The sequence below is a fragment of the Pelophylax lessonae genome (genome assembly GCF_965119305.1).
Source record: "Pelophylax lessonae genome assembly, chromosome: 3".
Taxonomy (NCBI): Eukaryota; Metazoa; Chordata; class Amphibia; order Anura; family Ranidae; genus Pelophylax; species Pelophylax lessonae.
In genome coordinates, this window is record NC_138770.1 from 308,167,203 (window position 1) to 308,430,281 (window position 263,079).

The 263,079-nt window shown below is 42.7% G+C and overlaps 3 protein-coding genes across 4 annotated transcripts; 1 reads left to right on the forward strand and 2 right to left on the reverse strand.

Annotated features, from left to right (window-relative positions):
• The first annotated feature begins 5,948 nt into the window (after positions 1-5,948).
• Positions 5,949-61,158, forward strand: EIF4E2 (eukaryotic translation initiation factor 4E family member 2). 2 transcript variants are annotated; one of them, XM_082248897.1, is made up of 8 exons: positions 5,949-6,081; positions 22,026-22,140; positions 27,667-27,801; positions 33,819-33,923; positions 35,592-35,744; positions 39,642-39,778; positions 60,575-60,648; positions 60,933-61,158. In XM_082248897.1, the coding sequence occupies exons 1-7, from the start codon at positions 6,062-6,064 to the stop codon at positions 60,615-60,617; spliced, it is 708 nt and encodes a 235-aa protein (XP_082105023.1). In that variant the 5' UTR covers positions 5,949-6,061; the 3' UTR covers positions 60,618-60,648; positions 60,933-61,158. The 2 variants fall into 2 exon arrangements, with proteins under 2 accessions (XP_082105023.1, XP_082105024.1); XM_082248898.1 differs by lacking the exon at positions 60,575-60,648.
• Positions 61,159-77,089: 15,931 nt separating this feature from the next.
• Positions 77,090-103,479, reverse strand: LOC309548996 (phospholipid scramblase family member 5-like; the record flags this gene model as incomplete). Its single annotated transcript, XM_082248932.1, has 7 exons — positions 77,090-77,152; positions 77,284-77,342; positions 83,622-83,721; positions 93,439-93,550; positions 97,136-97,328; positions 101,189-101,263; positions 103,047-103,479. 7 exons carry the CDS (start codon positions 103,477-103,479, stop codon positions 77,126-77,128), a joined length of 999 nt encoding a protein of 332 aa, XP_082105058.1. The 3' UTR covers positions 77,090-77,125.
• A 4,254-nt stretch (positions 103,480-107,733) lies between these two features.
• Positions 107,734-236,397, reverse strand: CHRND (cholinergic receptor nicotinic delta subunit; the record flags this gene model as incomplete). The annotated part of the gene is made up of 25 exons (XM_082250878.1): positions 236,209-236,397; positions 218,019-218,164; positions 212,091-212,135; positions 211,518-211,627; positions 207,890-208,045; positions 206,372-206,487; positions 195,833-196,033; positions 183,695-183,806; positions 181,288-181,402; positions 176,624-176,834; positions 175,753-175,871; positions 174,905-175,086; positions 174,756-174,761; positions 133,336-133,379; positions 130,149-130,288; positions 123,246-123,290; positions 121,341-121,450; positions 120,519-120,674; positions 117,904-118,001; positions 117,514-117,714; positions 116,422-116,536; positions 115,864-115,978; positions 113,614-113,824; positions 109,776-109,909; positions 107,734-107,916 (listed from the first exon to the last, which is right to left on the reverse strand). Exons 1-25 carry the CDS (start codon positions 236,258-236,260, stop codon positions 107,734-107,736), a joined length of 3,123 nt encoding a protein of 1,040 aa, XP_082107004.1. The 5' UTR covers positions 236,261-236,397.
• Between the last annotated feature and the right edge of the window lie 26,682 nt (positions 236,398-263,079).

Genomic DNA, 263,079 nt, shown 5'->3' on the forward strand with positions numbered 1-263,079 from the left:
ATCAGAAAAAAAATTGTTGCTAGGCTATAAGAAGAATGCCAAGACCCTGAAACTGAGCTGCAGCACGGTGGCCAAGACCATACAGTGGTTTAACAGGACAGGTTCCACTCAGAATAGGCCTCGCTATGGTCGACCAAAAAATTGGGTGCATGTGCTCAGCGTCATGTCCAAACACACCTCCAACACGACCACTGCCTTGCTAAAGAAGTTGAGGGTAAAGGTGATGGACTGGTCAAGCATGTCTCCTGACCTAAACCCTATTGAGCAGATTTACACTGTTATACAAGCTGTACACTCACAACTTTACATTGTAGCAAAGTGTCATTTCTTCAGTGTTGTCACATGAAAAGATATAATAAAGTATTTACAAAAATGTGAGGGGGTACTAACTATTGTTAGATACTGTATATCTCTTATCTATTAACATGCTATTAAGACTAATGAACCATAAGTTGTAAATAAATTATTTTAAAGCAAGGGTTCCCTGAAACCAGAAAATGATTCCTCTATCATAAAAAAGTTGAAAAAGACTACATTAGATTACACTGATAAGTGTAATCCTAAAGTAAGGTGACATGCACTTAGAAAATTGTGATAAATATTGTCCATCATTAGAAATGACTGTACAGCTATATTAAAATTGAGAAACAATGATTTATACAGGTACAGAGAATGTTTAAATGAGTGCGGTGACAGTGCCACCACATGGCTATACTTGTGAACAGCAGTAGAATGTATTTTCTTTCGTAACCCCGCACCAATCAAGGTGATAAACCAAGCACGACATAAAAATGCAGCTATACAGGTTTCTCTAAAATAAAATATAATACAAAACCATTGGTGAAACAATTTCCATTGCCCATGCAGCATGATATTCTTTAAAGCACACCTGTTTTATGATTTGCTGCTAAAATGCAAAGTACAGTAAGTCTATAGGGGTATAGGGTAAGATGACCAGATTTTCAAAATTGAATCCTAGGAAACCCTACTGACCAAGTCAACTTTTATTGGGGGGTGAGGCAGGGGCTGAGCAGTGGTGGGGATAATAGCGTCACGCAGAGCATGTTAAAATGTTGGTTTTGGTCAAATTGTGCTAACAGTGGGAGTGGCTTAAAGGAGGAAGGTTTATTACCTTATAGATGGTTCGAATCTTGCCTGCTTCAGCAGGGACCTGCTGAGATTCAAACTATGTATGGGCATGCTGATCAACTTGGCAGGCTGATCAATATGGGTACAACCAGCCTGTCGGACTTTATTTGCGATTATTGCTAGCGGCTATTATAGCCGCTAGCAGTAATCACTATGTTCTTCAAGCAGGGATGGGTCTCCCCGCTGGGAGAACACAATGGCTCTGTGGGAGGGATTCCTTTTTCAAGGGTGTATAACATGTAGAGTGTAGAAGCCAAAGGAAAGTAAAACCCAGAGTGACCTCAAACAAAAATGTCTCCCTTTTTCCAAAACAATCCCCCAATGATAAACCATCTTCAGCATAAATTCCCGGCTCCCTGAATTGTACTCACTGGACCTAGGCATGGCATTGCTGGTAAGTCGCTAGAGTCCATCATCTGCCAGTAAGTTCCCTCTCCTCATCTCCAGTGGTAGCCCCTGTACAGCTGCAGAAGATACCTTATACTTGTGGAACAGAAAGCAATCTGTGCAGCATTACAGGCCTTCTCAGACCACTGTCCAGAGCACTGTGCAGCATTACAGGCCTTCTCAGACCACTGTCCAGAGCACTGTGCAGCATTACAGACCTCAGACCATCGTCCAGAGCACTGTGCAGCATTACAGGCCTCCTCAGACCACCGTCTAGAGCACTGTGCAGCATTACAGGCCTCCTCAGACCACCGTCTAGAGCACTGTGCAGCTTTACAGGCCTCCTCAGACCACCGTCCAGAGCACTGTGCAGCATTACAGGCCTCCTCAGCCCACCGTCCAGAGCACTGTGCAGCATTACAGGCCTCCTCAGACCATCGTCCAGAGCACTGTGCAGCTTTACAGGCCTCCTCAGACCATCGTCCAGAGCACTGTGCAGCTTTACAGGCCTCCTCAGACCACCGTCCAGAGCGCTGTGCAGCTTTACAGGCCTCCTCAGACCACCGTCCAGAGCACTGTGCACCTTTACAGGCCTCCTCAGACCACCGTCCAGAGCACTGTGCACCTTTACAGGCCTCCTCAGACCACCGTCCAGAGCACTGTGCAGCTTTACAGGCCTCCTCAGACCACCGTCCAGAGCACTGTGCAGCATTACAGGCCTCCTCAGACCATTGTCCAGAGCACTGTGCAGCTTTACAGGCCTCCTCAGACCACCGTCCAGAGCACTGTGCAGGCCTCCTTAGACTATCCAGAGTGGATAAATCTGTGTCTGTGAATTTGTTCAAGCCTTAATAACATAAATAATAACATAGTGTATAAAAATAACCGTGCTAAGCACAAAAAATAAATAAAGCAATAAAATGAGAAATGTGAAATAAAGCTGCAGCTGTAGTGGGAAACACCAAAAAGTAAATGTAAAGGGAGAGCCGCGCTAAATTGATGTGTTGATAATAAATCAAACTAATAAAAAGTGATAACAGTGAACTGTGCTAAAAATAGTATTAACCAATTCTGTGTAAAACATTAAACAATCAGTGATGAATATTCCATAAAGAGTAAGAAATAATCTATTGATAAATCTGTAAATAAATAATGTCCAAAAAGAACAGCAAAGTCCAATGTAGGGTGCCAAGTGCAGGAAAGGAATCCACCACCAATTTCTGTGACTTCATCCACAGTTAGTGCTGCATGCTAAGAGCACACTAAACGCTTACCAGAACCAGGGTAAATATAGGCATCCAACATATGATGGGAACACCAATGGAATCCTGCAGGTGGCGTGGTACCTCTCTCTGGGTGGTCTATGCAATCCAGCAAGGAGCCGCAATATACACCAGTCACCACACTAAATGGTCCAAAACCCAGCACTCTTGAAGGGATATGAAAGAAAGGGGCCACAATAGTGTAGTAAACAATTTCTTGTAAACAAGGTAAACAACTCACGTTTAGGTAAAAAATCAATATTCTCGGCTCATTCAGCAGAACGCCGCCGTCCGTCTTCGGGGTATCACGTGGTGACGTCAGCACGCCTTCCTTGACGCGTTTCGTCATAGATGACGTCTTCCTGGGGAATGGTATCAAAACTCACAGGCAGCAGGCTGTAAGGTTCTGGCACTCTCAGTGCCTCCTATCACATCATTTCCGGGTGCTTTCCATCTACCTAGATAGATGAAGCACATTTAGGTGTGTTTACCTTTAAGACTGATGCTGTCATCACTGAGCGCCGGACTGAACAGCTATTTAAATCACCAGCTCTCACTCACATGTGTTCGTTCAACCGTCATGGTTGGAGCGTCCTGATCTCTGAGTTCAGCATGTCAAATCTACACGTTCCTGTATCTCCCTACCTGAACCTCTGTTTTCGGATCCTGTGTCTCGCCACCCGATCAACCCTGGCATGCTGTTTTCACCTTCACCCTTCTCACGACTACCCTGCTTTGTGCCTTGATGCTAACCTGTCTTGAAGCTCTCATGCTTGCAAGCATACCTCGCTGTCGGAACCACGCTGCGCTGATCCCTGTATCCCGCTACCGGATCATCCGCTCTTGACGAACCTCTCCTCTGCTACATTGCTACTAGTGATAAGTACCCCACAGGGAAAACCTCTATAAACCTTCATACTAAAGCTTACACTATCTAGCTCTGCATACTAAGGACTATTATTACATCTGCATTATCTAAGATTGCTAGCTCTTGAGCCTACTACCATTTGCTCTTGCACTGGGTTGGTCTCTCCTGTATGTTCACCTGCTACTCTATCATCTGCTACCATACATGATTGCTAACCTATCTGCATCCCATCTGCTACCATCTTACTTTCAAGAACATTTCCTTTCAAGTGTCTGTCATCTACCATCTCTACCCAACCTCTCTCTTCAGCCTATCATCACTGTGTTACTATATACATAAGTCACTCTAGGAGCATCTTATTGAGTGTGTGTATTTGCTTGCTGAATTGAGATCATCCACACATGATGAGTCTTTGGGAGTTGGGATATGTGTCTCAGCGTTTCTCTACATGACTACTGAAGTGGAATATTTCTGCAGCTGTAAATCCACATCATACATAAAACGCAGGAGCGTTACACAGGCACTCTATCATAGCACAGTGTGTCACATAACTTATTGGTCATAAGTTAACAAAATCAGCACCCAGCAGCCATGTTATGAGAGACACTGTGACAGAGCCAGCTAGAGCCATGATAGAGCGCCCCCTGCCTGTGTGTTATCATAATTGCTGATGATCCTAACCAGTTGCTTACCATCCCATAGCAGATTTACTGCTACAGGGCGGTCGTGCTGCACAGGATCGTGTATATAATACACGTGATCCTGCATTTCTGGGTATCGGAGACGATTAGTGGGTCCGAAGGACTCGATGTCCGTTGGTACCCGCTGATCGTTCTGTACACAGGCATCCACCCCATTAGATTGTAAGCTCTTCAGAGTAGGGCCCTCTAAATCCTCTTGTATTTTATTGTATTGTATATGTACTGTCTCACTCTAATATTGTAAAGCGCTGCGTAAATTGCTGGTGCTATAGAAACCCTTATTAATAATAATAATAATGTGTACAGAATGGAAGACATTGATCTTATGTTCCTGCAAAGCAGAGACAAGGATCTATGCCATCTCTTCGTAAAAACACCTCCTCCACAGTGAGAAAACACTTGTTAGGCCCACAATTAACCCTTTGATCGCCGCTGATATTAACCCCTTCCCAGACAGTGTCATTAGTACATTGAGTATCCGGCGCAAGAACTCCATTGGATTACCTTGGCATGTGAACTTACCTCATCATATGAATCTTGCAATTTAAAATTGCCGTTCCGGTAAGCACAATTCCTATGGGATCTTTGGAGGCTGTTCAAGATTCTCAAACACTATTAGTCACAATCTACGTTCAATTTGGGACATTTAATAGTTGGACATTTATTTGTTTTTCTTCACTTAGCGCGACTTATTATATTGCATTTCATTAGTACAGTGACAGTGCATATTTTAGCACTGATCACCGTATTAGTGTCACTGGTTCCCACAAAGTGTCAAAAGTGTTAAGCCCCGTACACACGTAGCGATCGTGGGCAGAACAATCGGCAGTCTTTTGTCCAGGGCTGTCCTGTCGGTTGAAAACTGCAAAAGACTGCACACAAATTTTGTTGGCCAATAACAGCTGACTGCAGAAGTGATGTAATGTGATGGTTAACTTTCCGTGTGTTTTTTCTTTTCTGAGCATGCCCAGTCTTGCAAATCTGCTGATTGTCGGCCGAATTCTGTACTGACTGGCGAACAATCGGCCGTTCTGGTGACAGCCAACAAAAATTTTAAAGTCTGCACGACAGATTCTGTTCGGCCGAAAATGCGCTGTCGGTTGTCGGAAGCATCATACTAACAAGCCTACAATCGGCCGATTGGTCAGCGGCCGAATATTTGCGGCCGACAATCGGTACGTGTGTACGGGGCTTTACTTAGTGTCCGATTTGTCTACCGCAATATCAAACGCAATATCGAACTCCCGCTATAAGATACTGATTGCCGCCATTACTAGTAAAAAAAAATATGTTCCCAGATCTCATTTTAAAAATCTGGTCACCTTATGTTAACTTGTGTGTGAATGAGCTCTAATAAGGGCTTTGGAATGAGATGTGGACTAGATGTAAACTGTTGCTCAAACAAACCGACCCGAAGCCCTTAATTTTCAATATTGCACTGGAGAAATAACAATTGTTTTCTAGGGGCACCAATCCGCTCTTTTCCGCCACATTTTTCACGCATAGTCTGCTGTGTGACTTTTGCCCACAGTCAATATGGATGGCACGTTTCAATGACGTGCATCGCTTTTATGTGTCCGGGTAGAAACAACTGAAAAGTAGCAAAGTTCTGGAGCGCTCCAGGAAGCGAGAGTAGGGGTGCAGAGGAATGTTGTGCTGGAAGCGGAAGAGGCCAGAAGAAGAGTAGAGAGACGATGAACAACAAATTTGATGCGTGAGTTCGTGAGCCCATGGTTGTCTGCATACATTTCTTTCTATTAGGAGGTGCACGGTGTGAGCGGAACCATTAGATTGCGCTGTGGGGAGCTGTGTAGGCCGCAGCACTGTACACTGAGAGGAAAGCGATCGATGTTGTTAGATTGTAGTGAGGAAGTGAGTGACAACATGTAACATTACCATGGAGCTGCCACGATTGCTAATGTTAGACAGTGGTGAGGTGGCAGGGCTCATTACAGTGTATAGGAGGTTGGGCACTACCTGCACTGCACCCACCAAGCACACAGCTCTATGTGAGAGGTATACATGCAACTTGTCAGGGGGTATGGCATAGGACTGGTAGTCATCATCTCCTATCTAGTCCTTTACAGTTTCCACTCCTCTCTTTTATGTTTGTGACCAGGAGAGGAACACTAGGGTTTATTTACTAAAGTGGGATAGTGCAAAATCAGGCTTCCAGCTTTTATTGCCAAAGCTTAAAGCGGAGCCACCCTTCCAAAAATATAAGTCAGCAGCTACACATACTGTAGCTGCTGATTTTTAATATTTGGACACTTACCTGTTATGGAGTCCAGCGATGTTGGCACCGCAGTCCATGTTTCCATCGGGTGCTGCCGCCGCCATTGCCGATGAGGGAATCTGGCAGTGAAGCCTTGCAGGTCCCTACTGCGCGTTCACGATTGATGCAGCGGAGGGTAGGAGGAGGGGGCCAAGCGTCGCTGTGGCGCCGTTTCCAGGAAGTGGGGAAGGGTACCTGTTCCCCCCTGAAAGGTGCCAAATGTGGCACCGGAGGGGGGTAGGAAGCAAATGAGGGGAAGTTCCACATTTGGGTGGAACTCCACTTTAAAGTAGGAGTAAACTTCCATCTCTAAAATGTACCTATAGCTAAGCTGATAATAAGGCTCACCTACGGGTACTGTAAACATCTAAACGTGTACCATGTAGGAGATATTTACTGTACATGCAGCTGATGACATCACCAGCACATGCGCTCTGAAGGAACAGCCATCTGGGCCGCTCCTTCATTGTCCTTTGCTGTAAACGGCGGCTCCCACGCGCATGTGCGGGAATGACATTATTGCACCCCTGGGCTCTCGCACTGCCGGAGTCAGCAAACCCCGGAAGGAAGACCGGGTGAAGATGGAAGTGGCCTCCAGTAGGGCTGCACAATTAATTGTCTAAAACAATTGCGATCTCGATTTTACCCCCCCCCTCAATGATTTTATTCTGGCACTTCCATGATTCATGTAACAGTGCAGAGCCATACTCTGCATAGAGCTGTCAAAGAAAAAAAAAAAAATAGCCTGCAAATTGCTGAACGCTGAGAGATAAAGAGAAACATTGTATCATCTCATTCTTTTAGATCAAAGGGAAAATCTTGGGTCTGTAAATGAGGTCAGTTTAACCACTAAGTCCCAGTTCACATTTGTGCGATGCGGGAACGCTGCGAATATACAGCGTGTTCCTGCATCGCATCCGCACCCCTGGCAGTTCACACTGCCATATGCGATATGCTGGGGGTGTCAATTGAAGGTTGACGACACCCCCAGATCAGATTGCATATCACAGTGCGATCTGAAAGTTCGCACAGAATCGGATCGCACTAGTGTGAACCACCATACAATTCAATTCTGCTGCGGACCAAAACAAAAAAAAAGGTCCTGTGTGAGTTTTAGTGCGATTGTGGTGCGAATTCAGCCATACAAACTGTATGGCTGAATTTGCACCTCACAGAGATCGCATGTAATTTTAGAAGCAGTGCGCTCCGAATTACATGCGATCTCTGTGATCGCACTACTGTGAACCGGCACTTAAAGTGGTTGTAAACCTCTACATTTTTTTTTTTTCTTACCTGCAAGGCAAAGGCATAATGTGCTAGTATTCAATGCATACTAGCACAATATGGTAAACTTACATGAAAGCCAAGCTTTTCAGCGATGCAATGCCATCGCTGGAGGCAGTGTCCATCTCTACCTGGTCTTCCTTCCATATTCGCGGCTCTTGCTCTTTGACTGGTCGGAGCCGCAATGACGTCACTCCCACGCATGCTCGCGGGAGCCGCCAGTGACACACTGCTCTGAAGAAATGGCACGGGTGGCCGTTTCTTCAGAGCGCATGTGCCAGTGACATAACTGGCTACTAGCTCAGTAAATATCTCCTAAACGGTGCATGTGTAGGAGATATTTACACTACCTATAGGTAAAACTTAATATAGGCATACCTATAGGTAAAACTTAAAGATGGTAGTTCACTTCCTCTTTAAGGCCTCATGCACACTGGACGTTTTTGGAGCTGCTGTTAGCAGCTGCAGAACGCCCATCCATGTTATTCTATGGCCTCATGCACACATAGAGCTTTTAGGAGCTCCAAGTGGCATAGGCGTTTTACAGCTCCAAAAAAAACCCAGGAACTGTGCGTTCTGGAGCTGCAGCGTCAAGCTGTAAAAACGTCTGACGCTGCTAAAGGCTGAATAACGTTGCTTAACGTGCGTTAAGCCACGTTGTACGTTTTTTTTTTTTTTTTTTTCTTCCATTCAAAATCAATGGTTCCCTATGGGAGCCTATTGATTTAAATGGAAGTCGCACCGCAGGTCGGATCAAGGTGATCCGACTTGCGGCGCGACTTGCGCTGTGAGAATCTTGAGGGGGAACTCCACGCCAAAATGGGGAAAAAAACGGCGTGGGGTTCCCCCCCCAGGTTCCAAACCAGGCCCTTCGGGTCTGGTATGGAATTTGAGGGTAGCTCCACGCCAAACAAACGGCGTGGGGTCCCCACCAAAATCCATACCAGACCCTTATCCAAGCATGCAGCCCGGCATACCAGGAAAGGGGAGGGGACGAGCGAGCGGCCCCACCCCCCCTGGATCGAACCAGGCCACACGCCCTCAACATGGGGGTGTGTGGGTGCTTTGGGGCAGGGGGTGCTCTGCACCCCCCACCTCAAAGCACCTTGCCCCCATGTTGATGAGGACAAGGGCCACAACCCTGGCCGGTGGTTGTGGGGGTCTGCGGGCAGGGGGCTCATCGGAATCTGGAAGCCCCCTTTAACAAGGGGGCCCCCCAGATCCCGGACCCCCTCCCTATGTAAATGGGTATGGGGTACACTGTACCCCTACTCATTCACCACATAAAAGGCAGTGTATGGAAATAACGACAGGAGACGTTTTGGAAAGTTTATTAAAAATCTTCATCCGGCTCTTCTTGTCTTCTCCTCTCCGGGGGTCTTCTGCTCTTTTGCTGTCCGCTCCTCTCCGGGGTCTTCTGCTCTTTTGCTGTCCTCTCTTCTTGTCTTCTCCTCTCTGGTCTTCTGCTCTTTTGCTGTCGGCTCTTCTTCTTCCTCCAGTCCTCCTCCTCTGATGTCTCCGGCGATTATGCCGGTCTCTGGTCTCTGCAGCTTATTATATAGCCATTAGGGGCGTGGCCACCAGATGACGTCATCGGGAGACCCCGCCCCATTGTGTCACATGTGACGTGCGACTTCCATTCAAATCAATAGGCTCACATAGGGAACCATTGATTTTGAATGGAGGCAGAAAAAACGCTGCTAACAGCTACTGTGGCCAAACGTGCAATAACGCTAATTGAAAAAGCTACTGAAAGCAAGTTTTTACAGCTGCTGTTTCCCGGCGTCAAGTAAACAGCTTTGGAGCACGTTTTTATGACGCCCTGTGTGCATGGAGCCTAAAGACCAGGCCTTTTTCTGACATTTGTTGCTTTCAAATTAAAATCAGTATTTTGTGCTAGAAAATTACTTAGAACCCCCAAATATTATATGTATTTTTTTAGCAGAGACCCTAGAGAATAAAATGGCAGTTGTTGCAGTATTTTATTGTCACAAGGTATTTGTGCAGCGGTCTTGCAAACACAATTTTTTGGGAACAAATACACTTCAATGAATAAAAAAAAAAAAAAAAAAAAAACTAAATAGTAAAGTTAGTCCAATTTGCTTGTATAATGTGAAAGATTTTATTACGGTGAGAATCATGATCTTTATTTTAGGCAAGAACAATTGATTCTTATTTTATCCAGAATCGTGCAACTCTAGCCTCCAGCAGTGACAACACATCTCTGGAATGTGTTGCGGCCATGCAACGCTGTACCCAAATAAAAAAAAATAAATAAATAATATAAAAAAAAATGTCCTTTTCCCACAAATCGAGCTTTCTTTTGGTGGTATTTGATCACCTCTGTAAACATTTATTGTAAACAAAAAACCTAACACTTTTGAAAATAAGCTATTTTTCACTTTCTGCTAAAAAAAACATGGCCATAAAAATAATGGGAAAATTTAAATTCTTCCTCAATTTAATTCAATATGTTATCTGCTATATATTTTTTGTAAAAAAGGACTGATGCTTTTTTTTTTTTTTCGACGATACCTTCCGCAACTGTTTTGTTTACACTTCAGCTGTCAGCAATGGTACAAAGCATTGAAAAAGTTATTTACCAATAAATATATACACACAGCATATGTATGTATGTTAAAGGTGTAAAAATATTGACAAAGCAGAAAAAAAAAAGCTTTTAATTATTAATAGTTTATAAAATCGAAGTAAACAAAAAAAAAATAAAAATCCACATGAAAATAATTAAATGGAGGATAATAAGGGCTGATTATAGTAAACTAAGGGTTAATAAATGGTTCAACAGAGAACCTTTAATAAAAAATGCAACTTTTTTTTTTTTGGTCTTTTACTTGACAGGTTGGTTTAAACTGACTTCACCTGCAGATGAAGGTCACCCCTTTTGATTTGTAAATGACAATACAGATGCAAAAATTGTTTCTTTTTATCTTGGTGTTTCGCAGCTGAGCAATGTTGATAAACATTGGGGCTGCTTTTTTTTTTTTTTCTTTTTTTTTTACAGCTCCAATTGCTAGACTTCTTTAACACTTAACTGTTAACAGGGGAACCCCCCGTGACAGCTGTCTGAGTCATTGGTTAAGGACACGGCAGCCCCGCTCCTTAAGAACCGATAATTGGCGGCTTTTTTTTTTTTTACATTCCTTTTGACAGCATTTAAGTGATTAAATATTTAACTAAAAAAAAAATGAAATGATAAAAATGTTTTTTTTTTTTTTTTAATAAAGCACCCCCTGTCATTCTGTGCTCACACGCAGTGGCGAATGCACACATTGGTCCCGCACCCTTATGTAAACAGTGATCGCACGTCATGTGAGTTATCACTGTGAACGTCCGAGTGAGAGAAATAATTCTAGCACCAAACCTCCTGTGTAAGGCCCCTTTCACACTATCCGTCCGTTGGACGGATTCCATTTTTCTCAGCGGGGGATCGAGCCGCCGATTTCCCCCCCCCCCCAACTGAGCAGAAGGATGACAGCTGTGTGTCCGCGCTGTGTGCGGAGACACAGCTGTCAGTTCCCCATGCATCTCTATGGGGGGAATTGGATAGGAACGGACCGTCGGTCCGTTCTCATCCAATCTGCTGGACGGATGGAAAATAGGGTTTCCATCCGTCCAGATTTGATGGATCGGGTGTCAGCGGACATGTCTCCGCTGACATCCGATCCCCCATAGAGATGCATGGGGGGGACCGTTCAGATCTGCCAAAAAAATGGACAGGCGGATCTGAACCGTCCGCCTGTGTGAAAGGGGCCTAAATCTAAACTGGTAACCTGGAAAGGCTTTTAAAGCATCACCTATGGATAATTTAAAATACTTTAGTTTATCGCCATTCCATGAGCATGTGCAATTTTAAAGCATGACATGTTTGGTATCTATTCACTCGGTGTAACATCATTGCTTAAATTTTACCAAAAAAGAGGTGTTATATTGTGTTTGTGTTCACTAAAATGTATTCATTTCATTTAAAAAAAAAAAATAGCATTTGAAAAACCGCTGCGCAAATACCGCGTGAAATAAAAAATTGCAACACCCACCATTATACTCTCTAGGGCCTTTGCTTAAAATATATATATATTTGGGGGTTCTAAGTAATTTTTTAGAAAAAAAAAAAAGTAAATTAAATATGTATGTGAGAAGTGTCAGAATTGGCCCAGTATTTATGTGGTTAAAAAAGACATATGGCCAAAGTAATAATTTCTTTTTTTGTTTTTTTTTTGGCCATACTTCTCTTGAGGGTCCCAGGAGTAAACTTACTTTTGCTTTTCTGTGACCAAGAGTAAGTTTATAACGGGCTATTGCCTATTATCAGCTAACAGGGCAGAGCCGCACTAGGCTTGGGAAGGTTTCCCAACAACATTGTCAGGATCCACCCAGCTGCCTGACTGACAGCTGGCTTTGCCTTTCAGTGCATAGCTGAGAGCCAGAGCCAGCCGCTCCCACACCAGACTGCCGCTCAAGTGCGCTCTGCAGGAGCAGACTGAGAACTGAGCAATCAGCAGTCATGTGATCTCTCACTTGTTGGTCTAAGACTTGGCATGGGACAAATGCTGCAGCATGGAGGTGAGTATGGATGTTTGTTTTTTACATTCCATAATTCTCCTTTAACCACTTGCTGCCAAATCGCGTACCTGTACGTCATTTGGTTTCTAGTGGTTTTAGCGGAGTGTTGCCTGCAGCTACAAGCATCACCCCGGTACCTTTCTTAGAGCTGACGGACGGCTCTCTTGTAATACCAACTGATGCGGCTAAGCAGTCGCGTGGCTGTTATTACAAGCAGCGGGAGGGGATGCCCCCCCCCCTGCCGCCTTCCGATGATTGCCTAGGCTCTCCCGTCCCATCAGAAGATTTGAGCGACCAGCCAGCATGTCCGCCAGCTGGCCGGAGACCCAAAAAAAGCTGGAATCGGCTTTGATAGGCTCTCGGAAGCTACGTCATTACCTAGTTTATGGTTTTCTTGGGAGCCGACGGTGCCAGTTTTCAAAAGTATTCAAAAAAGACTATTTTTTTTTTCTTCTTTTTATTAAAATAACAAACATGTTATACTTGCTCTGTGCAGTGGTATTGCACAGAGCAGCCCCGAACCTTCTCTTCTCGGGTCCCCCTGGGGTGATTCTGGCTCCTCCCCTTCTTCGTGTGTTCCCATAGCAAGCCATTTATTATGGAGGCATACAGTGTCTGCGCACTCCCAAGCTGTGTGTCTATGGAGCCACGCTCCATTAACTTGTACAGCGGCACTTAGCCCTGCCCCCCACTTCCTCTTCACTGCATTTGATTGACAGCATCAAGAGCCAATGGTTCCTGCTGCTGCTCTAGTGCTGTTTTAAGAGGAAGAGATGGGAGAAAAGATGTAGCCATGCACAGCACTGGATCTATTCTCCCCTCTACTCCCTTCACACGGGGGGGGGGCAGAGATATAGAAAACGTTTTTTCTCTAGCGCTCATTGACAGACGTAGTCCTCGGTGATACACCACCTTCGGGTTATGTTGCCTCCACAGGAGCAGGACTAGACAGGAAATTAAAAAGCTCTGGCCACACCCTAGGGGCAGTCCCAGAGGGCATATCCTCTCTCTCTCTGCCTCAGCAAATCAGTTATTTTCTGTCTAGTTAGGAGTAAGGACCTAGATACCTTGCTGGGATCTTAGGTCCTGGCAAGATTTTTTTCTTAAAGGATTTTTTAGACAGCTTTTTTTCTCCAGTGTTCCTGTGAGATCTTCAAGCAAGAAAGCTGAACTGGGCGACGGGCTGGATGTTGAGATCCGGTGGTCACCCCAGTTCAGCCTACGAGCGCGTGCAGGCCATAGCTCCGCGCTGGGTCGGCCGCGACAAAGTCCCATTAAAGGACTGACCCCGCGAGTTAAACGTCTCGCTGAAACGCCAAAGACCATGAGTCACGGCGTCCATATCGGTCGACAGCCCTCCCGCCCCGGTGGAGAGGGGTACTGTCAGGAGTTGGTGCCCGCCTGGTTCCGGTATGGTGAGTAGTATGTTCCCCCTTTTCCCCTGACGGGTCTTGTGGTGAACGCGGCCCCTCTCTGTATGGTAAGATAGAGTCCCTCTCTATCCTATAAATGACACAGATCCTCCTACTTTGAGTGTGATTTTATGTGCAAAAAGCCAGGAGGCTTGGTTTGGGAGCTAACAATCTAATTGTATACATGTTAAAAAGATTATAATCTGTGGCATTCTGGGAATCTTACTGTGATAAGAATAAGCTACCTACCAGTCAGAAGCCACGGACATGTAGACTGCCTTCCTAATCAGATCTCCAGCTATTAGCAGGCCTCCCGAATAGCCATGCGGTCCGCCAGGGCCAGTACCGCCAACCACGCCAAATCCCCATGCAGAGAGAGTGTTGTGTGCCCTGCAGCACACCGCTATTCAGTACAGGCCGCCGCCATTTTTTTTGCTGGATCGCACGAGCCGCCATTTTGGCGTAGCCTCGTGTCTCCAGCATGGGGGCGGCCATGTTTGAGGTGATCCAAACACCTCGTGGAGCTAGGGGAGGCGCCGGAAGGCGTGCAGAGGGGCGGAGCCGCCTCCTTTCTTCCTGGGCAGCCAGCCAAAAGACTTCCTGTTTGTCAAGACAGCGCTGTAACCTGTTGCAGTTAAACTCTGAGCATCAAGTGGTGAGCCTGGGGGTCTATCTCTCTCTCTCTCTCTCTCTCTCTCTCGATCGATAGGGATCCCTAGCAGGTAACACTAAGGGGCTTTTTGTGGCGCTGGGGGTCTGAAAAAAAAAAAAAAAAAAAAAAGTTTTTTATTTTTGAATTATATTATCCAGGAAGTGACTGGAATTATCATGGACCCTGCCACACATATTCCTCCACCTGTTTCCCTCGAGGGGGCCACGGGACCCGCCAGTGCACAGAGTATAGAGTCATTTACAGCAATTTTGGAGTCTATGGTGGCTCGGGTGGAGGCGGCCTGTCAGGGACGGGGGTCAAGGAAGCGACCCCCGCCTACCCCTATACTATCTGACACCTCTGACTCAGATTCAGAGATGGTCACGGCAGTTGCAGGTTCCTCTGCAAAGGCTGTTATCCCAGGTAAAGCCCCCTCAGACAGTGAGGAGGACGCTTCTTCTCCTGCTATAATTCAGGAAGAAGCATTGGTGGACGCACTAGTTGTGGCAGTGCAGGAAACCTTAAAACTTGAGGCTTTACCGGCAGAGGCAACTGAAACAGAGATTCCTTTTGGTACTAATAAGCCCATCAAAACGGTGAAGGTTTTTCCTGTACCCAAATGTTTCGGTAATCAGATTAAAGGAGAATGGGAGCATTCTAAACGTACCTTTACTATTTCCAAGCGTATTGCTAGACGCTATCCGTTTGAGGAATCCATCATTAAGAAATGGACGGTACCACCAGTGGTGGATCCACCTATTTCCAGGCTGAATAAAGCCACGGTTATCCCAGTGGAGGACACTTTGTCCTTTAAGGATCCGGTGGATCGAAAGATGGAAGCAGAGTCCCGCGCCATCTTCTCTCTGATAGGGTCAGCATTTAGACCAGTAATTGTTATTGGTCTAGTTTCCCAGACACTTACGGAATGGGCGAAAATGGTACGCCAAGACCTTAGGGGAAAAGATATTCCCCAGGAGACATCTGATTTGATGGAACAGATTATACAAGGGCTACAGTTTATCTGTGACGCAGCCTTGGATACTACTCCCTTATTAGGGCATGCATCTATGTCAGCGGTGATCCTCAGATGTGTGCTGTGGTTAAAATGCTGGTCAGCTGACCTAGGTTCCAAAAAGACCTTGACAAATCTCCCTTTTCAGGGGAATCGTCTATTTGGGGCCAACCTAGATGAAATCATCAAGGATGCCACTGGGGGCAAGAGCACTTTTTTGCCACAGGCTGCTAAAGCTAAGGGACCTCGCAACAAGCGAGGACCTTTCTTTACCGCCCATAAAGGGCGCCCGGCTGGTACTAGCGGGAAAGGCAAGACTCCTCCAGGAGGGTTCAAGAAGGGCTGGTCGGACAAGCAGAGGACCAACCCAGCCAAACCCGAAGCAAAGGAGTACACAGCCTGAAGGTGCGCCCCCACCCGGTTTCAGGGTGGGGGGACGTTTTCACCGGTATTCAGGACATTAGATCGAGCTTCAACCACTACTACCGGTGCGATTCTTCCCTTCCAACATTTAAGTACTACAGGAAGCGGTAGTTACCGTTCCCTGAATAGATCTTTTCCTTTACCTTTTCCTAAGATTAGTCCCTATACCTCACAGGAATCGGATCTGGTTGACCAGATAGGCCAAGTAGCCTCTAGTCGGGTGACTTCGGTCCCTGAGGTTCAACCAGAAAAGATCACCCTTCCTGATAACAATCAGGTATCTGATAAATGTGTGGGAACAGAAAACGACCAGACTTTCTCGGATGGTCGGGGCCAGATACCTCTAGGGACGCCTGGTTCAGATTCTATCAGCGCCAGTGGTCCTAGAAATTCTAGGCTGGCCTCCTCAAGCCGGCCTGGCCGACTTGGACATGCTAGTCGCAGACGTTCCGTGGGAACTTCGTCTCAGGGAGTGTCTGTGGTCTCAAGGACCAATTTACCATCATGCTTTACAGTCGCTGGGTTTAATGGCCTGGCCATTGAGACCCAAGTACTGAAGGACAGAGGTTTGTCTACTTCAGTCATTCCTACCCTTATTAAAGCAAGGAAAGCGACTTCCAGCAAGGTCTATTATCACACATGGAAGACTTATATTGCGTGGTGCGAATCTTTAGGATTTCCTCCACGTACCTATTCGGTGACTCGCATATTGGCCTTTTTGCAACAAGGGGTTGAGCAGAAGCTAGCCTTGAGCACCATCAAGGGTCAAGTTTCAGCATTAGCAATCTTCTTTCAGAAACCTTTAGCTACCAAGTCCTTGGTGCGGAATTTCATCCAGGGGGTGCGGCACCTGGCTCCTCCAGTCCGCGCGCCCTTACCGCCCTGGGATCTTAATTTGGTTTTGTCGGTTCTACAGAAACCTCCCTTTGAAAACATCAGGGAGATTCCCTTCCTTACTTTATCCCAGAAGGTGGCCTTCTTGGTGGCTATTACTTCTGCTCGCAGGGTGTCAGAACTGGCTGCATTATCATGCCAGTCCCCATACCTAGTGATTCATAGGGATAAGGTAGTACTTCATCCTAAGCCATCTTTTCTTCCTAAGGTGGTTTCAGATTTTCATCTGAATGAAGATATTGTACTACCTTCCTTGTGTCCTCAGCCCAAGCATCATCGGGAACATGCGTTGCATTCCTTAGATGTGGTTCGGGCAATCAGGGTATACCTGAAAGCTACGGAATCATTCCGTAAGATGGATTCACTTTTTGTGATCACGGATGGCCCCAGAAAGGGTTTGCCTGCATCTGCCGCGACCATTGCCAAATGGATTAGACAAACGGTGGTACAGGCTTATTCTATTAAGGGTCAGAGTCCTCCGTTCCCTGTTAGGGCGCACTCCACTCGAGCGCTCAGTACTTCCTGGGCCTTTCGCCATCAGGCGTCAGTGGTCCAGGTATGTAAGGCGGCCACCTGGTCGTCGGTACATACCTTTACAAAATTCTATAAAATTGATGTGACGGCATCGGCGGATGCCTCATTTGGCCGCAAGGTTTTGCAGGCCGCAATTTGAGGAGACCGGTGGTCTACCTCGAGGGTTTTTTTCTGTTTGAAAAAAAAAAAAAAAAAAAAAAAAATTTTTCTCTTTTTTGTTGAGTCTCATCATTAAGGATGAGCATTGTAAACTTCTAGTTGGCACCGGTTGGGCCTTCTAGATTGGGATTTGATTTCCATTTTCCCACCCCTCATTTGTGATACTGCTCTGGGACGTCCCGAAGGTGGTGTATCACCGAGGACTACGTCTGTCAATGAGCGCTAGAGAAAAATGGATTTTTGTAAAATCTTACCGTAAAATCCTTTTCTCTTAGCTCATTGACAGACGTAGTCCCCGCCCCTCTGTTTTTGAGTTGGGTTGGGTTAAAATCTCTAAAGACTGCTTTTTCACATAACTGATTTGCTGAGGCAGAGAGAGAGAGGATATACCCTCTGGGACTGCCCCTAGGGTGTGGCCAGAGCTTTGTAATTTCCTGTCTAGTCCTGCTCCTGTGGAGGCAACATAACCCGAAGGTGGTGTATCACCGAGGACTACGTCTGTCAATGAGCTAAGAGAAAAGGATTTTACGGTAAGATTTTACAAAAATCCATTTTTACCCTAATGCAAGGAATGCATTAAGGTAAAAAAATGTTTTTAGCTTTAGTATCGCTTTAAGATGGGCATACATTATACAAGCTAATTGTACAATCTCCTTTTAGATTTAGCAAAACGACATATTATGAGGAAAAACCTAAACCATTCATTCATATGGTATGAAATCCGACCGGCCTCTGAACTACATAGTTGTTGGACGTTCTAAAGGAGTTTGTTCAATCTCGTTGTTTGGTGTATGGTCAGCATAACTGTGGCCATACATACTTTTTCTTTTATTCGATCGATGCGTGATTTCAACAAATCGGCAAAAAACTCCTAATAGCCTTGTTTTCTCTTCTGATCAATTTAGACTCTATTTATATCAGATTCCGTCAAACTCAGTCTGCCAAGCCAAGTAGATAGATTATTCCTATATGAGGAGCTTGATCAGAAAATGAAATAATCATTCTTTAGAGCGTGTAGTGCCACCATTAGGCTGACGTCTATTGGATCCAGAAGATGAAGATTAGGAGTGATGTACACCTATTGATGTGCAATCTCATTGTACATCCGAATACAACACTACTGACTATTTGGATTGTATCTTTTGCAAGAGAAGAATATTTTCAGTTATACTCCTTTTTATGGAAGAGATGTACAGTGCTGTGAAAAAGTATTTGCTTCCTTTATAATTTTTTTTTGCATATTTGTCACACTTGATTATGATTCAGATCATCAAACAAATTTTAATATTACACAAAGATAACCCGAGTAATTTCAATATGCAGTTTTTAAATAATTTTGTTTTTTTTTAAAGAAAAAAGTGTTACAAACCTGTCTGTCCCTATGTGAAAAAAAGTAATTTCCCCCTAAACCCCTTGCTACATAATCCAAGTGCCCCTGAGCTGCGGTCAGGAACTGATGGCTGGACATTCTCCTTCAGGATTTTCTGGTAGAGTGCAGAATTCATGGTTCCATCAATTATGGCAAGTCGTCCAGGTCCTGAAACTGCAAAGCAGCCCCAGATCATCACACTACCACCACCATGTTTGGCTGTTGGTATCATGTTCTTTTTATGAAATCTTATGCCATATGTAATGGGACGTACACCTTCCACAAAGTTCAACTTTTGTCTGATCAGTCCACAGAATATTTGCCCAAAAGTCTTTGGTAGACTTTTTCAAGAAGTTTGTTGGCAAATGTGAGATGGACCTTGTGTTCTTTTTGGTCAGCAGTGGTGTTTGCCTTGGAACTCTCCCATGGATGCCATTTTCGTCCAGTCTTTCTTATTGTTGAATCATGAACATTGACCTTAATTGAGGAAAGTGAGGCCAGCTGTTCTTTAAAGGTTGTTCTGGGTTTTTATGTCCTTCTGGTTTAGTCATCGTTTAGCTCTTGGTGCAATTTTGGTAGGCCGGTGATTCACTATCACCTATGGGTCTATAACCCATACACCAACAAATGTTCATTACCATTTTATGTTCTTATTATTTTTCTTCAATAAATTGTATATAATTACACAACCTTGTCGTACTAGCCCATAAAGTCCCAACCCTACTTGGCCTGAGGCACCAAAACTTTCTCCCAATATCTCTTTGGGATGTTGGCTAAACTTACTTAACCACTTTACCACTAGAGCATTTTGCTGTCTTATGTCTGGGCCACTTTTTGCGATTCGGCGCTGTGTGACTTTAACTGACAATTGCGCGGTCATGCACCCAAACTAAATTTACGTCCTTTTTTTTCCCCACAAACAGAGCTTTCTTTTGGTGGTATTTGATCACCTGTGCGATTTTTACTTTTTGCGCTATAAACAAAAAAAGAGCGTTTATTTTGAAAAAATAACAATATTTTTAACATTTTTTTTTTTATATGAAATTCCCCCCAAAAAAGATGTAAAAACCAATTTTTTTTTTTTTTTTTAATTTTTGGCCAATTTGTTTTCTGCTACCCATGTTTGGTAAAAAAAATCGCAATAAGCGTATTTTGATTGGTTTGCGCAAAAGTTATTGCGTTTACTAACAAAGGGAAAGATTTGTCATTTTTGGTGTTTTTTTTTTTTTTTTTAACGAGTAATGGCAGCGATCTGCGATTGTTTGCTGGACTGCGACATTGCGGCGGACAGATCGGACCCTTGACTGACATTTTTGACACTTTTGGGGGTACCAGTGACATTACTGCAGTAATCAGTGCTATATATGTGCACTGTTACTGTAAAAATGACACTGGCAGTGAAGGGGTTAATTTTATTGGAGAGGGAGGGGTTAATGTATGCCTGGTGCTTACTGACGTGTGGGGGGGGGGGAGGTTACTGTGTGAGACAGGGACAGATCGGATGTACAGCTATGCTGAACACTCCGATCTGTCACTGAGGAGATCCGCCCGCTCTGTTTACACAGGCGGGCGGATCTCCAAACTGGATTCCCCGACGATCGGGGCAGAGTAGCGGCGATCGCCGCTGCTCCTCCCCTGGCCCGACTCCCGCTGTGAATGAAAATAGCGGGAGCGCGCCTACAGGGGGAGGAGTCTGGCGACGTAGGTCTACGTCGTCAGACGGGATCGTGCCACTTTGCCGCAGTAGTACTCCAGTACATAGTGGTAAAGTGGTTAAAGGTTTTGGGAATCGTACCCTCGATACCAAAAATAGGTGGTTTAGCTTTGGTTTTATTGCCTAGCAAGCCTCAAGTTAATATGGCCAGTGGCCGTGTCAGTATACATGGCCACTGTGAAAACTATATAGCCTGTCTCTTTTTGCAGGCAATGGCTCTACCAAATGCAACTTATTCATGTGGATGGGGCTGTGCCAGATGCACGAGCCAAACGCTTGGCTTGTGTTTGTGGCATGGTATTCCCATTCAAAATCCCCCTTCAAATGGAAAAAAAGAAAAACAGGCATTCAGGAGGTCGCAGTTTTGTCTTCTGCATGCTTGGCAGCCACTACTCTTATCACTCTGTGAGCAACGATCCACTGCAGATCACTATTCAGGGGACAATAGAGACTGTTACTCTTCTAAATGACCCCTTAAAGTGGAAGTAGGGGATAAACCTATCTAATCTTAAACCTGCTTTCCTACCCGCATTCTATGTCCTATACAAACTACCCTGTAGAGAAAGATGTGTATACTTAACCTATTCTAATGGCGTTATGGGTCCGGTCACATGATTGGCTCCCATTGCCGGCTTTAGTGGAGAGGAGGGACAACCAACAGAAGCCCCATGGTAAGTCTATGGGTGATGTCACCAGTCAGGCATTGTAGCCATTGTTACTGCTCTCTCCTCTCCCCTGAAGCTGGCACTGGGAGCTGATCATGTGACTGGAGCGCCCTTAGAATAGGTACATTTACACATTTTGTTTTCTACAGAATAGTTAGTATAGGTCTTAGTGTAGGAGCAGGTTTATGGTTCGATCGGTTTAGCCAGGACTTCCATTGTAAGCAAGTACTACTTCCAGGTGCTAGGTTTTCACTTTTGATTGGCTGGCAGGGGAATGATGTCATTTCTGTGCGTGCTCAGAGGTGTTAATTCATCCTGGCAATGAAGTGTGCCAAGAATGTTTATTCTATACATTCTTAACACGACTGCAAATAGGCAGGTACATTTTTTATATTGCAGATAACAATAGACACGTAGCATGTCTATTCTGCAATAAGGGACACGCCCGCTTGTCGTTTATTTTGTTCAACAGTAGGCGTACTCTTGAGCCATGGTTTGTCTCTTCTCAGACAGAGAAGTGTATGAACTCTGATTCCTACTCCTACATAATAGAGGAACACATACAGCCAAATTATAGTTGTGTTACATTAGCTGGGTACATAAGCAGTGTTTACTAGAGTTCTCTTGTTATGTTATTGTATGTGGGTAGTACACCTGTGCTATAATTATGGTTTTGTGTTGCAGACTGAAAGATGATGACAGCGGGGATCATGATCAGAATGAGGAGAACAGCACACAGAAAGACAGTGAGAAGGAAAAGAATGACAAGGACAAGATTCAGAACTCCTCTAGGAAGAAGGTGGGGGAGCCAGATTTATTTATTTATTACTATGTAAGCAGCATCTCTGAGATTGCTTATGCAGGGTCTTAATAGTAAAGGTGGAGGTATTGGTAGTACCCAGCTGAACATCATCTTATGTAGATTTTGTAATCCTACAATGGAAACAACCTGTCAAAGATTTCTGGTTATCATATAGGCCAGTGTTTCTCAACTCCGGTCCTCAGGGCACACTAACAGGCCAGATTTTAAGTATTACCTTGGGGAGATGCAGACTAGAATACTGCAACCACTGAGCAGCAAATGCTATCACCTGTGATGTATTTCAGTTTTCTTGCAAACCTGGCCTGTGGTGTGCCCTGAGGACCTGAGTTGAGAAACACTGATATAGGCCAGTGGTTCTCAACTCCGGTCCTCGGGACCCACCAACAGGCCAGGTTTGCAAGATAACTAAATTACATCACAGGTGATCTCATTTGCTGCTCAGTGATTGCAGTATTCTAGTCTGCATCCCCCAAGGTAATACTTAAAATCTGGCCTGTTAGTGGGTCCCGAGGACCGGAATTGAGAACCACTGATATAGGCAACACCTTTTACTTTCCACTGGTTTTTCCACAGGAGGACCTTAGTGATATATTTTATAGAAATGCTAACGATTTAAACCTGCATTCTCAAAATTCCTTTTGTTTAATCTTTGCTGGAAGAGATCTGACCTTGCTACTTCATTCCAGTATCAGCCTGTAAAAATGGCAAAACACATGAACCCTATCACAGTCAGACCAGTTTTTTGCACACGTTTAAAAAATAATTTTAGGCCTGAAGATTACATAAAACTCCCAAACATTGTTTTCTGAAAGCAGACATCCTAGAGAATACACAAAATTACCGCAAAGGTAAATTTTTGGGTAAAACAGAAAAGACAATCTAAACATGGTACCCAACATGTCAAACCTTAAATTTGTGTGCGCCCGACAAACTTTAGTACTCTGGTTTCCATAGGTGATGCTTTAAAAGCCCCCTTATAGGTCATCAGTTTAGCGTTCCAAAGGAGGTCTGGTGCTAGAATTATTGCTCTCATTCCGTCGTGCAAAGCGATATGTGACGTGCATTGCAATCAATGTTTTTAGGTGTAGGTGCCCACATGCGTTTTATGTTTGTACGTGCATATTTTTGGGGGTGGAGATTTTATGTGCTTGGGTGTAATTTTTTTTTTTTTTTTTTTTTTTACAATTAAGAATACAGTAAATCCTTGGATTGCGAGCATAATTCGTTCCGGAGGCATGCTTATAATCCAAAGCACTCTTATATCAAAGCGAATTTCCCCATAAGAAATAATGGAAACTCAGATGATTCGTTCCACAACCATTTATTCATAAGTCCTTCAGTTTATAGTCCATATAAAAAGATTATAGCATTGCGATAGGTTATGTAACTATAAAATTTCCATCCACAAATGGCGCTTCCACAAGGGGATTAGAAGCAAAATCCAGCAGGAGCTACAGAGTATCAAAGAGAAGAGAGGCGCCTCTAAGTGTAGCAATATGGTTACATTTAATGAAGGTACAACATTTAGCAACTCACATGGTTGATAAATAAAACAGGCACATCTAAGTATGCAGGCATCCGGGGTAAAGCTGTCCACATAGACTATCTTCTGCACCACCGGGTGCCAGTCTGTAATCCTGACTGGGAAGACCACCCTGCAGTAAAGCGATCTGAAAGCGAGGGGCAGCATGGAAGGGATGACGTAGATGGCGGTGCGGAGAATGGTCTATGTGGACAGCTTTAGCCTGGATGCCTGCATCCTTAGATGTGCCTGTTCCAATCATAAACCATGTGAGTTGCTAAATGTTGTGCCTTCATTAAATTTAATCATATTGCTACACTTCGTAGCGCCTCTCTTCTCTTTTATACTCAGCTGTGACTTGAGGCTACTTGTATATCAAGACATCGCTTGTATATCAAGTCAAAATTTATTTGAAAATTTTGCTTGTCTTGCAAAGCGCTCTTAAACCAAGTTACTCTCAAACCAAGGTTTTACTGTGTATGTATGTATGTATGTATGTATGTATGTATGTATGTATGTATGTATGTATATATATATATATATATATATATATATATATATATATATATATATATATATATATATATATATATATATATATATATATATATATATATATATATATATATATATATATATATAATTTTTTTATAACATAGAGGACAAAGTCCCCTATGTGTTGATTTTTTTTTTTTTTTTTTTTTTTTTGGTGACTGGTTCTTTTTAAAGAGACATCCAGGGTCTAAAAGACCCTGCATGTCTCCTATGTGCTCCACTGAATATAATGCAATGCACATTACACTGCATTACATCCTTTCAGGGCCTTGATGGCAAGGGAAAACTGTCAACGTGGACCCAGAAGTGATGTCACACGTAACTTCCGGGTCAACAGGAAGAGCAGGTGTGTGTGTCCGCTCTCCTCCTTTTACCCATGCAGCGCCTGCTATGCCGGTCCTGGGTCTGCAGATGGGCAAATGGAGCCTGGGGTGTGTGCAACATTCCGGCAGCAGCCTAGGCGCCAGGATGAAATTTCTTGTTTCCATTGCAACCTGACGTCTGGGGTTTCTCGAGCCCTTTTCCAAACTATAATACACTTTCCACTCATGCTCACATTTGTTTATTACAGGTACTTGTATAGCGCCATCAATTTACGCAGCACTTGCACATACCTATTATACATTCACATCAGTCCCTGCCCTCAGGGAGCCTGCAGTCTAAGATCCCTAACTCACAATTATACACATACTAGGGCTAGTTTAGACCGGAGCCAATTAACCTACCAGCATGTCTTTGGAATGTGGAAGGAAACCGGGGTACCCGGAGGAAACCCAAGCAAGCACAGGGAGAACATCTGCCCCTCTCTCTCAAGGAGCTTTCAGTCTAAGGTCCCTAACTCTCATTCATACACATACTAGGTCCAGTTCCAAACATGTCACCCTCCATAGTGCTCAATCCCCCATGTGCCAAAGCCCCTATACCCCAGCAACCTATGACATGACATGTGATTTTTTTTTTTTTGTTTTTTGTTTCTGATCACTACTGCTTTTTTAATTTTTTGTACTATAAACGAAAAAAAGAGCATACATTTTGAAAACCAAAAAACATTTTCTACATTCTGTTATAAAACATATCCTATAAAAGAAATTGTAAAAATCTGATTTCTTTATACATTTAGGCCAAAATGTATTCTGCATGTCTTTGGTAAAAAAAAAAATATATCCCAATAGGTATAAATTGGTTTGCGTGAAAGATTATAGCATCTACAAACTGAGATATAGATTATATATATATATATATATATATATATATATATATATATATATATATATATATATATTGGAATTTTTTTATTTATTTTTTACAAGTAATGATCAGTGACTTGTATAGCAGGGTGGCAGGCAGTCTGACCACTGACACTTTGTGGAAATTGGCTATCTGCCACTGAATTCTCCTGTAACACTAATACAGTGAACAGTGCTAATAATATACATTGTCACTGTCCTAATGACACTGGCTGGGAAGGGGTTAACATCTGGGGTAATCAAATGGTAAATGTGTGGACCATGTGGTGCTTTTACTAAGGGATGTGCCGGTTTTTATTCCCTGTTTTGCAGGGAAACAAAACCGGCACATCGTCGCTGTCACTAGAGCTTTGTGGTGTTTTCAAATACAAAGCTCTCTCCTGTCACTAGCACCAACAATCGGCGGGTCTCGGCCATAAATCATTGGGGAGGTGGTTGGCATGTGCTGGAGCCAGTGACAGAGGCAATCGTTCTACTTGAATTATTTATGTATTTATTATACATATTTACAGTGGGTATAGAAAAGAATCACCCAGCTGTATTTACTCAGTGCAACTTATAACATCCAAGTGAAAGATAGAACTCCATGTCAGATAAAATAATAAAAAAACAAATTACTGAGTTGGAAACAAGATAACACCCTTGTTGAACCACCTTTTGCTTTGATTATAGCCTTTAGTCTGTTGGGATATGTCTCTACTAACTTTGCACATCTACACTTAGCAATATTTGTCCACTCTTCTTTTTTTTTTTTTTGCAGAAGTTCAGTTAAATTTGATGGTGACCTTTTGTGGACTGCAGTCCTCAAGTCATTCCACAGATTTTTGATGGGGGTTTAAGTCTGGGCTCTGACTAGGCCATGCAAGGACATTCACCTTTTCTTCTTCAACCATTGTGTGGTCATTTTTGCTGTGTACTTTGGGTCATTGTCATGTAGGAAAGTAAACTTTCTTCCCCTTGACAACTTTTTGGCAGAGGGCAGCCAATAAGAATTTGATGGTTATTTGCCCTATCACTTTTTTTTTCTACTGTCCTGACAAGTGCTCCAGTACCTGCTGCAGGGAAACACACCAATAACAGGATATTACCACCTCCATGCTCTACTGTAGGCATGGTGTTTATTGGATTTCCACCAGACATATTGTTTGGCATTGAGACCAAATCATTCACTTTTAGTCTCATCTGACCTTAACACGTTTTTACATGTGGCCTCAGAATCTTCAAGGTGTGTTTTGACAAAGCTCAGTCGTGACTGCATGGTGCCCTCTCCTGAGGAGTGTCTTTTCTTGCAACCCTTCCATACAAGCCACATTTGTGGAGAATTTGTGATAGTGTCACATGCACACAATGACCCAACTCTGTTATAAATTCCTGCAACTCCTTCAGAGTTGCTGTAGGCCTCTTGGTAGCTTCTCTGACCAGTTTCCCCCTGGCTCTTTTTCATCCAGTTTGGAGAAACGTCCTGATCCGCAGAGGTTTGGTGTTGTACCAAATATCTTCCAATTCTTAATAATAGACTTCACTGTGCTTCTAGGCATTGGTAAAGCCTTTAAAATTTTATGTATCAATCTCCTGACTTGTGCCTGTCCACAGCTTTATCCGGGGGTTCTTTTGACAGTGCCTTGTCACCCTTAGTTGTTTGCTACACCTATTTTGAGTTTACGTGTAGTTATTAGGAGAGGTTGATCCTTTTACCAACTCAGTGATTCGGTTTTTGCTTTTTCTGACATATCAGTGTTAAAACTTTCACTTGGATGTTATAAGTTGCGCAGCTGGATAAAACAAAAACTGTGTCCATCTTCATTTCAGGCTGCAAAGACACAAAATGTGATTATTTTAAAGGGCGGGGGTTAATTATTTTCTATACCCACTGTATATAGCAGAAACAATTCATGCAGTACTTTACATATTGTACATTCACATCAATCTCTGCCCTCGAGGAGCTTACACTTTATGGTCTCTACCTCGCATGCATGCATACACATACTAGGACCAACTTAGACAGACAGGACTTAACCTACCAGAATGCCTTTTGGAGTGTGGGAGGAATTCTGAGTAAACCCATTTAAGTACAGGGAGAACGTGCAAATGATAAAACTGTAGTCTGTGGTAGATGATGATGTACTATGTTTGAGAGAGGACTAACCTTTTAAATCGGTTTAATTCATTGTTTTGCAGACCGTAGTGCCAGGTCCAGCAGAGCACCCTTTACAATGCAATTACACATTCTGGTATTCTCGCAGGACACCAGGTAGACCAACCAGCTCTCAGAGCTATGAACAGAACATCAAGCAAATCGGTACCTTTGCCTCTGTGAGTTCATGCTGGACTTATTGATGATTACTTGCTGTATGATTGATCAGTTAGCTAGATCTAAAGTCCATTTTTGACCAAGTCATAGCCCGTCTTCTCACCAGAACACTTGTTAATTTGATCTGCATTGTGATGTCATCTTGTGAGTGGTGTGGTGGGGTTTTTTTTTTTTTTTTGGTTTTGTTCTTTTTATGACCGCTTCGTTTCAATTTAATTGACTGGAAAATTGCAGATTATCGCACCTGAAAATGCTTGACAAATCATCGGGTATAGACAGGTAGACAGGACTTTGTTGTTTTTTGTTTTGTTTGTTTTTTTTTTTTTTTTGTTTACAGCGGGCATGTTGCCATAAAACTTTAGAATTGTGTGGACAAGGCAAAAAATAGCTTCCTTTAGAATTTATTGATAACAATGTGCCATGATGCAGTGTGCTGTAAAAGTCATACATTTTGCATTTTAAATAAGTTGATTGCATCAAATATTAACGTATACAGTACTTCTTTTTTTTTTTTTTTTTTCTTGTGTGATCAGTTTAGGGGCCTATTTAGATATGCGGCCATGTAAAAGCAGCTAAACTGATCACACCAAAAAAGTATATGTACACATGCCCACGCAGGCCGTAGCAAAAAAATGTGATTCCCTTATCCCACTTGGCGGGCAGTACTGCTGCTGAATTCAACCTTATTGAATGAACAGGAACATGCTACAATTGTGTGCAATTCATGCAGTTGCAATGTAGGGCAGTGAGGGAGTGACATATCGCCTGTCAAAGGCCCTCTAAAAAATGGGATTCACCACAGATGGGGACTGCAAGGGCTGCTGCCCATCAGAACAAGCCCCTGGAAAAAAAAAGTCTCTTTCGTTTATTGATAGACACAGCTCCTGATACTTCTTAACCATTGGGTTATACTGCCCCCTACAGGAGTAGGACACTTATGGGCAGTCCCAGGGGGGTATACACCCTCACTCAGCTATAGGCACTCAGTTTTTTTTCTGCCTAGTCAGGTCCTGGAATTTTGTTTTCCTTTTTAAATAGATTTTTTCCTAGCTTTGTTATTTTGTTCTGTGAGAATTTACTATCAACTGTCGGACTGGGCGACGGACTGGATGATCTACATCCAGAGGGTCCCCCCCGTCTGGCAAGCGAGCGAGCGCAGGCCTCAGCTCCGCACTAGGTCAGCCGCAACATAGCCCCACTGGACAGGGGCTGGCCTGCGAGTTAAACGTCTTGCGTGGGCGCATACCACCTGGCCGCGGCCTAAGTCCCAGCGTTCTTCCTGGCTGACAGCCACCCACATCCCGATGGAGCGATGGTCTGTCAGCAGTGCCTACCCTGTTCCTTGTATGGTAAGTAGCTGTTCCCCCTTCTACTCCTGGAGGGTTTTGGGGATGGATGTGGAAATTTAGTAATCACTGTTGGTCCTCAGGCCCCCCCCCCCCTCCCTGGTAGGTGAGGTTGTGAACTGGCTTGTTTGGAGTTGCTGGTGCACAACGGGGGGGGGGGGGTTAAGCAGGGTTCCCCTGCTACCCTGGGGGTTGGTGACTAGGGCAGAGATGTCCTCAGGGCTCCCTGCTGCAGTTGTTGTGCTGGGGGAGCAGATGGTTTTACATTCCAGGGTCAGCACCTCACCTGGCCGGATCCGGGCCCAAATTGAGGCCGCGGCTTTGCAGCCTACTGGTCGGGAGCTATGTGGGGTGGGCCAAGTGAGGTGGTCCAGTAGGTGGTCTATTCGTGCACCCTGGGTCGGTGGCCTTCCCCGGATATGTTTTTCCGGGTGACCTTAGTAATATAGCATCCACCGACCTCCCCTGCCTCATCTGTCCATCAGATCCTGAATCTGTTTCGGCCGCCGCGGGCACGAGTCACCCAACCCCATAAGAGCAAAATGCACCCTAAGCGTTTTGCTATGCGATCTCCTTCTAAGGATTCCCTGCTTAAAAAGTTTACGGTCCCACCTGTAGTGGACTCGCCGGTTTCCAGGTTAAATAATGCTACCTTACTTCTGGTTGAGGAATCTTTTGGCCTGCCATCTGTACTATTGCCCTGGTGTTGCAAATTCTGAAGAGTGGGCTAAACTGTTACGCCGGGACCTGGAGGGGAAACTGCTTCCCCCTGCCTTTTCACAGCTGGCAGATCAGTTAAACTGTAGCACCTGGATCATCTCTGATGCCTCTTTGGATGCGGCTCCTTTGATTTTAGGCTGTCTGTATCAGCACTGGTCCTTTGGCGTCTTATCTGGCTGACAATGCTGGTCTGCAGACCTGACTTCTAACAAGGCCTTATGTGATCTCCCCTTTTGTGGGGGATCGCCGGTTTGGAGCTTCCTTGGATGACATCATTAGTAGACGTGGGCCATTCTTCTCGGCTCATAAGAGACCTTTTTTCGTCCCTCAAGGATCAAGGGATAAAAGTCCTTCAGGGCTTCCACCGGAGGTTCCAAGACTACCTGGTCTGGCAAGCCATGAGGGGCTCTTCCAGACATGCCGACATGGCTTCCTCTGCATTAAGGGGCGCCCTCACCCGTGTCTGGGGTGGGGGGATGTCTTTGCTGATTTCCGGATCCGTGGACCTCCCTGGTACAGGTCAAGTGGGTCCACGAAGTCTTTGGGTCCTGCTACAAAATCAAGTTTCGGTCTTTTCCTCCAGAAAGGTTCTTTCCTTCAAACCTGCACTGGTCCCCAGATCGTTTATGGTGTCACTTTGGGACAGTGCAAGACTTGTTACTTCATGGTGTAATTGTTCCAGCTTCATAATGTTTTCAGGGGTTTAACTCAAACCTGTTTACAGTTCCCTGGAAGGAAGGTAAGGTACATCGAATTCTGGACCTCAAGGCGCTAAACTGCCTTGTGCGGATACAGAAGTTCCCAATGAAGTCCATCCGTGCAGTAGTGGTGTCCCTTAATCTGGGTGATTTTCTCGCTTCTGTCAACATCAAGGATGCCTACCCTCACATTCCAATATGTGTCGGTCACGAGCGCTTCCTCCGCTTTGCTGTGGGCGAGGAGCATTATCCGTTTGCAACGTTTTTACCTTTTTGGTCTTCCCTCCGCTCCTCGGGTCTTCACAAAGGGTTGGCCCCCGGTGCTAGCATTGTTGCGTCAGCGGGGGATCACAGTACTGGGGTACCTGGACGTTCTTCTTTTTTGCCAGCAGAGTCTCCCAACGGCTCTGATGGGCGCCTTGGAGATTGTGCTGCAATCTCTGAGGGGATTGGATTACAAACCTTCAGAAGTCTGCTCTGGTTCCGTCCTTAAAACTGGACTATCTGGGTGGATTCAGCCTCAGCCAGAGTGTTGCTTCCTCCTATAAAAACTCCATAAATTGCAGGGGACAATTCAGCTTCTGTTGTCCAGCAGATGGTCATCCCTCCGGGCTTGCATGCGAGTGCTGGGTCTGATGGTGTCTACCTTCGAGTCGGTTATGTTTGCACAGTTCCACACGAGTTATCTGCAAAAAGATTCTGGTGAAATGGGACAAGAATCCAGTCTCAAGAGGTGGCTTTGTTCTCCAGCACTTTGACAGGAAAATCCTTCTCCCCCTGTACTGGGCAGTTGTCACCACGAATGGCAGCCTGTCTGGCTGGGGAGGTGTCCTTGGCATAGCTTGTGCTCAGGGAGTCTGGACTCGGGAAGTCCAGACTGCCGATCAATGTACTGGAGCTCCGAGTGATCAGTCTTTTTGTCTGGATCATTGGACAATTCGTCTTCAGGGGTGTCCGGTACGAATTCAATCTGACAATCTGTAAATCACCATGGGGGCACAAGAAGTGTCCTGGCAGATTTGGAAGTAGCCAGCATTCTAGGGTGGGCAGAACGATTGTTCCAGCCCTATCTGCTGTACACATTCCATGGAAGGTACAGAGATTTTCAGGCATGGTTTTGGGATACTCTAGCAGACGCATTAGTGGCTCCTTGGCGTCTGTATCGTCTGATTTTATGCCTTGCCCCCCCCCCCCCCCTCAAATTTCTGCAAAGACTCCTGTGCAGGATCAAGGCAGCAAGAGATTCCAGTTTTTTTTCTAGTGGCTCCAGACTGGCCTCGCCAGTCTTGGTACGCAGATCTGGTAAGGCTGGTCGCCAATGCTCCTTGGAGACTTCCTCTCAGGGAAGATCTGCTGTCCCAAGGGCCAGTCTTCCATCCTGCTTTACAGTCGCTGGTTTAATAGCTTGGCTGTTGAAAGCCGGGTGCTGAAGGGTAGAGGTTTGTCTGAATCAGTGATTCCTACGCTGTCAAAGGTTAGAAAATCTACCTCTAGGAAGATTTACCATCGTACTTGGAAGACGTACGTTGCGTGGTGTGCATCTTTTTGGCTTCTCCCTCGCTCCTTTTCGGTGGCTCAGATCTTGGCTTTCCTCCAACGGGGGTTGCGCAGCGCCTGGCCTTGGGTACCATCAAGGGCCAGCTTTCCTTGGGGCTTATTTTTTATCCAGGGAGCTCGACACTTGGTTCCTCTTGTGCAGGCTCCATTACCGCCGTGGGTCCTCAAATTAGTGTTGTCAGTTATCCAGAAATCTCCCTTTGAAAATATCGGGAGGTTCCGCTGCTTACGTTGTCCCAGAAGGTGGCCTTTTTGATGGCTATTACGTCTGCATGCAGGGTGTCTGAGCTGGCGGCGTTGTCTTGTCATTTACCTTACCTGTTTGTTTACAGAGCTAAGGTGGTTCTTCGTCCCTGTCCGTTGTTCCTTCCAAAGGTCGTCTCTGATTTCCATTTGAATCAAGACATTGTGTTGCTTTCCCAATGTCCCAGGCCTAAACATCCTAAGGAAATTGCTCTGCATTCCTTGGATGTGGTTCTGGCAACCTGGCAGCTACAGAGCCTTTAGGGAGTCAGACTCACTATTTGTACTCACGGTTGGACCTCAAAGGGTTGGCGGGTTCTGCTGCGACCATTTCCAGATGGATCAGACAGTGATTCAGGCCTAATCAATAAGGGGTGAGGTTCCTCCTTTCCCTGTTAAGGCACACTCTACTTGGGTGCTTAGTGCCTCCTGGGCCTTCCATCATCGGGCATCAGTGATGCAGGTTTGCAGGCGGCCATCTAGTCGTCTGTGCACAATTTTACAAAGTTTTGTAAAATGGATGTGTTGGCATTTGCAGGTGCTTCCTTTTGGCCTTAAGGTTTTTCAGGCTGCTGTTTTGAGGACCTGGTTCTCTTTTGAGGGTGTATTTTTTTTTTTTTTTTTTTTTTTCTTTCATTTGAGCTCCAGTTGTTATGGTTGATCTCCATGTTACCTGGTTGGCTATGGTTAGCCTTGGGATTTTTTTCCCTGCTGTTTTTTCCCACCCCTCATATTTAACACTGCTTTGGGACGCCCCAATGGTTACGAAGAATCAGGAGCCGTGTCAGTCAATGAACGAAGGAGAAAATGGGATTTTTGACTTGCCGTTAAATCTGTTTCTCTGATGTTCATTGACGGACATAGCACCCACCCCTCTGTGGAGTTGGCTTTCTTTTGCTTGTAACAAAACGGAGTGCCTAATAGCAGAGTGTGGGTGTATACCCCCTGGGACTGCCCATAGGCATAGTCAAGCTTTTTCCTGCCTAGTGTCCTACTCCTGTAGGGGGCAGTATAACCCAGTGGTTAGGAAGAATCAGGAGCTGTGTCCATCAATGAAAATCAGAGAAATGAATTTTATGGTAAGCCAAAAATCCAATTTTTTTTCAATCATTCATTGTGCAGGGACTTGCTGTAAGGCTTTCCTAGTTACATTTTACTAAACTGTGTATAATTAGTTTATATCACAAGCAGACATCAGTATGTCAGGATGTCCTTTCGTCTATAATTTAATCTATGTTCAGGAACAATAAATGTGTCCCCAGTAATAATTATGCAGAATTTGAGTTTATAGCAAGTAGTTAGTAGAGAAAAATAAACCATAATATTCATATTAATTGAAAAGGAGATCTTGAGAATATTTGATGTATGTCTTGTTTGCATTTGATTCTTGGATTATAACCTAAAATAATTTAGTAAAAGCAGGATTAGTTGACAGTGCTGCCTTTCCCATCATAGGTGGAGCAGTTCTGGAGGTTCTACAGTCATATGGTACGACCTGGGGAATTGACAGGGCACAGTGACTTTCACCTTTTTAAGGAAGGGATCAAGCCAATGTGGGAGGTAAGATATTTCATGATGATAATCAAGGGACTGTATTCTGCACTGAAACTCCAGCTAAAGCTAGTTTTTATTGCACATGGTGGGGAATGTTAGAACTTCTGTTTTTTTATTTATTTATTTTTTGTGTTCTTGTTTGAAAGATTTCCACTTTCTTGTTCTGTCAACAGTGATCCCGGGAGAGGAAGTTAGAGCAAATATCTCCAGTGAAAAAACAAAAAATATAAAAATAAATAGAGTGGGGAAAACTAGAACCTCTGTCATGTTTTTAATTACTGTCTTTATCCCTGCTGGCAAAATTTACTTCATTTTCTGGAACAGGAAGGGCCTGTGTGGATGGGCTTTTGTTGGGCTCAGAACTTCTTTTCCACATACAAGTGTGTGAGCATGCTGAAGCAGGTCAACTTCTCCTGTGACACATTCTGAATGATCAGTAGGGATGCAAACTGAGACCAAAGACATGCTGCATTTGTGCATTGAACCGGTTTACACAGACCTGAATTGAGTAAATCTTTGCAGTAAGCACACACAGTAATAAAAACTTGTAAGTGGTTCTGACACTTTCGCACTCCTATTGAAAAATCATAAAAGTTTTGGTGCGGTTCCACTTTTATTGATGGTTTCTTTATTATTATTACATCAATAGCATTGAAATGTGGATTGTAAGGCCACATGCACACTAGGTATCTAGCCACGAGTGTCCAATCCTGGCATTTGTGTGCCCAGGTAGCACAGGTGTCGCGTTCAGCCGTGCTATTAGCATCTTGTCAATGTCTGTGACGAGCTGAAATATGCTGTGGCTAAACTCTGTACCAATGGTACTCAGGGACATATATATCTCTCAATGGATAGGGCCCTAAACGCAAGTACCACTCCTCAGTGCTCTGTCCAGCCCAAATCAGCTTCACCTTGTTTGTCTGTCATGCACTTTGACAGGCTGCAGACAGCAGGGCTGGAGTCTCCACCTGTGCCTGCTAGGTGCACGAAAATACCTGTGATAGAAGAAACACAGGTTAGATTGTCTAAAAGTGCAAAATCCACAAAAACATCTTGGTGATCTATTATTATTACAACAAGAAACGCAATAGCACACATTTACCACCTCCAGCACAGACTTTACTTCACTTTTGAATTTCAATATCGTAATTTTCCTTTTTTTCCCCTTGCCCCGTTTTTGATTACAGAAACATTCATAACATTACTAATAACTGCATTTGTTTTACATAAAGTTTTTGGGAATAGTATTAGTGCCGGTTCACACTACTCCGACTTGTCAGGTGACTTGGTCGCCTGACAAGTAGCTCCCAATGCTGTGCAATGGAACCGTTCTAATCAGAGCGACTCAAGTCGCTCCGACTTAGAAAGGTTCCTGCACTATTTTTTGACGAAGTCGGAGCGACTTGCATTGACTTGTATTATGAGAAGTCGTTTGCAAGCCGCGATGAAGTCGCGCTGCACGAGGGAACTTCAAAGTTGCCCGAAGTCGGGGACAACTTTGAGTCGGATTAGTGTGAACCGGCTCTTACACCGTCTTCAGTGGTGCTGGACAAAAACATTGACAAGTGACAGTTGCTTCTCCATGTGTGTAAATGTTAGCAAGGTAAATGCATGAATTATATGTATTACAACAGTTGCCTGTCTCATTGGATATATTCTTTGCTTTCTGTGTAGGATGATGCAAACAAGAATGGTGGAAAGTGGATAATTCGCCTTCGTAAAGGTCTAGCATCTCGGTGCTGGGAGAATCTTATCTTAGCCATGCTAGGAGAACAGTTCATGGTTGGGGAGGAGATCTGTGGAGCTGTGGTCTCTGTTCGCTTTCAGGTGCGTCTACTGGAAGTATACACCAAATACCCAAATTTCTCGACATTTGTATTCTTCTTCTCATTAACCACTTAAGGTCTGCCCTATAGCAATTTTACTGCTATAGGGTGGCACCTGTGCGCCTGGATCACAGAGATATATGTATGTATGTATATATGTATGTATGTGATCCGACCCTTCTGGGTAGGGGGCAGATCACTTCCACTGTGATTACACACAGCTGAAGCGGGTGCATGTTACCCTATGTCCTCTGGCACCTGCTAAACATTGGGCAGAGAGACAGAACTGCAATATGCCTTTGTAAACAAGGCAAATAGTCGTTTTGACAGGAGGGAAGGGATGAAATTTGTGTCCCTGCAAAGAAGGGAATAAACTCCATCTTGTCCCCTAAGTAAAAGCACCTCCCACAGTATAGTAACACTGGCTAGACACAGTTAACCCTTTGATCGCCCCTGATGTGAACTCCTTTCCAGCCAGTGTCATTAGTATAGTGACAGTGCATATTTTTTAGCACTGATTAGTGTCAATGGTCCCCAAAAAGTGTCAGTGTCAGAATGTCTGCCACAAAATCGCAGTCCCGCTATAAGTCGCTGATTGCCGCCATTGCTAGTTTGAAAAAATTCCTATAGTTTGTAGACACTATAACTTGTGCAAACCAATCAATATATGCTTATTGGGATATTTTTATCAAAAATTTGTAGCAGAATACATATTGGCCTAAATTTATGAAGACATTTTTTGATTGATAATTTAAAAAAAAAAAAAAAATCTTTTTTTTCTTTTTTTCGTTTTTTATAGTGCAAAAAGTAAACACAGAAGTGATCAAATACCACCAAAATAAAGCTCTATTTGTGGGGAAAAAGGACATACATTTTATTTTGGGTACAGTGTTGCATGTCTGAGCAATTATCAGTTAACGTAATGCAGTGCCGTATTGTAAAAAAGAGCCTGGTCATGAAGGGGGGTAAATCTTCCTGAAGCCAAGTGGTTAACGCCACAAGATTTCAGAAAACTGAATTAATCAGGGATTTTTGGTTCATATATTGCAATACGTGTTCATGCTGGCCAGCTGCATGAAGTAATTCCTCTCTGGTAAGTCCCTACATTACTCTGTAAAATGCCATTTACTTGCTTGATTATAGCATAGAGTACTTTGGTGAACATATAGTACCATTAATGGGCAGGCGGACCGTTTGAGGAGAGTAACCGACCCAGGTCAGGATTTTATATCGTGCATTGTATTGTTATTATATGGGAAGTGAAAGTGAATCTGGGCCTATTCTGACCCCTGGTAGCATGATGGTGTAGGTTGCCTTTCTGTGTTTTGAACACCCATAGTTTTAAAGTGGTTGTAAACCCTTACATATACCCAGTAAAGGGACTATCACCCAGGTGATACACAGAGAAATAGATAGATGAACAAATATGTTGTATCTATCTGCTGTCTTCTCTTCTCTACATCTGTGCAAAGTCTGGAATTGATAAGCTTGTCTGAGCTGTCAGAAAAAAGGGGGTGGAAAGCTGAAGTTACACTTCGCAGAGCTCAGTGAGGAGAGCTTTGAGAGCTGATTGGAGAGAAGTCACACACCCGTTCACACTGTGCACAGGAACAATGCTGAGGCTGTCACTCTGTTGGAGATCCCTACCCTCTCACTTGTTTTCTCCTTGTGTCAGTAAAACTTGTCAGAAGTGATTCATGCAGCAGACCGAAATGGCACTTGGTGCCTTTTTGAAAATAACAAAAATAAATCTATTGACTGCCCTAACAACCAGGCCACACAAATCAAACAAGACATCAGAACTAGGCAACCAGGACAACTCCATGGCTAATATACAGAATTTCAGACCTAGAAATACCAACCATTAAATGTGTAGAAAAGGTCATAGTATTTCCTATTTGCCTGCTCCCATAACCTGGAAATTAGATACGGTATGAAATATCCACACCTCCACCAAAACATCCTAAGATCCCAATACAAAGTGTCTAAGTGAACTGTCCCAAATCACGTCAAGGAATTTCACTCTTAGAGCATCTGAACAGAATAATCTAATCTGACACTGTAGACCTATTATACACCCATCCACCCCACACCTTATCGAACTTGGTGGGCACTCCCTTGCTGGCATATGTGACCTTGTAAAACGGTATAGCTCTGGTAATTAGTGCTTCCCAGGCATGAACAGACGGGGCTGTGGATTTTTTTATGAAATGATAATAAGCTTCCTAGCATAATAGAGCAGCAGTGTGAGCAAAGTAGGAGTCCCTTTTTGGGAGCCAAGAAATCCACACTTAGTGCTTTAATTGAGACAAGTACACACTGTAGGGGAATATCCTTTGTTCATATTTTATGTCTGAGGTTTACAACCACTTTAGTTACTGGGATGTTTGCATTGGGATGCATAGAAGGCCTCGCCTGGGAGTGCCTTCTGGCAGTGGCTGTGTGTTGTCAGAGCAGCCACAGGTTTGCTTTTAGGCCCATTATGCAGTTCCTGGAAGGAAAACAAAGCACATGATGCTACAGATTACTCTTCACCTATATACGTTTGAATGTGCTGGTAGCCTTGTGCCTTAAAGAAACCTAAATATGAGAGCTGCCACTGTTGACCATCTGAAAATGCTATTTGCCTGGCTATCATGCAGATCCTGTGACTATAATTTCTTTGACCAAGTATGTAGGAATTCTAACTTCCATTAGCTGCATTCTTGTTTAGATCCAGTCACTCAGAAAACTTTAAAGTTAGGGGCACTTGGGCATGGTATATCTTCAGAAGTAGGTCAACTAATGGCAGCTTATGCTATTATCTCATAACGTGTTCTTTAAGTGTATGCCTGTTCATGTTATTTTGGAGAAAAAAAAAAAAAAGATTCTTAACCGGTTGCCGACCGCCGCACGACTATATACTGCGGCGGTCAGCCCCGGCCAGGCAGAGTGACGTATCGGTACGTCACTCGCCTGTCACTGACTTGCGAGCCTATGTGTAAACAAGCTGCCTGTCAGTTCTCCCTGTGTAAAAGTGAAGATCTGACCGTTCTACTATGTAGAACGGTTGATCTTTGCTTTTACACCAATAGCCATGTCCCTACACAGTAGAAAGCACGCCCCTAGGACACACTTAACCCCTCCCTGTCCAATAAAGTTAACCCCTTCCCTGCCAGTGTCATTTTTGCAGTAACAGTGCATATGTATAGCACTGATTACTGCAGTAATGTCACTGGTAACCCCAAAAGTGTCAAAAATGTCAGTCAAGGGTCCGATCTGTCCGCCGCAATGTCGCAGTACCGAAAAAAAAATCGCAGATCGCCGCCATTATGCGTTAAAAAAAAAAACACCAAAAATGACAAAAATCTTTCTCTTTGTTAGTAAACGCGATAACTTTTGCGCAAACCAATCAAAATACGCTTTTTGCGATTTTTTTTTACCAAACATAGGTAGCATAAAACAAATTGGCCGAAAAATGTTAAAAAATTTTGATTTTTACTTTTTTTTTTGGGGAATTTCATATAAAAAAATGTGAAAAATATTGTTATTTTTGCAAAATTTACGCTCTTTTTTTGTTTATAGCGCGTGATCAAAAAATCGCACAGGTGATCAAATACCACCAAAAGAAAGCTCTGTTTGTGGGAAAAAAAGGACGTCAAATTCGTTTAGGTACAGCGTCGCACGACCGCGCAATTGTCCGTTAAAGTCACGCAGTAAAAAATCGCAAAAAAACCCCTGGTCCTTTAGCAGCCAAATCCTCCGGGGCTTAAGTGGTTAATTTGCCTTCTTCATTAAATCTGTATAAGTTGTGCTATTAATTTGGATGTTTGAATAAAAAACATGGGCATTTTTTATAGTTTTGTTTTACTGTATTCTAAAACCTTTTACATACCTTTTAACTACATCTATGTTTTAGGAAGATATCATTTCTATCTGGAATAAAACAGCTAGTGACCAAGCAACGACCGCTCGGATCCGAGACACCTTAAGAAGAGTCCTGAATCTGCCTCCTAACACAGTCATGGAATATAAAACGCACACAGACAGTATCAAGTATGTGTTAACCACTTCCTTCCCAAGCCTATTCTGACACTTTGCTCCTACATGTAAAAATTTTACTTTTTTTTTTGTTTGCTAGAAAATTACTTAGAAACCCCAAATTTATTTATATATATATATATATATATATATATATATATATATATATATATATATATATATATAAAGATTAGCAGAGAATAAAATGGTGTGTTGCAATTTTTTATAATGTGCAGCGGTTTTTTAAACCCAATTTGTTGGTTAAAAAAGCAAAACGTAAAGTTCGCCCAATTTTTTTGTATAATGTGAGAGATGTTGCGTCGAGTAAATAGATACCTAACATGTCACGCTTTTAAAATTGTGTCTGCTTGTGGTATGGTGGCAAACTACGGTGCCTAAAATTCTCTATAGGCGACGCTTTACAGGTTACCAGTTTAGAGTGGCACAGGCGGTCTGGTGCTAGAATTATTGCTCTCAGGCTGACATTCGTGACAAAACCTCACGTGCCATGCGATCACCGTGTACATATGCGTGCGAGCGTAACGTATGCGTTCGCATCTGCGCATAAGCACAGTGAGACGTAGACATATGCCGGTTTTCGGTAATTCGATATATCGCGGTATTGCATAGCCACGGTATTGTTATTGTGGCATTTTTAAAATACCGAGTTTCTCTGTCAAGTCTGCCTGACTTGTGAATTGATACATTTCAGTGAGCTGGATGACTCATTCACTCACTCAGCTAACACCTTTCAGCATTAAGTCTCCTAACTATAAACAAAAATGATTACATTTGTATCTTTTCCTTCCCTCTGCCAGGGAGAAAGGAAGTTTAACCTCTTAAAGACTGGATCTTTTTCTGACACTTGCTGTTTGCAAGTTAAAATCAGTTTTTTTTTTGCTAGAAAAGTACTTAGAACCCCCAAACATTTTATATATTTTTTTAGCAGAGACCCTACAGAATAAAATGGCGATTGTTGTAATATTTTATGTCACACTGTATTTGCGCAGCAGTCTTTCAAACGCAATGATTAGACTTTAATGAATAAAAAAAAAAAAAAAAACGTAACAGTAAAGTTATCCCAATTTTTTTTTTTTTTGTTACACAGAGAATCGTGAGAGAATCGTGATCTTTATTCCAAGCTAAAAAATCGTGATTCTCATTTTGGCCAGAATCGTGCAGCTCTAATAAATATATATATACACACACACACGCCTAGCAGCCCACATTACATTATTATATAGCCATCAAGCAGTGTCTGGCCTACCTGGTGATGACTGGTCCTGGCGCTCTGATCCGATGGCCTGGTCTTTAAAGGGGCAAATCCTTGCGATCCAGAAGTGGTTAAACCTGCAGGAGGACCGGTGTTTTTATCTATTAATGACTTTACTATTGCTTTAGGCCTGGTTCACATGTATGCGGGTTGGTGGTTCACATGTATGCGGGTTGGCGGTTCACATGTATGCGGGTTGGCGGCCCACATTTGCACAGGCATAGCAGCCCATTGATTTGAACGGGCTGCTATGCCCTCATTTTCCGCAGAAAAAAGGTGCATGCAGCATTTTTTTTAAATTCAGTGGCCTTGAAATCCATCCTGCTTTTGCACCATGCGACTAACCTGCAGTTCCTGCTCTGGCAAGCTTTCTGCATTTTTTGTATACGTGGGCACGGCATTTAAAAATAGGGCCTAAAGCAATAGTAAAGTCATTAATAGATAAAAACACCGGTCCTCCTGCAGGTTTAACCAATTAATGACTTTACTATTGCTTTAGGCCTGGTTCACATGTATGCGGGTTGGGGGCCCACATTTGCACAGGCATAGCAGCCCATTGATGTGAATGGGCTTGAGCTGCTATGCCTGCGTTTTCAGCTGAAAAAAGGTGCATGCAGAATTTAAAAAAATGCAGTGGCCATGAAATCCATCCTTCTTTTGCACCATGCGACTTACCTGCCGTTGCTGCACACGCAAACTGTTTATTTTTAAATGCCGTGCCCACGTATACAAAAAATGCAGAAAGCTTGCCAGAGCAGGAACTGCAGGTTAGTCGCATGGTGCAAAAGCAGGATGGATTTCAAGGCCACTGAATTTTAAAAAAATGCTGCATGCACCTTTTTTCTGCGGAAAATGAGGGCATAGCAGCCCATTCAAATCAATGGGCTGCTATGCCTGTGCAAATGTGAACCACCAACCCGCATACATGTGAACCAGGCCTAAAGCAATAGTAAAGTAATTTATAAACAACACCTCCTTCAGGTTTAACCACTTCTTGACCACAAGGATTTGCCCTCTTAATGACCAGGCCATCGGATCGGAGCCGAGCGCCAGAACCAGTTATCACCAGTTAGGCCAGACACTGCTTGATGACCTATTTTAGGCCTGGTTCACAGAGTCTGTACTGACTGACTATATAATAATGTGCATAAGTGAACCAAAGCCCCTAAATTCAGCAATGAAATTGAAGTGAGGTGGAAATTTAATAATTTAAATTTAATAATAGAATACCGTGATAATACCGTATACCGTGGCAAAACCTTAATCAATTAATCGCAGCATGAAAATCTGATACCGTCACAAGCCTAGTGAGACGGTGGTGCTTTAAATTTTTTTTTTTTTTTTTTTTTAATACAAAATTTTTTCACTTTTTTTCTTTTTATACAAAAAAATGTAAAAACAAAACACTTTATTGCTATTAAAAGGGATGGAAATATCCCTTGTAATAGCATGGGCCATGACAGGTCCTCTTTATAGAGAGGTTTGGGGTCTATTAGACACCAGATCTCTCCTCTGGCCCTTCATGCCAGAGATCAGTCCGATCGGCTGCTTCTCTGGCCGTTGGTGGCCAAGTAAACAAAGGGGCGGACGTCAGTTCCTCTCTCTCTCTGTCCCAGGCAGCTATTGCTGCTGGCCGCATTGCTCCTGGCTTCTGCGATAGGAATGGAGAGGCGGCTAGAGGGGGGAGGGACCCCCTTTCGCCACCCACAGAAATGATTGAGTGGCTAATTAGCCATTCAGATCCCTTCTGCCTTCTACAGAATCACCAGACATCATCCCAGTATAACCACTGAAACCCAAGGACGTATGGGTACGTCCCTGGGTGGGAAGTGGTTAACCCCCCCCCCCCCCCCCCCTCACCGGTCTATCTGTTAATTTTTAAGTTGGATATTTAAAAGTGTAGAAATACATTGTCCAACTTGGGTAGTAATTTTTATTTAACAAACTGTCCTTTTTTCTACCCTTCATTTTTTCTAAATCTAAATCTGTTAATTTTTATTTGTGTATTGAAGAATATCCTTTTAAAAATTGGATCGCCAGTAAAATACACCATTAGATATGATTTTTTTGTAAGCCATGTCATACTTTCATTAAAAATTATTTGAATTAAAAAAAATAAATAAATAAAAGTAAGAATACATGATTTCCCATGTCTGTACGTGACTGGAATCCAAAGTCTGAAGAGTGTGGTTTGTGACATGGTAAACACCCCTGTAATTGCTAAACCGGGATCTTTTAGAGAATGATTACGGCACAAACAGCCATAGTCCTTCTGACTTGTTTGCTCTTTCATCACCTACCAGACGTCGTAACACTCAGTGGCTGTTCACACCAAAACACACTGCTTTGACTCTGCAGCGCATGTATTTTTATATTACAGTGCTTAGAATACCCACTACACATTTTTAAAAACTCATAGCGCCTTTTGCATGCAGCGCATAAAGCCATGATTAGCTTGTTAAGGATGCCTTTAGGGCAGGCTCCTTAACAACCAGCTATTCAATGATTGTAAAGGACTGACGGCGTTCTTAACAACTAGTGATAATGTCTCCCACACCCCCTTTTTCTGCTTGCTCCAGCTCAGGAGCGATGCTACCACCGGAGGGGGGGCGGGGAGGTGGAGAGATAGTGGGCGGTACAGCAAGGTGCAACGGCTTTAATAATTTGAGGGGTGGAGGCTGGGGAAAACCGGACCAAACTACTGGTGAACACCAAGGGGACAGGAGAATGGGGGGGGGGGGGGGGGAACGACACACGCACTGTTTACATCTCTGCTGATTGTTAAGGAAGCCAGCTTGTGCCGTCTCCTGAACAATCAGCTATTCTTTGGTGGTTAATGATGCCGCTCTTTAACGACCATGGAAATGCACCCTGCACATTTTTGTTGCTGTGAAAAGTGCATCTCTATTGCGCTTTTTAAAGCTTTTGAAAGATGCAGCATGCAGGACTTTTCAAATCATAGTGCAAATTTTTTTTCATAGGCTTTATAGGCAAATCATTTATTATTTGCTTTTGTCCCGCTCGAATGATGTTTTACAGCAGGGCAGAAGCGCCTCAGTGGAGAAGGGGTTCCAGACTTGTGTAGTATGTTGCATTCTTGTAGAGGTGTAGTATTGCATAATAATTTGGACTAGCAATACCATGCGTGCACTCCGCATTCTTCCCTAGTGGATAAATCAGTAGGCAACTATAGCAAATTAAATGCACTGGCCTGAGTAACAAGTAGAGGAATGTCTTGCCTTTTAATCTCCAGTTCGTTTCTCAAAGTCATCTCTACAGTACATTAAAAAAATAAATAAAGTAAGTAGTGATTAGAATAAACCTGTGCACTTTTACCTTCTTTCTTTATCGTACATCACGGGATGCAGATCAGGCTATAGTCATTATTATATGGGCTACACGGCACTTATAGGTGAATGGACACCTGCAGACCTGAAGTCCTCCCGTGTATAAACCAGCCCCCCTCACATACCGGAAGTCCCTCAGGTTTTTTCCGCCAGTGTCTTGAAGGTGATGGTCACTAAAGTTCAGCTCTCTGTAAGAATACTGTTGGTCTCAAAATGATTCTAATAGGAATCAAGGGACTGAAAAATCTGAAATGGATGGTACCCAAGCCCTGTAGCAGAAATGAAACACTGCCAGGGTTTGCCTGTAATGCTACCTTTTGGTGCTGGACCCTGCATTATGGAACCCTGGGCTGTCAGCACTGATCAAGGAAGCTTCCAGCAGGGTGCTATACAGGTCCAAGGCAGTGGACCCCGGAGCATAAAAAGGGGAACAGAGTCCTTTAAGTTCCTGAGTGACTAAGCCCACCGTGATGGGTAAAGATTGGATCTCTGGGGTTTTTTTTGTTTTGTTTTTTAAACCGGATCCTGCGGCAGGATTAGTAGGTTTTAGTGGCAAACTCGCTTTTAAAAAATTTGGAGCTGCTGGGGGTCTTCCTCCTTGTTAGTAATTAGGGGGGAGTAGGTGTGATCACATTATGGATTGTGCCCCATCAAACTCATTGCCCTTGTGTGTTCTGGTTTGGGAAGCTGTGTGTACCTGGTGCACATGGGCTGCTGGCCATTTTTTTTTGCCTTTGATTTCATGGCCATGCTTGATGCGGCCGGGAAGAACACGGGTCACAGACCCATGAATGCTATCAAGAGGGTTGGATGCTGGCAGCCACATTGGGGACTGCATTACTGCTTATTGTACTGCTTTTTTTACCGCATTGCCACTGGTTATTTGTGCATGATTGCTGCAAGAATTACTGCTTTGTGCTGCATTTACTTGTTTGTTGGCTGGTAGGTACTGCTAGTAACTGCATGACTGTGTGCATGCATACTTTCATAACTGCGTAGGTGCATAACTGCATACATGCTTTCTTGTATAACTGCGTACATGCTTACTTGCGTAGCTACATAACTGCATACCTGTTCTTGCATAACTGCATACTTGTGTAGCTGCATATCTGCAAAGCTGCATAATGGGGTATTGTCAGCAAAATTGCTACAATATTACCTGTAAAACATTTTAAAGTAAGGCCTTCCACGAGGAGGAGTGGGGAGAAGCACAGCCTAGAGGGGCACAAGTCAATGTCGTGAAGCCAAGAGGACTTTAGTCATAAACCGCTTTGTTCTCATCTCCTGATGCATCTGGTCTATCTGAAATGCTGCATTTCTCTGGCATTGTACCTACTCTTTGCACATCAGCATCTGTCAAAATCCTTAGGACAGATATTTTATGATGGAGACATTTTTAAAGGAGGTCAGTATGCCCACAGTGGAATGCACAAGAGGACACAGTTTTAAATTAGAGGGGCAAAGGTTTAAAAGTAATATGAGAAAGTATTACTTTACTGAGAGAGTAGTGGATGCATGGAATAACCTTCCTGCAGAAGTGGTAGCTGCAAATACAGTGAAGGAGTTTAAGCATGCATGGGATAGGCATAAGGCTATCCTTCATATAAGATAGGGCCAGGGACTATTCATAGGATTCAGATATATTGGGCAAACTAGATGGGCCAAATGGTTCTTATCTGCCGACACATTCTATGTTTCTATGCAGTGATCTCCTGTCTTGGTCATCATCTAACTTCTCTACATTTTTAGGACCCAGCCAACAGAAGGCTGGATTCCATTCTGAAAGCTTCTTTTTTTCTTTTGTTGGCTCTGCAATGCAACTCGCTGTGACAGCCATGGGTGTTTGTCAAAGCCTGAAATAAAAAAAAAAATGGAAGAAACTGGTGCATGTGGAGGAATTTACAGATTTACCTAAGGCTGTGTGGTTCACAGGTCTAGCCAGCATATTTTGCATTGAGCTCTGTGGTCCTATCACAGATGTAGGGTTTTTTGTTTAAAAAGCTAGTCTGCTGACTTGCCCTGTAAAAAGGGGTTGGCAGGCTTTCCTTTTCATGCTGCACACCTGGTAATGCAGGTTGGACAAAAACATCTAAGAGATCTCTGGAGAAAGAGTTCCCTTTTTGCCACTTAAAGGACAGGCATCCGGTTCACGGAGAAACGGTTGCTTCTCCATCTGTTACCTTGTCATCATCCAGGCAGTCTTTTCGGCACCAACAGGCATCTGGATCCAGAGGGATGGCCACAGCTCTAGAAAAAGGCCCGTCTCTGAGAAATCTGGTCCTGTAAGCTAAGATAGGCAAAGGTTCCCTTCAATATGTCTTTTCCATGAGCTTGCTGGGAATTATGATGTTCAAGACCATTACAATGGAATTTCCTGTCCGCATATTCAGGAAGGTTTAGTGTCTGAATTACCAAATGTCCCTAGCTCCCTGTGCGTTACGGTCATTAGACTGGCGGATGATTCCTCAGAGCCTGGAGAGATGGTAGTTCCTTCCAGTAGTCTGGTGGATAATGTCTATTAATGCAAGGCTGTCAAGTTGGAGAGCAATTTTGGGATCTGCCTCCGTACATGGATCTTGGTCTTCCCAGTAACCGCGTTTTGCCCACCACTATTCGGAGCTTCGGGCTGTTCGGTTTGCACTGGATCACTGGACGAACAAGGCAGACCGCCGTTGTCACAGATGAACACAGGGATCCTGTGTTCCTGCTATTCAGGAACACAGATCTCTGTTCATCTAGTGAGTCCACCCCCCACACCATTAGAAAGCATCCCCTAGGCGCACACTTAACCCTTTGATCGCCCCTGGTGTTAACCCCTTCCCCGCCAGTGTCAGTACAGTAACTGCATATTTTTAGCACTGATTACTGTACTAATCTCACTGGTCCCCCTCAAAAGTGTCACTTAGGTGTCCGATCTGCCACAATGTTGCAGTCCCGCTAATAATTGCTGATCACCGCTATTACTAGTCAAAAATAACAAAATATAAAATAAATCAATCCCCTAATTTGTAGATGTGATAGCTTTTGTGCAAACCAATCAATATACAATTTTGTTTTTTTGGATTTTTTTTTTTTACCAAAAATATGTGGCAGAATACATATTGGCCTAAAATGATGAAAAAAAAAATTTAGATTTCTCTTTCGTTCATTGACGGACACAGCTCCTGATATTCTTGACCATTGGCAGTATGCTCCCTACAGGAATAGGACACTGGGCAGAAAAAAAAGTCTGGCTACACCTATGGGCAGTCTCAGGGGGCATACTCTTTCTCCCTGCTATAGGTACTGTTCTTTTTTTTTTTTTTTTTCTGCCTAGTCAGTGGTAAGGACCTAGTTCCTTGCTGGGATCTTTGGTCCTGGCAATTTTTCTCTTCGCTTTCTTCTTCTTTTTTTTTTTTTTTCCTCTGTGAGATCTACAATCAACTGCTGGACTGGGCAATGGGCTGGATAATCTAGATCCAGTGGTCACCCCAGACTGTCCAGCGAGCGGGCAAGCCCTCAGCTCCATGCTATGTTGGCCATGACATAGAGGCTGGCCTGCAAGTTAAAACTCCTCGCGAGGGCGCATATGACCGGGTCTCGATGGAGAGGGGTTCTGTCTGGAGCAGTGCCCACCTGGTTCCTAGAATGGTGAGTAGCTGCCCCCCTGGAGGGTTTTGGGGTGGATGTGGGCCCCTCCTTGGAGTAGTTGGATCCCCTCCAGGCAACCCCCCCCCCCTCCCCGTCATCTGTCCCCCCCATATTCCTATACACCGCAGCCATGTTTGCGTAGTCCGGCGGCCATTTTATTGTGATTTGCCATTGCAAATGGCAGCGGCCATGACAGGGAAGCCCTGTCGGCGGCGATTTCGGTGGTGGGAGCCCCTCCTCATCCCCTGGTGCTGACTCCTGGATCCTTTCACTTCCTTATCGCTGCGCAGATTATCCTGGTGGCTGCAGGTGCCTGTTTCTGCTGGTTGGTGATTCTAGTATGGTTCTCTCCCTCTCTGCTGAGGATCGCTTGGTGCTTGTGACTGGCGACCGGGTGGTGCTGCCAGTGCGGTGGCGGTTGTTCTTGCAGTGTTTCACACTTCTTGTGTCACCCTTGGTGAGTCATGGAGTCTTTGGAGTACATCTCCCCACCTGATCCCCTCTCTGAGGCTGCGAGGCCCTCTGGTCCCAACCATCCATTGATGCACTGGTGGTGGTCCTGGAGTCCTTTGTGTCCCAGGTGGAGGTGGTCTTTGGGCAACGGGCTAGCAAAGAGGCCGCCCGCCTTCCCCTGCCTCATCTGTCTCATCAGATCCTGAATCTGAATTGGCCGCTGCGGACGTGGGTCATCTTGCTGACCTGAATCCTGATGGTGTGGATGATTCCTCCACGCCGGCAACTGTGCAGGAAAAGGCACTGGTGGAAGCACTGATTGTATCTGTGTGTGAGATCCTGAAGATGGAGGACACAGCTAAAGCTGCAACGGAGGAACAGGTACCCTTTGGCACTCACCAGCCATCCAGAGCGGCAAAGGTGTTTGGCCTCTTTGGATCCGGCTCCCCTAGTGGCTCGACTCTGTTTTGGGCAGTGGTCCTACAGGCTGTGTTTTGGCTCAAATGCTGGTCTGTGGACCAGACTTCTATAAAGGCCTTGAACGATCTTCCCTTTCAAGGAGATCGCCTGTTTGGAGCTACCCTGGATGACTTCATAAAAGGTCTCACAGGGGGGCAGAGTACCTTTCTTCCGCAGGCTACTTGGGGAAAGGACCCTCGTCGTAGACCTGGGGCCCTCCTTCTCGGCTTATAAGTTTTTCTTTTTTGTTCATTGACGGACACAGCTCCTTTCATTCTTGACCATTGGGTTATACTGCCCCCTACAGGAGTAAGACACTAGGCAGAAAAACTTTTGGCTACACCCATGGGCAGTCCCAGGGGGGTATACTCCCTTTCCCTGCTCTAGTCAGTCACTCTTTTTTTTTTTTTTTTTTTTTTTTTTTTTAATTCCTGCTGCTTAGTCAGGAGTAAGGACCTAGTTCCTTGCTAGGATCTTTGGTCCTGGCAAAATTTTTTAGATATAAATTTTTTCCCTCCTGGATTTTTCCGGAGACCTACTATCAATTGCCAGACTGGGCGATGGGCTGGATAATCTAGATCCAGTGGTTACCGCAGTCTGGCCAGCGAACGCGTGGCGCCTCAGCGCCGCGCTTGGTTGTCTGCGACATAGTCCCACTGGACGGGGGCTGGCCCTACGAGGTAAATGCTGTCCCCCCCTCTGCCCCTTGAGGGTTTTGGGGTGGACCTGGGCCCCTCCTTGGGACGGTTGGACCCCCGAGTTCCACTCCTTTCTGCAGGAATCCCCCCCCTCCCCCCATTTTTTGCCGAGTCCCTACCTGCCTCATCTATCTCATCAGATCCTTAATGTGATTCGGCTGCTGTGGACGTGGGTCACCTTTCTGGGTCTGCAACCACGCGCCCGGAATCCTCTGATGGTGAGGATGATTCCTCCACGTCTGCAACCACGCACGAAAAAGCGCTGGTGGATGCACTGATTGTATCTGTGCGTGAGACCCTGAAGATGGAGGACGCAGTTGAAGCTGTGACGGAGGCGCAGGTAACCTTTGGCACTCACAAACCATCCATAGCTACAAAGGCGTTTCCTTTCCCTGCATTTTTTTGACATTGTCGCTAAATAGTGGGAACGACCAAAGCGTACCTGTGGGTTTCCTAAGCGCTTTACTAGGCATTACACCTATGAGGGGGTCCCTTCTTAAGAAGTGGACTGTCCCATCGGTGGTGGACCCTCCTGTCTCCAGATTAAACAAGGCAACTATGATTCCGGTTGAGTTCCCGGCCTTTAACCTCCCTGGCGGTATGATTCTGTCAGGAATTACATACCAAAAGCGGTACAATTCTTTTCATGGAAATTTGGCGTTATGTATTATAGGCCTACAATTCTTAGTAATTACTGACTTAAACCTGTCCAAAGCAAGAGTCTAGTAGACATCCCAGATGTGATAAATTTGAAACACAAACGCGTGAATTATAATCAAATCAATAATATAATTTTATTATTTAATATATATAATAAAATTATATTATTGATTAGATTATAATTCATGCATTATATAATATATATATATATATATGTATGCACACACACACACACACACACACACACACATATATATATTATATAACTAGGGATGCACCGAAATGAAAATTTTGGACCGAAAATGCAGGATGCCCTTGGCCGGAAACCGAAACCGAAAATGACTTTTTCCCCCAAAATTTTTTTTAAAATGGATAGAACAGGGGCATACACCAAAAACAGGTAGTGACGTACACCTGTCGCTGCCACCCTGTCACAGTATATGTACTGTGATGGGTTGACAAGTGGTTAATTACCAATGGTATTAGTATTATGCAGCATGAGGGGGTTAATGTATTGTCACTGCTGGTCACTCATCTATTAGTGACCGACCAGTGGCAGGTAATTAACCCCTTTGTGCTGCATTAGTGCAACCAGTGTTTTTTTTTTTTTGAATTTCCCTCCCTAGTTCCGCTCCCATGCAGCATTGCTGCTGCAGGGAACGGAACTAGGAAGTCATCACGCTGACGGAGGACGGAGGAGCGGCGGGACTCTCGGCTGGCGGTCACAGCAATGAGAGATCATCGCTGGATCGCCAGGAGAAGGTAAGAGACACCGCTGCGCTCTCTGCACATCCACCCCGAGCGTGACTCGGGGTTACCGCTCCTGATAGAAAAAATCAACCCCGAGTCACGCTCGGGATCGACGCCAGGGAGGTTAAGGACCCAGCTGACCTTTCCCCAGACCTGTTACAGGGTCTGTTTGGGGCGGTACAAGACCTGTTTCTTCAAGGGGTGATTGTCCCGTTTCCGTTTTCAGGTTTTTACTCAAACCTGTTCACAGTCCCCAGGAAGGAAGGCAAAGCACGTCCAATCCTGGACTACAAGGCGCTAAACTGCTTTGTGCGTGTACAGAAGTTCAGAATGGAATCCATTCGAATGGTGGTGGCATTCCTGCGTCGGGGGTTTCCTTGCCTCTATTGAGCTCAAGGATGCCTATCTTCACATTCCAATATGTGCCAGTCACCAGCATTTTCTCTGCTTTGCTGTGGAAGAGGTGCATTATCTGTTTTTGGGGTTACCCTTTGGTCTCGCCTCCGCTTTTTGGGTCTTCACAAAAGTGTTGGCTCCGGTGCTAGCCTTGCTACGCCAAGAGGTTCAGAGGTTATTATGAGATGGCCTGTGTTCGTTGTCTATGGATACAGAATTCAATGCTGCACAATAATCTTATCAGTTTCAAGAAGGCAACTGGTAGATATTGGAAGATATGAATTATGTTAGAAGTCTGTCTGTACGGGAGGTTCCTTGGTATTGTTGTAAACCTTAGGGCCGCCTATGGCCAGTGTGTTTATTGGTCAGGGACCTCTGGTAACACCCCCTGCGGTCTCAGAGAAATGGAGAGAGGCAGATGGGGTTAGGGAGTTCTCATGGTAACATGAAAGGAAAATCTATCAAGTTTGAGAGCCGATCACACTGACTCAGCTTCTGAAACTCTGATAATACTCAGGACATTGAATGCAAGTATCCTTACTTCTCAATCCTATATCTTATTTCTCTAATTGCTGAATTATGTTGCTATTTCTTTGAAACACCTTTTTCTGTAAATATTTTATTTGCACCAATTTTAACCTTTTTATTATTAAACTTTATTTTGAAAAGTGTTATACTTGTCCCTAAGCTCTTAATGCAAACTAGCAACGAACCTGTCTCTTGAAGAGTGCTACTGTATAGAATAAATCCTCTGAACATTCCTGTCTGTGGTGACAGCGCGTGTTACAGATGATTATTCTAAAGTCATAATTGATATTTCTAAAATTACGAGCGTCCGCTGGGCTCATCATAACGTAGCGATGGTGGCAGTGAAAGGGTTAATTGCTTTAATTAGCCCGGTGACAATCGCTCTCAGCCTGCTGGCATCTAGATTGTGGTCCCGCAAGCTGGAAAATCTATGTGCCGGGTGCAGCTGAGAGTGGCATTGTTACGCGAGTGATGGCAGGGTGTGAGATTGGCTGGTCCTTGGTCACGAGTTAGTGAGAAGGGCAGGGATCTGATACCCGTCACAGTCACCACGGATGCCAGCCTGTCCGGTTGGTGAGGCGTCCTGCAAGCATTCTGCTCAGGGGATCTGGATGCTGGAAGAGAGTCCAGACTACCGATCCATGTTCTATAACTCCGAGCGATCAGACTGTGTCTGGACCATTGGACGGATCATCTTCAGGGATGCCCAGTGCGCATTCAATTGGATAATGCCACGGCCATGGCTTATGTCAATCACCAAGGGGGCACAAGAAGTGCCCTGGAAGTATTCGGCATTCTAAGGTGGGCAGAATGGACAGCCCTCTTCGCTGTACACATTCCCGGGGTGGAAAATTGGGAGGCGGACTACCTCAGTCGTCAGGAGTTGGACCAAGGGGAGTGGTGCCTTCATCCAGAGGTATTCTTCAGCTGTGTCCTCCGGTGGGGCACCCCTGAGGTGGATCTGTTGACGTCTCGGCTCAACAGGTGCACACCACAGACGCGATGGTTGTCCTGTGGGGTCAATATTCCCTCCTCTCAAGCTTCTGTCCAGACTCCTACGCAGGATCGAGGCAGAAGGGACTAGACTGGGCTTGGTACACCGATCTGGTGTGGCTGGTCGACGTTCCTTGGAAGCTTCCTCTCAGGGAGGAACTGCTGTCCTTCAATGGGGGGGTGCACTTGCTGCCACTTGGACCTTCTGTCATCAAGCGTCAGTGACGTCGGTTTCCAGGGCAGCCACCTGGTTGTCTGTGCACACTTTTACAAAGTTTTATAAAGTGAATGTGTTGGCATTTGCGGATGTCTCCTTTGGCCGCAAGGTTTTGCAGGCTGCTGTTAAGAGGACCTGATCCTCTTTGAGGGTGTATTGTTTTTTTTTCAGGTTGGCTCCAGTTGTTTTGGTTGAGCTCATGTTGCCTGGTTGGCTACTGTTTAGCCTTGGTAATTTTTTTGCTGTTCCCATTCCTCATGTTTAGAGAGAGTATACCCCCAGGGACTGCCCATAGGTGTAGCCATACTTTTTTTTTTCTGCATAGTGTCCTATGTAGGGGGCAAGATATAACCCAATGGTTAAGAATATCAGGAGCTGTGTGCGTCAAACATCAGAGAAATTGATTTTACGGCAAGCCAAAAATCCAATTTAAAAAAAAAAAAAAAAATTGGCTGTGTTTTAATAGCAGAAAGTAAACAAACAATTTTTTTTTTTTTTTTTTTAAGGCTCGGTTCACACTGATGCGATGCGGGAACAGGCTGCGAATTCGCAGCCCCCGGCAGTTCACACTGCCATATGCGATCCGCTGGGGGTGTCAATGTAATCTTAACGACACCCCCAGTTTGATCGCATATCGCAGTGCGATCGTGCAGTTCGCACAGGATCGGATCGCACAAGTGTGAACCGCTGTGCGATCCGATCCTGATGCGGCAGCAAAAATGCCTCCTGTGCGTGTTTGCTGCGGGTGCGATACGAATTTAGCCATACAAACTGTATGGCTAAACTTGCACCGCACAGCTGATCGCATGTCATGTCGGAGCAGTGCGCTCCGACATGACATGCGAACCCCGCACACGCAATAGTGTGAACCGGGGCTAAATGTCACTTTTTTTTTTTTTTTTGTTTTATAGCGCAAAAAATAAAAGCTTCAGAGGTGATCAGATGCCACCAAAGTAAGCTCTATTTGTAGGGGGGAAAAAAACTCAATGGTTGAATTAAAGAGCAGGCTGATGTTCTGGCAACTTTGTCCTTTCTGTGCAGTGGTAGATTATCCAGCTCGCATTCCAGAGTCTATCTCAGTTGTATGCCTATGTTCCTCCGCCATCTAAGTTTTTCTGTTTTGGCAGAACCGTTTCTATTACCATAAGAGTTTCTCTGTCGCTCATTGACAGACACAGTCCTCTTGATTAATATCAAATTGGGTTATACTGCCCTCTACAGGAGTAGGACTAGGCAGAAGGAAAAACGTTCCTGCCACACCTTAGGGGCAGTCCCAGAGGGTATATCCTCTCTCTGCTACAGGATGTTAGTTTTTTTCTGTCTAGTCAGGAGTAAGGACCCAAGTTCCTTGCTGGGATCTTTGTTCCTGGCAAGATTTTTTTAGAAAAATTTTTTTTTTAGGCAGCTTTTTTTCTCCAGTTGTTCCTGTGAGATCTTCAAGCAATTATGCTGGAGCTGGGCGACGGGCTGGATGTTGAGATCCAGTGGTCACCCCAGTCAGCCTACGAGCGCGTGCAGGCCCTAGCTCCGCGCTGGGTCGGCCGCGACATAGTCCCACTGGACGGGGACTGACCCTGCGAGTTAAACGTCTCACCGGGACGCCGACGACCAGTTGGAAACTGAGTCGCGGCGTCCGTATTGGTCGACAGCCCCCCCACCTCGGTGGAGAGGGGTTCTGTCAGGAGGGGGTGCCCGCCGGTTCCGGTATGGTAAGTAGTATGTTCCCCCTCTCCCCTGTCGGGTTTTGGGAATAGGCACGGGCTCCCCTATGGATGGTCGGACCCTTTTGATCCTGGGTCCCTCCTCTATCCTATAGCATGTGTCACAGATCTCCCTCTTGAGTGTGATTTGGTGAATAAGAACCAGGAGGCTTGGTTTGGGAGCTGACTATCGGAAGTCACTGTATAAGTGAGCACTGTAAAGATGACTGAAGTCAGTGGCGGGCATTACTGTTAGGATGGCCATGTAAGAGGGTGATATGATCCTACCTTATACATAAGGTTGCAGTTGCCTGGAATACCGCCATCCGCCGCCACCATCCTCCCGCAGGCCGCACACCTCCCGCAGGCCGCACAGGCCGATGCCTGCCTTCCGCAGGCCGCACGATGTAGCAGGCCGCTGCCATCTTTCCACAGGGGCCGCCGCCATCCTCCCGCAGGTCGCGCGGGGCCGCCATCTTGGTGTAGCCTCGTGTCTCCGGGATGGGGGCGGCCATTTTGGAGATGACCAGCTACCTCGAGGAGTAGCAGGGGAGGGGCCGCAAGGAGTGTAAAGGGGCGGAGCCGCCTCCTTTACCCGGGAAAACGATCCAAAAGACTTCCTGTCTGTAAGGGACAGCGCTGAGAGCAGTTTGGTAGAAGCTTCTGTGCATCAGGTGGTGAGCCCTTGGGGTCTCTCTCTCTCTCTCTCTCTCTCTCTCTCTCTCTCTCTCTCTCTCTCTCTCTCTCTGTGGGGTCTGAAGCAGGTAACACTGAGGGGCGCTGGGGGATTACAAAAAAAAAAAAAAAATTTTCTTTGCAATTTTTTTTTGTTTGCTAGCAAGTGTCTTGGATTAATCATGGACCCTGCCACACATGTATCCCCACCTGATCCCCTCGAGGTGGCCGCAGGACCCTCCAGTGCCCCACTTATGATTGATGCATTATCAGCAGTTTTGGAGTCTATGGTATCCCGGGTGGAGGTGGCCTGTCAGGGACGGGGGGCAAGAAAGCGACCCCCGCCTACCCCTATTTCATCTGACACTTCAGATACGGATTCTGAGCTTGTCACTGCAGCTGCAGGTCCCTCTTCTGGGGCTGCTGTTTCGGGTACGGTCTCCTCAGACAGTGAGGAGGACGTTTCTGCCTCCGCCATAGCGCAAGAAGAAGCGTTGGTGGACGCACTAGTTATGTCTGTCCGGGAAACCTTAAGTCTTGAGGTTACGCCGGCAGAGGTAGCGGACACTGAAATTCCTTTTGGTACTAGCAAGCCTACCAAAATGGCGAAGGTTTTTCCCTTGCCCAAATGTTTTGGTAATCTAATTAAAGAAGAATAGGGTCGTCCGAAATGAACCCCTGCTATTTCCAAACGCATTGCTAGGCGCTATCCGTTTGAGGAATCCCTCCTTAAAAAAATGGACGGTACCACCAGTGGTGGACTCACCGATTTCCAGACTAAATAAAGCCACTGTTATCCCGTTGGAGGACGCTCCGTCCTTTAGGGATCCGGTGGATCGAAAAGTGGAAGCGGAATCCCGCTTCATTTTTTCCCTGATAGGGTCAACCTTTAGGCCAGTGGTTGCCATTGGTTTAGTTTCACAAACATTGACAGAATGGACCAAATTGTTACGCCGTGACCTAAAGGGGAGAATTATCCCCCCGGCAGTATCAGATTTGCTGGAGCAGATTATACAAGGGCTACAGTTCATCTGTGACGCCGCCCTGGATGCCACTCCCTTGGTAGGGCGTGCATCGGTTTCAGCAGTGGTCCTCAGACGCGTGTTGTGGTTAAAGTGCTGGTCGGCGGATCAAGGTTCCAAAAAAGGTTTGGCTAATCTCCCTTTTCAAGGGGATCGCCTGTTTGGGGCCACCTTGGATGAGATTATAAAGGATCTCACTGGGGGCAAGAGCACTTTTTTGCCACAGACTGCTAAGGGTAAAGGACCTCGTAACAGGCGAGGACCTTCCTTTTCCGCTCATAAAAAGTTTGTTCGTTCCGCTGGGGCGGGCGATAAGGGGGAAGCCCTCCAAAGCCCCTTCAGGGGGTTTCAAAGGGCGCTGATCGGGTAAACAAAAGTCTGGCTCAGCCAAACCTGAAGATAAGACCAATACAGCCTGAAGGTGCGCCCCCACCCATCTCTGGGGTGGGGGGACATCTTCACCGGTTTCCGGATCCATGGCTTTCCAGAATCCCGGACAAAGGGGTTCGCAGGGTCATACGGTCGGGATACAAGATCGAGTTTCGATCACTTCTACCGGTGCGATTCTTCCCTTCCAACATTCGACTATCCCCGGATCGCTTAAAAGCTTTGCGGGGGGGCAGTAATGGACTTGATGCAACAAGGAGTGGTAGTTCCCGTTCCTTGAGCAGAACATTTTCAGGGGTTCTATTCGAACCTATTCACAATACCCAGAAAGGAGGGCAAGGTGCGTCCAATTCTGGACTTAAGAGCACTCAATCATTTTGTCCGGGTACAAGAATTCAAGATGGAGTCCATCTGAACAGGGGTGGCCTCCCTGCATCAGAGGGATTTCCTGGCGTCCAGAGACGGCTTCACAGGACATCAGCGTTTTCTTCACTTTTCCCAAAGATCATTCCTAGTTCCCACCAGGAGATTGAACTATCTGGGCCTAACTTTGGAGACATCCTTGGCAAGGGTGTGTCTCCTTACGGAGAAGCTCCGGAAGATTCAGTGAATGATTCGGATGTTGCTGTCGGTCAACTGGCCTTCCCTTCGGACTTGCATGAGGATCCTGGGACTGATGGTAGCCTTCTTAGAGGCAGTACCGTATGCCCAGTCTCATACCTGAATTCTCCAAAAGAAGATTCTTTTCTAATGGAATCGGAATCCCGATTCTCTGGACAATCGGATCCGGTTGAGCGAGCGGACCAGGGAGTCTCTGGTCTGGTGGCTTCGGTCTCCGATGCTCAGGCAGGGGAAGTCATTTCTTCCGATAGAATCCAGGTTACCGATAAATGTATTGGAACTGAGAGCGATCAGACTTTGTCTGATTTACTGGACCGAGCAGCTCCAGGGCAGCCCGGTTCGGATCCAGCCGGACAATGCCACGGCTGTGGCTTATGTCAATCACCAAGGGGGCACCTAGAGTGTCCTGGCAGCCATTTAAGTGGCCAGCATTCTTCGTTGGGCGGAACGGTTTGTTCCAGCTCTCTCCGCGGTATTCACTCCGGGGGTGGAAAATCGGCAGGCAGATTATCTCAGCCGTCAGATTCTGGATCAAGGGGTATGGCCTCTTCATCCAGAGGTATTTCACCAGCTGTGCCTTCATTGGGGCACCCCGGAGGTGGATCTGTTGGCAGCTCAGCTCAACAGGAAGGTGCGGAGGTTTGTAGCCCGCTCCCGAGATCCTCGAGTGGACGCAGCAGACGCGCTGGTCGCCCCGTGGGGACAGTATCAGCTACTGTATGCCTTCCCTCTTCTCAAGTTGCTGCCGAAACTTCTTCGCAGGATAGAGGTGGAGGGAATTCCAGTTATCCTGGTAGCTCCGGACTGGCCTCGTCGGGCCTGGTATGCCGACCTGGTCAGGCTGGTCGCGGACGCTCCTTGGCGACTTCCTCTCAGGGAGGATCTGCTGGCTCAGGGACCGATCTTCCATCCTGCTTTACGATCGCTGGTTTTAACGGCCTGGCTATTGAGACCCAGGTGCTGAAGGACAAGGGATTGTCAACTTCAGTTATTCCTACTCTAATTAAAGCAAGGAAAGCGACTTCCAGAAAAACCTATCATCGCACATGGAAGTCTTATATCGCGTGGTGTGAATCCCTTGGATTTCCTCCACGTGCCTATTCGGTGACCCGAATCTTGGCTTTTCTGCAACAGGGGGTTGAGCAGAAGCTGGCCTTGAGTACTATCAAGGGTCAGGTTTCAGCATTAGCAATCTTCTTTCAGAAGCCTTTGGCTACTCATTCCTTGGTGCGGAATTTCATCCAGGGGGTGCGGCACCTGGCTCCGCCAGTGCGCGCGCCTTTACCGCCCTGGGATCTTAATTTGGTGTTGTCTGTTCTTCAGAAACCTCCCTTTGAAAATATTAGGGAGATTCCCTTGCTTACGTTATCCCAGAAGGTGGCCTTCTTGGTGGCCATCACTTCTGCATGCAGGGTGTCAGCACTGGCCGCATTATCTTGTCGTTCCCCATATCTGGTGGTTCATAGGGATAAGGTGGTTCTTCGTCCGAATCCATCCTTCCTTGCTAAAGTGGTTTCACAGTTTCATCTGAATGAAGATATTGTGTTACCTTCCCTGTGTCCTAAGCCCAGTCATCCTCGGGAGTTTGCGTTACATTCCTTGGATGTGGTTCGGGCAATCAGGGTATACTTGAAAACTACAGACTCGTTTCGTAAGACGGATTCACTTTTTGTGATCACGGATGGCCCCAAAAAGGGGTTGCCTGCATCTGCCGCGACTATCTCCAAATGGATCAGACAGACGGTGGTACAGGCTTATTCTATTAAGGGTCGGAATCCTCCGTTCCCTGTTAAGGCGCACTCCTCGGGCGCTTAGTGCTTCCTGGGCCTTCCGCCATCAGACGTCAGTGGTCCAGGTTTGCAAGGCGGCTACCTGGTCGTCGGTTCATACCTTTACAAAATTTTATAAAGTTGATGTGTTGGCATCGGCGGATGCCTCTTTTGGCCGCAAGGTTTTGCAGGCCGCAATTTGAGGAGACCGTTGGTCTACCTCAAGGGTTTTTTTCTGTGGGGTTTTCAGTTGAGTCTCATCCTTTGGTTTGATGAGCCTTTAAGACTTCTAGTCGGCACCGGTTGGGCCTTCTGGATTTACATTTTGATTTCTGTTATCCCACCCCTCATTTGTGGCACTGCTTTGGGATTTCCCAATTTGATATTAATTAAGAGGACTGCGTCTGTCAATGAGCGACAGAGAAAAATGGATTTTTGTAAAATCTTACCGTAAAATCCTTTTCTCTTAAGCTCATTGACAGACGCAGTACCCACCCCTCTATTTTTGAGTTGGGTTAAATTCTCTGACACTGCTTTGTGACATAACTAACATCTTGTAGCAGAGAGAGAGAGAGAGAGGATATACCCTCTGGGACTGCCCCTAAGGTGTGGCCAGAACGTTTTTCCTTCTTCATAGTCCTACTCCTGTAGAGGGCAGTATAACCCAATTTGATATTAATCAAGAGGACTGCGTCTGTCAATGAGCTTAAGAGAAAAGGATTTTACGGTAAGATTTTACAAAAATCCATTTTTCTGTTGTATTATGGTAGCTAAGGTTTTTTTTTTTATTGTTCAGGTGTGACAGGGAGTGAAGAAGCCACACTGTTATTATTTTGGTTATTCCATATTTATCTCTGTTGGGGGCATATAAACACAATAAACAGGAAACGTTTTATCACAGATGGTGCTTTTATTTTCTTGTATGCTTTTCAAGTTATTTTATGTAGCCATTTTAAATGCACATATTGGTTTTCTGATGACTTGAAACCAGTTACCTTTTTTCTTTTTTCAATCGGTAGAAAACAATCTGGTGTTCAGTGAAAATAAAAACCTCTTCACAGTCTGAAAATGGATACCTTGTTGGAAAATTTGAGTGAAGCAATTGGGTCCAGCAAAAACGAACAGCTCAGTCCAGCCCCTACATTTACATGTATCCATGTATTGTATTTAAAGACAGCAGACTGTTATTCGAAAACAGATTTTTACTTTCTTTTTTTATCTTTGGTTGCTCAGGGCCTGGGAAGAATTTCACGGCCTGATGAACAGCGGCCGCTAAGTGTATTCTCCCACTCTCCTTGTACCCAGCGGTAGGGCCTTGTTTTAATATTTCCCAAAGTCACCTTTTTTTTTTTTTTTTTTTTGGATCATCTGTGGCAGGATGCCATTTTTGTGTGTCTGTGGCAATGCTTCTAACAAGAGTATAAGACTGTTGTGGCTGTGTTTGCTGTCCATGACAACTGATAATGAGAGAGTTTATTTTCTTAAGGTCCTGATATTTCCAGGATCAACTAGCTTTGCATTTCTCTTTTGTGAGTTGCTTACTCTACCTGGATGGCTTACCTTTATTTCATTGACTGTCTTCTCATTGCAGGGACAAAACAAGCTTCCGGAACACGAAAATTGCTTTGTGAGTCGTTCTGACCTTATCCTATGTTAAAATCCATCAGTCCCACCTATAGACAGTATTCTGTGTATGCTGTATTTACAACACTGACCCATTCACTGCTGGAACGACCAGCCATTCATGACAAAGGCAAAACATCGTTCGGTCTTCATCAGAGATGAAATCGCTGTGGACTCTTTTTGTCTTGTTTACATCCATTTTTTGCTTCATGAACTGTCCACTACAACTGCTTGCCAGCAAAAGAAGAAAAGCACCAAACTCGTTTCATTAATATTTTTTATTTGTGGTTTTATTTTTTTATTTTTATGGGGCAGCAGGTGATTGGCTTGATATTATTTTTTTCTTTTTATATGTTTAAAGACTCCTGTGTTGATGGAGTGAAATTTCTCAAAAAGCAGACGTCTGCTCCCACGATATGCCTTGTAATGTCTCTTCAGCACTTTGTTATTTTCCTTTCATGTTTTACGCAAAGGAGTTTGTGTATAATAGGCCTCATCACCTTAGTAGACCCATTACTGAGACATATCAGTATTACTGTAAATGTTGGAGTACATGAGGTTAATGTTCTTTCCAGATCTTTTGGAAGTGTCATCTGCTGTGCTTGCTACTCCATCATTAAACAACTGGGTCTCCTCTTTGCTTTTTGTTTTCTTATTGTGATTTGTTTTTATATATAATATATTAGATACTACTTTTAGGGCCCATTCACACTTGTGCGACTTGTCATGCGACGTTGGACATGACAAGTCTCACGCCATTGTTCAGATCAGTGCGACTTAAAGGTGCCTGCACTACTTTGATGCGACTTTAGTCTAGAGAGTGTAAAGTCGCACTGGAAATCGTGAATGAAGCCTTAAAGGAGTTTTCTCTACTTTTAAAAGTAGATACATGTTTTCATATACCAAATTGGATGCAATCATTTGTTTTCATTGGCCCATTAGACAAAGTAGGTCTGTTTGAATGTAATTGCACAGAGAGAACTTCTTTGCTTTTTGTGTAATAAGATGAGAACAGGCACCTCTAAGTGCATTAAGATTAATTTATTATTAAAAATATGGATAAAACACATATACAAATACATGTTTAATGTGGAAAGTAAGCTCATAATCCAACGTTGTGATGCTGGTACAGGGCTCTTTCCGCACAGGTCCCTTCCGATCCCTTTACATTATCCAGCAGTCAAAAAAGGGGAGCAGAAACCCAGGCAAGATGGCCACTGCTCTTCTCGGACCAGCATGGAACACACATCGGAAGTGACATCACGGGGGCAGTAATGCGTTTCAGGGCAGAGCTCCTTTGTCAAAACTTTGGTGAATTCTTTAACAGTGACTTTTTAAATGTAACACACTGCATTTTTGGTTTAATAGACTTCAATGGACATGGGACACGTTAGAAATGCACATAGTGCGATTTTGATTCATTTTTTTTTTTATTTATTTGCCCTACAACAAAAACCTCTCCCCTTTAACCACTTAAGCCCGGGAAGATTTGGCTGCTAAAAGACCAGGGGGTTTTTTGCGATTTCTTTTTTTTTTTACTGCGTGACTTTAACGGACAATTGCGCGGTTGTGCGACGTTGTACCTAAACGAATTTGACGTCCTTTCTTTCCCACAAACAGAGCTTTCTTTTGGTGGTATTTGATCACCTGTGTGATTTTTTTTTTTTTGATCATGCGCTATAAACAAAAAAAGAGCGTCAATTTTGCAAAAATAACAATATTTTTCACATTTTTTTTATATGAAATTCCCCCCCCCCAAAAAAATGTAAAAATCAAAATTTTTTAACATTTTCGGCCAATTTGTTTTATGCTACATATGTTTGGTAAAAAAAATTGCAAAAAGCGTATTTTGATTGGTTTGCGCAAAAGTTATCGCGTTTACTAACAAAGGGAAAGATTTTTGTCATTTTTGGTGTTTTTTTTTTTAACGCGTAATGACGGCGATCTGCGATTTTTTTTTTTTTTTTTTTTTTTTTTCTCGGTACTGCGACATTGCGGCGGACAGATCGGACCCTTGACTGACATTTTTGACACTTTTGGGGTTACCAGTGACATTACTGCAGTAACTTTATTGGAGAGGGAGGGGTTAAGTGTGTCCTAGGGGCGTGATTCTAACTGTATAGGGACATGGCTATTGGTGTAAAAACAAAGATCGACGGTCCTACATAGTAGAACTGTCTGATCTTCATTTTTACACCACGGAAAATGACGGGCAGCTTGTTTACATAAGCCGCTCTGCCTTTCTCCCTTCACCGGAGCGATCGTAGTGTGACCGGCGGACATCGAGTCCGCCGGTCACACGCACTGACTTGTCTGTGAACGAGCCGCGGCGGGCGCGCGCCCGCCCGCAATTGGCTCTCAAGTCAGTGACAGGCGAGTGACGTATCCATACGTCACTCTGCCTGGCCGGGGCTGACCGCCGCAGTATGTAGTCGTGCGGCGGTCGGCAACCGGTTAAAAAAAAAACAAAACATAAAAAATTCATTGAAAAACGCACCACAAAAAGCTCTGCAGAAACGGATCAAAAGCAAACTGCATAGGTGTGAACCAGGCCTTATATGCCAATTTACTAAATCACTGGATTCCTTCAGTAATGTTCAGGCTTTATCCATCAAACAGGATAAAAAAAAGTTGATGAAAAACAATACAATAAATATTGCAGCGCTAGAGGCTCAAAATTAAAATCTGGTCTTGAAAAACTTAATAAAAATGTAAACTTTAAAAATTGAAATCTGCAAGAAGCGCAGGGTGAGATCATTCAGATCCTGCTGTTATGCTGCAGAGATCACAGCAATAAGCTGTACTACTGAGGAAGCTTTCTGCATTGGGTTTGAACCCTTGCAATATGGGTGAGTTGGAATTATGGAAGTATTCACCCCTGCAGGTTTTTTCACATCTTGTAGCATTACCACTAGTGATTCAAATGCATTTATTGTCACTGATCCACACAAAAAAAAAAAAAAAAAGTCCAATGGAAAAGCCTACACATGCTTCTAAATTATCTTCTTAAAAAAAAAAAATAGGGAAAGAAAATTCTTGATTGTGTAACTATTCTTCTTTTTGGTAGAACCTCTAGAGTGGTGGTGCAATTGGCTATATAATTGGATGAATGGAGTCCACCTGTGTGCATATTACATGGTTCTTTGGGGTTGATTTACTAAAAGCAAATTTGCTCTTCAATTTGTGTGGGGAAAAATCCCAAGGGCTTAGTGAATGGGGTGAAACACTGCTGACTTATACCATTCAATCATGTGCAAGCAGGTATGCTTTGCCCCCCCCCCCCCCCCCCCCCCCGCACATGTTTAGTTTTTTCTTTGCAAAGTGAAACATCACCACATTCAATAAGATCTGGAGCAAACTCGACAAATTGAAGCGATTGTATAAGGAGCATTGCAGAGGTTTAGAGGGCATACAGGGGGAACCTACTAAACCTTGGGCACACAGAATATGGAGCAGTGTGCACAGTAGCCAATCCATTTATAACTTCAGTTTGTTCAGTTAAGCTTTAAAAAAAAAAAAAAAAAATGAAAGCTATAAACTGGCTGCCATGAAGACCTGCTCTGGTCTTAGTAAATTCTCAGTGCAGTGTTTGAACAAGCAGCATCACAAAGCCCAAGGGCTCCCTTTTAGATCTTGGCGTCCCAGATCGTAGGCAGAATCGTGGCAATTCTGATAATGGCTTTAATGGTACTTAAACCCAATCTGATTGATGCATTTTCAGGACTTTAATTGGTGTTGATGGCTATTTGCCTCCGTTCACATCTTGGTGTCCTGGATCGCGGGCAGAATCACCTGCGATCCCAAATCACAGCAAATCGCGGGATGCTGGGCGATCCCTGTCCCTTACAATGGCACCCTAAATGTTGAGCGATTTTGCCGCGATTGTCGCCCAACACATTGCAGTAAAATCACGCAAACTGAATTGCGGGATGCTTGTAGCCCAAAAGAAGTTCTTGCACTTTTGGGTGACAGGCATCCCGTGATTCTGTTTGCGTGAATATACTGCGATTTGTCGGGCGACAACCACAGCAAAATTGCGCCATGTTTATGAAGCAATTTAAAGTGACGGGGATCATATGGGTGCCCCACGATTTGCTGTAATTCGGGATCGCATGCAGAATTGGGGTGCCAAGATGTGAACGGAGCCAAATGGCTATCAACGCCGATTGGGTTTAAGCACCCTTAAAGCCATTATGAAAAAAGAGAGAATGTGGCCAACCTTAAGGCACCGTTCACATATGTTGCAGCTGCCATTCACAGCATGAGGTCCCTGTTCACCGGTTTTCAGGTCCAAATTCTTTACCTAATTTGCACCTGAATCGGACCAGAAGACGCGCAGGACTGTTTTTTTTTTAATGCAGAACTCGGCTGCCCTGGAGCTGTGTGAATCAGTGTTCTGTCAGATATCCCAACCACTGTCACTTCCGATGCAAGTATGTCATGCATCAGCTGTTGCGGTGTCCCAGTGTGCATGCCCAGTCAGAAAATCGGCTCGGCTGCAGGAAAATTGTAAAACTACCCGTCAAAATTCCCTACCCTCGTCACTTCCACAGTGTGTGCAATGCCTATACAACCCTATACATATATATACAGTCCTAACAATGGAGGACTGTTGTCCTGAATTTATATAAATATATATATTATTGAAAATGGAATGATATATAGAAAAAATATTAGTAATGTAATTGGAATCATTTTTTTAAAAAATTAGGGGCTGTTCTCCTGATTTATTTATATATATATATATAATCTAAATGAAAGGATTAAAAAAAAAAAATATATATATATATATATATATATTTATAATATGTTTGATCAAGAAAACACACATATATATATATATATATATATATATATATATATATATATATAAGTAATATGAATGGAATAATTAAAAAAATGGAGGGCTATATATATATATATATATATATATATATATATATATATATATATATATATATATATATATATATATATATATATAGTGTGTGTGTGTATATATATATATATATATATATATATATATATAAACACACATTAATCTAAATGAAAGGATTAAAAAAAATATATATATTTTGTGTGATCAGGACAAATTATATATATATATATATATATAATATGTGGTGTGATCAGGAGAACTATACATATATATTAGTAATATAAATGGAAAAATAAAATATATATATTTGATCAGGAGCACAGCCATCCATTGAGATAACGGACACAGGCTCCGTGATGAGGGGGGACACACCTCTTGCATGCCGAATGGTCAGTGCTTAACCCTGGGGATTTCACAGGCGCTGTAGCATGAAGATCGGGGATCTGTCAGTGGGGGGTAGAATGAGCAGTTACAGGAGTGGGGGGCCCGTCATGTTACTATACAGTATCTCACAAAAGTGAGTACACCTCTCACATTTTTGTAAATTATTTTATTATATCTTTTCATGTGACAATGCTGAAGAAATGACACTTTGCTACAATGTAAAGTAATGAGTATACAGCTGTGTCCACTGTACAGTGTAAATTTGCTGTCCCCTAAAAATAACAACACACAGCCATTATTGTCAAAACCGCTGGCAACAAAAGTGAGTACACCCCTAAAGGAAAATGTCTACATTGGACCCAAAGTGACAATATTTTGTATGGCCACCATTATTTTTCAGCACTGCCTTAACCCTTTTGGGCATGGAGTTCACCAGAGCATCACAGGTTGCCACTGGAGTCCACTTCCACTCCTCCATGACGACATCACGGAGCTGGTGGATGTTCAAGACCTTGTGCTCCTCCCCCTTCCATTTGAGGATACCCCACGGATGCTTGATAGGGTTTAGGTCTGGAGAAATGCTTGGCCAGTCCATCACCTTTACCCTCAGCTTCTTTAGCAAGGCAGTGGTCGTCTTGGAGGTGTATTTGGCGTCATTATCATGTTGGAATGCCTAGTCTGTGAAGGGAGGGGATCATGCTCTGCTTTAGTATGGCACAGTACATGATGGCATTCGTGGTTTCCTCAATTAACTGTAGCTCCCCAGTTCCGGCAGCAGTCATGCAGCCCCAGACCATGACACTCCCACCACCATGCTTGACTGTAGGCAAGACACACTTGTCTTTGTGCTCCTTACCTGGTTGCCACCACACACGCTTGACACCACCTGAACCAAATAAGTTTATCTTGGTCTCATCAGACCACAGGACATGGTTCCAGTAATCCATGTCCTTAGTCTGCTTGTCTTCAGCAAACTAGGCTTTTTTGTGCATCATCTTTAGAAGAGGCTTCCTTCTGGCATGACAGCCGTGCAGATCAATTTTGTTGCAGTGTCTGGCGTATGGTCTGAGCACTGGCAGGCTGACCCCCCCACCTCTTCAACCTCTCCAGCAATGCTGGCAGCACTCATACATCTATTACCTGAAAACAGCCTCTGGATATGACGCTGAGCACGTGCACTGAACTTCTTTGGATCGACCATGGCGGGGCCTGTTCTGAGTGAAACCTGTCCTGTTAACTCACTGTATGATCTTGAACACTGTGCTGCAGCTCAGTTTCAGGATCTTGGAAATCTTCTTATAGCGTAGGCCATCTTTATGTAGAGTAACAATTCTTTTTTTTTTTTTTTTTTTTTTCAGAGCCTCAAAGAGTTCTTTGCCATTAGGTTCCATGTTGAACTTCCAGTGACCACTATGAGAGAGTGGTCACTGGAACCACACCTGCGACCTTGTAACACGAATGAGTCACGAGTCACATGACACTGGGGAGGGAAAATGGTTAATTATGCTCAATATGGACATTTCCACTCAGGGGTATACTCACTTTTGTTGCCAGAGTTATTTTGATGGGACAGCAAATTTACACTGTTATACAAGCTGTACACTCACTACTTTACATTGTAGCAAAGTGTAATTTCTTCAGTGTTGTCACATGAAAAGATTTAATAAAATATTTACAAAAATGTGAGAGGTGTACTCAGTTTTGTGAGATACTGTAGGTGCAGTCACGGTACGGAACTTAGAAGGGCCACAGCTCGGGCCCTGAATGATTCCAGGGTCCAAAATTTGGCAGAGAGATAGGGAAGATCTACCTCTGGGGGCCTCTGGTATCCGTCTGCCAAATTTGGTGCCCCTAGCCCCCAAGGTTAGGTCAGCTTGGTGCAGTATGGCAAGATTGCAGTAGGCACAGTTGCAGGGCTACAGCTTGGGCTCCAAACATGTCCCGGGGGGTCCAAATTTGGCACGAAGGTAGGGGAGGTTTACCATTACTATCCCAAAAATGTTGGGGTACTTAGCCCAAAATTGTGTAAATGTATAGTTGCGCTAAGAACAATTGCAATATTATATAGATATGCAAAATATCTCAAATATATCTCATAAAGCGGCTACACTCATCATATACTGATAATATGTAATCGAGACAAAAGGATAAAAATATGTAGTGCTAAAATTTATAAAATCTGTAAAAAGTCCATGTATAGTCCATATCCAATTAGAAGATCCCAGTGAGAAATGCACAGCAACCAGTTATACAAAAGTGAATGGAGTCCACCACCAAGTAGAGTGCCCAAAACACGCTTACCAGACAGAATAGTAATATGGACCTTCAATTATCTCTCAAGCTGTAAACTGCTGGCACTGGATCATAATGAACCACTTCTCAAGAAAGGATCTCTATTGGTTATACTCCACAATACATCAGACCGGAGCCAATTTAAGCAGGGATTTGTTGGACAAACAAACGCAGACGTACTATACATGGACTTTTTACAGATTTCATATATTTTAGCGCTACATATTTTTATCCTTTTAGCCCAAAATGTCTTTGTCAAATTTTTATGGGGTCACTTAGGAGCATATGGCCGGCAGTCAATACCACAAAGCGGGGAGAGCTGGGTACCATATTAATCCCTATAGTCTTAACTATCCATGAAGCGGGGCTTTGCATTACCTATGTTCCCCAGGATTTGGCCAAAGTTGATCCCCATGCCAGACCCTGTATAAATTAAGCATTGGCCACAAAAAAATTATTTGTGTGGCTCCTAGAGGTCCTCTACAATTAGTTTGCCAAGTATGGTGCCCTTAATTCCTGTGGTTTGGGTACCACAGGGCACTAAATTTGTAGTAGCTTGACCTGCTAACTTTGGCACTGTCGTAGTCTAGACATTTGAGGGACCACAGATCGGGCCGCCAATGAGTCCGGGGGGCCATATTTGGCACAGAGGTTGAGGAAGTCTTACTTTACCAAACATGTTGGAGTCACTAGCCCAAAATTTCCTGGGCAACTATTTCCAGGGCCACTTGAGAGTGTGTGGCCCTCGGGCCTTACCTCGGAGTGGGGAGTGCTGAGTACTATTCAACAGTACCTGCAGAGCTGGGCTCTGCAGTTCCTGTTATGTCATAGTGGTTAGCCAAATCTACCCCTATGCAGGTCCCTGAAACAAGCATCGGCCCCGAAAAATGCATGTGCCCCCTGGGGATCCTATAATATCTCTGAACCAAGCTTGAGGCCCCTAGCCACCAGGGTTTAGGTACTACGCGGCCCTCAATTTTGGTCAGCTTTGTGCTGTATGGCAATCTTCGAGTGGGCACAGTTGCAGGGCCCCAGCTCGTGCATTGAACAAGTCCAGGGGCCCATATTAAGTACTGAGGTAGGGGAGAGCTTCCTTTACCACTCTTAAAATGTTGGAGTAGCTAGCCTGAAATTTTCTGGTCAACTTTTTTAGGGGCCTCTTGGGGAGTGTGTGGCCCTCGGGCAATACCGTGGAGCAGGGACTGCTGGGTACCAGATTATTCTCCATTATCTTAGCTATCCAATGGTACCAGCTATGGTACCCATGTTCCAAAGTATTTGGGAAAATTCGACTCTCATGCCAGTCCTCATGAAAATTAGGCATCAGCCCCAAAACAATGTGTGTGGCCCCTGGGGGCCATCTAGTATCCCTGTACCAAGTAATGTTCCCATAACCCCCGTGGTTCGGGTACCACAGGGTCCTCAATTTAAGGTAGATTGGCCCACTATGTTAATCTATGGCTCAGTTGCAGTTGGGAATTTGGTGGGCCACAGCTCCGGCACTGAAAGAGTCCAGACTCCCACAGCTTGAGCCCCTGGACATATTTGAGGCCCAAGCTGTGGCCCCTCAAAATTCCCTACTGCGCCATATATTAACATAGGCTAGGCCAAGCTAGCCTAAATGTAGGGCCCCACGGTAGCAGAACGATGTTGCCCAGGGGCACCAAACTTGGTACAGGGATACTATAGGACCCCAAGGGTTCATGAAAATTTTTTGGGGCCAATGCTTAATTTTTATGGGGACCTGCATGGGGGTGGAATTTGCCCGACCACTGCAGAACACAGGAAGTACGGAGCCCCACTCTGCAGGTATCGTTGAATAGCTCAAGTCAAGGGATTCCTGCGGTATCCAGCACTCCCTGCTGCGCCATAAGGCCCAGAGGCCACATACTCTCAAGGGGCCCTAGAAAAAGTTGACCAGAAAAACTTGGGCTACCAACCCCAAAATGTTTGGGGTGGTAAAGGAAGGCCTCCCCTACGTCTATGCCAAATATGGGCCCCCTGGACTCATTTGGTGTTCAAGCTGTAGCCCCTCAAATTTCCAGACTACGATCCTGCCATAGATTAACATAGCAGACCAAGCTTCTATAAATGTAGGGCCCAAACCACGGGGGTTCATGGCACCATACTTGGCAAACTTATACTAGAGGACCTCCAGTAGCTACACAATATTTTTGGTGGCAATGCATAATTTTCACGGGGACTGGCATGGTGATCGACTTTGGCCAAATACTGCAGATAATAGGTAATGCAAAGCCCCACTTCACGGGTACTTTCAGATAGCTTAGACTATAGGGATTAACTACTTGCCGACTGGGGCATAGCCCAATGTTGGCTACAGCGCGGTCGGCTTATTCTGGGAGGGCGTACAGTGATGTACTCCCAGAATCGCGCTTCCAGCAGATTGTGGTAAAGGGCCAATGACAGCATGAACAATATAGGCTATTTGAGACACTAAGTGAAACACCAGCAGGTAATGCCCAGCGTCTCCATCCCTGTATCAGAAAAACTGAAAATTTAAAGGATTAATAGAGGTGCATGGAAGCCAGCCAGCCCCCAGTCTGATGTACTCACCCTCTAGTCTGCCACCAACCAAGTAGACCTGTCTCACAATATAAATAAATTAAATAAAGAACAGGGGTTTAGTTGACACGCATTTGCAAACGCATGTGTAACCTGCAAGCCTCTACACGGCACCCTGTGTTACTTGCAGTCCTAACACTGACTATTTTGAGTGTCTCTACAATGGAAGCACATGGCTGGTAATGGATAGATGGGAGACAGCCCGAACCTCCCCCAACCCGCTCCCATCTATGACTGGTCTATTATATCATAGCTCTAATAGCTATGTTGTAGCGATGGTACAAAACTGAAAAGGACTAGCTGAGAAGCATACACCTCCATCCCCTTTGGATACAGTATAAAACACAGATTGGGACTTTGTATGAGGCATTGGCTTGTAGAGCACAGCTCCTCCATCCCTAATTTCATAAAAGATTTGGGACTTTGAATGAGACACAAGCAGGTCATGCTATTGGTCTCCATCCCTGTATATGAAAAAACTGAGGTCAAATCAGACTGCATCCACCAAAAACGCACGGAAATCGCACGGTGGGAACTTTAAATGAGGCATCAGCCTGTATGCACTGCGCTTCCATCCCTGATTACATGAACAATATAGGCTATGTGGGACTTTAAATGAGACACCAGCAGGTAATGCCCAGCGTCTCCATCCCTGCTTCAGAAAAACTGAAAATTGAAAGGATTAAAAGAGGTGCATGAAAGCCAGCCAGCCCCTAGTCTGATGTACTCACCCTCCAGTCTGCCACCAACCAAGTAGACCTGTCTCACAATATAAATAAAGAACAGGGGTTTAGTTAACACGCATTTGCAAACACATGTGTAAGCTGCAAGGCCTCTACACGGCACCCTGTGTTACTTGCAGTCCTAACACTGACTATTTTGAGTGTCTCCACAATGGAAGCACATGGCTGCTAATGGATAGATGAGGGACAGGTGGGAGGGAGACAGCCCAAACCTCCCCCAACCCCTCCCATCTATGACTGGTCTATTATATCATAGCTCTAATAGCTATGTTGTAGCGATGGTACAAAACTGAAAAGGACTAGCTGAGAAGCATACACCTCCATCCCCTTGGTGGATACAGTATAAAACACAGATTGAGACTTTGTATGAGGCATTGGCCTGTAAAGCACAGTGCCTCCATCCCTAATTTCATAAAATATTTGGGACTTTGAATGAGACACAAGCAGGTCATGCTATTGGTCTCCATCCCTGTATGTGAAAAAAACTGAGGTCAAATCAGACTGCATCCACCAAAAACGCACAAAACCCCTGTTCTTTATTTATATTGTGAGACAGGTCTACTTGGTTGGTGGCAGACTGGAGGGTGAGTACATCAGACTGGGGGCTGGCTGGCTTCCATGCACCTCTTTTAATCCTTTTAATTTTCAGTTTTTATGACAGTGGCCCTTTAGCACGTGATCGCTCCATCCAATGACGGAGCGATCGCTTGTCAACAAAATGCTGCATGTCCGGTTCAGCTCTCTCCTCGCACGCTGTACACACTGATTGGCACCACCCCTGCCTCATCTGTGCCACATCAGTGTGTCCCACATCATCCAGCCTGTGTCCCTCTGTCATGCAGCCTATGTCCCCTGTCTTCCAGCCTGTGTCCCCTGCCATCACGCAGCCTGTGTTCCCCTCCGTCATGCAGCCAGTGTCCCCACCGTAATGCAGGCACGTCACGAGAGAGCTGCCACTCCTCTCAGTCAGTTATATCAATGGAGGGCTGTTCTCCTGATCAAATATATATATATATATATATATTTTTTTTTTTTTTTATTATTCCATTTATATTACTAATATATGTATTTTTTTTCTCTCTCTATATATAGTTCTACTGATCATTTATATTTATTTATTTTTCATTTTTATTTATTCCTTCCATTTAGATTAATATTTATATATATATATATAATATTTATATATATCTATATATATATAGTTCTCCCGATCACACATATTATATATATATATATATATATATATATATATATATATATATATATATATTTAATCAGGAGAACAGCCCTTAATTTATTTTTAATTATTCCATATATATATATATATGTAATAGTTCTCCTGATCACAGAGATTATATATATATATATATTTTTAATCCTTTCATTTCTCTCTCTCCTAATATTTTTTCTATATATATTTATATTTTTTTATCGTTCCATTTAGAAATATATATATATATATATATATATAATTACATTACTAATATTTTTTCTATATATATATATTTACATTTTCTAAATCATTCCATTTAGAATAATATATCTGCAGAAGTGACGAGGGTAGGAAATTTTGATGAGTAGTTTTACAATTTTCCTGCAGCCAAGATGATTTTCTGACTGGGCATGGGCACTGGGACGGAGCATGCGCACCGGGATGTGGTGGGACGCGGCAACAGCTGATGCATGACGCACTTGCACCGGAAGTGGCGGGGGTAGGTATATCTGACGGGGTAGGGATATCTGATGGAACGTCTATTCATTTACAGTAGTATGGATGCAAATTATTGACCGCAAATTATTGGTATCGAGAGCATTTGGGCGAGTACAGATACACAAATGCCTGGTATTTGTGCATCCCTAGTTTACACTCCACAAAGCTAGCCTTAGGCCTCTTGCACACATGTGGACTGTTTGTTTCATCTGTTCAGTCATGTTCTATCAAAAAAAAAAAAACAGAACTTTACATCAGTTTTTCATCTGTTTTTTACATCCACTTGTCATGCGAAATTGGACCGTTTACAAGATTGACTACTTGAACAGCCAACAAACATGTCTTTTATGCCATGATTTCCTTTGTGACCAATAAAGAATATGTTGTACAAAAAATAAAGGAACAGAGCGCACACCGCCCTAGTGTAACACCATTTATTTGAAGTTAATAGAAGCCATAAAAACAGGTACTCACAAACAGATAGGAAGTCATGCATGGAAATAAATATCCCCCGATGATGTTTACAGGGCTCTCTCCTCCTAGCCTCGGCGGCTCAGCTGTTCGTCCTGCACTAGTCAGTGAGTATCATACGGCTAAGCCAACCGCCTCGGATTACTCAAGGAGACTCGATGTGGTGAGCCTGCGCACGGTCCAGCCGCAGCCGCACACCCTCCAAGAGCCGGATGCTATAGCCGCTCAGAGAAACTGACAATGCGGTTAAGCAGAGGGAGACTCCACGATCGGGACCCAGAGCATGACTTGCATGGGGTTGCTAAGGACAACGTTTCGGAGGCGTAGCCTCCTTCTTCAGATCTGGTTGAGATCTGTTATGTGTTATTAAACCCACAACCGTAAAATCAGTCTGTATATGCAGTAAAGTATGCTTGTTATACTAACTGTAAAACCTAAGGGGTTAATCCTCTGAATTGTGTAAAAAGGCTGTTTGATCCTGTACAGATCCTCCTCCTTCTTGCATTGTCTCCAAAACAGGTCCAGATAAGACACAGTTAGTGGAATCAAGCTGCACATGCTCAGTTTGATGTGTATTACTAGAGTGTTTTTTTTTTCTTTTTTTTTTTCTTGGGAGGGTGCATGTGATCAGCACAGGGCCAATCAGCACTGTCCAGACAGAGGGTCAGGGGTCCAGCTCAGTGAAATATAAAAAACTCCTCCTACAAACTTTACCAGGAACTGATAGAAGTCCAATTGTCGCCATTACTAAGAAAAAAATAAAAAAAAATATCCCATAGTTTGCAGACACTATAACTTTTACCAAAAATATGTATTGGCATAAACTGATGAAGAAATTAGATTTTTTTTACATTTTTTTATTGGATGTGTTTTATAGCAGAAAGTAAAAAATATTGGCTTTTTTTTTCAAAGTTGTTAATCTTTTTGTGCACAAAAAATAAAAAAGCAGATGTGATCAAATACCACAAAAAGAAAGCTCTATTTATTGGGGGGGGGGAACAAATTTTATTTGGGTACAACGTCCCAGGACCGAACCATTGTCTGTTAAATTACTGCAGTGCCATGTAGCAAAAAATGGTCTAGTCATGAAGGGGGGGGGGGATAAATCTTCCAGAGGTCAAGTGGTTAAAGTGTTACAAAACCCAGGACCCTGCATTTACTATATCTGGTCTATCACAGTCCACAGAACATAGAAATGCAATAGATTTAGTAAATATAAACTGCTAAATACCTTTTCCCATCAGCAGTATATAGCAGTCTTGTGACTTCTATAAGTGTCTGGTTAAAACTTGTAGGAGGAGTTTTCTTTCTCCTCTGACTGTCCTATGAGGCTTCTGGTCCCCTGGTCCCCTGTCTGGACAGTGCTGATTGGTCCTGTGCTGATCACATGCAACATCCCAAGGAAAAAAAGCCATACCCACCACACTGAGTAGGTGCAGCTTGTCCCCTAGCCTCTGTACTATCCAGAAATGGTTTGGGGACTCTGTAAGAAGGGGAGGAAACAGGATCAAACAGCCTTTTTACACAATGTGGAGGATTAACCCCTTAGGTTCCACAGTGAGTACAACATGCATGCTTTACTGTATATACACACTGATTTTACTGTTGTGGGTTTAGTAACACTTTAACAGTACTGCAAAGGAGCCCCAATGGCTAAATTGGACTGCATGTAGATAAGTAAATGGATCAATTAAGCACAATTTTAAGTCCCTTCACAACCTATCGGCTAAGATCCCAGTGTAGACAGGCAGAAAGCAGCACAGACCCCCCCCACACACAGTTAGTAAGCACCTAGGCATACATTAACCCCTTTGATCACCCACAGGGTTAACCCCTTCCCTGCCAATGGCATTATTACAGTAACAGTGTATATTTTTAGCACTGATTACTGTAGTAGTGTCACTGGTACCCCCAAAAGTGTCAAAAATGTCAGTTAGGGTTCCAATCTGTCCACCACAATGTCTCAGTCCCACTAAAAATCGCAGATCGCCGCTATTACTAGTATAAAAAAAAACAATAAAAATGACATAAATCTTTCCCGTAGTTAGTAGTCGTGATAACTTTTGCGCAAACCAATCAAAATAGGCTTATTGCGATTTTTTTTTTTTTTTACCAAAAATGTGTAGCAGAAAACAAATTGGCCTAAAATGTTAAAAAATTTTGATTATTAATTATTTTTTTTTTTTGGGACTGTCCTATAGCAGAATGTGAAAAATATAGTTTTTTTTTTCACAATTGTCGCTCTTTTTTTGTTTATAGCGCAAAAAAATAAAAAAGGCACAGGTGATCAAATATCACCAAAAGAAAGATCTATTTGTGGGAAAAAAAAGGACATAGATTTTGTTTGGGTACAGCATTGCACGACCGCGCATTTGTCCGTTAAAATAACGCAGTGTTGAATCGCAAATTAGGGCCTGGTCAGGTAGAGGGTAAAACCTTCCGGGGCTGAAGTGGTTAAATAAAGTTCCCACAACTATCATGAAAACGTTTTAAAAATTATACTTTACTGTAATTTGCATGGATATTGTTCTCACATCATAATCCAGCAGACAAGATCATAGAAATGTTTATTGATTAATTGAATTTTCAGGAAATAGAAACAATACCAGCTACAGCAACTGTCCACTGACCAGGGGCGGACTGACCATTCGGGAATTAGGGCACTGCCCGAGGGCCCAGGGTCAGTAGGGGGCCCCATGAGAGGCTACACACTACAGAAAGAAGCCAGAAACTTCCATGCAGGCTATGCTGTGGTAGATATTTAAATGCCCACTCTATGTGGCTGAGCTGCAATTTGTAGGTGGGGCTTTGTGTGGATACAGGGGGCCCCATGATTTCTGATTGCCCGGGGGCCCCATGAGTTGTCAGTCCACCCCTGCCACTGACTTGCTAGTTTTTATTTATTTTTTTTCCTTTTTTCTTTTGCTTTTATTGCTGAGACACATTTTTCCAATTTGTTGTGTATCGGTCATTTATGAGACAGCTTCCAGCTCCCACAATTATACAAACATGTTGCTGTCATGCAGACATATTAGAACAGCCATTGATGATGTTTCACCTTCTTGGTGAGTGTACCATGCTGATTTTCTGTGTTCTTTTTAGCTCATCTCAAAAAACATGTAGTTCTAAAATTCAAATGAGAAATATATGTGAATCTAGAGCATCCTAAAAGTGGTTTCTAATAATTAATAGTTTCTATTAATTAATAGAGATAACAATAAAAACCTTTTTCCACAGCTTTGGTGCTGCTTCTTACCAGTAAAAATGTTGCAGCTAAAAGAAGGGCCTTGTCAGTTGGACTGAGAGAAGCTGAAACTAAACAACACAACAAGAGATGTTTTGAGTCAAAATCAAAGACACATACCGGTATCATACATTTCTCATTTCAACTAATATTTTCTAACCCCTTATGAGTCCAAGGTGGCCACCCAAATCCCAATGAGACTCATGCCCCATACACACGTGCAGATTATCTGCAGACTTTTGTCTGCAGACTTACCTTTTCTATGTAGTGCAAGGGCCTGCCGGATTGCATACAAATTGAAAGTGTTTAGGTTTGACCTCATATTATATGGTTTTGGTAAGTCTGCAGACAAAAGTCTGCAGATAATCTGCACGTGTGTATGGGGCATCAGACTCTCCCATGATGGCACCCAGAGTCCATGACAGAGAACACACTGGTCCTAGCTCACAGCAGTGAACAATTACTTACAATCACATTACAATCATTTAGCAATCCTGCAATCGCTGCAATCACATGCAAGCCAAAGTCTTCATATGGAAAGCTGTTCCAAGGGCAAAGCCTTATGCAGGCCATACATAGGCCAAATTCCAAATTAATTTTCTTTAAAAAATCAGAATTTTTTTTTTTTTTGTGATCCGATGATGCCACCATTGATTCAGAAATTCAACCAACCAAACCTTCAATTTCACCTTATGTTGCTACAGAAAATAAATTTTGTGGCCAGTAATTTCCTTTTCCTTTCCGGGAATTTAATTTTCTTGAGCTAATGCGTATTTCTTTTTCGATTATGATCCTTACACGATTCTCCCAACACTGATTGAAAAATCGTTAGTTTTTCAAAAAATTTCCAACATGCCCGATCACTCAAATTCGATGGCTGCATGAAAATCGGCCACTAATGGTGTGAAATTTAAACAAAAATTATTCAAAATTCGACCCATGTATAAGGAAAGCCATACAATGAAAGGACTTTGCAGTGCCGGAAGGGCCACACATTGGAGTGGGGACAAGTAAGTGGTTGACTTGTGGACAGCCTCAGAGTCCATTAAGAAACAGCTTAGCTGGTGGACTCAGATATACTGTATGTACCTTTGTTCAATATCACATTAAGGATAATCCCACTGACTCAAAAATTTTTTATTTTGGATAGTTGAGAAGGATAAGAATTCTTGTTGAGTTTTTTCCTGCTATCCAGGGCTTCATTAGATATACTTACCCTCACCTCCTGTCCTGCTGACAATGGTTTGCGCAGTAGGAAACAGGCTGTGAAGCCGCAAGGCTTCAATTCCTGTTTCCCTTAGTGAAGATTCTGGCACCTGCACCCCTAGCCGATGGATGGATTGGCTTGGGGTGCTGACATTGCTTTAATTCCTAGTCAAGTAAGTGTCCTTATATTATGCCCCTTTCACACTTGTGCGACCTGTCCTGCGACTTGGGACTGCAAAGTCGCATGACAAGTCATACCCCATAATTTACAGTGATTACCGTTCATATCTGTGCAACTTCAAGTTGCAGCAACTTCAAAGTAGTCCCTGCACTACTTTGGTCCGATTTTGATGCGACTTGAGGTCCATAGACCTCAAGATTACACAGGCATTGCTTCAAGTCGCATTAATTTTGCGTCAAAGTTGTGCGTTAAAATTTTGTCTCAAAGTTGCGCAACTTTCAGGTCGCACAAGTGTGAAAGGGGCCTTAAAGTCAGCAGCTACAGTATTTATAGCTGCTGACTTTTCATTTTTCTTTTTACAGGCTAGAGTTCCTCCTAAAGTGGAGTTAAACCCTCCTATCCTTTACAGCCAGAGAAACTGCTTCTGTTTGATCTGCAACTGTCATGATGCTGCACATGTGACCAGCAATTTGATGGTTTGACAGTTTGGTTGAAGACACAAGCAAATGTGACAGTTAGCAATCCAGAATTAAAAGTTTTTTTGAAACCATTTAAATCAATAAGTTTAGTACCGCTTTATGATTTACTGCTGTTTGGGGGCTTTGGGCTTCAGAAAAATGGCAGCCTCCAGCAAGAAAAAATAGAAGTTATGCTGGAGGCAGTTTACAGCACACACTAATTTTGATAGCATACTTATTCATATGGAATGTATGTTTCTTGCTAAAGAACATTATTTTTTTTAATCAAGTTGTTATTGATAAAGTTCTGCTTTCTCTATGGGGCTTTATGACTTGACCCAGCTGGGTATTCCCAGAGAGGCTTCAAACCACCTTACACCTCTGAAGCTGAAGAGTCAGACTCAAACTGACATGACATTACCACTTCCCGCAAATTGACGTACCCATAAGTCGGCTCTGAGAAGTGGTTGTACTGGCAGGCATCAACCCAGTACCATTGTTTAGAGGCGATGGTCAGCTTTCAGAAGATAACAGCCGATGCAGCTCGTGAGCCGCTCGGCCATTACCCTACCGCTGTCCTTCCGTTTTCGGCTTTGATCGGGTCTCCGATGTATTAACCCAGAAGCGGCGTCATGACGCCACTTCCAGTTTACTCAGCGGCAAAGGGCGCAAATTTAAAAAAGTGTCAGTATCCAAAAATGCAGATTTCGGCGTTTTTAATACTTTGAAGTGAAGCGGAGGGGTCTGGGGTCTTTTAGACCCCCGAACCCTCCATATAGAGTACCTGTCACTGCCTATTACTGTCACAAGGGATGTTTACATTCTTTGTGACAGCAATTAAGGTGATCAGATTTTTTTTTTTTTTTTTTAAACAGTGCTAAAAATAAAAAATTAAATCAAATAAATAGGGGGAAAGACATTTTCTCCCCCGTCGCCGTGTGCTCGCGCACGAAAGAAAAATCATACGTAAGTCGTGCCCGCAAATGAAAACGGTGTTCAAACCACACATGTGAGGTATAGCTGCCATCGCCAGAGTGAGAGCAATAATTCTAGAAAAAGACCTTCTCTGTAACTCTAAATTGGTAACCGTTAAACAATTGTAAAGCGTCGCCTATGGAGATTTTTAAGTACTGTAGTTGCCATTCCACGAGTGTGCGGAATTTTAAACTGTAACATGTTAGGTATCTATTTACTCCAAGGCATATCCAAACTTGAAATGTCTTGGATTTATAAGGTCAAGACTTTTGTTCCTTTTGGTTTGAACGTCGATATAGACGTAAATGCCTTTATTAATAATTCCTAGGATATCTCTATGGGTAATTGGATATGTGAACTCAATCTGAACTGTGTGGTTCCATTTACTTCATTCTAATTTCAATATAATGGATTCATTTATTTAATCATTTTTGCTGTCCTGGGCAAATTTTGATACTAGCGATTACGGTTCCATACTAACTAATTGGTTTATTATTTTGACTCCAATAGCTGTTTTGGTGATATGTTGGCTATAACTATATGTATTAGCCCTTTTATAAACATTTTTTCCCATTTAAATGTTGGTTTGGAATATATCATTATACTCGTACTCCCTCTGCTGGCCAAGAATAATACGGATTCCTTTGTTGGCCAGATACTGTACCAATATTTGCCAATGACATTATTATTTTTTTTTATTGTCAAGCTTTTAAGACAAATTTGAACCAGCTATAATGACATTTCTATATTTTTAAATTAATAATCTGCTTTGGACTTATTTATGTGCTTGGTCCTGGTGACTTCCTGTTACCATGGACAATTCTGAGTCACATCTATATTTCTTTTAATTTGAGATTATTACAATTCATTGTGATTTATGAATTATAACTATTTATTTTTTGCTGTTTCGCTGTATTAAGCTGCCCCTTATATCGCGAAATTGCAGCTAATTACTCATTTTTAATCTGAGGCAGTCCATCCCATAACCCAATATGGCAGCCGCTATGTGTCCTGCACAGTTCAGACTGAGGCATGGTTTGAGTCGTCATTGTCTATTTAAGTGGTGAGGTCAGCAAGCCGCCCGCATCCCCATTAGAAGTCTTCTCAGACGAGCGCGTAGGGTACGACGTGCTGACGTCACTGCGCTGCCCAGAGGACGGGCTATACAAGAGCTGGCCGACTTCTTTTGAACTTTTAGTCTTTTTCATTCATCTACATGTGAGTGTAACCTTTTCTTTTGTCTAAAAAAATGGTTTTGGGTTATTATACTATCGTGCCCATTGTTTTCTTGTATGGTGTCACCGGAGACCTTATCTGGGATCAGTGTCGGGATCAGTTCTATCTCTCCCTTTTTGGCCATCTATGTTTGGGCTCACTGAAGCAAGGGATCTCCTATGAAAAGTGGTTACATAGTTACATAGTTAGTGAGGTTGAAAAAAGACATCAGTCCATCCAGTTCAACCTATGATGTGTGTGTGTTTGCTTTTAACCGTACATTGTGTACCCCTGTATGTTGTGGTCTCCAAGGTGCCCATCTAATAGTTTTTTGAAACTATCGATGCTCCCTGCTGATACGACTGCTTGTGGAAGAGAATTCCACATCCTTACCGCTCTTACAGTGAAGAACCCTTACGCATTTTAAGGTTAAACCGCCTTTCCTCTAGTTTTAGTGAGTGGCCACGTGTCTTATTGTATCTCCTCTCTCTGAATAGTTTGTTCCTTATGCTAGGGTCGCCAGTACAGTATTTGTACATTGATATCATATCCCCCCTCAATCGTCTCTTCTTCAGAGAGAATAAGTTCAGTGCTTGTAGTCTTTCCTCATAGCTGATGTCCTCCATTCCCCTAATTATTTTTATTACCCTTCTCTGGACTCTTTCCAATTCCAGCACATCCTTCCTGAGGACCGGTGCCCAGAACTGGACAGAATACTCCAGATGTGGCCGGACCAGAGTCTTGTAGAGTGGGAGAATAATCTCTTTATTTCTGGAGTGAATCCCCTTTTTTATACATCCCAGTATTCTGTTGGCTTTGCTTGCAGCGGCTTGGCATTGTGGTGTTGTGAGGAGACTGTCTTACAGGCTGTTTTTATACCTGAAAATAATAATATTGCTGCACCAAGTGAACAACAATTAATTGGAGATAAATTGGTGTTTAAATAACAAGTGATAAATAAATATCATGTGAAAAAATGAATACAGTGATATCAATCAATCAAATTGTCCCAATCAGGTGATATAAGAATCACTAAAAATAAATTGTCCCCAATCACACATAAAAAATCATGTCAGATATCGTGACTAAAAATCTTCATCCATAATGTGATTAAAGGTGCTGCATGCTCCACTCCAAGTGCTCCAAGTGACTGGTGACAAACTAGCAGCTCACCTCAAGGAGAGACTCCTAAGAGTCAAAGCACACTTTGGAATATTCCAATAGCCTGGTCTTCCAATCACCGCCTCCTACTCCTCTCTCCAAACATATGCAGCATCGGTGTGGAAATAAAAGACAGAATCTAGTGCTCTCTGCTAGGATGGGCTATTTATTCAGCATAAGCAATGGTATTACACTTACATTTCCATGCACTTAAAGCAGTGCGGGCTGTCAGCACATCAAACTCTGCCTGTATTCTTCCGGGAATCGTCAGGATGACGCACAGGCTCCTCCTCCTTACGCGTTACGTAATGAACTTCGTCAGCGGGGTGGAGCCAATCGTCTTCAGAGGATCTATATAGCGCCAATGCTGCCGTAATCCCCCCCACTCAGGGCGGAAGAGGACCGTATGTTTTTTTTGTGACTTATATTATCCCACTTGATATTGGTTTATTATTTATTTTATCAACAATTCAGATGTTGTTTACATTAGCGCAGCTTTCTTTCTTTACATTTCTGCTTGGTGTTATCTCACTATAAAGCTGCTGCTTTCTTTACAGTTATTAAGCGCGGTTACACTTTTACTTGATCTATTTACTCGGTGTGACATCATCTTTCACAATATACAGAAAATTGGGCTAAATTTACTGTTTCGTTTTTTAATGCAGCGAAATGTATTTTTTCCAAAAACAATTGCGTTTGAAAGACCGCTGCACAAATACAGCGTAACAAAAAATATTGCAACGACAGCCATTTTATTCTCCAGAGTCTTTTCTAAAAAAATATATACAATGTTTCATTAAAAGTTCTAAGTAATTTTCTAGCTAAAAATGCTGATTTTAACTTGTAAACAACATGTGTCAGAAATAGGCTTGGTCCTAAAGTGGGTAAAGTTAGAACTGTAAATAAGGGAGCTTATATAAATCTACAACACATAGGCATGAATAATTGCTATAATTTAACAGTGAATTTGGCGATTCTGGCTTTAACACAATCATAGGCGGCTCTCTATTTGTCCCCTACAGGACCCTCCTTTCTCTGCTTTATGTTCTACAGTAGGTTATTTTCACCACACCTTCTTTATATTGTTCAAACTCATAAATTGGCAGATCATTTGAGATTCTTTGGCAATATTACAGGGCAATTTTTTCACTTACTATCCAGACCAAAGAAATCATGATCCATGTTATAATCCTCATTAAATCCTGGCCACCTCTTCCAAATAATCGCCACAAGTTGTCCTTCCAGCGATGTGACCTGCACACAAATTGTGACATACATGCACTCCCATCAGAATTGTCACTGCAATAATGAAGACTAAATGTGCATCATTTATATTCTCTGCCATATTATGATATTAAAGCATATCATTAACATAATGATACCATCCACATATACTTTACTCTCTATTAATATGCAAATGATTGCCTTCAAATTTGTATCATTATGTAGAAAGAAAAACAAAATTAATACCCTATCAAGACTGATTTAAAACGTTTATCCCTGTAGGACTCTTCTGCGGCTGGACACAAGCAGAATGTAAATCTAAAAAAAAAAACTCTAGGAAAGGAAAATGTTAAATGTTACATTTCCATTACAATCCATTATCTTCTGTTACCATAAAAAAAAAAAAAAAATTAATTTTCAATGAAAAAATTTAAATTTCTCTTCATTGCTTCTCCTAAATGGAACAATAGTGAGGTCTAGTGCAGAGACAAGGTCCTTTACTCAAGACGAAAAGGCCAAAGCGTACCCCTCAACATGTGCTGTGAACTACTTCACTAGGATAGGTTGCAAATCCTGCCCCATATTGCACTACCTCTCCTGTTGATGTGCCAAAAATCTAGTATGCTCATGTTTCTAAATTCCTCTTTGACATGACAACACAGCTATGAATTCCAAACCATGTGGTACCAGTCTACTCCATTTCTGGTGGAATACAAGGAACACAGACCTCCCCTTCACTCTCCTCACCTTCATAACCTCTCCCTTTGCACAGGCAGAAAGCAAATACATTTTTCAGCTCACAAGATTTCTGGCAAAATCAATTAGGAGTTATCAAATAGATATAGCAAAAATACAAACTGTCAATGGTTTAGCGAACCAAAAGGGAGCAAATAGAAGTTTATTGATAGGGTTTACATCAGGGCAGTTTTTCTCAGTGAAAGGTGCAGGAACTCCCCTCCTTCCGAATCACCCCTTATCTCCTCCCCACTATCCACCTCTGAGAACCGTTCTTTGCTTCTACCCCCTACTCAACCCCCTTTCCCCCAGCTCCATCCCTTTTAGAGAATAAAGAACCAAGTATCATTTTGTGGTGCTAAGTAATTTGTATGGAATGTGGTAATGATAACAAGAAAAGCAGTAAAATAAATTCCCTGTAGCTAGCAACAATAGACCCCCGGCAACAATATATCCACTCCAGCAACAATAGACTCCAATCAGCCAGCAACAATAAACTCCATCCCTCAACAGTAGATCCCTCCCATAAACAATTGATCCCCACCAGCAACATAAGATCCACACCCAATCAAAAGTAGATCTTCAGCAACAATAGATCCACCTGCAAAATAGATCCCCTTCAGCAACAATGGTTCCCCCTAAAAGTAGATCCCCCAGCATCCACTATCAATAGACCCTCCAACAGAGGTCCTTAAACTGTGTTCCTACTTAAAAAAGCCCTGGTTTACATACACTTCAGTGCCGGTTCACACTAGTGCGGCTGCTGCGATCGCATTTAATGTCGGAGCGCACTGCTCCTTCATTACATGCGATCGGCTGTGCGGTGCGAGTTTAGCCATACACTTTGTATGGCTAAATTCGCACCGCACCCGCAGCAAAGACGCACAGGACCCTTTTTTGCAGCCGCATCAGGATCGGATCGCACAGTGGTTCACACTTGTGCGATCTGATCCTGTGTGAACTGTAAGATCGCACTGCGATATGCGATCAAACTGGGGGTGTCGTTAAGATTACATTGACACCCCCAGCATATCGCATATGGCAGTGTGAACTGCCAGGGGTGCGTTTGCGATGCGGGAACAGGCTGCGAATTCACAGCCTTCCCGCATCGCATAAGTGTGAACCGGGGCTCAAGGAGGAAAGGGCTGCTTCCGGGTAAGTCTGTTTTCTGCGCATTGCTACATATTACATCTGTATCTCCTATAGTTGGGAACTAACTTTAGAATTAGGGACTAGGGTTGAGCGAACACGGACTGTATTATTGGTGTTCGTACCGAATAATTGGATTTTTGTTACCCGAACACGGACCCGAAAACTTTACTGTATGTTCGGGTAAAAATCCGTGTTCGGTCATTTTATTTCCGGGTTTGTATGTATTGGCACGCTTTTCATGGCGGGCTTTCAACAGCCAATCAACAAGCGTTTAACTGGTGTGCCTTAAGCCATCCCAGCCATGCCTACAAATGTATTAGTAGCTGTGATTGGCCATCTGAAGCATGTGACCAAGTCTTTATAAGTTCGAGACCGAGCGCCGCTGCGTCATTATGCTGTAGTACAGGGACAGAGCACACATCATACGTGCTGGCTGCTGATTAGGGACAGACAGGCAAAAAAATCATATTGTGTCCGAAATAGAATTGAGGGACAGGTCGGAGTGCTGCAGGCAGGGCGAGATATAGGCATTTTAGGGAGAGGCTGGAGATATTTAGGGTCAGTGTTCTACAATCGATTTTGCTGTGAGGGGGGGGGGGGGTTTGCAGTGCCGGCAGTGACCGATCTTATCGATCCTTTTAGGGAGAGTCTGGAGATAGGCAGGTGTCAGTGGTCCACATCGATTTTGCTGTGTGTGGGGTGGTGTGAACACAATCTTTTTGCCCACTGAGGAGGAGGGAGAAAAAAGTATTTTTTATCAGTCAGTTGTGTGCAGCGTTTTTCCTTCAGTGCTGCTGTGCTGACTGTGATAATACACTGCTGTGTTCACACATGTGCTATTATTGAGTGATTTCAAAAGTTATACACTTTTTTCTATTCCACTATTCAATATACACCCTTGGGTTAAAAAAATTAAATTGTGGCATAGTCTGTACTAATCTATTTAAAAATTGCAAACTTAAAAGGGGAATTTTTTTTTCCCCTCCATAGCCTGCAGCAGAGCTGACTGATATAAGACACTGCTGTTCACATGTGCTATTGATAAATCACCAATTTTATATCATATTTTCTATTCCGCTATTCAATCTACACCTTTGGGTATAAACAATTAAATTGCGGGATAGTCTGTGTCGGTACGTGTGAGATACACCTTTCCAATTTTTGGGGCGCATCTCATACTGCCGAGGATTTGAGGATGCTGCCTGTTCCGAACTCCTCCTACTTCTCATCCTGCCTTTGGGGGTACAAAAAATAGTAATTTGGGCCTAGTCTGGGTCTCTACGTGTGAGATACATACACCTTTTGATATCATATTTTCTATTCCGCTATTCAATCTACACCTTTGGGTATAAACAATTAAATTGCGGGATAGTCTGTGTCGGTACGTGTGAGATACACCTTTCCAATTTTTGGGGCGCATCTCATACTGCCGAGGATTTAAGGGTGCTGCCTGTTCCGAACTCCTCCTACTCCTCATCCTGCCTTTGGGGGTGCAAAAAATAGTAATCGGGGCCTAGTCTGGTTCTGTATGTGTGAGATACATACACCTTTTTTTTGATAATATTTTCTATTCCGCTATTTAATCTACACCTTTGGGTAAAAACAATTAAATTGCGGGATAGTCAGTGTCGGTACGTGTGAGATACACCTTTCCAATTTTTGGGGCGCATCTCATACTGCCGAGGATTTGAGGGTGCTGCCTGTTCCAAACTCCTCCTACTCCTCATCCTGCCTTTGGGGGTACAAAAAATAGTAATTTGGGCCTAGTCTGGGTCTCTACGTGTGAGATACATACACCTTTTGATATCATATTTTCTATTACGCTATTCAATCTAAACCTTTGTGTATAAACAATTAAATTGCGGGATAGTCAGTGTCGGTACGTGTGAGATACACCTTTCCAATTTTTGGAGCGCATCTCATACTGCCGAGGATTTGAGGGTGCTGCCTGTTCCGAACTCCTCCTACTCCTCACCCTGCCTTTGGGGGTACAAAAAATAGTAATTTGGGCCTAGTCTGGGTCTCTATGTGTGAGATACATACACCTTTTGATATCATATTTTCTATTCCGCTATTCAATCTACACCTTTGGGTAAAAACAATTAAATTGCGAGATAGTCTGTGTCGGTACGTGTGAGATACACCTTTCCAATTTTTGGGGCGCATCTCATACTGCCGAGGATTTGAGGGTGCTTCAGTCTGCCTCCTGCCTGTTCTGAACTCCTCCTACTCCTCATCCTGCCTTTGGGGGTACAAAAAATAGTAATCGGGGCCTAGTCTGGTTCTGTACGTGTGAGATACATACAACTTTTTTTTGATAATATTTTCTATTCCGCTATTTAATCTACACCTTTGGGTAAAAACAATTAAATTGCGGGATAGTCTGTGTCGGTACGTGTGAGATACACCTTTCCAATTTTTGGGGCGCATCTCATACTGCCGAGGATTTGAGGGTGCTGCCTGTTCCGAACTCCTCCTACTCCTCATCCTGCCTTTGGAGGTACAAAAAATAGTAATTTGGGCCTAGTCTGGGTCTCTACGTGTGAGATACATACACCTTTTGACATCATATTTTCTATTCCGCTATTCAATCTACACCTTTGGGTATAAACAATTAAATTGCGGGATAGTCTGTGTCGGTACGTGTGAGATACACCTTTCCAATTTTTGGGGCGCATCTCATACTGCCAAGGATTTGAGGGTGCTGCCTGTTCCGAACTCCTCCTACTCCTCATCCTGCCGTTGGGGGTACAAAAAATAGTAATCGGGGGCCTAGTCTGGGTTTGTACGTGTGAGATACACCACCGTTTTGTAAAATTTTTCCTATTCCGCTATTCCATATACACCCTGTTTGAGTGTAAAAAATTAAATTACGGCATAGTCTGTATTGGTACATGTGAGATACACCTTTTGAAATTTGCTTGGCGCATCTCCTTCCACCGCCGAGGATTGCAGGGCGCTTCAGTTTGCCTCCTGTTCCCAACTCCTCCTACTCCTCTTCCTCATCCTGCCTTTAGGGTACAAAAAAATTGTAATCGGGGCCTAGTCTGTGTTTGTACGTGTGAGATACACCGTATTATAAAATTTTTCCTATTCCGCTATTCAATATACACCCTTTTGGAGTGTAAAAAATTAAATTACGGCATAGTCTGTATCGGTACGTGTGAGATACACCTTTTAAATTTGTTTGGCTCATCTCTTTCCACCGCCAAGGATTGCAGGGCGCTTCAGTTTGCCTCCTGTTCCGAACTCCTCCTACTCCTCTTCCTCATCCTCCCTTTAGGGTACAAAAAATTTTAATCGGGGCCTAGTCTGTGTTTGTACGTGTGAGATACACCGTATTATAAAATTGAGATACACCGTTTTTTATCCTTTTTCCTATTCCGCTATTCAATATACACCCTTTTGGGGTAAAAAACATTAAATTGCGGCATAGTTTGCATATTTGACTGTGAGATACACCCGTGCGATACTGTTGTTGTTTTGTTTCGCTATTCAATAAACACCTTTCTAGATCAAGATCATAAATTACAGAAATATGAGGAGACCGTCAAATAAGGGCCGTGGCCTGGGTCGTGGTGCTGCTGGTAGAGCTCCTGTTGCAAGGAGAGGACGTGGTCGATCTGTGCCAGCTACACGCACAAGTGAAACACCTTCCTCAAGTGTGAGTAGGCGACAGAACCTGCAGCAGTATTTGGTAGGGCATCATACGCCTCTAGAAGTGATGAGGCCAGAACAAGTAGAGGCGATAGTAGATTGGTTTGCTGCTGACAGTGCCTCCAGTTCCTTCACATTGTCTCCCACCCAGTCTACTGCAGAAAGGTCAGAGTTGGCACCTGCAGCCAATGTCCAACCGTCTTTCACCTCACCCCCTTTCAAATCAGGCAAGCAGTCTGAGCCCCAAGTCATACAGCAGTCTCTTCTTCTTTTTGAGGACTCTGTCAGCAGGGTTTCCCAGGGCCATCCACCTAGCCCTGCCCCAGAAGTGGAAGAGATTGAGTGCAGCGATGCCCAACCACTTATTTCTCAAGATCAGTACATGCAAGGACCATCGCAGCACGTCTCCGATGATGACGAAACGCAGGTGCCAACTGCTGCGGCATTCAGAATTGTGGAGACCGACAAGGAGGGCAGGGGTGAAGACTGGGTGGAAGATGATGTGGAGGACGATGAGCTCCTCGACCCCACATGGAATGAAGGTCATGCAGGTGACCTGAGTAGTTTGGAGGAAGAGGCGGTGGTCGCACAGAGCCACCAGCACAGCAGAAGAGGGAGCAGGGTGCAGAAGCGGAGCGGCCGTGCCCTAGACACTACGCCTGCTACTGCCCAACGCAGCAAGGGGACGAGCGCAGCAAAACGAGCTCAAAGGAGTTCTCTAGCGTGGAAGTTCTTCAGAAAATGTGCTGATGACAGGACACGAGTGGTTTGCACCCTGTTCAATCAGAGCCTGAAGCGAGGCATAAACCTTCTCAACCTGAGCACAACCTGCATGATCAGACATCTAAGTGCAAAGCACGAGCTGCAGTGGAGTAGACACCTTCAAAACCAAGAAACGTCTCTGGCTCATCCTGCTTCCTCTTCTGCTGCAGTCACGGCCTCTCCATCCACATCTGTAGTGATACCGGCACCTGCCACCCCGCAAACAGACGATCTGTCAGCAACACCACCACCTGGGTCACCAACCATCTCCACAATGTCCCATGGAAGCGTTCAGCTTTCCATCTCCCAAACACTTGAGAGGAAGAGGAAGTACCCCCCTACCCACCTGCGATCCCTGGCCCTGAATGCCAGCATTTCAAAATTCTTGGCCTTTGAAATGCTGTCATTCCGTCTGGTGGAGACGCACAGTTTTAAAAACCTTATGTCGGTGGCTGTCCCACAGTACGTCGTGCCCAGCCGCCACTACTTTTCCAGGCAAGCCATCCCTTTCCTGCACAACCAAGTGGGGGAAAAAATCAGGTGTGCACTGCGCAACGCCATCTGTGCCAAGGTCCACCTAACTACCGATACGTGGACCAGTAAGCACGGTCAGGGGCGTTATATCTCCCTAACGGCACACTGGGTAAATGCAGTGGCGGATGGGCCTGAGGCGGATAGCAATTTGGCGCATGTCCTTCCACCACCGAGGATTGCAGGGTGCTTCAGTTTGCCTCCTGTTCCTAACTCCTCCTACTCCGCTTCCTCATCCTCTACCGCCTCCTCATCCGGTCAGCGTAACACCTTCACCACCAACTTCAGCACGGCCAGGGGTAAACGACAGCAGGCAGTTTTAAAACTTCCCTGTTTGGGGAAAAGCCACACACCACGCAGGAGTTGTGGAGGAGCATGGAACAGCAGACAAATGAGTGGTTGCTGACAGCGAGCCTCAAGCCCGGCCTGGTGGTGTGCGATAACGGGCGAAATCTCATAGCTGCTCTGGGCCTAGCCGGTTTGACGCACATCCCTTGCCTGACGCATGTGCTGAATTTGGTGGTGCAGAGGTTCCTTAAAAATTATCCCGATATGTCAGAGCTGCTGCAGAAAGTGCGGGCCGTCTGTGCGCACTTTCGGTGTTCTCACCCTGCTGCTGCTCGCCTGTCAGCGCTGCAGCGTAACTTCGGCCTTCCCGCTCACCTCCTCATATGTGACGTGCCAACAAGGTGGAACTCCACCTTGCACAAGCTGGAAAGACTGTGCGAGCAGCAGCAGGTCATAGTGGAGTTTCAGCTGCAGCACGCACGCATGAGTCGCTCTGCGGAACAGCACCACTTCACCACCAATAACTGGGCCTCCATGCGAGACCTGTGTGCCTTGTTGCGCTGTTTTGAGTACTCCACCAACATGGCCAGTGCCGATGACGCCGTTGTCAGCTTAACTATCCCACTTCTATGCCTCCTTGAAAAAACAATTCGGGCGATGATGGAAGAGGATGTGGCACAGGATGAGGAGGAGGAGGAGGATGAAGAGGTAACATTTCCAAGGCTTTCAGGGCAGTCATTCGCAAGGGGCTCCTGCACACACAAACGCCAGGGACACAATTGTCCAGCAGGGGCACAGTTCTGGAGGATGAGGAGGAGGAGATGGAGGAGGAGATGGAACCATGTTCACAGCAGGGTGGCACCCAGGCCAGCTCATGGCCATCACTGGTGCGCGGCTGGGGGGATACAGAGGACACAGACGATACACCTCCCACAGAGGACAGCCTTTCGTTGCCTCTGGTCAGCCTGGCACATATGAGCAATTACATGCTGCAGTGTCTCCACAACGACCGCCGAGTTGCCCACATTCTAACTTGTGCTGATTACTGGGTGGCCACGCTGCTGGATCCCCGTTACAAGGACAACGTACCATCCTTAATTCACTCACTGGAGCGCGATCGCAAGATGCGCAAATACAAGCGCACGCTGGTAGACGCAATGCTGCTGGCATTCCCACCTGACAGCGGGGGCCACAGTGGAAGCACAAGGCAGAGGAGGAGGAAGAGGTCGCCAACGCAACTAGGGCACCGCCAGCACCTCAGAAGGCAGGGTTAGCATGGCCGAAATGTGGAAAAGCTTTGTCAGCACGCCACAACAAACAGCAGCACCAGCAGCTCATATGGAACGTCTTAGCAGGAGGCAGCATTTCACCAACATGGTGGAGCAGTATGTGTGCACACGCCTACATGTAGTGAATGACGGGTCTGCCCCCTTCAACTTCTGGGTCTCCAAATTGGGCACATGGCCTGAGCTTGCCCTTTACGCCTTGGAGGTGCTGGCGTGCCCTGCAGCCAGTGTATTATCTGAACGGGTATTTAGCACGGCTGGGGGCGTTATCACAGACAAGCGCAGCCGCCTGTCCAGAGACAATGTGGACAAGCTCACGTTCATTAAAATGAACCAGGCATGGATCCCACAGGACTTTTCCGTACCTTGTGCAGAATAGCAATGGATACCGACCTTACCCAGCCATTGTTCTATTTTTTCTCTTTCTCACTCTTTTGGGGTGTACCCTCATTTAAAATTTCTGAAAAAAAGCAGTGTTGGCTACCTCGTCCTCCTCCACCGCCGCTTCCACCTACACCGCCCATAGGTGTGCGCAGCCTATTGCATTAGGGTGTGCACCCCAAAGTTTAAATACACATGCATGTGTTTGCCTACATGTACATGGCCCAATACATTACTCTCCCTGCTGGCAAAGTGAAATAGAGCAGAGCAGGTCCGAGGGAGATCTTTCCCATCTCCTCACTGGCAAACAGAGCGATAATGCTAATGTGCCCTAGGTGATTAGGGTGTGCCCAGGTACACCCGGCACACCCTGTGCGCACGCCTATGACACCGCCACATCCACCACCACCTCAACCTCCCTCCTACTCCATATGGGCCTTGTCCTTCAGAGATGAAGAACATTGTTTTATTTTTCAGTTTTTTTTGTTGTTTTAAGTTATTTCCCTATCCACATTTGTTTGCAGAGCACTTGCCAAGCTCCTAACTACGTTTTGCTGCCATTTGCAGCACTCTAGCCCTTTCCATTGGTGTTTTAGAGCCATTTTAGTGCCTGAAAGTTCGGGTCCCCATTGACTTCAATGGGGTCTGGTGTCCGGGTAAAGTTTGGAAAAAGTCCGGGACACGAACCCGGACTTTTTTTTCAAGTTCGGCCGAACCCGCCGAACACGGACATCCAGGTGTCCGCTCAACTCTATTAGGGACCACACTTATCGGAGGTGGCCTTGACATGGCAATATAGCTTCTACGTGTATTTGCAAATGTATACTACAAAAATCGCTGATCTTAACCTAGCAGTTGAAACAGCTTAGATTTTTTGCTGGCTAGCATATATATTGGATTTGCTCACATTAAAGCTGGACATCTTTTGTAATTCAGATACACTCTGTTGTCTTACTTGGAATTCCTGCTCAGTATGACAGCGAGCTGCACTCCAGGAGCCACAAATGTCCATTGTTCTTATTCCTTCTGAGTTGTGTACTGAGAGGCTTGGATTAAACAAGCTCCACCTGAACCAGAAGTATAAAAATGTGAATCAAAAAGAAACAGAGAAAACAGCATTATTAGTGTTTTTGTACTTGTAATTTATTCTGTAGTTCCAGTCTAACACTTTGTTTAAAATGTATTTTTGCAAACTGATGTGTGTAAGCAATGCTATGTCTATATGCACACTTACATTTTTAATTTATACTCCGATAGGACGCCACAAACAGTGCTCATGTTCAACAGTGAAACAAAATGTGAGTAGTAATTACTGTTAGATGGAAAACATAATTTCACATAATTCCAGGTGTGTTCTAAACATACCTTTTTCTCTTCTTTTTGGTTACTAGTATAGATCAGTCATGTATTCCCAACTTTAAACAAACTGCCCTAGTACTATTTTAATTGAAAACCAGTCACCAAGCTGACTTTGTACAAATGAGGACAGACCAACAACAGGCCAACAATGGCATTCCTGATAAATATTTAATATAAGAACGTATTATTTTACCACAGATACCCTGAAAACACACACCTTGGACAATGACATATGGAAATCTGAAAGTTTTAGCACAATGGGGTTTATTTACTAACGCTAGAGAGGGCAAAATGAGTCACAATTCTGCAGAGAAACCAATCAGCTTCTAACCTCAGCTTGTATAATTAACCACTTTGCCGCTGCTCACTAGAGCTCTACTGCCGCAAAGTGGCTCGATAACGTCTGGTGACGTAGACCTACGTCGCCAGACATTCCCCTCTCTTGCTCGCTCCCGCTGTATTCTGTCACAGCGGGAGTCGGGCCAGGGGAGGAGCGGCGGCGATCGCCGCTGCTCTTCCCCGATCATCGGGGAATCGAGTGTGGAGATCCGCATGCTTGTGTAAACACAAGCGGGTGGATCTCCTAAGTGACAGGCAGGGTCAGATTGCAGGGTTCAGCATAGCTGAACCAGCGATATGTCCTTGTGTCACATAGTCCCCTCCCCCCACACACGTCAGTAAGTACCAGGCATACATTAACCCCTTGATCACCAATAAAAATTAACCCCTTCCCTGCCAGTGTCATTTTTACAGTAACAGTGCATATTTATAGCACTGATTACTGTAGTAATGTCACTGGTACACCAAAAGTGTCAAAAATGTCAGTTAAGGGTCCAATCTGTCCGCCGCAATGTCGCAGTCCCACAAAAAAAATCGCAGATCACTGCCATTACTCGTTAAATAAAAACAATAAAAATGACAAAAATCTTTCCCTTAGTTAGTAAACGCAATCACTTTTGCGCAAACCAATCAAAATATGCTTATTGCGATTTTTTTTACCAAGCATATGTAGCAGAAAACAAATTGGCCTAAAATGTTAAAAAATTTAGATTTTTACATTTTTTGGGGGGGAATTTCATATAAAAAATGTGAAAAATATTGTTATTTTATCAAAATTGTCACTCTTTTTTTGTTTATAGCGCAAAAAATAAAAATCGTACAGGTGATCAAATACCACCAAAAGAAATCTCTGTTTGTGGGAAAAAAAGGACGTAAATTTTGTTTGGGTACAGCATTGCATGACCGCGCAATTGTCAGTTAAAGTCGCACAGTGCCGAATCGCAAAAAGTGGCCCAGACGTAAGACAGCAAAATCCTCCAGTGGTAAAGTGGTTAAGCTTTAGCAGGCAAACCCGGAAGCTAAGTGGTTTCTCTGCAAAATTGTTACTAATTTTGCCCTCTCTAGCTTTAGTAAATAAACCCCAATCTGACACGCAAGGCCTATAGAGATAATAAGATTCTACCTTTACACAATTTAATACACCACTGTAGACTTCAGAGTAGTATTATTCAAAGTTGGCAGAGATAGCAGAACCTGAATAAGAATATATTGAGGATGTGAACATAGTGCTGCTACAGGTAAAAAACTAGAAAAAGAAAACGCTGTAAGAGAAAGTTGGTGAATCCTTTGGAATACCTTTGTGAGTCCTTTGGAATACCTTTGTGAGTCCTTTGGAATACCTTTGCGAGTCCTTTGGAATACCTTTGTGATTCCTTTCTAATTGCATGGATTTCCTCATGAATGTCTATTAAAATGTGGATTGATCTTCAGCTAAATCACAAGAAATGCTGTTTATTCTAGTTTAGGGGTCTCCAAAACTTTCAAACAAAGGGACAATTTACTGTCTTTGAGACTTTAGGAGGGCCAGGACTTTAGCCAGCGGGAGTAGAAAAATGCACCAGCGTCAGTAAAAGTAAACAATGTCCTATCTGATTAGTGGGAGGAATAGTGCCCCCTTGTTGGTATCAGTGGGAGGAATAGTGCACCATCATTGGTGTCAGTGGAAGGAATGGTGCCCCATCATTGGTGTTGTCAGTTGTGGATGGAATGGTGGCCCAAGGGCTTCATAGAGGCAAGTAAAGGGCCACATCTGGCCTCTGGGACACAGTTTAGAGACCCCTGCTCTAGATACACACAAACAATTGTACCATTTCATGACTTAATTGAACCTATAATTTGTAGGTACACACCCACATCGAAATAATCTGTGAGTCTTGGATGATGGTAACAAGTACAGCAATTAGGTCCACCAAACATTTCCTGTACCTGCTGATAACATTTGTAAAACAGTTACAGGTCCTCTAGGATCTTTCTACTTACTTCCAAAACATTCTGTTCATGTCAAAATAATGGATTTCAATTGTTTTTAGGTCTGGGCAAACTTGATATAATATGCAATTTTCTGTAATTGAAAATCAATGGTTTGTGATGTCTATTCATGAACACCCTTGTTGTTCAGTATATACAGTATATATATATATATATATATATATATATATATATATATATATATATATATTTTTTTTTTAGGGAACCAGTGAAAGAGATTTTGACATGCGATTTAAGTGGTCTTTTGCTGTTACCCTAGGGCAGCGATGGCGAACCTTGGCACCCCAGATGTTTTGGAACTACATTTTCCATGATGCTCAGCTACACTTCAGAGTGCATCAGCATAATGGGAAATTAAGTTCCAAAACATTGGGGGTGCCAAGGTTCACCATCATTGCCCTAGGGGTTGCACATTTGCTGCAATGTTTACTGGGCAACCACTCATGGGGATAACAGTAACAATACTGCAGTGTGGATTACTTGACAACTAGGCTTTTGAGAATATTTTACAGTCTTTTCCAGCTTTATGCATCTATACTATACTTCTAAGGTTTTCTTAAGTGTTTTTTAATTGAGACATGGTTCAATTGAGAAAAGCAGATTCTATCAGTAGGCCATCTTATTGATTGGACTACCTGGGCCTTAATACCCACTTTGCAAGATGTAGTTACCATAGGTGTTCACTTTTTCCTATGAAGAACCTTTGCTGAATAAACAGTTTTTTTCAAAAAGGATACAACAGTTAATGTTGTTCTTAATGAAAACCATTTACAGTATTATCACAATTTAAAAGGGAATCAGATTTTATTTTAAGAGCAAACCTTGTAAAAATCCACGTAATTACAAAAATCAATAGGCAGAAGACCTGAACAACACTAATTTTTGTAAAGGCTTTAATCTAAAGAGACCCCAAAATCATTGTAACATACTGAAGAGTTTAGTATTATTGGTATATTAGAACTTACTTCTGCTGCACAAAGCCTAGGAGACTGTTAGATGAGTTGAATACTCTGATGACCATGAGGCAGCAGAACAAGCAGCAAACATCTTCACGGTAGGGTCTGCTAAACTTCAGCACTTCCTGTCTGTTCTGGTCACAGAGGCGAAGATAGCAGGAGCGGGCAGGACCACATAGCTGCAGGCACAAACTGCTGGAATCTGCATTAAAACAGAATATTCGAATTAGCCCTTTAGTTAATTAAATTGTATGCATAGTATATTCCATTCATAGTGTAGTTCCATTAAAATGTCACTAACCCACTGATATCCTAGTTAACTGACTGTAAGACTTCCCATTGCTACCTCTGTTCCACAAGTTTACAGACTTGTGGATTGTTATAGATTAATGGTCCATGGTAACCTTGCATAAGAAGCTGCTTCACTGAATCACGAAAAATAGTCTTCCTGCCTATATTCAATGGAAAATAGAGGATGTGTGAAAAGACTTGCTTGAAAAAAAAAAAACCTTACAAATCTTTTGGCAGATAAACCACTAAGCATAATTTCTGGAGTTCTGCCTGGATTTCTGCTTCAACAGTTAAAACCCAATCGAACCTTCTGCTTAAATCAGCAAAGTACATTTGAGATGCATTGAAACAAAAGATATTCCATGTCTTTCAATTTGTTTGTATTCCTAAAGCAGCCACAGCCCAAGTAGAAAGGCCAGACCATTGTAAGCCTGATGCAGATTGTGACCTTTGCTCTTTGTGGAAACGTTATGATCTCATTGCAGAGGTCAGTAAAGCCCACTGCTGAATCACAACTAGAGTTCTCCAATCAGGAGGGAGAATAAGCTTTGCTGATTACAGAGCTATTGGTCTGACCCAGCAGAGGATGTGCCAGACCTCTGCAATGAGATCACGGCCTCCTCTGCAAATGCTAGCAGGGGACAGGATTTTCCACTCAGGCTGTGGCTGCTTTACACAGGAAAACCAACTGTAAACCTAGCTGTAACACTTTGCACACTTGGAATATATTTAACTGATTGAAACTGAAAATTGAATTGGGCTTTAACAGAAAACAATAACTTAAAGTAAGAACTTAGGTTCAACTGTCACAAACTATGAGCAGACAGGCTCTTTATTGCAGAAGAGACATGTAATGTTTCTTCTGCAATAAAAATACACGACCTGATCACAGCATTCTCAAGCATGTAAAGAGAGCTGCAAATGGTTGCCTCTGAAGCAGCCTGGGTCAGGCTTGTCTTTCCAGCTGTTCACCTCCAATTATCGCATACACACTGGACAAGAACTACCTTTGTTTTGACAATAAGTACTTTTGATTCACATTTTTGATATGGAGAGAGCCGGGCTTGGGTGCACTTTTGAATATTACACCAATGCCTTTTGAATGGGGACTACCAGAGCCCTAATTAACAAATTATAACTGCAGCAACTCTATTATACTTGTGGCGTTGGGATATTTCGCAAACATATACTCCTGTGTTGACTGTTTGGATACTCATGCAAGGGAGGGATTATATATCTGCCGAAGTGATGTGTCCTATTAACTTATACATCTTCACAACCTCCTCTGGACCATGAGTATCTTAAATGCATGTGTTTAAATATCTGGTTGTATATACCTGTGAGAGGGAGGTAACCTAAGCTTACCAAGGTGGACACACTTTAATATCTCTGGGTTAATCCTCTCCTGTGTTGCCTCCTCTGGACCATGAGTTTGTTTGGGCTCAGCTGTTCCATCTATGAAAAACAAAACCAAAGAAAATTCCCAGCTCAGCTCGCCAGCCAGCCTACTACCAACCTAATTAACCTGTCTAACAGTTTGTGTTAAAAATAGAGGTTTAGTTAGCACACATTTATACATGTGTAAGCTGCGGAGGCCGCGATGAGGCACCCTATTATTATCCGCAGTCCTAAATTTTATACATTTTTCAGAGCCTCCATAGTAGAAGCACATGCATTATAATGGATAGGTAGAGGGCAAGAGAGCCTGGAGGATGCCCACCCCTCCTTAAAGGTACAGGGGCGTAATGGACACCCAGCATATATCACAATGGAAGCAAAGGTTTCCATTGCATCCCCTCACCAGTAATCCAACAGTACAAACAAATGACCTCTTCCCTTACCTATTACTGGCCTTTTAACGCAAACTGTTAGACAGGTTAATTTGGTTGGTAGCAGACTGGCTGGCGAGTTGACCTAGGAATTTTTTTTGGTTTCTTTTTACATGCATTGTCCTTCCATGTGCTTCTTGCTGCAATGGCCAGTTATAGGTGGGGGCAGTGTCCATTTGTTTGTTCCCTCTGTCTATCCATTATAATGCATGCGCTCCTATTATAGAGGCTCTCAAATAGAGATAGAGTTAGGACTGCAGATAAAAATGGGGTGCTTTGTTGCAGCCTCCCCAGCTTTTGCATGTATTTGCAAATTAGTGCTAACTAAATCCCTGTTTTTTTTTGCAAACTGTTAGGTTATTTCAGTTGGCATCAGGATGGCTGGGGAGTTGGGAATTTCCTTTGGTTTTGTTTTACATGCAGTGCCCTTCCTTGTTCTCCTTGCTGCGATGGCCAGTTATAGGTGGGGGCAGTGGTCGATTGTATGTACTATTCCATCTATGAACCCTGTGTGGAATATAAACGAAATTCACCTTAAAACTATCTATGCATGTTTCAGCACAATACAGTCAAGGATCTATGGATAATGCACAAAATTGACAAAAGAAGTGTAGCTACAGAATGAACTTGATTCTTTCCACTCCAATTGCTGCATATCTGGGGGTTTCAGGGGGGGGGGCTGCATATCGGGGGAGGGGGGAGTACTGTAAGTATATTATCCGGTTGCCGACCGCCGCACGACTATATACTGCGGCGGTCAGCCCCGGCCAGGCAGAGTGACGTATGGATACGTCACTCGCCTGTCACTGACTTGCGAGCCAATTGCGGGCGGGCGCGCGCCCGCCGCGGCTCGTTCACAGACAAGTCAGTGCGTGTGACCGGCGGACTCGATGTCCGCCGGTCACACTAAGATCACTCCTGTGAAGGGAGAAAGGCGGAGCGGCTTATGTAAACAAGCCGCCCGTCATTCTCCCTGGTATAAAAATGAAGATCAGACGGTTCTACTATGTAGGACCGTTGATCTTTGTTTTTACACCAATAGAAATGTCCCTGCACAGTTAGAAACACGCCCCTAGGACACACTTAACCCCTCCCTGTCCAATAAAGTTAACCCCTTCCCTGCCAGTGTCATTTTTGCAGTAACAGTGCATATATATAGCACTGATTACTGCAGTAATGTCACTGGTACCCCCAAAAGTGTCAAAAATGTCAGTCAAGGGTCCGATCTGTCCGCCGCAATGTCGCAGTACCGCATAAAAAAATCGCAGATCGCCGCCATTACTCGTTAAAAAAAAAAAACAACAAAAATGACAAAAATCTTTCCCTTTGTTAGTAAACGCGATAACTTTTGCGCAAACCAATCAAAATACGCTTTTTGCAATTTTTTTTTACCAAACATATGTAGCGTAAAACAATTTGGCCGAAAATGTTAAAAAATTTTGATTTTTACATTTTTTTTGGGGGGAATTTCATATAAAAAAAAAGTGAAAAATATTGTTATTTTTGCAAAAATTACGCTCTTTTTTTGTTTATAGCGCATGATCAAAAAATCGCACAGGTGATCAAATACCACCAAAAGAAAGCTCTGTTCGTGGGAAAAAAAGGACGTGAAATTTGTTTAGGTACAGCGTCGCACGACCGCGCAATTGTCCGTCAAAGTCACGCAGTAAAAAAATCGCAAAAAACCCCCTGGTCTTTTAGCAGCCAAATCCTCCGGGGCTTAAGTGGTTATCGACTAGCATTTATTTGAACTTCTTTCTGTAAATCAATAATACATTTTTACAGCTTAAAAATTATTTTTTATCTGTGTTATACTGGTTTTGGCCACTTTAAAACAGAGCAGCTCCAAATAACATCTGGTCTCACATAAATGCAGATATTATAACCACCCTCTGATACAGTTGTATGGATTGCTATAGTGCTTTCATAATAGCAGTGTTACCTTCAATAGCAACAAGTAATTGCTTGGCTGTGCGACTGGAAATAATGTATAATCTCTCTGATTGACAGCAAAATCCTGAAACGGAAAGCAATGATTACATCCATCCAAGTAATAAAATCAACATTAAAAAAAACAAACACTAATCATTGTTTACATAAAATTGCACTCCTGTTTAATGAATGTAGGATGCATTAAGTCATTTAGTGTGTATTCACTGTATGAATATTCAAGTAAATAGCAAAGAACAAACACTGAGCAATTTGCATGAATTATTGTGTACCCTCATTAGCACTCGGATTCATTTATAGTTCTCTTATTTTAAAGGGAATTCTGTTATCCATTTTGGGCAGACAACAGTATGCATATAAATCAAATTTTATTATTGAAATAAGCATCTTTAAGTTGGGGCATTCATTATATCTTTGTTGCTTTTCAACAGTGATTTTACTTGGCTGTCACTATTTATTAGACTGCAAACTACAGATGGCTGTATTATTGCTCCGTAGATAGCTAGGTAGCCTTTTTATTTTAGCATGAATAACACAGAGGATGCTCTATAACAGAAAAAATAAACCTTTAGTAGTAATAAGATAGTTAAAGAATAACAAACCCAAGAACTAAAAATGCAATATGTTGCAAGCTAAGAACATTTTCAGCAAAAACAGAAAATACCTGTTGATCTTGCCAGAAATACAGAGAAGTCATCACGTCTTGTGAGCTGCACTGCCAAATATCTTCCTTTCTAGCTATCTTCTATAAAATGACCCCCCTGCCCCTCTTGTAATAGAGATGAAGAATTATCAACATGTTTGTAGTTCATAGCAAGAGAGCAGCCTAGGGTGACAATCATGGCTCCCTTCATATACAGTGGAGGAGTGATGTAGCCACCCAGGGAAAAAAAGTGTGTTATTTGCAGCTTCACTAGGTGAAAATAAAGCAAAAGAAGCTTGAAAAAAAAATGCAGCCATCATACCATGGACTAGTAAGCTGCAATATATTACATTTTTTGGATTTTTGGCTTAGATATACTTTAAGGCAAACATTACTGATCTGGAGGAATTTTTTTTTTTATTTAGGATCATTGCACAGTTCTGCATTCACTGCCACTGCCGCACTATCTGACACGCACGTCTTCACTCACTGGCAATGCACATCACACTCTTCTGTATTTATCATACTTGTACTGATATATGGTATATATATATATATATATATATATATATATATATATATATATATATATATATATATATATATATATATATATATAAATGGTTATATATATATATATAAATATATATATATATATATATGTGTATGTGTATATATATATAAATATATATATATATATATATATAGATATTATATATATATATATATATATATATATATATATATATTTGAAATTAAAACAAATCCAAAACAAGTAAAGAGACACTCACTCCTGCAGAGATAAATCAAACCAACAGCATTTTATTGTCAGTGTTTCGATGGAGGTCAGTCCATCTTTCTCATGCCGTCTTGAGATGCTGACAATAAAATGCTGTAGCTTTGATTTATCCCTGCTGCAAAACAACAATACTGTATTTATATAAAAAATACCCAACTTAACCTTTTTTTATCCTCATTGTTAATCACAAAATTGTTAAATGTCAATTAAAACTCATCATGCATATATTGACTGTCTTACATATGATGTCTCTGATCAAAACATGATCCATGATGCTGTGTGGTGTTCATGACATGATACCATTGTCCTGAATACTAAAAAGTAAAATATTTCCATTGGCCATACCAACTAATCTAATGTTAGTATATATATTCAGGCTTGCTCTGGAAACATGAAATGGATTCTTACCTTTTGGTTTCGCATTGGAAGTTATACAGAACTGCTGAGCACCTGCCAAGATTTGCAGCTCGGAACAAACTGATTCATTCAACTCTTCCACTACTGTCAGGGTCCTCTCCGTGGCCAGCTCCCTGTCAGTGGCTATCTTGTGAGAGTCAGCAGCAGACTGTGAGGGTGGACATGAAACCCTGGTACTTCCTCTCCTTGAGGTTTCTACTTTCTTTGGCTTTTGAAGTTTGAAGTTTTGAAGTTTTTTATATGGTTGTTCAGCATTCTTCTCAGTTCTTCTCAATCCGCCATCCTGCTGGAGGGAACGCTGTCTGTGCTGAGCCTCCATACATTTGCACATCTTCTCTTCTTTAGGTTTTTTGGTGAGATGCTCAATATGTTTTTCTCTTTCAAGATATCCAAAGGGAGATGGTTGGGAAGGTATAACTGACATTTTAATATATTGTTTATATACTGTAAAGAAAACGTTTGGGCACTATTAAAAAGTATTTTCTTCAGCCAAAATCTGAGCCAGTAACTTTGTAGACTGAGCCCAGTTGGGTCCTATATCAGTTTCTCTTCTCTCCGCCTGCTGCTGTTTCCATCCCAACCAACCGGATGCTTCTTAATCCTCTACAGGGGGCTCTCTGGCCTGTCATCCCAACAAATGGGTGAGCAAAAAGGAGACAGAATGTCAACTAAATTCTTTTAAGGATTATAGAACAGGGACAGTTGAGATTCTTTACTCATGACAACTGGCAATTCTACAACACAAGCATCTCCTTGGTTCAAGACATTGCATCTCCATAAATATAATTTCCACTGCATTTTTACAGTTTACTTCTGTAGTAGAAAGGTAACAAGCAAAGAAATGGCAACTACCTTATGTACATTAAAAAAAAAAAAAAAGATAATAACAATAATGATCCCCAAATATGCTCCTGTATTTAGTTTTTCTGTATAATTTTTTAAATAACTATTTATCCCAAATACTGGGTTTTATATTCACTAATACTGTAGTGTTTTTTTGTGAAGGTATATCAAGCTTCTCTTACCTTGGATATATGGATATCCTGGATTGCCTCTTCTGTATATAGCTTGTTGGGTAAAAATCACTGAGCTATAAAATCGCTTTAAAATCCATCAGGCTATTTAATACCTGATATGCAACGAGGATCCAGGATTGTAACGTCTGCAGCAAATGCATGTAAAATAGTTATAAGAAATACCTTAAATGTCTATATACTGCATTTACTTATTTAATAAGACAAAAAGCTAAGTTTTAAGAGCAAACTGCAACATAGTTATCTACCTCCCAGAATAAAATGGGAAGCCACATTCTTGCTATAGGAAAATATTGGAAATATAAATAATGATGCAGTAACCCGCAGTAACCAGACTGCAGTTTTCATCAGTTACACAAATTCAGCACAATGGGATGGTTTCTGATTGGTTGTTACAATTTACTGCACTTTGTAACTTACCCATTGCCCTTACATTCACTCGCATTATTCATTTAAATATTTCTGACTCCCACAAAATACAAGAAGAGCCCATTATAGTTACAATAAAGACAAACAGCAACACATCAGTCAGCTTGATAGAACTCAGTCTATTTTGTGGAATAAAATACAAGGCTTGTATTGAGGCCATTGCTGTGGCAATTCTGGGAAATGAGGGAAATGTTGGTTGTCTTGATTTCCAAAGCCAAACAGCACCGGGGAGAGAGGAGAATAAGAATTAATAGCAATGTTTACTTTGGATCAGACATTGTGCAAGCTTTCCTTTACAGGATGACAGCATGACACATCCACATGACAGGTCACCATGTTTGCTTAGACACCAATGGCTTTCAGAGGAAAATTGGATTCCTGTGAACTTCTGTGCTAGAGGCTGAATGAAAGTCTGCACTGTCGGCCTTTAATTATGACAAAAAAAAGAAGCAGTGTTAGACACACATTCACCGTATACATCATTTATTGTGCATAATTTAAACAAAGTGCAAACAAATGTCTCACATTTTAAAACTTGCAAACAATCCATGTCACTCTGAACCCTATGAATATGTCCATAAAAATATAATTCAAACTGATTTTACATTTTAGAACCAAACAGTATCACCATGGGGAACAAAAAAAGTTGACCAAACAGCAATATGTGAATTATAAGAAGTAGTCAAAGTTGAACTAAACACATTTTAAGTGCAACTGAGCTTATTATGCTTTCCCCACTGCCCTCTTTCACCCTCCCTATTTATTCATAATCTGCCAGGTATAAAAAAAGAAGGTCCTGGGTGAAATGGGGAGCCGCTGGCGTCAAGTCTGAATTCATGTGTTTATGTTAGGGATGGCTGGAGGAGACTATGGGTGAACTTTTCATCAGAATCTCAATCCCACTTTAATTGAAGTCTGACCATTATACCTTTGTTATTTGAAACATTCTGAAAGAACTGAAGTCAAGATGAAAAATGTCAGTCACTATTGTTTTAGACATTACAATCTTTTCAACATTAGAAGTATCTGAACTGAAATTAAAGTGAGTTTATCACAACCATGCACTTTTGGCAATAGTGGCATCCAAAATTGTTTTCTGTTGCATGGGAATAAAGGATGTGCAATGTATAGCTTAATCTTGAGATCATTCAGGTGAACTCTTATCACTGAGAAGCTTTTAAAGTTGCTATTTTTATTCTAGAGGAATGATACTCTGGAGGCATGATGCTGCATCCACCATGACAAAGGCTAATAGAAACATCAATGATGGCACTTAGCAGCTGGTATTACAAGTATCTGGACTGCAATGTCAGATTAGCCAACAGGTGATTTGTAAGATCACAGATATTGTCTTCTGTAAACTGGAGAGCTGCCAGTGGCAGAAAACCCTTTGTGGAAATAGACACAGGGGTCTCACAGATAATGTGAAAGATTATTGTTTAAGGCTCCATGCACACTAACGTTTTTTAACAATGGATGAAAAATGCTGATGATAGCATTTTTGTGCCAGCTTCTAGTAGCATTTTAGTAGCTTTTAGTGGCATTAGAATGTTATTAGCGTTTTTGCAGTACATGAAGAAAAAATAAATAAAAGCAGTTAGAAACATTTAAGAGCATTTAGGAGCATTCAACATTTTTTTCTGCTGGAAAATACACTCCAAAAAACTCTACAAAAACAATTTTTTTTTTTTTTTAGATGCGGAAGTATAAAAAAATGCTAATAGCCCAAAGTAATGTGCATGGACACATAGGATAACAGTATTTAGCTTCTAGGAGCAGAAAAAATGCTAATAACAGCTTATAGGAGTTAAAAAACATGTTAGTGTGCATGATGCCTAAGTGGTTATTCCCTTTAAACCCTGAAACCTTGTGTTGATTGGGAGCTGCATTGATAATAGGACTTTAATGTAGATATGACAAGCTACGAAAATAGACAGCAGGGTACTCTAAGTAAAATAGTGCACTGATTCCAGAAGAAGTGGCTCAATTTTTCCCGTAAAATACAATTCAAACCTTTAAAACAGTGTTTGCTAATACAGGGTTCAAACTGTCAGAAGGCAGTGGAATGTTTCCCTCTATTTAATAGTCACCAATACCTTTACAAATTGTCAAAAATAACTTTATACCAATTTGTCACCAATACCTTTTAATAGTCACCAAATCCTTTATAATTTGTTTTTCAATGACTGGATTACTAGTGCAGAAGCTGTCTTGTATTGTATATTATAAAGAAATGAATAGGATAACAGTTTGACTGTGAAAAACTCCTGCCGATATTAAACATGTTCTTGCAGTCTATTTAGGGACCACAGTATATAAAATGTAATCATCTCTTAAGGTGTCAATCATTTATAAATTCTATCTAATAAAATAAATGAGTTAAGTAAGGTATATATTTTTAGCAGAACATTATATCGGTTAAAAACTATAGTATTTGTATAATTGTATATGGACCTGTTTATTATAAATGAACATGTACATTGGGGCAGTCATATTTACTTAATCCATATGCAGGCTCTGGTTCCTGCTCAGTAATGCTGCACAGTGACTGTACATCACTGTTCCTTTCTTTAGTGCAACCCAACAGATCAGGTATGACATGATTGAACTTGGTTTACTTTCTAGAAGGTTAACAGCAAATAAGTAAATGTGAAAATCTCTTCAAAACTGCCTTCAATTAAATGTAACAACATCAGACCAAAATATATACATACTAAAATACAGTTTTTTTCTTTATTAAAGCTTGACGTTATGTACATATCCCATCATTTTGTATGGTGTATTTTGTTTTCTGCGTTTATAAAAGATAAGTACTAAATTCCACCTTAAAAAGCATGGAAAGGAACTTCAGACCAGACCTGGAACTAGAACTACCATTTATTTGTCAACTTTAAATTCCAACGCAGATGTGAACCTTTTATGAGTTATTCTCAGTCATTTGGTACTGTTTAAGATGGTAAGCCCAAGCGTAAGTCCAAAATACTCCACAAATGAATCCTGAACACTGTCTGTGCTGTTCATCAATAAGTGGTGTCTATGATCCGATGGCCACACAGCCAAGACCATCTCTTAACCTACTCTCATGTACAATACTTGGAACCTGCCTACCCAATAGAAAAACACATTAGCTTTCCAAAAGCACATCTAATACATGTTTCCAGTAAAAGAGGTAGACACCATTAAGACTCATGGGCAGATATTATGTAGACAGCATTTCATGTAGAGTTTTCAGATGGTGGCAGGTAGAGTTTTGGATCTCCAGGAAAAGGTTGTGCTGGTGCCTGGTTATAGTGACCAGCCAGGAATGTTCCAATGGATACAAGAATGAACAGCAAAAACATGATGAGGAAGCACACTCTGTCTATAACTCGGCCAATCAATATCCATTCTTCATTTTCCTGAAAGAAAGTACATACAATTAATCTAAAAATATGTTTAAGACATACTCAATTCATTTAAACCATGGATAGTAGAGCGTTTTAGAATTTTGCAAATTATTACTTTCATCCTAAATGGCTATATAATTCCATATATAATTTCAAAAAAGTTGGAATGCTGTATAAAATCTATATAAAAACAGAATGCAATGATTTGCAAATCTCATAAACCTAAATGTTAATCACAAAAGTAAATAGAAAACATATGTTTAAGCTGAAAAGATGTACAATTTTAACCACTTTACCACCGGAGGATTTTGCTGTCTTACGTCTGGGCCACTTTTTGCGATTCGGCACTGTGCGACTTTAACTGACAATTGCGCGGTCATGCAATGCCGTACCCAAACAAAATTTACGTCCTTTTTTTCCCACAAACAGAGCTTTCTTTTGGCGGTATATGATCACCTCTGCGATTTTTATTTTTTGCGATATTAATAAAAAAAAGCGACAATTTTGAAAAAATAACAATATTTTTCTACTTTTGACAGTTAAAAAATATCCAATATGTTCAATTGTTGTCATATATTTAGGCCAAAATGTATTTAGCTACATGTTTTTGACAAAAAAATTCTCAATGAGCGTATTTTTAACCGCTTTAAGACCGGAAGATTTTACCCCCTTCCTGACCAGGCCATATTTTGCGATTCGGCACTGTGTTACTTTAATGGACAATTGCGCGGTCGTGCGATGCTGTACCCAAATTAAATTGATGTCCTTTTTTTCCCCACAAACAGAGCTTTCCTTTGGTGATATTTGATCACCTGTGCGATTTTTACTTTTTGCGCTATAAACAAAAAAAGAGCGACAATTTTGAAAAAATAACAATGTTTTTCACATTTTTTATATGAAATTCCCCCCCCCCCCCAAAAAAATGTAAAAATCAATTTTTTTTTACATTTTAGGCCAATTTGTTTTCTGCTACATATTTTTGGTAAAAAAATCGCAATAAGCGTATTTTGATTGGTTTGCGCAAAAGTTATCGCAGCTACTAACTACGGGAAATTTATGTCATTTTTATGTTTTTTTTTTTAAACTAGTAATGGCGGCGATCTGCGATTTTTTTCGCGGGACTGCGACATTGTGGCGGACAGATCGGACCCTTGACTGACATTTTTGACACTTTTGGGGGTACCAGTGACATTACTACAGTAATCAGTCCTATAAATATGCACTGTTACTGTAAAAATGACACTGGCAGGGAAGGGGTTAATTTTTATTGGTGATCAAGGGGTTAATGTATGCCTGGTGCTTACTGACGTGTGTGGGGGGAGGTGACTGAGTGACACAGGGACAGATCGCAGGTTCAGCTATGCTGAACCCTGCAATCTGACCCTGCCTGTCACTTAGGAGATCCGCCCGCTTTGTTTACACAAGCGGGCGGATCTCCACACTCGATCCCCGACGATTGTTATCACCACCGCTCCTCCCCTGGCCCGACTCCCGCTGTGACTGAATACAGTGAGGGGAGAGAGGGGAATGTCTGGTGACATAGATCTACGTTGCCAGACGATAACGAGCCACTGTGCCGCAGTAGCAGCACAGTGAGCAGCGTTAAAGTGGTTAAGAAAAAAAATAAAGACGTTTTGAAATTGATGGCAGCAACACGTCTCAAGTTGGGACAGGGCAAGGAAAAACTGGAAAAGTAAATGGAACTAACAAGGAAGAGCTGGAAGAATGTTCTGATAATAATTAGGTTAAGAAATAATAGCTCCTTTTTGAATAATGCCAATTGTCCCTTAAAGATAGCAGCAAGATGACATGATTGAATAAAAAGCAGCCAGTTACTGATGGGCGCTGTTTGTCTCAGTTTAAAGACTCACACTTTTAAAATCGTTCTTTTCCCTTGTAGTTCTTGCTATGTGGTTACAGGCCTCTACTGTGGCACGTATCTCTGGAGCAGCGTGGCTTAAACTGTGGATGAGAGCTTGCACAGTGCCATTTGCCATACCATTGCCTGCAAAAAAATACATAAACATTGTTCTTGAAATTGAGATCACTTATACAATCCAAAATTGCAAAGTTGGTACACATTTTCTCATTTTTAGAAACGTCCATTTAAGCAGTATTAAACCCAAAACCAAAAAAGTTATATTTTGCAGCTCATCAATCATTAGATGTTGTGGCTGCATCAGTTTCCCTGCTGTTTTCACCTGGTGATCTATCCAGTAATACAACTCTTGTATTAGAGTGCCTACACTTTGGAACTTTGGATGAAGGAGCACAGGGGGGAACCGTGGACAGCAGCATTGTCAGTCTGGGGGAGGAGAGTGTTGGATGTACCAGATGTAGCAGATTTGAAGCCAAATCACAGCTAATAAAGCAGGTTTTTTTTTCTTTTTGGGATAATTGTTTAACATAAATAAATAAAAGCTGTTATTTATAAGCACTCTTGCCATTGTTAAATGGTTTGTCTCATCTCTCTAACTGATTCGTTCTGCTGGAGAGCTTTTTTTTAAAAAAAACAACAGACTTACTGGCCTAATCACGAGATACAAATAGAGGAAAGAAAGCCTAAAAAGGGAAATTAATGCAGCCATTGCATCTAAGAAATGGTAAGCTGCAATATAATAAATATTTGCTTTGGGATTTAAAGTACAACTATGGGCAAAACTTTTTTTATTCATTTTGGATAGAGTAAGGGAGGGTCATATCTTCTGTCATTTTATTTTTGCCATCTGTGTCGCAATGGAGGAGATTTCCCTTCACTTCCTGTCACATAGACAAAACAGAAAGTGAGAGGAAATCCCTTCAAATGAAGAAAATTCTTTGAGGAACCCCTGGTCACTAGAACTAGTGTCTCCACTGGAAAATGTACCCTCTATTACTTTTCTGGGGACAACCCAAAGTGTAAGAATTTATTTTTCTTTCACTTTCAACAATAATGATAAACAAAACAAATAGAGAGGGTTAATCTCCCTAATGGGGGCACAGTCAGCAATAAAAACTGACAGGTGTTCTAATCCCTCTCCACTCTATCCAAAACTAACAAAAAGGTTTTGGCTTTAGTTATGCTTTAATAAGCAGAACTATAGGCAAAACATTTTTTTCATTTTGGATAAGGTAAGGGAGGGTCATGTTTTTTTTTGCCATCTGTGTCACATTGGAGAGATTTCACTTCCTGTCCCATAGCCAAAACAGAAAGTGAGAGGAAATCCATTCAAATTAAGGAAATCCTTTGGGGAACCCCTGGTCACCAGAACTAGTGTCCCCATTGGAAGTTTTCTCCTCTGTTACTTTTCTGGGGACAACCCAAAATGTAAGATTTTATTTTACTTTTCACGTTCAAAGATGATGATAAACAAAACAAATAGTAAAGGTGACTCTCCCTAACACAGCAATAAAACCGAGAGGTGTTCTAATCCCTCTCCACTCTATCCAAAACGAAAAACAAAAAGTTTTGCCTTTAGTTATTCTTTAATATCACTTTAAAAGGAGAACTCCAGGATAAACACACAATTGAATACATTTTTGAAAGCATCCTTTGGAATACAAAATAATGTTCTACAGATTTTTAGACTCGTAACAATAAAAGAAGCCTGTGTTGGACAAATTTTTGCTTCTGCAGGTTGCACAAAAAGCAGCTATTACACACAGTGCTATCCATTTAAGGGCTAAACGAAAAAAAAAACTGACAGCTCAGGAGGAGCTGCTGTACTAACTATCTGGCGTTAGTACAGTACAACAATCTCCCCTGTTGTTCTATTGTGTGGTCTATCCCCCCTGCCAGAACATGGGCCAAATGTCGGCCGGTTTCAATTAATCCAGCCAATGCCACCCGATATTCGGTTCATGTGTACTAGGCTCTAGCAAGTAACCTTATCACTTCAGTGAATGAAATTTTACTCTTAGCTCTGATGAGTTGTTGTGAATTGTAATGTTTAGTGTCCATCATGTTCTCTCAGTTATACATAGATTTATATATGTTTTTAATAGTTTTTTGTTTGCCTGTCTTTTAATAAATGATCTACTGGGATCTATTTATCAATGTTTTCGCCCAAGATTCGCCCACTTTCATATAGGATTTAAATAGAAAATATGTAAATCTTGGATGAAAGTTGTGTGAATCTTGGGTGAAAACATTGATTTTCTTCAGTTTTAAGTAGAGTGGGTGAAGGTTTGAACTGCTATCAAGTTTTTATTGCTTTCTGCGCCCTCACTGGAGAGATGCATTGCTCTACGTGTCTTGGTAACTGTGATAAAAAATGAGGACTGGGTACCTCAAAAGGCTAGGAGACACAACACAGCAGTGATTCCCTTTATTTAATTCCAGGAAGTCATCTTGTACAATTAACAATTTTTTAGCTGCATTACAAATACTCTTATCAATTATTTGATAGGATTAGGAGAATCTAACACAATCCACGTCATAGTCTTGTGGCCATCATAAAACATTCAGGCTGGGTTCACATCTCCGTGCGGAGTGGCTCACAGCAGGGGTCCTTTGCGTCCCTGTTTACCGTTTCAGGTCCAATTTTGGTCAATATTTTTGACTGAATTCGGACCTGAAACAGAGCCAAAAACGCAAAGGACTCCTGTACAATTTTACTCCGCAGCCATCCCAGCGCTGTTTGACTGGCTTCATTGAGAGCCGGTCACAGGCTCCTGACATGCGAATTGGATGCGGGGAAACCCACATCCAATTTGCATAAGTGTGAACCCAGCCTCACCCCAGGCCAGTTCCCATCATATTTGTATTCATTCAAAAGGTAATTCCACACTGGACAATAATATACAAGTTATCAGATGGTAACCTGAAGATATTTAAAGATATTATTACCTACAAAAACTAATTCTATGTGAGGGTAGCTGCCTGGTCAAAAACCTGTGACCTCTCATCGGCCACTCCTCAGACCTCTTGATTGGTCAGATCATTTCTGTTAACATTCTCCTCATCGACCAGAAAAGAGGGGCTGAATCAGCAGTCTGGAACTCTTTTTTAACATCAAACAAAGAACATCAGCTAAGATCTATGAGAGCCACTGACCCATCTTATGCACATTGATTAAACTCTGCTGAACACACAGAACCAGGACTCTGTTAAATATTTTCATTCTTAAAACCTTTTTGTTTTGCTGTTGCATTATTGTCTCTTTTTCCTTTGTATTACACTATTTATGCACATATTTTGTTTGCACTGTTTTACCTTTTCTATGATTCAACAATATTCTAAAAAATGTGTTATTATTGTCTGTAATGCACTAATACAGAAATGAAAGATTCCCTGTCTCTTTGACGAGTGCTACTATAATGTAAATCTCTGAATATGGTGACAGCGTGTATTACAGATGTTTATTATGAACAGTTGATAGACCGAAACCCTCTCTGATGGCAGTGTGCTAAATCTAAACCCAGTGATGATTGCTTTCAGTCTACTGGAACTTAGATTGTGTTCCTGCAAGCTGGAAAATCTTTGTGTAGAGTGAGGCTGAGTGTGGTTTTGTCGTGTAACAGCTGACCAGCCGTTTGTCACAACTGGGAGATGGTGGCCGGGGTCTGATGCTGCATCTATCACAGTAAACATTGTTAATGAGACATAAAGTGATAGAAAACCCAAACTTTAAAAATTGTCATAGAATGGGAATAGAGGGAACACATGTTAGTGGGTAGTTAATACTGATGGCTGAAACAATGAGGGTAACATTACTGTACATTCAATACCTATTTTTTCTAGCACAATTTTCATGAGTCCATCTCTCTCCTTCTGCCTCTCAAACATGAGTTCAGTTCTTGGCTTCTTCAGCATGTACTCATCAGCCTTGATCATCAGTCCAAGTGAACTGCAGCGTCTTGTGAGTGGAGCAGGAGGAAGGTTTATATCACTTTGGCGTACATGCATTCTAAGTAGACGAGGGAGCTTTCTTAAAAACAGCTAATTACGTGAACAAGCAAATAAATGCATAAATTAAAGCAAAACACTTGTTTTTACACAGAACAATAGATTATGTAAAGTTTAGAATCACTTTACTTGGGTAAAAATTATAAGATCTCACAAATAATATTAAGATGATATTTTATGAATTGTCATAGCCAGTGATCTTAAAGTGTTTGTAAAGTAAATTTTTTTTCCTATTAAACTTACCTGCTCTGTGTCCTGGTATTGCACTGAGCCGCCTCAATCCTCTAGAGTCTTCCACCGGTGCTCTCTGCTCCTCCTCCTCCAGGTGTGCCACCATAGGAAGCTGCTTCACATTGTGGCACACCTGCGACATGCTTTCAAGCCATGCTGCCTGCATCTATAGACACACACAACGAGGCTCGGCCCCAACCCCTGCTCCTTCGTCACAGGATTTGACTGACAGCACCAGAAGCAAATGGCTCCTGCTGCTGTCAGTAAAGCCAGTGAGAGCTGGAAGTAGAGCAGACGGGCACATAGAGATCAGACTCAGGTAAGCAGAAGGGGAGAGGGAGAGGGGGGAGGGGGCGATACACATACTAAAACATTTTTAACCTGAATGCATTAAGGTAAAATACAATTTTTAGGCTTTACAACAACTTACCGTGCATGCAAAGAAATGTATATTTAAAGAACCACTGGATTTTTTGTGAAGTTGTCCTTTAAGGCTGGGTTCACACTGATTTTATGTGGGGGTTTCTGCACCGCATCAGACAGAATCACTGCAGGCAGTTCACACTGCATTCTACGAACCGCTGCAGGTGTCAATATCAACTTAGAAACTCCCCCAAATTGGATAACAGAATGCAGTGCGATCTGTGCAATTGGATAGACTTGGATCACATGGGTCTGAACGCCCATGCTATCCGATTTTAGTGCGGACAAAAAAAAGGGTCCTGCACCCTTTTGGTGTGAATGCGATGCAAAGTCAGCCATACAAACTGTATGGCTGACTTCGCACCACACAGACATCTCATGTGATGCACATAGCAATGCAGTGCGAATGATATATAATATACAAGTGCGCTATTGGGTGACAATAAATATACTCAAACTGTAGTGATAATTCAACCAAAACTTGTTACTTGTTAACTAGACAAATTAACACCAGAAATGTGAAATCAGGTGCAATAAACATCCTGCACCTGCATAAATGAAAAAAGGTGCTTCTGTTAATCATATATGAAACAATGTAATAAACTGTCAAAACAATTTCCTTTATATATATATATATATATATATATGTGCACTGATTACAGTAATCATGGAAGCTGATCCATAATAACGTGGTCAGTTTACATGCCTCCGTCATCCTGCTGTGTTAGAGTCTCCCCCCTCTCCCCTTCCCTCCCTGCCTGTCAGTTCCTTGTAAGTGAGCGATCTCTAAACCCACCCCTCCCCTCCTGCCACTATTTTAAGTCAATGAATAGCATTACTGCCAGCCTCTCTGTTATAACAAGGTACTGTATAATACACAGCGTCGATATTTTTTAAAAATGATGCCGCTAAATACCTTATTTCAGAGTGCCGCTGTGTAGTGACATGCCGCTCTCCTCCCCCAATCTAAGGACTACAGCTGGAGGGGCTGATCAGACAGCACAGCGGTCACATAAACTCCTGGCTGACGGCAGAGGGGAACCTCAGCTCCTTCTGCTATAGTCCTTAAATCGGTGAAGGAGAGCTGCGGGAGGTCACGTGGCACTCAAATAAGGTATTTAGCGACATCAATTTTATTCTACCTTATAAGAACAGGGGGGGCTGGCAGTAATGCTATTCACTGACTTTACAACAACTTTATTTAATATTGTTTACGTGTATTAACAACTGTTTTAAAACTTTAAATAAAGTTGTTATTATTATTATTATTATACAGGATTTATATAGCGCCAACAGTTTGTGCAGCACTTTACAGCGATAGGGCAGGCAGAACGGTTACAATACAATTAAATACAGGAGGAATCAGATAGCCCTGCTTGTTAGAGCTTACAATCTAAAGGTTCACTGTGAACTCATACCTCGCGGATGGAGCTGGACATGCAGTGTGTGCTTGGAGTTCGGAGAGATACATTTAAAACTATCACCGCATTCACCACAATAGTAATAGTGACGACAATGAGGAATGTTAAATACCTGCAAAAAAACAAAAGCAGAAACAACTCTCACCAATAACATTATATCTTTGACCTTAACAACATGGATGTGTAAAAAGTTACATTTCAATAAGATTTAATTATAAAGTGAAACACCTTTGCTCTAAAAAAAAACAAAAAAACAAAAAACAACTTCTATAAACAATGATGGACTTCTATTTGAATTCTTTGATATTTTTCTGTTGAAGTCTATTCTCCCACATAAGCTTCTCTGAAAATCCTTTAGAGTCCCTAAAACCTACACCAAAAAGTTGGTGGAGCACAATCGGCTTAACAGGCATTAAAAAAAAAAAAATGTGAGAGTAGCTGAGAGCACTATGTGTTGGCTAAATAGGTAATATTTTATAATTATCACACATGCACGCACACTGACATAAGACTGAGAAATATTGCATTGAATAGAAGATGTTGGGTTAGGCTCACTTTACAATCAGTGGCACAGCCGTAGAAGTCTCTGGAATTTTCTTGGCAATTAGGAAAAGAAAGACGGTTTGAGCCAGGAGGATGTTGATAGACACTGTGCATTTTTGTCCTCCAGCTGGAAGAGGAAAATATGTTGATATTAGAACTAATAATGATGTGTGTGATCAAATAAGCCATCTACACATATAAAAGAATTGCGTATGGTCATAATGCTCACGGTCATTTTTCTTTCTAGGCTTAACCATACTTGCATTAAAAATCTATTTTCAAAGCTACTATTTTAAAAGGACTGGTTTTGTGGAAAGGGAAAACAGGAGGCATATTGCATATTGAATTTAGCATAGTAATTTCTTATAATAGCCTGCAAAAAATAAATGAATAATACTCTAGAGACGGTCTATGTGGTCATAGAGAGGATGACACAATAAAAATGTGTGTGGGGACGAGGGTAGAGAACCTCTTACATCAGAGTTCCCCTTTACACCAGAGACTGCATCATTCCCTCGTTCATCAGGGTCCACACAGTCCCCGTTTACATCAGGGCCTGCAGAATACCCCTTGCGCTTTAAGGGGAAACAATGTGGACTCTTATGTAAAGGGGAACTCTGTTGTAAAGGGGGCTCTGGGAACTCTGATGTAAGGGGGGATTCTAATGTAAGGGGGAACTCTGTGGAGGGCCTCAGGATCAGTGGGAAGGGCCCTGGGCTCAGGTCATGGGGGCCCTTCATGTTTTCTTGCACCGGGCCCTAAATGTTCTGGTTACACGTCTGGTAAGTGCTCTAAAAAGTAATTTTCCCTATAAGTATGGCCCTGGTTTTCTGTATTCTTTCTCCTTGAAAAGAACAAAAAAAAAAAAAAACATTTAAAGTGTGTTGCCACTTGAAATGAAAATAATACAAATAATTCAATATTCTCTAATTGCAAGAGATAAAAAGTAACAAAACATATATAACAGTAGCAATCATGTGATTGGATGACAACAGACATTAAAATTCCCTGTGTGATATCAGTCTTAAGATTCCTTTTTCTCTATCTGCACTTGAAGGATCTTAAAGTCTGGTAAATCACTTTAATGGTATTGTCAAATAATACCTTTGGCGGGTAGAAAATAAACCAGGACACTGACGAATGAGATAAGCACACAGGGAACAATGATGTTGATGATGTAGAAAAGAGGTTTCCGCTGTATTATGACATAGAAGACAATTGATTGATAGTTGATGTCATCTGGAGTGAGTCGATGATCTATGATTTTTTTGGCTGGCATGTGTTTTATTGCCCATTCCCCATTCTCTATGAAAAATAAGGAATATAAGAACAGGTAAAAGAGAAGCAAATCTGTAACTGATCAAATCTATACATTTAACGTAAAAATCGATCACGTTTTTTTATGATATTAAACCCTGAATATCTTTACTTTTTCTTTAATATTCAATATGACTCTAACTTAAATACAGTAAAGCTTTTAGGTTATTTTTGTACCTGTAAATGCTTCTGGGTCTATTGTAATCCACTCAATTGTTACCCCTTCTTCTACTGTCAAGAGTAACTCAATCTCATTGGCACTGTATGTTTGTGACCTGTTTAAAGAGTGGACATTGATCAACAAATCTGACTGGAAGCATGAGACAGAATGCAAAGAATACATGCTTTCCCTTTTATGCCAACACATTATATAGCATTTTACAAAGCACATACAATAGTTAACACCAGTCCCTGCATCAAAGGAACATTTAATCTAAAGATATTACCACAGTTTTAGGCTAGGCAAACAGCATCCCTAGTAGGATCTGAACCTAGGACCCCCAGTGTTGCAATCCAAGAGTGCTACCTACTGTGCCTTGTACATTGATACATTTTCCATCTCAGGATCTTCCATACCATGCCCAATGTAGCAGGGTCATGTTACATAAATATAAAATGTGCCTGACTACTATGGATTAAGTCAAATGAAATGCACACCACCTAATGGACTTATCTCTTTCATTTACAGTTTACATATTTACTGAGCCCTGTGAGCATAGGTAACACTATACTTCCAGCCCTCCGATGCTGGACCTTCTGATCTCAGTTCCAGTAGCAAACAAAGTCACATGAAGCCATGCCCACTGCATTATTTATTACTAAGCCAATGGTACTCTCACCATTAAGTTCTTAATTATCTATTTAAAGAGGGGAGCATCAACCCAATTGTACATAGATTTTCAAGTTTAAAAAGCTCCCTGTGTTTTCATTAGTCTTTCCTATTATGAGCCATATTCTTGCCCAAACATCACAACAGTTCATCAAGTTCTGGAGAGATTCTCTGGGATTGTTTAGCTCTTTCAGCATGTTTGTTTCCAAGGATCTGGTACCATAGTAGCCTTATTTTGGCCACAGCATAATGATGGGCTCTTTCTGGCTACCCCATCCCTCAACTTTAAAAGTGGCAGATATTTTGATCCAAATATTCACAGCTCTTTTTATCACACAGTTATAAAGAAACTTTGCAACACACAACAATTTTCTATGGACCCCTATTTACTGGCAGGGTTGATTTGTGAAAACTACACCACACCAAACCTTTATTTCTATACTTATCCAGCCCATCCTGACACCTACACATCCCTACTGGCCAGTTTAGCAGCCCATCATGGTGATGTGACAATAGAAATGTGGGGGTTGTAAGATGACTTGCTTTTGGCTTCATTATTCATATTTTAAGCCCAACGCGTAGAAGCTGCCAAAGTGTTGTCTCTTCAGTGTTGTCCTTAGCTAAGGCCCGGGCAACCTCAAGGCTAGTAATAGCTGCATGTTTTGCAGCCTTTTGTGTAGACAAGAGTTAATAGGGAGCCTAGAATTTTAGTTAGAAATTTGCAATTAAAAGCTTTCTAATCACCATACAAATTAACAGTATCATCATTATCATTTGATATGCAAAGTTTGTGCTCTTTCAGATCTATTGTATTTCGTATAATAACTTCTAGGTGTTGACAACACTGCACCAGTATTTTTAGCACACAGTTGTTAGCAGATGTGTGAGAATTTGGCACAGCTATTATTAAATACGGTCTAAAAATACATAATCATTTTCACATAGTATTTAAATTATTTCTAGCCTACTACAATGAATCTGAATGGCCTTGAAGTTCATAAAGTACTTTGTGAAGATCCCCACACAGTTACTGCCTTAAAATCTGTGACATATATTCACTATGCCCTGTGAGTAGGCTCTACTGTGTCACACATTTCTCAACAAAGCCTGCCTTCTGAGCTACAGTGGCGCTAAAAGAAGGAGTTTCAAGAAGAGAAGTCTATACAGAAATCAGCTTGCAGGCAGCAATGTGCCATGGGATATATAGTCCTTAGAATTTGAAAGTAAACAGCAGGGGAAAAGGTGCAACGCATGCAAGGAAACCAGGAAGTTGTGAAAAGAGATGTCCAGCAGACAGAAAAAAAACACTCACACCATGAAAGGAGATCATTTAAGAAAACTTATATTGGATTGTCAAATATAACTATTGTTTGTATGGTTATCACAATGCTGCTGTTATAAAGGGAAAGTAAATGCTGTGACCAAAGATTTCCCTTACTTATTGTCGTCTTACTGTATCCCTGTATTATTTCTTTTTTTTTTTTTTTAATCAGATCGTTTTTATTGAAAAATAAAATTTTTCAGAACACACAAAACACCAAAACAGATTTACACCGAACTACAAGGCGTACACATTCGAGAAGTAGCAATAACCAAGCAGCAGCAAGAGTCATACAATCAATCTACAGTGTATTGAATCACGACAATGGGGGTGCTGCAGGACATGGATAGAAGGGGATCCCAGGAAGGGCACGGTCAGTGTCCGTATGCCCCGCAACCGAGGGACCCGCGACCAGTGCACCCGAGTAGCGGTGTAAAGGAAAAAGAAAAAAAGAAAAAAAAAGAGACAAAAACAAAACAAAGCAAACAGCCCAATTGGAAGCTCCCAAACAATATCTCCCCCGAGCATAGAAATTCAGCAGGAAACTGTAATCCCTGTATTATTTCACTATATATACCTAATAGTAAATACACTTTAAGTACTACAATACATTATTCCACATGTAGATCACTCTAGACTTACTGAAAAACCATGGAGCAGTTCTGCCAGTCGAAGGGGAAATATGTGGCCACCACAGGGCAACTACTCTCATAGATGGCGGGAGGTAGCCAGTAGATGGAGCCATCAGAAGACACTAAAGTATTAGCATAGTGGGCAATGTTAAAGGTACCATCCAAACTGCAGAATGAAGAAAAAAATTGTTCTTGTTACTATTCATCAACCCTCAACTGTTATGGAGTCAACAGTTATGGAAAACTACACATGAAAAATGTCTTTACGGGAGGAGCCTCAGTGAACTAACTATAGTGTCTGAAATACAGCTCTATGTTGTATGAATTCTCAGTTGGGGACATATTAAAAAAAAATAGTGAATGTAACATTCACCAAACATACACCAGTGGTGAATCATTCCCTGCATATTATACACATTGGCCATTGTGCTTTGGTTGCTCGATTGCTTGTATGTGGACTGTACCCAATCTTTCAAAAGCCAGACACAGACAGTGTTTCTAAAGAAGATAGAGCAGAACCTAGTGATATTACAAGGCAGAGCTTTTTCCAACAAATTGACATTACATCTAAAAACCCCATAATTATGGAGGTAGCTGTAGAGATAAAAAAAAAAACATTGGGTCCCATGTACATCCAGTGATCTGAGAGCCATTAAAAAAAATCCCTATTCCTCAGTAAAACCCTTATGACTTTGCCCAACACTTAAAATGTGTTTGTCCCTGTTGTTATTCCCGTTGGAACAGATACTTTACAGGAAAGAAATTTGCACCTTGTATGGCCTGCCTTAATTTAACCAATTCTTGGTTCATTTTCATCTTGAATATTGCTTACTTGTTTTCTAGACCAACATCTGGAAGCCACACCATAGTGGAGGGGATACGTGTAATTTTAATGCCACTGTACTTCTCAGGGTCCCAACTGAGACGATAATCTGTCCATTGCTAAAGGAATAAGATTAATACAAAAAGGAAAGTTACCAATAAATCAGCATGTGAAGCAAAATCACAATGTTGCAAAGAAAAGAAAAAAAATGTAAAATCACTTTTTCCTTTCAAAATTCATACTGCCGTTCCTTAGAAATATGCAATAGACAATGAGTGGTTTTGGCAAACTCTAGTTACATTTTCTGCTCCATAGGAAAGCCTTAACACTGCTTGGTGGCCATACAAAGTATAATGATTAACATTAAACTGTTAAACTTTACATACAGGTACATCTCATGAAATTAGAATATCATCAAAAAGTTATTTTATTTCAGTAATTCAATTAAAAAAGTGGAACGCATATATTTTATATAGATGCGTTACACACAAGGTGATAAAGAGACAACCTAAAATTCAGTATCTCAGAAAATTAGAATATTACATAGGACCAATAAAAAAAGGATTTTAATAAAGAAATGTTGGTTTACTGAAAAGTACTGTATGTTCATATACAGCATAGTATGCACTCAATACTTGCTCGGACCTCCTTTTGCATGAATTACTGCATCATTGCGGCGTTGCATGGAAGCGATCAGCCTGCAGCAATGCTGAGGTGTTATAGAAGCCCATGTTTCTTTGATAGTGGCCTTCAGCTCATCTGCGTTGTTGGATTTGGTGTCTCTCATCTTCCTCTTGACAATACCCCACAGATTCTCTATAGGGTTTAGGTCAGGTGAGTTTGCTGGCCAATCAAGCACAGGAATACCATGATCATTAAATCAGGTATTGGTACATTTGGCAGTGTGGGCAGGTGCCAAATCCTGATGGAAAATGAAATCAGCATATAAAAGTTGGCGTGAAGTACTCTAGGATTTCCTGGTAGGGGACTGCGCTAACTTTGAATTTGACAAAATACAGTGGACCAACACCAGCCGATGCCATGGCTCCCCAAATCATCACGGACTGTGAAAAAATGTACATTTCATTTGGAAATCAAGGTTCCAGAGTCTGGTGGAAAAGTGGAGAGGCACAGAATGCAAGTTTCATGAGGTCCAGTGTGAAGTTTCCACAGTCAGTGATGATTTGGGTAGCCATGTTATCTACTGGTGTTAGTCCACTGTGTTTTGTCAAGTCCAAAGTCAGGGCAGCCCTCTACCAGGAAATTCTACAGCACTTCCTGATTCCCTCTGCTGACAAGCTTTATGGAGACGCTGATTTCATTTTCCAGCAGGGCTTGGCACCTGCCCAAACTGCCAATACCAATACCTGGTTTAATGATCATGGTATCACTTTGCTTGATTGGCCAGAAAACTCACCTGACCTAAATCCCATAGAGAATCTGTGGGGTATTGTCAAGAGGAAGATGAGAGACATCAGACCCAACAATGCAGATGAGCTGAAGGCTGCTATCAAAGCAACCTTGGCTTCCATAACACCTCAGCAGTGCCACAGGCTGATCGCCTCCATGCCATGCTGCATTTATGCAGTAATTCATGCAAAAGGAGCCAAGATAAAGTATTGAGTGCATACTATACTGTGCATGAACAAGCTTTTCAGTAAGCCAACATTTCTCAATTAAAAATCCTTTTTTTTTTATTTTTTTTTTATTGATCTCATGTAATATTATAATTTTCTGAGATAATGAATTTTGGCTCAAATGCGGTGGGTTAGATGACCCAGTGAGCAAGCTTACAAATTACAACTTTAGTTAATCAGGCCCAATGGCTTTATTATGGTATATGAACAAAGACAGGTTCTATTGGACTATTATAAAAACAAGGTTGTGGTCTCCTACTTATTTATATGTACATACCATTTCAACCCAGACATTGGTAGTCAAAGCCTCTTTTTTTTCATTCTGAAATTGACAATAAAGTAAAAATTATCTCACAGCAAGTTAGAAATGCAAAATATTAAAACGTTTATAGACAGGTTTTAATATTAAACCTATTGGTTAAATATATAGTACCTAGCTGTATAAAGCATCTTGAATTAAAACAGTCAATTGTCAGATAAAAAAAGGGTGATTTGTTGACTCTGGAGAGAATAGAACTACTTACAGCAACACATGAAGATATGATTCATTTCCTTACAGGTTTCAGTAAAGGTTAACCACTTGTCATCCAGTGTACGTATATAATATGTCCTGGACAGCAAGTGGTTATACAGTGATCATGGGATTCCAGTACTGTTTTTTAAAGCTGATACAAAATGAATGTTTAACCACTTGCCGACTGCTCACTGAGCTGGTACTGCGGCAAAGTGGCTCGTTATCGTCCAGCGACGACGCCCCCTACCTGCGGCGCGCACGTGCCGCCGGACGCTCGCTCCCGCTGTATTCAGACACAGCGGGAGTCGGGCCAGGGGAGGAGAGGCGGGGATCAATGCCGCTCTTCCCCGATAGTCTGGGATCGAGTGTGGAAATCCGCCCACTTGTGTAGACAGTCACAGATTACAGGATTCAGCATAGCTGAACCTGCGATCTGTGTCTGTGTCACACAATCCCCTCCCCCACACGCGTCAGTAAGCATGAGGCATACATTTAACCCCTTGATCACAAATAAAGTTAACCCCTTCCCTGCCAGCATCATAATTACAGTAACAGTGCATATTTTTAGCACTGATTACTGTAGTAATGTCACTGGTACTCCCAAAAGTGTCAAAAATGTCAGTTAGGGGTCCGATCTGTCTGCCGCAATGTCGCAGTCCCGCAAAAAAATCGCAGATCGCCGCAATTACTAGTAAATAAAAATAAACAATAAAAATGACAAATCTTTCCCGTAGTTAGTAAACGCGATAACTTTTGTGCAAACCAATCAAAATACGCTTATTTATGATTTACCAAAAATATGTAGCAGGAAACAAATTGGCCTAAAATGTTAAAAATTTTGATTTTTCAATTTTTTTGGGAATGTTATATATCAGAATGTAAAAAATATTGTTTTTTTTTTTTCAAAATTGTCGCTCTTTTTTTCAAAAATTAAAAATTGCACAGGTGATCAAATACCACCAAAAGAAAGCTCTTATTGTGGGGAAAGAAAGGACATAAATTTAATTTGGGTACAGCGTCGCATGACCACGCAATTGTCCGTTAAAGTAACCGTGCCGAATCGCAAAATATAGCTTGTTCAGGAATGGGGTAAAATCTTCTGGTCTTAAAGCGGTTAAAAATACGCTCATTGAGGATTTTTTTGTCAAAGACATGTAGCTAAATACATTTTGGCCTAAATATATGACTAAAATTGAATATATTGGATATTTTTTAACTGTCAAAGTAGAAAATGTCAATTTTTTCGCAAAATGTTCGCTATATTTTTTATTAATATCGCAAACAAATGAAAAGCGCAGAGGTGATCAAATACCACCAAAAGAAAGCTCTATTTGTGGGAAAAAAAGGACGCAAATTTCGTTTGGGTACGGCGTTGCATGACCGCGCAATCGTCAGTTAAAGTTGCGCAGTGCCAAGTTGCAAAAAGTGGCCTGGACGTAAAGCAGGAAAATCCTCCGGTGGTAAAGTGGTTAAATCTGAATGGTTATCATCAGCCCAGTTTTCCTTTTCTTTATTCTTATTTCAGCTTTTGAGCAGAATCATTGTATTTATGAATATTTGTAACTACTTCTGTTTATATATACTCTGTAAAAAATGGAAACCTGTACTGAAGCAATGCTATTCTCTGCCTTAAATACTATGTATTACAGGTACTCATATAGTGGAATCAATTTACACTTTACATATACTGTATATTGTACATTTATTCTTCTGAAAATGCTTAATGCTTGGTTACTACTACTTTCATTACTTTCTGAGGTGTTGACCACACAGAAGTCAGCATGAAGCCAGAACCCCTAATTTGCATTAATGTTCCAGGTCAGTCAGGGAAAACTTTACAACTAGAGAACTTTTATAATTTACATAGTTATAGTAGGTGAGGTTGAATAAAGACAATAGTCCATCCAGTTCAACCTGTGTAGGTGTGTGTGGCTGTAATCATCTCACATAGCCCTGAATGTTCTGATCCTTGAGATGTACGTCTAAGAGTCTTTTGAAAGCCACCATACTTCCCGCAGAAACCACCTCTTGTGGTAGAGATTTCCACAATCTTGTAGCCCTAACGTTGTGGTTTATGGTCTGTCCTGCCCCTGTGGACTGGTCTATGTAGGCTGCACTATCTGCTCCTTGACACGGTGCTTCGGTGAACATAGACGCCTCGTTGAACTAGGTAAGGACACACATAGTGTCCCACAACACTTTGCAGAATTTCACCAAAACTCCACTGCTGGACTCCATGTTTGGGTCATCGAACAGATGCCCAAATCTCCTCCGGAGGCAGAACTGTACCTGTGCTAGAGAGACATTTTGGATTTACTCTTTCAATACTCTCTCACCAGGAGGCCTCAATGAGGGAATTGAAACTGCTTCCATTCTCTAGTCACTTTCTCCCCCCCCCCTTTCCTTCCTTCTCTTAGCCCTCTCTTCCTATATACCCCTCAATATTCTGTCATACTGTCAGTTGTCATACTTACTTTTATAATACCACCTGCTCAGTATTAATATACTATTAATATTAATATAGTATTAATATTAATTGATATGTTTTTTTGTATTGTATCACAAATACGTATTAGTAGTAGAAATAACATCTTCATTAGTTAGTAAGTAATGGCCACAAGGTATGGGACACATTCATTACACAGTATATATACATAGCCCTTGTCATAAACCTGTATATGCTTTTTATCTGACCATGTTTTACGCCTGCACATACTATCCCCTCAAGTTAGGTGATAGTCACTGTGACCATACCTTTATTCCTATGCATATAAGATCTGAGGCCCCCCCCCATTCTGCATCTTATAATAAGATGTTGTCTTATCTTTTATTATCCCCAGCTATAGGCCTAATAGCCCCTACAATGTTAATCCTTTTAGATCTGTTACCTGGTCCATAACTTTGTACCTTTACATATGCCTGAGCCGGCATATATGGAGAGGCAGGTACTCATTTTTATTTCACCCTCCCCCTTTTTTTCCTCTCTTTTTTCTACGTTTTCTTTAATTGAGCATATGACCATGAATATTTTTATCCATGCCTGACCCTGTATATATATATATATATATATATATATATATATATATATATATATATGTGTGTAGAAGATCCAGGGACATATATATATTTTTTTTTTCTCCTCACCATTTTCATTTTAATAATTGTGTTTTGTATGTCTCAGAGAAAAATACTTTATCTCAAATCACCCTACTTAAAATTGATGTTATACTTCATAATTACTTTAAGACCGGAAGGATTTACCCCCTTCCTGACCAGGCCCCATTTTGCGATTCGGCACTACGTTGCTTTAACGGACAATTGTGCAGTTGTGCAATTTTGTACCCAAATAAAATTGATGTCCTTTTTTCCCACAAATAGAGCTTTCTTTTGGTGGTATTTGATCACCTGTGCGATTTTTATTTTTTGCGCTATAAACAAAAAAAGAGCGACAATTTCGAAAAAAAAAAATAAAAATTTTTCACATTCTGCTATATGACATTCTCAAAAAAAAAAAAAAAAATCAAAATTTTTTAACATTTTAGGCCAATTTGTTTTCTGCTACATATTTTTGGTAAAAAAAAAAATCGCAATAAGCGCATTTTGATTGGTTTGCACAAAAGTTATTGCATCTACTAATCACGGGAAAGATTTATGTCCTTTTTATTGTTTTTTTTTTTTTTTACTAGTAATGGCGGTGATCTGCAATTTTTTGTGGGACTGCAACATTGCGGCAGACAGATCGAACCCCTAACTGACATTTTTGACACTTTTGGGGGTACCAGTGACATTACTACAGTAATCAGTGCTAAAAATATGCACTGTTACTGTAATAATGACACCGGCAAGGAAGGGGTTAATCCTGTGGGTGATCAAGGGGTTAAATGTGAGCCTAGGGGAGTGATTCTAACTGTGGGGGGGGCGTGGCTTCTGAAATGACCGTAGAGACATGTGATCCTATATAGAAGGATCACATGGGCTCTATGATAATTCCAGGGAGAAGAACGGTCAGCTGTGTTTACAACAGCCGACCGTCCTTCTCTCTCAGAAGGGAACGATCGCGGTGTCAGGTGGCAATCTGAGCCGTCCCCTGACCCGTGCATCGGCTTTCCCGCTGCTGAGTGGGGGGGCAGGAGTGCGACACTGGCGGTGCGCGCTTGCCCCTAGCTTCCCGCGCGCGACTGACATAGATCTACGTCGGTTTGCGCAGGAGAGCCGCACTGCCGCAGTAAAAAGGTGGTGGGTGCTCGGGAAGTGGTTAACCACTTGCCTACTGGGCACCTAAACCCCCTTCCTGCCCAGGCCAATTCTGAGCTTTTAGCGCTGTGTCACTTGGAATATCAATTGCGCAGTCATGCAACGATGTACCCAAATTAACTTTTTATCATTTTTTTAAAACAAATAGAGCTTTCTTTTGGTGTTATTTAATCACTACTGGGGTTTTTTATTTTTTGCTGAACAAAAAAACCCTGAATATTTTGAAAAAAAAAAGAAAAAAATGTTTTTATAGTTTGTTATAAAATTTTGCAAACAGGTAATTTTTCTCCTTCATCATGGGCACTGATGGGCACTAATAGGTGACACTGATGGGCACTGATGGGCAATGATAGGCACTGGTAGGTGACACTGATAGGCAGCACTGATGATGGGGCACTGATTGGCACTGATAGGTGGCACTGGCGGGCATTGATAGGTGCCACTGGTGGACACTGATAGGTGGTACTGACCTACACTGGTAGGTGGCGCTGGTTGGCACTGTTGGGCACTGGTAGGTGGCACTGGTGGGCTCAGCTGCTTTTCCTCTTTGGGACCGATGTCCCTCTGACAGCAGCCAGCGATCGTTTTTTTTTTTCTCCTCACGCTGACAGCCTGAGGAGAAAAAAAAAGCTGATCGCTGGCTGCGGTTTATATCACGTGATCAGCTGTCATTGGCTGACAACTTATCATGTGGTAAGGGGCTGGGACTCGCTGATCACAGAGCGAGCCGTGCACACCCCACAGGGAGCGCGCAGGCAGCTCATGCACATGAAAACTTAAATGAACACCCTCCCGGCAATTTAGGTCCACGCTGTAGCCGTATTTCGGCTATAGCGTGAGCATGAAGAAGTTAATTAACATGTACATTTTAGTTTTTGAACTTATATTTTATTTTTGTAGCATTTTAGCTTTTGTGCATTGTACCCTTGGTTATCTCGCCAGTTGTATACTAAGTATATCCATTAGATGTTTTTAAGCGCCTCCCCTTAGTGGCACTTATAGCTCCATACATGTCCCTGTAGTATGCTTGCAGAAGGAGTGCAGCTGCCATAATTCTAGCAGCGCACATGCTCGGAAACGCGTTGCATTCCAGTGACGTCCTTTGTCCTACGCCGCTGAGCCACCTGCGCCTCGATCTGAGTGTACATCCACCATACGGCCGGCTTCCTCATAACGGTGACCAGGGAGGGGTCCTGCCAGCGAACGGACTTTACATTCACCGATGACCCTTGGGACAGCCTTACTATTATGAAGTGCCTGTTTTTATCTCTTAATGTGAGTTGCCAATTATATACTATACAATAAATCGGTTTTGAAGTCTACACTTAGAGGCGCCTCTCCTTGTTTTTACCTGCAGCCTTGCTGGAATCTGGCTTCTGTTCCTATATTGATGGCAGCCCTAAGTTATTGGACTATATAGTGCACTCCACCAAGTATATGGACTTCCTTATGGACATTTACTATGAGATTTGTAGAAATTGCTCCTTACTTTTGTTTTAATTGATGTTCCAGGTCAGTGACCAAGAAAGAATTAATGTTGTTAGCCATGCCTCACATAGCAACAAGTGTGCTTTCATATCCCTATCCACATAGTAGTTCTTCTCATTGCCCTTACCTTTGATTTTGAGGTGCTGCTAAGGAGCTATTTAACTGCTAAGAACAAAGAAAACATCTCACATTTAAATTATTTTATATACTATTGAATGTATCCACTAGCTTTTTTAAATCTTCAGTTAGATTTCAAAGCAAACCTGTTGCTTTTTGCTAACATGGGCAGCAAAGCAGAGATTTGCTGTATGGCAATTAGAAAAAAATAAATAAAGGCATAATCCTCTATAATTTTCTAAGTGTCAATTGTGGCAATAAAGTGGAGTGCCCATTTACTCATCATGCTCAGATACTGACACAAGCCCTTTTATTTCGATGTTCTACAACTCCCTTGGTTCCTGGATACTCCCAGGGAGAATCAATTCCTCAGCTTCCCTTTCACAGTAGCTAAGAGAGACAATACCTGATGAGGTATATGTAGCTGGAAAGTGAGCTGCAGCCAGTTAGGAGGCCATCCGCTGTCAGAACTGGTGTGTGGGAAGACAGGCAGGAACCTAATAGCATGCAGCTTCTCTTGAAGACCCAGCTACTAATTACAGTACTACCAAAGTACTGCAGCTCCACTGGGGTAGCCCTTTGTCCTTTTCTTGCTTAGTAAACTGCAAGCTATAATTCTCGCTTTCTTATTCGACGATTACCTGTTCTGTTAAACTAACACGGTGGCAAAAAAATAAATAAAACATATACCAAACTGAGACTCCTTGCATACAGTTCCACCTAAGCAGCTGAATGTAATGCAAGGTTAAAGTATATTAACATAATAATAGGACATATTCTTGACATATATGCAAAAGTAAAACATACCAAAGTGATCAGGTTGGTAAGTGTCAATTTTATGCTGACACTTATAATATCGCCATCTTTTTTTGCTGGGCGTAAGTTTCTATTGTAGTTGTTCATCAGATCATTCAGGAGCTTTTCTTCTTCATTGTGAGCCAAGATAACTGAGAGGAGAACCATACATAGTGTTGGTATATTTGAACAGGTCCTAATGGTTCTAACTGATATATTGCTATAGTAAAGAGCAAAGCATAGTCTTTTAGAGGTGCATGAGCTACATGTACTGGCATGATGGCATTCAAGGTTCCTTAGAAGAAGGTATTACCAAACTTCCAAGCTGGATTTAATGTGCACACTAAGGAGTACGTTTCTTAACCACTTGCTGAATGTCCACAGTAAATACTGTATATATATGTCATTACTTTGATGTTTAATACCAGGGTTTTATACCAGATAGCTGCCACAACCCCTGGTATCATTTTTCACTGTGGGCGATTCAGCGTCTGATAAAAGTTATCCCGGTGGTGGAATCAGCACGGGATCACTTTAAGAGGTGGCAGGAGATGTCCACCCCCCTTCCTGTTGCTTTCCGGTCGTTTTTCAGGTTTACCGCAGCTGGTGGTAAACCCGGAAGCAGTCCGATCCGTCAAGGTGCTAGGCAGAAAGTCGAGTGAGGGCAAGATGGCCTCCACTCGGCTTTTTGCCCTTGGAGGACCAGAGTGACCTCCAATGTCACTTCAGGTTCTCGGGCTTAATGAAATTATTTTTTTATTTTTTTAAAGTCAAAGAGTTAACATTTTTTTTTCGTATGCTTTTAAAGGTAAATTAGAGATCTGGGGTCTTTTTGACCCCCTTTTTGACCCCAGATCTCTCAACAAAGAGGAGCTGTCATGCTTAACCTGGAATGTTTACATTCCTTGTAATAGGCATAAAAATGATCAAAAATATAAAGGGACAGTGTAAAAATAAAAAGTAAAAAAAATAAGAAAAAAATGTTTACAGTGCGCCCATTTCTCCTTGCTTCTGCACAGAAGCAAACGCATAGGTAAGTTGCGCCCGCATATGTAAACAATGCTCAAACCACACATCTGAGGTATCACCGCAAACGGTAAAGCGAGAGCAATGACTCTAGCACTGGACCTCCTCTGTAACTCTAAACAGGCGCCTATGGAGATCTCTAAGTTTCGGAGTTTGTTGCCAGTCCACGAGCATGCACAATTTTCAAGCATGACATGTTAGGTATCTATTTACTCAGCGTAACATCATCTTTCACATTATACAAAATAAAGTGGGCTAACTTTAGTGTTTTTTTTTTTACACATTAAAGTGTATTTTGTTTTTTAAAAATTGCATTTGAAAGACTGCTGCATAAATATAGTGTGACATAAAATATTGCAACAATTACCATTTTATTAACTTGGGTCTCTGCTAAATATCTATCTATATATATATATATATATATATATATATATATATATATATATATATATATAATGTCTGGGGGTTCTAAGTAATTTTCTAGCAAAAATTACAAATTTAAACTTGTAAACAAAAAGTCCAAGAAAAGGCCTTATCAGCAAGTGAGATGAGCCACAGTTGTGACTATTACAGCTGATCTCTACTGCACAGTGGTTTAATAATCTGCGATGAGGAGTGGAGATGATGTTCTCTGCTTCCTATCGCAGCTCAGTGAAAAGCTGCCAGCAATTACTATACAAATGGTCAGTTTATCAATGTGCAATAGAAGCACCTTACTGGCCATTTGTATGATTTATCTCCTTCCCTCATTATCCACCTCAGAGGTGGAGATAGTAAGGAGAGAAGACGGAAATGGCTACAATGTGAGGAGGAACCAGGGTGATTATTTATCCCCTTCCTTTATAAATACACTTGGTAATAAGTGTCACAGGAATGTCTTCATCTAAAAAACAACACAATTATTTATGAGTAGTCCCTCTCACATGGGTCTTTTATTAACTTTAATTCCATTTTTTTTTTTTACTTTATCATCTTATATATTTTATTTCTCATTCAGGAGTATTTAGGCCCCTGATCTCATGAGATCGTGGGCTCCAATCTCACTTACATTACACATCACAGCCATTCATCGCTAAATTTTCATTGCAAATTTTAATAAAGTGTCTCTCCAGTGAAGGGTTGTGATGTGTAAAGGCAGGAAACATTGCAGGTTAATAAATGTACACCTAAATATTTTGATGCCAACTGATCGTTTGTGACCAGCTGACAGCTGGCTGACTGGGCATGTAAGAACTTGTAATGTCCTACAGAAAATGCTGCTCATATGATAAATAAAAACTACATTATGTTTTTATATACAATTCAACAAAAAAATTGAATTTGAATTCATGTCAATATTTAGCAATGCTTTCACTCTTCACAATTAAGACTTTACTACCATAAAAACACAAGGAATATTTATGTAGGACTGTACAATTGCTATGTGCACATACTGCAATTTTTAAAAAAAATTCTACCTGTTTGTGCATGTAAATAAAAAAATAATTTATTCCTTAACATATGCAGTAAACGTAATTAAAAATGAAGATATAGGTGAAATCATGTTTATTGTAATTGGTTTTACTATAAGAATATGAATGGAATAAGTAAAATCAATCTTTGTTTACCTGAAATATACAATGGCTACCCTGCAGTTGTAAATGTCTGGACAGTAATGCAGTGAACATCATGCTTGCAGTTGTATTAGTAAGTTATATTTTATTGGTTACTAGTCTAATTTTCTCATATTATTAGAGAATCAGGTTATTCAGCCATATGGCATACCAGTTGACTTCACATACAGTGGATATGTAAACTTTGTTCAGTTTCGCTACTAATTATTTACACTGGCTCTTTGTATCAATGTTAAATCTCCATTGTCTTGAAAATTTTAAATTATTTTGCTAAAAAACTCAATAAAACCAGATTAAATATGATTAGAGAATCAAGAATGTGAAAAGTGGAATAGCAATATCCAGCATTAGTGTCAATCTTTCTTATTAACCTGGCTGCTCTAAAGTATTGAGAAGTTAACATGTTTGGCTGTACTTTAAAATTGTCATTGTTTCTTGTAATATCATCTTAATTTAGCAGACATATTGTATTTGATGCTTCATCTTTGATCTGTAATCACAAACATACATGTAAGTAAGACATAGGAGCATTGCAGGTACAATTCAGGTAAGGTTCCTACCTGTGAAGTACAGAAAGAGGAGCAGCAACATGTTGTCCATGCTTCTAACTCATGCCTTATGTGTTGAGTGGATTAAACCTCCGTACAATGTCTGGAATGGTTATTTTAGGGACTGACCAGGCCACTGGGACCCTATCACCAGCTGTCCTAGGAATAGTCAGCTGTTGATACCAAAGATGACAAAGGGAAATAACAATGTCCTGCATTACTGGACAATTGGACCAGAAAGTAACTAAGAGCTTGTGCTGACAGCAGAGGGCTGCATTGTATTACAAGAAATGGGCACGGCACTCAATACAGTATTATGGTCTATGCAAATGAATAGACAATAAATACATAAATATACAAAAAAACATATATAACAAGAAAAAAATATTTTTAACTATATAAATTGTGAAAATGGTTGGAGTATTTATTTGAAAAATTATGTACAAACTAACCATTTTAAATTTGATTACAATAAATCTAAGTTTGAATTACATGGCAGAGACTGAAAAAGATATTTTTAATGGCATTTTATTACAGAATGACTTGTGTAAAAATATATACATGTTGCATATTTTAGTTTATAAGTTGTCCTTTTAATATTTTTAAATGACATTAATAAATAAGACTTTGTTAACTTAATAAACTGCTTTTATATGTCAGAAAAAGAAAAGAATATTTTTTTACATTCCAAGCTGCAGGATGCAGTGATTTATTCCCTACTCTGACTGATTTTCCAGAGTGCAATGAACCAGTCCAGCCACTATCCTTGAGCAGTATACATATCTTCCTGTAGCTGTTGTTGTATAATGATTAGTATGACACATTTATTGACACATTTTATTATAGAGAATTGATCTTACACCTGCCAATGCAGGTAATCTGTACAACACACACATTTGAATTACAGGTAAAAATGATTTCACTGAAGACAGTTGGGCTCATTTGAAGAAGCCGAGAGATTGGAATGTGGACATTTTTTGTGGACATTTTATCCATGCAAACACATCAGATTTTGGGTGACATTTTTTCAAATCCAGCTTTGAAAACAAGGTAAAATGTCTGATAGGTGTCTAAAAACTCTCCTATTTCCATTTCTTTGTACTGTCAATTCACGTACTTTTAGAAATTGTCACCAAGAACTTCTTGTATTAATTGCAGGCCTGTAAAAGTAAAAAACAAAATTCCTAATTGCCATATATGCAAATCTAAGCTGTAATTGTTAGCTGATCTTTTTATTTTTAAGTGTTTTAGGTGTTGCACGCCTTTATACAGCACCAAATTATTCTTCAGCACTTTACGGAGAATACTGAACCATTTACATGAGTCTGTAATTACAGTTCTTTCATTCATCCTATAATCATATAATCACAGTTAAGGGTCAGTTTGGGTGGAAGCCAGTGAAACTGTAATGGTTTTGGGGTTTATGCTTACATATTTTTTTTAGGCTAATGTTTCTTTTTCCTCTTACCATTTATATACAATTTTATTGTACAGGTAAACATTAATAAAGATGCACACATGACACTAGTTTCTCATAGGTTTCCTAAAGAAAGAGAAAAGCTGTGGCATGTGGGTAAGTGGAGCAGACTATACATGAACATGAGCCTAAAGCATCACTTGCTGGTTGGAAATAGCAAACATGAAATATTTATTTTGTAACATTTTTATTTTTACCTGACTAAAAAAGAAAAATATGTTTTTTTAAATATTATTCTTTTAGTCAACATTTTAAAATAATTTTTTTGTAGTCAACATCATAATCAATAAAAAAAAAAATTATACAGCGCCATGCGAAAGTATTCGGGCCCCCTTGAACTTTTCGACCTTTTGCCACATTTCAGGCTTCAAACATAAAGATATAAAACTGTAATTTTTTGTGAAGAATCAACAACAAGTGGTACACAATCATGAAGTGGAACAAAATTTTTTGGATATTTCAAACTTTGTTAAAGAGGTTGTAAACCCATTCAAATTTTTTTTTTCTTTCAACCTGAAAGAGAAACACATAATGAGCTAGTATGCATCGCATACTAGCTCATTATGAAATACTTACCTTAGAACGAGCCCCCGCCGTGCCGCCCGCTTACCTGTATGATGGGCGACATAATCAGTCGCCTGTCTTCCGGGATCGCGGCATCCGGCCGTCTGATTGGCCGGATCCGCGGTGACGTCACTCCCATGCACGCGCGCGGGAGCCGACAGTCACGGCACGGAGCTCTGAAGGAATGGCATCAGCGGCCGTTCCTTCAGAGCGCCTGCGCCAGTGACGTCACTGGATGCATGTAAGGTAAATATCTCCTAAAAGGTACATGTTTAGGAGATATTTACAGTACCTATAGGTAAGCCTTTTCATAGGCTTACCTATAGGTACAAGTGTCAGAGGAGGGGTTACTTCCCTTTTAACAAATAAAAAACTGAAAAATTGGGCGTGCAAAATTATTCAGCCCCTTTACTTTCAGTGCAGCAAACTCTCTCCAGAAGTTCAGTGAGGATCTCTGAATGATCCAATGTTGACCTAAATGACTAATGATGATAAATAGAATCCACCTGTGTGTAATCAAGTCTCTGTATAAATGCAAGTCTCAGAGGTCTGTTTAAAGCTCAGAGAGCATCATGAAGAACAAGGAACACACCAGCCAGGTCCGAGATACTGTTGTGGAGAAGTTTAAAGCCCGATTTGGATACAAAAAGATTTCCAAGCTTTAAACATCCCAAGGAGCACTGTGCAAGCGATAATATTGAAATGGAAGGAGTATCAGACCACTGCAAATCTACGAAGACCTGGCCGTCCCTCTAAACTTTCAGCTCATACAAGGAGAAGACTGATCAGGGATGCAGCCAAGAGGCCCATGATCACTCTGGATGAACTGCAGAGATCTACAGCTGAGGTGGGAGACTCTGTCCATAGGACAACAATCAGTCGTATACTGCACAAATCTGGCCTTTATGTAAGAGTGGCAAGAGGAAAGCCATTTCTTAAAGATATCCATAAAAAGTGTAGTTTAAAGTTTGCCACAAGCCACCTGGGAGACACACCAAACATGTGGAAGAAGGTGCTCTGGTCAGATGAAACCAAAATCAAACTTTTTGGCAACAATGCAAAACGTTATGTTTGGCGTAAAAGCAACACAGCTCATCACCCTGAACACACCATCCCCACTGTCCAACATGGTGGTGGCAGAATCATGGTTTGGGCCTGCTTTTCTTCAGCAGGGACAGGGAAGATGGTCAAATTTGATGGGAAGATGGATGGAGCCAAATACAGGACCATTCTGGAAGAAAACCTGATGGAGTCTGCAAAAGACCTGAGACTGGGACAGAGATTTGTCTTCCAACAAGAAAATGATCCAAAACATAAAGCAAAATCTACAATGGAATGGTTCACAAATAAACATATCCAGGTGTTAGAATGGCTAAGTCAAAGTCCAGACCTGAATCCAATCGAGAATCTGTGGAAAGAACTGAAAACTGCTGTTCACAAACGCTCTCCATCCAACCTCACTGAGCTCGAGCTGTTTTGCAAGGAGAAATGGGCAAAACTTTCAGTCTCTCTATGTGCAAAACTGATAGAGACATACCCCAAGCGACTTACAGCTGTAATCGCAGCAAAAGGTGGTGCTACAAAGTATTAACTTAAGGGGGCTGAATAATTTTGCACGCCCAATTTTTCAGTTTTTTATTTGTTAAAAAAGTTTGAAATATCCAATAAATTTCGTTCCACTTCATGATTGTGTCCCACTTGTTGTCGATTCTTCACAAAAAATTACAGTTTTATATCTTTATGTTTGAAGCCTTAAATGTGGCAAAAGGTCGAAAAGTTCAAGGGGACCAAATACTTTCGCAAGGCACTGTATATATAAGAAAAGGGGTGCGCTGATAGGTGAAAAGCTGCTACCAGAAATATAAATGGATGAATAAATAAATGAAGGTGGTGCGCTAATTCAAAATAGGTGTACATACAAAATTATGCAATCTACTAGTGCTGTGGTGTAAATGAACCAACAGTGATATATATATATATTAAAAAAAATGAATTAAATGAATATCTGTTGTGACAGGTGCACAAACAAAAGAATCGTCAAACAGTCCAAAGTGATGAAAAACTCTTCAGTCTGTGATCAAATGATTTAAATGGTGGTGTGAAAGAAATCCAACGAAATCAATAGATGACAGTGATGTCCCTCCACCTGATGAATTTCCTCCTTACCCAGCAGAAAATAGATAAGTGAAATAGATAGATCCACTGTGTTTCAAAAGTGCACTCTTCACGTGATGTTCACCTTCAACCTTTTAATAAACACCTGGTGCATAGACAACAATGGCCTCTTACCAAAATAATGCAAAGAATGGACTTGGAAACCACTGGTATAAGTATGACGCTGCTCCCTTCTGCTTCAGATAGGGTTAGGTGGCTTTCCCAATGAGATCAGCATAAATGTTCCATCCACGATGTAAGCCAGTCCTTAGTTGCAGTGGCTACATCAGATAAGTATATTTTCTTGGTGTCCAGCTGGCTGTATGAAAAAACTTTTCCATATATATATATATATATATATAGATATATATATATATATATCTATCTATATATATATATATATATATATACAGTGCCTTGCGAAAGTGGAACGAAATTTATTGGATATTTCAAACTTTTTTAACAAATAAAAAACTGAAAAATTGGGCTTGCAAAATTATTCAGCCCCCTTAAGTTAATACTTTGTAGCGCCACCTTTTGCTGCGATTACAGCTGTAAGTCGCTTGGGGTATGTCTCTATCAGTTTTGCACATCCAGAGACTGAAATTTTTGCACATTCCTCCTTGCAAAACAGCTCAAGCTCAGTGAGGTTGGATGGAGAGCGTTTGTGAACAGCAGTTTTCAGTTCTTTCCACAGATTCTCGATTGGATTCAGGTCTGGACTTTGACTTGGCCATTCTAACACCTGGATATGTTTATTTGTGAACCATTCCATTGTAGATTTTGCTTTATGTTTTGGATCATTGTCTTGTTGGAAGACAAATCTCCGTCCCAGTCTCAGGTCTTTTGCAGACTTCATCAGGTTTTCTTCCAGAATGGTCCTGTATTTGGCTCCATCCATCTTCCCATCAATTTTAACCATCTTCCCTGTCCCTGCTGAAGAAAAGCAGGCCCAAACCATGATGCTGCCACCACCATGTTTGACAGTGGGGATGGTGTGTTCAGGGTGATGAGCTGTGTTGCTTTTACGCCAAACATAATGTTTTGCATTGTTACCAAAAAGTTTGATTTTTGTTTCATCTGACCAGAGCACCTTCTTCCACATGTTTGGTGTCTCTCCCAGGTGGCTTGTGGCAAACATTAAACAACACTTTTATGGATATCTTTAGAAATGGCTTTCTTCTTGCCACTCTTCCATAAAGGCCAGATTTGTGCAGTATACCACTGATTGTTGTCCTATGGACAGAGTCTCCCACCTCAGCTGTAGATCTCTGCAGTTCACCCAGAGTGATCATGGGCCTCTTGGCTGCATCTCTGATCAGTCTTCTCCTTGTATGAGCTGAAAGTTTAGAGGGACGGCCAGGTTTTCGTTGATTTGCAGTGGTCTGATACTTCTTCCATTTCAATATTATTGCTTGCACAGTGCTCCTTGGGATGTTTAAAGCTTGGGAAATCTTTTTGTATCCAAATCCGGCTTTAAACTTCTCCACAACAGTATCTCGGACCTGCCTGGTGTGTTCCTTGTTCTTCATGATGCTCTCTGCTCTTTAAACTGACCTCTGAGACTATCACAGTGCAGGTGCATTTATACGGAGACTTGATTAAACACAGGTGGATTCTATTTATCATCATTAGTCATTTCAGGTCAACATTGGATCATTCAGATATCCTCACTGAACTTCTGGAGAGAGTTTGCTGCACTGAAAGTAAAGGGGCTGAATAATAATGCACGCCCAATTTTTCAGTTTTTTATTTGTTAACAAAGTTTGAAATATCCAATAAATTTCGTTCCACTTCATGATTGTGTCCCACTTGTTGTTGATTCTTCACAAAAAATTACAGTTTTATATCTTTGTTTGAAGCCTGAAATGTGGCAAAAGGTCGCAAAGTTCAAGGGGGCCGAATACTTACGCAAGGCACTATATATATATATATATATATATATATATTTATATATACTTGTATATATATGAGAGCCGGCGGTGCAGAGGACGGTCTATGTGGACAGATTTACTTTAGATGCATACTTAGATATGCCAGGTTTAAACATCAACCATGTGAGTTGCTAAATGTTGTACCTTCATTAAATGTAACCATATTGCTACACTTAGAGGCACCTCTCTTACCTAAGCCTGAAAGAAGTTAAATATTAACCCTTTACTGGTTAAACTTTTTTTCTTACAATCACTGTTCCTCCCCTGCGGATCTTCTCAGTGACAGACAGGAAAAAATCACTAGCTTCAGCATAGCTGAACCTGCGATCTCTGTCTGTGTCAAAGGAACCCCCCCCACACACACGTCAATAAGCATGAGGCTCACATTTAACCCTTTGATCACCCACAGTGTTAACCCCTTCCCTGCCAGTGTCATTATTACAGTAACAGTGCATATATTTAGCACTGATTACTATAGTAATGTCACTGGTCCCCCCAAAAGTGTCAAAAATGTCAGTTAGGGGGTCTGATCTGTCCGCCGCAATGTTGCAGTCCCGCAAAAAATCACAGATCGCCACCATTACTAGTAAAAAAAAAAACAATAAAAATGACATAAATCTTTCCCATAGTTAGTAAACGCGATAACTTTTGCGCAAACCAATCAAAATACGCTTATTGCGATTTTTTTTACCAAAAATATGTAGCAGAAAACAAATTGGCCTAAAATGTTAAAAAATTTTGATTTTTAATTTTTTTTGGGAATGTTATATAGCAGAATGTGAAAAAATATTGTTTTTTCTTTTCAATTGTCGCTCTTTTTTTGTTTATAGTGTAAAAATCCCATAGGTGATCAAATACCACCAAAAGAAAGCTCTATTTGTGGGGAAAAAAGGGCGTCAATTTTATTTGGGTACAGCGTCGCACGACCGCGCAATTGTCCGTTAAAGTAACGCAGTGGCGAATCGCAAAATAGGGCCTGGTCAGAAAGGGGGGGTCAAATCTTCCGGTCTTAAAGTGGTTAAAAAAACTGGTATTGGTGCATCCCTATTTATTACTGTGTACTGTGATTTTCATTTCTCAGCTCATACAGTAACATAAAGCATAAGCTGAAAAAAAAGGCCATTTCATTTAATGGCCAGTGTTCCACTGGCATCACATGCCCCAGAAAAGGGTTAACTCACAGGCACATGTTATGCCTGAGTAGACAGCTGATGTTAGAAGTGTTTGTCTTCACAAGCCATCTGTTTGCTTCAGAATAATGTGTGTCACTCAGTCTTGCCGAAATTAGACTTCCCTTTACACTTGATGAGAGCTTCCAGTTATCAGCTGGAGCCCCCCCAGTCTCCAGAATAGGCGAATGCCTTGTGAAAGCAGCACTGGTATTTTACTTATGACATTCAGTGACTCAATAGAAAAAGTTAAAGGGACTCTATAGGGCTGGGTTCACTCTGCTCCGACATCAAAGTCCCACGACTTCCTAACCGACTTTGCCCTGCAACATTGGTAGGAAATCGGTCAGACTTTAACCACTTCTGGACCGGAAGATGCTGTACCCAAATAAAATTGATGCCCTTTTTTTCCCCACAAATAGAGCTTTCTTTTGGTGGTATTTGATCACCTCTGCGATTTTTATTTTTTGAGGTATAAACAAAAAAAGAGCGATAATTCTGAAAAAAAAAAAAAACCAACAATATTTTTCACTTTCTGGTATATAACATTCCAAATTAAAAATATGTAAAAATCAATTTTTTTATCATTTTAGGCCAATTTGTATTCTGCTACATATGTTTGGTAAAAAAAAAAACCCCAATAAGCGTATTTTGATTGGTTTGCACAAAAGTTATCGCATCTACAAACTAGGGGAAAGATTTTTGAAATTTTTATTTATTTATTTATTTACTAGTAATGGCGGTGATCAGCGATTTTTAGTCGGACTGTGACATTGCGGCGGACACCTAACTGACATTTTTGACACTTTTGGGGGGACCAGTGACATTACTACAGTAATCAGTGGTAAAAATATGCACTGTTACTGTACTAATGACACTGGCAGGGGAGGGGTTAACACCAGGGGCGATAAAAGGGTGAAATATATGCCTAGGGGATGTTTTCTAACTGTGAGGGGGGGCTTATAGAGTCAACACAGGGACCTGCGTTCCTAAATGAGGAGGAACACAGGAGCCCTGTGTTGATTGCTGACAAAACAACGATCTGCCGTGTTTACAACAGCAGACTGTTGTCATGTCTCCACGGGGAGCGATCGCAGGTACCTGGCTGCAATCGCAGCTACTGGGCTCATGGATCAGCTTCCCCGCTGGTGAATGGGCGCGCGCGTGCCCCCACGATCGCTGCAGCGAAGCGATGTACAGGTACGTAATTTCGCCGGAGCCTGCCAACCTTCTGCCGTATAGCTGCAGCGGCTGGTCAGCAAGTGGTTAAACATCAGGATCTGACTTAATAAGAGATAAGTGCAGCTTGGGTCTGGTATGGATTTGGGTTTTTTTTTTCAATACATTTTGCAGTGCTACATTGCCTCTGAGCACAAGTCGCATGTCACAGTTGAGATGCTGATCTGACTTGGATTGGGACAGAGCTCCTCTAATACCGTGTTTTTTTATAGAGTGCGATCTTAGATCCAGTGTTTATTAGATTCAGAACAGTCCAGAATGTATTTAAGAATTATTTAGGTACTACAGCAGGTCAGCAGTTCCAAATGTCCTAAAACATCCCCCGATTGCAGCTGAATGACTGGAGATTTGACAGTTATGAGTATAGCTAGGCCATGAATAAGGCAGATTGAGACTGAGAGATAGTTTTGTTTTTGGGCTTTGCATATGGAAATTTACCAACAGTTTAAACAAATGTATTATGTGATGATGTAAGAGCAAACACAACATGTTTTAATAAAACAGATTCTTTTGGCCAGCCATGCTTTTACTAAGAGTTTTTTTTTTTACAAATCACCAATTTAAATGGGAATTATACATTTTTTTATTTAGTCTTATTTTATTGTTTAGTTTTAATGTTTTTTTTTTTTTTTCCAAGGTAGATGTCTCTCAATAAAACCTCAGATTGAGGTTTTTAGAGGGAGTGGATGATAGAAGGAAAAGCCACTGATCTGACTATCACTTAATTTTCAGCTTGAGCTATTGAGCTCTCTAAACAACAAACTTTTTTTCAACTAGAAGTAAGACAATAGAGAATCTCAGAAAAACGAGCCTACGCCTACACCTTATCACTGAGAAGGACAGTATGAGATATTATTTTGCAAATGAATATGCAACATTTTATATTTACTTGACAAAAAAAAAAAGAAAAAGAAAAGAAAATGGTTGTACTCTGTGTAAAATATTTTTCTTGAAGTCCGTTGAGGGTCACAGGAATGCAGTAATTCTTAGATATTTGGGTTATACTGCATAACCCCACTTCCAACCATCATGTTTTTTTGAGCAGACAGAACATAAGAATTAAATAGATGGATTTGATTAAATAAAAATATTTTCTAATAAGTACAAAAGCTTTATTGTCTTTATCGTCCATTAAGGGACACAGAAATGTAGTAATTCCTTGGGACATTAAAAAGTAGTCCACCTGAGTGGTGGGACATAGCTATTAAGAGATTTAACAGATGTAGTAATCTTATTAAAGGGATCAATATCTGAACAAAGGTTAGATGAGAAAGAGGCAAAGAAAGTTTGAAATTGGCCATGACCAAGGAAGGACTCAGAGGTCTTGGTATTCCAGAGCAGTGCAGAACAGGAATTTACTACTAGGGAGAAAACACTACCTGATGAATGATGGGCCCTGAACTAACAGCTAAGACCAACAGCTAAGGTGGTATAAAAAAAAATGGGTAAAGGCTAAAGCCTGAAATATCTGACCCTTTACTTCAAGTAAAACTAAGTTTGACAAACAAGGCATGTCCATACCATTAAAACACCAGTTAGCATATAGAGACCCCCTAAACATGGATTGCAGGAGGAAGGAGATTCATAATATGAAAGATGTTACGAGATAAATTATTAATCTCTCAAAGAAATATGCATGGATATGACGGCCCTCTTAGAGGGAATCTAGAAGTAGGGAGAAGATATATTGTAAAGCAAATTGGCATACAAGGAAATCAAATCGAGGAGTTCCTCAACCCTCACTCAGAGGTGTTTTAGGGGTGTGGTGGCTACACTACAATCTACCTGATCAATCTTTAAATATTATTATATAGGATTTATATAGCGCCGACAGTTTACGCAGCGCTTTACAACTTGAGGGTAGACAGTACAAATACAATACACTTTAATACAGTAGGAATCAGAAGGCCCCACTCGTTAGAGCTTACAATCTAAGAGGGAGGATAAATATGATTCCAAGAATCAGTAAACTAAGCCCTGTAAAGGGTAGGATCCCATGCAGAAGATCTATGGATAATAATCCATTCAATAAATAATCTGACAAAGAGTAGGAAGAGGATCTATGTTCCAGTAAATAGGTCCCACAAAGTTATTTTACTATCACACTTAAAGGAACTCTTCAACTGGGTAACAGTGTCCTGCTTACTGATGTTTCAGGAAGGTACAGAACTTATTGGGATAGATACTTTCTTACAGGGAAGAAAGAAGTGTACTTGTATGCAGGGCCCTCACTCAGATGAGGAGGTCTGGAAGCAATACTTTAAATGTAGGAAGGAAAGAAACGCACAATAATTCCATATCCAATGCTGTCAAAAGTAAGTAGTTACTGAGCTATGCACCTGATCAGGCATTACACCTATGCGAGACACAAACTTAGATGCTTGCAAAAGACTATCAGGGCTTAACCACAGTGCTCAACACATTTGATCTAAAAGCTGTAGGCCACAAGAATTTGTCCTTTAAGAGATTTGTACCACCATGAGATGGATTCAGAAATCTGAGTCACTGACAATAGGGGATGGACATGTAGCATCATTTCCAGCCATTTTGCTGGATATGGGTCCCCCTGGGTCACCAGGCTCAACAAAAGTACCTTTGTGCATGTTTCTCCAAGTGTGAGCACTGAGACAAGGACCAGTCCAGTATCTTTGGGTTTTGTATTTATTTTGTAACTTAGTTAGGAGAAGGGATAAGTGGGATACTCCTTTGGCTCAACTATGTACAACTTGGCGGAGACACTTGAAAAATGCTGATTTGTGCTCACTTGACGCTGGAAGGATGCCAGTCAACGCCAGTTAATGCTGGTTAATGCTGGCCTGATGCCTGTTAATTCTGAACTGACTTGTGACTGCTTTTCTGCATAAAGAAGTCCTCTTTAAGCTCCCTTAAGCACTCCTTGCTGAGGTAGCTATCTGTATACACTGCTGCGCTGCTGAACACTTCAGGACCCACACTGGCGCCCCCTTTCTCCCACTTCTCTTCAGGATTTAGACACAGGAACCCCCTTTCTCTAAACCTCTCTACTGGTTAGCTAGCTCCCAGATCCCTTTGACCTTCTGGAGTGGTCCCCTATCCTAGGCAGATCCCTGGCCAGTTTTGAGTACTCACAACACTGTTTTTCCTGGAAACTTCTGCCCAGCAGCTCCACTCGGTCCACAGCACTCTGAATCCCTTCCTGCAGCCCAGCTCAACCTCCGGTCCTCTAGGCTGACCACCTAGGACACACTTGCTTCTTCTGACAGGAGGAGTGACAGCTGTCAGCCTCCTCCTGGAACTCTGCTTCCCGCCAAAGACGCTCTGTCATGTGCTCCCCTCAGACTTATACCCCATCCCAGGGTGCATTGCGGCAGACATCGCCCTTTGGGGTAGATACAAGCCCTGGTTTGCTATTGGCTAGGTTTCCTCCACTGTCCAATAAGAGCCCTCATTGGACACAGTGGGGAGACTCTCCAGACTCAACAGACACACCTGGAAACACATGACAGCCTAGCTGAATGATCAGCCCCCCCTGATAAGCAGAGGGCCACAATATGCTTTTCCTAGCACCTACCTAGGAGGGTGCTACATACAGTTACTGCAGATAACTCAGACAGATCTAAATAGGCAATCCAGCTGATTTTCAGTGAAATGCCTAAAAGTAAGAACATCATCAACCCATTGGATAGCATGTTTGTTAAGGTGGATGATAAGTGGGCAAAGAACGCTTATCAATAATTAAACTTTTAAAGGGAAAGAGCTCCTTCCCATTGTCTGAAGGAAGACATAATTTCACAGGTTGTTTCAAGTCCTTATACAGTATACAGGACATACTGAGTGTTGTGGGAAGGTCCTTGCAGTCACAATAGCTTTAAAATATCCTATGCCTGGAACAACAAGCTGATCCTTTAACTGCAGTGTTCAACACAATGCACTACCTAGATTATCAAGAACCCCTTGCAAATCTGAGTCATATGGAACTTGCTGAAATTCAGGCTCTTCAGTGAGGAATCTGAATCAGAGGTGGTAATAGGGGCCTTAGGCACACCTAAAGATGGAGGTCCAGTAGTTCTGGAAAAGACAAAGCACTAGGCCAACTAACCCAGAGCAACTGACACTGAGGAGAGCAGTAAATGGCTGGGGATGACTAAATCACTGAAAGCTGGCAGAGGAGCATGACAGGAGAACAGATGCCCACAAAGGAGCAGCAATAGGAATTTGGTTTTTCTAGCTGGCACCAGCGTGGCCACAAAACTTCACCTAGCTGACAGTGTCAGTCCTCTTTTCCCTTAGCCTTAGCTAGTACAATAAGATGGTGGAAGTGGGAATTGTTCTAGAAAATGGTACTCAATGGAATCAACTGTGAAATAGCTACCTGTCAGGACATGAATCACCTGCTGGTGGCTCTGTGCTTCCCAGAGCGAGAGGTTGCAGTTCCAATATTCATCAGCAGGTGTCTCCCAAGAGCCAACTGTCTCTAGTAATTAGTCTTTACCTGATGCTGGTTGCTGGGAGGGTATATAGGTTCTCCTCTGCTATTGCACAGTGTGCCAGTGTTGGGTCTTGCTTGCTCCCAGATACTTTATCCCATTTATAGTATCTCACAAAAGTGAGTACACCCCTCACATTTTTGTAAATATTTTATTATATCTTTTCATGTGACAACTCTGAAGAAATGACACTTTGCTACAATGTAAAGTAGTGAGTTTTTCTTAGTTAGTATTTTAAGGTTAAACCACCTTTCCTCTAGTTTTAGTGAGTGGCCATGTGTCTTATTGTATTCCCTTTCTCTAAATAGTTTGTTCCTTATGCTAGGGTCACCAGTACAGTATTTGTACATTGATATCATATCCCCCCTCAATCGTCTCTTCTCCAGAGAGAATAGGTCCAGTGCTTGTAGTCTTTCCTCATAGCTGATGTCCTCCATTCCCCTAATTATTTTTGTTGCCCTTCTGTACTGAGTGTACTGCTTGTATAACAGTGTAAATTTGCTGCCCACCTCAAAAAAACTCAACACACAGCCATTAATGTTCCAAACCCCTGGCAACAAAAGTGAGTACACCCCTAAGTGAAAATGTCCAAATTAGGCCAGAAGTGTCAATATTCTGTGTGGCCACAATTATTTTCCAGCACTGCCTTAACCCTCTTGGGCATGGAGTTCACCAGAGCATCACAGGTTGCCACTGGAGTCCTCTTCCCCCCCCTCCATTACGACATCACAGAGCTGGTGGATGTCAGAGACCTTGTGCTCCTCTACCTTCCGTTTGAGGATGCCCCACAGATGCTTAATAGGGTTTAGGTTTGGAAACATGCTTGGCCAGTCCATCACCTTTACCCTCAGCTTCTATAGCAAGGCAGTGGTCATCTTGGAGGTGTGTTTGGGGTCGTTATCATGTTGGAATACTGCCCTGCGGCCCCATATGTCACAGTACATGTTGCCATTCATGGTTCCCTCAATGAACTGTAGCTCCCCAGTGCCGGCAGCACTCATGCAGCCCCAGACCATGAGACTCCCACCACCATGCTTGACTGTAGGCAAGACACACTAGTCTTTGTACTCTTCACCTGGTTGCTGCCACAGACTTGACACCATCTGAACCAAATAAGTTTATCTTGGTCTCATCAGACCAAGGGACATGGTTCCAGTAATCCTGATTGTCTTCAGCCAACTGTTTGCGGGCTTTTTTGTGCATCATCTTTAGAGGAAGCTTCCTTCTGGGACAACAGCCTCGCAGACTGATTTGATGCAGTGTGTGGCGTATGGTCTGAGTCCTGATAGGCTTGCCCCCCACCCCTTCAACCTCTGCACCAATGCTGGCAGCACTCATACAACTATTTCCTGAAGACAACCTCTGGATATGACGCTGAGCATGTGCACTAAACTTCTTTGGTTGTCGAGGCCTGTTCTAAATGGAAACTGTCCTATTAAACCGCTGTATGGTCTTGGCCAACGTGCTGCAGCTCAGTTTCAGGGTCTTGACAATCTTCCTATAGCCTATGCCATCTTTATGTAGAGCAACAATTCTTTTTGTTCAGATCCTCAGAGAGTTCTTTGCCATGAGATGCCATGTTGAACTTCCAGTGACCAGTATGAGAGAGTGAGAGCGATAACACCAAATTTAACACACCTGCTCCCCATTTACACCTGAGACCTTGTAACACGAATGAGGCACATGACAGCGGGGGGAGGGGGGGGGTTATTTTGAGGGGACAGCAAATTTACACTCACTACTTTACATTGTAGCAAAGTTTCATTCCTTCAGTGTTGTCACATACAAAGATATAATAAAATATTTACAAGGTGTACTCTTTTTTGTGAGATACTGTATCTTGCTCCTGATCTTGATCTTGCTTCTACCCTGCATCCTGTACCCTGCTCCCCTTGTTCCTGATCCCAGTCCTGGTTTCTTCTTCTGTTCTCTACATCCCCAGTTTATTCTGCTTACCCATGTTCCTTGTTTTGCACATATTGTATATATGGTTATTTTATTTGACTTCTGTTTGTTAGGAGGTGGAGTCATTTGGATGCTGACTTGACTGTTTTTTTGTTTTTTTTTTTACAAGTGTCTAAACCTCCTGAAAGGAACAGTATACCCCAAATGTCTAAATTTTACATTCTGGTGTCCCTCGTTTTACGATAAAAAAATAATATTTTGGAATTGTAAATTTTAGCCCCAGCCATAATATTGAAATAAAATATGTACAAAAATACAATACATTCCCTTTAAGAAAAGGCACTGTGTACATAGGTATTTGAAGCCAGTTTGGCTCAGTTTGAGAATCATTTATATTTTGCTTTTTGTTACTTTATAAATGCTTATCCATGCATCTCGAGCAAAAAAATGAGAAGCCTGACAATTGCCAGGGGGGCTGTGTGTCTAAAGCTGGATACACACTATACAACTTTTGTTGTTAGATTTCCTTTAGATTTACCTTCAACTATGTAGTGCAAGGGCCGGCCTGATTGCATACAAATTGAAAGTGTTTAGATTTGACCCCATATTTTATGGTTATTGGTAAATCTAAAGGAAAAAATCTAAAGACAATTGTCGAGTGAGTATGGCCCATTAGAGCATTGGTTCAATTGAACTTTGATAGGCTGCTTATTTCAGGATCCCTATGCACATTACAGCATGCGCAAAAAGGCCAAGCTCACAAATGCTACGACAAACTGCCTATTTAAAGCCACTGCTGGCATAACTTTACTGAGCTGAATAGAGTTCTATTCTATATGTATGTATGCTTGTACATTTGATGTGCCCAATTGTTTTTTGTTTTCATCCAGCTGTTTTTTAAAGGAAAAAAAAGGCATAATTTTTCTCAACTTGCTGTCGCTGTTCGAATGTGCACAGACTTATAAACATTTGTCATAATAGATCAGCATGAATTATAAGGAAGATGCTGTAGAATGAGCTCAGGACACCATGTTCCTAGTAAATGATTCACTGTCTGCCGCTTCAGTATTTAGCTCTGTTTTTACACGCTGTTTGCCAGTCACACACATGAATGTTATGTGGGCGAGGGAATTTAATCCCAGCTGCCAAAAAATAACCATAAATACCAGTAGGTGTGCAGCTGTCTAGCAGGGAAGGAGGAGTGGGTAATAAATCAGCAAGATCCTTCAATCAGTGTTTTCACAGGCAGAAATATTTTGACACCTTACTCTGTCAGGACCTTTTACCTGAAGTTTTGCTTTTCCAATACTACCTAAAAGGATACATGAAATGAGAATATATGGTGGTTGCCATCCATGAATGATCCTTTTGCGATATCTCATTTCTTGGTGACTTTTTATGATAGTTACATAGTTATATAGTTTATGAGGTTGAAAAAGACACAGGTCCCTCAAATTCAACCTATATGTGTGTATTTTTGTGTGATTTTTATTCGCTAGCAATTCCCACAGCTCTATAAATTCTGCTTCCTGAGGAATACTTCCAAAAAATGTTTACGTTGTTGACACTCTCAGCTAGTACCACGTTCTGGAGAAGGGAGTTCCACATTTTAACTGCTCTGACAGCAAAGAAACCTCTTCGGTAATCTAAGGATACATTTCCTTTCTTCTATCCTCAGATCGTGGTTGTGTGTCTTCTTCTGCAACCTTAAAGTAAACCCATTTATCACAGTTACTGAAGTCACCTTCTCCAGAGTGAATAACTGTAAATTATACAATTAATCCTCATAGATCAAGTCCTACATCCCCCTTAATAAAAGATAAATATGGCTTCAAAAAAAATAAACAGTCAAACCCACCTAGATGGCTACAGCACCTATCCCAGCTGCATCTGTCCCCCACCATCTCTATGACCGAGAACTGAGCAATGAAAGACTGCTCAGTTCTCGGTCTTCAGCCTGCAGGGAGCTGTGATTGTCAGTGGCTCTCTGCTCTGCCCTGCCAGCATTCGCTAGAGCGCTGGGCTGTAGAGGGGGCAGGAGCGGCTTGCTTAGTCTCCCAGCAGCATGCTGAGAAGCTGAGCCTGCTTAGTCTGCCATCTGGGTGGATCCCGACTGTAAAGTTAGTATCTCTCCCAAGCCTGGACCAGCTGAGTGACACTTTAGCCCGCTGTTGGCTGAAAATGGGTCACAGGTATGCAAAATGAACTGCACTCCTGTGATGCATATGAGAATTATAGCCAAAATAGCTTTGACTATACTTCTTTAATTTTGTTGCCCTTCGCTGAACTCTTTCTAATTCAATAACTTTGTTCCTGAGGATTGCTGACCAAAACTGAACTGCATTTTAAAGGTGCTGCCAAATATGTGTTTTGTAATGGTGTAGAATTATTAATTTATACCTTGAATGTACACGCTTTTTTAACCCTTTTTCCCTGACAGGCCTGTACATTGTACGAATCTGACAGCCTTGGGGGTTGGTTTACATACACTCCTGGTGGCTACAGCCAATGGGATTGTGTGTACCAGCATAGCAGGTGTCCCCGGTAGAGAGGAGGGAGTTAAGGGGACATGTGTCTGCTCTTCTAGCCTTCTTTTTGCTGACCTTGAAGTGACTTTCCCTGACCAGCATGGCAAGGAGACAATCTAATACAGTGCGAACTGCACTGCATTAGGTTCATTGGAGCACAGGGGAGACATCCAGGGTCCTTTAGAACGGGGGTTAGCAACCTGTCAATCGCAAGCTACCCGTTGACCGCTGAGAGGTAATAGGTAGCTTGCAAACACATTCCAGTGTTGCCGACCCGGTCTTCTCTTCAGAGTTCCAGAGCGGCACAGGTGCACGCTCACCTAATCATAGGCTGCAGAAGAAGCCCCCATCCCTTGCATACATGCAGCTGCGGTGTGGGGAAAGCCTCCGGAATCGCTCGGGTGGGTGTGTGCTCTTCTGCAAACACACCTGAGCTGTTGCTGTTCCGCGGTCATCCCCACGGCCCTCCTCCCAGAATCAAAGGGCTTGTGGGTGATAGCAGGTGTGAAGGTGAGGGAGATTTGCCAGCCATCCTGACACCCAGCCTTCCTAACACGCAGCACTCCTGACACCCAGCCATCCTGACACCAAGCCATCCTGATACCCAGCCCTCCTGATACCCTGCCCTCCTGACACCCAGCAATCCTGATTCCCCAGCACACAGCCCTCCTGACACCCAGACATCCTGACACCCAGACATCCTGACACTCAGCTCTCCTGACACCCAGCCCCCCTGACACACAGCCATTCTGACACCCAGCCTTCCTGACACCCAGCCCTCCTGACATCCAGCCCTCTTGACACCAAGCCATCCTAACATTCAGCCCTTCTGACACACAGCCCTCCTGACACCCAGCCATCCTGACACTCAGCCCTCCTGACACCCAGCCCACCTAATGCCCCACCACCATGCCCTCCTGACACCCAGCCCTCCTGATGCCCTAGCACTATGCCCTCCTAACAGCCAGCCCTCCTTACAACCAGTCTTACTGATGCCCCAGCACTATGCCCTCCTGACCCTTCAGTACCCTTCGCTTCTGACCCCCCCAATACCATACCCTTCTGACCCCCTAGCACCATGCCCTTCTAACATCCCAGCCCTCCTGATTCCCCAGTACCATTCTCTCCAGAACCCCCCCAAACTCATACCCTCCTGACACCCCAGTGTCATTTCCTCTTTTTACCCCAGCTGTCCTGATCCCCCTGTACTGTATACTCCCGAACTTCCAGTACCATGCCCTCCTGACACCCTTGCACTGTGCCATCTGATTCCCCAGTATCGTGCCCCCCCTAACCCCCCTATAACTTGCCCTCCTGATCCCAGCCCTACATCCTACTAACCTCTGTACACTGCCCTATATGCTACTGACATCTGTACACTGCCCTACCTCTTACTGACCTCTGTACACTGTCCTACCTACTACTGACCTCTGTACATTGCCCTATCTACTACTGACCACGGTACGCTGCCCTACATACTAATGACTTCTGTACACTACCCTACCTACTACTACTGACCTCTGTATACTGCCGTACCCTCTAGTGACCTCTGTGCGCTGCCCTATATACTACTGACCTCTGTACACTGCCCTACATCCTATTGACCTCTGTACACTGAACTAGATCCTACTGACCTCTGTACACTTCCCTACTTACTAATGACCTCTGTACACAGCCCTGCACATTACAAATCTCTGTACAGTGCCCTACATACCACTGACCTCTGTACACTGCCCTACATCCTACTGACCTCTGTACACTGCACTACATCCTACTGACCTCTGTACACTGCCCTACATCCTGCTGACCTCTGCACACTGCCCTACATACTACTGACCTCTGTACGCTGCCCTACATACTAGTAAAAGTGAGTTTCTCACTAAAGCTATCTTTTAAAGTAGGCTAAGTGTATAATTTTAAAGCTTCATGCTGCTATCTTTACTTTTTATTGGGGAGCTTGCTACAAAATTTCTTTAAAGAAAAGGCGGGGGGAGGGGGGGCTCTACACCCTGGTGATCTTTGATCTCTGCAATGTTGTCCAGGTAGATCTCCATCTCTTAAAGGTTGCCTACCCCTGCTTTAGAATGTCTCAGTAAAAAGAACCTGTCACCAAACAAATCATTACGTAGGGGACTTTTTGTCCCCATGTGATGAAAAAAAAGAAAACATTGAGGTTGATTTACTAAATACAAATATACTGTGCACTGCAAGTGCACTTTAAATGTATTTGCTCTAGATCTGAGCGGAAGCTCTGCCTAATTTCTATCATCCAATCATGTACAAGCTAAAATGTTGTTTTTTATTTTGCTTGCGGTGACGTCACCCGGAGAGTCCGCCCCTTGTGATATCGCATGACATCCCAAATTTATTTATGGTCCACCAATTTTAGATATCTAGCGCTGATTCTCTCCGCTCTCAGTGTGACGTCTCTGGATGGCCACCCCTCATGGCTATATAAGCAATGGCAGACAGTGGGAGCCGATACAACAAAGGCAGACAGCGATCGAGGAAGACTGTGTTTGTTGTTTTTAGCGGGCAATGGCAGTGGACGAAGCAGATGACATCCTTTTCTTCACCAGAGGGAGAGGAACCCCCTCAGAGAGAGAAGAAACACTGCAGGGAGATGAAACCACCAAAAAGAGAGGAAACACCGGAGGGAGAAGAAACTACTTGAGAGAGAAGAGGAAAAATATACACTGGAAGAAGAAGTAAGGATTTTTAATAAAGGACTTGTTAAAAACTGTCTCTTGAGTTTTGTAACACTACCCTTCTATTTTTTTGCTGAATGGGTAGGGGTACAATATACCCCATACTTATTCACCTGGGGGAAGGCGGGATCTGGGGGTTCCCTTGTTAAAGGGGGCTTCTAGATTCCGATAAGCCCCCTGCCCGCAGACCCCCCCAACCACTGCCCAGGGTTGTCAGGAAGAGGCCCTTGTCCCCATCAAACTGTGGACGAGGTGTTTTGAGGTAGGGGGGCCGAGCCCCCCTGTCCCAAAGCACCCCCCATTTTAAGGGCATGTGGCCTAGTATGGTTCAGGAGGGGGGGCGCTCGCTTATCCCCTCCCTTTCCTGACCTGCCGGGCTGCATGCTCAGTATAGATTTTGGGAGGTACCCACACGCCATTGTTTTTAAAAATTTTGGTGTGGGGTGTTGCTTCAAATCCTGAAGGGCCTGGTATTGAACTGGGGGATGACCCCACGCTGTTTTTTTTTTTTTTTCACAATTATTTTTTTTGGGGAAAAATGTAAGGGTCAGTGGCGCTGCCTAGGGAGAGGGACTGCTTGGTGTATAGTATTAGAGTATGCAATAGAAAATGTAAAATATATATACAAATATAATGCCAATAAGTCACATAAAGTGAAAAATTAATGGTGTATCATTAAAGTGTTCCAGTACTGTGAATAATAAAAAAATAAATAAATTCAAGTAAATATATAAAAGTGAATAATAATTCACAAATGTAATAATAAGTAATCTAGTGCAAATAGTGTTGGGGTGTGACCCAGGACATATAAATAAATAATGTAAACAATGACAATTCAATAAATGGGTGTATCATCGATACATCAGTGCCAGTATAAATATCAGTGCAAGTATAAATACTGTAGTAATAGAAAGAGAGGAGAGAATCAGCGCTAGATATCTAAAATTGGTGGGCCATAAAAAAATTACTGATGGAAAAGTATGAACATATACATTCTGGATGAAATTATATGTTCATACTTTTCCATCAGTAATTTATTTATGGTCCACCAATTTTAGATATCTAGCGCTGATTCTCTCCTCTCTTTCAATTAGTCTAGTATGTGGTGACACTACTGAATTAGCTGCTGATGTCTAGTGCTCCAGTACATTACATTTATTCCTTCTTATTATTTTCCATATTTCTTTAACCCATTGGTAGTGCATAGGTCCATTTCTTTTTATTATAAATAGTAATAGTCCATGCAGATATCCAAAAGCCAAGGGGTAAATAATTGATGGTGTTGTTCCCAAGTAATGAGAAGCCAGGTGAGAAGCAATCAACCCACACAGGGGTATCTCACCAGGGTATTAGTGTAGAGAAATCTTCTCTATCAGCTGGGGTATATCAGGGATAGGACACTCAATAGCCAGGGTGGATGGTCCTTTTATGTATTGCTGCCCAGGTAACTTCGGTCCTTAGTTTGTGGGGTAGTCCCCACAGAGGATAAAGAAAGAAGGGCCAGATAGTGTGATACCGTTTGATATAGCAGTTTATTGTAGTAAAGTGCAGGGTACTCACAAATTAGTAGAAAATCACAAGCGCTGTAATGCCTTTCCAGAACTGCGTTTACATTTATTTTAACATTCAGCTGTCAGTGGGGAACCATGTTGACAGCTGATGACTCAGTGGTTGTTAAGGACATGATGGCTGACTTTCCGGCCTGTGCCTTAGCAACCAGCTATATACAGTGTTTAACCTTCCTAGCGGTATTCCCGAGTGTGGCTCGGGGTTAAATTTCAGAGCCAAAAGTGGTAACCCCGAGCCACACTCGTGGTACCGCCAGAAGCATCGCTGGATCCTGTAAAAGAGGTTTCTTACCTTGTCACCGGGATCCAGCGATGTGTCCGGCGGTGTCTAGCGGCAGTTCTTCATCCCGATCCTCTCCGTGCCACGGCTTCCGTCTCCTGCGACGTGACGTTCGCAGGGGGGTGGAACCGGCGGCAAATTCAAATGTAAAAACACACCAAACACACTGATACCATTCAAAATGAAATAAAATCACATTAGTTTGCCCCCCAGTGCCCTTTCCTGCAGTTTTACTGTACTTTTTATGTAAATATATATATATATATATATATATATATATATATATATATATATATATATATATGCAGTATGTATATATATAAATATACATATATATACATATATATTGTGACAGGAAGTCAGCTAAATCTGGGAATGTAGTCACAGGAAGGAGATACATTTCCACCTGATTTAGAAAGTCCATTAATTAATTTAGGGTGTTGGCTACAGCGCTAGCCAGCAGGAAGTTGAAAGGCCTTCACCTGTTCAGAATGAGGGAGTTAAGGCTCTATAATTTGTTCAGAGAAACTCCTATTGTTTGCTGCCTCCAGAAGCTGCATCCTGAAGCCATGTGGGCTGGGAGCAGGAGGACAGTCAGCGTGTGCCTCCCGACAGGATGTGTGGGCCTGGGAGAAGACCCCCCGGAGTGATGTGTGCCCGGGACGGTAACCAAGGGTGAATACGTCTCAAAGGTGAGAAGACGAACTGTTGATGTGAAAGAAACAAAAGGACTGTGTTGCCCTGTGAAGCTATTATAAAAGGACTATTGAGTGTCCGCTGTAGGACAAGGAAGTCTGCCCGACGGTAGGTTGGAGACAGACACTTAGGCAGGTTCCAGTTGTGAGAAGGTAGCCGCCCACAGAGGCAAGGATTTATTTTCTGTTTTATTTTATTTTGGATGTTTTGCTGCATACAGCCTGGTGAAGAAAACACCATTTAATAAACCACACTGTTTGTTTGCAAGCACTTGTCGGCTACCTCTCTGGGAAAACGCACCCCCCAAGGGGTCATCCACACCCGCCACCGAGCTAATCCCTCACATATGGTGGAGGTATGCAGTGGGCATAAGCAGAGATCCCTGCAAGGAAGTGCAAATGTTTGATGAACTTTATCTGGTGCATGAGATTGCACAATCTATGTGTGCAGGAGAGAAGATCCTGACAGAAAAAAAAAAGTGTTTTAAAGAGACAGCGGTCTCAAAATTATTTGATGAACTTTGTTGTGTCTGGTGCAAGTGACTGCACAAACTGTGTGTGCAGGAAAAGAGATCTTGCAAGAGAGAGAGAAAAACTACATGTGTTAAAGAGACAGTGGTCTGAAAAATTTTTGCTGGACTGTGAAAAATTTGTTTGTGGAGTTATTGAAGATGGGGCGTTCAAAACGCCTGAAGAATGCAAAGATAGATGAAATGAGAGACCGGATTCTATGGATGGAGGGGATGCTACCGTCTGAACCAGCCCCATCCATGCCTAAAGAGAGTCTACTAAAGAGGAAGGTTGTTGTCCCTAGCAACACTGATGAAACCGCTATGGAGACGCAGTGTGCTCAGATGAAAAGTAAACTCAAAATGGAGGAGATGTTGAAACATCTGATTATATCAAATGCAGCTCAACAGCAAGCAAATGCAGCTCAACAGCAGGCAAATGCGGATTTTCAGCAGAGCTTTGCAGCTCAACAAAAGGCTCATCAAGAGAGCATGGCAGGCTGGAAACAGAGACGCCAGCAGCCAATGGAGGCCATCGGTTTGGAGGAAACCGAGTATGTGTGCAGGGCTGAGTTGGATGCCTTGCAACGGAAAATGGAAGAAAAGGAACAAGCCTTGGAATTGCTTAAAATGGAGCATAGAAACTTGCAGGAAATGAATGAACTACTCAAGTCTCATGTGTTACAGTGGGAAGAATCCACTGCTCTTCTTTTGGTCGAGTTGCAAAAACGCAGAGAGACTATAATGGAGAAAGATACCATCCTCATGGAAAAGGAAAGTGAAATTCAGACTTTGCAGAAGCAAAGTATGGCTGATATGTTGGAGTTGCGTAATCAGCTGGAAAAAAGTCTTCAGTCTTTGGGAGCTACAAAAATAGACCTGCAGGAGTCGCAGGAACAGAATGTCGCTCTGAAAACGACATTGTCTCTCAGCGACAACGAGAAAAGTGAAAGAGAGGCTAAATTACTGAGTACTGTGTATGAGCTCACTACTTTGAGCAATGTGGTAAATGAATGGCGTGCGGACTGTGAAAGTTGGAAAGGGGAAGCCCAACGTGTCCAGCAGCAGTTAAAGGAGAAAGAAGCCTGTGTGGCAGAATTACATTCTTATTCCCAGATGCTAGCCAGTGAGGTGAAAGCTCTTATGCAGGGAAAAGAAGATTGTGAACATAAGAGGGAAAAAGTAGAGGCACAGCTTCTGGAATCGCAAGTGAAGGTGTCAGAAGGTGACCGATTGTGTGCTAAGCTGTCAGAGAAGGCAAACCGACTGCAGGTTGAGTTGGACAATGTTACAAATCAGCTTTCTCAAGCAGACAGCAAATCTAGAGAAATTGCGGAAGATTTTTCTATCTTGGAATCGCAGCTGCAAGACACGCAGGAACTCTTACAGGAAGAGAGGTGTCAAAGGCTGAGTTTTAGCACAAAGCTCAAACAAATGGAAGATGAGAAAAATGGCTTCCTGGAACAATTAAAAGAGGAGGCGGAAGCAAAGAAAAACCTATCAGAGCAAGTCGCAACATTGCAAGCTCAGATAGCGGATATGAAAAAACGCATGGAAGAAAGCGTTGGTTCATTACAGTGTGTTGAAGATGTGAAAAAGAAGTTTGATCAGATGCTTGGTGAAGAGAAGACTGTGTCTGCAAAATATGCAGAAGAACGCGCACGTGCAGAAACGGAGGTGCGTGATAACGAGAGCAAAGCCCTGTTCTTGGCTCGCTCTTTGGAGGAAGCTCTAGAGTGTAAGGCTGAACTAGAAAGTGTTAAACAGCTGCGTACAGAAATGGAAGAATTGGTCAGCTCCAAGGATGATGTTGTGAAAAGCGTTCAGGAGCTAGAAAAGTCTAAGCGAACCTTAGAACAGCAAGTAGAAGAGATGAAGATTCCGTTGCAGGAACTGGAAGAGGAATTCCAGGCAACAGAGGATCTGTCCCAAAGAGGGGATAGTGTGCCTGATGCAGTTTTTAAAAGGATCAGTGTTTTGGGGTCTGTCCTGAGTGAGCCTCAGAAATGTGACGACATGTGGCTTGAATCACCCCTTTGGAATAAACCGTTCCTTCAAAAACTTCAAGCATTGGAAAATGTATCATTAGAACTTCAGCAAACAAAGGAGCTGAGTAAGAAATGTGGTGATTTCTCAGTTCAGGCTGAAAACCTAGTGGAGAAAACTAAGGCTGTTGGTGAAAACGTGAAGCAAATGAATAAGTGCCTTTCAGGGAGTGTTTCCAAAATGGAACTGGTGAAAGACGGGTGGCAGAAGTTTGATCGTGATCTTGAGATGCATTCCATGTGGAATTCAGATAGAGAAAAAGAACTAGGTGACCTTGAGCGGTCAAATAGTTCAGCAGAAAGTGCATTGAAGAAACCTGTAAAAGAATGTGTTGCAGTTCCATGCTTCTTCACTGATGCAGAGTGGAGGTCTATAATGGATACCACCCAGATCGCTGGGTTCAACTGTGTTGTTGCCTTTGACCCCTATGTTGGTGGAAGGAAAGTTGATGATGTTCTGGTTGGCTTCTTCTGTGAAGAGTTTGGCAAGAAATATAAACTGAATATCAAATCAAATAGTAGGCCTTTACTGCGACTCGCTCAGGAGGGCGAAAAGTTTAAGAAGTTGATGAGTGCAAATGCTTCAGATCTGCCTATGAATATGAAATGTTTGGTGAATGATATTGATATCTCTGGGAAAAGGAACAGGGGTCACTTTGAAGAAATGTGTGACAGCCTGTTGTCTCAATTGGAAAATCCTCTGCACAGCATCTTAGAGCAAGCAAAGCTCAAGAAGGAAGATCATTCCCTTTTACAACAAAAAGTCAATGATTGTGTACAGATGTATGGAGAGGCAACTCAAGTCACAGAGGGATGTCAAGAGTCCCTACTTGGAACAAAGCTTAGTGAAGCAAAGGTTCTCAAAGTTTTGTGGAAAACATTTATGGATTGCAGAGAGAGGCGTCTTAAGAATGTTGAAGACATTAAGACTAGCCCAATTGAGTTGCCTATGGATCACGGTCCTCCATGGTGGATTGGACAGACGGTTATGAGGGACAAGCTGTCTGACATTTATGAGAAAGCTGTCAATGAAGATGACAGAAACGAGAAGGAGCAAAATGATGCCAAAAATGCAGTTGAAGAATGTGTATATGAGATGAGAGACAAACTGTGTGGCATTTATGAGAAATCCGTCAATGAAGATGACAAAACAGTTTCATCCGGAAGCTTGAGGATAATAGGAGGCTTATCAGTGAGTCAGCAGTGCCTGACACATGCGTGCCTGGAAATATGTGTCCCAACCCTAGGGTTGAAACAAGAGGGGGGGGTATGTGACAGGAAGTCAGCTAAATCTGGGAATGTAGTCACAGGAAGGAGATACATTTCCACCTGATTTAGAAAGTCCATTAATTAATTTAGGGTGTTGGCTACAGAGCTAGCCAGCAGGAAGTTGAAAGGCCTTCACCTGTTCAGAATGAGGGAGTTAAGGCTCTATAATTTGTTCAGAGAAACTCCTATTGTTTGCTGCCTCCAGAAGCTGCATCCTGAAGCCATGTGGGCTGGGAGCAGGAGGACAGTCAGCGTGTGCCTCCCGACAGGATGTGTGGGCCTGGGAGAAGACCCCCCGGAGTGATGTGTGCCCGGGACGGTAACCAAGGGTGAATACGTCTCAAAGGTGAGAAGACGAACTGTTGATGTGAAAGAAACAAAAGGACTGTGTTGCCCTGTGAAGCTATTATAAAAGGACTATTGAGTGTCCGCTGTAGGACAAGGAAGTCTGCCCGACGGTAGGTTGGAGACAGACACTTAGGCAGGTTCCAGTTGTGAGAAGGTAGCCGCCCACAGAGGCAAGGATTTATTTTCTGTTTTATTTTATTTTGGATGTTTTGCTGCATACAGCCTGGTGAAGAAAACACCATTTAATAAACCACACTGTTTGTTTGCAAGCACTTGTCGGCTACCTCTCTGGGAAAACGCACCCCCCAAGGGGTCATCCACACCCGCCACCGAGCTAATCCCTCACAATATAAATATATATACGTGTATATATATATATATATATATATATATATGCGTATATATATATATATATATATATATATATATATATATATAATATATGTATACATACATATATGTATACATACATATATATATATATATATATATATATATATATATATATAATAAATGTATACAGTTGGTTTGGGCTGCTCATTCACAAGAATTGCATGCAAAATAATGGTACCGCTTTCAGCACCTAAAATCCAAAAGAATCATACCGCCAGGGAGGTTAAAAGAGAAAAAGAAAACAGCAAAATACACCAAAAATCACATCACAAACACAATATATACGTTTCTGGTGCGCTTCCATTAAAGTCTACTACATGCAAAATGCGGGAAAAAGTCCCCAACCTTTCCAAAAATGCACCAGCTGCAAAACGCATAGATGTGAACCTGTACCATAGGAGACCATGTTAAATGAACTGTAGTGCATTTCTGAAAACTGCAAAATGCACTTAAAAATGCATAGGTGTGAAACTAGGGTTATAGGGGGCTTTTAAAGCACTACCTATGGAAAAAATAGGGTACTAAAGTTTGCTGTCATTTTACGTGCGCCTGCAAATTTAAGGTTTGACATGTTGGGTGTCTGTTTAATTGGAACTGCCACTATTTAATTCTCTAGGGTGTTTGCTTTCAGAAAAAATATAATGTTTTGTGGGTTTATGCAATCTTCAGGTCTAAATGATTTGAAAAAAACAAAACAAAAAAACCCTGCAAAAATGACTCTGGCAGTGAAAGGGTTAATGTTTGGCAATATTTTGCTACCTTTGTTAGCTGCAGCTTGGCATTACATGCTATTGCTAGGTCTACAAGCACCCCAGATCCTTTTCCATCACTGATACCCCAAGGGGAGCCCCCTCCACTACTCTCTGGACCCATTTGTGCACCCAGTACACAATCAAAGCAAAATCTAGATAAACTGCATCCACTGGACCTCTGCCATGCCGTTTCTCACTTAATTCCTGATGTAGCACCATACAAGGTAGGTGCTAGGTAACAGCATAGTAGGCCTTGGCTGCCTAACAGCAGGGCCATGATTTTCAACTGGGCTGTCATGTCTCCCAGGTGTGGCTGCTGAGAGGGGAGTCTCCCCACTGGCTCCATGAGAGGATTCTCATTGGGCAGTGGAGGAAACCCAATCAGTGGCTCATCCTGGCCTGTATCTACCCCAGAAGGCAGATTCTGCCACAGAGGATTCTGGGAGTGGGTATAAGTTTGAGGGGCAGAAATACAGAAAAAATGAGAATGGACTTTAAAGGCACAATAGGATTAGAGTAAAAAACTTGTTTATTAATGACATAAAAACAGGGAGTGGAGCCCCCTGGAACAGGGGGATACTTAGACAAGATACATAAAAGTCAAAAAAACACAACACAACAAAATACAACTGGTCAATAACCATAGACATATAATTGATTTACAGTAGTTATATCATAAAAGGGTGGTAATGGATGAGGATGCTATACGCTATATCCTAGCCAGCCCAGAGGCAATGGCCGGGATAACGCAGAGCGTCCTCTGCCGTATACAATGATGCTATACACATGGAAAGAGTTTCATGTAGCCAGGTGCCCTACATGTTTCGCTCAAAAATTCGAGCTTCTTCCGGAGCTACTGGTACATAGATTCTGTGTGGCAAAATGAATCATTATTAGTAACAAATCATATGTGGCAAAATATCACAGTTCTCAATTTTTAATCAATATAATAACAGTTAAAATACATATAACATATGTTCCTTGCTTGTATCCTGGGCAATGTGAAGCACACATCCGCCTCTACAGGGGTAGGTATAACCTCTTATACATATGTTCTACCATATGCTACCAGTATGTATATGCTTCCCCGTTCCCCATATCGGCCACTGTACCATTCCGGGTTCCCTTGGGTTGTTGCACCCTGAGCCACCAATCAGCATTTGGGTCCCTCCGGTGAGGAACATCATCCACTATCCCTTTATTTTCTTATTATAGCTTGTTTTGTTTTGACCAAGGGTTTATACTCGTTATCATTATCTGTATGGCCCTTTGGCTTACTCCCCATACCCTATGTTCTGTATGACATGTATTTTAACTGTTATTATATTGATTAAAAATTGAGAACTGTGATATTTTGCCACATATGATTTGTTACTAATAATAATTCATTTTGCCACACAGAATCTATTTACCAGTAGCTCCGGAAGAAGCTCGAATTTTTGGGCGAAACATGTAGGGCACCTGGCTACATGAATCTCTTTCCATGTGTATAGCCTCATTGTATACGGCAGAGGACGCTCTGCGTTATCCCGGCCATTGCCTCTGGGCTGGCTAGGATATAGCGTATAGCATCCTCATCCATTACCACCCTTTTATGATACAACTACTGTAAATCAATTATATGTCTATGGTTATTGACCAGTTGTATTTTGTTGTGTTGTGTTTTTTAGACTTTTATGTATCTTGTCTAAGTATCCCCCTGTTCCAGGGGGCTCCACTCCCTGTTTTTATGTCATTAATAAACAAGTTTTTTACTCTAATCCTATTGTGCCTTTAAAGTCCATTTGCATTTTTTCTGTATTTCTGACAATCATTCGGACGTGGCACATTGTCCCATTATGTTGTTGCGCCCCTATTCTTGCTGCTGTAGTGGTAGCGCACTAATTTTGTTTAATCATAAGTTTGAGGGGAACGCATGACGCAGCGTCTTTGGTGGGAAGCAGAGTCCCAGGAGGGAGGGTACGGCTGTCTCTCCTCCTGTCAGAAGGATCGGGTGTCTCGGGTGGCTGCCTGAGAGTCCAGAGAGAGAGCTGAGCTGAGTTGCAGAGAGGATCTGGTGTGCCGAGGACCAGTGGAGATAGAGGGGTTCAGTTCCATGAAAGCATGCCAAGTTCGTGAGTGCTGTGAATTGCCCCTGAGGGTCTGCCTGAAGTGTAGAGGGAACCACTCTGGTGAAGGTTCCAGGGATCCCGGAGCCAGCTAGTGTCAAGGGGGGTGCCTAGCGAGAGGACCCTGAAGTGTTAGAGGGGGTGCCTAGCGAGAGGACCCTGAAGTGTCAGAGGGGGTGCCTAGCGGGAGGACCCTGAAGTGTAGAGGGGGGGGGCACCAGCAGTTGGGCCCTGAAGAGTTAAGTGTACAGTGTTAAGGGTTGCAGCAGCACAAGCAGTTACAAGGAGCTACCTCAGTCAGTGAAGGACTGGAGGGAGCTGTTCATCAGACTTTTGAGCTAAACAGAGTGTCATGAGTCAAATGTCCTACAGTCCTGGATCTACTGAGTTAACCTGAGTAGTAATGTCGAAGTTCCAGCACAGTTCAGCAGAACAGTATCTTCAAGCGCCAGGGAGCTTTGGCCAGCATTCAGCTGGCGTCAAGACAGCGCTAACAGGCATTTTTCTGTACAGTGTCCCAGTTGAACCTAGTTGAGCCAGAGGAGTATCCCACTCATTCCCTTCTCCTATCCCCATTACAAAATAAACAAAACAAACCAAAAATGGTCATTGTCTCACTTCTCACACTTGGTTTTTAAACTTAAATGTGTTGGAAGTGTTACCGGTAACAATGGCAGAACCATATCAGGCCCAATGCCTGGAAATATTGCTACACTTAATAGAACAATGTTAGGTTGGTCTGACAAGAACGGTCCTTCATAAATCTATGCTGATTGTCACTTACGATATCTTTATCACAGACAAATTTCTGTATAAACTTCCTTACCATTCCCTCAATTACAGTACCTTACGTCTGGTCTGCAGTTTTCTGTTATACATCTCGATCCTTTTATGTAAATTGGTACCACATTTGCTGTATGCTAATCAGTTAGTACCATTCCAGCAAGAAACATGTCTTTAAAAATTAGAATAAGTGGCTTGACTATAACTGCACTAAGTTCCATAAGGACACATGGGTGTAAGCGGGATTAAGGATCATTACATATGCGTTATATGCATATGAACAAGATGAGCGGCCCATAGTCCCCTAGGAGTTTAGCACCGAAGATTGGCACAAGCCCCACCGCCTGAACACTCTATCCATCCAGCTATTACTATTGACAGCTATATCCCCTCCCTGCACTGAGTTCTGTCTGCATCGGCAATTATACAGAGCACGGAGTTATATGAAGTTTTTGTATTTACTTATCACAGAGCACAGCAGCACTTTGAATACTTTGTAGCAGTGTGATTGCATTATTTGGGACATTAAAGATTCTACAGCTTGCCCTCACTATTTATGCTATCAGCTGAACTTTGACATTAATTATTTATGTTGTACATTTAGTATCACTTTATTTATTTGAGCACTTATCCATCTGCATGGCATCAATTTATATTCATTATTTTTAGTCTTCTTGTGCACATTTTTTATTTTTATTTTTTCCACTACCTACTCATTGAGGATTTGCTATGGTCGTCTTTTTATGCTGATTTTATTGATCTACTTGTACGATATTTATTATCACTCAGCACAAGCACTTTTTGTTTTTATTGAAGATTTGGTATGGTCATCTTTTTATGGTTATTTTATTTATCCACTTGTACAATATCAATTAAAAAAGAATAGCGCACACATGCAAATGAAATGACTATCAAATATGAAGACAATCCACTTCTGTGCTCAACCACAGAAGTCTGGTCAGACCGAATACATAATAAACAAGCAAAAAGTTGGGGGAGCAAACCCTGAACATGTATTTCTAAAGCTGGTGCAGCTATGAACCAAGCGACATGATGCATATTAAAAAACAATAGCGCACGCATGCAAAAGAAATGACTATCAAATATGAAGACAATCGATAAATAAAAATGGGGATTTTGTCCCACCATATGGCCATATCGTGCTCAAGCCCTCCACTACGTCAAAGTACCCCATTGTCAGTGGGTCCTACACTATCCATAAAAAAGGATGAATTCAGCCTCTCTAACCCTTGGAGACAACACTCCTTGCTGGGAGAGATGTGCTAATGCACTACAAGGGACTCCTCCTATATCTACTTGATAGTGGACACTGATAGAGTACAGGTGTGTGTGTGTGTGTGTGTGTGTGTGTGTGTGGGGTGGGGGGGGGGTGGGGTGCTCAACCACAGAAGTCTGGTCAGACAGAATACATAATAAACAAGCAAAACGTTGGGGGAGCAAACCCTGAACATGTATTTCTAAAGCTGGTGCAGCTATGAACCAAGCGACATGATGCATATTAAAAAAGAATAGCGCACACATGCAAAGAAATGACTATCAAATATGAAGACAATCCATAAATAAAAATGGGGATTTGGTCCCACCATATGGCCATATCGTGCTCAAGCCCTCCACTACGTCAAAGTACCCCATTGTCAGTGGGTCCTACACTATCCATAAAAAAGGATGAATTCAGCCTCTCTAACCCTTGGAGACAACACTCCTTGCTGGGAGAGATGTGCTAATGCACTACAAGGGACTCCTCCTATATCTACTTGATAGTGGACACTGATAGAGTACAGGTGTGTGTGGGGGGGTGCTCAACCACAGAAGTCTGGTCAGACCGAATACATAATAAACAAGCAAAAAGTTGGGGGAGCAAACCCTGAACATGTATTTCTAAAGCTGGTGCAGCTATGAACCAAGCAACTTGCATATTAAAAAAGAATAGCGCACACATGCAAAAGAAATGATTATCAAATATGAAGACAATCCATAAATAAAAATGGGGATTCAATATCAATTACCACTCAGCAGAGCACCTTTGGCTTTTTTGCACATTCCATCAATACATTCTTTGAAACACCTGTTTGAACATTATTCATGTAGATTTACATGCTGATTTTTGTATTCTGTTATTTTTGCGATTGCACTTTTCATCAGTTTATTTGTCGCTATCTTCAATTTAATAGACCTTAGCGAAGCCCCTTTCATATTTATAAAATTACTGCTAAGACTATGAAACCCATCAATTTCGTCTATAAAAATTGAAAAAAGGAAAAAAAGTTTTTAATAAATCTGCTTTTTCCCTTTCATTTGTGAGCAGCTTCCAATGTTCATCCATTGTGGGGGCCATCTGATCTTTCATATTCTGTTCTATTTGTCTCTCATATTCTAGTTTAGCCACCCTGATTGTTCCCTTGCATTTCTTCATACATTCCTTGTAAATCTGGAATGCCAATGGTGTCCCTTCTACTTTTTTACTTTTCTCAATTATTTGTTTTTTAAACTAGCATTTAGCCACATGGGTTTCAATGTTGTTATTTTATGCTTGTTACCCAATGGAATACAATGACTATTTTACTTGTTTAATTTTGTGCTCTTTGTTGCAAATATTTGGTCCCACTGAGTATTGTGCAATAAGGATCGCAGCTTGTTAAAGATAGCTTTTTTTTTAAATTTAGAGTTCTTGTCATTCAACATGCTTCTATTTCTGTAATTTATGGCAAATGTGGGTAAACCATGGTCCCTATGATCCAAGCTGTCTCTTACTTGCACATCTGTAAAAAGGTCTGTGTTTGAAACATTAGATACAAGTGAGAACTTTTCCTTGTTGGTTGTTGTTTCCTTGTTGTTTCCACCATCTGTTCCATAAAATCGTCATGCAAAGCGTTTGAAAAGAAATGGCATGCCTTTGTTGACTGTGCAGTTCCGCTAGCCCAATCAATATCAGGATAAATAAATGAACCCATAATGATAACACCTCCCTGCTTCCCAGCCATTTTGAACTGTGAAAGAAGCTGAGACCCCTTCTCATTCTTTATGTTAGAGGGCCTATAACTCCCAGAAGTAATTTAGTATTTGCTGCTCTCTTATGGAGCTCCAGGCATAATGACTCTCCACCATCACAGTTCTTTTAACCACTTGCCGACCGCCGCACGACGATTTACGTCGGCAGTCAGCCCCGGCCAGGCAGAGTAACGTAGGGCTACGTTGGCACTTCCCGCCGGTCCTGTGCGCGCTCCCGCGCCCCCCCCCCCTGCCGCCGCCGATGGCTCGATTGTGTTTAGAACCGATCAGTCATCAGGTCCAGGCCAATCATTTTTGGACCGGCTGACATGTCGGACAATTTTTATTCAACCTCCCAACATGCGACCTGTGTGTACTAGGCATTAAACTGTCAACCACCTTTTAGACCCAGGGGGCTGTATCAATGGCTTTTTTTGTGTCAAGCAGGTTTTTCATCCCCATACAAGTGGAAATGCAAAAACCATTTGAAGCAGGTCAGAAAGGGGTCAACTGCAGGTCAAATACTATTAACCACTTGCCGACCACCGAACGACTATATACTGTGGAGGTCAGCCCCTCCTGGGCAAAGTGACGTATCGGTATGTCACTCGCCTACGAGCCTGTAGGGGGTGAGCGCGCGCCGCCGCCGGCACGCTCCCGCCCCCGCTCGTTCACTAACATCCCAGCGCGTGTGACCGGTGGCTCCGATGTCCGCCGGCCACTCGCGATCTCGCTCAGGAGAGGGAGAAAGGCAGATGGCTGATGTAAACACAGCCGCCTGTCATTCTCCCTTAGATCATGACAGAGGCTATGCGATCCTGCTATGTAGGATCGTATGTCTCTGTTATGATCTAACAAGCCACGCCCTTTGACAGTTAGAATCACGCCCCTAGGGACACACTTAACCCCTTGATCACAAATAAAATTAACCCCTTCCCTGCCAGTGTCATTTTTACAGTAACAGTGCATATTTATAGCACTGATTACTGTAGTAATGTCACCGGTACCCCAAAAGTGTCAAAAATGTCAGTCAGGGGTCCGATCTGTCCGCCACAATGTCGCAGTCCCGCAAAAAAAAAATCGCAGATCGCCGCCATTACTAGTTAAAAAAAACAATAAAAATTACATAAATCTTTCCCGTAGTTAGTAAACGCAATAACTTTTGCGCAAACCAATCAAAATACGCTTATTGCGATTTTTTTTACCAAAAATATGTAGCAGAAAACAAATTGGCCTAAAATGTTTTTGAGAATTTCATATAAAAAAATGTGAAAAATATTGTTATTTTTTCAAAATTGACGCTATTTTTTTGTTTATAGCGCAAAAAGTAAAAATTGCACAGGTGATCAAATACCACCAAAAGAAAGCTATGTTTGTGGGGAAAAAAAGACGTCAATTTCATTCCGGTACAGCGTCGCATGACCGTGCAATTGTCCATTACAGTCATGCAGTGCCGAATCGCAAAATAGGGCCTGGTCTTTGAGCAGCCAAATCCTCCGGGGCTTAAGTGGTTAAAACTAAATGATCCCTGAATCGTCTTAAACTGATGTCAAACTGATACCATCAACGCAAGCCTAAAGCACATCCACACAGACTTTAAAGAGTTTAGCTTAATAGTTCTGTTGTTCCTACAGGTTTGCTGTAAGGGGTTAGTTCACCTTTTCACAAAAAATTAAAAGGTGAACTTATTAACAACACAGATGAAGATTGTAAGGTACAGGCAGCAGGGACTACAGGAGTAGGGCAGATGCTGTCAGTTAGTTTACCTTACAGGAGGGGTAAGGGTGGGGTGGTTGTTGTGAGTTGTATCACCTTTTCATTTTGAAAAGGGTGAACAAACTCTTTAAGGCATTGCATGTTAAAAAGCTGTGTGTAAGGATGATTAACCCATTTCAGAATTTTTTTTTCACAAAAAATAATCAAATCAGAGTCTGATCAACCGTCTCTTATGTAACCCTTTTGATTTTGTGAATGGTTCTCTGCAGTGATCTTCACAAAATGAGCCATTCCACAAGATTAATAATAAAGGCACCTATGAAATTACAATTGAAGTAATGAAAGCGCCCAATATTCTCTCATATGGTATTTATGTTTTTATGAACGCTTAAAAAATGATTTTGCTGGGTAGATTGCAATTAAACAACATCTTGAGTTGCAAATTCCTTTGTCTGACATGCCTAGACAATGAGCAAGAGACTGGAAGCTGTCTCCACTGTTCAGGAATCGTGTTGTTTTACTGAGTAATATTAGGTCGTTCCAAGCTGGAAACTGGTTTGGAAGAGTACCTTTCCTCTAACACAGTAAAAAAAAAAAAAAAAAAAAAAAAAAAAACACAGAAATTCAGCAAAAGTGAAAATTGTAAATATGGTAAAATCAGGTCATGACAGTCATCACTGTGTTTTTTACTTATCTGTGTTCTTTATTAAATATGTTAAAAATTGTGCTCAAATGCTAGGTTAATTGTGGGCTAAAGGGGACCAAACACTCCCTTGGTTCTGTTTCCTTTAGTAATATCACATAACTATTTATTGTACAGAAACCCCAACCCTCCAGGTTTGGTTTGTCAATGTTGCCTGGCAGAGGCGTAACTAGAACCTTCAGGGCCCCGATGCAAGAAGCCATGAAGGGCCCCCCAGACCCCTGACCGGGGCCCAGCCCTTCAAGCCCGGGGCTCTTCCCACTAATCCTGGGGCTCTTTACTCTCGTTGCAGGTCCTTTTATTATGGTCCCGCAGCAGGATCCTTTCACAAGTTCTGCAGTGGGCCCCCTTCCTGCCATCTTGGGGCCTCCCCACAGTGGTGCAATGCCAGGGCCCGGTCGCAAGTGTGACCTTTGAGATCCTGGAAGTTCACCCACTGGTTTGCTACCGGGCCCCCTGGAGCATGGGGCCCGGTAGCAATTGCAACCCCTGCAACCCCTGTAGTTATGCCCCTGTTGCCTGGTACAGATTCATCATGTCTATAGATGTCTATAGATAAAATAAACCAGATGGGACAATGGTTATTTTAAAGAAGGCCATATGTAATCTGATAGTATATTCTAGATTTGATTTGCCACTTGCCAGCAGTGTGTAGTGTGAGATCTACCATAAGTAGATATATACACTGAAACATTATAGCAACTGGTGTTTTTATTTGTCCCTAAAGGACAAAGGAATGAGGAAATCAGAGAAGTGCCAATATAAGCCTGCTAAACTAATGCTAGAATGATTGAGGATTCATTTTTTATTAGTTTGTTACAGATTTTTAAACTGATATTTTATGTATTTTTTTCCTTACTTTTTATATTAAAAAAATAAACATTTAACACAGCCTTTATAATGACCCTGGTGTTACACTATCACATTTATGAGAAGCTGTTTATTTTATGATCCTTTCTTTAAGTATAACTCTATAGAAACCCTATGTGTACTGGAAATGGGGTAGTGTTGATGGATCAGTCCTTTTATTAAACTCTGTTTTTAAATGTCAGCTTAATAAACATATTTCTGTTGCACACTCTACCAGAATGAATTATACTGGGGGTGCTGTAACATCCAATGAATGGTATGGTGTGAAACATCTATAGCATATTTTGCCAGCACACTTTAGTTTAAGCAAAAAGTCCAAATGTATTGCAATATAAAAAAATCAGACCATAGTGCAATATTTCACTGCTTAGGACTTGTCATTAAAAGAGAAGTATGGCTTTGTTTTGTTTTTTTGAGAATTATACTTACCTAGGTGGATGCAGCATCGGACCGACCCCCTGCTGCCTCTACACTGGGAACCAAGCGCCTGCTCTCTGCTGAAAATGGGTCACAGGAGTGCAGAACAAAGTGCACTCCTGTGATCCATAGGAGATGTACAGCCAAACAAGCTTTGGCTGTACATCTACTTTAAAGTGGAACTTCACTCCCCCAATCAACATTGATTGTTTTTAATCCTCATACTGCTAGCATTAATAATAGTATATCATATTTAATGTTTCTTTTTACATTTCTTTAGTTAATTCCTGGTACATCACAGGAGTCTTAAGGAGTGGGGAGGAGGAGGGTTTTTCTCCTGCATGCATGATTTCAGCTAAGGGTAGATAGATTCGGGGAAGTAAATGCTACGTAAATCATTTGCCCTTACTCAGAAATGGCCATGGCCAGAAATGTTAGGGGGTTATTTTTAAAAGTGATTTCTCAACAAAATAAAGCAGAGAGACATGGTTGGATGGGGGAGCTTGCTTTGAATACTAAAAATGAATTAAATAGTATTTTTGATATGTGGTGCTCAGATGCAGTTAATACCTGATTTAAAGCTTTAGTTAAACATTTTTGTTAAAACAGTACAAGGGATGGTACTTGCATTAAATAGGAAGTGTCCCTGGTGCTGGTGGTTGCTATCTAAGTTGAAATCGGACGCCCTCTGCCTCTCCTCCACTGTACCACCTGCTAGACTTGTTATAGGGATTCCACCTTTTCTGCTCCCTTCTGCCATTTATAGAAGCTGTACTATAACTTTCATCAATGAAAAGCACTATATGAACGAGGGGATGTACATTTCAATCATCTGATTGTCCATCATTCATAGGGCGCTTTTCAAAAAAAGAAGTTATATTACAGCTTCTATTCATTTAGGAGAGTGGTAAAAAGGGTAGGTCCAGCAACTGTGGATGCTCTTTTCCATAAAATCTTGATTCCTCTGCCCACTGATACCTCCACAATGGTGGTTTTTACAGTGCTGCAGGGGTTAATACCAGCTGCTCGTCATGAGTGCCGACTATGCCCACTCTTTCCACCCTTCTACTGCGTTCATAAAAACAGCAATATTGCTTCTGATGTAAAAAAAAATAAAAACCCTAAACTTTACATACCAAAGATATGGCTATCTTGTTTAGACAGAATGTAGGCAGCACCTAGTTATATTATCCCCCTTTGGGCACAATATATTCTTAAAATCAAACCTGACACATAAGTAAATCACAAAATATATTAACTTACCACTACTGGAAAGTTTCTGCACTGGTCTGTCATATTTAAAATGCTTTTTACTAAAACTGAAAAATGCCTAACCTTCTAAATTCTTGGAAGCCTATCCTCAAATTTCCAGTGCTAGAAAGGCTGGTCATCAGTGAGGGAAACAGACAATTAGGTATTTTTCATCCCTGATTGATAAGGTTTGTACTACAAGCTGGGAGAGCCAAGATAACTTAAAGAAAATGTCAATTTTGATTCTTATTTCCAGTAAACAAAGTGATATTGGACATAGTTATGGGATTAATAGCATCAACATCATGCAAGTTTATATAGCATCTAGCACATTCTTAGCTATCTGGGAACACTGAAATGGGACAAGGCATGTGCCTCTATGTTAAAGTAAATCTGTCCTGTGCAAATGAAAATGAGCACATAATGACACACTACCAAAACCCACAGGGGGTTTTAGTAAAGCACTAACAAAACATTGCTGGCAGTATGGCCCTTTATAATACCTGAGCCAAAAAAAATAAACTTTGCCCCCCATTTCCGACACACTCAGCAGATTCAGGTTGTACTTTATGGTGCAAAGTGCACTATTACTGAACCAAATGTAAAAAAATTCAAAACAAAACTGGGGGTGGGGGGGGGGGGTAATTAAAACCAACTCTAAGTTGGTGTACAGAGACAGGCAGAGTGCCTGTGTCTGTACGCTGTGTAGCAAGCGGCATACTTTCCTCTGCTACCTCCTCCCCTCCCCACTTGTCACTGGTTGTAAAGAATGCTGTTGGTTTCAGTTGAGAGACTCCCAGTAACCAATGATACTGATAATAAGTGAGTTCTGTAGCTAATAACAGGTTGCCTTTTGGCTCTGGATCCATCCACTGCCTGCTGTCAATCACAAGAAGAGTGGACCTGATTAGGAACCAGTGTCAGTCAATCCCCAGCTTCGCCCATCCAGCTTTAAAAATTCTCAACTGCAGTGCTGTCTTAGGGGCAAGAGGAAGCTCAGCAGGACGGAGTGTCCATATTAATACAGTCTGGTCTCAGTGCGCCTCCACACGTGGTGCGTGCCCAAGATTCGTGTCCCCGTTTACAATAGATACATACATTTGTCCTCTGCACTAATATTTGTCATACGGAGACACCCATTATGACTTTCCCTGTTTATGTTGGAACAATCAGTAGATCTAGAGGAGTATGCTTTTGAAATAATATGAAAATGTTGACCTGCCCTGTAAAAGTCAAGCCTGGCTTGCCTCTTGAGTCTCCTTGTTGATTGATGAAACCACTCATAACATTATTGGACCATTAAGAAGACGTGAGACATTGTAGGGAAAGGGCATAGCTGAAATTGGACAGAATAAGGTAATGTATGCATAGAATTGCAACTTCCTATGTATCTTGATCTCCTGATTGCTTTAAAATACAACTTTCACAAAAGATAGCTTCTGTTTACACATTTTTTATCATGTGCTCAGTTTTAACAATCCAGATTTGTGACAGGTTTACTTCATAAAATAGACCAACCAAATTAATGACTTGAATCCCCCAACAGAGTCTCCCATGTTTTAAAAATATTTCATTAAATCATACGAAAAAGGTGGTTATAATATTCCCAGAACCATTGAAGGTATATGCAAAGGTATCTGCTAAAATCCTCACACTAAACTTATAAAGTCAGCACTTTTCTTTGTGGGACTATTTTCTTCAAGTGTTTTTTATAATCATTGGACTTTGTTTCCTCTTATTTATGATCTAAAAGTGTATATTTATTTGTACACATATTCGTTTTGGAGCTCTGTACTATTTATATTTTTACATTTGGATACCATCACTGTCGGTTGGAGTGTCAGCAGCTGTTTTTTACTTTGTGTTTTATGTTTGTTAGCACAGTTTTTCACCTAATTTTTACTAAACTTAGTAGACCCCGGAAAGTGACTGTTTATTTTTTTAATTTTTTCAAACCAAGCTTGCCCAGTATATATATGCAGTTATATTCAGGAAATGTATCCTATTTTGTGCTTTGAATAATTTACATGTATAGGGTATGCCGATCAGCTGTGCTGGGTGAAATACTGACATAACATAAAAAGTACCGGTACCCAGCTTCTTGATTTTTTAGTACCAGAATTTGACCTGGTGTCAATCTCTTGCAATTCCTAAACAGTAGGGCTTCAGCATAGGGGGGAGAAGCAGCACGAGCAGCATGCTTAGTTAAAAGAGTGACAGATAGATGAGCTAATCACTGTGTCATTTCTGCATTCATTGTCCAGTCACTGGCTGGAGTGGGTCCAAAAGAGCTTGGGCTCAAAGAAAATGGTTTGAAAGATGCTGGACATCAGACTGAGAACATCCAGTGGGGGAAAACGTAGTACAGGGACAGCTCTAGTTTGAAGATGAATGCTGTAACAAAAGCTCATTTTCATTTGAACTTTTATTAGTATGTTCTTTTTTTATCACGTTGTTTTCAACTGGAGTTCTGCTTGAAGGAAGACAAAAATTCACTTATTTTCTTTTAATAAACCGCTGTTCATAAATAAAATAGCTTCAAAAGAGAACACTTATGTTCCTTAAGACAAACAAAACACTAAAAACAGATAAAAGGATAGAAAAAAATAAGACATCAATAAATGCCACTAGAATGTATGCGCATCCTTCTACTGTGCCCTAGTCTGGTTCCTTTTCAGATTTACAGAACTCTGCATGTAATGGAGCCTTTCTAACTTCCACTATATATATCTCTTGTTTTCTTCCTTGTAATCATAAGGGTCACCGGCAAATGGATAAGCTGGGGGTTGGTTATAGGCTCCTCCAAGAAATATCCAGAGCGTTCCAATGAGCATGACAGGGGTCACAATAAACAGGCACAAGCGGTCAACTGTCCGAGCAACACGGTACCAGTTATCTTTCTCCTATAGAGAAAAGATAGAAACAACAACATAAGGACATTTAAAACACTGGAGTGATAATTCTTAATGTGATTTTTTATTAGAAGAACATGTGACTCAGATGTTAATTGTATGTAATATACAGTAAGTATAGCTGAAGCTACATTTTTTTTATTTCCTGAAGCAAAAACAAAAGACAGCTCACTTAGTTCACCAAAAACTAGAGCCTCGAAATTTACAAACTGATCTTTTTTCCTCCATGTCTTTCCCTCCTAAATCTGACACTGATGCCCTCCTCCAGGTGTTGTAACCAGAAAAAGTATGATAACTTTTACCGGAGTTTGTTTCCCTTTTTTGGCATTTGATAAATTCAGAAAGGGGACCATAGGGGGGTGTTTAGGATTTCAAGAAGAATCAGAAGGCTCCAGGTTGTTCAGAAAATGTAACCAAATCTCTTTTCTCCTGTTTGTCACTCTTATAGTTGAAATACTTGTATATAAAGCAAGCAGTGTGGTGCCTCCTATAGAACATTCTCTACATTTTTTACCACAATAACCACATAACACAAAGGTAGATCTTGTATTATTTAGGCATGCCTAGGGTACCAGGAAATCAGAAACATCCCCGCCACCACCCCCCCCTCCCCCCTCTCGCCTATAGTCAACTATATTGGCTTCAACTCACACATACCTCATTGTAGTCATTCTTGTCTCTCATGTGCTTAACAATAAAGTTTGCACCATCGATGGCAGGTTTGATTTCACCATAAAGCTGATCTTGTATATTGTCTGAACTCACTGGATTTATTCCTGTGTATAATTAACATGATATTATTTAGAAAATAAAGAAAGAAAGCTAAAGGCGATAAACCTCCAATTTTGTAGCATCACATTTTTCCTGCAGTAAAGCATATGGTGAAACCTGATGATTTTTATACCCATAAAATGTAATGCTAGGATTGTCAGGAAGTACTATACAATAACACATTTTAGAACTTTGGCCTAATTTAAAATGTGTCTATGGTTTTTGAAACACATCATGTATATATATATATATATATATATATATATACACAGTATATATATATATATATATATATCTATATATATATATATATATATATATATATATACAGTATATATATATATATATATATATATATATATATATATATATTCAATATATTTTCACATAGAACTGAGAACGGGAGAGATCTTTTTGCTTTGGTCATAAAAAGCTGTAAAGATCCAACTGCCATCTTAATATATTGGTTAACGTGTACATTTAGACACAATGATAAAGTAACGAATATGATAATAAATATCTTCTTTATATATAAACTACAGGTAAGATTAGTAGATAGTAAAAACAAGCTCTAAGGCTGCCTGGCAATTTTACTGTAAAAAGTCTTTAAAGCAATTTCACTGTACAATTGACCAAAACCAGTCATTTTTATAAAGTAAAACATTCCTAGGTTCAAATTTATATAACCTGGGACGACTTGTGAAAATAAAGGGAATTTGTTCCCTTTATAAGGCAGACTATAAACATATTTCCTTACGTGCGGGTGTAGCTCTACTGATAAGACCATGGCGCTCAGATTGCTTCTCAAACATAAGTTCACTTCGTGATTTCACACTGAAGTACTCTTCTGCCTTTGCGATGTATCCTACTGAACTGCTGCGTCGTTGTAGCACTCCATTCCATGGCTCGGGATCAGCTTCAGCTGGCCGTGACATGTGCAGTAGACGAGGCAGTTTATTCAGAAAGAGCTAAAAGACATAATTCTTATTAATGTATTAGAATTACATAATTCAGACATTCATGGAGACAAATTTGTAAAGTAGAGAATGATTAACTCTTGGATTATTTGCCCGTGTTTGAAAAATTCACTGCCATTTTTACTTCTCCATCCTTTGATGGAAGATGCAGGTCTCATGCAGCATACATAAATAGGGCAGTGTTACATTTATCTTCATTTCAAACAGGGATACTGTTAATTTTATTAATTACACTTAGGCCGGGTTCACAAATGTGTGAATTGGATGTGGTTTTCACCGCATCTAACTCGCATGACATGTGAGTGTGACTGGCTCTCAATGGAGCCAGTTCACACATGTCTGATTTGGCCGCATTGCTGTTTCCAAAAAGGTTCTGTGCATTTTTGGGTCTGGTTCAGGTGCGAATTCAGGCACAAATTCGGACCTGAATCACACCTGAAGCAGTGAACGGAAATGCAACTGACCCCAGGCTGGAAATCGTGGCCGCACATATGGGAACCGAGCCTTATGGAGACCAACATCACTCAGTTATCCAACATCAAATGTTTAAAGTGAAGCGGAAAACCCACATGTTATAATGCTCTTAACCTTTTACTTCTGTGAGTTACTATTTACATAGCTTGCCTTTCATTTACCTATTGCCACACTTAGTCTGTTGCCCCTGGGGGTGTCTTCTTTGCAATACAATCACAGGTGCTGCAATCCCTCCCTAGGAAGCTTATCCTGGTCTGCAAAGGTTCATTCCTGAAAGCTGACCCTGAATGACTTTTCTACATGTATATGCTTAATATCACCACATTGTCTTGTAAGTTGCTAATTGTCATGTGAATAATACGTTTTTAGCAGTACTACTCCTATACAGTATCTCACAGAAGTGAGTACACCCCTCATATTTTTGTAATTATTTTATTGTATCTTTTCATGTGACAACACTGAAGAAAAGACACTTTGCTACAATGTAAAGTAGTGAGTGTGCAGCTTGTATAACAGTGTAAATTTGCTGTATCCTCAAAATAACTCCCCACACAGCCATTAATGTCTAAACTGCTGGCAACAAAAGTGAGTACACCCCTAAGGGAAATTGTCCAACATGGGCCAAAAGTGTCAATATTTTGTGTGGCCACCATTATTTTTCAGCACTGCCTCAACCCTCTTGGACATGGAATTCAGCAGAGCTTCACAGGTTGCCACTGGAGTCCTCTTCCACTTCTCCATGTCGACATCATGGAGCTGGTGGATGTTCGAGACCTTGCGCTCCTCCACCTTCTGTTTGAAGATGCCCCACAGATGCTCAATAGGAGACATGCTTGGCCAGTCCATTACCATTACCCTCAACTTCTTTAGCAAGGCAGTGGTCATATTGGAGGTGTGTTTGGGGTCATTATCATGTTGGAATACTGCCCTGCAGCCCAGTCTCCAAAGGGAGGGGATCATGCTCTGCTTCAGTATGTCACAGTACATGTTGGCATTCATAGTTCCCTCAATGAACTGTAGCTCCCCAGTGTTGGCAGCACTCATGCAGCCCTAGACCATGACACTCCCACCACCATGCTTGACTGTAGGCAAGGCACACTTGTCTTTGTACTCCTCACCTGGTTGCCGCCACACACCCTTGTCACCATCTGAACCCAAATAGGTTTAACTTGGTCTCATCAGACCACAGGACATGGTTCCAGTAGTCCATGTCCTTAGTTTGCTTGTCTCAGGCTAACTGTTTGCGGGCTTTCTTGTACATCATCTTTAGAAGAGGCTTCCTTCTGGGATGACAGCCATGCAGGCCAACTTGATGCAGTGTGCAGTGTATGGTCTGAGCACTGACAGGCTGACCCCCCACCCCTTCAACCTCTGCAGCAATGCTGGTGGCACTCATATGTGTATTTCCCAAAGACAACCTCTGGATATGACTCTGAGCACATGCACTCAACTTTTTTGGTTTACCATAGCGAGCCCTATTCTGAGTGGAACCTGTCCTGGTAAACCGCTTTATGGTCTTGGCCATTGTGCTGCAGCTCAGTTTTAGGGTCTTGGCAATTTTCTTATAGCCTAGGCCATCTTTATGTAGAGCAACATTTCTTTTTTTCAGATCCTCAGACAGTTCTTTGCCATAAGGTTCCATGTTGAACTTCCAGTGACCAGTATGAGAGAGTGCGAGCGATAACACCACATTTAACACACCTGCTTCCCAGTCACACCTGAGACCTTGTAACATTAACGAGTCACATGACACCGGGGAGGGAAAATGGCTAACTGGGCCCAATTTGGACATTTTCACTCATGGGTGTACTCACTTTTGTTGCCCGCGGTTTAGACGTTAATGGCTATGTGTTGAGTTATTTTGAGGGGACAGTAAATGTACACTGTTATACAAGCTGTACACTCTCTACTTTACATTATAGGAAAGTGTCATTTCTTCAGTGTTGTCACATGAAAAGGTATTCACCAAAAGATACTCACTTCTGTGAGATACTGTATATACATCTGAGGAACTACCTTTTTGGAATGAGTGGAAGAGAGAATTAGAACAAGAAGTTCCACTTAGTAATAAGTAAGAAACCTTCAACTTCACTCGTTTGTCATCTATCAGTACAAAAATGCAAAAATGAAGTTAAAATGTATCTCTAGGTGGTACAGAACGATAAATAGAATATCACCTCGGCTAGTTATCCTCTTCAAATTTTATTTCATAATCTCAGTCAAACAATATAAGAATTATGCATTGCCTTTCCTTTTAGATGCAGCCAAAAGTCTTATACTGTGATATTGTGACAATGCCCTTCATTACTTGACTGGAGGTTCATGTTCACTGGAGGACTCCTGGGTTCATAAGTGTAAGGGGAGTTATGGAAAATTCCATAAGACAGGGGCTACATGGATTCAATACTCCACACAGATGTAATTTAGAGAGAAGGTATAGGATTGGTGAATGTTGTTAAGGTATGCCATTAATCCCTTCCTGAAGGAGTTATTTTTAAGGGTTGAAAAACTCATGTTGTATATTTCGTGTTTTTGGTGTTTTTGTTTCTCAATTTGTTATCTTCTTTTTATTTACCATTTGATAATGTTTGTATTTGTAAATGTACATTGTAAAATAATATTGGAAAATCAATAAAAAGATATTATATAAAAAAAAAAAATAAATTAGTTTTTATAGTGCTACACTCAGATGCACCCTCTGCTGTCCTTATCTACTCCTGCGATACAGCATGTAGGTTTGTAGCCTGGAAAGTAATAGGCCCAGATGGAGATCAATATGAGGACCCACTGCTAGGGTACTCACAAAAGGGCTGGGAAGCGGGTTGGACCTCATGAGTTTGTGATGGTGGCATGGAAGTGTTGTGCATTGTAAATGAGGAAACGTGAAGATGTGAAACTGCTGTGCCAGGTTGTTAATGTAATTTATCAGTAAATCATTGAAAAGCATTCTGTGTGGACATCCTTTATACATAAATGTGGGCATTGTGCCTAAGGAAAAAGAGTGCAGTGGGGGTGAACCTTGAGCCTGGAACATGTGGGACACAAGATGGAGGAATTTCTCCCTAAAGATAGGTATGTGTGCACCCTATCTCATGAAGATGCAAGGCGGAGTCCCTGGCCAGCTTAGTGGGAAGAGGCAGAAGATCCAGCTTGCCTACAAGTGGATAATGCAGCAAAAAGTGCTAGAACAAGCAAGGTGGGTGGGGAGATCTAGTGGTTAGAGTAGACAAGACAAGTGAGAAGTTAGAGACTGACCCAGCTCAACTGTCTCCACCTGTACCTAAAATAACAGTGGGTACATCAAAATTCAAGTGTGCAAAATAACAGAATGCAAATATGCCAAGATTTGCCCTCATATTATTACTGTTATGCATAGATATTTTTACAAGTACTCATAAAATGTCCTGCCTAAACCTCAGGACACTGCATTCACTATCTCTGGTCTCCCACAGTACACAAAACATGGAAATGCAATTATTTTAGTAAATAAGAACTGCTAACTAGCTTTTCTCATCATCAGTAGATAGCAGTCTTGTGACTTCTATCCGTGTCCGGCTGAGCACTGGTTAAAGCTTTTAGTAGGAGATTTCATTCTCCTCTGACTGTCCCATGAGACTGCATGACTCCTGACCCTCTGTCTGGATAGAGCTGATTAGCCCTGTGCCGATCACATGCACCCTCCCCTCCCCCCCCCCAAAAAAAAAGCTCTCTAGCAACACACACAAAACTGAGCATGTGCAGAGTGCCTGTACTATCAGCAGATGGATTAGTCATAGTAAAAGAAGACAGGATCAAACACATGATCCCATGAACATGAACACACACGCGGAGGATTAACCCCTTAGGTTCTACAGTGAGTATAACAAGCATGCTTTACTACATATACAGACTGGTTTTACCATTGTGGGTTTAGTAACACTTTAACACGTCTATAGGATTTGGCATATATATCATGCTATTCTGGTCATACCTCTTTCATCCGTTCTGACATGATGTGAGTGCTGGGAGTTCTAAAATGGATGTTTAATACAACAACGCAACTCACAACTACAATTGTCACCAGAATCATGATAAATGTCAGGTACCTGAGAAACAGAAGACAATTTTAAAGTTTTCATCTGTTTAGATGACCATACGTTTTGTTGTGTAAGACAGTAACATGTTTAGCGACTTAAAATAATACACCCTATGCATTGCAAAAATATAAAAAAAAAACACTAAAAATGACAGCACATAAACACACACACACAAACATTTTTGCATGTTTACAGCACATGTATTTGCACTTTTGGCTAAGTCTGGAGTCCCTTTTGAATCCTCTTTTGGTTTAAGACTGTTGGGTAGTTTAAAATGTATTTAAAATGAGCCTGGTCTATTTGGCTCTATTGCAAAGATTCAAGTACATAAAGATTCACAGGCCCTTCACTGTACTGTAAACACCTCTGGATTTAGGAGATAATCATGCTTTAAAGATTTCATACATTTAACACTTCAGGGAGTGTTGGATGCTGGCACTCCCCGCTATGCCCTGTGGTTCCACATTTATCACAGCAGGGGCAAGTGGTAGGAACCACTGTGAGTAACGGTGGACCAGGGATCTGACATATCGAGAAGTATGTCATACAGTGCATCCGGAAAGTATTCACAGCGCTTCACTTTTCCCACGTTTTGTTATGTTACACCTTATTCCAAAATGGATTCAATTAATTATTTTTCTCAAAATTCTACAAACAATACTCCATAATGAAACGTGAAAGAAGTTTGTTTAAAATCTTTGAAAATTTATTAAAAATAAAAAACAAAAAAAAAAAAAAAACACATGTACATAAGTATTCACAGTCCATCCTGTTTCCACTGAACATCCTTGAGATGTTTCTACAACCTGATTTAAGTCTACCTGTGGTAAATTCAGTTGGTTGGCCCTGATTTGAAAAGGCACACACCCGTCTAAATAAGGTCACACAGTTAACAGTGCATGTCAGAGCACAAACCAGGCCATGAAGTCCAAGGAATTGTCTGTAGACCTCTGAGACAGGATTGTATCAAGGCACAAATCTGGGGAAGGGTACAGAAATATTTCTGCAGCATTGAAGGTCCCAATAAGCACAGCGGCCTCCATAATCCATAAATAGAAGAATTTGGGAACCACCAGGACTCTTCCTAGAGCAGGCCGCCTGTCTAAACTGAGTGTTCGGGGAAGAAGGGCTTTAGTCGGGGAGGTTACCAAGAACCCGATGGTCACTCTGACAGAGCTCCAGCATTTCTCTGTGGAGAGAGGAGAACCTTCCAGAAGAACAACCATCTCTACAGCACTCCACCAATCAGGCTTGTATAATAGAGTGACCAGAAGGAATCAACTTCTCAGTAAAAGGCACATGACAGGCCACCTGGAGTTTGCCAAAAGGCACCTGGAGGGCTCTCAGACCATGAGAAACAATATTCTCCAGTCTGAAGAAACAAAGATATAACTCTTTGGCCTGAGAGGCAAGCATCATGTCTGGAGAAAACTAGGCACTGCTCATAACCTGGCCAATACCATCCCTACAGTGAAGCATGGTGGTGGCAGCATCATGCTGTGGGGATGTCTTTCAGCGGCAGGAACTGGGAGACAAGTTAGGACCTAGAGAAAGATGAATGCAGCAATGTACAGAGACATCCTTGATGAAAACCTGCTGCAGAACGCTCTGGACCTCAGACTGGGGCGAAGGATCATCTTCCAACAGGACAATGACCCTAAGCACACAGCCAAGATAACAGGAGTTGCTACGGGACAACTCTGAATATCCTTGAGTGGCCCAGCCAGAGCCCAGACTTGAACCCGATTGAACATCTCTGGAGAGATCTAAACATTGCTGTGCATCAACGTTCCCCATCCAACCAGATGGAGCTTGACAGGTCCTCCAAAGGAGAATGGGAGAAACTGCCCAAAAATAGTTGTGCCAAGTTTGTAGCATCATACTCAAAAGACTTGAGGCTGTAATTTGTGCCAAAGGTGCTTCAACAAAGTATTAAGCAAAGGCTGTAAATACTTATGTACATGTGATTTTTTCATTTTCTATTTTTAATAAATTGGCAAAGATTTCAAACAAACGTCTTTCATGTTGTCATCATGAGGTATTGTTTGTAGAATTGTGAGGAAAATAATGAATTTAATCCATTTTGGAAAAAGGCTGTAACATAACAAAATATGGAAAAAGTAAAGCGCCGTGAATACTTTCCGGATGCACTGCATGTCTAATATCTTTCAGCAACACCACCTCTTCAAATCTGAAGCATTTGTTCATGCAGACAGTAGTAAAAAGTTGATATTTTAGCATTCAGGTATACACCGAAACAGCATTTACAATTAAATTATATAGAACACTCGAGAAACTTACTTGCTGATGAGTGGTATGGCCAAGGAGGTCTCTGGGAGGCGCTGTGAGATTAGCAGCAAGAAGACAGACTGAGCCAGCAGGACAGATATGGCCAAGGTCATCTTTTCACCACCTGACAGAAATAGGATGGTATACACAGTCTACTATAGCGCTGCCTTACTAAGCAGGGAATATCACACTAAATTAAACATTGCATGATTATTATGGTGGGGGGGATAAGGACCCTAAACTTCAGAAGGGCAAACTTTCCTAAAATGTGCTCAATAAAAGAAAACATAAATTACACGTGGCCACACAATGAGATTAGAGGAGAGGCGGTTTAACCTTAAGCTGCGTAAGGGGTTCTTCACTGTAAGGGCAGTGAGAATGTGGAACTCTCTTCCACAATTGGTGGTAGCTGCGGGGAGTATGGCTACTTTTAAAAGACTCTTGGACGGGCATCTCACAGATCACAACTTTCAGGGTTATGGGAAATGATCAGGCCACTGAGACACACATACACACCTGTACAGGTTGAACTGTATGGACTGTTGTCTTTATTCAACCTCAACTACTATGTAATTATGTAACTATGGTGCTAGAAATAAAATGATTAAAGCCACATACCTCAAGTAAGGTATTGTATGTTATAAGCACCTGTCTTTACATGTCTCCTGCTGGTGGTCTATAGCAAAGACTACACTAAACATGCTCTGTTACTACCACAGCATCACAGCTCAAACTATCTTGCGCACCGACACAGAGTTTGCTATCTAACTCTGACAATCACTGAGGGATTCATCAGTCCAGTCATGCCTTTACTCTTCAGCTGCAGCCAATCTTGCAGACTACACCAAGTCTGTAGAGACCACTAGTTGCAAGTTGTGGTCAAGTTCCCTGCTGGTGGCTTGCAGCAAAGACTACACCAGATGTGTAAGACAGGCCTACCCCAGGATAAAGGAAGTGCCTCGAATGCATTTTTCAAAGCCTATCCTTGCGCCATGGTCCTACACTCTCCAGACTTCGTGAATGGTGTCTAAGTCCTACCCTCCTAGTGCTCATGTACATGGGTAACATATTCCTCAGGCTTTAGGGTTGCAGGCCTAATGTTGAGAATCACACACTAAATCACTAGGGAGGCCTCACAAACCCCCATGGTGCAGGTTTAGTCCATCTGGGTCTTGCCAACAAGAAAGGCCTATTGACTGGGGCGCCCAAGTAGGTGGGGCCCACTGGAGGTGAGGCCCAAAATACCTTTCCAGCTCACCACCACTGACTGGCCTTCCTTCACTAAGCCACTACACATTCCCAACTGATCTGGTTAAATAATGTCTCATGTTACTCTCGCCAGGTATTGGCTGTGCAATACGTCCTTTTAAAAAACCACCAACCAGTCCAGCATATGAGTGCTCTCCTATATCTTCTGACCACCTGCAGCCACACAGAAAAAAATGCACACATATGATTAAATGTTCCTTTCCAAAAAGCCCTTGTGACTTTCTGCTGTGCCCTTACTGAAGGGACAAGTGCTCCCTATGGGATAAACAAAAACAAAGAAAATTCACAGCTCAACTTACTGACCAGCCTGCAACCAACCAAATTATCCTGACTGACAGTATACGTTAAAAACGTATTTGGCTTGCACACATTTGCAAATACATGCGTAAGCTGCAGAGCCACTTCACGGTACCCCAATTTTATCCACAGTCCTAACTCTATATTTTGAGAGCCTCCATTGTAGAAGCATATGCATTATAATGGATGGACAAAGGGCAGAGGGCAGATGAGCCTGGAGGGATCCCACCCCTCCTTAAAAGCAGAGGGGCGCACTGGATACCCAGCATTTAGGACAATGGTAGCAATGCGTCCCCTCACTAGTATTCCAGTGCTGGGTGTCCAGTGCACCCCTGTGCTTTTTAAGGATGGGCTCCCTCCAAGCTCACTTGTCCTCTTCCTATCCATTATAATGCATGTGCTTCTATTATGGAGGCTCTCAAAATTTGGAGTCCCCCTTCCATGTGCTCCTTGCTGCAAAGACCAGTTATAGGTGGGGCAGTGGCCATTTGTTTGTACTGTTTCCCTATGGGATAAAGTCTCTCCACTCACTCCTCATATTGCTGATGCCTCTTGTTCTGCTTCCCAGAGGCAGAATGGCAGCAGAGGAGAACCAGTTTGAACACTGCCAGCTAATGGTGGCTGCAGACATCAGATGAAACTTTAGCCTGTAAGCTCCATGAGCAGGGCCCTCCTTTTCCTTCTGTATTGAACTGCATTTATATTATAAAGCGCTGCGCAAACTGTTGGTGCTATATAAATCCTGTATAATAATCATATTAACTATAGTATCCAAACACCCTATTACATGCTTTCTTTTAAAACAGAAGTATGGCTTGTTTTTTTTTCCATATACATACTTACCTAGGTGGATGCAGCATCAGTTCGATGCTGTATCTGTCCCCTGGCACCTCTACGCTGAGACCTAAGCGATCGAACACCGCCAATCGCTCGGTTCTCACAGCTCCCTGAGCAGAGAGCTGCTGACTGTTAGTCAGCAGCTCTCCACTCTGCCTCCTTCTGGCTCTTTGGAGAGCTGGGCTGTGGAGAGGCGAGGAGCGGCCGGCTCAGGCTCTCAGTGACAAACTGAGAGGCTGAGCCGGGTGTCACTCCAGGCACCTGGCCGATCCCGACTTCCATTGTCGTGATGATGCGGTGCCTGGACTGTTTCTGTGACGTCAGCAGACAGCAGACTTCGGACTGCGGACTTCGGAAAATGGGTCACAGGAGTGCAAAACAAATTGCACTCCAGTGATCGATCCATAGGAGATGTAGAAGCTTTGGCTGTACATCCCCTTAATGGCTTAGATTGTAGTAGTTATCACAACCTAGTGAGTCACTGAAATAGTATAACAGTGGCAGCCTCTCCCAATGTTTATAGCCTCAAGACTGAAACCTGCTCTGCACCTGCACAGTGACTCCCCAGAGACCTGAATAGGGCCATACACCTAGAGCAGAGACACTAGGAATACAATCCCATTCAAGTCAATGTGTAGTTACTAAATAGGTGTGAGTAGTGCTGTAGTCGATTTTGGACCTGAGGCTTTAAGCTCCAGGGAAGGCAGCTGCTGCCATAGATAGATTAGGCAAGCACGTGGGACTGGTGTTTGGGGTAGCTTTTAAGCTAGGGAGGGTGGGCTGGGTTTTTAAAGCAAAGGTGCCCTTAAGTGTTTATTATCTTTCAGGAAAATTACAGTATTCCTCTTTACAATATTTTCCTCTTCCTTTATCTCCAGAAGGCCAATGCCATCCTTTTACAAGCATTTTCTAGGGTCAGCAGCATCTATTTTACAGACATTCCTGACACAAAGATGGTAAATTATGTTAATTCTGCAACTCTAACAACCTTGTAGGTAGGAAATTCATCACTGACCAACAAGGTATGGGACACCTTAACATCGTTCACAAATATAAGGAGTCATCTGCCCGCTAACCACCAATTTAAGGGGGTACTTCACCACTGAGTACCAGTGTAAGAGGCACTTCTCTACTGACCACTAATGTAAGGGGCACTTCACCACTGACCACCTCCCTAAGAAGGCACTACATCACTGACAATTAATGTCAGGCCTATTTTACCACTAACTGTTAACATGAGGGCACTTCTCCACTAACGATCAATGTTAGGGAGCACTATATTACTGACAAAAGTGTGAGGGAGCAGTACACTCTCTCAGGTCACCAATAAAATGCTAGCAGCCCCATCCCCTCTCTTGCCTTCTCTTGGAAGCTCAGGCTCACAGACATTTTTAAAGTTCCCAGGTATGCCCAGACTCAGAAGTCCAAAATTTTGCTAAGGACTTTGTTGGATTGGTGTGGTGGGAAGAATATGCAGAAGATAAATAAATTCAGGATAATCTACCTACACTGCAGCAAACATGGCAATGTACAGGTTTGCTTCAGGTACCGGTACTGCCGGTTGGTAAAGGTTTTCTAGCAACCATAATCCAACATATGTAGCTTTGATAATGTGTCTCTGATGTTTTATATGATCATCATCCTGAATGAAGTCTGTCAATAAGTAAAAAAAGTCAGATGTTCTATCCTACCAATCTTCCCTTCTACCTTATCCAGTATTGCAGCTTGTTTACAGAAAAAGTACTGTGAGGGCTATTGCATTATAAATTCCTTTTAATTATTTGCCAGGAAAGTTGAGTTGTAGACAGAATGTGTGTGATTGGTGTAATAGATGCAATGTCACAAAAAATCAAGAATATAAATACAGTAAAACCTTGGATTGAGAGTAACTTGGTTTGAGAGCGCTTTGCAAGACAAGCAAATTTTTTTTATAAATTTTGACTTGATATACAAGCAATGTCTTGATATACAAGTAGTGTCACGTCACAACTGGGTATAAAAGAGAAGAGAGGCGCCTCTAAGTGTAGCAATATAGTTACGTTTAATGAAGGAACAGCATTTAGCAACTCACATGGTTGATGATTGAAACAGGCACATCTAAGTATGCAGGTATCCAGGGTAAAGCTGTTCACATAGACTGTCCTCTGCACTGTCCTCGATGTCATCCCTTCCACACTGCGCTCCACGAGCGCTTCAAGCCTCGCTTTCAGATCGCTCTACCGCAGGGTAGTCTTCCCAGTCACGACTGCAGACTGACAGTGGTAAGAGCCGGCGGTGCAGAGGATGATCTATGTGGCACCTTTACCCCCGATGCCTGCATACTTAGACGTGCCTGTTTTAATCATCAACCATGTGAGTTGCTAAATGTTGAATCTTCATTAAATGTAATCATATTGCTGCACTTAGAGGCGTCTCTCTTCTCTTTTATACTCTGTAGCTCCTGCTGGATTTTGCTTCTAATCTCCTTGTGGAGGCTGCCATTTGTGGATGGACATTTTATGGTTACACATCCTATCACATTGACTTATGAATAAATGGTTGTGGAACGAATCATCTGAGTTTCCATTATTTCTTATGGGGAAATCTGCTTTGATATAAGAGTGCTTTGGATTACAAGCATGTTTTCGGAACGAATTATGCTCGCAATCCAAGGTTTTACTGTACTGTATATATTTTCGTGATCTGAAACATGTTGAAGTGGTAATAAATCCAAAAGCAAACATTTATTATATTACAGCTTACTAATTCTTAGATATGGTGGCTGCATTCGTTTTTTTTTTTCTTTTTTTCTTTTTTTTTTCTGATGATCAAGCCAGTAAGTCTGTTGTTTTTCAACAGAACAAGCTCTCCTGCAATTATAGTACTTAAAGTGCTGAGATAAACCATTTATTACTGACAGGGTGCTTACAATGATCCATTTTATGTAATCAACTTTATTCCAAAATAAAATAATTGGCAATGTAACTGCTTGTGTAACTTCAGTGTGAGCTTGACTTTGGCTTGAATTTCTTAGTGTAAATAAATTTGCTAGTACATCTAACACCCCCCTCCCCCAAAACTGACAATTCTGCTTTCCAAAGATGCCCCTGTGTGCCTTCATCCAGAGTGGTGTCTCTCTAATCCAAGAGGTGTGTTACTGGCCAGATCACCAGGTGAAACAGAGGGGAACTAATGCAGCCATTACATCTGATGATTAGTAAGCTGCAGTATATTAATTCTTTAGGTTTGGATCCAATTGTGATTTAAGCTTTATATTGCTCCAAAAAGTTTACCAATATTTTTTTTAATTTCTACTAAATGCATTTGTAGGCTAGTTCTATGTTTCAGGTGCTGTACAGTACAAGAAACAGTTACATTCATTGAATACACGATTGCCAAATGCTACAGTTTTATTACTGAATGTATCAAAATTTAAAGCAAACCTGCCAATTTTACAATAAGCTAAGGCTGTTTCCTAAGCATATGTACCATTATTAGCCCAGATATCTGCTTCTTTGCAACGAGGGAGCCACTGATTTTAGCCTAAAGCCCCGTACACACGTACTGATCGTCGGCCGAACGATCGGCCGTCTTTTGTCCAGGGCTGTCCTGTCTGTTGAAAACTGCAAAAGACTGCACACGAATTTTGTTGGCCAACAACAGCCGACTGCAGAAGTGATGTCATGTGATGGTTAACTTTCCGTGTGTTTTTTCTTTTCTGAGCATGCCCAGTCTTGCAAATCTGCTGATTGTCGGCCGAATTCTGTACTGACTGCCGAACAATCGGCCGTTCTGGTGTTGGCCAACAAGAATTTTAATGCCTGCACGACAGATTCTGTTCGGCCGAAAATGCGCTGTCGGCTGTCGGAAGCATCATACTAACAAGCCTACAATCGGCCGATCGGTCGTCGGCCGAATATTTACGGCCGACAATCGGTACGTGTGTACGGGGCTATACTCTACACATTGGTCTCCAACTCTAAGCTTAACTACACCCCTGACATCTGACAATTCATAATTGGCAGCTATAATAGCTGCTGACAATAGATTAATGCATACCATAGATCCAAGACAGGACTTTGCTAGAGCTAGGATTACAATAGGGGTATTTGCAAGCAATATGAATTATATGTTCACAAATATCCTACATAAATGATTTCTTATTATGTCTACAATGCCCCCTCCCCTCCATGAGTGCCTGATGCTGGCTGCGTACTCTGAAGAGCGATAGAAGGATTGGAGGCTCATGGTCACACAAAAACTGGATTTTGTTTTGTTACTCACTGTAAAAAATACCTTTCTCTGAGTCCAGCTTCTTCTTCTTCATCCATAACAAAACAGGGTTTTATAGCCCCACCTACAGGAGTAGGACACTAGGCAGAAAAAACTTGGCACCTCCTATTGGCAGGCCTCTCTGGGCAAAAAAAACTCTCTCTGCTATAGGCCTCCAGTCAGTCACAAGCAGTGTCAAAGGAGAAAACTCCATAGAGGCGTGGATGCTGTGTCCATCAATGAACTCAGAGAAAGGGATTTTACAGTGAGTAATAAAAAAAATCCAGTTTTCTCTTTCGCTCATTTATGGACACAGCTTCTTCTTCTTTACCCATAACGAAACAGGGATGTCCCTAAGCAGTGCTACAATGAGGGGTGGGCAAACCAACTAAGGGAGAAAAAACCCTGAGCATCATGCCAACATGGTGCCCGAGAGTCCTAAAAGCTGCCTGCAAAACATTGCAGGTAAAACTAACATCGGAAGATGCCGACACATCAACTATATATGACAAAGGAACTGTGTGCACAGAATACTTGATTGCCACTCTGCCAACTTGAGAAACAGATGCCCAATGCCAGAATGCCCTGGAGGCGCTAACCGCCCTATTGGAATGTGCCATAACATGGAAAGGAGGTTCCTGCCCCTTAATGACCAACGCCTGCACAATCACCTGAAGAATCCAATGGGAAATAATGGCAGAAGAGGCCAACAAGCCCGCCTTGGACTTTCGTGAGCACAGAAAATCTGAACTTCCGAAAAGTAGCTGTCATAGACAGGTGCACGCGATCGCGTGAACCCCATCCAAGGAGAGCAGATCCACCTCCAGAGGGTGCGACGAATGAGGACCTAAAGAAGTTAGGACAATGTCCTCATGCAAGTGAAAATCTGACACTGCCTTTGGAAGAATGGAAAGGGAAAGTCAAAGCAGCACCTTGTCCTTGTGTAAAACCATATAATGCTTACCGGACAACTCTGACACCTGCCGAGCTGAAGGAGTAGTGACTAGTAAGACAATGGTCTGCGAAAGCGGAAGTAAAGGAACACCTGGAATGTTCTGCAAAGGAGGCTTCTGAAGAGCTGACAGCACCAAATTTAAGTCCCACTGTGGCAACAGGCAACGTACAAGGGGCACCACACACTGAATCAAAGATGCGTGGCAAGGGAAGCCAAAGAAGAACAGCCAGGGCTGAGATTTGACCCTTGAACATGCCCAATGCAAGCTTCAGTTCCACACCACGTCAGAGGAAGGCCAACACCTGAGCCCCGAAGAAAGAGCGAGGATGAAACCCCAAGGCCTCACACCAAACAAGATCAGCTCACAGAGGTATCAGAGGTAGACTTCTGAGCCTTTAACATTGTAACCACTGAGCCGGAATACATCTGGACCTTCAGAACCTGGCTGTCAACAGCCACCCCACCAACCCAGCAATGTAAAGCAGGATGGAACACTAGCCTCTGAGAAAGAAGGTACTCCCAAAGAGGCAGCAGCCAGGGAGTGTCCACCCGCAACTGCACCATGTCGGCTTACCACAGACAGAGAGGCCAGTCCAGAGCCATCAGAATGTCCAGGATCCTTTTAGCGTCCAACCTGCGTTATAGACAAAGAGTCATTTGGAGGGGCGGAAAGGTGTAAATGAGATTGGGCTGATCCCACGGCACCACCAGCGCAGTTTCCAGAGGATCCAATGATCCTACCACAAACCCAGAAACCTTCTGGATGAGGCGGTACGTCCAAATATCCACTTTTGGTGTCCCCAAGCCAGGCAGAGCTGATGGAACACCTCCAGATGCAGAAACCACACTCCCTGATCCAACGTCTGACGGCTGCGATAATCTGCTTGCCAGTTTTAGACCCCTGGAATATGTACGGCAGACAGAGCCAGAACAAATCTTTTTGCCCATCTCAGGAAGTGAGACACCTCCAGGGCCCTTGCAGCACTTCATTTGTCCCCCAGAAGACTGACATACTTGTCCAACTGGAACCTGATCCATAGACCCTGTAGGCGATCTGTCCCGTGTGTCAGCGACAACTGTTTACCTGAAGCTCCAAGAAATTGATGGGCAGTCGAACCTCCTCCAGAGTTTAGCGACCCTGAGTCCAATTCCAAGTCTCCTCCCCAGCTGGCCACAGCCACCAGAGAAGAGCAGCCCTTGTCAGCCACTCCAGGTGAATTCGAAAGTCCTATGAAGCAGAAGATCTGTTCCATTTGGATAGGACTATGGTCTGCAGTCCTCAACCGGAACTGGGCATAAGGAACTGCTTCGAAAGGAGCCACAATCAGGTCTCAAACCTGCATGCAAAAACACATGGAGGGCTGCTAGAAGGCCAAGAGCTGCCAGACCACTGACCAGAGTGTCTGTAGTTTGTCCGACAGAAGGAACACCTTGACTTTGGTCTTAAATGGGGAGCAACCCCAGATATTCCAAGCATTGGGATGGGGTAAACACAGACTTCCCTAGATGCAGGATCCACCCGAAGTCCCATAAGTAACACAATGTGACCTCCATGGAGCCTAGCAGAATGACCTAGGATCCGCAAGCCAGAAAAGGCCACCCAAATAACTAGGCCTGGCCACAGCAATGCCAGGAAAGAGGTCCGCACTCTGGAGAACACCCAGGGAGTTGAGACCAGCCTGAAGAAGAGCCCCACAATATGGTGTGGTTTTGTTTTTCAGGGGTTGGGCTTGTCCCCTTAGTGCCGGTGAAGGGAACTCTTAAGGCATCAGCATACCAAGACATTTTGGACAATTTCATGCTCCCAACTTTGTGGAAACAGTTTGGGGATGTGCGTTCCCAAACACCAAGTGTAGGGCCGCTGATGTATGTCACACCAGAAAAAACAGGTAAACAGCCTAGACATCTAAGGACACTAGCAAATAACCCAAGATGTAAAGACCCCCACTGCCTGGATAGCGTCTGAACAAGCGCAAGGTAATACAGGGCCTCCGGGACCAGGAAAAACCTTGGAACTGTTCTGGCTCAGCACCAGGACGCCTATGCCCTAGCGAGCAGGTCCTGCACCACAGGGCACAGAGCCCGAAGGCATGAGAGAAGGAAACGTGGGGGGGGGGCGGGAGAGAGTCCTCAGAGGAATAGGAGGAAATACTATGGTAGAAACCACACCCGCTAGCCATGAGAGGCTTGATGTTGTCCAAGGCAGTACCACAGAGAATATACCTCTGGAAGGGCAGGAATGTCCGGGCCAAGCAAAAGCTTAGTCAGCAGCCAGCACTCAAGCCAAAATACCCACCAATGTACCACCACAAAACAGAGAGTTTAAAAAAGAGGTAAGCAGGATCAGTGGATGTACCACAGGGGCACCTCCAACCCTGGGCCAAAACCGTCTTGCCAGAGCCACCATGCACCAGATCCATATGTCCAGTATTCATACCGGGTCACCACAGCTTGGCATATGTGGTAAGTATTGGAGGCACCAGACTATCTCAGACTAATCACAGAGCAGTTGATTGAGCCTACCCTGCTGTTCTCATGTGCCCCCTTCATGAAGGAGAGAAGTTTCAGCACTGGTATCATGGGTGCCTGTGCACCCAGGAAGGAGAGGGGACATACCACGGGAGATCAGGTTCACTTCATCAAAGAGCCTGGCCAAAGCACGTAGGGACCACAAAAAACACCATGGGTGACCCCAGACATGCAGGCAAATGCATAAAAGTTAGCAGGAGAAGCAAACTTTAACTGACAAGCTGGTTGGGGCTCACAACCCCTGGGATCTTCCACTGAAAACCATGCCCAGAACCATCCGTAGCAGGAGAATAGCTTAGATGGCCTCCCGAGACCCTGGGAGGGAAGAAGAAATGGGGGGGGGGGGAGGCGGGGGTTTCAAGTCAGCTAGTCCCCTTTCCAGGAACCCAGCCTGGACCCCAGCTCCCTTTCTAGGCTGACCCAGAGGCCAACAGACAGAGTTAAATGGACAGATGCCGTAGGTAACATGATGCAGCCCAGCACCAACTCGTTAGCCCTGCCTGGGCAAGGGGCCACAAAGGTAGCAAAGGCCTAAACAAGCGACCCAAATTCTTGACATTTTTGTTATTTTTATCTTTTGAGAGGAAGCAATAACAGTCGCCCTTGACAAAATGGCCACGAAGCTACCCAAAGATGGCTGCCGTGGCAGTCCACCAATAGAGGCCACCACTAGAGGCCAACACCAGGAAGGGGTAGGTTCACCTCGGAACCCGCCCAGTAAGCCGCAAAGCGGCAGCCTAAATTTCCAGCCAGCCTGACCGCGTGGTGTGCTCCGACCCACAGACGGACCCAGGCAATGACCCAACTCTGGGCCACATCTCCCAAAGACCCAGGACAAGTCAGCTATGTGCCTCCTAAATAACATGGACCAGCAGAACTGACTGCATGTTGGGCAGTGTGCACACTCAAACAGGGTATTTAACAAGCCCACACCTCATGCCCCCCCCCCCCGCCACTGTAGGACATCTCCCAAACAAAAGTCACGATGGAAGGCCCAGGGCAAAACTTACCAACCCCGCACCTGCAGGCCACCACTGGACCATTCAGGATACAGTGAGTGCATTGTGGGAGCCAGGTAGGACAAGCGACATCCCTCGCAGCAGGCAGCCCCATGTCCGGGGGGGGGGGTGTTAGACCTACACCAGGCTACCAAGTTGGGAGGGAAGTGGAGGAGAACCCTGTAGGGACCGACCACCCCAGAAAGCACCCACACCTACACCATATTCAGGGAAGGAGGGGGGCATCTACTTACTGATCCATAAAAAGTGTTGATAAGGCTCCCATGACAGATTCTCCTTTCCACCGAAGTGGTGGGGCGGTCTGCCAGGGGAAGCACTGTGACACGGACTATAGGTGCCTGGTCATATGTGTCCCTGTGAGACATTTAACTTGCTGGCTGCCCCGGGTCCAAGATGGGGCATCGTTGCTGCTGATTGAGCGCAGAGCAAACTGTCTGCGTGCGCTCGCTGGTCAGACTGGAGTGACCACTGGATCTAGATTATCCAGCCCGTCGCCCAGCCCTACTGTTGATAGAAGATTATAGCAGTAAAAAAGGTAAATTCCAGTGAGAAAAGTAAAAAAGGCATGGGACCACAAGTCTCAGCAAAAAATATTAAGTCCATACTCCTTAAGACACTAGGGAGAATGACTAGAGGCCTATAGCAGAGAGGGGATTCTATGCCCAGAGAGGACTGCCCATAGGAGGTGCCAAGCTTTTTTCTGCCTACTGTCCTACTTCTGCAGGTGGGGCTATAAAACCCTGTTCCGTAATGGATAAAGAAGAAGTTGTGTCCGTCAATGAACTAAAGAAATACAGATTTTGGGGTGATAAAGATGTTTGTATGAACCACTCTTAGTCCCTCTTGTAGCTATACCATTGTAGTTCAACTATTATAGTTAGTCAACCAATATAACTGTCACCCCCTAAAAAAAATTATATCTTTACATATATCATCAGAGACATATATCATTCTTGCTGGGGAACTTCTTTCTCTAATTATGGTAGTACTCACTGTCAGCTGGTAGGTAAAAAACAAGGTTGGCCATCAAAGCAATAAGAACACAGGGAGCCAGGATATTAATAATGTAGAAGAGAGGTTTCCTCTTAATAATGAGGTAGAATGTAATGTGCTGATACTTAGTGCTGTCACGGGAAACGCTCCGGTCGATATTCTTTTTGGCTGGAATGTGGACAATTTCCCACTCTCCATTTTCTGAAAAACACAGCACAGGTAATTAGACAAACACCCAGAGTTACAAAGATTCATTTTTGCACATTTACAGTGTTTTTCACCCACTTTCAAAGAAGATTTGCTCAACATTCGAAAATAGCATAAATCGTATTTGTCCATGTTCACTCACATATCCACATCTGTTCTTCGATGGGAAAATTACTTTACTGTAATAATCCCCCTTTTTATCATTCAGTGAATGAAGATTAACTCTGAGATTTTACCATTTTTTATGCTGCATGATATTCAAATTATTCTTTGCAGTGTGGGAACTTGTATTTTAAAATGTTTCTTTGCTCTGGGGTTGTAGATTTTTTCATCTTTAGTGAGTTCTGAACTTGTGTTTTAATACAGGTTCAGCACTTCCATGATTAATTAAAAGAGAAAAAAAGCCCCTATCCCATCCCCAGAACAAATCCACAGTATTCTCAAAATATGGAAAAGGTGAAACCTCCTACTTCAACCCTCCTACTATTTTTATACTAGCTTAGGGGAGAACGTGCATTGAAAGGGTTTCCCCACAAAAATCGGGTTCCTCTTCCAATGCACCAGTGCCCAGTGCTATTAAGAGCCAAAATTCTCAGCACTTTCTTTGCCTGAAAGGGGTGTTGGCAAGGGAAGGGCTTATGTGCCACCTACCCCAATTGGAGGCCAGTAAATGGTTGTACCCTCCTTGATGAACAGGTTTTAGGGGCCCTTCAGACTTACCAGTTCTTGTTTTAATACAGAAACAAAATTACATTATGCCATTATTCTCTCTCCTTAGTGCTAAGATTGTGCAGAGTTATTTCTGGCAGATGAGTGACTCCCACTATTTATCAAGATTCACCCATAGAATAATTGTTTTTGTTTGTTATATCCCTGTGTGAACAGCTTGACATCTTTGAAGTGAGCATAGCATCAATATATTTTTTTATGTTAAAGTGTATTTAAAGTGGTTGTAAACCCTCTCATATACCCAGTGAATTGAATAGCCTCAGGTGATACACAGAGATTAAACAAATCTTTCTACATAAGTTTTACTTGTTTATCTGCATTCTTTTCTTGTCTACAATCCTTCAAAAGAATACAATAGTGATAAAATAATTTGCATATGTCAGGAGCAGAGAGGAGGGAGTGGAGAGCTGCAGTTACAGCTCTATTACACTGTGTGAGAGCTGATTGGAGAAAGAATACACCCCCTCTCCTCCCTCTACATATAGGCAGATGAACGAAGGAACATGCAGAATTCAGTATTCTGAATAGACAAGCTGTGTGCTTATCTCCCTCCCAGTCCCAATCACACATATATCTAATGTTAAAACTTCTCTGAAGTGACCTATACTGATGACAGAGGAACGATGCACCAGAGAGAAATGACATTTGGAGCTTTGGAGAGAGAAAAGTAAACACTACAGATATATGTGCTTTGTTCATGTTTCATGACCACTTTAAAGGAATTTTCCTGACAGACTCCATGGCAGCATACGTATCGGGTTTGGCCCCGCCTCCAAACCTACCCATAGGACCTCACTCCCATAAATCTTTGCTCCTGTTCAGCACACGTGTTCTTTTTTTGTCCTCCAAAGGATTACCTGATATCCTACCTGAAGATGGTTTCCGGGTGATGGATGGCTCTACCAGTCGGGTATGGAGCTCTCCAATAAGCCCCAGCTGCTGCGGGGTATGGAGTAGGGGCGAAGATGTATGCAGCCTTGGCCAAAAAGCCCAGCTGCTGCGGGTGGCCGGTACCCTAAGAATGAGATAAGTCCGGTGTGTGCATCCATCCCTGGTGATCTGCGGTCCGTGAGTACAAAGTCCTCCATGGCAGCTATTTTGTTTATATTATTTGCTTGCTCGTGCCTTATGTCTTACCTGGTTTTTCTCCTGCCTTCCCTGGTGGCTAGTGGTCCGGGGCCGGTCAGCGATTCACTTCCTGACCGGCCTCCGGTGCGCGCTACTGCGCATGTGCGGCGCCTCGGGAACGAGGCTTGGTTCTCGCGCATGCGCAGTGTAAGCACGGCGCATGCGCAGTAAGCTGGCGTCGGTGGCGATCGCTGATGACGTCACCAGGCGCCATATTTAAACCCCAGAGCTGTCAGCAGTGTTGTGTTTGTACACACTGCTGATACTGGGTGTTACACACGAAAATCGTTCGTTTTTTGTGGTCGCTTTGCTGTGCGCTGCCGCTCTGCCTGCTAACCTTGGTTCCTGGTGAGTACTGGCCCCAGTTTGGGAGCAACCCCCCCCCCCTCCGCTTTGCTGGTTTTTCTGACATGCTGTCCGGCTCATTCTTGTAGGTCAGCATCAGAATGGAAGCTACTTTGCCCTCCGGTGGTCAGCCCGCCCCTAACAGGTATTTGGGGCTTCTTGGTGGGGTTGTGGGTTATAGGGGGTGGGGGTAGGAACTCAAGTGTTCCTAGCTTCCTGTCTGTGTTTTCTGTTTTTTCTCTTGTTCACAGCCCCCCTCGTTCAGAGACTAGGCACTCTTCTCAGAGAAGTGAAAGGCGCTCGAGCTCTCGCCACCGGCACTCTACAGGAAAGTCCCGTTCGGGCTCACATCATCAAAAATCGTCTACTTCAGCCAGCCACGCACGGAGACCTGACAAAGCAGGTTGCAGAGGCTGTGGCGCTAGTGTCCCAGAGAGGAAGCTTTTCTGTGATAGATGTTTCTCCCAGGCTGCGGGAGAAAGGGATACTTCCGATCAGCGCATTGAGGCTTTGGTCAAGAGAGTGGTTAAGGACTCTTTGGCAGAGTTGGGTGTCAGTCGTTCTCAAGACACTGCAACGGCTTCCCCAAGCCCCTCCCCTGTAGCACTACAGGTACAGGAAGATTTCGAGTCGGCCCACACAAGCCATCAGTCGATGCTCTTGTCAGGTAGCGACTCTGAAGATGAGGATCCCTGCTTGGGTTTTGAATATACCTTGGTGCCTTCCCTGGTTAAAGCGGTCAGAGAGACCTTAAATTGGGAAGAGTCAGCTGTTCCCCCTCCCAAGCAGAAGAAGTACTTTAAACAGCTCAATAAGGAGCGTGTTAATTTTCCCTTCCTGGGAGAGTTGGGTGAAATCATCTTGGAGGAGTGGAAAAAGGTGGAACGAAAGAATTCCTTAGTATCCAAGATGGCTAAACTTTACCCCTTCAAAGAGGATGATGTGAAACATCTTGAGGCTCCTCCCCTAGTTGACGCAGCAGTCATGAGACTGGTCAAGCACGTGACCCTTCCCTTAGAGGATACGGTCTCATTTAAAGACCCGTTGGACCGAAGGATGGACTCTGATTTGAAGAGAATCTACCTTACAGCAGGTATGGCCTGTAAGCCAGTCCTGGCTTTAGCTGCTCTATCCAAAGCCATGGAGTCTTGGGCTGATGTGGTAGACGAATCGGTCAGATCGGTTTCGGAGGAGGTGGCCAGAAGCGCTCCAATCCAGGAGCTTAGGCTGGGCGCGTCGTTCCTTGGGGAGGCTTCCATAGACCTGATCCGTCTATTGGCAAGAGTTATGCTGTCCTCGGTCACAGCTAAGAGAGCTCTTTGGCTCCGCCCTTGGGTTGCGGATCCGGCATCAAAGCAAGTTTGGTGCCGTATTCCCTTTGAGGGGTCCTCCCTTTTCGGGAATAAACTTGACGAGGCCATAACCCGGGCCACAGGCGGTAAGTCTGGGTTTCTTCCCCAGGATCGGCGCCAGTTCAACGTCAAGAAAGGACAGCCTACCAGAAAATTTGTGCCTGATCGGGCCAGGGAAGCTCGCTCTTATAGACCTGGTCGGGAGTTCAACCGGAACTGGAGATCCAGGCAGTCTTCCAGGAAAACGACAAAGAATGTCTCCTCGGGGGACCGTGAGCCCACTAAGTCCTTTTGAGGGTGGGCCCGCTCAGACATGCCGGGTGGGTGCGCGTCTACGCTCCTTCCGACATGTCTGGGCGGCTTCGATTCAGGACCCCTGGGCCGTCAGGACGGTGTCTTCAGGCCACAAGTGGGTCTTCAAGGAGAGGCCAGGCTCAAGGTTCCTGCCTACTGCCATACCATGCCTAGAAGAAAGGCGTCAGATTTTGTTTTCTTACGTCGAAGCTCTCATTGCTCAAGGGGCTGTCATCTCCGTTCCAGAGTCAGAGCGAGGCCAAGGAATATATTCTCCGCTCTTTCTGGTCCAAAAGAAGAACGGATCATGGAGACCAGTGATAGATTTGACCTTCTTGAACAAATTCATAAAAAAAGAAAGGTTCAAAATGGAGACCCTGTTGTCCATACAGCAGTCAGTCCAGCCGGCAGATTGGATGGTGTCCATCGACTTGAAAGACGCCTACTTTCATGTCCCTGTGGACGAAGATTTTCAAAGGTTTCTCCGGTTCGAAGTGGGAGGATTACATCTTCAGTTTATCTGTCTCCCATTCGGGCTCTCAACATCTCCACGGACCTTTTCAAAAATCTTATTGGCCGTGGTAGCCCTACTGAGATTGAAAGGTATCCGTCTTCACCACTATTTGGACGATCTACTCCTGTTGTCCCAAGACAGAGAACAACTATTAGTTCATCTGGAGCAGGTCGTGTCCACTCTCCAGAAGTTTGGTTGGTTACTCAACAAGGAGAAGAGTCACCTGATTCCAACTCAGTCCCTGATCTACTTGGGCGCTCTGTTCGACACAGAGAAGGCGACTATCTCTCTTCCAGAGGAAAAGATAGGGACTCTTCGAGACAGGATTCGCTTTGCACTCTCATCCTCTCATCTTCAGGCACGTCAATGCCTGAAGGTGATCGGGACTATGGTCGCAGTAGTCCCCATGGTGAAGTGGGCCCTGTGGAGGATGAGACCCTTTCAGAAGGGATTCCTTCAGCAATGGGATACGTGGCATCTGGATCAACGCATCTTCTTAACCCCTTCAATGAGAGCGAGTCTCCCCTGGTGGTTATGCAGAGACCACCTGCTGAACTGCCACTCTCTGAAGCCAGCTCCGTGGGTAGTGGTTACCTCGGACGCCAGCAACATAGGCTGGGGTGCCCACTGTCTGTCGGAGGTGGCACAGGGCAGGTGGGAGTTTTCCACTCGAGGAATAGTATCCAACATACTAGAACTCCGAGCAGCATTCCAAGCTCTTCGAGCATTTGCTCACCTGACAGAAGACCAACCTGTCATGCTGCGCCTGGACAACACCTCAGCAGTGGCATACATCAGGAAACAAGGGGGAACACGCAGCTGGTCCCTATTGAGGGAAGTGGAGCCGATTATGTCCTGGGCACAGAAAAATCTCTCGAATCTTTCAGCGGTTTATGTTCCAGGAGTCCAGAATGTCAAAGCAGACTTCTTGTCCAGAGTGGATCTGGACAACAACGAGTGGTCCCTCCACAAGGAAACGTTCAACTGGATCCTAACATTGGGGCTTTCTCCAGAGGTAGACCTCTTCGCCTCCCCCTGCAATCACAAACTGCCGAAGTACTATTCAAGATTCAGAGATCCACAAGCATCAGGGATAGATGCACTCTCGGATCAGTGGAGATTCCACAGGGCATACGCCTTCCCACCAATTCCGATTGTGTTACAGTTTCTTCGGAGACTCAGGTCGGAGCCAGTGGAGGTAGTGGCGGTGATTCCCTTTTGGCCGAACAGGCCATGGTTTCCCCTTCTGACGCTACTCAGTGTCCAAGACCCAATCCCGCTACCCTTCAGACCGGATCTGTTGTCCCAGGGGTCTGTACTCCATCCGTGCCCAGACCGTCTACATCTCAGGGTCTGGATGTTGAGAGGAGGAGGTTACAGGCTTTAGGCTGCCCAGAAACGGCAATCTCGACATTACTTAGTGCTAGAAGAAGCTCAACGAACAGGGTTTATCAGAGAATCTGGGAAAAATTTTCTGCACAACTGAATACAAGGCCTGATCCTCAATCTTCAATTAAGATCCAGGATGTATTGAGCTTTCTCCAATCAGGACTGGATTTGCCTCTATCAGTGAGTTCGCTCAGAGTCCAGGTCTCGGCTATTTCCGCTTTTTCAGGGATCTCCTGGGCCACTCATGCCCTAATTCGTCAGTTCTTCCAAGGGGCAGTGAGAATCAGACCTCAGAGAAAACCCAGGTTTCCCAAGTGGGATCTGCCACTAGTTCTGGATTTCCTAGCGAGTCAGATTCAAGACAGGTCTGATTCTTTGACCATAAGAGAGCTTACACTGATAACAGTGTTTCTGGTAGCTATAACCTCAGCAAAAAGAGTGTCGGAAATTGGGTCCTTTGGGTCACAAGAGCCTTTCTTAACCTTTTTTCCTGACAGAGTGGTGCTCATCCCCATGCTGGATGCGAGACCAAAAAGGACCTCTGTCTTCCATGAAAACATAGAAACAGTATTACCAACCTTTAGACAGGAAGAGGAAGAATCTTCGGTTCATCCGCTGGATGTTGGAGAGTGTGTTAAGAAATATTTAGATGCCACTTCCTCTTTCAGAAAATCGGAACATCTTTTTGTTACCTTCTATGGAAAAAACAAAGGTTCAAGAGCCTCGACGAGATCCATTTCCTCTTGGATCATCCAGACCATCCAGTGGGCTTATAGGGCTAAGGGCTTGACCCCTCCAGCAGTAGTTACAGCTCATTCGACGCGGAGCATCTCTACCTCCTGGGCAGTATCCAGACATGTGGCTCCTGAAGTCATTTGCAGAGCAGCGTCGTGGTCCTCTATTAACACTTTTTTATCCCATTACTGTGTTGAGCCAGCGGCTCTTTCTTCTGTGAATTTTGGTTTGCAAGTCCTGTCTGTTTGACAAAATGCATTAAAATTTTTCTGTTCAGCACCTGCCCACCCTGTGTGTACGGCGAGTTATTTCCCGATACGTATGCTGCCATGGAGTCTGTCAGGAAAACGGAAAATTTATATCAAATACTTACCGTAATTTTCCTTTCCTGATGGACTCCATGGCAGCAGGAGTTCCCTCCCGGATTTCTGTGGAGGATAGTTACAGAACACGTGTGCTGAACAGGAGCAAAGATTTATGGGAGTGAGGTCCTATGGGTAGGTTTGGAGGCGGGGCCAAACCCGATACGTATGCTGCCATGGAGTCCATCAGGAAAGGAAAATTACGGTAAGTATTTGATATAAATTTTCCGTTTTTTTTACCACTCGTCACATTCTTATTGCTGCCTGGTCTGCCTGGGGAAATTCACTCCTCTTTTTGTATTGGTGACCATGGTCAATGAGAAAGAAAGTGAGAGAAAGTCCAGCATTTTACAGTTGTCCCAAGAACAAGAAGGTTGGGGAAATCTCCCAAATGGGGCCAATTGTTCCAGAGACAATCTTCGAAGACAGGAATTCTCTTCACTTATGGTATATTTCCTCTATATTTCTGCAGCATCTCTGGGACAGAATGTAAAAGGAAAGGTTCCAAATGGTACAAAAACGATCCTAGAAGGTGTTTTAACCCTTCTCTACCCTATTCAAAACAGAAAACAAATTATTTGGGCTATACATACACTTTAACTATATGCTTTGAAAGAAAGAAACTTGTGTTTTTCTCCCCAACAGTACCTACTCACCTCTCTGGTGAGGTGACAAAGTTGGAGCTTTTTGATTTGGCCAGAGCTATCACGGATGGGGAGAAAGCATTTTGTCATTGTGTAAGCTCCATCTAAAGTGACTCTAATCCTACAGAGGGTTTCTTTCCTTAGTCCCAGAGGCTGAACAGAATGATGGGGGAATGACTGCTGCCGAAGAGGAGGAAATAAAGTGAATCTGTTGCTTTGCCCTGTTTTAAGCCCAAATCTTAAATGTACTGTGATTTGCTAAAACGGGAGAATTCACAATCTGGTGCAGTTGTGCAAAGTAGCCAATCAGCTTCTAACTTCAGCTTGTTCAGTTAAAGCGGTTGTAAACCCAAAGAAAAAAAAAAAAAAAAAAACCTGCAAGACAAAGGCATAATGAGCTAGTATGCATTATGTGTAACTTACCTTAGAACGAAGCCCCGACACGGACCCCCGGACATCGCTGCGGGCGCTGCCATGATCCCTCGCCGTCTCTTCCGGGTTCGGCGGCTCCGGCGCGGTGATTGGCTGGAAGAGACGGCTCCGGCGCGATGATTGGCCGGAGCCGCGATGACGTCACTCCCGCGCATGCGCGGGAGTGATTTTCCGGCAAGCTCCCGGCAAATAGATTGAAGGTCCCCCCGGACCTTCAGAGCGCATGCGCCGCTCGCGCGAGCGGCTGCATGCACTGTAAATATCTCCTAAACCATGCCGGTTTAGGAGATAATATTTGTACCTACAGGTAAGCCTTATTATAGGCTTACCTGTAGGTAAAGTGTCAAAAAGCGGGATACTACCGCTTTAAGCTTTGACAAAAAAAACCTAAAGGCTGATTGGTTGCTGTGCAGAGCTGCACTAGATTTTTCACTCTACAGTTTTAGTACATCAACCCCAAAATTTATAGTTTCTTTTAGGGTTGCCATATGTTTTACAACTATTAATTTGATTGCCCAATGTACAACATAAAAAATAAGTAAGGGTGCAACTAAGGGTTTTCTAGGGAGCAATAGCAAGATCTTCTGGTCATCTAAATTGTTTGTTGTCATACATTAAATGATAAGTCCACCCTAAAACTACAATCCCTGCATCTATTGATCTCCATGTTCTAACACTAACATATCTAGCTCTGTAAAGAAGAAATTTGTATACATACCTTTTTTTAAGCCAATCCAACCCGATCTACAGCGGCAGAAGCTCTGCAGAGGACACGGCCAACAACGGCTGTGAAATTAATGGGAAGTGATATCACCCATAGACTTACCATGGGTCTTCCATCTTCGACTTCTTCATCTGTACCCTCCTCCACAGCAAAGCTGTGGCTGACAGCTGTGCGTGGGATCGGGTTGGATCAGCGGGTTGGATCAGCTTAAAAAAAAAAGGTAAGTATACTGATTTCTTCTTTACAGGGCTAGATAGGCTAGTGTTAGATCGTGGAGATCTATAGCTGCAGGGATTTTAGTGTTACGGTGGACTTATTCTTTAATATTTATGCACCCATACTTGGTGTAAATGCATATGCCCTGATATAATACATCAGCCAGCCTTGACAGATATCATTGAAAGTGTTATGTTATATGTGTTCTATAAGTGCAAATCATGAAAAGTGCAAAAATTGCTGTTTATCCTGCCAGAAATCTAGTGAGCTTGTAACTTCCTGTGTAGTCTTCCTATGTTGCACTGAAATTTCAAATAGGTATCTTCCCCGGACCACAGAACGCCCCTCCCCCCATGTTATAGAGATGAGGAGAGGGGGAAGGTGTTTTGTAGTCCAATTCAGGAGCAAACATCCTTGGGTGAAAATGCTGCCCCCCCATACTGTAGATATAGAACAGTGAGGATAGAAGATTTTTACTTGCAGGATCACTAGGTTAAAATAAAGGAAAAAAGCCTAAAATTGGAAAATTAATGAAGCCACCACATCTAAGGATTGTAATTATTGTCATTATTGCAGTAAAAATGCTATAAAACCACTTGCGCCAAACAACAAACAAACAAAAAGATAAATAAATGGATTAGCAGCTGCTATTGTAAACCTAATGGTTAGACAATGTTACAAAATGCACAGGAGTAATAACTCTATGCATGCAACTGAAGCTCTGAAGACTTCACGCTGATGATGAAACACGTCAAGCTGGAACACACGTTGTGACGTACTTCAGTGTAGGTGAAACGCACGCCGCCACTCGGTTGGTTTGGCAGACACTGCTCTCACTGTACAGTGTGGAAGCCCGCACGGGAGAGATTTTTTTGTGTGTTTTATACATAGCCCCTATACATGGGCTCTAAATAAAGGCTAGCATACAATTTTACGCTATGTGGAGTCCGCTCTCCATTTTTATTTCCTATCTCCCATATTCATTTTGGAGCACTGTGAGGATTGAAGGACCGCCTGGAAATTACATCCTTGTAAAGGAGACCACTAAAGCTTCCTTTGATCCTATTGCCATAAAATAAGGAGGATCAACACCGTCTGGTGAGTGGGGATTTTTACACTCACTGTGTCACCTTTTCTTTGTTAAAAGTATTTTCTTTTTGGAATGCATTGACCTATGACAGCAGGAGGAGTGAGCCGTTCCCTTTGAAGGATACAGAGTACTTTTATTGGGACTGTTTTTCACTGGACATCAGTATGCACTGGGTTTAGGCACAAACACGATTCATATATTTTGTTTCACTAGTATATGTCTAAGTATTTACATATGTTATATTGATGGTGTTATTTGTTTAATTTGGGTGGCTTTAATTGTTTTTTTTGTACACTTTAGAACAAGCGCTGTTGCATGCATAGAGTTTTTACTCCTGCGGATTTTGTATTATTGCAGTAAAGAAAGGAATCTGCTCACCTGTAAACGCTGCGCGATCTATGACAATCCACTCCACTGGGAAACTTTTCTGTGTATCTAAATCTGTTTCTTGCTTTAGCTGCAGGTTTATCTCTTTAGCATTGTAGGTTAATGAGCTACAGCAAAGAAAAATATGTTACAGGAAGGTAAAAATATGTTTACAGAAAAAAATAAATTAGTAAAAAATTAAGTCTAGTAACACATAGGACACAGAGGGAGTTTGTTGTTTTTAAATATCTGTAGTTCTCAGTATCGATGTAGATAATTATATTGCATACAGGTATGTGTGGTTCTAGACATAGATGTATAGGGGACTGTTCTGTCCATCAGACTTCTATTCTGATTACTTGGGTTTATGTTGTTTAAAATAACATGTTGGGTTTTCTTGATTCACACAAGTTAGTTATGTGCAGAGCGCAAGCGCCATCTACTGTCCTTTTTTGGTATAGCTTCAGTTGTTCTGCATATGTTGTAAACTCAGAATGTGTTTAATAAAGTTGTTAGGAACCAGAGCATTATAGGTATAAGTTCTACAGGAACTGAATCAGCCACCATTTTGAGAAGATACAGCAGGGCATCAAGACATGTTTTTCTCAATCTCTCACCATCACCCGTGAGAGAGCTTAAAAAGTGAGTTCTTGCTATCCCATCTTGTATTATAGGTCATTGTTTCTTTGTTGTATGCAATATTGTACTGATTGATGTTTATTTTTATCAATTTGTAATTTCACCTGGCTTGTTCTAATAAATTTGAGATCAAAGCAATATGGTATCTGACGTTTATGGAGTAGGAAGGTTTAGCTCTCTGTCCTAGAGACAGAACAGGGACACTTATATCTTCTCTGTGCTCCTTGTTTGAAAGGGCTGCAAATGGGGTTCTATCACAGCTTTAAAATAAACTCAGTCAGGGTTTCTATACCTATTCAATTCTTATACTTTTTTTTTTATTATCTATACTGCTTAGTGTGTGCCTATTTATCTTTCTGTACCTAACTGGCCCAATTCATTTTACAATGGAGTTCCACTTTAATTAAAAAAAACAGTAGAGTTCATCTTGCTTGCAGTTCCAAGCCTGAACCTACAGGGTATAGCGCTGGCTCTGGTATAGTATATCAGCAATCATAAAATAGTGGGAATAAATGTAAAGCATACCTAAACCCAGGAAGCCCAATTCCAATAGAGATCACTTTGCTGCTACTGATGCGTTCCCTGTAATATAAAATTAAGTATCCCACAGGGAAGTCTTTATAATGACCACAGCGGAGGTGCAAATTCAGGACAGCAATCTCACCAATAGAGTCTTGAGAGATATAAGAAACTGTTAGGTGGCTTAGCCCTGCAGCATCTCAAAAAACCCAATTAAAAAAAAATCAGTTCTAGCCAGATTGATGCTTTAAGCTGCTCTTACTCACATGTATAAGTAGCTAAAAAAAACTTTAAAACCCCTACATATTTCCTTTGAACTATAGTAAATAGAACCCCTAACATAACTGGTCATAACAGAACAATTATAACCACCTGAATTTCAGAGAGCAGTTCTGCCAATCAAACGGGAAGTAGTTGACATTGATGGAGCACGGTGTTTGGAATATGGCAGGAGGTAGCCAGTAGATGTAGCCGTTGCTAAATATAAGCACGTTGCTGTAATACGCCACTTCAAAGTTACCGTTGTTGCTAAAATTAAAAGAAATCTTGTTGGTTTTCAACATTTTATAACTGTGAAACTTTGCATAAACATTTCAGTAACTAAACTGATGACACATTTAAATATAAAATGTCAGACATTTGTACTGCATGTAAGTAGTATCGCATTTGTCAAAATGTATTCCTTAATGTGCTCAGATGGAATGTGCTGGTGACAAACACAAAGAAAAATGTAGCATCTTGTGTCAATGCTATTCAAGACATCAGAAAACATTGTCCTGATGATAATGGTGGTTCTGTACCCAGCTCAGGGAAATCATCCATTCATTTCTGGAAGAGGATAATGGAAGTTTTAACTATGAAATGATAATAACAGTATCCTTTGTGATTTTATAACTGTTCATCTGACAGCAATATTTACATTTCATAAAATAATGCTTGTAATTCATTAGGTGCAATATGGTTTTCCCAACAACTAAAACTACATAAACATTCTTCAGCAGAGTTTGAGGGGTCATATATGGCCACAAGGTAGAAAAGCTACACCCATGTTGCCTGTCATGCTTTTCCATCATTTTTCAGGTTTTTTTTTAGTGTTTTTGTAAGCATATTACAAGTGTGTCACGTGTGTATTCAAGCTTCATGGGTTTTTATTTAGCCAATGGAAAGCACTAGGGGGAGGAGACCAGTTAATATAGGCTACAAATACCTACACCTGAAAAATGCTTGAAAATACTTCCAGCATTTTCAGGTATTCCCATTAATGCTTATGGGGCCAAAACACTAAATTCCACCTGAAAGGTAGCTTATGTACTTCTTTGAGCAACAGGTGTCTAGCTACAAGCAACGGGATGCCCACGTGTGAATGGGGGGTATTGGAAACAATGGGATTTGGCTTGTTGAGCCTTTTGGAGCTTTGAGCTTCAAGCTCCAAAATGCACAGGTGTGAATAGGGTATCTTCCTGTGAGCAATTCTTATCACTTCTTATCACTTATAACTTATAACTTATTCTTATCACTTATTCAAGGCTCTACTTTGGCATGCACAGTCTCTCTCTCTCTCTTTTTCTTCTTGGCTCGTCCAATGCAGTCCAGGGGTATGTAGTTGTTTTTGTGTTTATTTATAAATTAGGGTTGGGAGAATGGAACAGTGTTAATTTTGGCAGCAAATTTCAATTTAGTTTTGGTCTTAGTCTTAGGACTAAAATTACATTTTAGTTTTAGTCCCATTTTAGTCTTCTGCAAGTGTTTTAGTTTTAGTCGTATTTAGTCGACTAAATCTCCAGTACATTTTAGTCGACTAAAACGTCCTACATTTTAGTCGACTAAAACGTCCTACATTTTAGTCGACTAAAACGTCCTACATTTTAGTCGACTAAAACTCATTTTAGTCATCTAAAATCAAATGGGTGTAGTTCAATTGTAATTTGTAATGTATTATTTAAGCATTTCTCTACAATTTCAAAACTCATTATATACTACTGCTGGTATGTAATGCTGCACAGTGCTAGATAGTGGTCTCAGGTCTGAAGGATGGCCTGCAATATGCACAGTGCCCTGGATGTCGGTGGTCAGAGAGGAGGCTTGTTGTAATGCTGCACAGTGCTGCACAGTGCTGGATGGTGGTCTCAGGTCTGAAGAATAGGCTGGCCTCAGCGGCCTGTAATGCACAGTGCCCTGGATGCCAGTGGTCTGAGGGGAGGCAGTAATGGATGGTATGCTGTAATTGTAACACACTCACTCAGTGCCAAAGGGTGTTCTGTGTCCTCTGCTCTCTGCTCTGGATGTGGGTGGTTGTCTTGTGAGTCTGGACTCCAGAGGCATGGCTGTATGCACAGTGCTGCAGTGCTCTGGTCTCTTGCAGTCATCACGTCACGGGGCACACAGTCGCTTGCTTGCTGGGAGCGGAAGCAGGCTTAGCTCCGTGAAAACCGGAAGTTGGGTAAACGTCCCTTCCTCACTTTCTCGTTTCATTTTCATTCGTTAACGAAAATGGATTTGATTTTCGTCATAGTTTTCGTCAGTTGACAAAAATGTGCTACACTTTTCGTTTCATTTTAGTCACTGTAAAAATGCAGTTGGCGAAAATTGTGACGAAAACGTTTTCGTCGACGAAATTAACACTGAAATGGAATAGTGAGATACTCCGAATTAACTATGCACAATATTGGAGGACTTCTATCTCTCGGTACAGCCAGGCTGTTGATCCACCTGGCCACTGAGGTGGATTTAGCTTTAATTCTTTTTCCTAAGATGACTTGAGGAATTAATAATATCTTCAGGACACTCACCTCAGTATCCTCTTTCTCACTGCTGACACCAATCCACTGACTATCCTACTCTTGGGGTGGCCCTCCTCAGGTCAGACTCCTTGTCATGAGCCCCTGTATTCACGATAATATTTTTCTAGGGTCTCCAGTGTCTCCCCCTCAGTCAGCTCTCCTGGACCTCTGGGTTCAGCTTCTCTCATCCGTTCCTCAGGCCCTCAGGACGACTTCCTGCGACCACATGCCACTGCTACAGAGGAGGAGGCAGCCACCCTCTCCTCTCCAGCCAAAGACCTTGCAGCACATGTGCTCCTGGCTTTTATACAGTATCCCAGAGTGCACAGAGACAACTTGCCCCCTGCCAATCACCAGGACTGTATCAAAGCCTATGCATCCATTTGTCAGGTTTCCTCCCACTGTCCAACATGCCTCCCTATTGGACCAGTGTGAAACACTCCTCCAGACACAATGAATTGCATACTGAGGACAATGAGATGACCTCACTAACAGATCATGCTCTCTGGTAGGCAGAGAACAATATAGATTTAACTGCAGCCCCTCTGGAAAGCAAACAGGGCTCAAAACTATACTTTCTCACTAGCACCTACCTAGGAGGGTGCTACACAGGCAATCACCTTCCTGCTCAACTCCCATTGATACAGTATACCAGGACAGAAGAAAGCTTCTTGATCCAGGCCTGAACCTCTCTGTAGCACATAACACCTCCACAGGCAGCAGGCCCGGGAAGGCAAAAACACAGCAACACAACCTCCCCAGGCAGAGTCTGGGAGGCAAGCAGATAATTTCCAAATAAAGTATTTATATCCTTTCCAGCATGCACAGCGATCCTCTTAGTGGTTGCTCAGGGAGACATACGTATTCATAACTCAAGTTATGTGATCCTCACATATTTGTCTTACAATATTGCCAGAGACAATCACCCATAGCAGACAGAAGCAAACAATAACACTGAGCATAGGGAAAACCTGAGCAAATCAGGACTATCAATTAGAGCTCAGGCTGACTACAGTCCAACAGAACTAAACAGAACCAAATTTAGACGAGGGACACAGCGACCTAGCGCATGGTCCCTGCAGTAGTATCTTTTAAACTGATAAAACCTGGGAAATCAAGCATGCATTGCAGAGAGGTACAGTCTAGCTCGTTTTTATTTTGCACTAAAATAAAATAGTAATTTCTAGGTAACAATACTTTTTAGTGCGGACCACTCTTACTTGTTTTCTAGGATAAGATTTGGCTGCCACACCATGTCAGGAGGAACTCTAAGTAAGTTGATGTCATAGAATTCACTCGTATTCCATGTCAGTCTTTTGTCAAACCATCCCTGTTTAAAGAATACAGTCATTATCCAACATATGACATAACAATCGAAAGCAAGAACACAACAGAAACTATACTGCTGTAACGCCGAGGGATTGATTTACTAAAACTGGAGAGTGCAAATCCAGAGCAGCTTTGCACGGTAGCCAATCAGCTCCTAACTTCAACTTGTACAATTAGGCTTTAAGAAATAAATCTGGAAGCTAAATGGTTTTTGTGCAGAGCTGCACACGATTTTGCACTTTCCGGTTTTAGGAAATCAACCCCATTGTGTAGTTGTGTATATAGTTTATATATATTGTGTTCACCTCTCTGTGAACAGAGCTCCAGGGGCTATTTATTAATTGTTCAATATGCATTGAACTAAAAGGTGGATAAATCTTCTATAAGTAAATATTTCAGGACAATATAATGACCGCAGACATAATTAGAAAAAAATCTAGTACTAAATATAGAGTATAACTTACCTGATCAACCCAGACATTTGTGGTGAGGGTTTCATCTGCTTCTTTCTGCAATAAAATTATTTTGTTATATACTTAAGTATAATGCTTGAGTGACTGATGTAAAATGCTGAGACATTACCAGAAAAATACTTTGCCTTTGCATGAAAACTTATTTTAATCAATATCTATCTATCATCTATCTATCTATCTATCTATCTATCTATCTATCTATCTATCTATCTATCTATCTATCTATCTATCTATCTATCTATCTATCTATCTATCTATCTATCTATCTATCTATCTATCTATCTATCTATCTATCTATCTATCTATCTATCTATCTATCTATCTATCTATCTATCTATCTATCTATCTATCTATCTATCTATCTATCTATCTATCTATCCTGTGTGTGGGTTCCCCTGAGTTACCATTAGAAACAGTAGAACATTCTGACATGTTTCCAAGTGATTTTACCTCAGACAAGGACCAGTCCAATTTCTTTGGTTTTTGTGTTTTATTTGTAACTTGGATAGGATGAGTGGGATACTCCAATAACTGAACTATGCACAAAAAGGCAGGGACTGTACAAAAAATGCTGAGTGATGCTGGTTAACGCTGACTGACGCTGGTTAATGCTGATTGAGCTAGTCACGGCTAGGGCGCCCACTGTATTTCACCTTTGACTGTGAAAGAGTCCTTTTAGCTTCCTAAGGCACTCCTTTCCTGAGGTAACTGTCCTTTATAGAAGACTGTACTGCTGAGCAACTTCAGGGCCCTTCCTGGCACCCCCTTTACCCTCTAATCTTCAGGGTTTAACAACTTGGCACCCCCTTTACCGTATCACTCTGGGTTAGCTGACCTCTGGATCCCCTTGACCCCACTGGAGTGGTCCCTTCTCTTAGGCAGACCACTGGGCAGATGCTTGAGTACTCACAATACTGTTTTTCCAGAAGTATTCTGCCCAGCAGCTCCACTTGGTCAGCACACTGGATACTTCTGCAGCACAGGCTCATCCCCTGGTCCCCTTAGGCCGACTGCCTGGACCACCTTCCTCACTCTGCAGGAGGAGAGACAGCCGTCACCCTCCTCCTGGGACCTGGCTTCCCACCCAAAGACACCCTGTCACATGCTCCCCTCCTATTTATGTCCAATCCCAGGATGCATTGAAGGAATGCCCTCCCACTGGAACTGACATAAAACAGAGTGTTTCCTCCACTGTCCAATGAGCTCCCTCACTGGCTGCAGTGGGGACACTCCCTCAGACCCAGTGAATCACACTTGTAAACATGTGACAGGCTAAACTAACAGATCAGACCCTCCTGATAAGCGGCACAGATAGGTTTTACCTAGCACCTACCTAGGAGCGTGCTACAAGTATATGTAATTAAAAAAAAAAAACACATTTTGATTTTTGATTCAACTGCATATTTTAAATTATAAAACAAATGAAAATGTCATGGACAAAAAATGACAAACAACCCATTACCTAATATTTTGTTATTCAACTTTTAAAGACAATCACATTCAGCAAATTCTGTAACTCTCAGTGAGATTACTGCACCTGCTAATGAGTAGTTTGGTCCATTCTTCTTTTGTAAACTGCTCCTGCTGTCTAAGGTATGATTGATGCCTTCTCCAGACTGCATGTATCAGCTTCTTCCATAGATGTTCAATAGGATTTAGATCAAAGCGGTTTAAAAACCCGTTTTGTTATTTATACCTACAGGTAAGACTTACCTATAAGTAAAATTAATATCTCCCAAACGTGCACCATTTAGGAGATATTCACCCTGCATGCAGCCGCTGATGTCAGGGGTGCATGCACTCTGAGCTGAGGGCTCCAGCGCTAACGTCATTGCGGCTCCTTCCACTCACAGCGCTGAAGCCCGCAGACCCGGAAGAAAGGCCGGGGGAACATGGTAGCCCTCTCAGCGGAAACTTGGTGCCACTGGCAGGGTTTTGTTCTAAGGTAAGTATTATATAGTGTGCTAGTATGTGATACCGACTATTTTTTTTTTTTAAGCGGTTTACTATAGCTTTAAGGCTATTAGAAGGAACTTTAGAACAGTCCAATATTTTGTTGTAAGACATTTTTGGGTGCTTATAGCTATGTGTTTGGGGTCTATATCCTGTTGGAGCACCATTGACGTTGAACAGAGTCCTCTGACAAGGGCAGTATGTTTAGTGCTAGAATTCATTGTGCCCTACAGAGATTCAAGACACCCTGTGTCAGATGCAGCAAAGCAGCCTTAAAACAATACCGACCCAAAGTGGGTGCACTGTTTTCTTTGTAAGCTTCACTTTTTGTCTTTGAACATAGAGCTGATGTGACATGCCAAAAAAGCTCCAGTCATGTCTCATCTGTTAAAAGTACATTCTCCCAGAAGCTTTGCGGCTTATCAATATGCATTTTAGCATTTTCAATTGTATGTTTTTCCTGGGTCTTTTTCCTTTGAGCCCGTTGTCCCTCAATATATAATGAATGGTGTAATATGTGCCTTGACTTTGAGTTCAGCTTGTGTCTCATTAAAAGTTTTCCTTGGCTCTGTATCCACCGTTCACACTATCCTTCTGTGCAATTTGGAGTTGATTCTCCCCATGCCATCACATTTAGGGAGGTTGGCTACACTCAAATGGACCTTAAACATCTTAATAATATTTGCGGCTGTAGTCATGGGAACATTAAGCTGCTTGGAGATGGTCTCAAAGCCTTTACCTTTGACATGCTGCTCAACAATTTTCTATCTGATCTCCTCAGACAGTTCTTTCTATTGCTTTCACGGGTCCATGTTTAGTATGGTGCACACAATGATATCAAACAGCAGAGTGACTTTTCTCCATTTAACCCCTTTCTGGCAATGGTATGTATGTATATATATATATATATATATATATATATATATATATATATATATATGTGGCCTCACTAAACTGGGCTTTTTTTATGGGAGGCTGCATATTTGCATACCTCTTTGTAATCTTTGTGCTGGGAGTGCCCCGCACATCACGCTCACCAAGAGCTCCAGGTCTCGTATTACCGATCTGCACCCAGTACTCTCAGTTCCGAGTCACCTGATATCTGTGATAACCATTGATTGGTTATCATAGTGATCAGTCACTGTGAAGCCTGGCCCCTGTGTTTACTTCTTCTTCTAAATGGAGAGGAAGATACACCCATATCTTCCTTTCCTTGCAGGAGAGGAAGAAATAAACAACCCAAAGTGTGTAAAAAAAAAAAAAAAATAGCTAGATCAAGGTTAGATATGAGTCAGTGCCAAGGTTAGTGTTAGAGTCAAGACAAGAGTCAAAGGTCAGGGTCAAAGGTTAAGGTCAGTATATTTTTGGTAGGATTTTTTTTAAATTAGTGTTTGTGTGTTTTAGGTTGGGTAAAGAAAAAAAAGAAAAATGTGCACCATTGTTCCTGGGTTCCTGGGCCCTACAGGTACAAACAACAAATGAACAAATGATGTACACATGTGTGATATCGCTACTAACAGGAGCAGAATAATTTATTTTGGGTTATTCTTTGGTGGTAAATTATGGTAATAGCAAGAAATATACAGCCAATTTTTTTTTACTATTTTGGGCCAGTTTTCCTTTGATACAAAAAAATAAAAAAGTAGTTGTGATGATACATACAGTTTTACCAATACAATAAATTGCAAAATTGTATTAAAAGTTGCAAAATTGCATTCAGGCATTAACATTTGTTTTAACCTCAATCCACTAAAAAGTTAAATAGGCTGACTGGCTGATTACAAAATTGAATACATGAGTGATACTGTTTACAGGAAATAGTTTGAAATATCAGTATGATCCAATTATTTATAACTTTTTCTAGGGGTACTAACAAATCTATCGAGAACATTTACACTATCCTGTTGTTTTACTATAGGATATAGAGAAGGCATGCCTCACTTTTGTCACTTTTGTGTGTGTTTTCACAAATTGTAGGGTGTGAGTCATTGGTTTTACCCTGAAGTCTAGGGGGAGGTTGTGGGGCCCTCGGGTTTCTTCCTCCTCTGCCTCTGGGGGGTCTCTCTTCGGGAGAGCCCCCTGACCTAGTATTCTGGGTCGACTTCCACTTTTAAAAATATAGGATGCATTTTTTTCTCCTTTACTGGTTTTGCGAGCCCTTTTCCCCATTGATATTTTTCTTTCATCACTATATGAAATGCATTTTCTGTTTCATACTCCATTAGCGCCGTTAGTTCACCTCTCTTCTCAATTAATTCTCCCTGCTCTGGGATGCCATTGAATCTAGCCTGTTGTTATAAAATATTAATTTCCCTTAGTAACTGATTCTTCCTCTCCTTCTTTTCCCTCTTTATTTGTGTCCCAATGCTTATCAATATCCCCCTTATATAAGCCTTATGCGTTTCCTATAAAGTAGCCCGTGGGATTTCTGGTGTATCGTTAATAACGGAAAAGCTCTCCAGTTCCCTTTCCACATTCTCTAATATTTTGGGGTCTTGGATGAGAGACTCATTCAATTTCCAGGCCCTTTCTCTAGGTGCTACCGTTGAGATGTCTAGCTGGGTCATCACTGGGGCATAGTCAGAGAGTATAATAGGCAAAATAGTCAAATCTTTGAGGGATGTTCTAGTTGATGTTCTATTAGATGTTCAGATCTTGTTCCTTGTATGGACCTGGTGACCTACCTCCATGAGCCACCTCCCAACCATACCTTCCTATGAGGCAACAACTCTGGCAGTCTAACCCCACCCTACCCACTGGAGCAACATCCCCCCAGCTCCCCCCCCCCCACCGCCATCCCAACGAGGAAAAGAGGAGGCGGCAGTAGAGGGGAGGGAGGGGTGCAGAGGGGAGAAGGACAGGAGATAACCTCATCTCCCGCAAAGCCGGCAGTGGTAAGTATAATTTGTTGCAGAATTTTCCCAGATCTCCCGGAAATCTCAGAATCGCTGTGCGGCCCTCTTTTTTTACTTTAAGGCAGGCCAGAAAACCCCACTGATAGGACATATTGGAAGCCCGCAGCAGGTCTGTCAGGAGTTTAGGAAGTCTCCTTCTTGCCATAGTATCAGCCGACAAATCGGCATATAGCTGTAGGTTCATCCTTCAAGAACAATCCAAGGACGTTTCCGGGCCCTTTCCATAACTCTCATCTTTTCTTCTGCATAGTGGAACCTCACAATTACATCTCTTGGGGTGCCCTCTCTCTGGCTTACAGTTTTTGATGTGTGTTTCATTGCTGACCTAACGCTACTGAACAGTAACAGTGATACTGATATTTATTATTTAATGACCAAATTATTATTTGTTTTATTACCCACCATTTTCTTACAGGGAGATCTATAATTTGCTTACTACTACGCACAGTAAAAAATGTATTATTAATTAGTGATCCTTGCAATGGTTGTCTATTTTGCAGTAAGTATCTTGATCTAGCTATTGAAGCTATGCCACTAAAGCCCCGTACACACGATCAGATTATCGAACGATCTGTCATCCGTTTTTTGTGGCATGCTAGTCTGATGTGGAAAGTGAAGAGGTTATTTTCATCCAAATTTTCCCGTACGACAGAATTCTACTTCAGAAGTGATGTCATGTGCTGGATTGTTTTGTATGTGTTCTTTCATCTCTGAGCATGCCTAGTCTTGCGCTTAAGATTTTTTTCCGTCGAAATCTGTACTAATGAGACAAAAATCGGACGTTGTATTACGGACGACAAAAATTATATAGCCTGCACATCAGGATTTTGTCAGCCGAAAAGTCGGAGTCGACTGTCGAAAGCACCATACTAACAATCCGAAAATCGACAGATTGGTCATTGAGCAAATTTTCCCTTCAGATTTTCTTATTGTGTGTACGGGCCTTAACTTTGTAGCAATGATAGCAATGCCCTGAAGCTGGGCAGTACTCATTCTATATAGCAGAGAGCACAGTATCTGGCCAGGTTATATGGAAAGAAAATAGACATACCAGTGAGATGAGATTGGAAAGTGTTAATGCAATGTATACATCTACTGTTTCGTCTGGATGGTCCACTGGCCGCAGATCCTTTCTGTAACCCTTTTCTTCAAACAAATATTTTAATAGTTGTTCCTCTTCACTTAGAGCAGAAAAAACTGAGAAGGACAAAGGTAGACAGTTAAAAGTGGAAAAGAAGATTGTAATGTTACTCTATTTCCTATAACATGAGGGGGAGGGTGGACTGGAATCAAAAAAAGTTTAACCACTTTGAGGGCAGGGCCAGTTGATTGGTACCCAAGATTGAGTAAAGGCACACAGAGATCAAGTAAAGAGGCACCGTTATTATTCGGAAATTAGAAGTAATAAATAACATGTGGATGGCAGCGGCAAGGTGGTTACTTAAGAGTCCCAAATAATTTGGCATAAGAGTCTTGTTAACACAGGCCACTCGGTTACAACAGTTCTCAACAATGTTGACAGTAGGAATGATCGAACTTTTGAAAAGTTCGGTTCGACCAGAACACCCGAACTTCCCGAAAGTTCGGTCCGGATTTCAGAACCCCATTGAAATCAATGGGACCCGAACTTCGGTAATCAAAAAACACCATTTTGAAGCCCTAAAACCCAATAAATGCCCCTAAAAAGTGCCTAGAGTTCTGGGTCATGCCCCAGGGACTATTAATCACAGAAAAAAAGTTCTTAAAAATAGAGAGCCAATTATTGAAAAAATTATTGAAAAAAAAAAAAATTAGATTTCTTTGGATTTAGTGTCTGGGGGTCTAAAAAGTGTACCTGTGAAGTTTCAGCTCTGCAGCATATCCAGAACCAGATAAAAAAAGTTTGTTTGTATTAGATTTGCAGTAGAACAGGATAGTGGCTTCCCGGCTTTTTGTTACAGGCGTTTATAGGGCTTTTTTGTGGACAAGTTTGGAGGCAGGCATGACATCTGAACTTCTGTATAGGGGTATATATACACACACACTTATACACTTATATGTATTTATACACATACACACATATAACAGGTGTGATAGGAGCGAAGTCCTATGGCTGTTAATAATTTCATTAGCGCAGCCATAGGGTTCTGCTACTTTCACACCTATATATGTGTATGTGTATATATACATACGTGTGTGTGTATATATACCCCTACACAGAAGTTCAGATGTCATGCCTGCCTCCAAACACGTCCACAAAAAAGCCCAATAAAATGCCTGCAACAAAACGGCCAGGTGTGAAAGGAGCGAAGCCACTATCCTGTTCTATTGCAATTCTAATAGAAACAATCTTTTTTCTATGGCTTTCTATGGCGGTCACCCTGAAATGGAAGGGTTTGGTCACCCTGCCATAGCAGTCAGAGTCAGTTAACCCTACACTACACTACAGTCCCCTGACACTTAACACTTTCCCTACAGAAACTAGATTATTAAATCTAACTATAGTGATATATAGTACCCTAACTACACTAGATATACCTTTCCTCACACTAATAATTGCTAAATGACACTTTGAATCAGGAGTAACAGAACTGCTTCCACTCTCTTCCACATCCCTATATTACAGTGCTAGAGATTTGGCAGGGCTATCTTATATACTGGGGGGCGTATTCACTACTGATTGGCCTCTGGACCCCCTAGTCACTCCAATCACATTCCTAGCATCCTCCTGCCCCCTCAATTGGCTTTTACTGATGGTTCTGGTCCAATCACAGGCTTTTAAAGCCCAGTTCCTGTCCCATTGCATTTTGGTCGGTTCTGGTTGCCGAATTCCAAACTTTTTCAGCAAAAAGTTCGAAATTCGGCCGAATTTCTAACAGTCAATGTTCGGGTCGAACCGATGGTCGACCCGAACCGTTCGATCATCCCTAGTTGATAGTACTTTAACACAGTACCAGCACTTGAGGTGTTACTTTCATAATGCTTACATTACCAGAGCAGTATCTGATTAAAGCGCTTGATTATTAGTCCCTTTGTTCCAGCTCTAGAGTCCCCCTTATATTGGTGGTTCAAATTAGTGCTCCTCTCTTCCCTCCACCCCTGGGTGGCAAATTAAGGCTACTTGATATGGGAGAACTTGTGTGTTTTTTTGTTTTTTTAATATTGTTTCCAGGCTGCTCAGATAGATTTTCCATCCAAAGGAGCTGAGGGACAGGTCGGGCTGTGTCAGGATGCAGAGAGAGCCTCCCTGCCCCTGTATTACACTGATGTAGATCAAGCACAGGAAGGAGGAGGAGTTTAAACCAGGGTGTGACTTCATGCTTGGGTGGAAGTAGCCTGGTGGCCATATTTGTTATTCAGGCAACACACTGAATAAGAATCCAGTTCTGGCAGTATTCGGTGGGGAACTACAGGTCACAGCATGTCTCTTTAGTTAAACTACAGGTCACAGCAGCAGTAGTGCAGCAAGTATCCTAACATATTTTTTTCTGTTGGCATGGTGGGACACTGGCAGAATACTAGCAGAATGTTTTCTTTCAGGCTACCAGCATACTAGAGGTCTTTGTTGACTTGGTCCCCTTCAGCTGACACAGACCGCTATTATTTCAGCAAGGGTTCTAGGTAATGTCGGCAGATCAGGTCTTACACATGGAGAGTATGTAGGGAGTGCAGGGACCCAAACCCCGGTAGGTAGGGAGGAACCTTTGTGTAGTCCCCCATGCAACATACCCCTGGTAGGGGAACAGTTTGTCTCGGGTGGCTCTGACTCCTTTTCATTGTCTGGTATATCCACTAAATTAGGGGGTCTGTCCTCCAGTTAATATGTCCCGAGGGAGAAGGTTTCATCTGCTATTGCTGGGGTACCGCAACAGCTTTCTGGAATACTTGCCAGTTTGGTCTTTCTTGAATACAAATGGAAGCACTCCCCCTCACATCCCTCCTCATTATTACCAGAGGAGGAATTAGGGAAGGACTAGAGGGACTGGAACTGGAAAGACTATCTCTTATTTCCTAGGTGGCCTTGATAAATTGTACAAGAAGTGAAGAGAAATCTTTCACTTTATCCAAGCTAAATAAAAATGGTTGTGGCTTAACTAAAATATCATGAGATATTCAGCATGAATAGGAAGCCTGGTTTTAGGAAAATACTGTATATGTATGTTATCTAATTCTTAACTATCTGGAAGTCAATAGAAAATGTTAGTGCCGGTTCACACTACCGCGGCACGACTTCGGGGGCGACCTGTGAAGTCGCGTGCACCGCGACTTTGGCGCGACTTGCACGGACTTCACATAATGAATGTCAATGCAAGTCTCTCCAATGTCGCCCCAAAGTAGTACAGGAACTACTTTCTAAGTCGGAGCGACTTGAATCGCTTCTATTAGAATGGTTCCTGTAGCACTGCATGGACCGCGACTTGTCAGGCTGACCAGTCGCCTGACAAGTTGCGGTAGTGTGAATGGGCACTTAAGGTTCTAATGTTAAAGTATACCTAAAGGCAAAACTTTTTTTTACGTTTTGGATAAAAGGGAGATAGAAAAGAAAACATGTCAGTTTTAATTGCTATAATCTGTGCCCTCATTAGGGAGATTCAAACTCTTTATTTGTCCTGTTTACCATTATCATTGAAAGTGAAAGTAAAAGAAAATCACAAATTTTGGCCTGTCCCCAGAAAAGTAATAGAAGGGAAATCTTCCAATGAAGACACTAGTTCTGGTGACCTGGGGGCCCCCAAAAGATTCCTTTAATCTTCAGTGATTTCCTTTCACTCCTTGTTTTGGCTGTGGGACAGGAAGTGAAAAGGAAATCTCTCAAATGGGACAAAGATGGCAAAAATAAACCTTATTGGGGTTATAACTAGTGTTGAGCGAACACGGACTGTATTATTCGTGTTCGTACCGAATAATTGGATTTTTTTTACCCGAACACGGACACGGACACTTTACTGTATGTTCGGGTAAAAATCCGTGTTCGGTCGTTTTATTTCCGGGTTTTGCATGCTTTGGCGCTCTTTTCATGGCTGGCTTTCAACAGCCAATCAACAATCGTTTAACTGGTGTGCCTTAAGCCATCCCAGCCATGCCTGCAAATGTCTTAGTAGCTGTGATTGGCCGTCTGAAGCATGTGACCAAGTCTTTATAAGTTCGAGGCAGCCGCCGCAGCAGCGTCATTCTGCTGCTTAGCTAAGGGACAGAGCACACATCAATGTGCTGGCTGCTGATTAGGGAAAGATAGGCAGGAAAAAACCATTTGTGTCCGGATAGAATTGAGGGACAGGTCGGAGTGTTTAGGCAGGGCGAGTTGTAGGCATTTTAGGGATAGAGTCTGCTGAATTATAGGGTCAGTGTCTTCTACAAACTACAATCGATATTGCTGTGTGGGGGGTGGGGTGAATCTGCACTCAATCCTGATCTACGATCTCTTCTCAATCCTGTTAGGGACAGAGTCTGCTGAATTTTAGGGAAACTGTGTTCTACAAACTACAATCGATATTGCTGTGTGGTGTGGGATTGGAGATAGGCAGGTGTCAGTGATCCACATCCATTTTTCTGTGTGTGAGCTGCAGTGAACACAATCTTTTTGGGCTGCAGTGAACACAATCTTTTTGGGCTGCAGTGAACACAATCTTTTTGGGCTGCAGTGAACACAATCTTTTTGGGCTGCAGTGAACACAATCTTTTTGGGCTGCAGTGAACACAATCTTTTTGGGGTGCAGTGAACAAAATCTTTTTGGGGTGCAGTGAACACAATCCTTTTTGGTGTGCAGTGAACACAATCTTTGTGGGGTGCAGTGAACAAAATCCTTTGTGGGGTGCAGTGAACACAATCTTTTTGGGGTGCAGTGAACAAAATCCTTTTTGGGGTGCAGTGAACAACATCCTTTTTGGGGTGCAGTGAACACAATCTTTTTGGGGTGCAGTGAACAAAATCCTTTGTGGGGTGCAGTGAACACAATCTTTTTGGGGTGCAGTGAACACAATCTTTTTGGGGTGGAGTGAACAACATCCTTTTTGGGGTGCAGTGAACAAAATCCTTTTTGGGGTGCAGTGAACAAAATCATTTTTGGGGTGCAGTGAACACAATCTTTTTGGGGTGCAGTGAACACAATCTTTGTGGGGTGCAGTGAACACAATCTTTTTGGGGTGGAGTGAACAACATCCTTTTTGGGGTGCAGTGAACAACATCCTTTTTGGGGTGCAGTGAACACAATCTTTTTGGGGTGCAGTGAACACAATCTTTGTGGGGTACAGTGAACAGAATCTTTGTGGGGTGCAGTGAACACAATCTTTGGGGGGTACAGTGAACACAATCTTTTTGGGGTGCAGTGAACACAATCTTTGTGGGGTGCAGTGAACACAATCTTTTTGGGGTGGAGTGAACAAAATCATTTTTGGGGTGCAGTGAACAACATCCTTTTTGGGGTGCAGTGATCAAAATCCTTTTTGGGGTGCAGTGAACACAATCTTTTTGGGGTGCAGTGAACAAAATCCTTTGTGGGGTGCAGTGAACAGAATCTTTGTGGGGTGCAGTGAACACAATCTTTGGGGGGGTACAGTGAACACAATCTTTTTGGGGTGCAGTGAACACAATCTTTGTGGGGTACAGTGAACAGAATCTTTGTGGGGTGCAGTGAACACAATCTTTGGGGGGTACAGTGAACACAATCTTTTTGGGGTGCAGTGAACACAATCTTTGGGGGGTACAGTGAACACAATCTTTTTGGGGTGCAGTGAACACAATCTTTGTGGGGTGCAGTGAACACAATCTTTGGGGGGGTACAGTGAACACAATCTTTTTGGGGTGCAGTGAACAACATCCTTTTAGGGTGCAGTGAACACAATCTTTGTGGGGTGCAGTGAACAACATCCTTTTAGGGTGCAGTGAACACAATCTTTGTGGGGTACAGTGAACAGAATCTTTGTGGGGTGCAGTGAACACAATCTTTGGGGGGTACAGTGAACACAATCTTTGTGAGGTGCAGTGAACACAATCTTTGTGGGGTGCAGTGAACACAATCATTGTGGGGTGCAGTGAACTCAATCATTGTGGGGTACAGTGAACACAATCTCATACTTCTGAAGATTTGAGGGTGCTGCCTGTTCCATACTCCCCCTACTCCTCATCTAGCCTTTTAGGGGTACAAACAATAGTAATTGGGGCCTAGTGTGGTTGTGTACGTGTGATATACATACACTTTTTTTGGATCATATTTTCTATTCCGCTATTTAATCAAAAACCTTTGGGGATCAGTTAAATTGGGGGATAGTCTGTGTTGGTACGTGTGAGAGAGATCCACCTTTCCAAGTTGTTGGGGTTCATCTCATACTTCTGAAGGTTTGAGGGTGCTGCCTGTTCCATACTCCCCCTACTCCTAGCCTTTTAGGGGTACAAACAATAGTAATTGGGGCCTAGTGTGGTTGTGTACGTGTGATATACATACACTTTTTTTGGATCATATTTTCTATTCCGCTATTTAATCAAAAACCTTTGGGGATCAGTTAAATTGGGGGATAGTCTGTGTTGGTACGTGTGAGAGAGATCCACCTTTCCAAGTTGTTGGGGTTCATCTCATACTTCTGAAGGTTTGAGGGTGCTGCCTGTTCCATACCCCCCCTACTCCTCATCTAGCCTTTTAGGGGTACAAACAATAGTAATTGGGGCCTAGTGTGGTTGTGTACGTGTGATATACATACACTTTTTTTGGATCATATTTTCTATTCCGCTATTTAATCAAAAACCTTTGGGGATCAGTTAAATTGGGGGATAGTCTGTGTTGGTACGTGTGAGAGAGATCCACCTTTCCAAGTTGTTGGGGTTCATCTCATACTTCTGAAGGTTTGAGGGTGCTGCCTGTTCCATACTCCCCCTACTCCTCATCTAGCCTTTTAGGGGTACAAACAATAGTAATTGGGGCCCAGTGTGGTTGTGTACGTGTGATATACATACACTTTTTTTGGATCATATTTTCTATTCCGCTATTTAATCAAAAACCTTTGGGGATCAGTTAAATTGGGGGATAGTCTGTGTTGGTACGTGTGAGAGAGATCCACCTTTCCAAGTTGTTGGGGTTCATCTCATACTTCTGAAGGTTTGAGGGTGCTGCCTGTTCCATACCCCCCCTACTCCTCATCTAGCCTTTTAGGGGTACAAACAATAGTAATTGGGGCCTAGTGTGGTTGTGTACGTGTGATATACATACACTTTTTTGGGATCATATTTTCTATTCCGCTATTTAATCAAAAACCTTTGGGGATCAGTTAAATTGGGGGATAGTCTGTGTTGGTACGTGTGAGAGAGATCCACCTTTCCAAGTTGTTGGGGTTCATCTCATACTTCTGAAGGTTTGAGGGTGCTGCCTGTTCCATACCCCCCCTACTCCTCATCTAGCCTTTTAGGGGTACAAACAATAGTAATTGGGGCCTAGTGTGGTTGTGTACGTGTGATATACATACACTTTTTTTGGATCATATTTTCTATTCCGCTATTTAATCAAAAACCTTTGGGGATCAGTTAAATTGGGGGATAGTCTGTGTTGGTACGTGTGAGAGAGATCCACCTTTCCAAGTTTTTGGGGTTCATCTCATACTTCTGAAGATTTGAGGGTGCTGCCTGTTCCATACCCCCCCTACTCCTCATCTAGCCTTTTAGGGGTACAAACAATAGTAATTGGGGCCTAGTGTGGTTGTGTACGTGTGATATACATACACTTTTTTTGGATCATATTTTCTATTCCGCTATTTAATCAAAAACCTTTGGGGATCAGTTAAATTGGGGGATAGTCTGTGTTGGTACGTGTGAGAGAGATCCACCTTTCCAAGTTGTTGGGGTTCATCTCATACTTCTGAAGGTTTGAGGGTGCTGCCTGTTCCATACTCCCCCTACTCCTCATCTAGCCTTTTAGGGGTACAAACAATAGTAATTGGGGCCTAGTGTGGTTGTGTACGTGTGATATACATACACTTTTTTTGGATCATATTTTCTATTCCGCTATTTAATCAAAAACCTTTGGGGATCAGTTAAATTGGGGGATAGTCTGTGTTGGTACGTGTGAGAGAGATCCACCTTTCCAAGTTGTTGGGGTTCATCTCATACTTCTGAAGGTTTGAGGGTGCTGCCTGTTCCATACTCCCCCTACTCCTCATCTAGCCTTTTAGGGGTACAAACAATAGTAATTGGGGCCTAGTGTGGTTGTGTACGTGTGATATACATACACTTTTTTGGGATCATATTTTCTATTCCGCTATTTAATCAAAAACCTTTGGGGATCAGTTAAATTGGGGGATAGTCTGTGTTGGTACGTGTGAGAGAGATCCACCTTTCCAAGTTGTTGGGGTTCATCTCATACTTCTGAAGGTTTGAGGGTGCTGCCTGTTCCATACCCCCCCTACTCCTCATCTAGCCTTTTAGGGGTACAAACAATAGTAATTGGGGCCTAGTGTGGTTGTGTACGTGTGATATACATACACTTTTTTTGGATCATATTTTCTATTCCGCTATTTAATCAAAAACCTTTGGGGATCAGTTAAATTGGGGGATAGTCTGTGTTGGTACGTGTGAGAGAGATCCACCTTTCCAAGTTGTTGGGGTTCATCTCATACTTCTGAAGGTTTGAGGGTGCTGCCTGTTCCATACCCCCCCTACTCCTCATCTAGCCTTTTAGGGGTACAAACAATAGTAATTGGGGCCTAGTGTGGTTGTGTACGTGTGATATACATACACTTTTTTTGGATCATATTTTCTATTCCGCTATTTAATCAAAAACCTTTGGGGATCAGTTAAATTGGGGGATAGTCTGTGTTGGTACGTGTGAGAGAGATCCACCTTTCCAAGTTGTTGGGGTTCATCTCATACTTCTGAAGGTTTGAGGGTGCTGCCTGTTCCATACTCCCCCTACTCCTCATCTAGCCTTTTAGGGGTACAAACAATAGTAATTGGGGCCCAGTGTGGTTGTGTACGTGTGATATACATACACTTTTTTTGGATCATATTTTCTATTCCGCTATTTAATCAAAAACCTTTGGGGATCAGTTAAATTGGGGGATATTCTGTGTTGGTACGTGTGAGAGAGATCCACCTTTCCAAGTTGTTGGGGTTCATCTCATACTTCTGAAGGTTTGAGGGTGCTGCCTGTTCCATACCCCCCCTACTCCTCATCTAGCCTTTTAGGGGTACAAACAATAGTAATTGGGGCCTAGTGTGGTTGTGTACGTGTGATATACATACACTTTTTTGGGATCATATTTTCTATTCCGCTATTTAATCAAAAACCTTTGGGGATCAGTTAAATTGGGGGATAGTCTGTGTTGGTACGTGTGAGAGATATCCACCTTTCCAAGTTGTTGGGGTTCATCTCATACTTCTGAAGGTTTGAGGGTGCTGCCTGTTCCATACCCCCCCTACTCCTCATCTAGCCTTTTAGGGGTACAAACAATAGTAATTGGGGCCTAGTGTGGTTGTGTACGTGTGATATACATACACTTTTTTTGGATCATATTTTCTATTCCGCTATTTAATCAAAAACCTTTGGGGATCAGTTAAATTGGGGGATAGTCTGTGTTGGTACGTGTGAGAGAGATCCACCTTTCCAAGTTGTTGGGGTTCATCTCATACTTCTGAAGGTTTGAGGGTGCTGCCTGTTCCATACCCCCCCTACTCCTCATCTAGCCTTTTAGGGGTACAAACAATAGTAATTGGGGCCTAGTGTGGTTGTGTACGTGTGATATACATACACTTTTTTGGGATCATATTTTCTATTCCGCTATTTAATCAAAAACCTTTGGGGATCAGTTAAATTGGGGGATAGTCTGTGTTGGTACGTGTGAGAGAGATCCACCTTTCCAAGTTGTTGGGGTTCATCTCATACTTCTGAAGGTTTGAGGGTGCTGCCTGTTCCATACCCCCCCTACTCCTCATCTAGCCTTTTAGGGGTACAAACAATAGTAATTGGGGCCTAGTGTGGTTGTGTACGTGTGATATACATACACTTTTTTTGGATCATATTTTCTATTCCGCTATTTAATCAAAAACCTTTGGGGATCAGTTAAATTGGGGGATAGTCTGTGTTGGTACGTGTGAGAGAGATCCACCTTTCCAAGTTGTTGGGGTTCATCTCATACTTCTGAAGGTTTGAGGGTGCTGCCTGTTCCATACCCCCCCTACTCCTCATCTAGCCTTTTAGGGGTACAAACAATAGTAATTGGGGCCTAGTGTGGTTGTGTACGTGTGATATACATACACTTTTTTTGGATCATATTTTCTATTCCGCTATTTAATCAAAAACCTTTGGGGATCAGTTAAATTGGGGGATAGTCTGTGTTGGTACGTGTGAGAGAGATCCACCTTTCCAAGTTTTTGGGGTTCATCTCATACTTCTGAAGATTTGAGGGTGCTGCCTGTTCCATACTCCTCCTCCTACTGCTCAACCTTCCTTTTAGGGGTACAAACAATAGTAGTTGGGGCCTAGTGTGGTGGTGTACGTGCGAGATACATACACTTTCTTTTTGATCATATTTTCTATTCCGCTATTCAATTAAAACCTTTGGGGATCAATTCAATTGCGAGATAGTCTGTGTCGGTACGTGTGAGATCCACCTTTCCAAGTTGTTGGGGTTCATCTCATACTTCTGAAGATTTGAGGGTGCTGCCTGTTCCATACTCCTGCTCCTACTGCTCAACCATCCTTTTAGGGGTACAAACAATAGTAATTGGGGCCTAGTGTGGTTGTGTACGTGCGAGATACATACACTTTTTTTGATCATATTTCCTATTCCGCTATTCAATAAAAACCTTTGAGGATCAATTGAATTGCGGGATAGTCTGTGTCGGTACGTGTGAGATCCACCTTTCCAAGTTTTTGGGGTTCATCTCATACTTCTGAAGATTTGAGGGTGCTGCCTGTTCCATACTCCAGCTCCTACTCCTCATCCATCCTTTTAGGGGTACAAACAATAGTAATTGGGGCCTAGTGTGGTTGTGTACGTGCGAGATACATACACTTTTTTTGATCATATTTCCTATTCCGCTATTCAATAAAAACCTTTGAGGATCAATTGAATTGCGGGATAGTCTGTGTCGGTACGTGTGAGATCCACCTTTCCAAGTTTTTGGGGTTCATCTCATACTTCTGAAGATTTGAGGGTGCTGTCTGTTCCATACTCCTCCTACTCCTCATCCATCCTTTTAGGGGTAGAAACAATAGTAATTGGGGCCTAGTGTGGTTTTGTACGTGCGAGATACATATACTTTTTTGGATCATATTTCCTATTCCGCTATTCAATAAAAACCTTTCTAGGGCAAGATCTTAAATTACAGAAATATGAGGAGACCGTCAAATAAGGGCCGTGGCCTGGGTCGTGGTGCTGCTGGTAGAGCTCCTGTTGCAAGGAGAGGACGTGGTCGATCTGTGCCAGCTACACGCACAAGTGAAACACCTTCCTCAAGTGTGAGTAGGCGACAGAACCTGCATCAGTATTTGGTAGGGCATCAAACGCCCCTAGAAGTGATGAGGCCAGAACAAGTTGAGGCGATAGTAGATTGGTTTGCTGCTGACAGTGCCTCCAGTTCCTTCACATTGTCTCCCACCCAGTCTACTGCAGAAAGGTCAGAGTTGGCACCTGCAGCCAATGTCCAACCGTCTTTCACCTCACCCCCTTGCAAATCAGGCCAGCAGTCTGAGCCCCAAGCCATACAGCAGTCTCTTATTCTTTTTGAGGACTCTGTCAGCAGGGTTTCCCAGGGCCATCCACCTAGCCCTGCCCCAGAAGTGGAAGAGATTGAGTGCAGCGATGCCCAACCACTTATTTCTCAAGATGAGTACATGCAAGGATCATCGCAGCACGTCTCCGATGATGACGAAACGCAGGTGCCAACTGCTGCGGCGTTCAGCATTGTGGAGACCGACAAGGAGGGCAGGGGTGAAGACTGGGTGGAAGATGATGTGGAGGACGATGAGGTCCTCGACCCCACATGGAATGAACGTCATGCAGGTGACCTGAGTAGTTTGGAGGAAGAGGCGGTGGTCGCACAGAGCCACCAGCACAGCAGAAGAGGGAGCAGGGTGCAGAAGCGGAGCGGCCGTGCCCTAGACACTACGCCCGCTACTGCCCAACGCAGCAAGGGAACGAGCGCACCAAAGTCAGCTCAAAGGAGTTCTCTAGCGTGGAAGTTCTTTAGAAAATGTGCTGATGACAGGACACGAGTGGTTTGCACCCTGTGCAATCAGAGCTTGAAGCGAGGCATAAACCTTCTCAACCTGAGCACAACCTGCATGATCAGGCATCTAAGTGCAAAGCACGAGCTGCAGTGGAGTACACACCTTCAAAACCAAGAAACGTCTCTGGCTCATCCTGCTTCCTCTTCTGCTGCAGTCTCGGCCGCTCCAGCCACATCTGTAGTGATACCGGCACCTGCCACCCCGCAAACAGACGATCTGTCAGCAACACCACCACCTGGGTCACCAACAACCATCTCCACAATGTCCCGTGGAAGCGTTCAGCTTTCCATCTCCCAAACACTTGAGAGGAAGAGGAAGTACCCCCCTACCCACCCGCGATCCCTGGCCCTGAATGCCAGCATTTCAAAATTATTGGCCTTTGAAATGCTGTCATTCCGTCTGGTGGAGACGCACAGTTTTAAAAACCTTATGTCGGTGGCTGTCCCACAGTACGTCGTGCCCAGCCGCCACTACTTTTCCAGGCAAGCCATCCCTTCCCTGCACAACCAAGTGGGGGAAAATATCAGGTGTGCACTGCGCAACGCCATCTGTGCCAAGGTCCACCTAACTACGGATACGTGGACCAGTAAGCACGGTCAGGGGCGTTATATCTCCCTAACGGCACACTGGGTAAATGCAGTGGCGGATGGGCCTGAGGCGGATAGCAATTTGGCGCATGTCCTTCCACCACCGAGGATTGCAGGGCGCTTCAGTTTGCCTCCTGTTCCTAACTCCTCCTACTCCGCTTCCTCATCCTCTACCGCCTCCTCATCCGGACAGCGTAACACCTTCACCACCAACTTCAGCACGGCCAGGGGTAAACGACAGCAGGCAGTTTTACAACTTGCCTGTTTGGGGGACAAACCACACACCGCGCAGGAGTTGTGGAGGAGCATGGAACAGCAGACAAATGAGTGGTTGCTGCCAGCGAGCCTCAAGCCCGGCCTGGTGGTGTGCGATAACGGGCGAAATCTCATAGCAGCTCTGGGCCTAGCCGGTTTGACGCACATCCCTTGCCTGGCGCATGTGCTGAATTTGGTGGTGCAGAGGTTCCTTAAAAACTACCCCGATATGTCAGAGCTGCTGCAGAAAGTGCGGGCCGTTTGTGCGCACTTTCGGCGTTCTCACCCTGCTGCTGCTCGCCTGGCAGCGCTGCAGCGTAACTTCGGCCTTCCCGCTCACCGCCTCATATGTGACGTGCCCACAAGGTGGAACTCCACCTTGCACATGCTGGAAAGACTGTGCGAGCAGCAGCAGGCCATAGTGGAGTTTCAGCTGCAGCACGCACGCGTGAGTCGCTCTGCGGAACAGCACCACTTCACCACCAATAACTGGGCCTCCATGCGAGACCTGTGTGCCTTGTTGCGCTGTTTTGAGTACTCCACCAACATGGCCAGTGGCAATGACGCCGTTCTCAGCTTAACTATCCCATTTCTATGCCTCCTTGAAAAAACAATTCGGGCGATGATGGAAGAGGATGTGGCACAGGATGAGGAGGAGGAGGAGGATGAAGAGGTAACATTTCCAAGGCTTTCAGGGCAGTCATTCGCAAGGGGCTCCGAGGGTGGGTTCCTGCACACGCAAACGCCAGGGACGCAATTGTCCAGCAGGGGCACAGTTCTGGAGGATGAGGAGGATGAGGAGGAGGAGGAGCTGGAGGAGGAGATGGAACCATGTTCACAGCAGGGTGGCACCCAGGCCAGCTCATGGCCATCACTGGTGCGTGGCTGGGGGGATACAGAGGACACGGACGATACACCTCCCACAGAGGACAGCCTTTCGTCGCCTCTGGGCAGCCTGGCACACATGAGCGATTACATGCTGCAGTGTCTCCACAACGACCGCCGAGTTGCCCACATTCTAACTTGTGCTGATTACTGGGTGGCCACGCTGCTGGATCCCCGTTACAAGGACAACGTACCGTCCTTAATTCACTCACTGGAGCGCGATCGCAAGATGCGCGAGTACAAGCGCACGCTGGTAGACGCCATGCTGCTGGCATTCCCATCTGACAGCGGGGCCACAGTGGAAGCACAAGGCAGAGGAGGAGGAGGAGGAGGTCGCCAACGCAACCAGGGCACCGCCAGCACCTCAGAAGGCAGGGTTAGCATGGCCGAAATGTGGAAAAGCTTTGTCAGCACGCCACAACAAACAGCAGCACCAGCAGCTCAGATGGAACGTCTTAGCAGGAGGCAGCATTTTACCAACATGGTGGAGCAGTATGTGTGCACACGCCTACATGTAGTGAATGACGGGTCTGCCCCCTTCAACTTCTGGGTCTCCAAATTGGGCACATGGCCTGAGCTTGCCCTTTACGCCTTGGAGGTGCTGGCGTGCCCTGCAGCCAGTGTATTATCTGAACGGGTATTTAGCACGGCTGGGGGCGTTATAACAGACAAGCGCAGCCGCCTGTCCAGAGACAATGTGGACAAGCTCACGTTCATTAAAATGAACCAGGCATGGATCCCACGGGACTTTTCCGTACCTTATGCAGAATAGCAATGGATACCGACCTTACCCACCCATTGTTCCATTTTTGCTCTTTCTCACTCTTTTGGGGTGTACCCTCATTTAAAATTTTTGAAAAGAAGCAGTGTTGGCTACCTCGTCCTCCTCCTCAGGGCCAGATTAATGTAGGGGCTATTGGAGCTGCAGCTCCAGGCCCCTACCTTTTATATAGGCCCCGGGTTGGCCATATTCACTGTTACCGCTCTTCTGTCACTTGTAAACACAGAAGTCTGGCTTCTATGCTCGCTTCCCCAGGCAGCACCCTCAGAACCTCCCCACACAGCGTGAAGGCCGGACAAGGAGGGACAGTTGGCGATGCATGGATGTGTTTATGGGCTTCAGAGACAGCATCCCATGTTGAATTAGGCATGCATGGCTGCACCCTTCCTCCTCTGGGTGCATGGCAAGGCACGGCCCTTAAGGCCCTTCAAAATCCTCAGCACCAAGCCCATGATGCTGTTAATCCGGCCCTGGTCCTCCTCCACCGCCGCTTCCACCTACACCGCCCATAGGTGTGCGCAGCCTATTGCATTAAGGTGTGCACCCCAAAGTTGAAATACACATGCATGTGTTTGCCAGCAGGGAGAGTAATGTATCGGGGCCATGTACCTGTAGGCAAGGAGAAATAGAGCAGAGCAGGTCCCAGGGAGATCTTTCCCATCTCCTCACTGGCAATGCTATGTGCCCTAGGTGATTAGGGTGTACCCAGGCACACCCAGCACACCCTGTGCGCACGCCTATGTCACCGCCACATCCACCACCACCTCAACCTCCCTCCTACTCCATATGGGCCTCGTCCTTCAGAGATGAAGAAGAACATTGTTTTATTTTTCTGTTTTTTTTTGTTGTTTTAAGTTATTTCCCTATCCACATTTGTTTTCAGAGCACTTGCCATGCTCTTAATTACGTTTTGCTGCCATTTGCAGCACTCTAGCCCTTTCCTTTGGTGTTTTAGAGCCATTTTAGTGCCTTAAAGTTCGGGTCCCCATTGACTTCAATGGGGTTCGGTGTCCGGGAAAAGTTCGGTAAAAGTCCGGGACACGGACCCGGACTTTTTTTTAAAGTTCGGCCGAACCCGTCGAACACGGACATCTAGGTGTCCGCTCAACCCTAGTTATAACTCTCCCTAACTCTATCCAAAAAAAAAAAAAAAAAGTTTTACCTATAGTTCTATTTTAACAGCATCCTTTGGAGCTTCTTCTTATCTAATTATGCTTACAACTGCTATTTGTATAGAGGGGGAATGCATACCTGTAAAACACAGAATTACAGAAACTCAAATTTTACATGGCCCCCTTTCCACCATCTTAACACATGCATGTGTATTTATAGGACATTTTTACCCATATGATAAGCAGACTCAATGCTGCAAATGTTTGAAAGCATACAGAATAGTTTTGTGTACTTGTCAAATATTCTTTACTATAACTGTAGCATGTGCACCATGCAGTAAGGCCCCATGTACACTGCTACTTGTAAACGGACGTTTAGGAGCAGTTGGGAGTTTTTTTCAGAAGCCCCTGAACCCTCCTCTATGTTATCTTATCTGTCCATGTACACTGCTACTTGTAAACGGACGTTTAGGAGAAGTTGGGCATTTTTTTTTCAGAAGCCCCTGAACCCTCCTCTATGTTACCTTATCTGTCCATGTACACTGCTACTTGTAAAGGGAAGTTTAGGAGCAGTTGGGCGTTTTTTTCAGAAGCCTCTGAACCCTCTTCTATGTTATCTTATCTGTCCATGTACACTGAGTCGTTTACAGTCATTTAGAGGCAGTTGAGTTCAGTGTCGTTTTTTGGAAAGCAATTATTTGCGTTCAGGATGTTCAGAACGTGTCGTTTCAAACGCAAAACGCGACCGAACGCGGTCACCCTCGTTTAGCGCTTGCATTTTTACTGTTTAAAGGGGAATTATTTTTTGACCTCTAAAAACGGATCTGAGCGCAAATGCCTGCTAAATGCCACTAAACGCGGCTGCAAATGCGACACAATGGACGTTTTAAACGTCCTTTACATAGCTGTAAAATTCCAGCGTTCAAAGGACTTTTGAAAACGTCCCGTGTACATGTAGCCTGACTGTGCAGAGACCATATCTTCAGTTAGCTCTAACAGGTAACACATGCCTAGAACATTATTATATATTATTCCTGGTGCAGAACACACCAAGAAGAGAAAAAGAATTGTCACTTTCATGACCTGACCTATTTAGAACTAAAGTTGGCTGTAGACAATCTTTCATCAACATTAATGGGAGAAAGAAGAGCTGCCCTTCCTTGAGGAACCCTCACCTCAATGATAGCTGTAGTGAGAGAGATACAGAGGCTACCATTGCTGACCTTGTTCTAAGATTTACTAGCTGTCTGGCTGTTCATCAATTCATTCTCATTTGTGCATACTTGTTCCAGGTCAGTTCTGAAGCCACTGGATTAGCATGACAGCCCGGAAACAAATGCATATCTCTCCTCTCTCACTACAGTTATCTTTAGGGTGCAAATCATTCTCATACTAGAAAAGCTTTATGGTTTAGTATCTTTACTTATGTCTTTCACACATATTAGTTGTCACTTCTTTGGTAATTTCTATACAGAGGGAGTAACTTCACACAGGCACTATCATGTTAGCATGCATTATACAAATTACTGAGCAACCACAAGCTGCCAAGACGAGAAAAAGGAAAAATTAGAATTGCCACAAAGAGTGGTTCAAGTACTGGCACAGGCAGTACAACAATGTTCAACCTTACTATGTCACTAAATAGCTCAGCTACGCTACTAACATTAGATGTGCATACATAAGCCATTCACCAAATGGTTTTAATATAAAAAAATATTATAATACATAAATGCAAAAAATGTTCATATCTGGCCTGTGGAGGAGCAAGAAGGATGGGAGTGAGTAAGCACTGGGAAAAAAGACAGCGATCATCTGGGAAAAATTCAACATGTCTGTCTCATGACAATGCTCACCCATGGCTTTTCTGCTGGTGTTAAGGATGGCACACTGGTATAAAACTACTACCCAATCTGGCCATAACCAGATAAAGTTTTTCTTATGTCTAAAGTTGCCCTTAGCTTTACATTTAAATACTTTTAATATGATAAACGGAAAAGATACAAACAAAACTCATAAAAGAGAGTAGGGCGCACAGAAGTTATGTTTTATGATTTTTATATTGCAGAGATTGAGATTTCTTCTTCCTGTACATTCATCAGCTACACTGTTTGTACCGAGTTGTACCCATGATGGGGTTTTATACAGTGTTTGTAACCCTTGATATTCATACTAGGATCCTGATACTTTGTATTACATGCCCATCACTGTGTACCCTGTTCCTTGTTTAAAAATTAATAAACTTACCATTAAAAAAAAAAAAGAAGAGAGTGGAGTGATATGCAGGGTATATTATTAAGCACAACGCAGTAGAAATGATAAATTTACAGTGAATGATATAAGACAGTATTATGGAACTAAGGAAGACCAATTTGCATGAGATCAAAAATGTACAGTGAGCTTAGTAGAGACCAAAAATGCCATATCCTACCTGTAGAGCAGAATGCTAAGCTTAAAGTGACAGCACGCCAAATCCATGCCATAGTCCTCAATTCCTTAGCTGTTCCCCACTCAGTATACAAAAAGCATAGCTTGTCCCTTTTTGCTGCCCTTCCTCCACACCAGCACACTCACATTAAGAACTATGGAAGAGAAATGTGAGCTAGCAATGCAGACAGGCAGAGGCAGGTGCAATGCACTAGGAAATAAATAACGTGCCAGGAATGCATTGAACGAATCAAACAACCGGAGAGGCCTGTTGGGTAACAAGGACAAATTACTCAATGCATGGCGGACATAGGATTTTTTATTGACTCATCGGATTTAGGGGCCTATTTATAAATCAGTTGAATCAAGCCTGTTTTGATTTATTTTTGCCACAATTTTTAAAGCTGTGCACTTAGGGCCAGCTAATACATTTATTACTGAAAGGGTTTAGGGAAGTTGTGAATCTCTTATTCTTCTGAAATGTGTGGCATAAATATGGAAAATTATGGAATAATGTCTGTCTTTCCAGTAGAAAACTGCAAGTGCAAGCATTGCATATGTAGTAAGGGGTGTACATAGCGTAACAAACAAATTAGTAAATAAATATTTAGGAGTTAACCACTTCAGCCCTGGAAGATTTTACCCCCTTCATGACCAGGCCATTTTTAGCTTTTCAGCACTATTTTCTATTTTCTGTTATAAAAATATCCAATAAAAAAAAAAATCTAATTTCTTTAAAAAATTAGGCCAAAGTGTGTATCCTGTTATATGTCTTTGGTAAAAAAACAAAAAACAAAAAAAAAAAAAAACCCAATAAGTGAATATTGTTTAGTTTGTTGGAAAGATAGAGCATCTACAAACTATGGTGTATACAGGTATATTTGAAAATTGATCAATCCTGATGTACTGATGGCAGATGTCATTTTTGAAGCCTTTAAAATGTCAGGACTAGGGATAGACCAATTATTGGCAAGGTCGATATATCGGGGGCCGATATGCACTTTCCTCGATATATTGGTATCGACCCCGGAACTGGCCGATATTGCCGATATTTTTGTGACGTCATTCTGCCTTCTTAGGCCACCTCCCTCGCCTTGGACAGCCTCGTCTGGAGTCGATCCACCACAGGGTGCCAGCCAGCCAGCCACCCAGCCACCCACCACAGGGTGCCAGCCAGTCAGCCATCTACCACAGGGTGCCAGCAAGCCAGCCATCAACCACGGGGTGCCAGCAAGCCAGCCATTAAGCATTAAACAAAAATTAACATGTTCAGTACCAGATTTGTGTCAAAAATTGTCTTTATTATTCAAAACTTTAAATGTGACCAAAATATCGGTATCGGTATCGGCCCTGAAAAAAACATATTGGTCTATCCCTAGTCAGGACATGACAAATACCTCCCAAATTACCCCATTTTGTAAAGAAGACAGTTACTCTGACTGGTGACAGCATGTTAATAAAAAAACTAATTAAATTTATATTCAATATTTCAAATAGTTTTTTATTTTGTTTAACATAATTTTTTACTTAAAAAAAAAAAAAAAAAAAAAATACTTCCATCAGAGTAGTTCAATGCTACCATAGTAACATTGTACTACTCGCGGGGGGTGGTGATCAGAGGTTTTTTTTTTTTTTTTACACATTGATTGCTGGTACAATGAAGATCTGTCATGAATGGGTTAAGTTCAAGACAGCTATAAATACTAGTAATCTGTGATTAGCTACAGCTAATTGTACATTGTGTGATTGGCCCAGGTACCATGTGTTATCTGTGGGCCAATCACAGCTCACTAGTAAAGGAAGCAAAGCGGTCACAGGGGGGAGTGCCCACCCGCAGTAAATGTACTGTGGGCGGTCGGCAAGTAGTTAAACACAGTAAATAACAAACATACTTTATATTACAGAGTATCTTTTATTACAAAAGTAACAATGAATGTTCATACATTTTAGAAATCAATTACAGTAAACCTCCTTCCATTGCGGGGGTTACGTTCCGGACCCAGCCGCGAAAAGTGAAATTCCGCGAAATAGAAAAACCCTATTAAAATGCATTGTAGGCATGTTTTTTTTACTGTCACTGTACGTGTAAAAGCATTTTAAGGTCTTTAAACACACTTTTAAAACAATAGAAACTCATTTAAACACATAAAAGATACTGAGAGACATAGCAAGAGCTATAGAAAACATAAAAATATTTCATTTTTAATGATTTATATAGTAAAATAACATTACAAAAAAAAAACGCAATATACCGGGACCGCAAAAACTGAACAGAGATGGAGCGGGGGTTTACTGTACTTTTTTATTTTTATTTGTTATTTATTACTTAAAAATTAAATACATAGGGCCCGATTTACTTAAAAAATCACTTTGCAAATTTCTTACCATTTCTGTAAATGTAACCTATAATTCCTGTAAATATGTTTGTATCAGTTTCCGTGTTGCCTTTCGCCAGGCGAATATAACAGCCTCTAACTTTCAGTCCTTAGAAAAAAATGGCTTAAGAACATTCGACCATAAGAGCTAATAGGATAGGAACATGTGATCAGAAGGGGACATAATGTGTGGGGGAATTGTGCATTGTGTTCAGTCTATAGAGAATCTCAACAGAAATTAAAAAGTGCCGTAATATACCAAACTTATAAATGATCTTAAGGAAAAATGTATAGCGTCAAAAGTAAATGAACAACAATGAAATGTGAATACTGTGTTATATATGAACAACACATTGAAATAAAGTCCAAAAAAGTGCTAAAGTGAAAAAAATATATATAAGTCTACTTTTGAATGAAAATCAACAATAAAACCCAATATAATGGAAAATATAATGAAAATATAGATTTAAATGCACAGTCCCATGATAGGTTTAGCAATATAAACATATTGGTCAAAGCACAAAGCACAAAGCACAAAGTTCAGTGCACAGATGGTGAATTGAAAAGTAAAGAAGTGATCCAGTATAGTGCTCCAGAATCATCCACCACACCCCTGTGAAATGGACACTCACCGGAAAATCCGACTGCCGTTACATTAGCAAACACGCTTTCAGCAGTAGCGGCCGGTGTGTTGGGGGCGCAGGGGCGCCGCCCCCCCTATCCATGTATCCGGCCCCCAATCTATATGCGGGGCGCCGGACGCATGGAGTTCAATGGGGCTTTTTTTTTAATCACCTGATTAGAGCCAGAGGCTCTAATAGGCTTCAGCAAAGGGTGGACCCGGGGCGCAGAGCAGTGTGCCCCGAGCCCACCCATTGTGTGACAATAGCGGATGAAAATTCGCTATTGTCACACGGATCCTCCTCCTGGCCAATCAGGAAGCGGGTCCTCCCGCTTCCTGATTGGCCGAAAGCCAAACCCCATGCCATTGGCTGCTGAGGAGGCGGGAGGACTGAGGACTCGAGGAGACCCTGGGGGACTGAGGAGAAGCTGCCCCTGCCTGAGGTAAGCGCACTGGTCTTGCGAGGGGGGGGGCACGCTTACGCTGGTCACTCTGCATTGAAAGGGCGCACGATGATCTCTGCATTGAAAGGGGGCACGCTGGTATCTCTGCATTGAAAGGGGGCACGCTGGTATCTCTGCATTGAAAGGGGGCACGCTGGCATCTCTACATTGAAAGGGGGCACGCTGGCATCTCTACATTGAAAGGGGGCACGCTGGCATCTCAGCATTGAAAGGGGGCACGCTGGCATCTCTGCATTGAAAGGGGACACGATGATCTCTGCATTGAAGGGGGCACGCTGGTATCTCTGCATTGAAAGGGGGCACAATGATATCTGTGCATTGAAGGGGGCACGCTGGTCTCTGCATTGAAAGGGGACATGCTGGCATCTCTGCATTGAAAGGGGGCACGATGATCTCTGCATTGAAGGGGGCACACTGGTATCTCTGCATTGAAAGGGGCACGCTGGCATCTCTGCATTGAAAGGGGGCACACTGGCATCTCTGTATTGAAAGGGGATACGCTGGCATCTCTGCATTGAAAGGGGGCACGCTGGCATCTCTGCATTGAAAGGGGGCATGCTGGTCTCTCTGCATTGAAAGGGGGCATGCTGGCATCTCAGCATTGAAAGGGGGCACGCTGGCATCTCTGCATTGAAAGGGGACACGATGATCTCTGCATTGAAGGGGGCACGCTGGTATCTCTGCATTGAAAGGGGGCACAATGATATCTGTGCATTGAAGGGGGCACGCTGGTCTCTGCATTGAAAGGGGACATGCTGGCATCTCTGCATTGAAAGGGGGCACGATGATCTCTGCATTGAAGGGGGCACACTGGTATCTCTGCATTGAAAGGGGCACGCTGGCATCTCTGCATTGAAAGGGGGCACACTGGCATCTCTGTATTGAAAGGGGATACACTGGCATCTCTGCATTGAAAGGGGGCACGCTGGCATCTCTGCATTGAAAGGGGGTATGCTGGTCTCTCTGCATTGAAAGGGGGCATGCTGGCATCTCAGCATTGAAAGGGGGCACGCTGGCATCTCTGCATTGAAAGGGGACACGATGATCTCTGCATTGAAGGGGGCACGCTGGTATCTCTGCATTGAAAGGGGGCACAATGATCTCTGTGCATTGAAGGGGGCACGCTGGTCTCTGCATTAAAAGGGGGCACGCTGGCATCTCTGCATTGAAAGGGGGCACGATGATCTCTGCATTGAAGGGGGCACACTGGTATCTCTGCATTGAAAGGGGCACGCTGGCATCTCTGCATTGAAAGGGGGCACACTGGCATCTCTGTATTGAAAGGGGATACGCTGGCATCTCTGCATTGAAAGGGGGCACGCTGGTATCTCTGCATTGAAAGGGGGCACGCTGGCATCTCTGCATTGAAAGGGGCACGCTGGCATTTCTGCATTGAAAGGGTGTACCCTTGCATCTCTGCATTGAAAGGGGGCACGATGATCTCTACATTGAAGGGGGCACGCTGGTATCTCTGCATTGAAAGGGGGCACAATGATCTCTGCATTGAAGGGGGCACGCTGGTCTCTGCATTGAAAGGGGGCATGCTGGCATCTCTGCATTGAAAGGGGGCACAGTGATCTCTGCATTGAAGGGGGCACGCTGGTATCTCTGCATTGAAAGGGGACACGCTGGCATCTCTGCATTGAAAGGGGGCACGCTGGTCTCTCTGCATTGAAAGGGAGCACTCAGGTCACTGCATTGAAAAGGGGCACGCTGATCTCTGTGCATTGAAAGGGGGCACGCTGGTCTCTGTGCATTGAAAGGGGGCACGCTGGTCTCTGTGCATTGAAAGGGGGCACGATGATCTCTGCATTGAAGGGGGCACGCTGGTATCTCTGCATTGAAAGGGGGCACGCTGGCATCTCTGCATTGAAAGGGGGCACGCTGGCATATCTGTATTGAAAGGGGACACGCTGGCATCTCTGCATTGCAAGGGGGCACGCTGGCATATCTGTATTGAAAGGGGACACGCTGGCATCTCTGCATTGAAAGGGGGCACGCTGGTATCTCTGCATTGAAAGGGGGCATGCTGGCATCTCTGCATTGAAAGGGGGCACACTGGCATCTCTGCATTGAAAGGAGGCACGGTGATCTCTGTATTGAAGGGGGCACGCTGGTCTCTGCATTGAAAGGGGGCACGCTGGCATCTCTGCATTGAAAGGGGGCACGATGATCTCTGCATTGAAGGGGGCACGATGGTATCTCTGCATTGAAAGGGGGCACGCTGGCATCTCTGCATTGAAAGGGGGCACGCTGGTCTCTCTGCATTGAAAGGGGGCACGCTGATCTCTGTGCATTGAAAGGGGGCATGCTGGTCTCTGTGCATTGAAAGGGGGCACGCTGGTCTCTGTGCACTGAAAGGGGGCACGCTGGTCTCTGTGCATTGAAAGGGGGCACGCTATACCTTAATTACTGAAGGCCGCTTTCACACTTTTGTGACCTCAAAGTCACGCAATCTTTTACAGCATTTTTTGCCGCAAAGCAATGCCTATTACATTTTTCTGTTTGTAACCCCCCCCCCCCCCTAAAAATTTTGAGCACCAGCCGCCACTGGCACTCAGTGTAGATCTGCCATCTGTTGTGGGGAAGACTGTTCAGCAACTCGCACCATCCAGATGTAGCTGTGGTAAATAAAGCTCACCAGGAGCCAGATGAAGTCTGCATAGTGAAGTATTTATTGGATTTGTATGTTAAAAGCCAAAATAAAATGAATCATAAAACCATATGACAATGGGTGCCACTACTGACCCAGTATCAGACAGTGGCCTGACGTCAGTACTAGTGCCTCCACTGAACTTTGTGCTTTCACCAAAATGTTTGTATTGCTGATCCTATCATTGAACTGTGCAATTAAATCTAAATCTTTCATTATATTTTCCATGATATTGTTTTTTTTTTTTTTTTTGATTTTCATTCAAGATTGGACTTATATATATATGTTTTTCACTTTAGCACATTTTTGCACTTTCTTTCAATGTGCTTTTGATTTATAACACAGTATTCACGTTTCATTGCTGTTCATTTACTTTTGGCGCTACACATTTTTCCTATAGAGAATCTTGTGTGACCAAGAACCTCCAGTTGCAGAGTGAAGTGAAACATTTATGTAACAGCTTCCTGTTTGGTTTTTAGGTAGCCAGTACAACCAGTGGCTCATCCCTGCCCAACACTTTCTGGCTGTCAACTGGGGATTCCCTACTGACCAGTGAATATAAACAAACAGCAGGCATAGTATAAGAAAAAAAAGCGTGAGGTCTGCACCAGAATTCATACCCTTTAGGTCTGGTATGCATTTTAAGAGGGATTCCATAAAAAAAGAAAAAAGTGGCATGGGTGGCCCCCAAATTCCATACCAGAACCTTATTTAAGCATGCAGCTTGGCTGCCCAGGAAGGCTGGGGAATGAGTGTGCTGCCTCCCCTCCCTACACCACACCAGTCCACATGCCTTGAAGATGGGGGGATTCCTTGCAAGGGGTGTTCCCATGTTGGTGAAGACAAGAGCCTCTTCCCCACAGCCCTGGCCTGGTGGTTGTGGAGGTCTGCTGGTAGAATTCTTATAAAAATCTGAAAGCCCCCTTTAAAAATAAGGGGGCTCCCAGATTCCTACTTTCCCCTATGTAAAAGAGTAAAGTGTACATAGTATCCTTACTCATTCACAAAAAAAAAAAAAAGTCAATGGTAAATAAACACATACACAATTTCTGACAAGTTCTTTATTTAAAAATAAAGTGTTCCAAGATATAAATCAACCGTGAATCATGTCATCTGGCAGTGTAGATTCACGTCAATTACAATGTCCGAATCTGTCGCTTAACTCTGAATGTCATCTTCCAGTCCCCTCCAACACAATATAAGCAAAGATGGGTTCCAGATGTGTGGCTCATGGAAAGCTATTTTCCATTCATTGGGGTATTGTATTTGACGTGCATCCGCATTACCGGACTCCGTGATTTATGGTGGATTTACAGTACATTGTGATGGGGTTTTTTTGGGCAAAAATTGTGTGTGTTTAATTACCATTGACTTTACTAAGTTTTTATGGGGGGGAGGGGTGCAGAACCTGGCCCACAGACCCCTGAAACCATCAGGCCAGGGATGTGGAGAAGAACCCACATATTTATCAATGTGGGGACAAGGTGCTTTGCCAGGGAGTCCCATATGACAAAGTACCCCCCCAAGTTGAGGGGATGAAGCCTGGTATTGTTGGGGGGGGGGGGATGCTTATCCTAACCTTTCATGATCAGCCAGGTTATATGCTCAGATAAGGGCCTGGCATGGATTTTTTTGGGGAGGGGACCTTTTGCTTTTTTTCCCTTGTTTTTTTTGCATGAGGTTCCCCCATAAAGCCCATGCCAGACTTGTCTCGTATGAACTTTGAGAGGGCCCTATACCATTCTCTTTTTTTTTGTTTGTTTTCATGGGTCCTGGTCCATAGCCTTATATAAATTTAAGGGGGTGGCGGTTTTTTTTTTTTTACACTATCTGCACTGTTTACATATACTTGTGGAATCTCCGGCTGACAGCTAATTATGCCTGGTGGAGATGAGTCACTGGTTGTTAGGACACCGGCAGGCTGGCTTCCTAACAACCAGGAGGTGCAGCTGCAAGATTCTCCATAGACTGTACACAGTGCAATTCTCCCTCAGTTTTTTGGGACCAGTGACACCTATACAGTGATCAGTGCTAAAAAAAATGCACTGTCACTGTACTAATGACACTGGTAGGGAAGGGGTTAACATCAGGGGCGATCAAAGGCTTAAATGTGTTCCCGGGGAGTGCTTGCTAACTGTGTGGGAGGTGCTTTGACTGGGGGGAAGACAGAAATCTGTGTTCCTGCTTAGCATAAACACAGGATCTCCATCTTCCCAATCTTCCCCTCTGACAGAATGGCAATCTGCCTTGTTTACATAGGCAGACTGCCGTTCTGCCTCTCTCGGGTGCGGCAAACATCAAGTCCGTCAGACCCAATGATTGGCTCCTGCTGTGTCCAATCACAGCGGGAGTGGGTCGCTGGTGACACACATGCGCACCTCAGACTCGGAAATGTAAATGACGTACAGGGACATGATTTTTGCGCTGAAGGACCACCCTGCTGCAGTATATGTACATGGGGCGGTCCACAAGTGGTTAATTCTACTTGCACAAATATTCAGATATTCACAAAGCAAAATTTTTATAAATCAAAAATTTAGTAAATAAAGCATATGAAGTCTAATTTTTTTAAGGCAAGCAAGTTGAGCAGGGAATAGGTAAGAACCCTGTCAGTTTTGTTTTTGTGATCTGTTTCCCAAAGACAAATCAGGACTTAAGAGAAATTCTTTGCAAAGCAAGCAGAAATCCATGGTTAGACAGTAGTCATCAAAACAGGTTTCCCCACTGGAAGATTTTCCTTTCCTAATCTTCAATTTGTTCAAGTAGATATAAACCCTAACTAGATTACATTTAGTTTGCGATCATAAACTTTTAGAAATTAGCCATGGCTGCACATCATTGCTTTGGACTGGTTTCATGATAATATCAACGATGAACCATGCCTGACCATTGTGCAATGGCACGACTACTTGTTGTTTCCATCAGAGGCCCATGGAACCGGGGGAAAACACAGGTGCACAATTGTGGAAACAGTCCTTAGCCCATTACAGTAAGTGCCTGAACAAGAACCATAATGGCAGTATCACCAGTATTCTGTTGAATTTAAAGATTTTTATTTGAAAATAACATTTGAAATCACATTAAAGGTTAAAGCCTATGAGATCTGAGTTATTGTATTTAGATACAGTAACTAACAAAAGTGAGTACACCCCTCACATTTTTGTAAATATTTTATTATATCTTTTCATGTGACAACACTGAAGAAATGACACTTTGCTACAATGTAAAATAGTGAGTGTACAGCTTGTATAACAGTGTAAATTAGCTGTCCCTCCAAAATATCTCAACACATAGCTATTAATGTCTAAACCGCTGGCAATAAAAGTGAGTACACCCTAAGTGAAAATATCCACATTGGGCCCAAAGTGTCAATATTTTGTGTGGCCACCATTATTTTCCAGCACTGCCTTAACCCTCTTGGGCATGGAGTTCACCAGTGCTTCACAGGTTGCCACTGCAGTCCTCTTCCACTCCTCCATGATGACATCACGGAGCTGGTGGATGTTAGAGACCTTGCGCTCCTCCACCTTCCATTTGAGGATGCCCCACAGATGCTCAATAGGGTTTAGGCCTGGAGACATACTTGCCAGTCCATTAACTTTACCCTCAGCTTCTTTAGCAGGGCAGTGGTCGTCTTGGAGGTGTGTTTGGGGTCATTATCATGCTGGAATACTGCCCTGCAGCCCATTCTCCAAAGGGGGGGATCATGCTCTGCTTCAGTATGTCACAGTAAATGTTTGCATTCATGGTTCCCTTAATGAACTGTAACTCCCCAGTGTCGGCAGCACTCATGCAGCCCCAGACCATGACACTCCCACCACCATGCTTGACTGTAGGCAAGACACACTTGTCTTTGTACACCTCACCTGGTTTGTGCAACACACGCTTGACACCATCTGAACCAAATACGTTAATCGTGGTCTCATTTGACCACAGGACATGGTTCCAGTAATCCATGTCCTTAGTCTGCTTGTCTTCAGCAAACTGTTTGCTGGCTTTCTTGTGCATCACCCTTAGAAGAGGCTTTCTTCTGGGACGACAGGCATGCAGACCAGTTTGATGCAGTGTGCGGTGTATGGTCTGAGCACTGACAGGCTGCCCCCCCCCACCCCTTCAACCTCTGCAGCAATGCTGGCAGCACTCATACATCTATTTCCCAAAGACAACCTCTGCATATGACACTGACCACGTGCACTCAACTTCTTTGGTCGACCATGGCGAGGCCTGTTCTGAGTGGAACCTGTCCTATTAAACCACTGTATGGTCTTTGCCACCGTGCAGCTCAGTTTCAGGGTCTTGGCAATCTTCTTATAGCCTAGGCCATCTTTATGTAGAGCATTTTTTTTTTCAGATACTTAGAGAGTTCTTTGCCATGAGGTGCCATGGTGAACTTCCAGTGACCAGTATGAGAGAGTGAGAGCGATAACACCAAATTTAACACACCTGAGACCTTGTAGCACTAATGAGTCATATGACACCGGGGAGGGAAAATAGCTAATTGGGCCCAATTTGGACATTTTCACTTAGAATGTACTTACTTTTGTTACCAGCGGTTTAGACTTTAATGGCTGTGTGTTGAGTTATTTTGAGGGGACAGCAAATTTACACTGTTATACAATCTGTACACTCACTACTTTACATTGTAGCAAAGTGTAATTTCTTCAGTTTTGTCACATGAAAAGATATAATAAAATATTTACAAAAATGTGAGGGGTGTACTCACTTTTGTGAGATACAGTATATTTTAATGTAATATTTGCTGATATAATATGTAATAAAGCATAATATTACAGTCTTTTTAATGTGTAATATTATTTGTCCTGTTACTGTATTATTTTTCAGGAAAACCTAAATTATAATTCCCACAAGCAGCATAATTATTTGATAATTACCATTTCAGCATATGGTCTACCAAAATAAATGGTTATTTAATGGCCAGGTATATCACTTAACATTCAGCCTCAAATCCCCAATGAAATGTCCATGCCCTTCCTTATAAATGTAAGAAATCTCCATTCACATACAAAACAGGGTAGAGTATCGGCAAAAGAGCGTTTGCAAGGGGCACGTTTGCTTTTTGATTCTGCACTTCAGAGAATGCACAAAGTGAATGAACACAGGAAAGGCTGAGCTATATACCACATAGACTGCAGGTGACCTTTTTTAACCCTTCAGCTCTCTCCTTGTAAAATGCACTCTCTACCACTCCTTCTGACAGCAGTGTTCTCTATCCTTAAACTCTCTCTGCTTCACCCCTCTTCTCCACCCCACAGCTTATATATATCACCCTCACTTCTGTCCTCACCTTATTACTGCACTCACCATCTCCTGCTACTTCTAAATCCACACGCACACAAATCCTCCAGGACACTGAGGCATGTCCCTTCATATAAATCACACTCTCATATTACCACCCTCACCTTTATGCTTCTCCTAGCCTCTGGATGTAATGTTCCGGTACCTATGGTACCCTTGTTCCTATATTTCTCCTCCCTTTGCGTCCCATCTTGTATAACAAAGGACGCATACACCTTTAAGACCGGATGACATCACTGCCGAGCGCCGCTATGAGCGGCTATTTCAATCGCCGGTTTGCTCTCACTCATCGCTCGTTCAAACCCACATGTTCATCGCACCTACGCCTGAGAAGTCAGAGCTGCTGACATACCTTCCTTGCTGAACTATAGCCGGAAACCTCGCTGGTGATCCGTATCCCGCTACGGGATCACCCCTCTCCAATGGACACTGTTATTCCTAACCTATCTAAGTGATAAGTACCCCGCAGGGGATTCTTACTAACCAATCTCCTACTGTCATCTACTGCAATTACCAAGACTACCTGTATCTATCTATTCACTATCATCTGCATAAGACTGTTAGCTCTTGGGACTACCTTGAACTATCCTTGCACTAGGTTACTCTGTCTAAAGTATACTCCATCTGTGTCCTCTTACCATCTGCACTATACTTGACATCAGAACCTATCTGCTTACCATCACCTGCAACTCTCCTATACTACTTCTAGTGCTCACCATACAATAGCCTGTCTCTCATCTATATATCCTCATATACTCTATCCCTCCATTTAAACATCTATTAATATATATATAGTATATAACAGGCTGTACACGGTGATGAAGTCCTGAGAGTTGGATATGTTGTTCAACAGATTCTCTACAAGGCTACTGAGTGTAATAATTCTGCAGCTGTAAATCCATCCACAAACAAAAACGCATGAACGTTACAGATTGAACGAGCCTTTAAAAAAAAATATGGATTCAGCAGAATTATCCACTCATGTACTACAATTAAAACAACAAGTAGATGCATTGATCCATGCACTTACAGAGGTAAAAAATGACAATCAAACCTTGAGACAGCAGCTTGGCCGTCTCACACAGCCTCCTGCTGCTCAGCCCCGTGAGCCTAAGATAAACCCTCCTATAGTGTTTTCTGGTGATCGGAGCAAATTCCGTGAATTTAAAAACGCATGTCAATTGTTTTTTTTGTTAAAACCTCTAACCTACACCACTGACCAAATTAAGGTTTGTACCATCATCTCCTATTTAACGGGTGAACCCCGGGCCTGGGCAGATGCTCTCTTTGAAAAGGATGATCCACTCCTTAATTCTTATCCCTTATTTCTAGCACAACTTGCTACTTTATATGAAGACCCCAACAAGCAGAGTACCGCTGACACCCAGTTACGGGCCCTAAAACAAGGAAGGAGACCTGTTGAAGATTTTGTGGCGAATTTTAAAAGATGGTCCCCTGATTCAGGGTGGAACGACACATCTTTGCGAACGCAGTTTAGACTCGGCCTATCTGAGGCCGTTAAAGACGAGCTCGCCCGAGCGGATTTACCTGGCACTCTAGAGGGACTGATCCAGACCAGTATCAATATTGACAGACGACTACGAGAAAGAAAGGCTGAGAAGATGGGCTCACCATTTTCCAGTCCTTCTCGGATGTTGCCTGCTGACCCTACTCCTATGGAAGTAGGAATGATATGTCCACCTCTAACCCTTTCTGAACGTGCCAGGAGGAAAACCGAACATCTTTGCATGTACTGCGCATCCCCGAATCATTTGGTAAACGACTGTCCTCTTATCCGCAGAAAAGAGGGTGAGTGTTCAAATGTCTTGCTAGGGGGACTCACAACTTCCTTTTCTAATCCTTATCTTTTTGTTCAATTAACATTGCAGTGGGACCAAACTAGGATCACCACCAAGGCTATGATTGACACAGGATCTTGTGGAAACTACATTGACATTTGTTTTGTCTCCCTTAATAAAATACCTATTGTTTCAAAACCCAAACCTGTCTCCGTTAGTTTTATTAACGGTACCCCTTTATCCTCTGGTCCTATCACCAGTCAGACACAGGCACTTCTTGTAACTGCTGACGAGTCTCATGTGGAGACCACCACCTTTGATGTATTAACTTCGCCACATTTTCCAATCATTTTGGGACTTCCCTGGTTACACATACATCAACCAATCATCGATTGGAAAACAAGAACGTTAGCCTTCTCTTCTCACTATTGCGAGACGACGTGTAACCTCCCCACACATGATAGGATCCTGTCTGTACTGCCAGATGACATTATTCCTAAGTGTTATCAAGATTTATCGGAGGTTTTCCTCGAGAAAAACGCTCAAATGCTACCTCCTCATAGGGACTATGATTGTTGTATCGATCTGCTCCCTAATAGCAAGTTGCCTTACGGACATGTATATCCTCTCTCACAGGATGAACTCTCTCACCTTAAGGAGTATCTGGATGAAAACTTGGCAAAAGGATTCATCCGACCTTCTACTTCCTCCACTGCTGCTGGGCTTTTCTTTGTCCGCAATAAGGACTCTAGCCTTAGGCCTATCATTGATTTCAGACAATTAAATGCCATCACAATAAAGGATCGTTATCCTTTACCTCTTATTCCTGAACTTATCGGACAGGTGCGTGGGGCTTCTTTCTTTTCAAAATTGGACCTAAAAGGGGCATACAATTTAATTCGAATCCGTAAAGGGGATGAATGGAAGACGGCATTCAGAACCAGATACGGACTGTTTGAGTACCTTGTAATGCCATTTGGGCTATGTAATGCCCCCGCAGCCTTCCAACGTTTTATAAACGAGATATTCCGAGACTTGCTTGATGTTTGTGTGGTAGTATATTTGGACGATATACTTATCTATTCTCATTCCTTACCTGAGCACATAAAACATGTGAGACTTGTGTTGTCAAGACTACTTGCACATAACTTATATGTTAAATCAAAGAAATGTCTGTTTCATAAAGAGGAGGTACTATTCCTAGGATATATTAAATCTAAAAGTGGAATCAAAATGGACATGAGCAAAATATCCTGCATTCTGGATTGGCCTGTGCCAACCACTCGCAAAGCATTACAAAGGTTCCTAGGATTCTCTAATTACTATAGGAAATTCATTAAAAACTTCTCTGCGATATTGAAACCTCTCACACAACTTACAAGCACGAAGAGACCATTTAATTGGTCAAAAGAAGCAAATGGAGCATTCTCTCTGCTGAAATCAAGCTTTACTACTGCCCCCGTACTATGCCATCCAGACCCATCCCTTCAATACATCTTGGAGGTAGATGCGTCTAATATGGCAGTAGGAGCAGTTCTCTCACAACGACCAACAAACACCTCACCTCTTCACCCAGTTGCTTTCTTTTCAAAGTCATTAAGTAGCCCCGAGGTGAACTACCCAGTAGGTGAGAAGGAGTTATTAGCCATAAAACTGGCATTAGAGAATTGGAGACATCTACTTGAGGGCACTCAATTGCCAATTCTGATATATACTGATCACAAAAACCTCCAATACCTTCAGACTAATAGAACTCTTTCCCACCGACAGGTACGGTGGTCGTTATTCTTTCTGAGATTTAATTTTTTAGTAACTTACACGCCCGCAGACAAAAATAAAAAAGCGGATGCACTCTCACGACTAGCCGAGAAAGATTGCACTGAGGTTCCCTCAGTTCCTATAATACCACTTGAACGTATTATCGGAGTCGTTCGCTCACTGAAGGAGGAGATTTTGCACAGCATAGGGTTGGATTCACCTCCACCACAACTAACTACTGACGCAGAAGGCTTCCTCTACTACAACGATAAATTATACAAAACCCCTACTATGCGAACCAAGATCTTAGAATTGTCGCATGATGTACCTATGGCAAGACATATGGGTATGACTAAAACTCTCAATCTACTCACTAGGCAATTTTGGTGGCCAGACATGAAAACAACCGTAAAAAAGTTTGTTTCATCTTGTGATATCTGTGCAAGGTCTAAAATTGACAACACGAAACCATCAGGATTACTTTGTAGTTTACCGATACCCCAGGTTCCGTGGCAAGTGGTATCCTTAGATTTCATAGTGGAACTACCACCTTCCAAAGGATTCAACACCATCTTGGTATCAGTGGACCATCTAACCAAGATGGCACATTTCACCCCTATCCGAAAACTACCTTCATCCAAACAAACAGCGGGATTACTTGTGAAACATGTCTTTAAGTTACCTGGTATTCCAAAAACACTGCTGTCTGACCGTGGTTCACAATTCATCTCAAAGTTTTGGCTAGCTCTATGTCAGATACTGCGAATAGAGCGTAACCTTACTTCTGCCTACCACCCTCAGACCAACGGACAGACAGAGAGAGTTAACCAGTGCATTGAACAGTACCTGCGTTGCTATACTTCGTATCTACAGGACGATTGGGCAGATCTCCTCCCACTGGCGGAATTCGCCTATAACAACGCTACTCATAGCACTACTAAGCAAAGTCCGTTTTACCTGAATTATGGGTTTCATCCCACACTCCTTCCTCCACGTATCTTACCATCAAGTAATCCAGTAGCATCTGATTATCTTGCCCAGATAAAGGATTCTCTGGGATTACTCAACAATACCATATCTCATGCTCATAGCCAACAAAAAAAATACTACGACCTCCGTAGAAAACCCTCTCCCCAATATGCCATTGGGGATCTTGTTTGGCTTTCTACAAAAAATCTGAGACTAAAGATCCCTTGTAAAAAACTTGGACCTCTATTTCTGGGACCTTTTCCAATAGAGAAGCTTATTGGAAAAGCTGCAGTACAACTCAAATTGCCAGTAGACCTCAAGATACATCCTGTCTTCCATGTGTCTCTACTGAAGCCCCATGTTCCTAACCAAGGAATAAGGCCTACTATCTCACCTCCACCTCCTGTACAAGTGGAGGGTGGAGAAGAATTTGAGATAAAAGAAATTTTGGATTCCCGTTTCAATAGAAGAAGACTCCAGTATCTTGTACGATGGAAGAATTATGGGCCCCAAGATGACACCTGGCTGGATACCTCCGATATCCATGCCCCTAGACTGATTCGCAATTTCCACTCGAAATATCTGGAAAAAACAGTTCTAGAGGCCTTCCGGAGCCGGCCTTAAGGGGGGGGGGGGTACTGTAATGTTCTGGTACCTATGGTACCCTTGTTCCTATATTTCTCCTCTCTTTGCTTCCCATCTTGTATGACAAAGGACGCATACACCTTTAAGACCGGATGACATCACTGCCGAGCGCCGCTATGAGCGGCTATTTCAATCGCCGGTTTGCTCTCACTCATCGCTCGTTCAAACCCACATGTTCATCGCACCTACGCCTGAGAAGTCAGAGCTGCTGACATACCTTCCTTGCTGAACTATAGCCGGAAACCTCGCTGGTGATCCGTATCCCGCTACGGGATCACCCCTCTCCAATGGACACTGTTATTCCTAACCTATCTAAGTGATAAGTACCCCGCAGGGGATTCTTACTAACCAATCTCCTACTGTCATCTACTGCAATTACCAAGACTATCTGTATCTATCTATTCACTATCATCTGCATAAGACTTTTAGCTCTTTGGACTACCTTGAACTATCCTTGCACTAGGTTACTCTGTCTAAAGTATACTCCATCTGTGTCCTCTTACCATCTGCACTATACTTGACATCAGAACCTATCTGCTTACCATCACCTGCAACTCTCCTATACTACTTCTAGTGCTCACCATACAATAGCCTGTCTCTCATCTATATATCCTCATATACTCTATCCCTCCATTTAAACATCTATTAATATATATATAGTATATAACAGGCTGTACACGGTGATGAAGTCCTGAGAGTTGGATATGTTGTTCAACAGATTCTCTACAAGGCTACTGAGTGTAATAATTCTGCAGCTGTAAATCCATCCACAAACAAAAACGCATGAACGTTACACTGGAGACATATCCCCATATCCTGGGCCTCCATCATTTACCCGTGCTCAACACACCACTTACCCTGCACCCTCTGGCTGCAGCCACACTCAGCACAATCTAGTTTCCATCTCTCTTCTGCCCTAGACCAGACTCCCTTTCTCTTGTGCCCTTTGGAATGCCCGCTCTGTCGGGATCCTTCTAGCCCCACATAGCACCTTTCAGGTACCTTTCAGGTACTTCACCCACCTCCCTCTCTGTCACTCTCCTCATTTGAGGTACACTGCATTCGTCTTTTCTCCCCTGTTTCTCTAAGGATAGCTGTGATCTACCGCCCCCCTGGACCAGTATCAACCTTTCTTGATGACTTCTCTGCCTGGCTACCCTACTTTCTCTCTTCCGAAATCCCCACAATCATTCTTGGCGACTTCAACATCCCTATTAATACTAACACTCCTGCCACTTCCAAACTTCTCAGTCTAACCTCCTCCTTTGACCTGAAGCAATGGATACATGCTTCCACTCACTCTGAATGCAATATCCTTGACCTTGTTTTCTCCCACCTATGCACTCCGCACAACCTTTCAAACAATCCTTTCCCTCTCTCTGATCACTACCTTATTAGTTTCACTCTCTCCCTCTCCTCCACCTCCCCTCCCTCCAGCTACCTTACAGTTACCTGGGGAAACCTACACCATCTCAACCTTCTGTTCTCTACTCTGCTACCGACCACCTCTATGACAAAATCGCACCCCTTTCTTGCACCAACCTAGCCACTTCTGTCTACAACGCTTCACTCTTAGCCTCCCTGGACACACTGGTTCCCCTCAACACACACTGAATCAGGCCCGACCCCTTCAACCTTGGCAAACAGATTGCACTAGAAGTCTGAAAAAGCATAGCCGTGCTCTTGAGCGCCTATGGCGTAAGACTAGGTCTCACAAGGATTTCAACCAATATAAATCTGCCCTCCAAAAATACAATTCCAGTCTCCACACTGCCAAACAGACCTATTTTATCACTCTCATTAACAGCCTGTCATCATGCCCCCAGCAAATCTTCGCTACCTTTAATTCTCTACTCTGTCCTCCACTACTCCCTCCCACCGACTTACTCACTGCCCAGGAGATTGCCTACCACTTCAAACAGAAGATTGATACAATTCGTAAGGAGATCATTGCTGTTCAGATACCTTCCATGCCTTATGCTTCATGCCCACAGGTGCGATCATTACTTCCCTCATTCAACCCCGCCACTATAGATGAGGTTGCAAAACTACTTGCTAACGTCCACTTAACGACCTGCCCTCTGGATCCTGTTCCCTCGCAAATGCTACGTTCACCTTCTGGCCCTATTCTACGCTCTCTAACCCACGTCTTCAATCTCTCCCTCTCTTCTGGCATCTTCCCCAACTCTCTAAAACATGCACTAGTCAGCCCCATACTTAAAAAGCCCTCACTGGACCCAACCGATCTGAACAACCTACGCCCTATTTCCTTGCTCCCCTTTTCATCCAAACTCCTCAAACATCTAGTCTACAACCGACTGTGCGACCACCTTGCCGAGAATAGCCTCCTTGATCCCCTTCAGTCTGGATATCGGCCTCAACACTCCACTGAAACTGCTCTCCTAAAACTGAAAATCGATCTTCTAATGGCCAAAACCAATGGACACTATTCTGTACTTCTACTTCTGGACCTTTCTGCTGCCTTTGATATGGTTGACCATCCCCTCCTCCTCAAAAAACTCCATGCCTTTGGTCTACGTGACTGTACTTTTATTTTGTGAATATCAATATGTACAAGATGGCTACAAATGCTTCATGTGTGTTAAGACCATAAATGTTTGATTTACTTTGTGATCTATTACCTCACTTGCTTTCATAAAGTGCTCTTTTCTACCCTTTTCTGTCCCCTTTCTGTGTTAAAACCCGCCTTTATACAGGGCTTGAGCTTGGGCGGCCCTGCGTGACGAATAATGTTCCCAATTGGGGGCCACCTGGGAGCCGAACACGCCAGAGAGCCGAGGCGGTTCAAAATATGTGAGTGCATATTCTAGCGAATTCATTTGCCTAACAGAATGTTGATGCAGTGCAATGTATTGGCAATTATTCGAGTAGAAGTATGTAAGTTTGTGGATGTCTGTTTCACATCCAGAGTTATCTACTGTTATTTACATGTATATGGCATATTTCCATTGTGATGTTTGTACATGCCTTATATTTTCTGAAAATCCAATAAAAATTATTTTAAAAAAAAGACCATAAATGTTGTGTACAAAAAAATTATAATAACCATTGTGAGATAATCTACACAAGACCCTGCTGGCAGTATAATATTTAGGAAAAATGATGGGTATGTAGGAGGGCCTACTGAACAGACGCCACTGCCCTGGCGGCATGGGGGAACCATATTATACTGTATATGCCACCTGCCCCACTACAGGAAATATAATAAAAGTGTGAGTTGACACCACAGAAAGAAAGCATCTGTTTCTGCTGCAGATGTCTACGCCCCTCCAAGCCAGCCTCTAGACATGTGGGAGGACCTCATAAGGGGGGGGGGGGCTACTGTCACAGATCAGCTGCGGAGCTGATCTGTTTCTTACTGTTTCCATACGTTTTTTACATTTTGCTGCTCTAGGTCTCCTGGCGCCTGTGGTTCCACAAGCTTGTGCTCTGTTCTTGCTGCACTGACTTAGCAGCTATGGGTGTCGCCCGCTTCACCTGATGGTTAATATACCTATCTTCCTGCTACTTCCTGCCCAGCCTCCCATGTGTTTCCCTATTTAAATCCCACTCAAACCAGTTTCTGGTTGCTTGAGCAACACTGGTTCCTGATCCCCTTCCGTGCAATCTTTCCTAACCTGACTTCTCGTGAACTGATCTCTTCTGTACCCACTCGGCTAGTTCTCTTGATTAGGTTTGTCTGCTGCCCGCCCTGACCTTGGCTCATGTTCTTGCTCTCCTTTTGCTCCATCCATCCGTGCCTGCACAGTTTTTTTGGGTACTCTCCTCATGAGCAGGGTAAACCTGGGGGTCGTGACCTAGGGTCAGCAGGCAAACTCCAATGAGGGGGCCCCTGGCAGAACACCGGCTGGCCCTTAGATTTCATGCCCTGGGGGATCCTGTGTCACCTGCTCGCCTGTAGGCTCACACCAGCAGGACCGTGACAATAACATTGTTTAATTTTTTTTGACACTGACTCACTTATCAGCAATTATTCAGTTATTGAACACATTGTTTGCTGTTTTGTCTTTTTTTTTTATCTGACACATATACTTTTTTTGGTTACCACCTAAAATATTGTATTATTTAGTTACCAGTTGCGCTATCTATTTAGTTTGGTTGTATGGATAAGTGAAGTGTGAACGCTTAGAGCCGGTTCACACTACCACGACCAGAAAGTCGCCCCGTGACTTGAAGAGACTTGTTTAGAGACTTGGAAGAGACTTGGAAGAGACTTGTGCACTACTTTGAAGAGACAGGCGACTTTGTCTGTGGGGAATGCCTGGCAAATCTCTTTCTTCTTGCTGGAAAGTCTGATAACAAGTCGTGTCAATTAAGATAAGGAAGCGACTCCCATTGAAGTATATGGGACAGTCGGATCACAGGTCGCCTCAAAGTAGTACAGGACCCTTTTCTGAAGTCGGAGCGACTTCAGTAGTGCCAATTAAGACGGCACTGATTGATTAACATTGCTTTTGTTATGTCAAGCGACCTGGGGCTACACAAGTCGCCTCACAAGTCGTGCTAGTGTGAATGGGCTCTTATTAGTACGAACAGCAGTTGGGGCATTTACCTTTATTTGTTTTGCTTATTATTGATACTTAGAGTAAAAATATATAAATAACTGCGCTGAGTAAGAGCCGGTTCACACTACTGCAACCAGAAAGTCGCCCCGTGACTTGAAGAGACTTGTTTAGAGACTTGGAAGAGACTTGTGCACTACTTTGAAGAGACAGGCGACTTTGTCTGTGGGGAATGCCTGGCTAATCTTTCTCTTCTCCCTGGAAAGTCTTATAACAAGTCGCTTCAATTAAGATAAGCAGGCGACTCCCATTGAAGTATATGGGACAAGTCGGATCACAGGTCGCCTCAAAGTAGTACAGGACCCTTTTCTGAAGTCGGAGCGACTTCAGTAGTGCCAATTAAGACAGCACTGATTGATTAACATTGCTTTTGTTATGTCAAGCGACCTGGGGCAACACAAGTCGCCTCACAAGTCGTGCTAGTGTGAATGGGCTCTTAAAAGTTCCAACTGTGTATATATATATATATATATATATATATACAGTATATATATAAATTAAAATGACAAGATAGCAGCTACACTAAACATATACTGAACATATGTAAAAGACAAATTGATTAAAAGTATGTAGCGCTTATCATAAATAAATTATTATGGGCAAATCAATCTTTTCTATGGACTTTTTTACAGACTATCTTTTAATTGATTTGCCCATAATAATTTATTTATGATAAGCGCTACATACTTTTAATCAATTTATTAATTTATTATTGATACTTGGTTGAGGAAGGACTGCGCTGATTAATCCTATTATTTTGGAAATATTATTATTATACATTACACTTTCCTGCCAGATCCGCCATTCATAGAAGCTGCACTACAGAGAAAGATTTCTAATGAAAGTTAAAGAATCAGCACAAGGGACACATCCTACTAAGTGTAAGTTATGTCCCTGGTGCTGATTTTTGTTTTTATTTTTAGCTAAAGCCTGGCATTAAGCAGTTGTAGTATTCACATTAGTTTTGGTTGCAGGGATCCTCAAGTCAAGCACTACCAATGTTAATCTTCTGACGGTCACAGATATGCTTTTGGCTGTCACTGTATACTAATATTTTTTGCTTTGAAATTGGAAACAGAGACCTGTAAACCTTATTTTATGACAAAGCAGCAGTGTATTTTCATACAGTGTAGATGCAAATGTTCGCAACTTGTTGTCTTCACCACAGTGCTGGAGAAAAATCTGACAGGCCGACATTGTTTTAGCAACTGGCATTGTGAACTGAAAGAAACTGGGTAGCCCGCAGTGGGGGGTTTGTATTTGTGTACAGAGTTAGAGCTTGGGGAAGAATGGTCTTGACGTCACAATAACTTTCATCCACTCTGTCGCTCTCACTCAGACAACAGCTGCATCAATCTGAGAAACTAGATTTTTGAAAAGTAGTTATTCAGGTCCTACAGAGAGCCACTTCATAATTTTTTTGTGATAAGCAGTCATGAAGCTGTGGGGAAGGGAGGGAGAGTGGCCAAGCTGTGCAAAGTGTACGTGTCAACAGAGCTGTAGCTCTTTCAGCTAGTTTACGCATATTACACATAAATGGATGTTAAGTGTTAGCGTATAACTAAAGGAAAACCTTTTTTTTAGATTTGGAGAATTGGGTAAAGTGTTGAGGGGTACAAAAACTGTATGGTTTTTATTGCTGTTCCCGTTAGGGAGATTTACTCTCTCTAATTGTCCAAATTAGCACTGTCTCTGGGACTTTATGTCTTTACGTATGGAGGAAAATAGTTTTTATCTCCAAATATAGCAAGGTTTCTTTACCGTAAGAGCTGTAAAAATGAGGAATAGACTCCCCCAAGAGGTGGTTCTAATCAGCTCAGTTTGTGTGGACTGCTTCTTTAAAGCCAATTTGATCAACATTTAAAAAAAATATATATATATTGTTTTGCTTCCTTATTACTTGCAAAACAGAGCATCCCGGGAAACTAGACTTAGACAAAAATGCATTGGGTGGCCTAAATGCCTGTATAATATTTATGGCACTGCATGCCATTTCCTGATGTTACTAAACATATAACTATATTCTTTATTGCTTAGTACAGTGGCAGCCTCTAAAAAATATTGGACTGCTACTTTTTCTAATGTGAATCAATTCTTTACACATATTTGCTATACACATTACAAGGATGAAGGCCCCAAAAAAAAGCTTTTTTATATATAAAAAAAAAAAAGTTTGTTAGTGAAAATACATTTGGTTATACTTTGTGCCAATGTAGACACAAATTGTACAGATGCATTGTTGTAAGTATTTTCAAACAATTTTCAGATGGCCCCTGCTGATGTCCTTTTACTACAAAAGAAAGATACCCTTGTCAGCAAAATCCTAACTGATCTTATGCAGGTTAACCAGTGCAGTGCTGACAAAGTGTTAACACTGACTTACCTCTGCTGGAAGTATACTCTAAGCACAACTACTTCTTTGGTAAAAAAAATATTTTCTAAGATTAATTTCCTCCTGCTAGTTTGAGGTCATGTCCCCATGTTCTTGATCTTAGCTTCATATTGAAAATCCTGCCCTCCTGAACCTTATTCACCTTTTTGACATATTTAAAAGTTTCAATCATGTCTCATAATTCCCTTCATTCCTGAAGACTGTACATAGTTCCTGTATTGTAAAAATTCTTGAAGTCTTTCCTGATATGTTTCATCCCCTAGATCTTTCACTGTTTTCATTGCTGGACTGGACTTGTCCTATCCTATCAATATCTTTTTGTAAGTCAGGTCTCCGGAACTGGACACGGTAAATGAGAGCTAATAAAAAATCTATATAGGGAACCTCCTTTCTCTTGCTGGTGACTCCTCTAGTGATACACCCTGGAATTCTATTCCCCTTTCCCACTGCATTGCTCATTTTGCAATCATTGGAAATCAATACCCCAAAATCTTTTTCTTTGTAGTTCTTGCCATCACTGTACCCCTAATATTGTACTTTTCCAAGAGAACTTTTTCCATAGGTGCATTGTTTTACATTGCTTTGACCAATCTTCCGGCAATGATGAATTTTGTTCCAGACACCTCCACGGATATCAAACCCATTGCACACTTTTGTGTCATCAGCAAAAGAAAAAAAAAACATAACTTACCCATCATGGCCAACCTTGTCCTAAACATTTGTGTTATAGTAAAAAAAAAGTTGTTAGGTTAGTCTAATATGACATGGGTCCAGTAAGTAGTGTGTTTTTAAGTGATCAATCATCCTTCTTTTTGGGAATGATTCCATTAATTTAACAGCAGATGTTTAAACTCATTGACTTGTGGTTGCCAGCATCTACTTTGAAAAAATAAAGATCTGCCATTTATTGCACATTTGCAGTAAATATATTAATTGTATGCCCAAAAAACTCCTGAATTTCATACTAAGGCTGGGTACATGATATAAGCTTTTTTTCATTCAACCCAGCAGGCTAAACGATAAAAAGTTTGCCATACTAATACATGCAATGCTACTACATTGATCTCCCGCACTGTGCCTTTATGTTCTGACAGGGGGACTGACTGCCAATGCTGATCGGATGCCGGTCAGGTGCTGGTTTTCCAGCATGTCTGTTCAACAGAAGCTGGTCGTAAGCCCAGCTTCTGTACAACAGACAGCTGTACAAACAGGCTGAAAGTCAATCAGTGCCTGCTAATGCAACCATTTTCGACCGATTTCCGACCCATGTGTACCCAGCTTAAGTAGCTCAGTGCTGTTGGATGAGGGATGCAGACCATCTTTTTTTGTACAGCTCAATATCAGACCACCTGTTAGCATCAGAACTAGGACTAGGACTTTAGCTTGTTGTGCATTATAGATGGGTAAGTCCTCTGAAAAATGTAAAGTATACCCTAATTGGTAAAAATCCTGGCTCATACTCTGAAGATTGTTCTGTATTAATTGCATAAAGTTCTGGGATAAATCATTGGTGTCAAGAATAGATGCACTATACCATCTACATTGCACTCTTGACTAGTTTTCTTGACAATATTTAAACTGCTCCTTTTTCCTAACAGTTACAGGGAAACACCTAACTTCTTTTGACACATTAACATGATTTCCTAAAGAAACACCTCTCTTGGCAAAGCAAATTCTTTTTCAGGGACCTCCATTCTATGTCCAGGTAAAGAGAAAGGATGCTATGTATGCAACATTTCCATCTGCTTTTAGCTCAGAAAGAACACTATAAGGGTTACGCAATATCACACCAAAGGCTACATGTTTATGGTCAACGGTCCTCCCTCTTCCAGACCCTACAGATATCCACACTGCCCTTCTCCTGCGCAGTCTTTGAGAAAGAGGTGGCTTTTTGCAAGGCAGCTCAACAAAGCAAATTGGCTTGGACAGCCTCCTGATCTCAGACAGAAGGGCACAAACCAAGGAAATTAGACAAGCGATAACACCACAAGGGCAAAATATCTGCATACAGACAGGACAGCCACCAGGCTCCCAAAGAACACCATGAAAAACTAACCAAGCAAATATTGCACTGAACTAAACTATACATTTTCAAAAAAGCAGATGCCTTTTTTGAAACTACTTCTATTAAAACCATACAATTTTGTCCACTGCACTTCTGTCCTGATGCACTCACAAAGAGCACACCCCAAAGAGTAGTGTTTAAAAAAAACGAAAACAGTCTGTTGCCTTTTTTTTTTTTTTATATATAGTTAAAAAAATGTAATATGGTTTTAATTTATGTATATTTGTAGCACAGATCATAAGACATCAAAGTCAAATCAATCATTCAATCAATCAATCAATCAATCAATCAAAAAGCATACAAGCAACTTCAATAATAGTAGAGCAAATAATTGAAATAATTGCAAATATGTATATATTTTTATCCTTTACACAAATGTCGTTTTTTTCTGTTTTTATACTGTACATTCCTTTTGTTTTGTTTTTATGTTTGTTGCAGGCATACTTCTGGTTTCTAAAGCAGGAAAAGCTATCAGGTAGTTTTAAAAGCAAGGCATTTAAAGTGAATGTCACCTGAAAAGGGCAGTTATGCTCATCCTCCCTCATCTTTCCTCGTCTGTCATCATTGGGGACTTTTTTTCCTGGGAGCGGGTACCTGTTTCTGACAGGCACCCGCTGCTATTTCCGCTCTGCTTGTCTAGGCAAGCAAAGAGGAGGTTTGGCCCCCTCCCCACTCATAACCTCCTGTCTGAATGCACAGCACATCTTGTGCATGCAAAGTAACAAGCTGGTTGTGAAACACTAGGGAGCCACAGGCAGCTTCCCACATCCAAGATGGTGGCATCAAGGACCTAAAGACCAACGAAGAACCAGCCCCGGTGATGACAGTGGTGGATCCCTGGGCTGTTAAGTGTCTGTATATTAAAAGTCAGCAGCTACAGTATTTGTATTCCACTTAAACATAACTTGGCATCCTAGATCCCTTCCCTTTCACATGCCTATGTAGTTTGGACCTGCTGTACAATTGACAGTTGATGTTCAAATCTGTGTATCAGATCTGTTGTCAGCCACACTGTGGCACTCAGTGGCAGAAAGAGATGTTACAGCAGCTATGCTTGTAGAAATGTAAAGTTGTAGATACATTGTAGTTTTCTACACCTGTCAGAAGCAGAAAATTGCAATGTATATATTCTTTATACAGGAGTTGCTGAAGCAAATCTGAAAGTGAAAAAAGACTAGTTTAACACCTGATGATAAACAACTTGTTATTCCTTACTATCCCTAATTAACTTCCT

What these genes read in the sequence shown, in the direction of transcription:
- EIF4E2 (XM_082248897.1), top strand. Translation starts at nt 6,062, where the DNA reads ATGAACAACAAATTTGATGC. An exon ending in GGATCAAGCCAATGTGGGAG is followed by an intron (nt 33,924 to 35,591) that starts GTAAGATATTTC and finishes CTTTCTGTGTAG; the next exon opens with GATGATGCAAACAAGAATGG. An exon ending in TGGTCTCTGTTCGCTTTCAG is followed by an intron (nt 35,745 to 39,641) that starts GTGCGTCTACTG and finishes TCTATGTTTTAG; the next exon opens with GAAGATATCATTTCTATCTG.